Here is a 288,358-nt window from a genome sequence, read left to right on the forward strand (position 1 = left end):
CCCTAAAATTTTGGGTAAGTCCAATTTATTAAATTTCTTTGTGTGGTTTGTGTCTTGGTGTTCTAAGATTTTGCTTACCCCCCAAATCATAAAGATTTTCTCCTGTTATTTTTCTTCTTCTAAAGTTTTATATTTTAGATTTTATGTTTAGATATATGATCCATTTGGAGCAGGATATGGTAACCCACTCCAGTGTTCTTGCCTGGAAAATCCCATGGACAAAGGCTATAGTCCACGGGGTCACAAAGAATCAGACACTACTGAGCAACTGAGCACATATGATCCATTTCAGCTTAATTTGTATTACGATATCCGTTTTTTCCAGTACTATTTATTAAAGAATATATTTTCCCTGTTGAATTACTTTGGTACATTAGTAAATATATATGTGTGTGTGTGTATATATATATATAATTTTATATGTTGAATGTATATATGTGTATATATATATATATATATATATATATATATATATATATATATATATATATATTCTGTTCCACTGATCTACACTTATATCAACACCACACTGTCTAAATTAGTACAGTTTCACAGTAACACTTAAGATCAGGTGGTATAGAAAAGAAGAAGTGAAACTCTCGCTGTTTGCAGATGACATGATCCTCTACATAGAAAACCCTAAAGACTCTACCAGAAAATTCCTAGAGCTAATCAACAAATATAGTGAAGTTGCAGGATATAAAATTAACACACAGAAATCCCTTGCATTCCTATACACTAACAATGAGAAAACAGAAAGAGAAATTAAGGAAACAATACCATTCACCATTGCAACAAAAAGAATAAAATACTTAGGAGTATATCTACCTAAAGAAACAAAAGACCTATACATAGAAAACTATAAAACACTGATGAAAGAAATCAAAGAGGATACAAATAGATGGAGAAATATACTGTGTTCATGGATTGGAAGAATCAATATTGTCAAAATGGCTATACTACCCAAAACAATCTATAGATTCAATGCAATCCCTATCAAGCTACCAACGGTATTTTTCACAGAACTAGAACCAATAATTTCACAATTTGTATGGAAATACAAAAAACCCTGAATAGCCAAAGTAATCTTGAGAAAGAAGAATGGAACTGGAGGAATCAACCTGCCTGACTTCAGATTATACTACAAAGCCACAGTCATCAAGACAGTATGGTACTGGCACAAAGACAGAAATATAGACCAATGGAACAGAATAGAAAGCCCAGAGATAAATCCACGAACCTATGGACACCTTATCTTCGACAAAGGAGGCAAGGATATACAATGGAAAAAAGACAACCTCTTTAACAAGTGGTGCTGGGAAAACTGGTCAACCACTTGTGAAAGAATGAAACTAGAACACTTTCTAACACCATACACAAAAATAAACTCAAAATGGATTAAAGATCTAAATGTAAGACCAGAAACCATAAAACTCCTAGAGGAGAACATAGGCAAAACACTCTCCGACATAAATCACAGCAAGATCCTCTATGACCCACCTCCCAGAATCTTGGAAATAAAAGCAAAAATAAACAAATGGGACCTAATGAAACTTAAAAGCTTTTGCACAACAAAGGAAACTATAAGCAAGGTGAAAAGACAGCCCTCAGATTGGGAGAAAATAATAACAAATGAAGCAACAGACAAAGGATTGATCTCAAAAATATACAAGCAACTCCTGAAGCTCAACTCCAGAAAAATAAATGACCCAACCAAAAAATGGGCCAAAGAACTAAACAGACATTTCTCCAAAGAAGACATACAGATGGCTAACAAACATATGAAAAGATGCTCAACATCACTCATTATCAGAGAAATGCAAATCAAAACCACAATGAGGTACCATTACACGCCAGTCAGGATGGCTGCTATCCAAAAGTCTACAAGCAATAAATGCTGGAGAGGGTGTGCAGAAAAGGGAACCCTCTTACACTGTTGGTGGGAATGCAAACTAGTACAGCCGCTATGGAGAACAGTGTGGAGATTTCTTCAAAAACTGGAAATAGAACTGCCATATGACCAAGCAATCCCACTTCTGGGCATACACACCGAGGAAACCAGATCTGAAAGAGACACGTGCACCCCAATGTTCATCACAGCACTGTTTATAATAGCCAGGACATGGAAGCAACCTAGATGCCCATCAGCAGATGAATGGATAAGGAAGCTGTGGTACATATACACCATGGAATATTACTCAGCCATTAAAAAGAATTAATTTGAGTCAGTTCTAATGAGATGGATGAAACTGGAGCCCATTATACAGAGTGAAGTAAGCCAGAACGATAAAGAACATTACATCGTACTAACACATATATATGGGATTTAGAAAGATGGTAATGATAACCCTATACGCAAAACAGAAAAAGAGACAGAGATGTACAGAACAGACTTTTGGACTGTGGGAGAAGGCGAGGGTGGGATGTTTCGAGAGAACAGCATCGAAACATGTATATTATCTAGGGTGAAACAGATCACCAGCCCAGGTTGGAGGCATGAGACAAGTGCTCGGGCCTGGTGCACTGGGAAGACCCAGAGGGAGAGGGTAGAGAGGAAGATGGGAGGGGGGATCGGGATGGGGAATACATGTAAATCCATGGCTGATTCATGTCAATGTATGACAAAACCCACTACAATATTGTAAAGTAATTAGCCTCCAACTAATAAAAATAAATGGAAAATAAAAGATCAGGTAGTATAATACTTCAACTTTGTTTTTTTGTTTTTTTTTTCAAAACAATTTTTGATATTCTAGGTCCTTGGAATTTTCACATAAATCTTAGAATCGTCTTGTCAATTTCTACCAAAAAATCTACTGAACTATTGATTGGGATTTCATTGAACCTATAGATCAATTGGCAGAGAATGGACATCTTATAAGAATGCAATTGATTTTTATATATTTATCTTATGCCCTGCAACCTTCCCAAGCTCACTTATTGTGCAGAGGAAGTAGCTTTTTTGCAGAGGAAATGGAATGAGTGACTGTAAACCACTCTGTGAAGACATTAGCTTTGATAAGGAGTAGGAGAGAGATGGAGGGCAGTTAGCTGAAGGACTGTGTGAGTGTGGGGCATTTTTTTGTTTATTTGTTTGGCTAGATGGTTTTCTTTTCTGTTTTGTTTTCTTTTATTAATTGGAGGTTTTAAACATGTTAAAAAGCTGAAGGACCCAATAGAGGGGGAACACTTTAATTTAGAGGAAAAAAATCATCAAATCATCCATAATTTAAGGAGGAGATAGAGTTTTGCTGTTTAAAACAGCATACCCACACCACACACAGATTTCTCTGCTTTCCATTTTTCCAACAGAGTTACACCACAATTATTGTTTAAATTGATATTCTTCATTTCTTTTCTTTCTTTTTTTTTTTTTTTTTTGGCCATACCAGCCAGAAATCAAACCCACACCCTTGGCAATGAAAGCACAGAGTCCTAACCACTGGACCACCAGGGAATTTCTTGATACTCATCATTTACATTATTATGTTAATATGTTAATATCTTTCATTGCTGGGCCAAGTAGTATACTATGATTATATTTCCTTTTTATCCCTAGAGTGACTTTTCCTTTAAAAAATCATGGGCTTACTATTTATGTTATTATCAATAGTCTTTTAATTATACTCTCCCTAGAATATTATTTTTTACTATGATCAAAGATATCTAAAAAAAAAAAGATATCTGGTCCATTCCGTTTTTTAAATAGAGACACCTGTACCTCCATCTTCTTTCTCCAATTTAAACTCACTGCCTTCTAGGCCTGCTACACTGTTCTCATCTTACTGCTTCCTTTTATTCCCCTTCTATGATGAATCTCCTATTTCCTGATTCCCAAATGTTCCTGTTTCCTGGAGCACTTCTAATCAATTCCTGAGAAAGGGTGTGTAGGAATGCTCTAAGACCTTACATGTCTGAAAATTTATTTATCCTACCCTGAAAGTGAAAGTTGCTCAGTGGTGTCCAACTCTTCATGACCCCCTGGGCTATATAGTCCATGGAATTTTCCAGGCCAGGATACTGGAATGGGTAGCTGTTCCCTTCTCCAGGGGATTTTCCCAATCCAGGGATTGAACCCAGGTCTCCTGCATTGCAGGTAGATTCTTTACCAGCTGAGGCACCAGGGAAGCCTGAGACTTTTCTCAAATGCCTGGTGTTCCTCTGTTGTCCATTTATATTTTAAATGCAAACTCTTCTAAGGCTTACTAACAGGTAGGTTTCACTGTAGATGATTGAACAGGCCCAGATAATTCACTGGAGGAACAAAAATAGTCAATATCAGCAATCCTCATTTTGTATGATTCCTGTATGAACAAATTTCAGCTTCTACCTGTCCCCTAATAGCACAGTTTAAATTTCAGTTACCACAGTATATTAGCTGTAAGTAATTGCAATAAAGTACAGACTGCTGCTAGCTCTTCAGCCCACAAATCACTATGTAAATAATAGATGTGCATCAAAATCATGTCACTTCTTTCAAAGCCCATTGGTGATTGGTCCCTGTAAATCTGTTATTCAGTTCAGGCACAGATGACAAAACATGTACTGTAGTTGTGTTCATGCCTTGTCTCCCAGTGATAAAGCCACATGACATTTTACAAAAATGGATAATCAAAAGAGGGAATTGGCTAACAAAGGTGAAACTACAGCCAAAAATGAAAATGCTGGAAATGAAATTGGGTGTGATTTGAAAAGGACTGCAGCAAAGACAGGACAAGACCTAGGCCTGCCTGAAGCTATGGTACAAAAAACATTGGAGAAGTTTGATTAATATATTTGTTAAAAAGATAAAGTACCATCAGCAACTTTTAGTTTAAGTTGCACTAGGAACAGAAAGCTGTTTATGATTGAAGTGGAGTGTTTACTTCTACTTTGGATTAAAGACTGGAATAAAAAAAATAATCAGTCTGGCTAGCATTCAGTCCAAAGCACTGAAGTTATTGCCAGTAAAGGCTGCTTTAATCATTTCAGAAGTTGACATAAACTAATAAACATTCATTTATCTGGTGAAGCTACAAGCACAGATGAGGATACTGCTGTAAAATTTGCACAAAGATTCCAAGGCTTAGTTAAGGCAAGTAGTTAAGAAAGCCTTCCTCAGTGATCAGTGCAAAGAAATAGAGGAAGACAATAGAATGGGAAAGACGAGAGATCTCTTCAAGAAAATTAGAGATATCAAGGGAACATTTCATGCAAAGATGGGCACAATAAAGGATAGAAATGGTATGGACCTAACAGAAACAGGAGATATTAAGAAGAGGTGGCAAGAATACACAGAACTGTACAAAAAAGATCTTCACCACCCAGATAATCATGATAGTGTGATCACTCACCTAGAGCCAGACATCCTGGAATGTGAAGTCAAGTGGGCCTTAGGAAGCATCACTATGAGCAAAGCTAGTGGAGGTGATGGAATTCCAGTTGAACTATTTCAAATCCTAAAAGATGATGCTGTGAAAGTGCTGCACTCAATATGCCAGCAAATTTGGAAAACTCAGCAGTGGCCACAGGACTGGAAAAGGTCAGTTTTCATTCCAATCCCAAAGAAAGGCAGTGCCTAAGAATGCTCAAACTACCACACAATTGCACTCATCTCACACGCTAGTAAAGTAATGCTCAAAATTCTCCAAGCAAGGCTTCAGCAATACATGAACCGTGAACTTCCAGATATTCAAGCTGGTTTTAGAAAAGGCAGAGGAACCAGAGTTCAAATTGCCAATATCCAATGGATCATCGAAAAAGCAAGAGAGTTCCAGAAAAACATCTACTTCTGCTTTATTGACTATGCCAAAGCCTTCGACCGTGTGGATCACGACAAACTGTGGAAAATTCTGAAAGAGATGGGAATACCAGACCACCTGACCTGCCTCCTGAGAAACCTATATGCAGGTCAGGAAGCAACAGTTAGAACTGGGCATGGAACAACAGACTGGTTCCAAATAGGAAAAGGAGAATATCAAGGCTGCATATTGTCACCCTGCTTATTTAACTTATATGCAGCATACATCATGAGAAACGCTGGGCTGGAAGAAGCCCAAGCTGGAATCAAGATTGCCGGGAGAAATATCAATAACCTCAGATATGCAGATGATACCACCCTTAAGGCAGAAAGTGAAGAAGAACTAAAGAGCCTCTTGATGAAAGTGAAAGAGGAGAGGAAACAGTTGGCTTAAAACGCAACATTCAGAAAACTAAGATCATGGCATCCGGTCCCATCACTTCATGGGAAATAGATGGGGAAACAGTGGAAACAGTGGCTGACTTTTTTTTTCTGGGCTCCAAAATCAATGTAGATGGTGACTGCAGCCATGAAATTAAAAGACGCTTACTCCTTGGAAGGAAAGTTATGACCAACCCAGTTGGCATATTAAAAAGCAGAGACATTACTTTGCCAACAAAGATCCATCTAGTCAAAGCTATGGTTTTTCCAGTAGTCATGTATGGATGTGAGAGTTGGCTATAAAGGAAGCTGAGTACCAAAGAATTGATGCTTTTGAACTGTGGTGTTGGAGAAGACTCTTGAGAGTCCCTTGGACTGCAAGGAGATCCAACCAGTTCGTCCTAAAGGAGATCAGTCCTGAGTGTTCATTGGAAGGACTGATGCTGAAGCTGAAACTCCAATACTTTGTCCACCTGATGGGAAGAACTGACTCATTGGAAAAGACCCTGATGCTGGGAAAGATTGAAGACAGGAGGAGAAGGGGACGATAGAGGATGAGATGGTTGGATAGCATCACTGACTCAACGGACATGAGTTTAGGTAAACTCCAGGAGTTGGTGATGGACAGGGAGGCCTGGCGTGCTGCAGTCCATGGGGTTGCAAAGAGTTGGACATGACTGAGCAACTGAACTGAAGTGAAATGAGTTATGATGATCATCAACCATTTGATGTTGAGGAGAGAGATATTTTTTAAAAGGCAATTCCATCAATAACTTACTTGACAAAAGATGAAGGATCATGAAGTGGCCATAAGGGAGAAACTTCGGCAGCCAGAAAAGCTTCATCTTACTGAGGATGAACTTACCAACATAAAGGAAGAACGTGGTTGTGACAAAGACAATGAATATGTTGCAAAGGAAGTGACATTGGAAGAAAAACTTCACATTAAAGGACCTCTCAGAGATGTTTCACAAGATTGAAAGTACAAGGACAAAATCATGGAAGCTGATCCAAATTTAGAGAAGTGTAAGACTATTTTCAAGCCAAGGTGTAGAGTAGATTGTAAATTACTGTAAATTATTATTATCAATATTATAAATTATACTATGAGAGTCCCTTGGACTGCAAGGAGATCCAACCAGTCCATCCAAAAGATCAGTCCTGGGTGTTCATATGAGAAGACAAGAACTGTTCAGACTACTTCCTAGTAAGTTTTCTTCCAAAACAATAAATTAATAAAACACTGTCATTCTCAATGTTCCTGATGTTTTAAAAAATTTTTTATTTTATATTGGAGTATAGCTGATTAGTAATGTGATAGTTTCAGGTTCAATGTTCCTAATGTTTTAAATTACAGTATATTAAGTAAATATCAGTTTTACATTTTCATCATTTTCCTATGCATCTAAACCTAATAGTAAGAGAGGTTTTAACGTTTTGACAAAAAAAATGTTGAAAGTCACAGCATAATTGTTTTTCCATTGATTATTAAAGTCACCTTGGAGACTTCATTGGTGGTCCACTGGCTAAGACTCTGCACTCCCAACATTGGGGGCCTGAGTTTGATCCCTAGTCAGGGAACTAGATCCCACATACCTCAACTAAGAGTTTGCATGCTGCAACTAAAAGAGAGAGAGAGAGATTCCACATGCTTCAACTAAAGAACCTGCATGCTGCAACAAAGATCAACAAGCTTCGAAGATTCCACATGCCACACCTAAGACCCAGCACAGTCTAATTAATTAATTAATTAAAAATACCAGTCATCTCATAAAAAGGGTAAAATGGAATTAAAATAATAAAGTCACTTTGCATGGTTCAGCTTGCAACAGTCATTTTTTGTGGTTTCACCTTACTGTGAAAGCAAGGATTGCCTGTATCAGTAGATCTCTTCTCTGGACCACTCAGTTTCTCTGAAGAGAAATCTTCCTATCCCTTGTCTAGTGCCTACTATACATTGAGTTTGCCATAAAGTTTGTTCAGATTTTCCTATGATATCATTCAAAAAACCCAAATGAATTTTTTGCTCAAGCAAATATTTAGCTGCTAACATGCTTGGAGCTATGTGGCACAAGAGGTATTGGCGGGATTCCACCATTGAATATGTAGACTTTTGCTTAATCACATTATTTTCAAATGGTACCATGCTCTGTGCCTGAGATCCCCCAAACCAAAGTCTCTCTGGTTCAGTTTCTCCGTGTAATAAATCTTCTATCTCCTACCAGGATGAGGGAAGAGATTCATAGTGGACAGGGAGTGGGAACGTGTGTCATTTTTTCTTACACATGTTTTTAGGCAAGCTCCTTCTTTTCAGCTCTTTTCATTTCCAATCATTTACTCATTAACTAGCACCTCCAATTCCTGAGCCTCTCTGGGATTCTGTAGATGAATAGGCTCACTTCTCATCAACATCATTGTTTTCATGAACTTGGTGTTCAACCTTTCAGTTCCACTAACTCCTCCATCTGCTTTCCATCTTTAAAAATGTGTTTATACTCTCTTATCCTCTGTGGTATCATTTTTTTGCAATTTGTTTTCATAGGTTTATTCTTTACAATGTTTTGTTTTACTCCCATTTTAACGGGATTTAATCAGAGAATAGGTAGATGTCCCATATGTTATGTTTAACTGGAATAATCTACTACCATAAATTTATAGTGATCCTAGTCTGCCTTATTGTGTTAACTTCTTTGGCAATGCTTACGTGCTTAGGTTAAAGAATCAAGAAGCTAGATAATAAGGTTCATCCATAATTAGGGTTTTACCAGGCAGGTGCATCAAAAATTAGAGGGAAAAGAGAGCCTGAGTCAGTGACAAAATGTTGAAATGATGAATCATATAAGCAGAATAAGAACAGAAGAAAAGAGAAAGCTGATGGGCTGATAAAATTAAGGGGTCAAGTGCTCGGGCCTGGTGCACTGGGAAGACCCAGAGGAATCGGGTGGAGAGGGAGGTGGGAGGGGGGATCAGGATGGGGAATACATGTAAATCCATGGCTGATTCATGTCAATGTATGACAAAAACCACTACAATATTGTAAAGTAATTAACCTCCAACTAATAAAAAAAAATTAAGGGGTCAATATACTGAAAGTGCTGGTTAGGTCAAAAGAGTCATGCTGGGAGTATTTGAATAAGTAGTTAAGACAAAGAGGAAGCTGTGGTCATATAGTGATATGTTTGGCTTACTGATTTTATTTTATTTTTTTTATTTTTTATTAGTTGGAGGCTAATTACTTCACAACATTTCAGTGGGTTTTGTCACACATTGATATGAATCAGCCATAGAGTTACATGCATTCCCCATCCCGATCCCCCCTCCCACCTCCCTCTCCACCCAATTCCTCTGGGTCTTCCCAGTGCACCAGGCCCGAGCACTTGTCTCATGCATCCCACCTGGGCTGGTGATCTGTTTCACCATAGATAATATACATGCTGTTCTTTCGAAACATCCCACCCTCACCTTCTCCCACAGAGTTCAGAAGTCTGTTCCGTACTTCTGTGTCTCTTTTTCTGTTTTGCATATAGGGTTGTCGTTACCATCTTTCTAAATTCCATATATATGTGTTAGTATGCTGTAATGGTCTTTATCTTTCTGGCTTACTTCACTCTGTATAATGGGCTCCAGTTTCATCCATCTCATTAGAACTGGTTCAAATGAATTCTTTTTAATGGCTGAGTAATATTCCATGGTGTATATGTACCAGAGCTTCCTTATCCATTCGTCTGCTGATGGGCATCTAGGTTGCTTCCATGTCCTGGCTATTATAAACAGTGCTGCGATGAACATTGGGGTGCATGTGTCTCTTTCAGATCTGGTTTCCTTGATGTGTATGCCCAGAAGTGGGATTGCTGGGTCATATGGCAGTTCTATTTCCAGTTTTTGAAGAAATCTCCACACTGTTCTCCATAGCGGCTGTACTAGTTTGCATTCCCACCAACAGTGTAAGAGGGTTCCCTTTTCTCCACACCCTCTCCAGCATTTATTGCTTGTAGACTTTTGGATAGCAGCCATCCTGACTGGCATGTAATGGTACCTCATTGTGGTTTTGATTTGCATTTCTCTGATAATGAGTGATGTTGAGCATCTTTTCATGTGTTTGTTAGCCATCTGTATGTCTTCTTTGGAGAAATGTCTGTTTAGTTCTTTGGCCCATTTTTTGGTTGGGTCATTTATTTTTCTGGAATTGAGCTTCAGGAGTTGCTTATATATTTTTGAGATTAATCCTTTGTCTGTTTCTTCATTTGCTATTATTTTCTCCCAATCTGAGGGCTGTCTTTTCACCTTACTTATAGTTTCCTTTGTAGTGCAAAAGCTTTTAAGTTTCATTAGGCTCAAAATGGATTAAAGATCTAAATGTAAGACCAGAAACTATAAAACTCCTAGAGGAGAACATAGGCAAAACACTCTCCGACATAAATCACAGCAAGATCCTCTATGACCCACCTCCCAGAATATTGGAAATAAAAGCAAAACTAAACAAATGGGACCTAATGGCTTACTGATTTTAGAGATCGAACAGTCATGGGCGGCTGACGTGGTATAGAGGACAAGGTTATTGGAATAAGATACCAAAGAACAGAAAGGCCAGGTAATTGAGTTGGCCACATGGATGTTGCACAAAGTTCATCATACTTGAAATCTCTTAGCATGTAGGTCTTTTGGAGAGTAACAACAACCAAAAATAGGAAGAGGAGGAGGAAGAAGAGAAAATTCTTTTTGTTTAGGATTAGGTTCAACTTCTATTGACAGAAAACTCAAAATAGCCAGTTTCAACAGTACAGTTTCTCTCTCATGTGAGTGTCAGACCCATGGTGGTTCTGCCCCATGATGTCCTCACGGATCCAGGCTACTTCTAGCCATCATTCCTACAGCATGGCCCTTGTTTTCATGGTCCAAAGCGGACCTCCAAATTAGACCTCCAACCACCACATCTGCCTTCTAGATAGGCAGATGAAGGAAGGCTCAAAGAGGCAAAAGACATGAGCAACTTTCTTTATTTTTAATTTTATTAAAATATGGTTGATTTATAATGGTGTGTTAATTTCTGCTGTACATCAAAGTGACTCAGTTTTATATATATGTATTCATTTTCATATTCTTTCCATCATGGTTTATCACATGATACTGAATGTAGTTCCCTGTGCTAAACAGTAGGACCTTGTTGTTTATGCATCCTATATTAGTTTGCATCTGCTAAATCTGCATTCTTAGTCCTTCCCGCCTCCATCCCCTCACCTTTGGCAACCACGTATCTGTCCTCCAGGTCTATGAGTCTGTTTCATAGACATGTTCATTTGTTGTATTTTAGATTCCACATCTAAGTGATATAATATGGTATTTGTCTTTCTCTTTCTGACTTACTTTCATTAGGTCCATACATGTTGCTGCAAATGGCATTATTTCATTCTTTTGTGGCTGAGTAATATTTCACTGTATATATGTACCACATCTTCTTTGTCCACTCATCTATCAGTGGACATTTAGGTTGACTTCATGTCTTGGCTAATGTAAATAGTGCTTCTATGACCATACAGGTGCATGTATCTTTTTGAATTATGGCTTCGTCTGAGTATATGCCCATGAGTGGGATTGCTGGATCACATGGCAACTTTGTTTTTAGTTTTTTGAGGAACCTCCATACTGTTCTCCATAGTGGCTACACCAATTTACATTCCCACTAACAGTGTAAGAGGCTTCCCTTTTCTCCAACATTTATAGTTTGTAGATTTTTTAATGATGGTCATTCTGACTGGTGTGAGGTGACACCTCATTGTAGTTTTGATTTGCATTTCTCTAATAATTAGTGATGATGAGCATCTTTTCATGTGCCTATCAGTCATCTGTATGTCTTCTTTGGAGAAATGTATATTTAGATCTTCTGCCCATTTTTCAATTGCATTGCCTATATTATTGAGTTATGTGAGCTGTTTATATTTTTTGGAAATTAAGGACATGGACAGCTCTCTTAAAGAAGTTTCCTAGAAGCTGACATATGTCACTTAAGCTTATATCCCACTGGCCTGAATGTTACATGCTACTGGCTCACACCCCATGGCTACTTCTAGCTGGAAGGAAAATCAGAAAATAGAATATTCATTTCTGGGAAGCCATGTACTCACCTAAATGCTTATTACTATGGAAGAAAAAGAAAATGGATATGAAGGCCAAGCAGCAAGTTCTGCCACAGTCGTAGAAATCAGATATAAGGAGAGAACTGAAAAACAAAGATGAACTACAGAGGAATATTCTCACCATTAAGTGATGCTCAAAATTAATCTTCATTTACACTTTAATGTTGATTCTCTTTCCTTAAAAAATTAAGTCCTTGGTATTTGTTAACAGGAAGGAAGAGAAGGGGACAACAGAGGATGAGATGATTGGATGGCATCACTGACTCAATGGACATGAGTTTGAGCAAACTCCAGGAAATAGTGAAGGATATGGAAGCCTGGCATGCTGAAGTCCATGAGGTCACGAAGAGTCAGACATGACTGAGTGACTGAACAACAGCAACAACATTTGTTAACAGAAAAGTCAGCAGGAACTCAAATATGCCAAATTAAATAATCATCCCTTTACAGTTACTAAGGGATTTCTGAACTTGCGCTCTCTTAAATAATAATAAAAGTTACTGTGAACAGCTAAAAATGGCCCCCAAGGGACTTCCCTGGTGGTCCATTGGCTAAGACTCCATGCTCCCAATGTAGGGGGCCCAGGGTTCAATTCTTGGTTAGGGAACTAGATCCCACATGCCACAACTAAGACCTGGTGCAACCAAATAAATGAATATTTTAAAAATAAGAAAAAATTGGCCCCCCAAAGATATCTACCTTGTAATCCCTGGAACCTGTGAATAACACCTTACCTGGCAAAAAAGTGGAAGGCAGGAAGGGGGTTGGTTCTTGGCAGATGTGAATAAATGAAGCATCCTGAAATGGGGAGATGTTTTGCTCCTCTCCTTGTCACCCCACTGGTGAGGGAGAGAGTCCCACTCTAAGGTTCTGGGGATGGTCAAATACATGGCACCTGATGCTGGACTGATGAGATGGACAGCAATTTATTAATCACATATAGTCACAGCCCAGAGGATGAGGACACCATGTGCTATGCAGGACCACATGGGGGTTGCACTCAGGAATAGAGTAAAGCTGAAGGCACTGTGGGAAGGAGGCAGGCTTCATAGTTACCTGTGAAGGGTGGGGTACCCCTCAGTTTCCAAGGGAGAAGGTGAATAATTTCACAGGCTGTCAGGGAGGTGAAACCAGGTAGGTTGAAGACTGGGCTGGGTGAGGAACAGCTGATCTAGGCGATGGGGGAACCTTTCTCACTGGATGAGACAAAGCAGTTAGAATTTTGAGGCTCTGTGAAACTCAAAGAGATTGAGGTAGCACATGAAATTGTAATCCTGACACTACAGAGATTATTCTGGTTTATCCAGCTAAATGCAAAATGCAATCCCACATATCCTTATAAGAGGGATTGTTGTTGTTCAGTCTCTAAGTCAAGTCTGACTCTTTGCGACGCCATGGACTGCAGCACACCAGGCTTCCCTGTCCTTCACTGTCTCTCAGAGTTTGCTCAGATTTATGTCCATTGAGTCGGTGATGCTGTCTAACCATCTCATCCTCTGCCGCCCTCTTCTCCTTTTGCCTTCAATCTTTCCCAGAATCAGGGTCTTTTCCAATGAGTCAGCTCTTCTCATCAGGTGGCCAAAGTATTGGAGCTTCAACTTCAGTATCAGTCCTTCCAATGAATATTTAGGGTTGATATCCTTTAGGATTGACTGGTTTGATCTCCTTGCTGTTCAAGGGACTCTCAAGAGTCTTCTCCAACACCACAGTTCAAAAGCATCAATTCTTCGGTGTTCAGCCTTCTTTTAAGGTCCCACTCTCATATCTGTGTATGACTACTGGAAAGACCATACTTTTGATTAGATGGACTTTGGTCGGCAAAGAGATGTCTCTGCTTTTTAATATGCTGTCTAGGTTCATCATAGCTTTTCTTCCAAGAAACAAGCATCTATTAATTTCGTGGCTGCAGTCACCATCCACAGTGATTTTGCAGCCCAAGAAAATAAAATCTATCATTGCTTCTACTTTTCTCCCTTCTATTTGCCATAAAGTGATGGGACCAAATGCCATGATCTTAGTTTTTGAGTGTTGAGTTTTAAGCCAGCTTTTAAGAGGGATATAGAAGGAGATTAAGTACACAGAAGAAGAGAAGGCAGAGACCCAAGAGGCAGAGGTTGGGATGATGCAGTTACAACCATGGGATTCTACTAGAACCTGGAAGTGGCAGGAAATATAATAGGTTCTCCTTTAGAGTCCCAGAAAGGCTCCCTCCTAGTGAGCCCCTGATGACATATTGTTTTCAGCCCAGTGAAACTGATTTTAGACTCTGGCCTCCAGAACTCTGAGAGAATAAATTTCTGTGGTTTTAAGTCATCCAATTTGTGGTAATTTATTAAAGCAGTGCTATGGTCTGAAAGTTTGCGTCCCCTTTAAATTCATATGTGCAATCCTGATGGTATCAGGAGGTGGAGTCTATGGAAAGTACTTATGTCATGAAGGGGGAGCCCTCATGAATGGAATTTGTGCCCTTAATTAAAAAAAGACCCCACAGAGCTCCCTTACCACTTGAACCATGTTAGGACACAACCAGAAGAAGCCACTGATGAACCAGAGAGTGAGATTTCATCAGAACCTAATCATGGCTAGCACTCTGATCTTGGACAGTTAGACTCCAGAAGAAATAAATTTTTGTTGTTTGCAAGCTACCCTGTATGTGCTGTTACAGCAACTGCAGGAAATTAATATAGCTACCAACCATCATAAAGTCTTTACATGCATTATCTCATTTAATCCTCACAATAGCCCAAACAAATAGATACTATTATTCACTTTGTTTTACAGATAGAGAAACTGAGCAACTAACACATACACAGCAGGTAAGAGCACGGGCTATAGGGCCATGTATATCACGAGCAGCACCCTCAATCTGCCATTGAGTGGTGTGTGGCATGGGGCAAGTTATTTATCATTTCTAAACCTCAGTTTCTCTGTCTGTAAAACAAAGTGAACAACCTGGATCCGCCAGACTCCTCTGTCAGTGAGATTCTCCAGGCAAGAACTAGTGAGTAACCGTTCCATTCTCCAGGGGATCTTCCCAACACAGGGATCAAACCTGGGTCTTCTGCACTGCAGGCATCACATGCCTCGCGGTAAGGCAAAAAAAGGAAAAAAAAACAAAAACAAAAACAGAAGCTACCAGGGAGTGGGGAATGGACAAAAAAACTCTCAGGGTGAACAGACTAGCAAAGCAACTATTGGTTTATTCATGCATGCATTCTACAAATATTTACTGAGTGCTTATCATGTGCTTGGCACTCTGATAGATTCTATGGGAATAGAGATGATCAATGAATGACTGAACTTCTCCTTTCTGAAATGTCTCTTAACTCCTCTGCCCCAGAGTGAACCACAAGTAGCTTTCACTGGTCAGAGATATAGTCCCCACTTCTCTGCTGAGGGCCAGCTTGAGCTTTACTCATTTCAAAACCCAGCCATCCAACTCTCAAATCACTCAAACCTCCCAGTCAAAGAAGGTCAAATCAGGGTAAACTTCTGTGAAGTACTTAACACTCTTTAGCATCTCCTTAATCTAGTGATAACCCTAGGTCTTCCTTGAGCCTCTCTTTCACCTACTGCCCTCAGATGCCTTGCACTATAGGGCTCTTCCAGCTTTGAAAGGAGGTTTTCTTAACAGAGTTTGCATGAAAACTCTCTACTACCAGAGAAACAAAGATGAACCATTAAGAGGCAAGTGCTGTTCTTCACTGCTTGCCCTGCAACACTGCTTTCTGAACACCTATACTTCACCCCTTGCTGCCTTCACCCACATATTCATTAGTTTCTGCTGATAAAACCCAATAAAATTGGGATAGAGGAATATAGCTATGTGTATGCATGAGCTTGGTCCATTTCCCAGTATGTGGACTGTCTTATGATAAAGCTTCCATGAATACACTGCATTGCAAAACCAGGAACTGCATACAAATTGGCCTTTTATCGTTTTAAAAGATCTTCCCTGAGGACTTTCTAAGTATAAATGCAATGGAAGAAGTCACAAAGGAAAAATATAGATAGATATGACAAAGTCGAAATAAACTTATGTGCCCTAAAAAAAAAAAAAAAAACCCACAGACTGCTGGTGGGTAAGTAAACTGGCAAAACTTTCATGGCAGGCAATCTGGTATATAAAGTCTTTTAAATGTGCTTACTATGTCATCCAGGAATCCCACTGCTAAGCATTTATCTAAAGGAAATAAACAGGTATGAGCACAAAGATTTTGCTATGAGGATATTTATCTGTTTTAATTATAACAGTAAACAGTTGGAAGCAACACAAATATCCAAGAATAGAGAGCTGATACATTGATATGATATAATAGAATACAGACATGAAAAATTATGGGCTTCCCAGGTGACTCAGTAGTAAAGAATCTGCCTGCCAATGTAGAAGCTGCAGGAGATGCGGGTTTCATCCCTAGGTCAGGAAGATCTCCAGGCAAAGGAAATGGCAACCCACTCCAGATTTCTTGCCAGGATAACCTGATGGACAGTGGACTACAACCCATGGGGTCATAAAGAGTCAGATGCAACTGAGCATGCAGGCACATGAAGTCATACCTTGAGGAATGGTTTTTTTGTTTTTGTTTTTTGTTTGTTTGTTTGTTTGTTTTTTTGAGGAATGTTTAATGTTGTAGGAAGTACTCAGATTATAATTAGGTAAAGAAAGGATATAAAACTGTACATACAGAATTTTTAATTAAAATAAGTACATGTATTCATTAAACAAATAGTTATTGAAAATCTAATATATGCTAGGTACAGTGGCAGATTCAAGGGTTACAGTGGTGGGCCAAACAGACAGTCTTTGCCTTCAGAGAGGAGAAGAGACTAGAAGGAAATACACCAAAATCCAAATCCTTAAAGGTACCTATGTCTGGCTAGGATTAAGTGTGATTTTAATGTTTCTCTTAAGCTTTCCCTATATGTTTTATAATTATATAATGCCTACATAATCAGAAAAAAATTATTTTAAAAAAATCTTCCTTCCAACTGAGGCCAGCCAGTATACTCTTGTGAAGCCTAATATATAAAAATATATCTAAAGAGCTCTTGACAATTTGGACCACTTCCATGGCCATCAGCTCTTTAAAGCCTCACAACAATTTTGTGGAGATAGAGCAGGGATTACCATTCCCACTGTGTGGATAAAGAGACTGAGGTAGAAAAAGCAAGTGATTATCCTGGAAAATAGAATGCATTTGGACTAGAATCATAACCTGTTTTCATTCCAAACCCAAAGAAGGGTGATGCCAAGGAGTATTCTAACTACTGCACAGATGCACTTATTTCACATGTTAGCAAGGTAATGCTCAAAATCCTTCAAGATAGGCTTCAACAGTAAGTGAACAGAGCACTTCCAGATGTATGAGCTGGATTTAGAAAAAGCAGAGGAACCAGAGAGCAAATTGCCAACATCCATTGGATCATAGAAAAAGCAAGGGAATTCCAGAAAAAACACTTACTTCTGCTTCACTGACTATGCTAAAACCTTTCAATGTGCTCAGTTCAGTTCAGTTACTCAGTCGTGTCCATCTCTTTGTGACCCCATGACTGCAGTACACCAGGCTTCCCTGTCCATCACCAACTCCCAGAGCTTGCTCAAACTCATGTCCATCGACTCGGTGATGCCATCCAACCATCTCATCATCTGTCTTCCCCTTCTCCCACCTTCAATCTTCCCCTGAGGCAGGGTCTTTTCCAACAAGTTGACTCTTCACATCAGGTGGCCAAAGTATTGGAGTTTCAGCTTCAGCATCAGTCCTTCCAATGAACATTCAAGACTGAGTTCCTTTAAGATGGACTGGTTGGATCTCCTTGCAGTCCAAGGGACTCTCAAGAGTCTTCTCCAACACCACAGTTCAAAAGCATCCATTCCTTGGTGCTCAGCTTTCTTTATAGTCCAACTCTCACGTCCATACATGACTACTGGAAAAACTATAACTTTCACTAGATGGACCTTTGTTGGCAAAGTAATGTCTCTGCTTTTTAATATGCCAACTGGGTTGGTCATAACTTTCCTTCTAAAGAGCAAGCATCTTTTAATTTCATGGCTGCAGTCACCATCTGCAGTGATTTTGGAGCCCAAGAAAATGAAGTCTCTCACTGTTTCCACTGTTTCCCCATCTATTTGCCATGAAGTGATGGGACCAGATGCCATGATCTTTGTTTTTTGAATGTTGAGTTTTAAGCCAACTTTTCCACTCTCCTTTTTCACTTTCATCAAGAGGCTCTTTAGTTCTTCTTTGCTTTCTGCCATAAGAGTGGCATCATCTGCATATCTGAGGTTATTGATATTTCTCCTGGCAATCTTGATTTCAGCCTGTGCTTCATCGAACCCAGAATTTCTCATGATGTACTCTGTATATAAGTTAAATAAGCAGGGTGACAATATACAGCCTTGACATACTCCTTTTCCTGATTTGGAACCAGTCTGTTTGTTCCATGTCCAGTTCTAACTGTTGCTTCTTGACCAGCATACAGATTTCTTGGGAGGCAGGTCAGGTGGTCTGGTATTCCCATCTCTTTCAGAATTTTCCAGTTTGTTATGATCCACACAGTCAAAGGCTTTGGCATAGTCAATAAAGCAGAAATAGATGTTTTTCTGGAACTCTCTTGCTTTTTCGATGATCCATTGGATGTTGGCAATTTGATCTCTGGTTCCTCTGCCTTTTCTAAATCCAGCTTGAACATCTGGAAGTTCTCGGTTCATGTACTGTTGAAGACTGGTCTGGAGAATTTTGAGCATTACTTTACTAGCGTGTGAGATGAGTGCAATTGTGCAGTAGTTTGAACACTCTTTAGCATTGCCTTTCTTTGGGATTGGAATGAAAAGTGACCTTTTCCAGTCCTGTGGCCACTGCTGAGTTTTCCAAATTTGCTGGCATATTGAGTGCAGCACTTTCACAGCATCATCTTTTAAGATTTGAAATAGCTCAACTGGAATTCCATCACCTCCATTAGCTTTGTTCATAGAGATGCTTCCTAAGGCCCACTTGACTGTGCATTCCAGGATGTCTGGCTCTAGGTGAGTGACCACACCATTGTGGTTATCTGGATCATGAAGATCTTTTCTGTATAGTTCTTCTGTGTATTCTTGCCACCTCTTCTTAATATCTTCTGCTTCTGTTAGGTCCCTACCATTTCTGTCCTTTATTGAGCCCATCTTTGCATGAAATATTCCCTTAGTATCTCTAATTTTCTTGAAGATATCTCTAGTCTTTTCCATTCTATTGTTTTTCTCTATTTCTTTGCACTGGTCACTGAGGAAGGCTTTCTTATCTCTCCTTGCTATTGTTTCGAACTCTGCATTCAGATGGGTGTATCTTTCCTTTTCTCATTTGACTTTGACTTCTCTTCTTTTCTCAGCTATTTGTAAGGCCTCCTCAGACAACCATTTTGCCTTTTTGCATTTCTTTTTCTTGAGATGGTCTTGATCACTGCCTCCTGTACAATGTCACGAACCTCTGTCCATAGCTCTTCAGGCACTCTGTCTATCAGATCTAATCCATTGAATCTATTTGTCACTTCCACTGTATAACTGTAAGGGATTTGATTTAGATCATACCTGAATGGTCTAGTGATTTTCCCTACTTTCTTCAATTTCAGTCTGAACTTGGCAATAAGGAGTTCATGATCTGACCACAGTCAGCTCCTGGTCTTTTTTTTTTTTTTTTTCTCCTAACTATATAGAGCTTCTCTATCTTTGGTTGCAAAGAATATAATCAATCTCACTTCAGTATTGACCATCTGGTGATGTCCATGTATAAAGTCGTCTCTTGTGTTGTTGGAAGAGGGTATTTGCTATGACCAGTGTGTTCTCTTGGCAAAACTCATTTGCCTTTGCCCCACTTCATTTTTGTACTCCCAGGCCAAACTTGCCTGTTACTCCAGGTATCTCTTGACTTCCTACTTTTGCATTCCAGTGGCCTGTGATGAAAAGGACATCTTTTTTGGATGTTAGTTCTAGAAGGTCTTGTAGGTCATCAAGGAGCTGTTCAACTTCAGCTTCTTTGGCATTAGTGGTTGGGGCATAGGCTTGGATTACTGTGATATTGAATGGTTTGCCTTGTAAATGAACAGATCATTCTGTCATTTTTGAGATTGCACCCAAGTACTGTATTTCAGATTCTTGTTGACTATGAGGGCTACTCCATTTCTTCTAAGGGATTCTTGCCCACAGTAGTAGATATATGGTCATCTGAATTAAATCCACCCATTCCAGTGCATTTTAGTTCACTGATTTCTAAAATGTCAGTGTTTACTCTTGCCATCTCCTGTTTGACCACTTCCAATTTACCTTGATTCATGGACCTAATGTTCCAGGTTCCTATGCGATATTGTTCTTTACAGCATTGGACTTTACTTCCATCACCAGTCACACCCACAACTAGGTGTTGTTTTTGCTTTGGCTCTGTGTCTTCATTTTTTCTGGAGTTATTTCTCCACTCTTCTTCAGTAGCATAATGGGTACCTATCAACCTGGGGAGTTCATCTTTCAGTGTTATATCTTTTTGTCTTTTCATACTGTTTATGGGGTTCTCAAGGCAAGAATATTGAAGTGGTTTGCTATTCCCTTCTCCAGTGGACCACATTTTGTCAGAACTCTCTACCATGATCCGCCTGTCTTGAGTGGCCCTACATGCATGGCTCATAGTTTCATTGAGTTAGACAAGGCTGTGATCCATGTGATCACTGGTTAGCTTTCTGTGATTGTGGTTTTCATTCTGTCTGCTCTCTGATGGATAAGGGCTTGTGAAAGCTTCCTGATAAATATATGTATATGTACATATATTTAAAATATAAACTTAATGAGTACATATAAAATAAGTATATATACTCATTAAACAAATATTTATTTAAGATCTAATAGATGCTGGGTACTGTGGCAGATTCAGGAGTTATAGTGGTAGGCCAAACAGACATAGTCATGGAGGAAAAGTGACTACAAGGAAATACATAAAAATCCAAATCCTTAAAGGTACATATGTCTGGCTGGGATTAAGGGTGATTTTTATGTTTCTCTTGAGCCTTCTCTATATTTTCTGTAATTATATAATGCTTAGATAATCAGGAAAAATATTTTTTAATAAATCTTCCTTCCAATTGATACAAACCACTATACCCTTATGAAGCCTGATACATTAAAATATATTTAAGGAGCTCTTGACAATTTGGACCACTTCCATGGCCATCAGCTCTTTAAAGCCTCACAACGATTTTGTAGAGATAGATAGGGCAGGGATTACCATGCCCATTGTATGGATGAAGAGATTGAGGCAGAGAAAACAAGTGATTATCTCGGAAAATAGAGTGCAATTGGGCTAGAATCTTAGCCATAGCATCAGGTTTCAGGGTTTTTTAAAGTCTCTACTCGTTTCCCTAAAGATTTTGTGAAGGACAGAAGCCTCCCAGGGCTTTGGTCTAAATTCTTTTCCAGACATTTCTACCACTGGCTAAGCCACATTGTCTTTCCTTCTATTTTTTAAGTGACTGGATACCATGGAATTACCAGGTAAACAAGAGAAATTGCCAAGTTATTTTACCTCTAGTCTCTCAAAAATTTAAAATCATGGAGGAGAAAGAACCTTGGAAAGCATCCCAACCTCCCATCCAAGTTGAGAAGATTGTTTAGAGGGCACCTGTGTTTCTGATCTGGCTTGTCCATCTCTCCCTGCCAGATATAGGTACCCCTTCTTTCCCACCTCTTTTGGAAAATCTGTGAGTTGACTGTTTGACTGAACAAATAAATTAGACTTGAGATAGGCCTGGGACCTGGGACCTTTTGCTGCAGTGCTGCTATGCTTGCACATGGACACACCCCTCCTCGAGCACCAAAATATAAAATAAATATATGGGACTAAAAATAACTGTGTACATGCTCAGCTGGGGCAAATTCAGCACCCAAAGGATACAAACAAGACCAAAATATCCAACTGTCGCCTTTTTGCAGCAAAGGGCCCCAGGTCCCAGCCTTTCTCAGGTCTTATTCATTTGTTCAAAGTCAACTAGCAGATTTGAGGAACCTGGAGCAAAAACAGGGTGTTGTGAGCAAAAGCAAGGTACTGCTCATGCCCCTTGCACATAACACCACCCAAGGGTGGACAAAACACCTAAGCCACCCCTCTGCTGAAACCCTGGACACACCCCTACCCTCACCCCATGTAAGGAGGCCACAGTGAAGCCTTGCCTGGGTTTCTTGACTGGTCTCTAGTCAATTTTTATTGTTTGGGGAAGGCCAGGAACTCTGGTTGGTAACAGACCTAATGTCTTCTGGCTAGTGAGAGACTCATGCCTGAATACAAACTTCTTATAATGTTAGCACTGTAACTAGGAACTCTGAAGACACCAAACTCAAGTTAACTGTGGGGTTTCAAACCATGTAGCAGGCTAGCAAGGGAGATATCTCTGGTCAAGATGGTGTGTTGGTAGACCTGCTAAAGGTTTTAGAAAACCAAGGCAAGCTCCCCTTTCCCACTGCATAGAAGATCAGCCCTGTCCTCAGGGAGCTGGCTCTGCTGGAAGGGAGGACTGGGGATCCAGGCCCACAGCGACTCACCCTCCTGGCCTCTGTCAGGGGTTAGCAGATGTAGCCAGGCACATTGCCCTCAATTACTCAGGAGGAAGCAAGGGAGCCTGAAACACAAGGAAGGGAAAGAGCGGCTAGTGGGAAGATTTCCAATCCTTCTGAGAAAAAAACAAATCCATTTCCTATTCATTCACCTCCTAGATCCTGCTTCCATTCCCCCGGCTTCCATGAGTCAATGGCAAATCTGAGCTCTTTGCTGTCATTTTCTTTGCCTTGATACTGGTCTCTACTTGAGCTTGCTAGGGCTGCTGCTGCAGACCACCCTCTATCCATCAGCACAGCTGGCTTAGTTTGCTACAAGGGAAAGTTGAGATTTTTGTCACTCTGGTTCTGCTTCATTGCCTCCATTTCAGGGCTTGCCCCCTGATACAAGTAGCTCTTCCCTCTACCCACACCTCTACCCCCATGACTTCTCCCCAAACCTAAAGCTTTTTCCAGAAGCATCGTTTTTAGAACCAAAGACACTGAAACTTGGACTTAATTCAATGGTGGCTATAGCAGTCACCTGCCTGGTGTGGCTTCCCATGGCATCGGCGAAAGATTTCCTGTTCAGAAACACAATTCAGTTGCTTGTCAAGACAATAATAATAATAACAACTAATATCTACAAATAATCAAATATGTGCCGGGCACTGTGCTAAGCAATTTACATGCATAAAATCATTTAATCCTCAAGAAAGCGTATGTAATAGGCACCACTATTATCCCCATTGTACTTCTTTTTTCATTTCAAGATGGTAGGCTGAGCACAAACATTTAAGTCCTCTCCCTCCAGAGACCTCATTAAAATAATAGTACAAAAATTTTAAAATGCATAAACCCACCACAATAAAGAGAACAGGAGGGGAGCCGTCAACAGATGAGGAATTTAAATAAATTTCTGAAGTCAGAAAGCATCTGCAGGAGTGCTAACTGATGAAAGAGTAGAGCAAACAATCAGCTTAAACTACGTGTGGAAGTGCTGCAGCTAGAGGCAGCCTGCCTACCTTGCAAACCTTAGCCAGGTCTGGCCTTGCTATGACTACGAGGATGACAAAGAGCAGAGTGAGACGGGAGGCCAGCAATAGGGCTTCACAACTGAATCTCTGTACAGTGAAGAGCTGACCCCTAGACTCCTACATGGAGATGATCTGGCAGCCAAATATTTACTTGCCCGCCTGAAAACAAAGGGTTTCTTCTTTACCAAAATTGAACAAAGTGTCTAGACGGAATGAGGACAGCTAATTGGGTGCCATTACCTCAGAGTTAGGCCTTCTGCAGTTTGTTATTTGGACCCTTCTCCCCCACAACCCACAACCCCTCACTAAAGATTCATAACCAGCTCCTTTCTCATCATCCTTAAGCAAAATCTGCCCATTGACAAGGTCTGCTCATACACCCACCTCCCAGTGAAACTCTCTATTGCCTCATTTCGAAAGATGAACAGGAAACATAGGAACATTAAACACAGGAGGAAAGGCTGGAACATTAGAGAGAAATCACAAGATAAATGGAACAAGCAGAGCTAATGCAGGGAAATAGCTTTAAATATAACTCCAAGTAGCATTCACAGAGAAATCTGAGAATATATTGCATCTATAAAACAAGAATAGGAAGGTAGACAAAATAACAAAGGATACAACTGAGCTCTTTGCAAAACTTTTTTTTTAATTTATTTTTTTTTACAGCTTTAAGATACTTTTTTTTTTCATTTATTTTTATTAGTTGGAGGCTAATTACTTTACAATATTGTAGTGGTTTTTGCCATACATTGACATGAATCAGCCATGGATTTACATGTATTCCCCAATCCGATCCCCCCTCCCGCCTCCCTCCCCATCCCATCCCTCTGGGTCTTCCCAGTGCACCAGGCCCAAGCACTTGTCTCACGCATCCAACCTGGGCTGGTGATCTGTTTCACCCTTGATAATATACATGTTTCAATGCTGTTCTCTCGAAACATCCCACCCTCGCCTTCTCCCACAGAGTCCAAAAGTCTGTTCTGTACATATGTGTCTCTTTTTCTGTTTTTTGCAAAACTTTTTAATGTAAACCTTTGTATGTTGTTTTTATATTTTGAACCTCATGGAAGTATTACTTATTTGAAATAAATGAGTTTAATTTTTTAAAATGATGAGCTCTTGGAAAATGAAAAATTTGACTGGCAAAACAAAAAGTCATGAAAGGTGTGTTAGTTTTCTACTATTGTGTAACAAACTACCACAGGCTTAGCAGCTAAAAACAACACACATTGGTTATCTCACAGTTTCTGTATGGCAGAAGGCCAGGCACAGCCATCAGGATTTCCAGCTCAGGGCCACACAAGGATGCAATCAATCAAGGTGTCCCCAAGATGTATTCTTATCTAGATGCCAAGCTCATTCAGGTTGTGGGCAAAATTAAGTTCCTTAAGGTTGTAAGCAGACCCACAACTTTTAGAAGCCACCACTCTTTTTAGTTCACAACACAGCTGTCTTCTTCAAAGACAGCAGAAGAACCTCTCCGACTTCTTCTGACTGTGACTCCTAGAACTCCTTTAAAGAACTCACCTGATTAAGTCAGGCCCACCCAGGATGATCTCACTTTTGATTAACTAAAAAGAAATTTTATTGGGGACTTGAATTATATCCACAGATTCCCTTCACCCCTGCCATGTAACCTAATCATTGGAGTAATGTTCCATCATATTCCTAGGTCCCACCCACAGTCAAAGGGAGGAGATTATACAGGGAATGTACACAGGTGGCAGGACTCTTGACCACCATCTTAGAATTCAGCCTGTGCTGTGCTTGGTCACTCAGTCATGTCTGACTCTTTTTGACCCCATGGACTGTAGCCTGCCAAGCTCCTCTGTCCATGGGGACTCTCCAGGCAAGAATACTGGAATGGGTTGCCATGCCCTCCTCCAGAGAACCCTCCCAACCCAAGGACTGAACCCAGATCTCCCTCATTGTAGGTGGATTCTTTACCATCTGAGCCAGCAGGGAAGCCCAAAAATACTGGAGTGGGTAGCCTATCCCTTTTCCAGGGGATCTTCCCTACCCAGGAATCAAACTGGGGTCTCTTGCATTGCAAGTAGATTCTTCACCAGCTGAACTACCAAGGAAGCCCAGAGGATTGGAAATATCCCACAATGAAGAAAAAAATGATGATAAATAAAAGAGGAAAGAAAACCAATAAATAATTAAAAAAAATCAGAGGTTCAATGTATATCATCCAAATATTAGAAATTCCAAAAGGAATGAAAAAGAAAGTTATCAAAAGAATACTATGATCAGGGACTTCCCTGTTGATCCAGTGGTTAAGAATCTGCCTTCCAATGCAGGGGACATGAGTTCGATCCCTGGTCAGGGAGCTAAGATCTCACATGCCACAGGGCAACTAGAGAGTCTGAATGCCACAACAAAGATCCAGCACAGTCAAAAAATTTTTTAAAAGGAGTACTATGATCAAATTTTACAACCTTAATGGAAGATATGAGTTTTCTTTTTATTTATTTTTCATTTATTTTTATTAGTTGGAGGCTAATTACTTTACAATATTGTAGTGGTTTTTGCCATACACTGACATCAATCAGCCAGGGTTCTAACTAAAAAGCCAATAAGGGAATTCCCTGGCAGTCCAGTGGTTGGGACTCTCACTGATGAGGGCCCAGATTCAATCCCTGGCCAAGGAACAGGGATCCCACAAGCTTCATGGCATGCCCAAAAGATTTTTCTTAAGAAAAATAAATATAAATAGGATGTGAGAATTGGACCAGAAGTGCCGAAGAATTGATGCTTTTGAATTGTGGTGCTGGAGGGGACTCTTGAGAGTCCCTTGGAGAACAAGGAAATCAAACCTGTCAATCATAAAGGAAATCAACCCTGAATATTCATTGAAAAGACTGATGCTGAAGCTGAAACTCCAATACTTTGGCCACCTGATACGAAGAGCTGACTCATTTGAAAAGACCCCGATGCTGGGAAAGAATGAGGGCAGGAGGAGAAGGTGGATGATAGAGGATGAGATGGTTGGATGGCTTCACTGACTCAATGGACATGAATCTGAGCAAGCTCCAGGAGATAGCAGAGGACAGGAAAGCCTGGCGTGCTGCAGTCCATGGGATTGCAGAGTCAGATATAACTTAGCAATTGAACAACAACAACTATAAATAAAAAGCCAACTGAATGTCATGCAGAATTATAGTTGACTCTTGAACAACACTGGTTTGAGCTGCCCAGCTCCACTTTTACATGGAATTTTCTTTTCCAGTAAATTTCTACTACAATAATAGTAGATACCATAGATACAATTATGTGCAAATTTTCAACAGTGAGGAGGGTTGGTGCCCCTAACTCCCAAGTTGGTCAAAGGTCAACTATAATTTTTTTTCAAAGCCCCAGTTTCCAGTCATGTGCAAGGTATATATGCTGAATGCTAGAAAACACTTATGAAAGAAATCAAACCTGCGTATGGGCTTCCCTGGTGGTCCCAGTGGTTAAGAATCTGCCTTGCAATGCAGGGGATGAAGTTTCAATCCCTGGTCGGGAAACTAAGATCCTTCTTGCTTTAGAGCAACTAAGCCCTCACACTGCAACTACTGAAGCCTGTGTTCCACAACCAGAGAGTGTGAATGCCACAAGAAAAAGATCCTGCATGATGCAAAAAAGATCCTGAGTGCCATAACTAAGACCTGATAAATAAATATCAAAAATATTCCTTCTAGGGCCTATATTCAGATAGGCAGCAGAAAGGAGAGGCCTCTTGAAGCTGCGTGGCCAGGCACCCTCTGCCCTGATGGCCTTCCCCACTTTTGTCCTTCCCCAGAACTAAAGGCCTGGAGGAGCTGAGCATGGGGCTAGCTTTTGGAATGTGGAGGTGAATGTGGGAGCAGAGATCATGAATAGCTCAGGGCAGTGTGTGGAGCAGCAAAAGCAGGGTTGAGTGTGGGAGGCTTTGGCCAGGATTGCCTTGGCCCTTCCCCGTCAAGCTGCACACCTAGCTGGGGCTGGGAGTTGAGGGTGGGGGGTCTCATCTCTGCTATTGCCCTCCCCTCACCATCCTCAGCACTAGCCTAGCTTCCCAGGCTGTTCTCAGAGGAGAGCAAGCTTCCTGTGTCCTTCCTCTAAGATGGCAAGTCTGGGACAACTGGGGCGGGGGGAGTGGGATCACCCCCATTTCCAGTCCCTGGCAGAGACTGAGACTAAAGCATCACTTAATAAAGACCCCCAAAACCCTAAAATACAAAAAACAAAACAAAATATTCCTTCTATAATGGTTACCTCCCTCCCACCCTGCCCCCAACAAAGACTGCTGCTGTGTCCTGCCCACCAGTTAGGCGTATAAGATCCCCCATCCATTAAACCATTGATCTCTCTGTCACTGACTCTGCGCTCTTTCTCCAGACTTGAAACTGGGTAAGTACAGGGCTTGTAGGCCTGTGGGGTGCAGCCCAACAAAACTGCACACAACGATATGCCTCTACACAACCACTAGAAATTAAAATTAAAAGAAATATCACACCAAGTTTTAAAAAATTTTTTTAAATCATTTATTTTATTTTTTTGGCTGCCCTGGGTCTTCCTTGCTTTGCAGGGGCTTTCTCTAGTCTTTGAGCAGGGGCTACTCTTCATTAAGGTGCTCAGGCTTCTCATTGCAGTGGTTTCTCTTATTGCAGAGCACAGGCTCTAGGCATGTGGCCTTCAGTAGTTGCAGCACACAGACTCAGTAGTTGCAGCTCATGGGCCCTCCTAGAGCACTTGGGCTTCAGTAGTTGTGGGGCATGGGCTTAGCTGCTCCTCAGCATATGGGATCTCCCCAGACCAGGGCTCAATCCCGTGTCCCCTGCATTGGCAGGCTGATTTTATCCACTGCACCTCCAGGGAAGTTTCATACCAAGTTTTGAAAAGGATGTCAAACAACTGGAAATCTGATTGATTGTTGGTGACATTTTAAAATGGTACAACCACTTTGGAAAACATTTTGGCAGTATCTTTTAAAGTTGAGCATGTATCTACCATATGATCTAGTCATTCCATGCCTAGAGAGAAAAGAAAACACATATCCACACCAAAACTTATACCCAAATGTTCTTTGAGGCTATATTTACAATTTTCAAAGACTGGAAAGAACTCAGATGCCCAATAAAATCAAACAGATAAATTTTAATAAGTCATACCATGGAATACTACTTAGCAATAAAAAAGAATTGACTTTTGATTCACACAGTAACATGAATGAATTTCACAAATATGACATGAAAGAAGTCGGACACAAAACTATAAATGCTGCATGATTCCAGTTATAAAAAATTTTAATCTGTAGTGACAGGGAGCAGGGCAGTGGTTGCCTTGGGATGGGGAGAAAGAATTACAAAGGGGCCCATGGAAACTTTGGGGAATGTTGCATATGTTTAATAACTTAATTGTGGTGATGGTTTCATGGATATATACATATATCAAAACTTATAAATTGTGGGACTTCCCTGAACATCCCGTGGTTAGGATTCTGTGCTCCCAATGCAAGAGGCACAGGTTCAATACCTGGTTGGGGAACTAAGATCCCACATGCCCCACAGTGGAACCTAAAAAAAAAAAATCTTACCAATTTTATACTTTCAACATGTGCAATTTATTGTGGTTACTTATGCCTCAATAAAACTGTTTTTTTAAATTTATTTTAATTTATTTATTTGACTGCACTGGGTCTTAGTTGCAGCATGTGGGATCTAGTTCCCTGACCAGGGATCCAACCCAGGCCACCACATTGGGAGCATGGAGTCTTAGCCACTAGACCACTAGGGAAGTGGCTAAGATTTTAAAGATTGTAAAACTTACACTAACTTAATTGACCAAAGATCACAAATGAAGTATACATATTTATGATTTTATCATATGAAGACCGCAAAAATATTTTATTTTAAAACCAGAGGGAAAAATGAACTTCTAGGTCAAAGAAAAGCCTTTAATATATAAGATGAATAATTTGTCTTTATACTAATATAGCCACAAATTATCTTCTTTGATCCTTTTAGGAAGAAAAGGCCCACCAAAGCAAAAGTAGCCAATGAAAATCTTAAGACCTCCTTGTCTGCAGTGAATTATATTTTCAAAGTCACACTAATATAAAAAAAGTATTTATTGGTTGTCAAATTTCAGAATCAACCAATAAATAAAGCATGGTATGTATAATCATAGCTATAGAAGAGAATGTAAATGTTATCAACCTTGGCAATGTAAAAGTACTTAATTACACATTTGAACAGAAACTATAGGTAGAATGGGGGAAAAGGTGGGAGGGCAGGGTACAGACCTGTATCATACTTGAACCATATCATACTTAATTGGATAAAAGTAAAGAACCGAGAGAGGCTCTCTGTAGTTGATGGAACAATATACAAAGCTTTACATATATTAATGTTATAATATTTAGCAATAGAACTATAATATTATATAGCTATACTGGGAGGCGTGGAGAGATGAAAGTGGGTGTACTGTTGACCACTGCACATACATCTATCATAGGAGAAATCCAATAGGTGAATGTCTCAAGTTGATAAATCAAGGAAAGAGGACAGAAGCGTATTATTTAGAGAAATAGAGGTCAGTCAGCCAAAGAATTAAAAGAGAAAGGTTAAAAGTAGCAGCCTCATGGAACTGAAGGTTGAGGGGAGAGAAGCAAAAGATTCTGCTTGGTAAATTCCAAGTGGTTCTGTAGTGTTTGATTTTTTTATCCAACCAGGTTCATGTGTTATTTTAATAAAAATGAAGTCAACTTGGACTTGCCTAGTGGTCCAGTGGTTAAGAATCCGCCTGCCAACGCAGGGGACACAGGTTGGATTCCTGGTCCGGGAAGATTCCACATGCCACTAGGCAACTAATCCCATATGCCCTCACACCTAGAGCCCCTGCTCTACAAAAACAGAAGCCACCACAATGAGAAACCCATGAACTGCAGCTAGAGAAAGCCCAGGCACAGCAATGAAGTCCCAGCCCAGCCAAAAATAAACAAATAATTAAAAAAAATGAAAACAAAAAATCTAACTACATTTCAAAAACTAACTTATGTACAGACTTTAAACAAACAAAAAAATGAAGTCAGTTCTCTTGCCTTTGTTATTCTCTACTTGAGCATGGATCCCCAACTTATAACTATTCTAGTCATGTGTGTGATGACTCAGTTAATGTCTTTCTTCCCATTAGACCGTAAGGTCCATGAGGACAAGAAACATCTTTTTTCACCACAGTGCCTAGCATAGAATATGGTCCAGGAATCAGGGTTGTGCCATACATACGATGCTGGGAAATTCTCATTCAAAGGTCTATCCAAACTTCCCTTCTAGGAGCAACCGGCTGTTGAGATAGAAAATGCCCTAAGGAAATTCCTTGGTGGTCCAGTGGTTAGGGGTCCAAACTTACACTGCAATGGGAACACGTTAAACCCCTGGTCAGGGAACTAAGATGTTGCAATTTGCAGCCAAAATAAAAAGAAAGAAAGAAAGGAAGAAAATGCTCTGTTGTGGCAAGGCAATGTCTCCCCAAGGAGCAAGAGCAAGGATGGGCAGTAGATGAGAAAGGATCTAGTCAAATAATACCCCAGAAAGGGCTGGAAACCTTTCCTAGTGGGGTTGTGAGCTGAGGAAAATCAGGTATGTGATTATCCCTCCAGAGCTGAAATCCTCTTAAAAAGAACATCAAAGAGTGCCTTGAAGGGGAAAAGAAATTCTAAATGGACCGCCTACAGGGAGAGTAAAGAAGGGGGAAGAGCAGAGGCACCTCTTAGCCTAGGTGAGATGAGCCTCCAGCATTTTGACACCAGCTGGGAGATGGCCTCCTTTCTGTTGGCCTGGGCTTGTACCTGCTGGGTAAGCAGAGGCTGGTCTATAGGATGCAGTAGATTTGGCGGTCTTTCCAGACAGCTTTGAAGAGGAATCTGGGAACTGTTAGGTGGCTGAGCTGTAGATTATCAGGGGTCAGAACAAGAGAGCCTGGAGTGGGGAGCGAGGGAAGCAGGCTGTCGTCATCTCATAGAGTCAATTCCCTAAGAACCTGTGGGACACTTGGGCAATGGTTTGGGCAAGGAAAGGTGACCTGTGGGGCCTCTCCCTCCTGACCTCAGCCCCACTCCTGGCCACTGCAAAGTCATGGGTAGAGAGATTTTTGAGGTTCAGACAACCCCTCAGAACCACCCTCTGTAGGCTGGCTGAATTTTCCTGCAGAGAAACTTCTTATAATGAGGGGAACCCAGGGAATTCTCTTGAGGCCCAATGGTTATGACTCTGCACTCTCACTGCTGGAGGGCCTGGGTTCAACTCCTGGTCAGGGAACTAAAATCCCACATGCCACATGGTGCATCCTAAAACAATAAAAAAGAAAAATCATGAGGGGAACCCAAAAGAGGGTTGAAAAAAAGAGACATGGAAAAAAGCCACTGAAAAATCTCAGGTGCCCCTGCTGGAGGGGTGTGCAGGAGGCGAGATGGCTCCCAGGGAGAAGGTTCCCGGTCAGCAGGTCTAGAGACCCTGTACCCGGAACTGCCTCTCTCCCTTTCCAGAGAGGCAACAAAGGGTTTCATGGTTTCAGTTGTCTACCAGGTGCCTGGAACCTCCCTCTGGTCAGATTTCCCAGGGCTGGGTGAGTCAGAGTATATTCAGTAAACACTGTGGTCACTCTCTTTCTAGAATAAGTCAAAGACAGGCGTTTATTTGACCCATTTTGAACTACTGCTGAATGTAGCTTGGTTTGTAGCTGCTCCTCAGGAGACAACTGACAGGTTCATTCAGATGAGAGAAGATGGGGAGTTGTGAGGAGAGAGAGAAACACGGAGGCCATTTCTCTTAAGTGGGGCAGGCTTGGCGTGGAAATCAGGAAAAATGCCCCTCCCCTGTTGGGTACAGTTCTTGGGGCCTAGAGCAAAGGCAGGACATGGTGTTCCTGCTCTCAGTGACTGAAAAGGCTGGTGATGGCACACTGCTTTGCAGCCAGGCTGGCAGCTTGCACTGTCCTCCCAGTGACCCAGGGAGTCTCAGGCCTTAGAATGCAGCTCCTCGGATGCCTCAGCCCTCAACATCCACACCCAGAGAGCAGCAGCAGCCACTACGCTCTGGGGGCTGAGGAGCCTGTCTGTCGAGACAGCCTTAGTGTAGGTAAGGGCTTGAGAGTGAACTGCTTTCCTCCTAATGGCACTCCCACATTCAACATCATCGTCCTCTCCTGTCCCTGAAGGCAGGAGAGTCGTTAAGGACACACACTCTGGAGTCAGATCACCAGGGTTTGCAGCCCATCTCTTCCAATGGCCAGCTGTGTGGGCTCACACAGTTTACTCACCTTTTTATATATTCTTTAAAATTACTTAATAATTTATTTTTATCTGTACTGGGTCTTCGTTGCTGCACAGGCTTACTCTAGTTGCAGTTAGTGGGGGCTTCTTATTGTGGTGGCTTCTCTCACTGTGGAGCACAGGCTCTAGGGTGGGCAGCTTCAGTAGTTGCAGCATGTGGGATCAGTAGGTATGGTGCCCAGGCTCCAGAGTGCAGGCTCAACTGTTGTTAGTGCATGAGCTTAGTTGCTCCCAGGCATTTGGAATCTTCCCAGGTAGGGAGCAAACCCTGTCTCCTGCATTGGCAGGCAGATTCTTTAGCACTGAGCCACAAGGGAAGCCCTACTTACCTTTTTTGATGCCAGTTTTTCATCTTTAAATTGAGAGCAACAACTGTCTTTAACTCACACAGTTGTGAGGATTCAATGCTACAGGTAACAGGCCTGGTGCCTATTGAGTTTACTGTGTAAGCTATTATTATATGGAATGAAAAGTTCTTATTTTCTCTTGCATTCCACTGCTCCTCTAACTTTAGATACCTGCTCTTCCTTTCCCCAACTCCTTTCCCATCCAGACGTTGCAAGCATTTCAATGCTACATTTTCTTAAAGAAGAGAATTTCCTTTGGATCCTTTCCATCTCCTGTAGACCCTAGCACCAGATAATCATTGGCAACCAGAATTGGAAAGAAATTTTATAAATCACCCGGTTTAATTTGTTCTTTTTGCAGATGTCAAAAGTCAGAAGCAGAAAGATAAAGTGACTTAATAAAGATCATGCTGAACTAGAACCCCAGCTAACATCAGATGCCTAACCCACATTTAATTCTAGGAGATTCAACATATACCTGCTAAGGATCATGTGTGTGTGTGTGTGTGTGTGTGTGTGTGTGTGTGTGTGTGTGCGTGTGTGGGCAAATGCATGTGGTAATAGTCCAGACAGTGGGAGGGTTAAAAGCCTCAAGTCACTTATCCTGCTGGGAAAATTGAATCTTGGGAGGTTGTGAGGCACTGTGTGTCTTGAGGAAACAGGGGTCTCCATTCTTTTGTTTTATGTATATATTAATTTTATATATAGTTTTGCATATATATTGTACATGTGTGAAAATACAAATATACATATGATTATATATAACTGAATTTAGAGTCACATGAAGAATTCAGTGAATTCTCCCACCATCTTTTTTTATTTAATTTATTTGGCTGCTCCAGCTCTTAGTTGGCGGCATGCAGGATCTAGTTTCTTGACCAGGGACCAAACCCAGGCCCCCTGCATTGGGAGTGTGAAGTCTTAGCCACTGGGCCACCAAGGAAGTTCCCCCTCCATCCTTCTGCCCTAGTACCGTGAGCCTATCTATGCTAAATGATGGGGTTTGTATACACTCATACATGAAACTAAGGTAGAACTGGTCTTGGACACAGGTCCCCCTGGTCCTGAGTGTACCCAGCAGGTCCTCACTCTAAAAGCAGATGAAAAACAGGTGCCACTATTTGTGGTGGGAGCTAAGGAAATGACAATTCAAGGAAAACAAAAAGAAAGCAGTGTAAGTCTCTGTGTGACCTGGAAGGTGAAGGAGACCTACTGATTACTCAAGGAAGGAAGGCTCAGCAGGGACCACAGGTAGAAGAGGCTCCTAGAAAAAGAACAGGCTTTGCTGAGAGCTGGAGAGTGACCATGAATAGATTGAAGTAATAATATGTCCTGAATCAGGGGACCCCAGAGTGAAACCAAACAGGACTCTGGGTGTTCACATAAAAATGATTCACAGAGTGTGTTTGTCCCCTGGAGAGTCTTTATGTGTTGAGAAAGGCACAGTGGTAGTTGTTTACAGCTTACTGTGAAGCACTGTCCAGCAGAGTCTAATCAGGTGTCATGGTCCGGAAGCCATGTTCCCAGGAAGGCAGGGAGGAGACCCAAGCTGCTGAGTTTGGTGCCAATTTCCTTACCTTCAGTAAATCACCCCCCTAGGCTGCCTTGTCCCACCTCCTTCTGGTCAGGTATGACTGAATTTTCTCTTGTAACCTGAGACTGACTCTGCAACCTCTTCCAAAGAAAATGCTAAATAGGGTGCAGTGAGATTCTAGGTCTGAAGCCTTTGGTCACCATACACAGATCTTGGTACTGAGGTGAACCTTGGTATATTTGAAGGGATGAAAGGAGAAGGAAGGAAAAAGGGGGAAAGGAGGGATGGGGCAGTGCATTACACAAGTTTCCCTTGAACAGCAAGGAATTCAAACCCGTCAATCCTAAAGGAAATCAACCTTGAATATTCATTGGAAGGACTGATGCTGAAGATGAAGCTCCAGAGCTTTGGCTACCTGATGCAAAGAGCTGCCTCAATGGAAAAGATCCTGATGCTGGGAAAGATTGAAGGCAGGAGGAGAAGGGGACAACAGAGGATGAGATGGCTGGATGGCATCACCGACTCGATGGACATGAGTTTGAGCAAATTCTGAGAGACAGTGAAGGACAGGGAAGCCTGGTGTGCTGCAGTCCGTGGGATCGCAAGGAGTCAGACACGACTGAGCAAGTGAACAACAGTTCATTTCTCACTTTCTTAGAACAACCACTTTGTCCCAGCTTCCAGCTACTCAGAGTTCAGGAATTCAGAGCATCCTGCTAGGCAATCAAAATTGCTTTTAATCATAAAAAAAAAAGGTATTTACATGCTTCTTTAAAAGTAAAGTTTAATCTCAGGGAAGAGAAAGTGAAAACAATGGTTATTTGGCTCATCTGCAGATGCTGAGCCACCAGCAGAGAGAGCGTTGTATGAAAGACAAACTTCCCCGACTTCCCAGTTTTTTTCTTGGCTGCCTCTGGATTGATTAATTTCAGAGAAACTGAAGAAGGTCCAAGGAAGAACCATCAAAATAATTTATAAAAGGAAGAAGCTACTGAATGGTATGAGGAGCTTCCAGTGAAGGGCAAGAAAAGGGGAGGGGGAAGGCCTGAAGGCTGAAAACTTGGCAGTCACTGGGACTGCAAAGCTCCAGGCAGCCAGAACCCAGCATCAGGCCAGACACTCTGGGAGATCAACAGGAGCTCAAGGCTTGGCCTTCACCCACAAAGGTAGGGAAACCAGGCTATGACCACAAAAGGACAAATTACAGTCCAATCCCAAAATACAAGGGCTGCAACAAGGCACTCACTCTGATATGTGCCAAATGGTGCAGTGAGAAGGTCTCAGCACTCAGCACTCAAAGGAGGATGGGACCTCTGAAAGTGATGGGACTGGAGCCTAGGGGAGGGACATGATGTGGCCAGGCAGAGAAGAAGGAGAGAAACAGAGGCTGTAGAAAATGCAAGATCAAAATGCAGGAGGCAGGGTAGAAGCAAGGAAGAGTAAGGAGCCTTGCCTGGTGGAGCCAGCAGCTATTGGGGTGGACTACCCTGAGATGGGCATTAGCAGAAGAGTTTGGATTCTACGCTACAGGCAGCTGAGCAGGGGGGTGTCTTGGCGCCAGCCATGCTTTAACAGGATGACTAGTGAAGCATGGTGGATCGGAGGTGGAGACAGGGAGACCAAGCCTAAGACTACACCTCTTAAGAAACCTCCTGAGCTCCAGCCACTGAAAATATGTGTAGAGAGGGGCCAGGCTTCACCTGACAAAACAGCTAGAGCTCAAGCATATCTCCAAAAGATGCAGTGTGGCCTCCACACCCTGAGACCACGGCCTCCATTCTCTCAGGACCACAAAGTCCATGGAACTGGTCACCATTCCAAGCACAACTTGGCAAGCTTAGGCCAAGACCAAGGACAGATTTCTGGGCAGATGATATCTCTGTTATAAATAGAGAATTTGACTCCAGGTGGGAAATTCAATTTGTGGGAGCAGATGAAATCTTCTGAAACCAAGATCTGATTTCGCAAGCAAATGTCCTTTGGTCTTAATGAACAAGAGGAGGAGATAAGGAAAAGAAGCTATAATTAGGCTTTTTCCTTAAATAGGAGGCTTCTTGGATTACCAGGGAACTGCCTGCAGTGCCTTAACAAATGCCTCTCATTTCAGAGCCATGACTTTTGAGGCAGAGAATGCCATTCAGTATCGATGCATCACTTAGGGATGGTGGCAAAGTGCTTTTCGGCTCTTGTTATTCATTAGGCATCCTCATCTCCAACCGCTCTCCTCTCCCCCTCCTTTCCCCAGGCCCACCCCACCAGAAGCCAGGAGAGGCTTCTGCAGGTTGAAAAAATGAGATCTCGCGACAAAAAAGTTAATCAATTGACTCCAGGTCAAACACAGCGAGTTACTGACAATCCAGCAGTGAGAATGTTCTAGTCAGGCCTTGCTGGGGGTTATTGCTTTAGCCCACTGAGACACACAAACCAACGCTTGCTTTTCCTTGCAAAACTAATTTTTTTTTCCTTTCCTGTCTGGTGAATGGCAGCCAGAGGAACAGGAAATGAGGTCCAAAAAAGACAGAGATGAGGAAGAGAGAAATTTAGTGACAGATAAAGCAAATGGGAGAAGCCAGCTGAACCCTCCAGGGCTGGTGTTCCTGAGCCCTATGCTTTGCTCTGGTGGAGTCAGCATGGAAAAGAGGTGGGGACGGTGTCAGCAGGAAACAATCGCTTCCTGCCGGTGTGGTCCTGGACAGTTAGCCAATCTGAGCCTCAATTTCCTCATCTGTAAATGGGGATTATAGCAGCCTTACATGCCTCACAGGTGTTATTGCGAAAATCAAATAAAAGTCAACTGTGGTGCTAGTGGTAAAGAACCTGCCTGCCAATGCAGGAGATGTAAGAGATGCGGGTTTGATCCCTGGGTCAGGAAGATCCCCTGGAGGAGGACATGGCGACCCACTCCAGTATTCTTGCATGGAGAAGCCTATGTACAGAGGAGCTTGGTGGGCTACAGTCCATAGGGTCGCAGAATCAGAGAAGCGACTTAGCACACATGTAGACAAGGATTGTCTGAAGGCCAACCAGGAAAGGGCTCCATACCCTCAAAGTCCTCAGCCACCTGCCTCCATGGCAAACATTCCCACTATTAATCACACCTTTGGAGAAGGACATGGATAGTTCAGCTCTTGACAATAATGCAAACTGTTGGGAATTCCCTAGAGGTCCAATGGTTAGGACCTTTCACTGCAGGGGGCACAGTTTCCATCCCTGGTCATGGAACTAAGATCCCACACTGCAGCATCATGTGGCCAAAAAAAAAAAAAAAAAAGAAAGAAAGAAAGAAAAACACACAAAAAGAAGAAGAAGGCAAACTGTTGGGAGGGGAACTCATTGGCCCACTAGCAATACTGGAGTGGGTTGCCATTCCCTTCTCCAGGGGATCTTCCTGACCCAGGGATCAAACCTGGGTCTCCTGCATTGCAGGCAGATTGTTTACTATCTGAGCCACCAGGGAAGTCCCACTAGCATGCAGTAGCACATTAACAGGAACTTCCCAGGGGTTTCCCTGATAGCTCAGTTGGTAAAGAATCCACCTGCAATGAAGGAGACCCCAGTAGGATTCCTGGGTTGGGAAGATCTGCTGGAGAAGGTATAGGCTACCCACTCCAGTATTCTTGGGTTTCCCTTGTGGCTCAGCTGGTAAAGAATCTGCCTGTAATACAGGAGACCTGGGTTTGATCCCTGGGTTGGGAAGATCTCCTGGAGATGGGAAAGGCTACCCACTCCAGTATTCTGGCCTGGAGAATTCCATGGACTATATAGTCCATGGGATCGCAAAGAGTCAGACACAACTGAGAGACTTTCACTTCCACTTTCCCAGGTGGTGCTCGTGATAAAGAATCTGCCTGCCAAAGCAGGAGACATAAGAAACCGGGAGGTTCAATCCCCGGGTGGGGAAGATCCCCTGGAGGAGGGCATTGCAACCCACTCTAGTATTCTTGCCTGGAGAATCCCATGAACAGAGGAGCCTGGCGGGCTAAGGTTGTAAAGAGTTGGACATGACTGAAGTGGTTTAGCACACATGCACGCAGCACATTAATAAGAATTCATTTATCAGATTAGTGCAGACCCCCAGGGCTTTGAGGGGAGGTGGATTTAAACACCCTTTCTTCCCTAGAGTCTTTCAGGAGACATTTATCTCTGGGTGGTGTTTTCCTTCCAAAAAGCTCCAGATGCATCCTTGTAAGTCTGCAGCCCCATGAAAAGCAGTGGACATATGTTCGATCCTCCTTAGGGTTTTTTCCCGGGGGAACCGTAGGCACAGAGAAGTTAAGTCAAGTATCCATGACCACACAGTGGCCCAGCCAGGATGGAGAGCATATCAATTCAGATGCACCCAGGCCTCTGCTCACTAGCCTGGGAAAATGTCCTGTCATCCATCCAGTTTCTCCTTTCCAAATTTCACCCCACTCCCACTCCAACCCACAGAGATAGGAGTAAGCGCTGGGAGGGCATGTCCTGGCAGCAGTGTCCCAAGCACACGCCTGGACTCCCTTGCAGGGAAGAGCTATACTGACGGCAGCAGCAGCAGCAAGCACTTGGCATCTGACAGGCTCCGTCAGCATCAGTTTAAATTGGTGTTTTGCTTCCTAACTCCAGGAGGGCAAACATGCCTAAGATGCCAGCAGGAGGGAGAGAAGGAAGGCACACAAGGAAGCAATGGGCGATTCCCCAGAGTCTGTCAATTCAGCTCCTACTCCGAGGCCTTCCTGAGCCACAGGTCCTGTCTCCACGGGGCTCCCTGTGCAGAAGGGAGGTGGACAAGGAGGGCCAGTAGGGCAGAAGCTCTAAAGGAGAGAGAAAGAAAGATGTGGGTGGGGGAGGGGAGGAAGCTCCAGAGTGGGGCCAGGGCAATGACAGGGTGCTGGTGGCGAGATTTTCTTACTCCTCGCCCTCAGTGGCCTCTCGTTAGACTCTGGCTCCCAAATCTCCCAGAGCAAAATTCTCTCTCACTCTGCTTTGGCTGTGCTTGGCTTCAGGTCTGTCCCAGGGCACTTGTTAAATACAGAGTCTGGGGGGTCCAGGATGTGGCCCAGGAACCAGCCTTTTCACTGCAATGGGGTTGAGGCCCACAGCTGGGGAAAGGCCCCCCTTACCCCATGGCACATCAATAAAAGGTCCCTGGTCATTGTCTCATTCCCCTTCCAGCTCTGCCCTCCAAGAGGTGACAGGCAATCTGATAGATTTATTCAGGTGTGTGCATTAATAGGTGCTAATGACTTAATGTGCTGTCCATTCTAGAATAACATGTGCAATTTACCAGGACCTTCTGGAGACTGGGCCTTAACCCAAAGGAGAATTTCTGGCACCTGCAACTGGGGGGTGTGAGGAAGGGGAAGGCTTGGGTCACACCAGGTGGGAGGCTGCCACTGCTCTCTAGGGGTGTGGCTGGTTCTGCAGGAGAAATTGAGCTTCACGAGAAGACAGGCTCCCCCTAGACTTCTTTTCACCCCAACACTCCAAACTGTTTCAGTCATTCTTTTCTGTTCACCACAGTCTTCGATAGAGATGGTGGGTCAGAAGCAAGCAGGTTCTGGGATGATGCGTTCACTCAGAACTTCTCAAATAGGGGTCTCTTATAGCTCTTGTGGGATACAGAGAACCACAGGATAAACACAGTGCACCTTTATGGAGCTTCAGGGCATGCCAGGATATTTGGAGTTATGCAATACTGACATGGTAAGTCAAACACCAGTGTGCTATGGGGGTAGAATCTGAAAATTCACATTTCTGAAATAAAAGGTAAGACTTTGAAGAAGAAATATGACACTTGGGGCCATTTTGGCCTTTACCTTCAGATCCTCATTTATTCTGTTCTTAGGGATTCCACTCATGCATGCGTGTGTGTGTGTGTGTGTATGTGTGTGTGTGTGTGTAAAGGCTGAGAAGCACTGCCAATTACAGTCTGTGTTTACCTAATATAGATTGGTTTATCGGACTGTCTGCGACTAGGATGGCGACATTTTGATGGAGGACAGAGATTGCATGTGGGAAACACCCAGAGCCTGAGGGACTATAGGGAAGGGCACACAAAGAGGATCCAGAAAGAAAGGGACTTACTGAGGGGAGGAGTTGGGGAGGTGGCATACTGAAAGGAAATCTTGTTAAACCAATAAGTGAGATGAGCAGAAGCAGGGAAGGCTAAGGAGCCAGCAACACCAAAGAGGCCTGGGCTTTATGGATATAAATAATGTCCCTCTGACTGCAAGCCTCAGAGAAGAGCCAAGACCGCATTTCGGTCACAGGGCATCACTGTAGGAAGAACCCTGGTTCTGACCCTGGGGGTTCCCCTCCCATGACTGGGTGCTTCCCCGCTTCCCCGCAAGTTGTGTGGGAAAGGGTTACGAATTGAGCCTGGGAAGCTGGGATCTAGCTAGGACCTGCAGAATGAGCAGGTGGCAGGGCCTGCCAGGCAGCTGCATTAGAGGGGAGAGGGTACCAGCCAGCGAGGCTTGGGAAAGGACCAACAGGCAGTTTGCAGCTCATTAGCCCGGGAATTGGTCCCTTAATATCTCCCAACCCGCACTGGGTGGATAAGCTCAACTAGCACACGAAGGGCCACTAAAAACCCTCTTAGGGAATTTCCTGGTGGCCCAGCAATTAAGGGGCTTCCCAGGTGGCTCGGTGATAAAGAATCCACCTGCCAAGCAGGAAACATGGGTTCAATCCCTGGGTAAGGAAGATCTCCTGGAGAAGGGCATGGCAACCCACTCCAGTATTCTTGCCTGGAAAATCCTGTGGACAGAGGAGCCTGGCGGGCTATCGTCCATGGGGTCACAAAGAGTCAGACACAATCCAGTGACTACATAACAACAACCAGCAGCTAGGACTTGCACTTTCACTACTGAGGGCATGAAAGTGAATGTGTTAGTTGCTCAGTCGTATCCATCTCTTTGTGACCCTGTGGACTGTAGTCCACCAGTCTCCTCTGTCCATGAGATTTCCCAGGGAAGAATACCGGTTGTTGTTGTTGTTGTTTAGTTGCTAAATCATATCTGACCTTTGTGACCCCATGGACTGTAGCCCGCCAGGCTCCTCTTTCCATGGAATTTCTCAGGCAAGAATACTGGAGTGGGTTGCCATTTCCTTCTCCAGGGGATCTTTCCGATCCAGGGATCGAACCCTGGTCTTCTGCATGGCAGGCAGATTCTTTACCGTCTGAAACCACCAGGGAAGGCATGAGATGCAGCCCAAAACAAACAAACAAACAAAAATCAAACAACAACAACAAAAACAGATAAAAAACCCTCTTAGCTCATGTTGATGTATGGTAGAAGCCAACACAATATTGTAAAGCTATTATCCTCCAATTAAAAAAAAAAAAGAAAAAAAAAAGCCCTCTTAGTAGACTTCCCTGGTGGTCCAGTGGCTAAGACTCTGTACTCCCAATGCAAGAGGTCGGGGTTTGATCCCTGGTCAGGGATCTAAGAATTCACATGCCGCAGCTAAAGATGTCACAGGCCACTAGGAAGATCAAAGATTCTGAGTGCCACAACTAAGACCTGGCAAAGCCAAATAAATAAATATTTTTAAAATAAAAAGTCCTGCTTTCTATCCTCCATAGTGACAAACCCTTTGAAATGGACTTTTCCTTCTGCATCTTTCTCTCTGGCCTCCTGCTTTTCTGGTAGCTCCTAGTTTCCCTCTGGATCTCAGAAACTCAGGAGTTTGGCCCCAGATGCTTTAGGATCTGTGGGTGTCTTGCCAATAGGCAAGAGGGAGACAAAGGGACTAGGGCTGAAATATTATAAAATGAGTTTTCTCCTTGATCTTTCAAATTATGCCATCCCTCTTTCTACCACTCCTGAACCTGCCTAGTCTCCCAGGGGCTGGGCCCCCTTGCTGCCTTAGGCAGATGCACTTCCTGCTCATGCCATTGGCCGTTGGTGATACTCTGCTCTTCAGTTATTCATCTTTTCCTGGATGCTAGTGGGTGACTGGGTTGTCCCAGCAGAGGCAGGGATTTGAGTTTGTCTCTGGAAAAGGCTACCAGCCTGTCTCCACCGTACAACCCCAGTTGAAGGCCGGGAGTCACAGCGTTTTTGGAGACATTATCACCATTGCAGTCAAATTGGCATGCGTTCAAGTCTTGGATTAGGCCATAGCAGCTGTGTGACTTTGTGGAGATTATTTAACCTCTCTGAAACTTCATTTCCCTTTAAAGTTGTCATAATTTTACTACCTACTTTCTCAGGTTTATTGTGAGGATTACGTCTGCAAATGCACACAGAATGCTTAGCATGGGGCCTGGTCCATAATAAGTGCTCAATAAAAGTTAGCAAGTGTCATTATTATCACTATTCATTGTCATTCTGTGGTTGACATTCAAGTTCCACTACTTATTGCTACGTGAGTCTTGGCTACTTCCTCCATAAAATAAGGATGATCATGCTCCCTAAGTAAGAGGGTTGTGATAATCGTGAAATGAGTTAATGCATGTAATGCTCTCGGGGCTGGCTGGAGGTCCTACCAGGGAAGTGGAACTAATTGTATCCCCTGGGATGAAGAACCGTCTGCCTTTTCCTAGGAGCATTACCAGAGTGCCCAGCTCGCAGTGAGTGATGGGTGGATGAATGGTAGTCAGTATTACCATTATTATTGAAGGCTGAGAGAGTCTCTGTCCATTTATTCCTGGATTCTCAGTTAAAGGTGAGTTGGGTCACTAGGTTGTTAAATGTTGATTACAGTCTAAGGTGCCAGCGAGGCTGGGCTGCCTCCATCCACTCTCAGGGTTCCAGGGAGCAAAATAGTGCCACTTACTAGCTTCCTCTCAATGTAATGATTTCAATAGGAAATAAACTTTTGGATGGAAGATCATCATTTGTCATCCAGTTGTCATGAGATTTGAAGAGACTAGAAGTTTATCCCAAGGGGATCTTCCTCACCAAATTTCAGTGTGATTGGATTGAGGGTCCCAATTTTACATGCAAGTGTTTATTTTGCTGCATTTGGGTGCCACATTAAGAAGGTTGAGGAACCTCCTCTGTACCCTGCTTCTGGTTCTCCCTCCTCCCTGGTGAGCATAGGGGATACACACAGTTTGTCAACCAACAAAAACAAATCCTACTATGTGATTCTTGGAGGGGTATGGAGGGTGAGAGAGGGAGTTTTCCTTTCCAAAATGAAATCTGTCAGTGTGCACACAGGCTCAAGAATTCATTTTGGCCAAGAGAAAGACACAATACATCGCTTCAGACTGGAAAATAGCAGAGTGAGAACAAACTGGGGAGGCTTTTAGTAGCCGACTAGGAGGCAGATTCCTCTGGAGAAAGAATGACAGCTACCATGTACTATGATCTTTACTTCCATTATCTCATTTAAATACCTCCAATAACCCTGTGAGGTAGGTTCTGACAGCATCTCCATCTTGCAGCTAAGGCTTAGAGAAGTTAAGTGACCTACTTAAGGTCACACCTCTAATAAAAAGCAGATTCCAAAAGCTGTGCACTTAATCACTATTCTTTTTGTTTTGTTTTTTAATATTTTGGCTGCACCACATGGCATGTGGGATCTTAGTTCCCCAATGATCGAACCCACGCCCCCTGCATTGGTTGTTGAGAGTCTTAACCATGGGACCAGCAGGGAAGTCTCCTTAATCACTATTCTAGACTGGACCATGCCTTACTGCTCACCCAGGAGCCCTCACACATGCATGTGTCCAGTGATACAGTCCCTCCCAACACTCTCTCCCCTTCAATACCCCTTATTTACTTGTGTTTACCACACAGCAAATTGACTGGAGCCTGGCATCTGCTCCCAGTGAGCCCAGCAAGCAGCAGAAGATGGCTAATCAGTCACAAAATGCATTTGTTTTCGTTATTGACCCATTGAGTTTTATTGTAAGAACTGGTACAAACCAACTTGTTAGCATGCGTGCGTGCTAAGTCGCTTCGGTGATGTCTGACTCTTTGCGACCCCATGGACTATAGCCCACCAGTCTCCTCTTTCCATGGGGTTTCCCAGGCAAGAATACTGGAGTGGGTTGCCATGCTCTCCTCCAGGGGATATTCCTGGCCCAGGGATCGAACCTGAATCTCTTATGTCTCCTGCATTGGCAGGCAGATTCTTTACCACTAGTGCCACTGGGGAAGCCCCAACTTGTTGGCATGTGTTATTAAAATTAATAAGGAAAGAACTGGGTAAGGATCAGGGAATTCTGGAGGGTATGTCCGCACCCACGAGACACCACCCCTAAGGAAACCAGCTGGGGACTGTCTGACTGCAAATAGCATTATTCATACTGGACAGCTGGTTCCCAGGGCCCCTCTCCAGTCCCTGGAGACAGGAGGCCAGCTCTTCCCTTCTTCTCTTCACCTCTCCCTTTTGGAAGGATTAGAAATCAAGTCTGAGTCACTCCCCTGGCTAGACTACTTTTTCCTTGTACTAGCTCAGCGTGTCTGTGTGATCTCTGTGTATGTGCCCATGTGTACGTTGTGCTCCCCACAGCATCTTCCTGTGTGGGGGTCTGCCTGTGCATTTGCCCAGGAAGGCCATGTGTTTCGCTCCCTGTATGTCTTTACTTTTGCTTACCATCCATATTTAATAATTCCATCAGCTTGTTTTCCCCAGCCTAGGCTACCCCCATCCAGATGCAGGGAATTTCCACCCTTTCTTTTCTTTCACAGTAGGAAGTGCCAGGATGGAAGCAAAAAGTGTGCTCAGTGGATGGATGGCCAGATCTGCTAGTCAGCTACTCCACTGATGATCCCAGGTGTGAAGAGCCACAGAGCCCTGCACCCGGAGCTCTCCTCTGTATCCTGGAAAGTCCACACAGCTCACAAGACCATCCTCTTGCCCTATGATGGCTCCTTGGTAGCCCTCCAGCATCCTCTGAGGCTTCACCCAAATGCTTACATAGAACTGGGGGTGGGGAAAAGATTCCAACTGGAATGGGTCCCCTTTTCCCAACAGCCTCCCTTCCAGAGGAAATTGAGATGGGCTCACTTGTCACCCTAGAACTGCTGAGGCTCAAATATGCCAATGTTTGCTGTGTCTGGGAGGGGCCTCTGACAGGGGAAAAATTAGCAGGCATTCTGAATCACCAGAGGCTCTTCTGTTCCACCCCTTCTTCCTGTTTTTCTTTTCCCTGGACTCAACTTTGCCTTCCCAGACCCACTGACCAGTTTCCCAGGCCCTCTGGATCCCCACTGAGGCCACCTTTTAAGGGAGGAGATCTGCCTTTCTTCTATATTGCCAAAACTCTTCCAAAGTGGTCTGGAGCCACCACGGAGACCAAGAGCCTTTCTTTTTGTTGTTGTTTCTTTTTGGCGCGACACGGGGCATGTGGGATCTTAGTTCCCCCCAACCAGGGATCTAACCCGTGTCCCCTGCAGTGGAAGCGGAGTCTTAACCACTGGGACACCAGGGAAGTCCCCCAAGAGTTTTTCTTGAATCTCAGTTGCTACATGTTTAGTATTCACAGCGTGTCTCTTAAAAATGTCCTGAGATCATTCATCAGGCACTGTGCTGTGCCTGGCTACTCTCCTTTAGGGTGGGTGTGTGTGTGTGTGTGTGTGTGTGTGTGTGTGTGTGTGTGTAGGGTGTGTGTGTGTGTGTGTGTGTGTGTGTGTAGGGTGTGTGTGTGTGTGTGTGTGTGTGGTGCAGGACCCTCCCTCCATCTGCTGGTGAACACAAACACGCACACACACCTTAACCTCCTTCTCTTCTCACCAAACCCAAACCGACTGCATGCTCAAAGTGGACCTCTGCCAGCCGGCGGATCGCGCCCTTCCTGTGGTGGGCTCTCCAGGCTGGGCCTGGGCTCGAAACAGCTCGCACTCCAGTGCTGGGGAGAGGCGCTGCGAGCTGGAGCCGGAGCCGAAACTCAAGGTGCGTGTGGACGCCGGCGATGGTGACCAGAAGGGGGGCTGCAGGGCGGGCAACCCAAGCAGAAGGCGAATAAACCCCAGGGGCGAGGAGGTGATGGAGGCAAGGTCAGGGGCCAGGGAATGAAGTCCCGAGGCGAGCGGCCCCTTGGCTCCTTCTCCGCAGTTCATCCCCTGCCCCCATTTCCCCCACTTTCCCTGGGTTCACTTTGGAAATGGGCTTGTCTTCTTAGCCGCCAGCAGTTTCCCCGGTAGAGTCCAGCCGGAACGGTCAGGTTCAAGAAGTGAGGCAGCGCCGGGCTGGGGAGCTGGGTTGGCGGGGTTGTATCTTGGGAGATTCTTTCCCCAATTGTCAATGTTGTGCTTATTTTTAGTTGTGACCCGAGCCGGCAGCTGTGCCTTTAAGCCGTGTTCCCATTCGGGGAAACCGACGCCAGCACTCGAGGGTCGGGAGGCGCTGGAGAGGCCCCTCGTTCCGTACTCCCCTCTTTCCTCCCCCTCCCCTCCCCTCCCCCCGCCCCCTCTTCCCTCCCCTCCTCGGCCGTCCGGCCGCCTCGCCGCCATCCGTCACCTCGCAGCCGCCTGCCGCACTCCCGGAGCGAGCGAGACGAGCGAGCCACGGCGATGGTGCCGCCCGCGGCGCAGCCATGGAGCCCGCCCGAGGAGCCCGCGCGCGCCGCTGCCAGCCTGCCCGCAGCCCGCCGCCTGCGCGCCAGCTCCCCGCGTCCCGGGCCAGCTGCTGCCGCCCCGCCAACCTTCGCCAGCCCCACCGCCCGGCGCCACTGAGCCCCACGCCCGTGCCGGGCTCGGGGACACGGGCGCCCTAGTCCCGCCGCCGCCGCCGCCGCCGCCACCGCCGCCGCGCCGCCGAAGAGCAGGAGGAAGAAGAGGAGGCGGAGGAGGAAGGTAAGAGGCGCGTTGCTTCCAGGGGGGCGCGCCCGCAGTCTCAGCCCGGCTGGGGGTGAGTCGCGGCGGGAGCGTGCAGCCCCGGGGCCGGCTCGGGGATGCCGGGCGCTTTGGCGCCCCCGGGAGCCGGGAGCCGGGGCGGGGGGGGCGCCCAGCGCCGGGCCGCCCGGAGTTTGGGCGGTCTATGGCCGGGGGGAGCAGCCGGTGGTGTGCCCGCTGCCCGGGTGAGTCGCCAGCTTGGCGGGCTCGCCTTGGCCGCCGGGGGTGCGGGTTCAGGAGCCGAGCGCAGGGGAGCTCAGCGCGTTCATTATGGAGCCTTTGTGTGTGCGCCAGGGCCGTGGGCACAGTTGGGAGAGCCGGTGAGACACCGGGCCTGGCTGCTGGGAGGTGGCCACTTAGCCGGGGTACCCCGAGAAGCCCAAGCCTCGGGGCTGCCAGAAACAGCTGTCTGAAGCATGTGCGTGATTCCCGGGGCCATGTTCACACGCGGACACGGACGCACACACAGCCGCACCGTATAACAGCTTACAGAGTCACCCCCAGCCAAAGAGGACACACACACACACACACACACACCCCTACAGTTGCCCCCTCCCACCAGGATGCTAATAAAGCAGTCACCCAAACACAGACCCCTACATGCACCCCCTCCCCAGCACCGCTAACACATGTACACACACACACACACACACACACACACACTCAACTCCCCAGCTGGGTGTTTTGGAGCTTGGAGAGTGTGTCTGTGAATGAGTGTGTTGTCTCAGAGAGACTACATGACAACTGCACATCACTGCAGATGCAGTACCTGCGCCCCCCAAGACATACACAACCTCCCCCCATCCCAAGGTGCTGTAGACCCCTCCACCAGGGCCCTTAAGAACTCCATTCTGGCCAAAAAACGTTCCCAACTCTTGTAGTCATGCCCATTCACACCCAAGCTCTTGGGCCTCTCTTGCACACACACACACTGAAACCACTGCAGGGGCAAAAATGCTTGAAACCATCCTGTTAGAAGCAGGTAGTATGCCCATCATTTGCCACCAAAGAGCCCTTGATCACAGTATACCCCCAATTCTGCCAGACCTGTCCCCTCCCCTCTGCATCTTAGTCCAGCTGCAGAGCCCTAGAGTCCACCGGGTGGTCTCTACCTCCTACAGCTCTTGCGAGGGCGGGGCAGTCCCTGGACTCCTGCCCTGTACCACAAACTGCTGTTAAGAGCAAGGCTGCCTTGGGGGCACCCTTCTTGGCGTGGAGGGTGGGGGACTCTATGCTGATGCAGAAAGAAGCCCCAAGTGAGTTTTCTCCCCTGGAAGTCTTGGAGTAAAAAGCACACACTTTGGCCTTGAGGGCCCCGGGCTGTTGTGGCGATTCAGCCACCAGGGCCATCAGCTGGGGGGACCTTGCCCCTCCCTCCCTTTCCGGGCCCGTCAAGCTCACTGCAGGAGAAACTGGGGAACCCAGTTTCCTGGGAGCTGAGAGAGGCTTCCCAGGAAGCCTTTGCTATTTCCTCTGAGCCAAAGACTCTCGGCTCTCCCCTGGGAAACCTCAACAAGACTTGGCCATGCCCAGGCAGACATGCTAGCTTCTACCCAGTTTCATAGCTTATTTTATTTTATTTTTTCATGTGAGAGAAGCAATTCAGTCTCAGCAGCTTGGTGTGAGGGTACCCTTGAGGTGAAATAAGATGTGATGTATGGTATGTGTGGAGGGGAAGCAAGTTGGTGTGTGTGTGGGGGGGAACTAGTAGGTTTGACTGGTTTAAGCGGAGACGCCCGCCGAGTCAGACTGTAGCCCTTGGTAAAATCGTGACTGAGATGCTTCGACGTCAGAACACCTTCCCTGCACCCCTTCGGTCGGCTGCTCGGGTGCCTCTGGGTCCCCTCCCCCACTCCCTTAGATGCTTAGATGGGGCTTGCTCCCAGCTCAGTCAAATCTAATGACAGAATCCTGGTCTGGCCTAGGTGTTAATAGCTGATGGCGGTGTATTGCCTTTCCCATTCAGTTAATATTTGCATTTTCAAAGGAGACAGAGGAGTGGCTCTGTTGGTGGGGCTTTGGGCACCTGTGGCAGGACCCGAGGCTAGAGCCGCTGTGGATGGCGTCAACTGTCTGTCTGGCCCTGAGTTATGCATGACGCGTGTGTGGGAATGAGGATGTGGGAAGGTGGGATGTAATTATGGAGGACTTGGAGGCCCACAGAGAGAAGGTTTAAATGGTTGTGAGAGGTAGTTGGGAGCCACTGCAGGATTCTGAGAAGGGAGGGGATATGATCTAAGCAGGAGAGAGACACTCCTTGCTGTGTATTTAGATATCCTTCCCTCTCTCCCACCAACACCCACTACCACAATTGGCTGACAAGTGTGAGCTGATGTGACCACCAGAGAGAGGAAGCTGGCCAGAGTAGGGGGGTAGGTGCCCCAGGTTCTTGGCTCTCAGCATCTCCCAGATCTGAGGTGCCCTGCAGACTGGCTGGGCTAGCTGCCCAAAGCCAGCAAGTGCCCCCATAAACACCAGCTAGTGATGCTGTTGGTGCTGTGGCTTCCAAGAGTCAAGCTTCTGCCTCCCTGGGTGAGGGGGCTGGGGACTCCTAGGAGGCTGCAGGAGTCTGGGGACCTCTCTCTGGTGAATGGCACAGTTCCTGGGTCTTGGGGAAGTGAGCTGTGTGGCCTGATTGGGGGATTTTGCCACCAACCAGGCCTTTGGGGAGCAATAATAGATTGAAAAAGTGCAACAGGAAAGCCTTGGGATTGCTGAGAACAGCAGCAGGCTGGGCAAGGCAGGAGGGGGCGAGGGGTGGGATTTGGGGGTTGCTCAGGGGGGCAGGGGCAGAAAGAGGCATTGGTCCTGCACTGCCCCACTGCAGTAGTCCCCCCTGAGTCCCTGAAGGGAGCAGGACAGCAGAAGCACTCTGTACCCACCCACCCCCACTCTGCAGAAATGATTGGGTTCCGCAGCCCAGCACCAGAGGAGGCACCCTGAGAGGGCAGTACCAATGCCATGGAAGCAGGATCCCTGTTCCTTTGAAGCCTTCAGGCTAGCTGAAGCGACAAAACACACACACATATACATTGCACATAGTACCTTCAGACAGACAGGCAGACACACAAGCACACTTGTGCACATATGCACATACATACCCGAAGACATACACACCTGGAGCAAATTATGGGAAATGAGGCCCACGCTGACAAGCCCAGCTTCTGGGGGTTCATGCTTCACAGAGGCCCTGCTGATCACTTTTAGAGGGCTGGGAGGGCCCTCATCCATACTAGGTGAAGACCCTTAGCTCAGACAGGCCCCTGGGAGAAGGCCACACCCAAGATAGCTTCAGCTGTGGTCCAGCCTTAAGGCTATTAGCATTCGCAGCAGAAAACTCTGTTCTGGCTCTTCTCTCAAGGACTTCTGTTTTTCTTCTTACCATAAATTCAAAAAGGAAAACATTCTCTTGCATTATCAGCAGCCTAAACGAAGGACTCTCAAAATGGGCTAGACCTTGCGGCCCTGCTGAGAAATCTGAGGGCTGGGGCAGAGGGGAGGGAGCAAGGGGAGGGAAGGGCACCACCTTCCCTCCTTTCTAGTCCACCCTCCAGCTGAGCTGAGGGCAGGGATCTTGGGGTCCTGTATTATTTCCCACCCACGACAGGCGGTACCCCTTTTTCTGAGGGCACCATCCTTCTGATAGAATGTTAACAGCCCAGTGGCACACCAGCGCCTACTCCCCTGGGCAGTTAGAAACCAGAGTGTGCATATGACAGTATGACAGGGCGGGTGGGGCGGGGAGGGCAGGGGGAGGCGAGGGAGGGGACGCTGCCTCTTACATGGAGGAGCCAGTGTGCTTGTTTGTGTTTGCATTGATAAACAGGTGATGAGCTGGTTTCTCTGGATGCATGCCCCAGCTAGTGACCTTCTTCTGAGCCCAGCTTCACCTTGTCATTAACCACCCTGCTAGCCATCTCTAGCTTTTTGAAGATGCTCTCTGCCTGGCTGTACTGTTTGGGTCTCCTTCCACCTCTTTTTTTCTCTGTTTTGCTATTACTCTTCCTACCCCTCAGATCCAGGTGTCCTCTTCCTGTTTCCACTTCCTCTGTCTGCAAGGGCGCGCAGCTGGGGGTCATGGCTTCCCCTCTCACCCCTCTCCTGACCATTCCCACTTCTCTAACCCAAACTTAACCCCTCCCCACTATGTCAGTCCTCGATTTCCACCTTCTTGCTGAGGGCTTCCCCTTGGATAGTCTGCCATCATGTCCGACTCAACGTTCACAAATTCAACTCGTTAAAAATGACTTGCTTTTCTGACCGCTCTATTACACATGCTTTCTAGTCTCCCAGACTAGAAATAGAAACTTCAGAACCATCTCTGACTCTACCCTGGCTCACCCTGACCGTGCTGCCACCTCAAGTACACTGTACTAGTGTCTCTCCTTTCCGGTCCATAGTACACACACTGGCTGGAGTAATATTACTAATATCCTTTATTCATGACATGTATGATCATCTTTGAGAGAGTGATTACCTGTGGGGGTAAATTTCAGCTTCCTGAGCCTGGCATTCAAGGCTCTCCTTGAGTGGGCCTAACACTGTGTATTCTTCCAAGCTTATTTTCTACTCTTTGCCTACATCATGGATTCTCAAATTTTAATGTGTCTCAAAATCGCTTGGGGGAACTGCTAAAATGCAGATTCCTGGGTCCCTCATCTGAACTTCTGCTTCAATAAGTCCAGAGCTTGAGTCCAGGAATATGCATTTGAACAGACTCCCCCAAGTCGTTTGTTGTGTACCCTATACAAATAAACCAAAACGTCAAGAGTTTGGAGCAGAGAAAGTTTTCTTGCAGTGCTCTGAAATGAGAATGCTTGGCTCCTGCTCAAAAATCCTGAATTCCCTGATGGTTTGGGGGGAGAAGTTTTTAAATAGGTAAAATTTGAGGTGAGGGCTACAGGGTGGCGACTCTAGGAATCTTATGCTCAGCCTGAAGTTGCCATCCTTCACCTGGGTGGGAGCCTTAGTTCCTGAAGAAGAACTCAAAGATATTGTTATACATATTCCTTGACATGAGTTTGAGCAAACTCTGGGAGATAGTGAAGGACAGGGAAGCCTGGTGTGCTGTAGTCCATGCGGTCGCAAAGAGTCAGACATGACTGAGCAACTCAACAACAACAACATATTCCTTAAGGGGACTAGGGCCCTGCCCCAAGAATGCGCTATTGTTTCTTGCCTGCTCTTCCCTAGGTTCTGCATCCCCTCCCTTCCCTGATTAGCAGCTGTTCGAATCTGCCCATTGGAACTCTGGAAGGTCTAGGGGGCTAAAGACTTTATCCTGCAAAGAAGAAACCTGGAGACTCCAAAAGAGTTTTGTCCCCAGGAGGGGCTCTGCAGGGTCCCGCTCAGTTTCAAGGTGATGCTGATGGTTTTGGTCTACTTGAGAAACGCAGCCCTATGTGGACTCTCTACTCCAGGCAAATTTCTTTTATCAGGGTTCCTAAGCAGGTCTTTTGTACATTTTCTGTTGCATCTGTGCTCTTGCTCATGCCATCCTACTCACCAGGAGTACCCCTCCCCTCTCCTTTCTGCCTGTACGCATCCTTTGATACACATTCAAATTCACCTCCTCTATGAAAGTCTCCTCTGACCAGTCTAGACTGAAGGCCTCTCTCTCCCTCCTCTGAACTACTCCTGCACTTATTATTTCTAAAATACATTTGGTAGGGGATTTCCCTGGCAGTCCAGTGGTTAAGACTCTGAGCTCCCACTGCGAAAGGCACAGGTTCAATCTCTGTCAGAGAACTAAGATCCTACATGCCACCAAAAAATAAAATAAAATACATTTGGTCAGTACATCACTGATACCCCCCATTATTATTGCTAGAATTATTAATTCATAAAGTCTTCACATGCAAATGTAACTTCTTATTTGTCTTGTCTACACTGTAAGTTCAGTGGAGGAAAGAGCCTGGTGTTTCTCATCTCTTATCTCCATAGCACCCAACACTTTACACATAGTATGTGTTCAATAAGCATTTCTTGGGTTGGATTGAATACGAGTTCATAGGAGACAGGGAGTCTCTTCCATCTCCCCCTGCATATCAATTCCATTAACGTTTGTTGAGCACCTATTATGTGCAAGGTCCTGTGCTAGTTGCTGTGAAGGATATAAAGATGAAGGAGTCCCCTCATCCTCCTCAGCCTCAGTCATCTTTGCATTTACAAGCCTAGTGTGTACAAGAGGTCCTTACTAGATATTTACTGAATAAATAAATGAATTAATGAGTGAGGGAAGGGATAAAGTTGAGACAACAATCACTTGAGCAAGGACACAGGGCAGGTGTCACAGAGAAATGAGGTAGGAGTGGAAGATAAAGCTAGGAAAGGAGTCTGGGGTACAGTGGATGACTATTGTTTTTGGTCTTTATTATGAACATCTTTCCCCCCCACCAAAAAAATTGAGAAAATAGTATAGTAACTCCATATACCCATTATCCACAATAAGTAGTGATTAGGACTTGGTCATCAGTTCAGTTCAGTCACTCAGTCACGTCTGACTCTTCGCGACCCCATGACTGCAGCACACCAGGCTTTCCTGTCCATCACCAACTCCCAGAGTTTACTCAAACACATATCCATTGAGTCGGTGATACCATCCAACCATCTCATCCTCTGTCATCCCCTTCTCCTCCCGCCTTTAGTCTTTCCCAGCATCAGGGTCTTTTCCAATGAGTCAGTTCTTCACATCAGGTGGCCCAAGTATTGGAGTTTCAACTTCAGTATCAGTCCTTCCAATGAATATTTAGGACTGATTTCCTTTAGGATGGACTGGTTGGATCTCCTTGCTGTTCAGGGGACTCTCAAGAGTCTTCTCCCACACCACAGTTCAAAAGCATCAATTCTTTGGCACTCAGCTTTCTTTATAGTCCAACTCTTACATCCATACATGACTACTGGAAAAACCAAAGCTTTGACTAGACGGACTTGGCCATATTTCTTCATTTATCCTTTTTTTTCCTTTGCTGAAGTATTTTAAAATAAATTTTAAACATCAGTTGTGTCATTTCACCCTTATACCTCTCTATGCACATTGGAAAATGGAGATTTTTCTCATATAACCACAGTCCCATTAACATGTCTAACAGTAACAATAGTCCTTTTTATTATCCATGACCCAGTTCATGCATGAATGTCCTCAACTGTCTCAAAACATGTTGTACAGTTGGCTTGTTAGAATCAAGATCCAAAAAAAGTTCAGCACATTACATTTTGTCATTATGTCTCTTAAGGACCTTTTGACAATCCCCTCTCTCTGACTTAAACAGAGAAATCTCATCAGTTGTTCCATCCACTAGCCTGCATTCTGGTCTGCTTGCTTCACCCTGTTGCCATTTAGCTTGTTCCACTATCTCCTGCATCTCTTGTAAGTGGAAGTTATCTCTAGGCTTGATTAGCTTCAGGCTCATTTTTCTTTTCCTCCCTTTGGCAGATTGATTTAAAGGAGGCCATCCTGACATGAAGACCAGTTAGCAGTCTGTTACAGTAGCTGGCTGGGGATAGAAAGAAGGAGGTGGGTGGATGGATGTTGGAGGCAGAAGAAATCTGATGTACCTACCAATTGGATGAATAGGGTGAGGAGAGAAGCATAGTCAAAGGCTTTGAGCCTGCATGATGGTAAGCGTAACACCATCATATCATATCTGAAGGATAGGTTTTTAATGAGAGCAGCAGGAATCATGGTTAGATGAAAGGCGGAACTTTCTCAAAGTAATAAGCCATCTGCTCTGTTTTTTCCTGATAACACTATCTATCCTAGAAAAAAAAAACTTTGATTAGTGGTACAGCTAGAGATTTGGGCCCTCCAGAAAAATAAAAATCAGAAAGAAACTCCTTATTTTTTGTTAACTGCCAAATAATTAAATTTCCAGGCCCCGAGCCTTGGAGTAGGGGGATTAGGGGTAGTATGTACACCAATCGACAGAGAAAAGGTAATGCTGATATCACCCTGGCAGATAAGCCAATTCTCCAGTATCATCATGGATATCCTAGCCACCAGTCTTGGGTGGAGGACCAAAGGATGCCAGGGCTTGGGATTTCTGTGGACTCAGCCAGCGAGCATAGCTCAAGCCCCAAGTCTCCATCCCACAACCCACTTCTCTATCCAATATGGAGCTTGCAGCCTCTTAGGCTTTCAGTGGGCTGTGACAGCAGTAATCCTGCCAAGGTCAAAGATTGTCCAGCAGCCCCAGGATATTCACTGGGCTCTGAGAAAGCCCCCCAGATCATTTAGTTGCCTAAGTAAGAATGTGCTTCAGCTGTTGAATCAGTTGAGAACTACTCTCAGCTCCATCCTGTTAGCTCCTCATTCATAAAATCTCTCCCTCCATCTTCCCCTAGCTCATCTTTCTTCCTGCCTTCTCTTCTGCTCCTCCCTCCCTGTTCCATCTCTTCCAACATACATTTATTCTCTCGAGTTAATCAAACACTGGCCCCTGCAGTCCATTGTGTCTCAGATTGATCACTTAAGCAGAATTATTGATTGCTCTGAAAGCCTTAGGAAGTGGGAGTGGACTGAAAACTAGAGATCCAGCAGCCAATTGGCTGGCTAGACCTCTCTGGGCAGCCTCAGCTTCTCCACTGCCTGGAACATGTGGAGGGAATGTCTGGAGAAGATCCTCAGAGGGCCTTCATTCATCTCATCCTTCCTTCATTATGGAGTTAAGGCAAGGGAATAGGGGTCTCTTGAGCACTCCTGGGTCTAGCCCAATGCCAGTGTTCTGGTGAGAAGGAGAGAGCCAAGAGCCTGCTCTTTAGAAATTCATAATTTAGCAGAAAAATCATACTTATTCATATGAAGCAACTAAGAATAATATAAGTTGGGAAACAATTACCTACCACATTAGGTGCTCTAAACGGTAAGCACCATAGGGGTTCAGAGCACAGAGAGAGGAGCAGTGTGGGCTGGACTGGAGGGAGGAGGCTTCCCGGAGGAGGCTGAACTTGAGTTAGGTTGTTAATAATATGTGAGGTGGAGACTGTTGGCTAGAAAAGGAGCAAGCTTCCAAGCAGGAAGTATGATTAGGGAAAAGGGTGGAAGTGGAGAGGGTCATGGTGTGATTAAGGAAGCATGAGGAGGTCGGACTAGAGGAGAGGATGCGTGTGGAGGTGCAGTGGGGGAGAAATGACTTACTGGGGAAGGGGTACCTGGATTTAGGGCATCTTTGATATCAGCATGAGGAGTTTGGACTTAAGGAGGCTCTGGAGGGCTATTGGCCAATGAGCACAAATTGTTCTAGGATGGTTAGCTCTGCCCCAGGAACCAAACTTGACTGGAATAAGAAGGATTGTGACCAACTTGTCAGTTACTACAGCAATCCTAGTGAGAGGTGGTGGCACTGGGCTGAGATAGGAGTTGTTGTTTAGTTGGTAAGTCATGCCCAACTCCTCTGCGACCCCATGAACTGTAGCCTACCAGGTTCCTCTGTCCATGGGATTTTCTAGGCAAGAATACTGGACTGGGCTGCCATTTCCTTCTCCAGGGGATCTTCCCAACCCAGGGATCTAACCCATATCTCCTGGATTGGTAGGTGGATTCTTTACCACTGAGCCATCTGGGAAGTCCCAGAGAGAGAGAAAGAAGAGTCAGATCCAAAAGGCATCAAAGGCATTGGTGTACCTGGTAAATCACCAAGTAGATTCTCTTGACTTGTTTTTGTCTTGGGCTTCCCTGGTAGCTCAGATGGTTAAAAAAAAAAAAAAATCTGCCTGCAATGCGGGAGACCCAGGATCAATCCCTGGGTCGGGAAGATCCCCTGGATAAGGGAATGGCAACCCACTCCAGTATTCTTGCCTGGAGAATTCCACAGACAGAGGAGTCTGGCAGGCTACAGTCCATGGGGTCGCAAACAGTTCGACAGGACTGAGCAACTAACACTTTTTTTTTTCATTTATTTTTATTAGTTGGAGGCTAATTACTTTACAATATGACCCAGCAATCCCACTCCTGGGCAACACACGGAGGAAACCAGAACTGAAAGAGACACATGTACCCCAATGTTCATTGCAGCACTGTTTATAATAGCCAGGACATGGAAGCAACCTAGATGCCCATCAGCAGAGGAATGGATAAGAAAGCTGTGGTACATATATACAATGGAATATTACTCAGCCATTAAAAAGAATACATTTGAATCAGTTCTAATGAGATGGATGAAACTGGAGCCCATTATACAGAGTGAAGTAAGCCAGAAAGGCAACTGACACTTTCACTGGTCCTGGTCTTTGTCTTGTCAACACCCTCCTCTTAGCCTCAATATTTAGAGTCTTTTTGCCCCCAGGCCTCAGGGCCCTCCTGTGGTAGAATTTTACTGGAGCCACGACAACAATGGGTTAATCAGTTAAGCATAAAGTAGATTTGCACCTGGGGCCTCCTTGCTATGGCCTGAAGGGAGTGAGCAATGGGGAGTCAGGCCACAGAATCCAGTGGGGAAGACAGCTGAGCTGGAGTGCTGAGTCCTACACCCCCTAGAGGAAGGTTGTTTTAAGCTCCCAAGACCTGTGAGAGCAGAAACGCCTTTCAACTGACAGCCCTGGTAGAATCAGATTGAAAACTCCTCTCAGCACTTGGGATCATCCCAGTGGAGGTCACACCTGTGTCAGGGCATGGTGAGAGCTACCACAGCACTTTAATGCCAGATGGAGCCCTGTTGTTACAGCTGGTATGAGAGAAATAATCGAGGATCCCACAGGTGGGTGGGAGGGTGACTGATGGTAGAGGCCTCTGTCTGCTCATTTGCTTCCCCCATCATCTCTCCCCTCACTGCCAAGACCACTGAATTTCATCCCTGGGCAGGTGTCTGGACCAAGTGTCCCATCCCTGGGTAGGAGGGGCATAGGGAACTGCAGATAAAGGGGTAGCTGTAAGACTTGAGCCCCCTTCCTCTTACTGGTTCTTCTTGTTGGAGACAGTGATGCCTTCTAAAGAATGAATGGAGAGTAAGTCTGCCCAGGCTGCAGGCTCCAAACCACCAAGAGAACTCAGCTCTGGGGGCAGGGCCACCCAAACAGGCCTCTCTTTGCTCTGACCCAAACCCACTGGGAAAACAGGAACAGATGGCTAGACTGGTGGATGAACACGCACGCACACACACACACAGTGTAGTCTGTGGACTAGTGGTCTCCAGCATTTTCCTGCTGGAGAATTGTGTTCTGATTTCTGATCAGTCTTCTTGTTGCTGGTTTGAGCTAGGGGTGATGGTTGGATAGAGGGTGGCTGAGAAGCTGGCAACCGTTGCAAGTGGAAGATGCTTGTCGAAGTGTGGGATTGGGAGGAGGGAGCATGAGTCTCTGACAAGGGCAGTTGTCCCATCTACGACTCTTCATGTGGAAAAGCCCATTAAATGCAGAAAAGAAGAGGGCATGGTGGTGACAAGTGGCCTAGGAGGCAACCAGGTAAGTGTCAAATCCTCTCATTTTGGAAATCGTGCTGCAATCTGCACTCACTATTTCTCTCCCAAGTTTTGTCTTTTATCACTCCATTTCCCCTTCTCTTTATCTGTATCCTTCTCTTTATCTTCCCCGCTTCTAACCCAGGCCCAAGCAAGTCAGTTACAGATCAATTTCCGGTTAACACAAGGGGATACTGAGGTACCCAGATTATTATTTTTTTCTCCTTTTTGGCCACACTGCCCGCATGGGGGATCCTAGTTCCCTGACCAGGGATCAAACCTGCATCCATTGCAGGGGAAGCATGGAATCTTAATGACTAGACTGCCAGGGAAGTCCCACAGATTATTTTTGAATAGGACTTGTCTTCAAGTCTGTATCCAGAAGTCTGGATCTTGCGTTTGTAGGCTGGAACTTTGAAAACCAGCCCACTCACAGGGCTGGCAAGGGGGCTGTGTGTCACATTGGCTCTGTTGCCACCATCAGTGAAATCACAGAGAATACAGTTATGATTAATAAAGTGAGTGTTGTTCCATATTCATCTCATCACCTGGAGTCAAGCTGTAATCTTTCTAATATATAGGGAAATCACTCACTGACAGAAAAAGGAGGGGGGGTGTTTAAACAGAGCCACCAGCCTGCTGCTGCCACACAGTTTAGTGTCTGTCACCTGCAAAGTCCAAATCAGAATTGGCTGTTAGGTCTTTTTCCTTTTTTTCACTCCCCTCTCTTGAGTGGTTTCCACAGTCAGTCTAAATACTGCTTGTCCTGCTTTGGAATTCTGGGTGACTGCAGGAAATGATAAAGCCCGGTCTTTAACCTAAACTCCAGTTCCATTTCATGATTACCTTTAAAGGACATTTTCTCTTAAGAGTTTACCATCACTTTAGATTCATCACAGCTAAAACCAAACTCAGGATCTCTTCTCCAGCCCTTCCCTCCACACTGATCCCAAGCCCCTCCCTGGATCTCTACCTCTGTTAGTGACACCATCACCCTTTGAATAGCCCAGATTCTGAGCCTTGGAATCAGTTAACCCTCCCCACTCCCATCAGTCACCAGCATGCCTTGGCAGTTCACCTCTCACAGATGCCTTGTGAATTCATGCCTTCTTCACTATTCCCCCTGCCACTGTCATAGCCCAGGCTCTCATTACCTCACACCTGGATTCCTGCAGCAGCCTCCTGACTGATCCCTCTGCTTGCTGCACCCTCCCCTTCCTGCCAAGTGATCCTTCAACGCTGCTGCCAAAGGAATCTCCTTAAAACATCTTTCATCATGTCACTTCCCTGCTCAAGAGCCTATAATAGCTCCCTTTTGCTTACGATGTCAAATAGAAACTCCTCTCCCTGGTATCCAAGGCCAGCCTTCCACAACAGCTGAGTGTCACCATATAAATCTATATTCCCTTTGACCTATTTCTTCCTGACCCTGAAGCTCTACTAGTGTCCTTATTCTCCATCCCTGCTGTATCCCACTTACAACTTACTCCTCTCTGTATACTCGTCTCCCTGCTGTTGCCCCACTCTGCAGCCCCACCCCCCCTTTTCTCCACTGCTGCACATCCTTCCGTTGTGTCCTCTAACTAAGAAGCTCAAGTCCAGCCTCTGTTGTGAAGCCTTTCCTGGTCAGTCTACCCCTCATTGGTTGCCCTCCTCTTTTTAATTATAAATTTTCCCTGATGATACAAAATAATACCAATACAGAGGGGAAACCTCTGAGAATACAGAAAAATATAGGAAAATACATTGTCATCCACAGTTACCCCTCTTCCATTTTGGAATCTGGACCATTTTTCTTCCACCATTTAGCACTTGATTACATCATCTCTTATTGCTTTGACTTCTCTTCAGCTAGGGGATGAGTTCTTCAGGGGCCTCTGATGTATACCTCGCAGGATGGTGCTGGACACACCATTAGGGGCTCAACAGACCCTAGTTCGTGGATGGGGGGAGATAAGCCGTACATCATCTAGTCTGTGCCCCTCCCCCATCGCCATGGGGAGAGCGGGTCCCTAGGTAGGTGGTGCTGCTATTTCCTCTTCCAGGAAAGGAATGCAACCTGAGAGAGGGGACTGCACATCCAGAGAGACAGCGAAGAGGCCAGGGTTCCTAGCACCCTGGAACTCTGCTACCTCTAATGACACTACCCCCTTGCACATTGATGGTTTTTTTTCCCCTTCAGGAAGCCCCTGGCTTTAAGGTGAGAGCTTTAGTTCATCCTAGTGGCCAGAATGAGCCTTTCCTAATACGTTGGCATTAAATTGTGAAAATCAGTAATTGTTTACTTTGTCCACACTATCAAATTAAAATGTCTTATCCTGGCTTTGGAAGGGGGCTTTCCCTGGTGGCTCAGTGGTAAAGAATCCACCTACCAATGCAGGAGACATGAGTTCAATCCCTGGCTCGGGCAGATCCCCTGGAGTTGGAAATGGCAACCCACTCTAGTATTCTTGCCTGGAGAAACTCATGGACAGAGGAGTCCGGCAGGCTACAGTCCATGGGGTCACAAAGAGTTGGGCACGACTGAGAGACTGAGCACTCATGTATGGCCTTGGAAGACCATCTGCCAGTTCACTTTCCTTCCCCTTCCCATCTTGCTAAAGTATCTCTCATGGTTTCCCAGATGAACCCCTTCACTTGAGCTGAGCCGGCCAGAGTGCCATACCCTGAAAATCCTACTTCCCCAGTGAAAGAGTGTCTGACAGTAGGTTATTTGCTGCCTACCATCCCCCCACCTGGGCCCCAAGCCCTGCACAACCTAACCCCGGTACGTGGAATCCTGTCCCTGTTTCTCTTCACTACTGAACTTCATAACCCCATCGATCCGTGCTGCCACTAACCTCAGACTCAGTGTGCAACCTCCTCAGTCCTTGTGTAATGATTTTCTATTAAAATATGTGCTTGCTATTATATTATTATATCAAAGTGTGTTGCCTAGTTAGTTCCCATCTGAGTTCTGGGAATAGTGTTAGGCACAGTATCTACTCTTGAGCCAGCCTCACCACTTAGTGTATTCCATGGTTTTGAAGACACAGTTTGAACCTTTCTGAAACTGAAATGCTTCTTGTATTCCATGGTGCATTGTAGTCCAGTCAGCGGCATCTTTTCTTCTTCAGGGAAACCTAAGAAAATGTTGTCTCTAATATCCAGAGTCAATGAAATCTGGTAGTAAGTTACTTAACCTCTCCGAGCCCCAACCCTTTTCTCTCCAAAATCTGTACTTACATCAGAGGGCTGAAAGATAATATTTATATAGCACTTAGCACAGGGCCTGACACTTTGGTGGAAGCTCAATAAATGTCAGCCATTGTAATTCCCCAACTTTATAAACTGTAAACCCCTCAAGGGCAGGGACATACTTTTTCCTCTTCTAGCAGATGGTGTGATGTAAAGGGTAGAAAAAGTTCCCTTTCCAAACATATCTCCTTTACTAGACTGCCAAACAGGTGAAATTTCAACATTAATCACTCCTTTGAGTTAAGGCATTATCTCTTGAAGACCTCTGTTAAAATGCAAATATGTCACTTGGGAAAGTAGCACATTAATTCATTAGCATTCATGATCCCATTAGTGCAGATTAGTTTATCAGATCAACTAACTAGCACCAAGCAACCCCTGAGAGTCCTAGTAAGGGGGATAGCAAAATACAAAACTCTAGGTGGGAGTGGAGGATTGAGGTGGACAGCCAGTTCAGAGCTTGGGCCACCTCCCACCTGCTGTTTTGCCTTTTAGGGTTAGTTTTTTGGCAAGAGTGTGACTCTGATCTGCAATAAACTGGGAAGGTTCTCAGTGACAGACAGAAACAGGGGATAGAAGGAAAGGTGAAGTTGGGAAGACTGTTCTGAAAGATCGTCTAGTTCAGTCTCCCTTTCACATTTTCACTTGGCTAAGTGTGCCTACATGTCTTCACCCTGGGTTCATAACATTCAATACCAGTCCAGGATCTAGAAGAGGCCTTAACCCACTGGTCTTGCAGCATCTCAGTCATCATTCTTCGAGGGTTGAGTCACAAACCCTCAGTTTGTGAGGGTGCCTCTGAGGGGTCCTGTGCAGAGCTGAAAACAGTCCTCCCAGGGTCCTCTAACCAGCACACAGTAGCCACTGTGCTTTTATGAACAGCTATCATAGTTCTCACCTTTGGAGAACTCTCAGAAAAAACATCTTGTTCTCAGGTAAGCTACCCTTACCAGGACTGAAACAGGAAAGAAGGGAGCAGGGCACAACATTTACCAGCCCAGGTGGGATGCATGAGACAAGTGCTCGGGCCTGGTGCACTGGGAAGACCCAGAGGAATCGGGTGGAGAGGGAGGTGGGAGGGGGGATTGGGATGGGGAATACATGTAACGCTATGGCTGATTCATATCAATGTATGACAAAACCCACTGAAAAAATAAATAAATAAATAAAGGAAAAAAAAAAAAAAGGGCACAACATTTAAAAGAGTGACAAAGCCATAGGACATAACAAAAACTGGTTAGAACTAACTAGATCCAAGATGGCAGAAGATACAACTTCCAGTGGATCTTGAGCCTCATTACATGCTCACTGTAACACATTAGCATAAGCTAAGTGACATACCCACTAGCACCATGATGGTCCTGAGGCCAACCATCAAAGATCAAAAAAATGGGCAGTGGACCAATTCCTGAAAATCTCTGCCCCTTCCCCTCAGTAGCCTATGAAATTACTCAGCTCATAAAAACTAACCACCCCAAGGGGAAGGGATAGTTCGGGAGTTTGGGATCGACATGTACACACTGCTATATTTAAAATGAATAACCAACAAGGACCTACTGTATAGCACAGGGGACTCTTCTCAATGTTATGTGGCAGTCTGGATGGGAGAGGAGTAGGGGAGAAGGCATACATGTGTATGTATGGCTGGGTCACTTTGCTGTGCACTTGAAACTATCACAACCTTGTTAATTGGCTGTGCTGCTACTGCTAAGTCGCTTCAGTCGTGTCCGACTCTGTGCGACCCCATAGACGGCAGCCCACCAGGCTCCCCCGTCCCTGGGATTCTCCAGACAAGAACACTGGAGTGGGTTGCCATTTCCTTCTCCAATGCATGAAAGTGAAAAGTGAAAGTGAAGTTGCTCAGTCGTGTCCGACTCTTAGCGACCCCACAGACTGCAGCATACCAGGCTCCTTCGTCTATGGGATTTTCCAGGCAAGAGTACTGGAGTGGGGTGCTATTGCCTTCTCCTGTCAATTGGCTATATCCCAATAAAAAATAAGTTTTTAAAAAAAACTGAGTGAAATGTCAGAAAGAGAAAAACAAATATCATATATTAACATATATATGTGTGTGTGTGTGTGTATATATATATATGGAATCTAGAAAGATGGTTCTGATGTACCTATTTGTAGGGCTGCAGTGGAGATGCAAACATAGAGAATAGACTTGTTGGACACACTGAGAGAAGGAGAGGGTGAGGCGAATTGACAGAGTAGCATTGAAACATATACATTACCATATGTAAAATTAGATAGCCAGTGAGAATTTGCTGTAGGACACGGAGCTCAAATGTGGTGCTCTGTGACTAGCTAGAGGTGGGATGAGGAGAGAGGTGGGAGGGAGGCTCAAGAGGGAGGGGACATATGTATACTTATGGCTGATTCATGTTGATGTGTGGAAAAAACCAACACAATATTGTAAAGCAATTATCCAATTAAAAATAAATTTAAAGCAAAAAATAAATAAAATAGAGTTTAAAAAACTAAGAAACTACATAAAATACAGAATTAAGTTAACAATAATGTAAAAATATTGGTGCATTCACTGTGACAAATTCACCATACTAAAACAAGTTGTGAGTAACAGAAAAGTTAGGTACGAGCATATGAGAAGTCCATTATCTTTGCAGATTTCCTGTAAATCTACAACTACTCTAAAAGTTAATCAAAAAATAAAAAAAAAGTAATTGCCCCACATTTCAGGGCCTCTCACCTTCTGAGATGTTCCACACCTGGTGGAATGTATCTTTCTCTAAATATAAATCCACTTCTTACCTGTCACTTTGTCTCTCCCTGAATTCTTACTGTGATGAGACATCAAGAACCTGAGCTTCATTAAGTCCTGAGACCAGATGTGATCTCAGTTAAAAGATCATGGGTTCAAGTCCCAGTCTGAGTTGCACGGTTTCAGGACTAAGTCACCTCTTTCCAGAGAGCTTCTTGCTACCCACTCCTCAGCTCACCATGCTGAAAGCCTCTCACATCTTTCATCAGGAGCTAGTGGAGTTTCCCTGTGGGGACTGGTCTGGTCAGGACATTTAGTAGGCCAGTAGAGGAGCAGTGTAACCAGGCGGAGCCCTCAAGTTCTCTCCACTGTCCCCATTTTCTCAAGTCTGTGCACTGTGAAGAAATGCTTGGTTTGCACACACGTCTCACACCTGGCCCTTCTTGAGGTAGCAGGCTCAGGGGGCTTTGTAGGATGGAGTGTGGGGGACTGGTGGTGTCAGTGAAGAACAAGGTCACAAATGTCATGCTTCAGGAAGGAAGGAGTGTGTCAGCATGAGAAATAGGCATGTTTTGGGGAGACAGGCTCCTATCTATTCCCTTCATACTAGTCACCCAGACACAGCACAAAAAAGATAAATACTGGGTACTCGGGACTGTATGGGACAGGAGCAGACCAGCTGGTAAGTGACAATCACCTGTAATGTGCAACATGAGACAGCCATACCACCCAGGTCCTCTGGCCAGAAATATGTTCCTTACAGCCTGGTGTTTGATTGACTGTAGCTATCACCATTTGTGCTAACTGTTTAGGCACTTGCTTTCCCACTATCACAGTCATTCTTTCAGATGTAGGTGTTCAAGACTGTTGTTAAAATGCAAGTATATTATCTGAGAGGGGAAATACATCCAATAAAACACGACTCTTGGGACTTTCCTGGTAGTAATAGTCCAGTAATTAAGACTCTGTGCTTCCACTGCAGGGGGCAAGTGTTCGATTCCTGGTTGGAGAACTAAGATCCCACAGGCTGTGCAGCTTGGCCAAAAACAAAACAAACAAACAAAAAACCTACTCTTGTAAGCTGCTCTACAAAAAAGAAAAAAGATTCTGTGGCTAGATCCCCCTCTTAGATCTTCACAGTGCATCTTAGCATATTAAAGTCTCTGAGAAGTCCCGCAGTAGAGAAACTACTATCCTTGTTTAAGGTTTTCAGTACATATTTGATCACAGGCCACCATCTTTCTCTTTCCCTCTTTGAATACAATCTATGAACACCCACACAGTAGCTATGGAGGATTCAGCTTTCAGTCCTGACCCACCATTTCACACCTGGGTGCACAAATGACTTGCTGCACCCAGGGTTCTGCAGAAATGACACCAGGCTGAGGAAATCTGGTGGTGGTGAGGGACAGTGAGAAAGCACTGGGTGCCTGGGAGAAGGTCTCAAAATGGGGAGAAAAACAAGCCAGGGGCTACCAGAGACTAGCTCCACCTACTTCCCAGTTTTACCCCTGGCCCGCCCAGCTAGATGCTTGGCTCTGAGCCAACTGCGAGCAGAGCAGAGCAGCTTTGGCCAGGCCAGGACCCTGCAGGGCCATTTGTGGTCATTGGCTTCTCAGCTGGGGCCTTTCCACTTTCATTCCCTGCCTGCTGCTCTCTGTTTCCTCCCTGGGCCTCTGGCACAGTTTCAATTTCTCGACTACTAGTTGCTCCATTTCATCTGGGTCTTGTTTTTCCCTCTTCCCTTCAGTGGGACTGAAGAGGGTTTTGAATTCTCTGCTCCCCAGAGAGGGGAGGAACAAGAGAATGGGGCGGGGTGGAGAGGAAAAGAACGTGACCTCTTCTGCTGGACCCCTGGGCGAGTCTAGTCTGCATTTTGCCTGTGTTCTCAGAGCAGGAATGGGCGGGCACCTCTATAGCCATTGCCGGGCCTTGAGGAGGTAGCAAGGATACCCCTGGAGGCAGAGACAACTCCTGTCTCTTGTCAAGAGAATCTAGGAAGCGTTGAAGGTCAGAAAGGCAAGGGGTGCCCTCTGAGAACCAGAGGGACACAAGTGTGAAGGAGTCCAACTGATAGCTATTGAAAGTAGCTCAGGTTGGGGAGACGGAGCCAGAGAGGGAGAGAATGTATTTAAAGTATACAGACCACACACGTATTCATGTACATGCCTGTGTGAGTGCCTACTCAATCGCTTCAGTCATGCCCTACTCTTGAGAAGGCAGGAGCAGAGAGCGCATGCGTGGTGAGCGCGGAGACTGGCTGGGGGCACAGAGGGGTCGCGACCACAGAGCCATGGCCGGGGATACGCGGGCGGAGGCGGCGCGGCGGTAGAGTGAGGAGAGACCGTGATCTGAGGATGGGGAATGAGGCGGCCCCGGGGACTGGGCACAGATATACCGCGGACGGCAGCACTGCCTGCATAGATCCTTCCGCGCCCCGCCCCGCGTGGCCCCAACCCGGAGGCGGGCCTGCACCCCTGCCCTCGGGGATCGGATCCCAGCTTTCGATCCCGGGGGTTCAGGCCTCTCCTTCCTCTGACCCGTGGATCTAGCCCCGCTTTTCTCCCTACTCTGGGGGTTCCGACCCACCCTTCTCTCTGACTCTGGAGTCCAGTCCTCTGCTCCCTCTGATTCTGGTGACTCGGTAAACCCTCTTCCCCGAGACTCGCGCAAGTTCATTTCTCCTTTGCTTTCCCCTGCTTCGCGAATTTCCAGCCAGCCACATGCTACTCTCTTCATCTGTCAACTGCCGTCCCACTCTGAGAACCTTTCCTGTGGCTTAGAACCTGGCGTGAGTCACAGAGCGCGCTCCATTCAAATCACAGACCGGCGAAAGTGGCCTTGGGCAAATGACCTGAATTCTCTAGCAGCCTAGATAGGGGACTATCTGTAAAACGCGGAGAATAATCAACTCTACCTGGTGGGGTCATTTGTGAGAATCAAATAAGTCAACGCCTGTGAAACTGAGATCCCACTTCATACATGCTCGCTCAACCTCTTATTGTGAGCAGGAAGGAACCTTGGGGCCCGGTGTCACCCCTCCAACCCCCCTGGCAGGAACCCCAGACGCTAGACCATTCAACACTTGCTAAAAGGCCATCCTTGTGTCTCCTTTACCTCCTCCAAGGTAATTCCCAGCCATCCCCGCCCTTTCCCATTCACAACATGGATGCTCAGCCCCATGTTGGTGCAGGGAGTCAGTTATCGCCCTCAGGTTTATTATCTTTTCTCTGTCTCCTGTCCACCTACCCTCAACGCTTATCCTCAGCATTCCTTTCAGGCCAGTTGGTTCCTTCTTTTGTCCATACCCCCCACCTAGACTCCCTTTCAGATTGTCCTCTACCTCAGCTCCCCCACCCCCCCACTATCAGTCGTAAAGGTCTGCCAGAAACAGGAAGATCTGTAATCCATTGCTCAAAGAGATGGGACTTCCTAGTCATCCCCTCCTGGTGCGTTGGACCGTCCCAGCCCAAGTGTGCTGCAGAAACCCGTCCTTTATCCACCTTCGTTCATCCACAGCAGGACATTACACCTGGAGTTGAGCTTTTCCGGGTGCTTATGAGACTGAATCAAGATCCAGAGAAGGCAGGGGACCTTGATCTTAAGAGTTATCTGAGAATGAAGACATGCAGTCTTTTTTTTTCTTCCTTCAAGTTCAGGTGCTCTTTTTTTTTCTTCCAGATTTATTGGGATATGATTGACATGTAGCACTGTGTAAGCTTAAGGCGTACAGCATAGTGATTTGATTGAACATACCTCATAAATTGATTAGTAAGTGTAGTGAACATCTATTATCTCCTACACATACAAAACTGAAGAAATAGAAAAAAATACATCCTGTTTTCCTTGTGATGAGAACTCTTAGGATTTACTCATGTAACAGCTTTCATACACAACATATGGTGGTATTAATTAGGTTTATTGTATACTGCATCCCTAGTACAGGCTACTCTTGCATACAGGAAGTCTTTCTTGGGATCTGACCACATTCTCTTAGATTACTTTATCCACTCTGCTTGTATTTCAGCTCTTGCCCTATAGGGGCTATGTTTTTACCAAGGAAACAGTAATGGTTAAGAGCACGGACTCTGGAGCCAAGTTGTTGGATTCAACCGTTGACTACACCCCGCTTACTAGCTTACTGGCAATTTCCCTCCATGTGTCTTGCTTTTCATTAATAGTTCCAGAATCAAATATGGAGTTAATAGAAACGTGCTAATGGCCAACGTGTGGCCATCAACAGTACTTATTTCTTAGTATTGTTTTGAGGATTAAATGAATTAATCCAGGTCAGGTGCCCACGGACTAGTGCCTGGCACAGAGTAAGGTGTTACATAAGGGATTCATTGTTACTATTAAGGTGGATGTGTTTTATCTCCAGTGCCCAACAGTAGTGCTTCTAAAGGTCTTTTAAGTAAGAAGTAAGGACTGACTCCTCCTTGTTGAGTACTAGGAGGTGGGATTGGGGGAGACCATTGGACAGGCCACTGGCAGCAAGGGGGAACAGTCATCCCCCAGTCTTCTCTTTGTCAGAAGACCTTCTAGATTATAACTGGTACACTAGGTAGAATATTTTTCTTTCTTTTTTTTTTAGTATTTTTCTTTAAATAAACTTTATATTTTGGAATAATTGTAGATTGACCACAAAGCAGCAAAGACAATATAGAGAGTTCCCAAGGAACCCCTCACACAGTCTCCCCACCGTGGGCATCTTGTGTTATATTGGTGTGTTTGTCACAACTCGGGAGGCAATGCCAGTCTTTCTGTGACCTACCCCCTCACCCACCCTATCTTCTGATTTCACCTGTTGTTCCCTAACCCCTTCCATTGTTTCAGGATCCCCCCAGGATGCCAAGTTACACTTAGTTTTCACGTCTCCTCAGCAACCTCTGGTCTGTAGAGGCTTTTCAGACTTTTCTTATCTCCTGTGACCTTGATGTTTTTGAAGAGTGCAGGTTGGGTATTCTGTGGACTCTTCGTCTGTTTGGTTTTGTCTCATAGACTGGGACTGGAGAAGGAAATTGCAACCCCCTCCAGTATTCTTGCCTAGAGAATCCTGTGGCTGGACGAGCCTGATGGGCTGCTGTCCATAGGGTCGCACAGAGTCGGACACGACTGAAGCGACTTAGCATTAGCATACCTGACTCTTTGTGACCCTATGGACTGTAGCCCATCAGGCTCTTCTGTCCATGAGATTGTCCAGGCAAGAAAATTGGGGCAGGTTGCCATGTTCTCCTCCAGGGGATCTTCCTGATCCAGGGATCAAACCTGTGTCTCCTGCAATGCAGGCAGATTCTTTACCGTTGGGCTACCAGGGAAGCCCACATGCCTCTGTGTGTGTGTGTGTGTGTGTGTGTGTGTGTGTGTGTGTGTGTGTGTGTGTGTGTGTGTGTGTGTGTGTGTGTGTGTGTGTGAAAGTAAACCTGCAGGATTGTTGAAACTTTCCTGAGTGAGGAGGCCTAGGGGACACCTGGACCCTTGCAGGGGCATCAGGATCACAGAAGTGACTTGGCAGTAGGGAGAAGGGATGAAATCTCTGGAGTGCAATAGCCCCTTTCATCCTCAGTGAAACAGACAAGAGGAAGCAGGGTCATTTCCCTCCACGGAGAGTGCAGGCGTATGAGTTGGCTGAGCACACACACATGCAGCTGCCCCTGGAGACTGACCATGTAAAAGGCCTCTCAGTGGATCCATTTGACGCCCCACCACCTCCCCCACTGCCCACAGCCTGGACAGGCTTGCTGGTATTGATAAAACCCCCTTAGGATCTGATCTTGCCTAGTCTGAATGCCTCCAATGCCAGTGACTCAACCTCCTTGCTAGGCAGTTTATTCCACTGCCTAACTGCATTAAGGCTCGGAAATGGGCTTTTTCCTCTCCCTAGATTCTTTCTATTTTTAGACACGAAGACCCCAGGCTTTCCTTCTCTTCTCTCTCTCTGTCTCCCTCTCTTACGCCAGGTCACTGAGGCCTGCAGTAATAACAGTCCACATTCCTACTCACATAGAGAACCCCAGCATTTGCTTTGAAGCCTCAAAATGTCATGACCATGCTGCAGTTTGAATACCATAAATGGCCCACTCCTCACCCCCCGCTCCACCACCAAGATTTCCTGTTCTTTGACTTAATATGGGCTTCAGCTGCTGCCTATCAGGGTAGCCCCTTCCATCTTTTCTTTTGACTTTGCTGTACAATCTCCCCTGCAAAGACCATCTCCACTACCCAGACCCTGCAGAAAACCTGCCAAACTCCCCACCCCACCCCGATCACCCCCTTGGAAGCTTCGAGACTAGAACATCGTGCACTAAAATAAAACCAACGCCACTGTGCAGCTCCCCATCCCCAGCAGCCCAGTAAGTCGGAGTAGTACAGTTAAATGGATGAAAAACACTGTCATGGGCAAGACATCCCAGCAATCTTACTCCACAAGTATGGTCTCAGGATTTACTTGCATCCTGTGTTATACTACATGCCATGGAAAACTGAAGACTGTGGCATGGGCTTTGCCCTTAGGACACTTGTTCTCAACTACTTCCGGGGAAAAACAAGGAAATTCCAGGTGAAACATCTTTTTTGCTCAACCAACAAATATTCAGTGAGTATCACCAATGTGTCTCACTATGTTTTAGGCACAGGAGACGCAGTGGTGAACAGGACAAATGAAATCTCATTCCTCATGGTGCATACATTTCAATGGGAACATGTTTGATTTTTTTTTTAACTTTTTATTTTGTATTGTGTGCTAAGTTGCTTCAGTCATGTCTAACTCTGTGACCCCATGGACTGTATCCTCTATTCATGGAATTCTCCAGGCAAGAATACTGGTGTGGGTAGCCATTCTCTTCTTCGGGGGATCTTACCAACCCAGGGATCAAACCTGGGTCTCCGGCATTGCAGGCATATTCTTCTTTACCATCTGAGCCACCAGGGAAGCCCACTGTGTATTGGAGTATAGCTGATTAACTATGTTTCAGGTGGACAACAAAGGGACTCAGTCTATACATATGCATGTATCCATTCTCCCCCAAACTTCCCTCCAGTCCAGGCTGCCACATAACATTGAGCAGAGTTCATGTGCTATATGGGAACATTTTGAAAGCAAACAAATAAGCATGAACTACTTGTATCAGTGAGAGCCAGGAAGGAAATTAACAAGGGGTAGGGATGGAGAGTAACAGGAAAGGCATTTTTGCAGAGGTTATGTTCAAGCTCAGAATGGAATAGCTTGAGCACAGTCCATGCTGTGTGCCTTAGACAGAGACTTCCTCCCAGCAGAACAAAGTGGGGAGGGCTTTCAGGAGGAGATGGGGTTTGGCTGGGTGACATGCTTGGCACAGAGCATTGACCACTGAGAGCTGCACTTTGATTCAGGTAGAACATTCCTAATCTTCTTGGAATCTGAGAGAGGAAGGGTCTTCAGGATTTTTCCAGATGATCTGAGTATACAACCCTTTCTATGTCACACCTAGTAGTTTCCAGCTAGAAAGATTGAGGCTTTCCAGGTAAGACAAAATCAGGAAGATAGCTTAGCAGTGGGGGGAAATCAGGATTTATTGCAGCTAAAAGTAGAAGTTACATCGTGGAGAATAGAAAAAGATATGTGGACTGGGGCCAAATTATGGTAAAGGTTGTGAAGAGGACTTTGGACTTGATCCAATAAGCAGTGGGTAGTTGCTGTCAGTTTTTGAGCAAGGTAAATAGCTGTGAAAAGAAGGGAAGTGAAAAGCAAAGGAGAAAAGGAAAGATATACCCATTTGAATGCAGAGTCCCAAAGAATAGCAAGGAGAGATAAGAAAGCCTTCCTCATCTATCAATGCAGAGAAATAGAGGAAAACAGTAGAATGGGAAAGACTAGAGATCTCTTCAAGAAAATTAGAGATACCAAGGGAACATTTCATGCAAAGATGGGCATGATAAAGGACAGAAATGGTAGGGATCTAACAGAAGCAGAAGATATTAAGAAGATGTGGCAAGAATACACAGAAGAACTATACAAAAAAGATCTTCACGACCCAGGTAATCACGATGGTGTGATCACTCACCTAGAGCCAGACATCCTGGAATGTGAAGTCAAGTGGGCCTTAGGAAGCATCACTACGAGCAAAGCTAGTGGAGGTGATGGAATTCCAGTTGAGCTATTTCAAATCCTAAAAGATGATGCTGTGAAAGTGCTGCACTCAATATGCCAGCAAATTTGGAAAACTCAGCAGTGGCCACAGGACTGGAAAAGGTCAGTTTTCATTCCAATCCCAAAGAAAGGCAGTGCCTAAGAATGCTCAAACTACCACACAATTGCACTCATCTCACATGCTAGTAAAGTAATGCTCAAAATTCTCCAAGCCAGGCTTCAGCAATATGTGAACCGAGAACTTCCAGATGTTCAAGCTGGTTTTAGAAAAGGCAGAGGAACCAGAGTTCAAATTGCCAACATCCAATGGATCATCGAAAAAGCAAGAGAGTTCCAGAAAAACATCTATTTCTGCTTTATTGACTATGCCAAAGCCTTCGACTGTGTGGATCACAACAAACTGGAAAATTCTGAAAGAGATGGGAATACCAGACCACCTGACCTGCCTCCTGAGAAACCTATATGCAGGTCAGGAAGCAACAGTTAGAACTGGACATGGAACAACAGACTGGTTCCAAATAGGAAAAGGGGAATATCAAGGCTGCATATTGTCACCCTGCTTATTTAACTTATATGCAGAGTACATCATGAGAAATGCTGGGCTGGAGGAAACACAGGCTGGAATCAAGATTGCCGGAAGAAATATCAATAACCTCAGATATGCAGATGACACCACCCTTATGGCAGAAAGTGAAGAAGAACTAAATAGCCTCTTGATGAAAGTGAAAGAGGAGAGTGAAAAAGTTGGCTTAAAACTCAACATTCAGAAAACTAAGATCATGGCATCCAGTCCCATCACTTCATGGCAATTAGACGGGGAAACAGTGGCTGATTCTATTTTTCTGGGCTCCAAAATCACTGCAGATGGTGACTGCAGCCATGAAATTAAAAGATGCTTACTCCTTGGAAGGAAAGTTATGACCAACATAGACAGCATATTGAAAAGCAGAGACATTACTTTGTCAACACAGGTCCGTCTAGTCAAGGCTATGGTTTTTCCAGTAGTCCTGTATGGATGTGAGAGTTGGACTATAAAGAAAGCTGAGCACCGAAGAATTGATGCTTTTGAACTGTAGTGCTAGAGAAGACTCTTGAGAGTCCCTTGGACTGCAAGGAGATCCAACCAGTCCATCCTAAAGGAGATCAGTCCTGAATATTCATTGGAAGGACTGATGCTGAAGCTGAAACTCCAATTCTTTGGCCACCTGATATGAAGAGCTGACTCATTTGAAAAGACCCCGATGCTGGGAGAGATTGAGGGCAGGAGGAGAAGGGGATGACAGAGGATGAGATGGTTGAATGGCATCACCGACTCGATGGACGTGGGTTTGGGTAAACTCCGGGAGTTGGTGATGGACAGGGAGGCCTGGCGTGCTGCAGTTCATGGGGTTGCAAAGAGTCGGACACAACTGAGTGACTGAACTGAACTGAACTGAACTGAATGAAACAAAGACAGAAGGAAAGAAAGGAAAGGTCCTGACAACTTGGAGTAACCAGAATCCATCCTTCTGCCCAGTACACGTGGGCTCCCTTAGGGCACATGGTTATGACCCTGGGCTCATATCTCTGCTCTGCCACTTACTGACTTTGAACTTGGGTAAGTTACTTACCTCCTCTATGCCTCAGTTTCCTCCTCTGTAGAATGGGGTTATTGCGAGGATTAAAGGAATTAATCATTATGAAGTGCTTAGACTTTTTAAAAGATTGAATTGTAGTTGATGTATGATTTAAGTTACATGTATATAATATAGTGAATCACAATTTTTAAAGATCATACTCCATTTATGGTTATTATAAAATATTGGCTACATTCCTGTGTTGTACAATATATGAAGTGCTTAGAGTTTAGCTACTGTTTTCCAAGGACGAGACTGGTATGAAAAGGTAAAGTGTGGATATTGCCATGAACCTTGAGTTATTCTGGTCACAATCTGATCAGCCCTGCATTGCCTGGGCTCAGGGCCCAATGTATACAAAGTAAATGTGGGACTTCTTCCCCAGTAATCTTTTCCATTAGCCTCCTACCAGTAGCTAAAACCACCACTGTTCTTTAGCAGTGAGTTAGAGGCTCAAGCAATTTTTAAAATACTTTTTAAAATTAATTAGTTTATTTACTTTTGGCTGTGCTGGGTCTTTGTTCCTGCAATGAGCTTCCTCTAATTGAGGCGAGTGGGGGCTACTCTAGTTGCAGTGTGCAGGCTTCTCATTGCAGTGGCTTCTCTTGTTGCAGAGCATGGGGTCCAGAGCACGGGTTAGTTGTGGTGCACAGGCTTAGTTGCTCCTCAGCATGTGGAATCAGCTCGGACCAGGGATTAAACCCATGTCCCCTATGCTGTCAGGCAGATTCTTATCCACTGTATTACCAAGGAAGTCCCTCAAGCATTTTAAACTAAATTAGGGTTTCTTCTTGTCTGGCTGTTAAAAAAAATCAAAACATTAGCTCATTGGCCATTGTTACCTGGAATAAAGCAGAGCTTTGAAGGAATGGGATAAAAGATGGTACATTAGTTATCTATTGCTGCTAACAAATGACCCCCAAATGGAGCCATTTAAAACAACAAAGTGATCATCTTATCGTTTCTGTGGGTCAGGAATCTGGCAGCATCTTGGCTGGGTGGTTCCAGCTCAAAGCCACTCAGGAGGTTTCGGTCAGGCCATGGGTCAGGGTTGTGGTACCCAAAGACTCCACTGGGGCTGGAGAATCTGCCGAACTCACTCATGTGGCTGTTGGCAGACTTCGAGTTTTAGTTCCTTGTCACCCCTCTTGGCCTCTCCATTAGGTGGCTCACAACATGGCAGCTTGCTTCTTCCAGTACAATTGATCAGAGAGAGCAGGTACATGACCAAGGGTAGGCCAGTCCCAGGCATAGGCCACAGTCTTTTGATAACCTTATCTCTGAAGTTACATCCTATCACTTTTGCCATATTCTGTTCATTACATGTGAGTCCTGAGGTCTAGCCCAAGCTCAGGGTGAGTGTATATACAGAATGTAAGTATCAGAAAGTGGAGATTATTTGGGCCATTGTAGAGGTAGTCTACTATAAATGGATGAGGATTGATGGTAGGTGATAAAAAGGCCTCAGTGAAGTAGAAACTTGGAAGATCCTGGCCAATTCAGGGTCAGCATAAAATAGTTACTGGACTTAGTGGTGGCCAGAAATATTGCATACCAAAGGGACAAAGGGAGGAGCAAAAAAGTAGCCTAGGTGGTAGCTAGGAGGTATTTGATCCACAACTGGGGTTGCCAAATGTCCTGGGACCCTCTGCTCCAGGCCCAAATGTGTCCAGTGGTATCAGTGCCCCTGCCCTTGCCCACCAGGCTCACCCTATGGGCGTGGCCAGGGAGAGAAGAGGGAGCTGGGACAAGGTCCAGGAAGTCCAGTGGCAGCCAAAGCAAGAGAGGGGAATGCAGGTTCAGCAACTGCATTTGTTTGCAGTGGGGAAAATTGTTAATTTTAGCCTCACACAAGGGGCTGAAGCAGGAGGGTTTGTCATTTCTGCTGAGCTAGCCCTTGGATGCCTCCCACAGGCCACTGCAGCCGTGTCAGCTTCAGCCCGCTGTTTGCAGGGTGGTGAGCTTGGCTAACAGTGAAGAAGAGCTACATGGATTGTGGGCTCCCTTGGGTGTGATGGGTCTGGGCCTTGGGTAGGGGGGCTCAGCCAGTAGTGCTGCATGTAACAACTATCTGCCAGTGCCTCCTCCTCCATTTTTGCTCCTGTGTTCTCATCCTGGCTCTACCACTTGCTGATTTCTTGACCTAGGGCAAGTCTTTTCATTTCTCAGTGCCTCCATTTCCTCCTCTGCAAAATGGAGATAAATTGTCCCCAGCTTGCAGGGTTGTTGTGAGATATTGTGAGCTCCTGTAGGGAAAGTACCAGTAAATGGTAGCTGCTATTACTTATATACCTGGCTCTGACCCAGGGCACCCAGCCCAAATGAGGCAGATCCCTCACAACACAGGACACCACTTCCCAACCCAATCAGAAAACCTCTCTGAGTGTAAGTGTCTTCTTCTCGGTCAGGGCCTTACATGGATTTCTGTGGATTAGGCACACTAATAATCGCCATTTCACATAGGAGGAAACTGAGGCTCAGAGAGGTGAAGTGACTTGCTCAGGGGTGCACAGCTAATAACAGGTAGCAGAGTTGGGACCATAATCCAAGTCATAGTCCCAAATCTGCCCTTTTTCTATCCTACCCACAGTTTGTTGGCCCTTAGCCCAATTTCAGGACGTGATGGGGATAGACAGCCAGACAAAGGAAGGCTTGGGGTCCAGATCATACAACCTTTTGGAGCCCCACAAACTTGACTTTGCAGTTTCTACTCCATCTCCACATGCCTAAGCCAGGAGTAGAGGTTCTCATTTGTGTAACAACACTGTCCCACCCCCACCCCCAAAATACACACACACTTTTCTACCAAATAGCTAATTTTCTTTCAAACACATTCTGAGATGAAGAAACAGGAAAGCGAATGCGGATGTGTTTTGAGGACCTGTTCGAAATGCTAAGCTCCAAGAGCACAGTCATCGTCACAGAGAGATGCACTCCCCTCATCCCTCCCCTCGTTACCAAGGGAAACCTCGGTCCCTGCGGTGGGGCCCTGGGTAAGCTCAGGGTAGACTCCTCCTCTCTCTTATCTGCACTCCTGCAAAGAGGGAAGTGCTGGAAACCTTTGGCGCTTGAGGCAAGGAATTCAGAATGGAGAAGATTCCAGAATTGAGGCTTGGTCTGGAGAGAGAGGGAGGCAAGGTGAGGAATATGCAGATCAGAGAGGTCAAAAGAGGATAGAGAAGAGAAAGAACAAGGGTTGAGAGAACGGCTAAGGGAAAGGGAAGAGAAAATCAAGAAAGAGTGGAGTGTGAGAGATGTGAGGAATGGAGGAAAGTTAAGGAAGGGAGTTGTAAAATGCAGAGAAATCCTCAAAGAGTGGCCTCCGCAATTGTCATACAGGAGGGGCAACAGTATCATGGGTAGAGAGCTGAGGAGCCTTGTCTGGAAGCTGCCTTTACACATGGTTTTCATTTAGGGTACATATTGTTGGGGGGTAGCTTTCAGGGGGCAGATGTTATTAGAGATTGATGAGAAAGAGTGGTTTCTCCCCCAGCCACCCATTGGCCCTGCTGCCACTAATGAGCAGCATTTGTAAAGTGCCTCTTATGTGCACATGAGATTGAAGAAAATCAAATAGCAGGAAGTAAAGAAAAGGGGGAAAAAAAGCAGAAGGGTCTGTCTACAAAAGCTATGTGTGCATTGCTAAATCACTTCAGTTGTGTCCAACTCTTTGTAATCCTATGGACTATAGCCCACCAGGCTCCTCTGTTCATGAGATTTCACAGGCAAGGATGCTGGACTGGGTTGCTATCTTCTCCTCCAGGGGATCTTCCCAACCCAGGGATGGAACCCCTGTCTCTTATGTTTCCTGCATTGGCAGGTGGGTTATTTACCACTAGCGCCACCTGGGAAGCCCCTACGAAGGCTGCAACAGGTTAAACTGTCCTGAAGGGGATAGAGGGCAGGGGTGCTGATAGAGGCTTTCTGCTCAGCAGTTGGAGGAGGACAAATTGACTAAATCAAGGCCTGATACAGGAGACTCCCCAAAGAGGATGGGTGTATATTCCAGATCAGGCCCACCTCCACCAACAGTAGGGCTAGCTCTGAGTTTACAGTAAGGACACCAAATGTTACTGAATCTCTCTCTCTCTCTCTCTGTATATGTATATGTATATGTATATGTATATATACCCTCACACACACATACACACACACGCACACATATCTGTGTATGCTCCTAGAGAGGAACATTTCCTCTCCCTGTACACAGACGCATTGCACACCCATGGATAACACACAGAGTGTATGAAAGGGATTATGCGCCCTGTCTGCTATCCAGGAGACAGAGGATCTTTCCTTGGACTGTGAAGGCCATTTCATCTCAGCTCTCTTTCCCCCTGAGCTCTGTTAAGTGTCTGCTCTGCTCTGTGGAAGAGGGGCCCCAGCTGGGAATGTGTTTTTGTTTTCTGCAGTTCCTTTTTCCTCTGCCCCAACCTTAGCCTGAGCTGCTATTTCCTCAACAACATCCAAAGGGGGAAGCAGTCATTGGTTTGAGAAGAATCTCTGAGCCAATGAGATGTCAGCTCAGCCATTGTTTCCAGATGCCTGAAAGAGAATTATCCAAAGAAGAAGCGAAACCTCTGTTGACCAGAATATTTGAGAATGGACAGATAATAATGCAGTTTTCTGGTGGATTGGGCATTTTTATTTCGATTCATTGTTGACATCCTCTCTAAAGTCTGAGGCCCCTTTCTTGCCTTGTTTTAAGGCTCAGTGAACTGGATTCTGTTTGATGACCAAGGACTTTGCTTTCTAAATATCAGCCCCAGTGTTTGGGGTCACAGGAAGATAGTATAGTATATCAGTCAGACACTGATTTCTAGAAGTCAGAGGATGTGGGTTCTATTTCCAACGTAGCCACACAGTAGCAGTGTGACTTTGGTCTGTAGCTTATCCTTTTAGAGCCTTCATTTCCTCATCTGTCAAATGAAGTTTTGTTGTTTTTATAGGATGGAGAAAATATAGGTGAAAATCCTGAATCCAGATTATTTCCTGAAAATTACTTACTTGAATCTTTCCTTCATGCTGGCTTTATTTCATTATCCTTTGCCTCTTTTTCCAAACAGCCAAGTGAAGAAAAAACGTATATGATCCACTGATGAATCAGAAGATTGGTCTTTTGTTGACTGAAATGTCACCTTTTCTCCCATTTTTTAACCCCCGAGGATACACACTGTATCCACCACACACCATTTGAATCCCTTAGCTTCCAGTTCAGTCGCAAGCACCTACCTGATGCTTAGTCATCTTTGACAGTGGTGCCTTGTTGATGCCTTCATCCCTCTACCACTGGCCAAGCTGCAGGTTCAGGCAGGATCCCTGCTTTGAGATCTGGACAAACATAGGGCTTGGCATTCAGTGAGAGCTTAACATATGGTAGTTACTGGTCCTATCATCATTCTTCTTTGGGGGCTACCTAAAAACTGGAGAAGATAGTGGGAATAAACATGGAATCACCAGTTCCATTGGGACTGCTAGAATTGTATGTGTAGTCATAGCAAGGAGAATAGCGGAGCTGAAAGAGACTTTACAGATGAGGAAACAAGGTCAGAGGCAGTATACTGGTGGAAAATCTAAGTACCATCCCTTCAGAGCAGATAGGGGGAAAGGAAGACAGAGAGGCAAAAGCTGAAGACGGTTGTGGTCTGGGTTCCATCTCCTCCCTGGTCCTTTCCCATCTGCCTGTTAGCTGGGACTACTTCACCTGCTTAGGCCAAGGGTTGAGGATAAAGGAGGGAGTGGCCTCTGGGGAAGGAACCCAGGCTTAGGTTACCTGGGAGAATTTGGGGTCTTGAGAGTGGAGAGCAGGGATGAACAGGGGCACCCAGGCTAGAGAGACAACCAGAGGGCATCTAGCCAAGGATGGGGGCAGGAGGTGGTAGGGGTGGCATACACATGTCACTCCTTAAAGACATCCAGCCTCCTACCCAGTTTTGCCCAAGGATACTGGAGGTATAGGGTGCTGGCTTTGTCCCAGGGAATCCCTTTGGGGCCCCAGGAAAGAGGAAGAGCTAGCTGAGTGCCCAAGGCTCTTGGCATCCTGGCCTGGTGATTCTACAGACAGAGCTGAGTGGGGGTGAGGGCAGCACCTATTGCAGAGGGAACTGTGGGGAGAGAGGCCAGGCAACCAGCTCACCCAGGATAGGACTGTCACATAGAAATATTCCCATCTGGATGGTTCTAGAGAAGCAAGTCTGGGTAATGATAAACTATGAATTTTATGCATGAGCTGAACATTGAAAAACTTCAGCCCCAAGCTCCCGGCTAGCATCTGAGCCAAATCCCACTCGCACAGCATTTAATCAGCTTCCTGACAGATCCCAGTAAAAGAGAGATGAATTTACGAGATTGATTAGCTAATACCCAAGTGTTATGCTTACTCTGTGATCCAAGAGCACCAGGCTGGGGCCTCCAGACATTCTGCCGCTCAGATTCTGCAGCTGCTGTGATGGCAGGTGGGCCTGGGGGGCTGCCCCCAGAAGGGGACTGAGCTGGACTGTTCCTGCTCTCGGGCTCCCTCCCCAGCCTGGGATGCTAACCCCAATCCCCAACCTAAGATGGTTCTGGGCCTCGGGAAAGAGTTATTCTACTCTTGGTCCTCCATCTTCTATTATGGCCTCAGCTCGTTTATTGCCCATCTCCACCCTATGCCAAGGATGCTCTCTCAGTGTCTCTACTAATCCAAAGCATGCAAGTCCTTCAGATCCGCCTGAGTCTCCCCTCCTCCAGGAAGCCCTCCCTGTTTATCAGGGCCCTCGGTGAGCTTTCCTGTCTCCTAACTCCAAAGGTTAAGTATTGTCTAAACCACAAATATTCACAGACCGTGGTTAGAGCTAAACCAGAATGTGGCAAGTTCCATCCATTCCCACTTGTAAATCATAAATGTATTTAACCACAAAAGTCATGCATGCTCATTATAAGTCAAAAAAATCCAAAGAAGCTTTTAGAAAAAAATTATCCCCCTTTTCCCCTCCTCTAATCCCATCCCCTCAGAAACCAATATTACCAGTCTCTTCATTCTGTCTCTACACAGAAAGACAGCTTCTCTACTCACACATAGCTTCTTCATTTTATCTGTAAGGAACCTGAGGCCCAGAGACGTGAGGCAACTTGTCCAAGATCACACAGCTAACTAGTGGCCAGGCTTGGAGTTAAGAACCCAGGTGTTCAAGTTCCCAGTTCCAAGGGCCAGAGCTGTTGTGAGTTAGTTGCCTCCTTAGAGAGTCTTCTTTCCCCAAGTGAATTGTAAACTCGACTGAGGGTAAAAACAAACAAAACAAGAAAACCCAAAAAAACTCTGTTGCATTTCCCACAACACCTAGCAGAGTTTCGAGCATCTGGTCCAGGGTGTTTACTAAATGTTTGTCTCCTCATTTTAAATCCTTTCTGAAACAAGACACAGTATAAATAAAGAAAAAAGAAAATGTTTGACTCAGTGCCTGGTTGTGCTAGACTGCAAAGCCAAGCTGTGCAATCATACCAAAGTTGATTGTTAAGATGGCTGGGAAAAAAGCAGCCAAAAACTCAAATGATTGGTGACTATGCACAGATATCTGAAGGCAGAGACAAATACGGACACCAAGGAGCTCAAATATTTGCACTGAGCTGAGAATATGGTTTGAGGAGAGATGGGAGCAGTACTAGAGGTGGGGAGGGAGGGCCCTAGACACCCCACTTTCTTTGGGACCTATTGCTCCCTGGGCCAGTGGCCATGTTGGTGGCCTGATAAAGGCCTCCTTGGCATGGCTTCTTTCATGTTTCAAGTCTTGAGAACCTACTTTATATGGCCTTTTTACTCCTTTGTGGAGTCAGTCGTGGGATTTGTACAGATTTATTTGATATATTTGTGGGGGAGTTTGTTGTTTGTTTGTTTGTTTGTTTTTTCAGGCTGCCCTGGGTCTTTGTTGCTGCACATGGGCTTTCTCTAGTTGAAGCGACTGGAATCTACTCTCTAGTTGTGGTGTGTGGGCTTCTCATTGTGGGGCTTCTTTTGTTGCAGAGCACAGATTCTAGAGTGTGGGCTCAGTAGTTGTGGCACACAGGCTTAGTTGCTCTGAGGCATGTGAGATCTTCCCAGACAAGTGATCGAACCTGTGTCCCCAGCATTGGCAGGTAGGTTCTTTACCACTGAGCCACCAGAGAAGTCCGATTTGATATATTTGTTGATTGTTGATCAGATGTAAGGGTAGAAGAGGCAGGGCTGGAATGAAGGCTCTCACCCCAAGGAGTGTCTCGCTGCCTTGGGGCACTGGGGAGCAGGTGGGGAATGGCCTCTGGCACATCAGCTGATCTGGAGGTGGAACCTTTTGGAAAATCATAAACACTAATTGAATTTTAGAGCTGAAACAAATTTTTAAGATCGTCTAATAAGGTTATTAATGCCTCACATTTATCCAGCACTCCATGGTTTATGAAATGACTGGATGTGACTCATTCCCCTCATTTTACATGTAGAACCCTTTGCTTATTTAAGAAGACCCTGACAACTGGATAGCAGATTGGTAATTGTCTTCAGTGTGAGAATGACATTGTGATTATGTGAGAATATTCTCATTCTTAGGAGACGAATGATGAAGTATTTAGGGGCGATGCATCATGATGTTTGAAACTTTAAACTGATACAGCATTTCAAAAGATGTAAATAGGGGTTGGGGAATATGGGGTATTGTTTAATGGGTATAAAAATGGATGGTGGTGATGGTTGCACAGCAGTGTGAATGTACTTAAAACCATTAATTTGTACACTTAAAAATGATTAAAATGGTAAGCTTTACTGCAATAAAAATATGTATAAATATACACACAGATAAAGCAAAATGGCAAAAATATTAATAAATGTTGAATCTAGGTGATGAATATAAAGGTGGTTATCATATTGTGCTTAGGGCTGCTTTAGCAGCTCTCTGTAAATATTCATAATAGAACTTTTAATGTGAGTAGGCTTATCGAGAAATGGACACATGATTGTCAGAAGCAGCCAAAGATTGTACCAGAGAGGAGTCATGGGCCTCATGGGCACAGCGAAATTTGGAACACATGATGGAGAGGAGACAATGAATGAGTTGCTGTGTGGTTGGCCATTGTTAGTTAGTTGGCAGGTAAGATGGCAGTTTTCTACTCTGGATGTCATGTGGCATCTGTGATAGGAAAGTTGTTATGTAGAGGGTCCCTAGATTGCAACATAACACAGCTCAGAGTTACAGGTATCTCAGGGGCTCTGAATTGCTCAGAGGCCAGCTGTCCAGTTTCTGCCTCACCCTTCCCTCTGGACCATGGGCATGCTTGTGAGTCTTCCCTGATTGATTGACACAGAGAAATAGAAGTTGCTGAAACCGTCATCAGTTCATTTTGGTTGGTTTTGTGCAATTTTCACCACTCTTGAAATCTTATCAAAATATACATCCTCTAGGTGGGCATCAGAATGGCTTGCTGAAAGTTAATCCATAATGGCTTGGTGGTCCAAGGTTTGGTTAGAGGAGAAGTCAAAAGGAAAGACTTGTGATTTAGTCACACAGCCCTACCTTCATGTATTCTGTCAACCATTTGAACCTTTGCTGATTAGAGAGAAGGATCTAGAAGGATCTAGTGCTGGGGAACCTTCCAGATGTTCTTGCCTGGAGTATGAAGGTGCCGTCCATCTCACTGCTGGCAGGGCTTAAGGGTCAGTTCAGAACTCAACAAAGAGAGCCATTAGGGTGGGGTCTGGTCCTCCCAAGCACAGGACAAACTGTAATTTGTTGTTGTTGTTTTATTATTTATTTGGCTGCACCGGGTCTTAGTTGCAGCACAAGGGACCTTTAGTTGAGGCATGTGGGATCTAGTTCCTTGACCAGGGATGGAACCCATGCCCCCTGGATCAGGAGCATAGAGTTTTAACCAGTGGAGCACCAGGGAAGTCCTGACAAGCTGTAATTTGTAAGGGTCACATCGTCCCCACTGTTGCTTTGCTTGACCCACTCGCTTCAGCCCCACCAGGGCCTCACCCCTCCTCAGCATACAAGGATAGAAAGTCTTCTGACTGCCCCTCTCAAGGCACAAAGGAAAGGGACAGGGACTTAATTTGCATTTTCCCTTGGCCAGCATTTGCCTGGTGTCTACATTAATCACCATAATGGATAAGTGCCACCAAGAGAATGGAGCAAGCCAGGGAGAGAAAGAACGATAGACAGAGAGAGAAAGCGCTTGAGCAAGCAATGGGGCCTAGTGGCAGGGGAGCAAGGTGGTCTGGAAAAGAGCTGGCCAGAGTGAATCCTCAGTGAGCTCTCACTTCAGCCTCTGGAAAATTGGATTCCCTTCCACGTCATGTTTGATGGCCATGTTCCAAAGTCATGGAGACTGAAGCTGCAAGAAATCAGGCTGTGAGCAGGGCCTGATGCAGTGCCATCATAACAAATGAACGCGGGTGGGAGATTGGACAGAGCAGGATCGGCTAGAATGCTAGAGATGATAGATGAACTCAGTTTCCTTCCGAACAGTACACAGAAGGAACCTGAGACTCAGCGAGGGGAAGGGACTTACCCAAGACCACCCCGCTAATTAATTAGTCCAGCCCCTGAATCCTGTTCCAGTCTGCTGTGTATAAATCATAACACACGTTCTGGCAGGCAAAACCCGCATGAGCTGAGAGTTCTTTATTCTCTCAAACATCTCTGCGAGGTGTTGGAAGAGGCCCGCCCCTCCTCCCTTCCTGTCTTACCCAGCGAGGCGGCCATACTCTGGAGTCAGGCCAAGCTCCAGTAGGTCCTTGCTCTGTCTCCAGCCCGCTCCCCCTCCCATGCCTTTGTCAGCAGAGACTTACCGGAAAGGCCACTCTGGAATGAAGGTAATGTCAGTGAAGTGCTCGTTAGCAGGTAGCCGCTGGCTGACTACAGGTTCGGCTATCTCCCTTGGTCCCAGGTTGAGGCCCTTGATCTCTGCTGTACCTGGCCCAACTTTTACCTTCAACTCTGAGCACAGGGTTGACCAGATTCTGCCCTGGGGCTCATATTTTTTCCCACCCCAGCTTTCAGGAAGATCCCCTAAAGAAGGGAATGGCTACCCACTCCAGTATTCTTGACTGGAGAATCCCATGGACAGAGGAGCCTGGCGGGCTACAGTCCATGGGGTCACAAAGAGCTGGACATGACTGAGTGAATAACACTTTCACTTTCACCAGCTTCTGGAGCCATAGGACCCTCTGCTGAGTTGCTGGAGAGGAGGGGCCAGGAAGCAAACCTGTGACAGGAAGTGGGACAGGCTTTTCAGAGTTACAGACCCTCCGAACAGGAAAGGACCTTGATCTGCCTCCATTGTATAGATAAGGGAACTGAGGAGCATTGTTGCGATTTAGGTTCCACTTGAGAGCAGAGCAAGAGGGAATAGGGTCCCTAGGGAGTTGGCTTGCATGCCAACACTTTCGGGCAGGTAGGTTATGTGGAGGGCTCTGGGGGTGGGGAATGCAAGGGAGAGGTTGGTAAATGAAAAAGACATGTATATTGCACAACAGTATGAATGTACTCAGTGCCACTGAGTTGGACACTTAAAATGATTAAGATGATAAATTTGATGTTATATATTTGTTGTTGTTGTTGTTTAGTAGCTAAGTCGTGTCCGACTCTTTGTGATCCCCATGGACTGTAGCCCACCAGGCTCCTCTGTCCGTGGGATTTCCCCAGCGAAAAATATTGGAGTGAGTTGCCCTTTCCTTCTCCAGGGGATCTTCCCCACCCAGGGATTGAACCTGCATCTCCTGCATTGGCAGGCAGCTTCTTTACCACTGAACCAACAGGAAAGCCTGATGTTATGTATACTTTACCACAATTTAAAAAATAAAATAATTCCTAAATAAGTGTTGGTATTGAATAAATATAGGTTTTTGTGGGTGTGTATTGCATTAAAAATATTAACCCTAAAGAAGATGTGGTACATATATACAATGGAATATTACTCAGAAATTAAAAAGAATGAAATGAAATAACACCATTTGCAGCAACATGGATTGACCTAGAGAGTGTCATACTGAGTGAAGTAAGTCAGACAGAGAAGGAGAAATATCATATGACATCCCTTATATGTGGAGTCTAAAAAGAAATGATACAGATGAACTTACTTACAAAACCAAAAGAGACTCGCAGACTTAGAAAACGAACTTATGGTTGGCACGGGGGAAGGCATAGTTAGGGAGTTCGGGATGGACATGTACACACTGCTATATTTTAAATGGATAACCAACAAGGACCTACTGTACAGTACAGGGAACTCTGCTCAATGTTATGTGGCAGCCTGGATGGGAGGGGAGATTGGGAGAGAATGGATACATGTATATGTATGGAGGAATCCCTTTACTGTTCACCTGAAACTATCACAACATTATTTGTTAATCACCTATACCCCAATGCAAAATTAAAAGTTTAAAAAAATATAAAATTCCCAAACCACACACACACACACACACACACACACACACACACACACACACACACACACACGATACCTGTATTGCTTCCATGACAAAATAAAACACAGTAAAAACAAAAAGTTGCAAAGTTGTTTATGGGCAGAAGGACCTAGAGAATAACTCCCTCAAAAAGGAAAAGATCTATCTCCACGTCACAATGTAGCCTCCCACTGGTCTGGTAACCCCGCCAGGTTCACCATTGTCCCTGTCCATAGGCCCATCCCTTTCCTTCTAACCCACTGAAAATGGGATGCAGGCAAGGCTTTCAGCAGCTCAGTCTTCATGCACCTCAATATGGAGGAGGAGGGGAGTTATTTGTTACAGTCTGGGTTGCCATGTACAGTTGTGCAGGTTGTGAACTGCATAAAGGTGATTACTAGGCAAAATAAGTCGAGGAGGAAATCCCGCTCATGCTCTGCTCCCCACATCATGTGTCCTCCTGGAGGGCTGAGTCTACCTGGATAAAGGGGTACATTTTTCATCTGACAAAGCCATATGTTCATGGGGCTGTGTTTGCCCAGAGGAAGTAGCTTTTTCTAAGCTTTATACACAAAGGCACTGAATAGACTACTTGTGGTTCTGGCTGCCATCAGCCATGGGCTCCTGCGCTCCATGGTGACCCGCCCTTAGGTTCCCAAGTTCCCCCCTGAGGCTCTTCTCCTCCCTATGTACCCCCTGGTCCCAGGCTTTTTGTTCTTGCCAGCCACCTTCAGAGCCCGAGGGTGGGAGATCTAGTGAGGCAGGTCTCTTAGGGCCGGGGCCTGCCTCAGGAACACTCCCAGATTTCTCAGCTCTCTCAGCCCTGCATTTTCTGCTCCTGTGCTCTGCCCACCTGTTTGGCTCAGCTACCACATCTTGGATGCCCGTTTCCTTCCTGCCAGTCTGGTGCCAACTGTTTGTCTGAATCGTGACTCTGACTGCTGTGTCCCCTGTTTTCTGTGCCCTGCCCTCCCAGCTGCCCCCATCCGGAATCAGTTGTTGCAGCCAGAACACAGCCCCTCAGCCTGTAGGGCCCTGATGCTGGGGCTGGTGGGGGTGAGGCTCGCCTCCGGCACACCAGCTCACTCTTGCTCCCTGCCTGCCTGCTGATCTAGACAGAGGCCTCCTGTTGGTGTTTTTCCCTGTGTGCGAGGTGGGCAAGGAGGATGACGGTGGCCAGGGGCTCTCAGCTGGAGAGCTTTATCGTCTCCACATAATGCCTGTCCAGACCCCAGCAGATAATCTCCCTGTCCTCCCTGTGGCAGTTCCAGGAACAGGTAGAAACCTGCGTGGTTGGGGTTGGGGTTGGGTGGGGAAGACAGCTTAGTCCTTAGGATCCAGCAGCTCCTCATGATGCTTTAAGCGTCCCCTCCCCCACTTCCTGGAGGCCTAGGCCCAAGGCTCCCAAATGAGCTCCCTGGGACCTCTCAGAGACCAGGGGATTATGGGAACAGATGGGCCTGAAGCCCACTGCCCAAAGTGCTTCTGGGACAAAGAAAGGGGCCTCAGAAAGGGGTCTTGGATCAGGACCAGCTTGGGGCCAGACCCCGGGGGTGGAGGAGGCGACAGGGAGGGAGCCCAGTTCCCTAAACCTCTCCACTCTGAGGAGAAGGCCAGCGTCCTCTCAGCTGAGCCCCTTCAAGTGAGGACCAACAAAAGCCCTTGAATCAAGAATGTGAATGGAACAGCTAAGCCTTTTCCCTCTCTGCCTCCTCCCTCCTTCTCCAAATCCCAGAGCTGGAAGGAGCCAGACAGTGGAAGAAGGGGCGGGGAAGGAAAGCAGAGGGCCTGCCATCAATCTCCTGCCCTGACAAGCTGCGTCATCGCTGGCTCCAGCTGGCTCTCCTGGGGCAATGGGGAGGGGAGCTGGGTGCGGGTCCCTGCCAAGAGGAGCAGGGGAATTGAGATGGGGCACAGGCAGGTGCTGGGGCTTAGAACCACAGGCCAGGGCAGAAGGATGGGGGCTTGGCCCAGGGTGCATAGAGACCCAGCAAGCCCGGGACCTGTAGGGAATGCACAAACCAGGGCAAGTTCAACTCTAGGTGGATACCAGCTGGACAGGGCACCAGGCTTTGAAGAGTTCAACAGTAGTCCTGCTGCTGCCTCTCAGGGAAATCAAAGCTGCTGGTTTTCCCAGTGCCTGCTTCAGCACCATCCTCAACTTCCCAGACTTCTCAGAGTTCAGTCTGCTCCCCAGGTATGGGAGCAAATTCCCAAGGAGATGTTTCACTAATTGGGAAGGCTAAAGATCTGGTCATGCCAAGATGTAAGAGTTAGAATGGAGGGAATCCCAGATCAGTTTTCCCTTAGTCAGAAAGGGAAATGTCTGCTTCCTGGTTCTTCCTGGAAGAATGTTCCAATTTAGTCATGCCAACGGGCTTAGCCAACCAAGTAATTTGGTGAGGGGAAGGGAAAGTGGCAGGCACCCTGGGATGGAAGGACTCCTTGTGCCATGGAACTTGGGTTCCTCTGCTGCTAAGGCAGGTCTTGAGGGATCTGGTTTAGGTCTGGCTGGGTCCTTGAGGGGGTCTCAACTACAGGAACTGGTCAGTTGAGATTTTCTTTGCAGGGGTGGGAACCACAGGATCAGGGACACCAGACAGATGTGGGGCAGGGGAGCAGACAGAAAGATCGAGGCAGAGTAGAGAGTTCCCAAACAAGCATCTCCAGTCTTCGGAGAACGATCCTGGGCCAACTTAGATCCTTACTCCTGCTCAGATGTACTAGCTGTTTAAATTTTGTTCAATAATGTTAGAAATGAACATCCATTGGAAGGACTGATGATGAAGCTGAAGCTCGAATACTTTGGCCACCAATGCGAACAGCCAACTCACTGGAAGAGATTCTGATACTGGGAAAGATTGAAAGCAAGAGAAGGGGGTGACAGAGGAAGAGATGGTTGCATGGCATCACCAACTCAATGGACATGAGTTTGAGCAAGCTCTGGGAGTTGGTGATGGACAGGGAAGCCTGGTGTGCTGCAGTCCATGGAGTCGCAAAGAGTCAGACACGACTGAGTGACTGAACAGCAACAACAAATGTTAGAAAATATGCAGGTTCCTTCCCAGGTTTATTGGGCTTACTAGGTTTAAAGTAGATGTTTTTCTGGAACTCTCTTGCTTTTTCTATGATCCAGCAGATGTTGGCAATTTGACCTCTGGATGAGATGGTTGGATGGCATCACCGACTCAATGGACATGAGTTTGAGCAAGCTCTGAGAGTTGGTGATGGACAGGGAAGCCAGGCGTGCTGCAGTTCATCGGGTGTCAAAGAGTCCGACACAACTGAGCGACTGAACTGAACTAAACTGACTAGGTTTGAAAAAGCACTCAAGCTCTGTGTTTGATAAGACAGGAAGCCCAGTTCGGTGAAGGAAAGGGTCAGCAAATTAATAGGTTTCACTCTGATGTAGAGTTTGCAGCCTGTTCCATTTGAGCTCCTGCCTCTGAATCAGTCAGCCTGGGAAAAGCAGCTATGAAGACAGGTCTCTGGTAGCCTCTGAGGCCCCAGGGTCTCTGGAAGCATCACCTCCTCTCAGACTCCCCCTGTGTGGAGGGCAGGAGCGCATGGAGGGAGGGGCCTAGGGGAAGGAGGACTGTTCCTCCTTGGCGCCATCCCGCTTAATGGTTTTCCCACTGAAAAGTGCTCATTTGTCACATTTAGCTTTGGGAGGTGTGACAGGATGATCCATCCCTCGGGCTTGGGCCTATAAAAACTGGGGAATTGGCACCTGCAACCTGCCTTTCTCTGCCTGTCTTCCCCGGCGAAGGCTAAAGCGCCAATAAAATGCCGAGTCCTGCCATGTCCATGATGGAGTGAGCTTTTAACAGGGTAGGTTGGCCTGTGGAGCTTATTTTCTTCAGAGCTGTAGCAAACAGTGAAGGGGTAAAGATCTAGAAGGGCTGGTGGAAGAGTGGGGAGGAAGATGCCGGTGGCTGGGTGTCAAAGAGCCCCGTGAGGCTGGAGGATGGCTGGACCTTTCCTGGGTGCCGTCTCCAGTCACCCCCCGAAGAATGGGCCCAGCTGTTCCTGACATTTCTTCTCCGTACATCTCCAGTCATCAGCTTCATGGCTAGCCATCTACTCACGAGGTGTGCTTTGAAGTTGGGCTTCCCTGGTGGTGCAGACAGTAAAGAATCCGCCTGCCATGCGGGAGACCAGGTTCAATCCTTGGGTGGGAAAGATCCCCTGGAGAAGGGAACAGCTACCCACTCCAGTATTCTTGCCTGGAGAATCCCTTGGACAGAGGAGCCTGGTATTGCAAAGAGTCAGACACGACTGAGCAGCTAACACACACACAGGTCCCTTTCACCCCAGAATATGTTCTCCATGCTTTGTCATTATTGCTGTGAGTCTAGGCATTGTCCTTTGAAGACCTTTGTTAAAATATACAATTTTTTTTTTTTTGGTCTGAGAAAAGTTTATGTATCAGATTCATTGGCCTTTACTTGTCAAAAGCAGGCTCATGAACAAAATAGGATCCAGGGCAAATAATGCTTGATGGGAAGGGGAGAGAGGTTATGTTTGCAATTAGGAGAAGCATAATGGGCTAGCTGAGCTGGGAGTCATAATTACTTGGGCAGGGAGGAAGGACTGGGCAGCTGAGGTGCAAATCAAACAACTGGCATCAGTTATCCTTCTAATCCAGGTCCTCCCTGCCCAAAAGATCTTTCCAAATTGCTGTGCTCCCAGACCCCTGCATTCCCAGGAAAGGCTCCTTTCTCCTCATCCCCCACCCACCCCAAGCACCTGGTTCTCCTGAAAGAGTTCCATCTGGAGCAGTGGTTCTAAGCTTTGACTTGTGCAGAATCACTTGGGGAGCTATTAGAACCCTTGATGCCAGGCCCCACCCCAGACTAATTACATTAGAATCTCTGAAGGGAGGCCCCGGGACCATCCCAGGTTTTAAAAATCTCCCTCAGGTGATTCTCTCTGTTAGCTTGCACAAACAACTGAAAATGTAAACTTGGGAATCCGGGGCCTTAGGCCTTGGTCATTTTTCCAGTCAGGCTGTAGCCTCCCAACCTGTTCCCCAGTCCCCCTGTCTTTCCTCTGTCTACTCCTGTCCTCTCTGCTTCCACAGCAACCCCCAAAGTTTTGTTCACTTTCCCCACCCAGCATTATGCTCCCTTTTCTGTTGGCTTGACTCCTGCCTACCCATGCTGTCAAGGCAAGTAGCTTATCAACATCTTTTCCTAAAGGCAGTCCCAGTTCTCTCCTTAAGAGGGATCTGGTGCCAGCTGATGAGTTGATTGAAATATCACCCCAGATCCATTTGGTTTTAACAAGGACCCTGGATGGCCCCTTCGTTCTGGCTCCAAGAACCATCGCAGACGCACACTCTGCTATTTCCATCCAGAGAAGCAGGGCCCACGTCTTGCAGGGGAGGCCCAAAGTTGGCACAGCATGCGGAGAGTGACTGTCTGTGTATGCACTTGAGGGAGTCTTTGTGTACTTGTGGGTGTCTAGCCCTTATGGCTAATATTCAAATTTGGCCCATTTGCAGAGTTGATGGGACTTTCCCAAGTGCTGAGAAAAGCATCCTTGATTCATGACCTAAAAAAATAGATAGATACTGTTGCTACAAAACTACTTGAGATGAAAAAATGCAGTATTTTCTTCAGTGGATATGTATTGGACACCATCGTCTGCCAGCCACTGGACTAGGTGTTTTTTTTGGATTTGATGGTGACCCAAACCTGCATGCCTGGTGCTGGCAGTCTAGAGGCTTTTAGTCATCTTTTTTTTTTTTTTTAAACTACTATTCCTGAACAAAAAAAGCACTATTTTTAAAAAAGAAAGAGAAACACGTTAAACTGAGTTAGGAATTTCCTTGCACTGGATATTCTCTTCAGCTCAGGGGTGAGTTTCTGCACACGGGCCTGAACAAGTTATTTCCCTTTTGTGTGTGTGAAATGGTAATGTGTGAAAAGGCACATCATGTCTTTTACGGGCCTGTCCGTGATTCTCATGTTGGACTGTAAGGGCACCTTGACTCCTGTTACTTTACTTTCCAGAACTCTCAAAAATTCTCAGACATTGACTGGCTAGCTAGCGGGTTCACAGCTATTGGTGCTCACAGTGCACTAGGCTTGCTACTTCACATGCATCGTCTCTTTCCTCCTCACAAGGGAAAGGTGAGTAGAACTCTCATCCCCATTTTGCAAATGGCAAAATGGCCCACCTACTAGTCAATAGCAGAGTCAGGATTCAAACTCAGGACTGTGTGACCCCAGAGCCTTTCAAACCACACCCCCTTCCGATGCTACTGCCAAAGCAGGGCTGAGGCAAAGCAAGCTCCCTCCTCATCTAGAGCAATGTTATCACTGTCCTCATTGTCATGGTCATTGTCATCCTGTCATCACATCAGCGATCATTTGTTAACTGCTTTCTTTGTGCCAAGCAATTGCACTAAAAAGCTTTTAATAATAATAATAAAAGAATACTATTGAACAGATAGTCGTTAACAGTTACTGGATTCCTGTTCTGTGGCAGGCACTGTCCTGACCAGCTTACCAGGATCACCCTAATCATTTCCTCACCAGGTTGCTGGGAGACAGATCCTATTCTTAACCCTGTTTTAAAGAGGAGAAAACTGAGGTGTCTATGGTTTTGTTTATCCCATGGCCTCACAGAGTAACAGAGCTGTGGTGTGGCCTCTGTCTGACCCCCAGGGCAGGAGTTCCCATCTCTGGTGTTTTCCAGTTTGGAAGCACCATCTGACTTCTGATAATTGGAGAGCCCTCTCAGATCCATGTGCTAATTGGGAGAGGGGCTGGAGTGACAGGCCACCGTGGGTGTGAGCAGATGACCTCCTATATGAACTGACAACCCAGACCCTTTCCATCTGGCAGCCAATGCTGTGAGAATGAGAGATCTGTCCAGAGAGGGCCTCTTGGCCAAACAATTTGTGCAGCAGAACTTTGGGAAAAAAACATAGCTGAGACCTGTACAGGTAGAAGCCAGTTAATCAAGATGATTCTTTGCATTGTCTTCCTCCTCATTCTATGAGGTTGTTTTTTTTTTCTTTTTATTACCTTTGATTCTTTTTTCTTATTTACACTGTATTTTATTTATTTTTTCCTCTCAGCTTTATTGAGACTTCAGTCAGTTCAGCTGCTCAGTTGTGGGTCGACTGTTTGCGACCCCATGGACTGCAGCACACCAGGCCTCCCTGTCCATCACCAACTCCCAGAGTTTACTCAAACTCATGTCCATTGAGTTGGTGATGCCATCCAACTATCTCATCCTCTGTCATCCCCTTCTCCTCCTGCCTTCGATCTTTCCCAGCATCAGGGTCTTTTCAAATGAGTCAGCTCTTTGCATCAGGTGGCCAAAGTATTGAAGTTTCAGCTTCAACATCAGTCCTTCCAATGAATATTCAGGACTGATTTCCTTTAGGATGGACTGGTTGGATCTCCTTGCAGTCCAAGGGACTCTCAAGAGTCTTCTCCAACACCACAGTTCAAAAGCATCAATTCTTTGGCATTCAGCTTTCTTTATAGTCCAACTCTTACATCCATACAGAACTACTGGAAAAACCATAGCCTTGACTAGACAGACCTTTGTCAGCAATGTAATGTCTCTGCATTTTAATATGCTGTCTATGTTGGTCATAACTTTCCTTCCAAGGAGTAAGCGTCTTTTAATTTCATGGCTACAGTCACCATCTGTAGTGATTTTGGAGCCCCCAAAAATAAAGTCTGCCACTGTTTCCACTTAATTCTTTTTAATAATTTATTTATTTATTTGACTGTGCCAGGTCTTAGTTGTGGCACTCAGGATCTTTAGTTGTGGCATGTGGGATCTAGTTCCCTGACCAGGGATCAAACTCAGGTGCCTTGCAGTGGGAACACAGAGTCTTAGCCACTGGTCCACCAGGGAAGTCCCAAGGTTGGATTTTATAGACTGTATATTTTCCTTTCATTGCACTTCCAGGACACCCTGCCCACTAGCATCACTTACTGATGCCTCTTCCTTCCTCCTCACCCCAACTAACCCCTGAGTCCCTTACCTCCTGTCTGCTTTCAGTGCCATTTGCTCATCATCTCATTTCATTGCTCTTTTGAAAATGCCTGCTCCTCTCTGCTCCAAATCTCTTCACTTTTCCCTGCTTTCATTTCAGCTTGAGCCACATTAAGGTTGTAAAGCATTTTGGAAAGTGGTGAGTATGGCAGGATGGTAAATAGAGTTTTATGGTATTTCGCTGTCATTGAGCTTGGAATCTTTGAAAACCAATGGCAATTCACAGCCCTGGCATACCTTTGTCTCTTCAGGGCCATTAACCAGCCCTAGATGAAGTTTGTGGCCACAACCCAAAATGTCGACTTCTCAGATGATGTGAAGTCACTCCAGGTAAAGTAGTATTAGCCTGAACAGCACTCCCCAATTGGCTTCCACAGTGTGTGGGATTAATAGGTACCACGGGAAGAGAAAGGTTTCCAGGTACAAATGAGTTTGACAAATGCTGGGTTAGATAAGCTAAACTTTACTACAGGGTCTCACAGAGCCCTTAACATACTAATGAGAATCATGAATCTCCAAGAGGACATTTAGAGCCTTGCCACCAAAGTGTCGTGTGAGGACTGGCAGCTTGCTGGGAATGGAACATCTCAGGCCTCTGCCCCAGACTATCTGAGTCACAATCAACATTGTAACAAGATCCTCAGTCAATCTGTAGGCACATTAAATTTGGAGAAGTACTGATTTGGAGTACTAGGCATTTCTTAAACTTTTTGTTCATGGAACTCCTTTATGGAGCCTTTTCTGGGGTTGGTGTTCCTTGCAGCATACTCTGGGGGAAGTGCCAAGGGTGGAAAGCCAGAGGACTTTCTCATTGTCCAGAGACTCCATGGAAAGACATTAGCCAGAGCGACAGAGATTGGGGGACTGATTCATTATACATAACCCAAAGTCTCACTTTACAGAGTTTCAAGTCTTGTGTTACCAGATAGTCTTCCACTTACCCCCATGGCCCCAATTAACTCATTTCCTGGGGCATTTTTAAACATTGCCTTGGCTGTGCCACTTTGTCTATTCTCTGGGCCAGATCAACCTGTTCATTTCTGAAATCCAGCAACTTCTCCAGAGTGCTAGAGCTTAGGCTCTGAGCCTCCAAATAATGTGCCTGGACCCTGCTGTAGAACATTAGAAAGGCAATTTTATAGGAGCTGGGCAACTCCTGGTCCGGTGTGTTCTGTTCAGTTAAGCTGTCATTGTTTTTCTTTGGGGCCTTTAAGCTACTGTGCCAAACATCAAAATAACACTAGCTATTTTGTATTCAGATCTTGCCACTCATTTGGGGGCATGGTTAATATTTTATAAGAAAATTCTCATTTTTTGCCATTCACATTTGTGATATTTCAAGTGTGTTGCTGCATTGCATTCATAAACATGCTTTTTATTAAGTCTCAGGGCCTCATTTTTTCCCTCAGAAACACATCTTCAATTTTATGTTAAAAGTTAAATGGAAAATAGGCATTGATGTGTGAAGATTTGATTTCTGAGAAACTTGTCCAGGTTGCAATCATTCCGTACAATAAGGGGCTGACATGCCCAAGCTCTGGTTAGGTCATGGTGAAGCTGTCATCAAAGTTTCCTGGATGTCATTACCAAGTACCTCCTCAGCAGCTACTTTCTCTGGCTGGCCAGGATTTTTTGTTCAGATTACAGGAAAAGGATGTAATAGGACCAGCAGGATGATATGTGTGAAAGCAAAAGACACTCCCACTATTAGGCTTCTTGGGTTGGAGGGCCTGCCAACCATAGAGGTTGCTTGTTCTGGGTTTGGAACCATGATTCTGATCTCTCCCATGCGCCCATATGAACAAAAGCAACAGAGTAAAGAGGGAAGAAACTATGGAAACACCTCCTCACAGTGGATCAGAAGATCCAAGACTTCATTTGAATCTCCTACCTTCTCAGCGATGCTGGCAGTGCTGGCACTGCTTGGCTTTCTAAGTATTGGGTTGGCCAAAAAGTTCATTCAAGTCTTTCGGTATGATGACTACCTGAATGAACTTTTTGGCCAAGCCAATATCAATACCCATTTGTAATGTTAAAAATGTAAGACACTCCCCATGATGGTGATTCTGCTTGCATTTTTTTCCCCTCTCTCTACTGACAACCCACAGTTGGTATACTTGAGAATTTTCCTCGCAAGAAATCCACAGGCTTTTCATGGGGTCCCCAGGCACACAGAGTTTATACGTGGGTGTGAATGAATAATAGCAGCTACTGCTTCTTGAGCACTGACTATGTGCCCAGCACTGGTCTCAATATTTCACATGCATTTATTTCATTTAATCCTCCCAATACCTTATTTTGTTGTTTAGTCACTAAGTTGTGTCCAGATCTTTGCAACCCCATGGACTATAGCCTGCCAGGTTCCTCTGTCCATGGGATTTCCCAGGCAAGAATACTGGAGTGGGTAGCCATTCCCTTCTCCAGGGGATCTTCCCAACCCAGGGATTAAACCTGGAGCTCCTGTGTTGCAGGCAGATTCTTTACCATCTGAGCCATTTAAGAAAACCCCCAAATACTTTATTACCTCCATTTTAAAAATAAGAAAATTGTGGCTCATAGAAGTACATGACTTACCCAGCTGGTGAGAGGCAGAACCTGGAGTCAAGCCCAGACCTGTGGGACCCCCAAGCTGTGTTGTTTATTTCTGAGGCTATGGGGCTGGCTTTGCTGGCAGAAAGCACTGAAGAGGCCCTAAAGACTGGGGAGAGAGGAGCAAATGGGCTCCCGAGGAGGCAACAAGAAAGGACTAGGGAGTAGAGGCGAGACAGAAGCATTTGCCTCATAATTTTCCCTAGAGCTAGTTCTGCAAACCAGGTTAGGGTGACCCTTGTAGGCTACTTGGAGAGCTAATGACAGAGCCCATTTCTGAATCCACTTCTATACATAGAACATTCTCTCAGACAAACTCTTCCACCAGCTTGACTCCCTGTCAGTCCTTGGTCACCTCAGGCAAGCTCCACCCCCCGGCCAACATCTGTGCTGTTCTTTGTGCAGACAGACTCTGCCCCCGGACAGCTACAGTGTTGGCTCCCTCCCTTCATTTAGAACTCTGCTCAGTTGTCACCCTCTTACACAGGCCTTTCTTGACCACCCTATTGAAAATGGCAGCCACTCACCCCCAATTCCTTGCTTCATTTTTCCTTCCAAAGCACTTTCTCACTTTCTAAAATATGATGCAATTTTACTTATTTATTTGTATATTGCCACTAGGAGGCAAACTCCATGAGGATAGGGATTTTTTTTTTTTTTTTTTTTTTTTGCTATTTTGTTCACTGTAGTGTTCCCCCAGGTCTAGAACAATGCCTGGCAGGCAGTAGGAGCTCAATAATTGTTTGCTTAATGGGAATGTGCAGATAGCTTTCAACATGGCTCCCTACCCTGTCACAGCTACAGAGACACACAGGTCGTTTGAAATAAAACAAAAAGTGAGCAGATAAAAGAATGTGTCCCTTCATGGCTGAGAGGACATGAAATGGGAATACTCCATGCACAAAATACCCACAGTTCTCACAGTCTGTGCAGTCTGTCTGCACAGTTCTCAATCTGGCTAAAACCAAGGACCCATATTCTGGACCCTTCTTACACTTATTTAACGTTTAGACCTGGGCTCTTCTGACTTTGCTTGGTAACACAAAGACATCAGGCTTCCCAGGTGGCGCTAGTGGTAAAGAACCAGCCTGCCAATGCAGGAGATGTAAGAGACATGGGTTGAGATGTAAGAGACATGGGGTTGAAACGACCCCCAAGAGAAGGAAATAACAACCCACTCCAGTATTCTTGCCTGGGAAATCCCATATACAGAGAAGCCTGGCGGGCTATAGTCCCTAAAGTCGTAAAGAGTTGGACACGAATGAATCGACTTAACATGCATACATGCATGCATCCATTGATTGATAATGACCAGAGTAATCTGAATATATGATACTTTTAAAGGAATTTCATTATGACATCTGCCTCACATCTAGAAAATAGTGGTACACACATGTGTGAGGTATTTCAGGATGGTGCTTAAAGGCCTAGTCTCTGGCATCTGTCAGCCAGGGTTTAATTTCCAGCACTTCTAAGTATTACCTGTGTGATCTTGAGCAAGTTGCTCAAACCTTTGCTTCAATGTCCTTGTCTGCAAAATGGGGCTAATGATAGTATCAGGCTCACAAGGTAGTGATGAAGATGCAATGAGATATTGCATGTCAAACTCATGTAAAGTGTCTGAAATGTAGTTAATGTTCCCCAAATGGAAGCTCTTATCATCATCATCATCATTATCATTGTAGGTTATTGATTGACGTATCCACAGGTTATGCTTCATAGTGTATGGATGTGCATCCCTCTGGCAGTATGCTACAGCCCAGGGGTCCTGAGCTCACAGTTCTGGGGGCCAGTGTGGTGGACACTGAGTCTTATTGGCAGTCAAAGAAGAGGGGCCAGTATCTGGATGAATAGAGACATGGTCGTGATGAGAAGGGGAAGGTAGACAAGAGGGAGAGTGGCCCCAGGCATTATCTTGGAATGGTGGCTCAAGGTGTGCCTTCAGAGAAGAAGCGAACCAGAGGCCTTCCAATACTTCTGAAATCCTGACTTAGCCAAAGGTTGCTCAGGAATACAGATAAAGATAGTTATTATTGAATGTCCCTGGTAGAAGCTTCAAGTTTTTATCACCTCCAAGTGTTAGCTCTTCGAGAGTGGTGAGGCTGCTCTGATCCTTACCCTGCCTGGCCTTGGATTGCATAGAATGCTGAGTACCAGATGGTAGCCCTTGAGTGGCAGGTTGGATCTGGGCGACCTGGACAGTTTCTCTGCAGTATTTCCATCCTCACCCCCTGCCCCCAAACCAGGGCTCCAGAAAGTTATTTCCAAAATAATCTGTAGGGGTGGCGGGACCACAAGCAATCAGCTGAGGTCCTGGGGAGAGCTGAGCTGGAAGCGGCAGTGGGTAGCCAGTGGGTCAGGAATATATCCTTCATGGCACTTCATTACTGTGCCCTGCAGAGCAGGAAGCACAGGGCAGATTATCCAGGGGGTTCAGTGACTTCTGGTGGTTCAAGAGCTCAAACAAGAAGGAGGTCAAGGATGGAGCTCTGGGTGGGGGGATGGTAGAGTGGCCACCCACAGAAGCTAAACATTATTAGACAGGAACCAGTCAACCTGTGGAAAGAGCATGCACGCTGTGCCCATAGGCTGATTGATTTGATGAGGGAGTTGAGTACGTTCTGTGATTTTTTTGCTCAAAATGGGAAATAGAGCCAATTAAACTTCACCTTCTCGGGGAAGAAGCAGGGAACCCCAGCTTTTGGTTCTATTTTAAGAAGCTGATCTTTCTGGAAAGATTTAAAAAAAAAAAACTCCAGTGGCTCTTAACCACAGGCCACAAAGAGGCTTCTTCCTAACCTTCAGGTGAAAAGCTCAAACTCTTTTGCAAGTCAGGAATTTTTGTCCTCAACCAAGGATCTTAAAATGATAGCTCAGTCAGTCATGTGCAGATTGACTGGAGCCCCCTCTCCATTGCTTCTAGAAGCCTTAACTCAATTCTCATCACTGTGCAAGGAGCCCATTTGTAACTGTCCAGTCCCTTCCCCAGCCTGATGGGGAGTTCTGCTCTGGGGCCTCATTTGCATAGACAAATGCAGACTGGCATCTGTCAGCTTAGCACCTCAAGCCAAGGAGCTGGATCAGCGATGCGAGGCGACGGGCAACCTTCTGGGCAAATACCCTGGATATTGGATTCAAAAATGACAGTGTCAAATTGGGGCTAATTTGCATAGGCTTATCAGGTTAATTACTACAATGTCTCCAGGAACTTGAAAATCCTTGAATTCTTATGCAACCAGAATGCTCAAAGTCTGTTGCTATGAAACTTGGAGTGTAAATTACCATGAATACCATTAATCTGTTCACTAGGAGGTTAATTTGCAATTTGTTGGCAAATCACATGTGGGTCTTATAGCAAGAGTGTGGGTGGTGTTTTTGTGCCAACGTGTAGCCCCGCCTGTGTCTCTGGATGTGTGTGTGTGTGTGCACCGCATGCATGCATGTGGCATTGGGCTCTGCACTCTGTGGGAGCTCTCATCTTGGGTTTTCTCACTGCTCCTCAGATCTCACCTGGCTCTTCTGGCAAAATCTTGGGTTCTAGGACATGTTTTCTCAGTGTTGGAGGGGTGCTGTGTCAAGCAGTCCTCGGCCCAGTGCCACCTTCGAGACATTAACTCCTCCTGACATGGAATCGCAAAGGTGTCCATTAATGCTTTAAAATCATCTGGCTTTTCTGAAAGATGCTCTTTTCTGTTAATGGCTCTTAAGTTGTTTTTGCATGAAGACAGGTTGCTCCTGGCAAAGGAACTCAATCATTCAGAGGAAATGGGTGGGGAAGCTGCAGTGGGGTGGGAGATGGTGACCCAGGCCACAGTGATCTGGGGTGGAGGGGTGAAAAATTGTGGAGCAGAGCTGCAGGCATGGTCCAGAGGGGCCTTGTGTTTTTGTTAATGGAGGGTGGCAGGGTTGATAGTACAAATCTCACCCCAGCTGTAGTAGTGTTGGAACCCTATTCGCGTGGAAGTAGCTCCCCAGCTAGTCTCTCAGGGCTCAAAATTCCCATTGGATGGATGCACTGGAGACTCAAATATGTTGTCTGGGAAGGAAGACCTAGTGGGATAGCAAGGCCTCACATGTTTTATGGGGACATAAAGCATCTCAGCTTTGATGCTCAAGAGGGATGTGCCAGGAAATGCTCAATGCTTTGGGGACACCCTAAAGAGCCTAGGGGATGGAAGCCCATGGGTCCATCATAGTGAGGGGTTGTTCAAAGGAGCAAGGGCATACTGAAAGTTTGGGAAGGCTCCACAAAACAGTCCCATCCATCTACTTTACAGGTAAGCCTTAAAATAGGCCTGGGAAGGGCACAGAGAGTTTGGGATGTTTCAGTTCAGTCACTCAGTCATGTCCAACTCTTTATGACCCCATGAACTGCAGCACACCAGGCCTCCCTGTCTATCACCAACTCCCAGAGTTTACTCAAACTCATGTCCATTGAGTTGGTGATGCCATCCAACCATCTCATCCTGTCATCCCCTTCTCCTCCCGCCCTCTTCCCCAGCATCAGGGTCTTTTCAAATGAGTCAGCTCTTCACATCAGGTGGCCAAAGTATTGGAGTTTCAGCTTCAGCATCAGTCCTTCCAATGAATATTAAGGACTAATTTCCTTTAGGATGGACTGGTTGGATCTCCTTGCAGTCCAAGGGACTCTCAAGAGTCTTCTCCAACACCACAGTTCAAAAGCATCAATTCTTCAGTGCTCAGCTTTCTTTATAGTCCAACTCTCACATCCATACAAGACTACTGGAGAAACCATAGCCTTGACTAGACGGTCCTTTGTTAGCAAAGTAATGTCTCTGCTTTTTAATATGCTGTCTAGTTTGGTCATAGCTTTTCTTCCAAGGAGCAAGCATCTTTTAATTTCACAGCTGCAATCACCATTTGCAGTGATTTTTGGGCCCGAAAAATAAAGTCTGTCACTGTTTCCATTGTTTTCCCATCTATTTGCCATGAAGTGATGGTTTGGTAATGGTTTGAAGAATTTAGGGAGCCACACAGAATCAGACTTAGATGGTGTGCTGGGAGCCAGAGAATCCCCCCAAAATGTGGCTTGAACCCCCTTCTTCCAGTTTGTCCAACCAGCATTTACTGCATACTGATACTTGTGCTGGGCACTGGGGATCCAGTGGACAAGTCGTGCCCTCCCTTGCCTACAGTGAGCTTATACTCTAGTGTAGGGTAGACTTTGAAATTAGCTCCACCTGGGGAGGCAGATGAGGCTCACAGAGGGTTTCCCAGATAAAGTGATTTGAGCTGAGTTCAGAAGGATGTGTAGGAGACTGCCAGGTGGACAAGGGGGTGGAGGGCATTCTGATGTGGTCCCACGAGCAAGGCAAGGAAATGTCATCTCCCTTAATGTCACCCAGAATCGCCACTATTGGCACTAGAATGAGATGGTTTCCATGGGCAGAAGCATCTGTGAGATTCACCTTTCCCTGTAACACTGACCCATCGCAGGGGTCTTTTATCAATAACACTTTACAGTATTGTTTAGACCAGGCTGATAGTTTCATATGTCAAAGGCTTAGGAGGATTTCCCTGGTGGCGCAGTGGGTGAGAGTTCGCCTGCCAATGCAGGGGACACAGGTTTGATCCCTGGTCTGGGAAGATTCCACATGCCGCTGGGCAACTAAGCCTGTGCACCACAACTACTGAGCCTGCGTGCTGCAACTACTGAAGTCTGTGCACCTAGAACCCATGCTCCACAACAAGAGAAGCCGTCACAATGAGAAGCTGGTGCACTGCAATGAAGAGTAGTAACCCTTGCTCACCACAACTAGAGAAAACCTGCACATAGCAATGAAGACCCAGCCCAACCAAAAACAAATAAATAAATAAATACTTTTTTTAAAAGCTTAGGAGATGACAAAATTCTGGGAAACCAACATAGTGAAGAAGAATAATGAAATAGCTAACGTTTGTTGAGCACTCCCTCTGAGCCAGGCACGATTCTAAATGTGTATGTACACTTATACTCATTTTAATCCTCATAATAAGTCCATGAGGTAGACATGGTACTGTTATCATCTTTACGCCCATTTCACAGATAAGGACCAGGATGCTAGACTAGACAGTCAGTCCTAGATGATATCTCTCAGTTATCTTTCACTGTCGGTGTCCCTGGGGTCCTCCTTCCCAACTCCCATCACACCTCCATGGGCCAGAGAACACCTATAGTCCCAACCACCAACAAGTACTCTCCCAAATTGGGATACTCAGGCTTCTCTCTCCACAGTAAAGAGGAATGCTGGGGTGAAGGGTTTATAGGCATAGATGTCTACAGGGCCAGCCCCAAAGGAGTAAATATATTCACTAGGGCAAGGTCTGGAGAAGAAAAGTGATCCACAACAGCTATCCATATGATTATTATTCCTAGGAGTTCCAGTCTGTTAACTAAGGAGTACCTCATTCTATATGATTGACATGGAAGTCTCTACCCTTCACCTCGAGAGAGACCCCATGGCTTACTCAGGGGAATTCAGCTCCACCCTTGTAGGCAGAGGATACTAAAGGTGTGCTTACCTAGCAATTAGCCAGCCTGTGTATTTGGAGAGAGAGGTGCATTTCTTTCTTAATATCCTTTCACATAACAAAATCAGTGCTGACTGGTTTACAGAGCCTGTCCAAGGCTGGGGAGGGGTGGCAAAGGCCTGCAGAATGGTTTCCTTCAGGCAGAAAGGAGGAAACTGAGGCAGGGAAGCTAGATTGTAAGTTCCCATCCAGTCTACACTGAGTTCTTACCAGGGACACCCAGCGTTTATAAGAAAGCTCTGGGCTTCTTGAGGCTTTTACACTCTCATTTCTCATTTTTACATCTCCCTTTCAAGCCGTGAGTCTCAACCCTCACAGCATATTAGAATTACCTGGGCAGCTTCAAAAAATACTGGTGCTGGAGCTTGACCCTCCAAGGTTCTATGACCCCTCACAGATTCATAAGCAAAAGTGCATGTGGGTGTGTGTGCGTATTTGGACTTTTCTGGGGACTTGGTTAGGGCCTCAAAGAACAATGTTGAAAATGAAAACCATAAGCATGTGGGGTCCTGTGGGAAAGAGCCATGTTCTAGGCCTGCACGGTGGTCACGCTGTATCTCCATGTAGACAAGCAAGCGTTTCGAGATTTGGTTTCCTCATGGTTTCCCCCAGTGATCAGTACTCGCACCTGCTGTGCTTCCTCAGGTAGTTGTGAAGAGATCCTGAACTACTAAAGACTGTACCAGAAAGAGCCCAACCCCCTCTCCACAGGGAAGGGCCCCATATTACAAGATTAAGGAGGGTGTGGGTGGGGAGGTAATGGAGGCAGCGGGAGCAGCATGGCACATCAAGAAAAGGCCATGCACAGTAACAAAGCAGCACACAAATGAGAGCAAATTAATACTGGGCCCTGAGAGAACAGAACATTCAAACCGCAGGGGCAGAGCACCCATTGGAGCAGCGAGACCTTAGCAGGGAGAGGAAGTAGAAGAGCAGAGGGAGGGGAAATGGGCCAAGTGGGGGGGCGGTGGTCTTCAAAGCTGGGGAGGCTCACCGTGGCTAAGAGCAGAAGGGATGGGGTCAGCTATGAAGGAGGCAAAGAAAATAGTTGCAGGCACCCCAGGTGGGCCTGAGGAGCAGGTAAGAGTACCCACAGCCCTTGGTGGGAGGTAGCCAGGGAGAGGCTGGGGAGTTGGAGGCATCGGGGGTGGGGGGAGACCAGTGAGGGGTGCAGAATCAACACCCTGTTCGGGTTATAGCCAAAAGGAGTGTCCCTCCAGTTTCAACACATTTGGTTTCATCCTCTAGCGAGTGGATCCAGACCACAGGACAGAGTCACCAGGGCAGCTGCTGCTAAGTACAGAGCCAGTCCCCCCACCCCCTATTCCCTACTTTTTCTTCCTTCCTGGCAAAGCAATCAGGACCCACCTGACTGAGAGGCGGCAAGTGGGGCATTCCTCGATCCAGAAAGCCCTTAACACATCTTCGTGGAGACATGGCCTGGGAAGGGGCTGGTGTGTTAGACTAGAGTGGAATCCTAGAGTAGCATGATATTAAAAATATTCTATCACCAGACTTCCCTAGTGGTCCACCCAGTGGTTAAGAGTATGTGCTTCCACTGCAGGGGGCATGGGTTCCATCCCTGATCAGGGAACTAACCACATGCCAATGAGGCTGGAAATTTTTATTTTTTTTATATCACCTATATGGCTGAACAGGCAGAATGGTCAGCCCCCCCCTTTCTACTGGGCCAAGCATTAACCCTTTAGTTACTGGATCCCTGGAGAAGGAAATGGCAAGAATCCCATGGATGGAGGAGCCTGGCAGGCTGCAGTCCATAGGGTTGCAAAGAGTTGGACATGACTGAGCAAGTAACACACTCTGGATCCAAAGGTGGTGGAGACAGTTGGAGGGCACTCAGGGGACTTGGGGCAGTGTTTACCCATCACTCAATCAGGAACATGTGACGGGGCACAGGTGCTCACTGGAGAATGTCAGTCCTGATCCCGGGGCAGCTGGAATAAGGCCTGGGGGGTATAGTGGGTTCACAGGCAGAAAGATGCAGCTGGGAAGCTGAGGGATCCTGGTGGCAAGATGGGGTGGGGGGCAATTAATAAATCCTCTCTTTGCTTCCTAGCAAAGGTGGGTCAGACACTGGCGACATTGTTGAATAGCAGCACCAAGCTTATGCACACAGTGCCAACCCTTTGCCCCCTCTGATGCCCGTGCATACACAGTGCCCTGCCCAGTGTCCCCCTAGTAGGGGCCCACTCTGGAGGAAACATAAGTCTATCTCCATGCCAGATCGCCCAGAACCTGAGCCTGTTAAACACGAAGGGGAAATCAGCTAATCCAGTGCTCTCTTTTGACATATGGGGAAACTGGGCCCTAGGAAGGAAAAGTATAGGACCATACATCTAATTACTAATGGAGCTGGGATGAGCAGGAAGATGTCCCTGTTCCCAGCCTGGTGTATTTTCTATGTCTTCCTTTGCTGTTATTCCAAGTCTTCATTATAGTCGAGGGAAAATGCCAGAATATCCTCAGGGCCAGCCTCACACATAGGTAAACATGATGTGATCAAATATGTCTCCTCAATTGCCTGTCACTGTGCCTGAAATTTCACCATCGGTGATTCATTCCTTCAGATTTTGAAGCTTTCTGGTCTTTCAGGGGGATATAAATGGGGGATTTATTGACAATCAGCAAGGAAAGGCTTTGCAAATTGGACTCAGGTTATGTAGCTAGGGGTAGACCAGCGGCAGCCAGCTCAAAGAGGAGGATGCAGGCTGGTGTAGGTGTGGGAACTCAGGCTGAGATTCAATCCAGGGCCCAGGCCACCCTGAGGGGGCAAGGAAGGAGTACTTGATACACCCACATCCAAAGCTTTCATCACAGCCTGGCTTGGGCGCTCAGAAAGTGTTTCCTCAGGAAACTGTATTGTGACCTAGGAGGCCTGAATCACTGCTGTGTGGCCCATGCTGGGGAGAAGGGTGGGGGAGTGAAGGATAACATCAGGCTGTCTGGAGTGGTCGCAGGAGCACTTTATTAAGAGGAGCAGCCTGGGTGAAATGGATGTGACAAAGGAATCTGTGAAGACATTGAGTGGAGCCTCGAGGCTGCCAAAGAAGGCTGGGTGTAGAGTTTGTGCCTTCCCCAGGGACCTGCTGACTGAAGGTGCCCTGGCCCAAGGCCAGGCTCCTTTGTATCATCGCTGCCTCTGATTTCCATCCTGGTTTGGCCCCAGAGCTGTGGGGTGCAGCTCCGGACTCAGCCAGCCATGGTCCCCAGAGGCCTCCCCGTTCTGCATTGGTTCTGTATTTTTATATGGAAGAAGCTTTGGGGTGACAGTCTGGTGGGAAGAGGGAAAGGAAGGAAAGAGGCTAGCAGATTTTTCTGGAAATGGTTTGCCTGGAAAGACCCTGTGTTTCCTTAGTCTGTGTGTTTACTTGGGGTAGCAGAGGGTAGGGGAGACTACTTTTGGAAATTTGGGAATATGTCTCGTAACTGTATTGCATAGCAAGTGTACTATTGTAATTTAGATTATAGGTCTATTTGATGGCACTTGCAGGAGAGAACTGAGCAAATTTAAGACCCTCCCAGAGGCTCCACTAGTTCTGTTGTAGATTTCAGTCAGCTGGACTGAACCCAGAACCCCTAGCTTCTGAAAGTGTAGAGCATTCACCCTGAGGGCCACCACTGCTGTGTGACATGAGCCCTTTGCTTCCTGAAAGGGTGTCTCTGGTGGCCTCAAATGGTTTCTACCCAGCTATGTCCGGTGGGCTCAATGGAGGTGGGGGGCGGGGAGGATGCTGCCATTGCCGGGAATTAGAGACCCAGAGGCAAAACTGCCACCCATCCTGGTTCCACTCAAGTCCCCCAAACAATCTTCCTGGCTTAAGACCAGGTCATCACTAACCTTGGTGTCATGGGCACTGCTGATGGAAAACGATGTTTCACAGAGCAGAGACTCCTGTGAGTGCAGAATCACTGATTCGGGGAAGATGGAATTCAGTGCAATCAATTTGGGAGAGTCAGCCAGGATTTCTCTTAAGCTTTTTTTCCCAGCAGCCCCCTCCCACCTTGGAGACAGACTAATCCCTGACATTTGTCTAGTGGCTTTATACTTTTCAAAGCTCCTTCACATCCATTATCTCCATTGAACCTCAAGACACCCCCGTGAAGTAGGAAGGTAAGGTGTTATTATCCCTGTTTGACCAACGAGAAAACTGAGGTCCCGAAAGGATACATGACTCATCCAGGGTCACACAGCTATTTAGTCGAAAGAACAAGGACTTTAAATGTGTTTCCTAACTACCAGCCCTGTGTGCCTTCCACCTCCCATGTAGACTCCCCCACAGAACTGTGGAGGTGCATAGTGGATGCAAATAAACATTTGCCAAATGAATGACTGAGTGAATAAGCAGGGCAAGGGAGGGAAGAATACAAGTTCTCGAACTGCTCTTTTTTACGATCAGAATAGAAGGGCAGGGATACTGTGTTATTTCATTTTAACCAGGAAGGAAGGAATAAGAGGCCTTTCCCATTTCACAGATGTCATTGCCATGGCAGGAAGATTAGGGTAGCTCCTATTAAGAACCTACGGGGCTCAGTCTCACCAGAAGGCTGCCTTCCACGCATTCTTTAAAGAGGAGTGGGTGGTGTGATCCCTGCAGTTCCCCAAGATTCTCCCATGGGTGTCTGAGAACACTGGCTACTTGCTCTTTTAAGGGCCCCTGCCCCTGCCACCTTTGATCTTTCTAGCATAACCCACACCTCGAAGACTCACTGGCTGTCTCCTGAATCACACCTAGAGATTACCTCCTTGACCTTTTTGTCTTCCACAAGGCCTGGCACTAGCAGGTGAATTGTCTGAGGTAAGGAGGGATGACTACTCCCTGGCACTAGCACAATGGTCAGGATCCTACCTCCCAAGGCCTCTACCCCCCACCTCCACCAGCAAACTGGCCTGGAGTTGCCACCTGTCCCTAGTCCTGTCTGGAAAATGGGGAAAGAGGAGGTGGGGACACAGGTATTCAAATAAGTGCTTTGCAGCAGCACAGAGTTGCTTTTGAGGCAGGTAGCAGTGAATTTGCCATCCTTCGTGTTTCTGAACTTGGCTTCCCAAGTTATTCCCAGCTTATTCCCAGCTCTTGCATTTGGGTCTACTTGCTTTGCTCCCCTGAGCCTCGGTTTTATTTTCTGTACAATGGGGAGGATGCTGAGATAAGAAGATGATTGGAAAGGACAGTGCCCGGCACTTAGTAAGTGCTCACCCAGCGGCAGCTGGATCATCTGCCTGACACAGTACTTGGAGTGCCCCCCGCCCCCCGCTCCCCCGCGGGGGCCCGTTCAAGGGGCAGGATGAGGGCTCCTCCGCGGCGGATTGCGGGGCGGGCGAGAGGCAGCAGACGCCGTGTTTACCAGCTGCTTCGCTAGTTCGCCACCTCAGCTCAGCCGCGGCTCTGGGGCTGAGCCAGTCGCCTCCGTCTTTAAGATTCTGGTCACAGCGGGGCTGGGTTTCTAAGGCAGGCGTGATCTTTCTCTTCCTACAGACGCCGCTGCCTGCCGCTACCGTGCTACCGTCGGTGCTGGGCACAGCCGGGGGCAGCGCGAGGGGAGACAGCCAGAGGGTGGCCAGAGGGTTCCCCGGGCTGGGCAGCTGCCCAGCCCCGGCGCAAAGAGGGCCCCGACAGTAAGTACCGCCCTCCGAGCAGCCGGGTTTGAGATCGCCTAGGAGAGGACCAAAAAGTGGGGCGCCCAGCTGGTGAGGCCGGTGTCTGTGGGGTTGGGGTGCTGGGGGTCCTCGCCGGCTCCACGCAGCGACTCCGGGCGGCACTGGCATGGGTCCCTGGTCCAGGGTTTGCGTCCGCTGGGCGCCAGCAGTCCATGGACGAGGGGACAGAGTTGGCGCGTCGAGAGCCGACATCCCTCCTTCTCCCATCCTGGGTCCCCAGGGAACCCTTCGGGTTGACAGGCCGCCCGCGTGCCCCTTCGCGGTGCCACTCGCTATAAAATTGGAAGACAAGATGCGCGGGGCTGAGGGTTTGGACGCCGCTGGAAAAGTGGCAGCGCAAGCGGGAAGTTTTCCGCTGGAAGTGGGGGTGGCCAGGGGGGCAGTGGTGGTGGGAAGGAGAGCTGGAAACCCAGACGCACACGCCCGCGGGGCAGGGGCGACCCCTCCGGGGGACTCGGCCCCGCCCTCCCCGCAGCCGCCCCGCCCCCAAAGCTCAGCCCCCAGGAGGGAGCCGGGTATCTGAACTGCGGGGGGGAGGGGGGACGGGGAGGGGAGCTTCTAGGCGCCCTCCTCACAGCACCTAGTTTTCCCAAGGGCGTTTGCACCCAGGCTGACTTGCCCTCTCGCGTTCAGGAAGCATTGCGAGGCTGAGAAACGAGACTGCCCTACGAGATGATGCTTACTTGTAGAAAGCTTGGCAGGGAAGATGTAGGCCTCTACCTGTCATTTTTTTTTCTTGAGCTGTGTACAGTTGGGGGGTGGGGAGGGTAGTGTGTGAAATCACAAAGGTGAATTCAAGAGTACCAACGATCATAGTAGTTACTACTACTATATGCCAAGAATTGTGCTAAGCTCGTTAGGTAGTAATGAGAAGTCATGTAAGAACTGTAGCTGGTGTTCACTCAGTGCTTTCTGCATATGGGGACACAGTTGTTGTAAGTGCTTTACCTGTATTTAATCTTCAGGACAACTCTGTGAGATAAAACCTGATATTTTCCCCATTTTACACATGAGGAAATTGAGGTGGTAGAAACTGAGGGGTGGACAAGCCCAAGGTCCCACAGCTAGAGAGAAGCAGAGCTGGGCTTCCTACCCCGCCCCCACCGTGATCGTCACTCCCTACTGTTATGGCTAGAAATATGATGAGAACTTGACTTTAATGAAGTAATAATACAGGCTTTGTTTTCCCCACAGCAAAGCTTGCTTATTCTGTAGATCTGAAGTCAGGGCCCAAGGTCCAAAGAGATTTGAAACAATTTCAAATCATCCTCATTACATTCTGTGGTGAGAGGCAAACCTAGTGGGCTGTAACAGGACAGCAGATCATATTAGTATCTAAACATAACAACGATAATAGTCATTGCTAATAGCCATTAGTAATTGACACTTACTTTGTACCTTTCATCTTCAGGTAGGTACTTTGAAGTAGGTACTGTCGTGAGCCCCATTTTATAGATGAGGGAACTGAGGCTCAAGAGGTTAAGTAACTTGCCACAGAGTTGGGATTCCAGCCCAGATCCTCTGGCTCCAAAGTCCAGGTTGGACCAAACCTTTGGCAGACGTGCACCAACTCTTTGAGCCATCTCCTCCCCAGCCAGTTGCCCAGGGCTCTGCTCAGCATTGGAAAAGCCCCTGATGCTGGGAAAGATTGAGGGCAGGAGGAGAAGGGGGCAACAGAAGGTGAGATGGTTGGATGGCATCACTGACTCAATGGACATGAGTTTGAGCAGACTCTGGGAGATGGCGAAGGACAGGGAAGCCTGGTGCGCTGCAGTCCATGGGGTCTCAAAGAGTTGGACATGACTGAGCTACTGAACAACAACTGCACTGTTCCCTCCATTTCCCAGCCCTCTGTTTGCACTGATGAAAGGATTGTACAAGTTGGTGGATAAAGGGTTTCCTAAAGAACATGGAGCATTCTGCATAGATTTGGGTTTTGTTGTTGTACTAAGTCCTGGGCCTGTAACATCAATAAGTTGTTACGCTTTATAAGTTTTTTTTTTTTTAATTTATTTATTTTTTTTATTTCAACTACAGAGGTCAGGTCTTTATTCCCAATTATAAGTTTTATTAATTAGACAAGTGTCTGGTCTGCTGGTTTGGAGCTGTTAATCTGACGTTATGGCTCTATCTGAGTACCTCTGTTCAGAATTGCTTTCTAAAAAGTTTTTAGAGCCTGACTTGCAGTGCTGAGCAAAGTCATCTCTCTACCTCCCAGGGAGGGAGAAAGGGCTTCTTTTTCTGGCAGGACTTCAATAACTGAGACTGTAGCCTGTGTAGAAATATTGCTGTTTCTATTGATTTTTGTCCCTCCTTCCCCCAGGATGGCCCCTGTGAACTGAACGAAATGTGGCCAGGTTTGGAGGGGCTCTTTCTGGGGCACAGGTGGCCCTGCAGTCGGGATATTTGTCATTTCGTACTATTAGCCCTATCTTGTTCACAGAGCTGGCTTCCACAGACCTGCTGCCATGTGGGCATAATGGCGTTTGAGCTTTGTAGCTTTGGTCTCCATTATTATGGCTGGATTTCAGTGCATCCACTAGTGGGCCACCCTTTCTGCCTCTTCCCATGAAAGAGGGGTCTTCCATGTGTAGCGTTTGGCTGGTGTATAGATATGTGGCTGGTAACCCAGTGTTGGGCTATGTCTCTGGTTGTGTCTGTGACCTCTTCTGAGTTCAGTGCATCATCTCAGAAGGCTACATGAAAGGGGCCACTGGGTAGCACTAGCCCTCCGCCCTCATTCCCATACCTAGAAATTAAATACTGACTTGACTTATGCCTGATTTTTTTCTATGACCTTTTTTTCATTATAGCAGCTTCAATAGCTAGAGGTTTCCCTCTTCACTGAATCTTTTCCTTTCCTGGAATGCCCTTCTCTGCTTTGTCCGTCTGCTGGACTCCTCACCTTCACCACTCAGCTTGGGGTGAGGGGGCTCTGGTGGGAGTCATAGGGTGGGGGGAAGAGCCCTCCTCTTTTTCCTATGGCATCCCCTGCTGCCCCTGTGGTGCCAGGCGACACGTGGTTTTATATTTGTGTGTTGACATACCTGCCCCCACCTCAGACTGCAACCTCCCTGAGGGGAGAGACTGGCACTAGTTTTTCTTCAGTACCCAGCACTGTGCCTGGCACATAGTAGGTGCTCAGTAAATTTTTGTTGTGTGTATGAATGAATGCTATCTAAGAGCCTGTGGAGGGAGCCCCTGACTTACAATGAGGAGAATAGCTAATAAGGCTTCCCAGGTGGCACTAGTGGTAAAGAATACGCCTGCAATTCAGGAGACATGGGTTCGATCCCTGAGTCAGGAAGATACCCTGGAAGAGGAAATGACAACCCACTCCAGTATTCTTGCCTGGGAAATCCAATGGACAGAGGAGCCTGATGGGCTACAGTCCATAGGGTCGAAAAGAGTCAGACACTATTGAGTGATTGAGCACATAATAGCTAATAATAATAGCTCTGCTATTATTCCTCTTAAAAGAGGGCAGGTGGGAGCAGAGCTGGCATTATGATGTAACAGAGTCCCAGCTCTGCATATGTGAATCACTGAAAAAAATACAAATACCCTGTAATGCCAAAACCTGAATGCTTGGGGAAGGACTTTTCTGGTTAATAGAATGTTCTGGGTAATTCTGAGGATTAGGTGAAAAAAAAAAAGTTATTTTTCTTACCCTTTTTGTTCTTTCTACAATGTCTAGGTCTAGTTTTAAAACCAGAAATAATGAGTTGAGTCTTGGGGGTCCATCATTGAAACAGTGTTGCCAAGTAGGCAGCCTGTGGGTTCTTGGAATTCCTTAGGATCCTGTCTCCCTCAAGCCTGGTTGCACAGTTGGATGTAATCTCCTTAACACCCCCACAGCCACTCAAAAACAAGTCTATAGGCCCTTTGAGGTTTTGCAATTTTACTGCCATTCACATCCTGGAAACCAACTAACAACGTGCAGGAGGTGCTGGCTAACTCACACCTTATGAGATCCGCACCTGCTCTTGCCCTTAACTTTGTTACAAATACTTTTATCTATTTATTTTTCTTTTTTGGCTATGCTGGGTCTTCCTTGCTCTGCACGCTTTTCTCTAATTGTGGCAAGCAGGAGCTGCTCTTCATTGCAGTGCACAGGCTTCTCATTGTGGTGGCTTCTCTTGTTGCAGAGCACAGGCTCTAGGGCGCACAGCTTCAGTAGTTGCGGCACATGAGCTCAGTAATTGCGACTCCCAGTCTCTAGAACACAGGCTCAATAGTGTTGCACACAGGCTTAGTTGCTCCAAGGCATGTAGTATCTTCCTGGACCAGGGATCAAACCTGTGCCTTCTGCATTGGCAGGTAGATTCTTTACCACCGGAAAGCACCTGCCCTCCACTTTTATTCTTGGGTGGAGGGTTCACCAACCTTGTTCCCCTTTCTCTGATCCCATAGAATCTTCTCTTTGCTTTAGGAAAAACCTTCTAATTTCTTACTCCCTCTCTGCAGGAAGATGCAATTAGGCAGAATAAAGGGTATCTCATTGCCCTGAAGCTGTAGTTGGCATCTCTGGATGCCTCCAGACGGTGTGACATGAGTTTACCAGGCCTCTGCTCACATAACCTCTTTTGTTGAGTTGCTTCTTGGCCTGATTTCTGCCCTGCCACCCCTCCCCCCATGGACCCAATGGACAGAGTTTTGAGCCAGTGCACAGTGGGGGAAGCCAGGGCTTGCTCCAGTTTGTTCCCTCATAAGAGGTGAGCCTGGTGCCTGCTGGGCTTGGTGCCTGGGCTTCAGCTACCACCTGCATCATCTCAGGCAAGGAGGGGGCAGATGGGCCATCTAGGCAAAGCAGCAGGAAGGATGTGCCTTTCTCTGTCCAGCCATGACTAGACTGGCTCCCTAAGAGGGCACTGCAGAGAAGACTTAATGCCCCAGCAGAGCCAGATGTGAGCAAGGGAGTGAGGAGAAAGTTTACTCGCTGTCTCCCTGGGTCAGCTCCAGCTGCCTGCTCCCCTGGCCCACTTCTCCCCAGCAACCCCCCAACACTTGGGCTGTCTTCTTCATGCCTCCTGCCACAGCCCCTCACCACCCCCTTCTGTCTCAGGGCCTGTTCTCCAGGCTCTCCTCTATCTCAAGGTCCAAATCTGGCCCCTCCTATAGCCCCCAGCTGCAATTTCTCCAGAAAGCCTTCCCCTGTCATTCTGGAAATCTTCAGAGAGTGAATAAAGGTGAAATAAATAACTTCCCAGGGCCCTGGCAACTCCAAGATTCTCCAGCTGTTTAATCGGAGTTAGGCTGAGACCTCTCAGGCTGGCGGCCCAGGCCATGGATGCCTGGCAGGCTCACAGAGGGAAGGTAGATGGCGCAGCCAGCCTGCCGAGTAGCGGGCCTTCATTTGGCTTCAGGAGGTTTTGCCTGGAACCCTGTGCAGCTGGTGCCTGCCAAGCAGACCCCACAGGGCTGCTGTTGGAGTCCCAGGTCTTTGGCTGCTGGAGGTAGCTGCTTATGGGGATATTCCCAACAGCCCCTGTTCACACCTGCTCCCCCTCTCTAGCCTCCAAGCCTTGTTTACAGTTCAGCCATGGGCAGACTAGAGGCTAGGATCCAAGAAAAGAGAAAGATCTGGGTGGCCAGGGACCCTCTCCCAGCTTAGTGTTCTGTGCCAGGGCTCTGCAGCCCGGCCTGGCCTCAGAGACGTATGCTCACTGAGGGGAAGAATTCAGCCCTGCTGCTCCCTTCCCTGCCAGCTCCACTTTTCCCATCATGACCATTCCCTCCCACCTTCTGGAATGTTCTTTCCACCCTATTTTCTCCTCTTGATCTCTTTCCTCCAAAAAATACAGCTTCTTATGGCTGGGAAATTGGCCCCAGTTGGGACAGCGTCCTGGGTTTTCTTCAGCCTACTTCATATTTGCCCCTCGCTCACCCACATCCCCATCCATGAAATGGATACAGTCAGTGTGGCAGAATAGCAGTACCCTTCCCCAAAGAGATGGAGTGCGGTAAGTCCTATAACAGAGGGCTCTCGTTACCGTGTGGCCTACTGCCGGAGCCTGAGGACAGAGCTGGCAACAGCTTGAGGGTATTTAGAGAACAGGCGAGGCACAGAAGTGGGCCTCCAAAAAGCTAAGGCAAATGAGTTGGCGGGCAGTATCTCTGCCAGGCTTGCCTTCTTCAGCCCTGCCTTTTCTCCTTCACTGTCTCCAAAGCCCTCCTCTTGTCTCATATCTCCACTTCTGTCTGGGTTTCTCAGCTTCACCTCACCTCTCTTCTCCCTCCTGGCTCTGTCTGGCCCCCACGCCTGTCTTCCCCTCCACTCCTCACCTCTCCCGCTCTGGCTCGGTCAGTCTCTCTCTCAGCCTTCCTCAGAAATACTTCGTGTGTAAGTGGAGGGTGGGGGCCAGGATGCTCTTTGGAGTGACATGACAATGCCTTCAAGCTCCCGTGAATATTTCATAGCTCCAGTCCCCCCTCACTGCCTCTGCCAGTGACAGGTGAGTGGGGGCTAAAATGCAAGGTTCTCCCCACAAACTCTGCCACGGCTCAGTGGCAGCAGCTTCAGACCTTGTGACCCATGGTGCCATATGGTACCAGCCTCACAGCTGGCACAGCCCTCACATCTGTCACTGGGCTGGCAGGGAGGCTGAGGAGCATATCTGGGCCTATTAGACAACATGTCTGAGTTTCTTGGATGTGTAGCCCCTGAGGGGGAGAAGTAGGGAGGGGAGGAGGCGGCTGCCCAGAGGGTCCACTGCAGCGTCCTCATAGAAGGATCATGGGGATGGTCTTTTGTGAGGTGACTCCAGGTTCTCAGATATTTGTGGAAGGACCAACAGCTTTGGTCTCTCTACCTGCTCCCTTGTGACCTGCTAGAATGGGTGACAGGTGTCTCCATTCCAGCCCTCTGGGGAAGAACAACTGTTTGGACAATGAGAAAATGAATCCAGATACCAGCAGGTTTTCCAGAAGATGCCTGTCCAGTCTCAGCTGAGGAAGAAGTGTCAGGGCCATAAAGACCTGGAGGGAAAGAGGGCAGAAAGCCCTGGAGGCAGCCCTGGGACAGTAATCGATTGAATTGTCTGCCTAGAGGCTCTTGGAAGGGAAAAGACTATCCAAAGTCATCCTGCCCACCCCTGGGCCTCTGGCCATTCTTAAAGAAGAGTTGTTGCCCTTTAAAGAGACTTTTCTGTCCCGGGAAGGAACAGTCATTAGATTTCCCACCCTGATACTCTTCTAAGAACTGTAGCCATTTCTTATTAAATTTGTAGCCCTCCTTGTGTGCTTGCTTTTACTCCATTCTCTCCCTCTTTTTGTCTTTGGCCAGAGATGTTGAAAGGTTTCTTCCATGGACCAGACTCCCCATTTAGAAACCTGAGGCAGAGCCAGTAGGCATTTGATAATGAATTACATGGAATGGCCAGAGGATTCTAATCCTTATGCTTCAAAATCCATGCATCAAGCCATTTATAAAATATTTATTATAGCACCCACTATGTGCCATGTACACACTAGATGGTGGAGATACACAGTTGAACAAAAGAGACATAATCAATACTCTTATGAGGTTTACAGGCAAATAATCACAGAAATTAGTCTATAATTACTGATTCTGATGAGTATCATGAAGGAAACAGATCAGTTTACAGTGTTAGGAATATCAAGGGACAGAGTTTTCAGGGAAGACCTCCGCAAGGAGGTGATATTTACATGAGACTTGAAGGAAGGATGATTGGCCACGGGAAGAATAGGGAAAGAGGTTTCCAGGAAGAAAGGAATACCAACTGGGAAGGCTTCAAGGTAGCATAGAGCTTGATCAGAAACTGAGAGGAGGCTAGTGGGGCCAGATCGTTCTAGGCAAGAGTAAGAAAGATCCCTTGGAGGAGGGCACAGCAACCCACTCCAGTGTTCTTGCCTGGAGAATCCCATGGAGAGAGGAGCCTGGCAGGCTACAGTCCATTGGGTCGCACAGAGTCGGACATGACTGAAGTGACTTAGCACACACGCACAAGAGAGGTTTGGCAAGGAAGAGATCGCAACAGGGCCTCGTAGGCCATGCAAAAGAACTTTGGATGTTCTTCACTTGCAGCGGGAAATGTCTTCAGGGTGTTAAGCAGAAGAGTGACGGGATCTGATTTGGCCTTTTGCAATACCTATAGGGACCAGGCTTAAAGGGGGGCAGCAATGTCTATAGGGAGACCAGAAAGAAGGCTGCTGCCGCAATCAAGGAGAGAGATGATGGTGGCTTGAACTGGGTGACAGTCATGGAGATTGAGAGAGTTGGTCAGATTCTGAAGGAATAGCTGCAAGCATTTACTGAGGGGTTAGAGGTGAGGGTGAGGGAAACAGAGAGACAGGACACAAAAATGACTCTAAGGTTTCTGGCTTGAGTCACTGAAGAGATGATGGTGCCATGTACTGAGATGAGGATGGCTGAGGGAGGCCTAGGCTTGAGGGGGAAAAATTCGAGTTCAGTTTTGGACATGTTAAATTTGCAGTTCCCATGAGACATGGGAGCAGAGATGTCAAAGTAGATCGTTGGAATGTAGGAGTTTGGGGACTCACAGAAGAGGTGTGGATAGAATGGAAATTTGGGAGCTGTCTGCACATAGATTGTATTTCAAGCCAGGGGACCGATGAGATCACCTGGGAAAGAGAATCTAGAGAGAAGAGAAGGTCTGGGAAGTTGGGAAGAAGGTCTGAGTTGGGAAGAATTGTGGTATCCAGTGATTCGGTGCAGGAGGAGAAGCCCACAAAGGAGACTAAGAAATATTGGGCAGAAAGGTAGTTGGAGTGTCAGGAAACAGCCACAGAAACCAAAGGAGGAGAGCCTCCCAAAAAGGAAGGAGTGGTCAACTGTGTCCAAGGGTGGTTAGAGGCTGAGTAATACAAGGACTGAGAGAAAACCATGAAGGCCGTTGGTGGCCTTAACAAGAGTGACTCTGTGGACTTAAGAGATGTAGGAACCACGTTAGAGTGGATTGAGGAGCAAGTAGAAGATGAAGACATGGAGAAAATATTTGTAGAAAACTCTTGAGCAATTTTGCCATGAAGGGGATCAGGAAGTGGAACAATGTAAGGGGATTATGGAGTGGAACCAGGTCGTTTCTGTTAGTTTTCTTAAGGATAGATGATTCCATCGGTATGCTAGCTTGATTCTGGAGAGATGAAGGGATTGATGTGAATGCCCAAAGGAGGGAAGTCTTTGAGAAGACGAGAGTCTTGTTTATGGTACTAGGGCATAACTGAGCAGATCTGCCATTGACAGAAGAAACTAAAGATCCTCCATTTTAGTAGGAGGGAAAACAGAGTCATGGGTACAGATGCGACAGGGTGGTGTATAGATTTAGTGGTGGTAAGATAAAGGAGCTCCCATTTGATGGCTTATGTTTTCTCAATAACATACAGGACAAGGTCATCAGATGAGATTCGTTGGGATAAATGGGGAGGTGGAGCTGATGGAGGAGAGGAGGAGCTATAAAATAGTCACCTTAGAGATTGAGAAAGTGGTGGCCAGACAGTGGAGACGGTATTGGGCTGGCCAAAAAGTTTATTTGGAGTTTTCCATATGATATAATGGAAAAACTCAAACTTTTGACCAGCTCAATAGAATGGTGGTTGTCAGTGACTGTGGGGAGGGGGGAAATGGGGTGTCAGTATTTAATAGGTACACAATTTCACTTTGAGAGGATGAAAAAGTTCTGGACACAGGTGGTGGTGATGGTGGCACAACAATGTAAGTGTATTTGATGCCACTGAACTATATGCTTTAAAAAATTATTAAGATAGTAAATTTTATGTTAGACACATTTTCTCACAATAAAATAAAAAGTTAGAGCAGAGGGGAAGATCACATATGACTAGTAACATAGTCAATGTCACTGTGGGGACTACGCAGGATATCATGGACAGCAATGGAGAGAGAGAGGTAGAGGTGGATGGCAGGCGTATTCCACAAGGGAGCAGGATTTGGGCAGAAGGAAGGAGGAGGAATGGCACTGGCAAGCAAGGAGACACCTACCTGCCCTCCCCCGCTACACACACACAGGCCCTGAAGGTCTTGAGATTTGAGAGGGAAAAAAATCCAGCTTCCTGTTGAGAGGGCTTGGTGGGCAAGCGATGTCCTCAAGGAATAAGGCTGGCTTCCATTGAGAAAGAGGCAAAAGGGCACTTTTAGAGAGTCAATGAAAGATACAGAGGAGTTTGCTGTTGACCAAGAATTCCCGAGGGCACCACAGAAGAGTTCGAAGGGAAGAGAAGGGTGGCATTAGGGGGTGAACAGATGCCTGTGGGGATGAGAACCCCTGGGTTCTGAGGGATGACCAAAGTTGAGTGGACTTCTCTCTGGTGATGATTGAGGTTAACAGGCATGGGAGGCCCCCTGGGCTGAGTCTCCCATGTAGGAGGGTGGACTTAGAGGCATGTAGGGAGTCAGTTCTGGGGCTGGTGTCTCCCACCTATCCCCTCTGCTGTGGTGGCTTCAGGGGAGGCTGCTCTGACCCACAGTACTGGCGTGGCCCTCTGTTCCCTGGCAGAGCAGCAGTCTGCTGACTCTCCCCCAACATCTCTTCATGCCTGTTACTTACCCACAGGTTCTTGGCCCAAATTGTGCGAGAAAATTGGCTCTGGAGTTGGACGGACCTGGGTTGACATTGTAGCTACACCACGGTGTAAACAGACGGATGTCATGGAGTAAATTTATCTCTCTTCCCCAATCTCAGTTTCCTCATCTGTAAAATGGCAATAAGATCTACTCATGGGGTTGTCATGAGGCTGGAGTGAGGCAATATGTGCATAGTACCTGGCATACCACAAGTCCTCAATAAATGATAGCTGTTGTTTTCAGCACTGTCCTCTCTCAGCATCGTCCTCGCCTTACTCTCAGATGTTGTGTGAGACCTCAAGGTGTGCTTTGACTGATCAGACTCTTCAGGGTAAATGGTGCTCCATCTCTCCAGATCTTTCTCTCCTTTCCCCTAATTCAGCCTTACCTGTCATTTCTTATCCTTATAGATCACTCCCTATTCTCTCCTGGGGTAAATATGATTCAGCCAGTCAGTCATTTGTTTGCAAGGCTTTCTGTATCGTTTCCCCAAGATAGCATTTGTGTTTTAACTGAGGCCTTCAATGCCATAAACCAACGGAATGAAAGCACCTTATCCCTCCCACCTGATTGTGGCCCTCCCATTGTCTGACAAAGGTGTTCTTTTATATCTTGCTCCTCAAAGTGTGGTCCATGAACAAGCCACCTGGGCACCACCCTGGAATTTGCTAGAATCTTAGACCTAACTCCAGATCTAGTGCATCAGAATCACTCTAGTACTACCCCCAGGTGGTGCAACTACACACTCAAGGGTGAGCTACCCTGCTTAGAGTAAGTGAGCCTGTGAGGGCTCCTTTAGCAAAAGAAGGGTTTTGTGTTCAAGCTCCTGAAAAGAGGGCACCCAGAGCAGCTCCTTCAGCCAGGATCTCTCATTCCTGCCACAAGGAGAAGATGGCATCTCCCGGGGTCCCAGCTGCCACGTGGGATCTCTGGAGCTTTCAGGAGAATCAGCCTCCTGTGATTGGAAGCAGAGGGCTAATTGGCCCCATGTGGCTCCACAGCCTGCCAGTTTCAAGGGGAGCAACAAGACTCCCCAAGGAGCCAATAAATATAAAGAAGAAGGAGCCAAAGGCAAGGAGGGATGGGGAACTCAAAGCTGATGCCTGGGAGTTAAGCTGTTAACTTTTCTATCTTCCTGCCCGGAAGTGCAGGGGAGAGAGCAGCAGTTCACAATCAGTCCATTTTCTCAGTTCACCTGTCCTTCAACCACATCCTGCCTAGCAACAGTTGTCAGCATGAGCTCCAGCCACCAGCTCCTCTTTAGACAGAGATGCGGGGTAGGGGGTGGGGGTTATTGTTGGTGGTGGTGTAGGGGATCAATTTAGCCCACAAAGGAACTGGAGTCAGGGTGTCCACAGGGAGCCAGGGCATCTTATATTGGGGACAGTTGCTTGGAAAATGAGGGGGCAGAGCGCCTCTTGGGGCAGCTGCTTAGAGGCCAGGAGTTGATGGGGGAAGGGCCCAGACTGTAGAAAGCGAAGTTTATCTTCAGCCCTTATTCTCTGCTCTGCCTGCCACCCCAAATGATGCCACTGGTAAGATCACCACCTCTACATCTACATGATACATTTAATCTTCTAAAGTGTTGCTGTAACTATGATCTCATTTCCTTCTCCCAATGACGCTGAGTGAATGGGATCCAAGACAGATGAATTAACATGAGGACCAGCCTGTCAGACTTGGCCAGGATGTGGAGAGCTGCTGGCTGCAGGGTTAGGCCAATCCTGCGATGGAAACTAAATAGCCAGAAGGTCCAGGACCTTGAGTGGGTATAGATGGGGGTGCTGGGATTGTGGGCCCTGTCCAAGAAATCTGGGCACAGCTGAGTCCCTCATTGACCTCCACCTTGGAGTCTGAGCTGGAGGAGGAGCAGAGACCTAGTCTGTTTAGCGACTGGGAGGTGATAATGGATGTGAAAGGACCTTTTTGTTGGATGAGATAATGGGTTTAAGAATAAAAAAGAAATAAGCACTTGGCTATAAAGTGTTGTTATCATTAGGCAGAAGAGAAAAGGCTAGATCTTTACCCAGGTCACTGACCAGAGAGGGCAAGCCTGGTGCAGGCTGAAGGGATATACCTTTGGGGACCTTGGGTAGGAACAGGACAGATCGAAGGCACTGTGTGGTTTGAAGAACAAAATAGCCGATCCCAGGAACAAAGCTGGGCGGAGGGCGGGGAGAGAGGACCATAAGCTGTGGCTGCTTCATAATTTTGTTCAGAGTTGCCCGGTTTGATGAGACCAGAAGTCAAACATCTTTCAAAGTCAAAGTGCGTATTTCCTCCAGGAGGGCAATCACGTGGCCCGTGGACAACTGAGCTGCTGTCATCCATCACCACTGGCCTTCAATGTCACTCCCAAGTCTTTATGCACTGAGCAAATTTCGGAGGGACTGACTGAGCCTCAGACACTGAAAGATGCCAACCCCAGGAGGGTGGGGACAGCTGCCATTTGCACTGCAAAATGGCGTTCCAGTATGTTAAAGGAGGGGTTTCTTCTCTGACCACAGATGCTGGGAAGGCCCAAGCAGTGCGAAAAAAGGACTCCTTGTAGAATTGGGGGAGAATCTAGTGGTTGGTACTGTGGTAATGGTAAAAAATTTGCCTGTCAGTGCAGGAGACACAGGTTTGATCCCTGGTTAGGGACGATCCCCTGGAGAAGGAAATGGCAACCCACTTCAGTATTCTTGACTGGAGAATTCCATGGACAGAGGAGCCTGGCAGGCTACAGTCCATGGGGTTGCCCATGGACACCCATGGGGGCACAACTGAGCACAAAGAAGAAGAACTAATTAGGGACAGGTAGTCCAGCTCTGTCAGAGACAATCCAGGGATGAAGTGCTCCAGTCACACCTGGAGACATGCCTGTGGCTGTGGGAGAAATAGCTGGGTCCCCTGTGAAAAGATAGGGGCCACCCATGGACAGAGCTTAGCGTCTTGTCTCTCTTCCCATCAGTGCCATTTTCTGACTACCCAGCATAGGTCCTACTTCCTCCAGGGAGCCCTTCAGTCCTCCATTCCCTTCTATGAACATACTATTGGGACCTTAATTATGAACTTCATATACTATTCTTATGGGCTCCCTGATAGCTCAGTGGTAAAGAATCTGTCTGCAATGCAGAAGACCTGGGTTTGATCCCTGGGTTGGGATGATCCCCTGGAAAAGGAAATGGCAACCCACTTCAGTATTCTTGCCTGGAGAATGCTATAGACAGAGGAGCCTGGCGGGCCACAGTCCTTGGCATTGCAAGGAATCGGGACACGACTGAGCAACTAACACTTTGACTTTTCTTACTATTCTCAGTTACCACTCTCATTCTCCTGTTCAGTGTACACTTGTCTGTTCCCTCTCCCCCAACACCAGACTGGAAGATCTTTGAAGGCAGAGATCTGTAACTTCTTGTGCCCCCTCCCCAAATCTCCAACTGTGTGAGTAGGCACTCAATAAATACTTGTTGATGGATTAACGTAGTCCAAACGGTAAAGCAGAACACTTGGGTCACAAAAGGCTCTTAGCTTGTTGGTTCCCCTGGCATCAGGAGTATCTCTTTTCATGAGTATTGGTGGTACTTCAAGGCCCAGTGGAGACTGGAGTGTCCCTAGCTTCAGAAAAATAAAAAGGCAGCAAAAGGGAGGCTGCAGTGACCGGGGGGCCCTGAGCACAGGACAGGGTATCGAGCGCTGTCATGCGTGTGTGGGTCTTCCTTGTGGTGTCCCTGCTTCCCAAGCCACAGCCTGTGTAGCCCGACAGGCTCTCATTGTCCAGGGTGCCCTGGCTGGAGCCCATGGCAGAAATGAGCTGGTGTCACCCCAAGCAGAGGCCCTTTTAGGGCCAGTGAGCTGAGATCAGGAAACAGGAGGCCAAGGGCTCATTTGGGAAGCAGCCCCCATGGTGAGGCACAATGGCAGCCGTGAGAAGATCCTTTATGGCTCCCTTCAAGCCTTTAAGTGCCTGCCTGCCCCCAGGAGCAGAAATGAGAGAGGGGCCAGCCTGAGGCCACCCTAGCTGAGCCCTTGTCCTGGAAGGGTGCCTCTCCAGAACACCAACTAGCCATATTCCAGCTCCCAACTAACTTTCTGTCAAAGAGTGACCATTTGTCTTACCCAGTGTGAAACAGAAGGAACCAGTTCCTGAACTCATCTTCAGGAGCCTTGACCTCGCCCTGGCAGCCCCTTCCACCTCCCTAAGGGACACCAGACAGAGCCCAAGCCAGCTTGGGTGCAGCCATAGTTGATGTGGTCAGATTCCAATCAGCCACGGTCCATCTTTCTTCTTGAGTTCTATGAGAGAGATAAGTCTGAGACTATGAATTTCTCTTTTACACAATTACTCTAAATCTTCCCACCCTCCCCCCATCAATAGTCCTAAAAGCTCCTCTCTAATTAGCAAATCTGTGTCCTGATAAACAACCTAATTGTTTACAACCGTTTGCTCCTGAGGAATTTGGAATTCTTAGTTAGTCAACAATCACTCTCCTAGTGTCAGAACCTCCCACTTCTTTTCCAAATCTTGCACTAGTTTGATTAATTAGCTCCTGGCCCTCTGTATCTTGTTCAGAAGGGCCCTGCCTGGAACCTTAGTTTTTCGGAAACACATACCAAGACTAGGAAACTCAACCTCATTTATTAGGCCAGAAAGCCTCTTGGCTCTGGTCCCCTCTTTTCCACCTCCACCTGCCCTATCCTGCCTCCCAGTCATTCATTTCCCTTTTCACCTCTTTTCTGCCCCTGAACCAAGTGCCTTCACACAGCCCAGGGTCCCCACGCCTTCACTCCTTAGGGCTCTTCATTCAAATACTGAGCTCAGACCCATCCTTGCCTGCAATATGCTTCACCCTGGCCCTTGATATTAACCCTTTATAAAGTCCTGGTGTAATTCTGAAGCTTCATTAAGATCTGTTATGGGCGTTGGAGCACCATCTATAATCTCTCCCAAGTATCAGGGCAGCGATTTCTCTTCTCCCAGCTCACCTGGGTTCAGGTCTGCTGACAGCCTCCAGCGGTGGCTCTTCCCACTTGCCCTTAGCAGCTGTTCTCCAGCTGTCCCATTAACTGAGATAAGTTGGCATTGGGACTCCCCTGGTGGTCCAGTGGTTAAGAATCTGCATTTCTGCTGCAGTGGACACAGGTTTGATCCCTGGTTGGGGAACTAAGATCCCACATGCCGTGTGGTGTGGCCAAAAAACAACAAACAGAAGTTAGCATTATGCACAGTTGTATAAGGGACTGGTCCTCCATGTGAGTCTGTTTGTTTTCATATGGCATCTCAATATTTTCTTTTTATATATGACCTAAGGGATATTAAAATTTTAAATTACACAAGGACTTCATGAAGGTGCTCCACACTCTAAAATGACTTCACATTCCTTCCCCACGGCCTTGCCTTTTTTGCAGTCCCTTCCCTCAAGGTTTTGGTTTCTCTCAGGGAGTTAATAGCCAATTCCATGGGTGATACCAGTTAATCTTCCAACAACACATTTGCCTTTAGGCTCCTTCTGACTCCCAGTATCTTGAGGAAAGGACGGACTCTAATGTCAGGCTCCATGGCACCCATGTCCTCTGTTGGCCCTGGCCCTATAGACAAATGGCTTCTCCTTTCTAGACTCTTCTTTCTCCAGTGTGAAATATGCATTGGTCATCCCTTCTACTGGTGCCAGAGGATGTAGGAAGCAATGTGCGTGAACTCTCAGCTGCCATGGCCAGCACCCTTATCGGCATCCCTTCCAGCTGCTTTGAGGCTTAGCTGCCTTTGCATCTTCTTTTGCTCCCATCTTCCCCTCTCCCTCAGTCATGTGATGCAGGAAGAGAACGCAAATGATATGGAATGTGAGCAGCTGCCGGCAGAGACGCTGCGACAAGTGACCATTCACCGGGACCCTATATATGGCTTTGGCTTCGTGGCTGGCAGTGAGAGGCCTGTGGTGGTGCGATCTGTGAAGCCAGGTAGGTGTCACTCAGAGTGTCCCCCTGGCCCTGGCTCCCACCACCCCCAAACACCCACACATCGTCCCAGAGAAAAGAGCACCCAAGTATACTGAGTTGCCAAGGAATTCATGAAGAGTGGGTGAAGACTTGCCAGCCAATAACTGTGTGAGGGAGCTGGTTTTTAAAGATTTATCTACACACAACACTGAGGCTGCAGTTGATAATTTAGTAGGGTCTGGATCTTAACAAAACTTGCCTTTTCATAGAACCTTCACAGAAGAGCCATACTGCCTTGAGTGAGACATACCGATCTGATTCAATTCAACAAGTATGTATTGACTGCCTACTCTAAGCAAGGTTATAGGGAAATACAAGACAGAGTTCCTGCCCCCAAGAATCTAATCATCAGGCTGTGGAGACTAGTACACGCTCACCAAATAGGTCATCCAGTGAAGGCTGGAGTCAGGATATAGACCATAGGTGGCAGAGAAGGGGAGAGGAAGTGAAATCTCTGAAGCCACAGGGGCAATACAATACCTACCACTGATGAAGCCCCCTAGAGTGTACAAATTTACATCATCTTGTTCAGTGCTTGCAGCTGTGTCCACAAGGTAAGTAATACCATTCCCATTTTACAGATGAGAAAACTGAGGCAGAGAGGAAGAGAAATGGCATGTCCAGGGTCACCCCACTAGGAAGTAGCAGAGCTAGGATTTGCATCTGTGCCTGTGTGATGCCACTGAGGGGGGGCGGGAAGCAGGGCTTGAATGGGACCATGCAGGGTGGACCAAGTGCAAGCCCACCAGAACTGTGAAAGCCTGCCGTTATGAATGAAATGGGAAAGGGCCTGAGCACTGTTTTATTCCAAATCTTGCTAGGCATTGACAAGAAAAGACAGACGGAAAGGAGCTCTATTCCTGAATTGCTGGGCCTGAGGCTTTAGATGTTTACAACAGTTTCTTGCTCAGTCAAGAGGAGCAGCCGGAGTACAAACTGGTCTAGCAGAAAGTTGATGAATTTTGCAATCCTCCAAGGAAAAGAAAAAGATTTTTGTAAGCTTGCTCTTCAACTGGAGGGCATAAAGTAAAAAAAAAAAAACAATTCAGTACAGGAGTTTGTGGCTGACCTAAGGCTCCTGAGGTAGTCATACAGTTTGGCAAAAGGTTTTTGAGTCTCTGATCCAAAATCAAATTTATCCTGGGAAAGAGGGACCAGATAAAACTTAGTAACAGATCACCAGGAGACCCTGGTTTAACTTCAGAGGAGACAGATTTCACAGGGTTGCTGCAGGTGGTCTGAGAATAAAGAAGAAGGGGTTGGAGGAGTGGAGAGAAGAAAAGCCACAAGGGAGACCACAGGAGGCCATGGGGCCAGCAGGCTGATCTCAGACCTGCCTCCAGCCCAGGTGCTCCCCCATCCAATGCAGAGAACTTGATTTTCAGACTGCAAGAAAAGATAAGATGCATCCTATAGAGGAACAGTTAAGGCTGAACAAGCCAACAAACCATTCCATGACAATAGTAAGTAGACTGAGCCATCAGAGAGCCAAGGCCTGTGATGGAGACCAAGTTCCATGAGGACCTCCTCCATTGAAAGAAAGGAAGGAGGGATGAATGGATGGACAGGAGAAAGGAAAGAAGGGAGGGAGGGAATAGGTAGAATGGCCTGTACCTAAGAGATTGGCATATTTGGCAGAAGTAGATAGGAGGAATGCCTTTCCTGGTGGCTCAGTGGTAAAGAATCTACCTGGCTCATCGGGTAAAGAACCCGCCTGCAATGCAGGAAACACAGGAGACATGGGTTCAATCCCTGATTGGGGAATATCCCCTAGAGGAGGAAATGGCAACCCACTCCAGTATTCTTGCCTGAAAAATCCCATGGGCAGAGGAGCCTGGCAGGCTGCAATCCAAAGGATCATAGGGAGTTGGGCACAACTGAGTAAATAAGCACAGTGTACTGTGTGCCAATGCAGGAGATGTGGGTTTGATCCTGTGTCGGGAAGATGCCCTGGAGAAGGAAATGGCTACCCACTCCAGTATTTTTGCCTAGAGAATCCCATGCACAGAGGAGCCTGGCGGACTACAGTCCATGGGGTTGCACAGAGTGGGACATGACTGAAGCAATGAAACAACATCAAATAGGAGGAATGAAATGAGTGGAAGGAACTGTCTCTTGGAAGACATAATAAGTACCATTTATTGAATTCTTACCAACATCAATCAACTGTTTTAAGTGCTCTACATCCATTATCCCATTTATCCTCACAACATTCTTCTACTGTTATTTTCCCATTTCTTAGATGAGGAAAGAGAGATTCAAAGAGATGAAATGTCTCATCCAAGGTCCCACAGCCATTGAGTTGTAGATTTGAGTTGAGCGTCCAAGCCTGACTTGCTGCAAAGAGTGGGCTCTTTACCACCAGGCTTCCTGTTTCTGATATCCCTGTGCTGTCAGGAGAGTGGGTTGAGGGCCTTTGCAGTTGGAGTGGGGAATCCTGCTCGCTGAGCATACAGGCCTCACCCTCAGCACACAGGCCCCACTCTCCAGAGCCACAGAGTGATGCTCAACTGACATGGTGATCTGGTTGTTGTTCATGTTTGTCATATTTACACAGCGCACTTTTTTTGCAGAGAGAGGAACAATTGGGATCTGACCCTTTCAAGTGGATCCCAACAAGCATCCAGGCTGGGTTGAGAGTGAGACATGTCCTTAAACATGTCCTTAGACGTGTCCTATTTTGGGTTTGAGTTAAGCTGAGTCCTACTTGTCATTCTCCTTAAATCTCTAAAATCCTTTTCTCCAAGGAGATCTTTGCTAAGCACCAGAGGCAACACAGCCTAGGGCGCCCCTCCAACCCACCCTTTACCCCCATCAGGAAGGTAGGGCCCTCAGGCAGGTCTGCTTTCTAAACCTCAACAGTAGACGTGAGAAGGAGAGAAAGCAAATTTCCAACTGCCAGTGATTTAGGGTCTGTGCCTTGTTCCTCTCATTTCTGAGACAGCAGCATGTCTCTTAAGTGAAAGAAAATAAATGTCTTTAGGGCTTCCCTGGTGGCTCAGATGGTAAAGAGTTTGCCTGCAATCCAGGAGACCTGGGTTAGATCCCTGGCTTGAGAAGATCCCCTGGAGAAGGGAATGGCTACCCACTCCAGTATTCTTGCCTGGAGAATTCCATGGACAGAGAAGCCTGGTGGACAGGCTACTGGAGTTGTAAAGAATCGGACATTAACACTTTCACTTTAGGTCCTTTAGTTCATCCCCCTGTCTCCAGGGAAGTGAATGCCGACATCCCTCCAGACCAGTGAGTATGAATTATGTTCAAGTAAGAAGATTCCTCACCCACTCCTGTCACCTGTAACCCCTCCAATAGTCTGGAAGCCATGTCTTGTGCCCAAGCAGATCCCTCCTGGTGAAACCAAAGTTTGTGCTCCTCACTAGGTCCGAGCCGGGAACCACTGGTGAACCTCGCTTGAGCACCAGGCCTTTGCTACCACACCACTCCCAGCCTAAGCAGGGCCATTCCATTCTCTTTCTCCAGCCCTCTGCCCTCCACTTGCTACAGGCAACAGCAGCCCAGGGCTCGAAGAGTAGCCCTGTCAGTGGCACCACTTGGCCTGCATCTCCTGCAGGCCTCAGTGCCTACAGCCGCTCCCTCAGGCACTGGCGACTCCCTCCCACCCAGGCCTGTGCTTTCCCAGCCCTCATACCTCTCTCCTCTCCTCCACAGGAGGCCCCTCTGAGGACAAGCTCCTGGCTGGTGACCAGATTGTGGCTATTAATGAGGAGGACGTGAGTGAAGCCCCCAGGGAGAGGTTCATAGAACTCATCAGGTAATAGGAGCCTCTTGGGCCTTGCGAGAGCTGAGCACAGCTATCCCCATCCCACCAATAGCGTAACTATGGCTGCCACAGCCCTCCCTGGCTAAGAGAGAGGGGTCCTCCCAGGGAGAGCAACCCAAGCCAGGGCTCCTGGGTACCCAGAACTTCCAGGGCCTGAGGGCCCTCACACACTCTGGCTTAACCTCATTCAGTGATGTGAAGAAACACAAAGAACAGGCCCCTGGCAGAGTTCACCTCACCTCCCTTCACCCAACAACTCCCCTCACCCAAGCCCTTTGGTTTTCAACTTAACTGTGCAGTGACTACTGCGAACAAGTGAGTGACCAATGACATAGACCGAGTGAGTAAAGAATGAGAAGCAAAAAAAAAAAAAAAAACAATGAGAAGCAAACAAGCCATTCAAACAACATTCTGAGATAAGCACAATGTGAGCAAGACATTGTTTCTCACCTACCACTCTCTTCCCGCCCCCCCCCCAAAAAAAACCACAAGGAGAGTAAAATCCAAATGCCTGGCCAGTGGGTTGAGGCATGGAACCTGCCATGTTGGATTTTGCTCACAGTGTGTGTGACCCCTTAGTGTCCTCCCCAGATGGGGGCAGGTCAGAGAGAGAAAGGAATGTGAGGAGGACCACCACTGTCCATGGAGTCATCACACTGACTTTTACCCTCCCTTACTTCTGTATATGGGGCTTCCCTTGTGGCTTAGTAGTAAAGAACCCACCTGCCAAAGCAGAAGACGCAGGTTTGATCCCTGGGTGGGGACGATCCCCTAGAGGAGGGCATGGCAACCCACTCTAGTATTCTTGCCTGAAGAATCCCATGGACAGAGGAGCCTGGCAGGCTACAGTCCACAGGGTCTCAGAGTTGGACGCAACTGAGCAACTAAACAACAACAACCTCTGTATATACCATACCACCACATATCACACACTACATACCTCTTCCCCCCACACACCATGCCACCACACACCACATAAACACACACATCCCCATGCATACCATACACACATAAACACAAAACACGACACCACACACCACACACACACACACCATGCACTAAAAACATGCCCATACCCACAGGTACCACATGCTCACACACACACACCTGTGCCATAGATACTCCCCCACCCCACACACGTATCACATGCACACACACGTACCACCCCATGCCCCCTTGCATAGACACTTTGACAAGGAGTGAGACAATAGAAGTGAGAGAAAGGAATTAGATTCTTTCAGCTCTAAATTCCAGGGGATAACCTTAGTTTGGGGGACCTCAGCTATCTATCCTCACATGCTCACTCTCTTTTTCTCTCTCTCTCTCCCTGGCGTAGTCTGCTCCATCTCCTTCAACCCTTCTCCATTTGGAGTGTTTCCATCCCACTCATCTTTCTTGTTCTCCCAAAGCCCACCTGCCTCCAGAGCCCCTCCCTCCCCTTCAAAGGCAGAGGAGTGATGCCCCCTTGCTACCTCTGGAGGGGTTTGCACTGCCCCTTCCTGAAGTCCAGAGCAGGTCTTCCTCCACAGGCTCCCCCTCCAGCCCAATATCCTGGTATGTGTCTGGTCCCTAATGACCCTTAGTTTGGCCCTTCTCCAAGTTCAGTTTGTCCATTGCATTCCCCCACTCTGCACCCTTCATGGTCCACCATCACATCACCATGGGGTGAATTCTTTCAACCCCATTAGGGCATGTTGGAGGGTTCTTTCAGGCTGACCCCTCAGAAGTCTTTGCTTTGCTTCTTGTGGATATCTTTGTACCCCATACCAAGGTAGTCCAATCTTGTGAGACTGCTCAGAGCACTTTCTGGGTCAAGTCAGAGCTCACACATTTGATAATCTCTAGGACTAGTAGATCATTCATTCATTCAGTGAATATTTATTATATTGAGTGTCTCCTGCACATCAGTTGTTGTTCTAGGCACTGAATATACAGCAGTGAATAAGACAGACAAAAATCCTTGCCCGTTGGAGTTTACATTCTAGTGGAAGAAGACACATCATAAGAAGTAAACATGATAAATAAGTATTGCACAGTATATTAGAAGGTGATGAATGTTATTGAAGAAGAGAAAGGGGGTCAGGATAAAGATCAGGAATGCTGGGGACAGGGGTGCAGAGTGCAACTTTAAATAGCATGGCCAGTGTTGGCCTCAATGAGTAGGTGACAGTTGAAGAAAGACTTGAAGGAAATGAGGATATCAGAGAAGGCAAGAAGAACCCAGTGTAGAGGCCCTGAGGCAGGAGTGTGTGTGATGTGTTTGGGGAATGTGGGAGAAGCCCACATGTGGAGTGGGGTAAGGGGGGGCGGAATTGTAGCTACTGCAAGGACTTTAGCTTTGTTCTACATGATATGCGGAGACATGGCAGGGGCTGGAGCACAGGAGTCACATAATTCAATCTATACTAGTTTCCTGCGCTGGTCAAGAGACAGGACTTTTCAGGTGTTTTCCTTGGAACACAGCTCCTTCCTTACTCCAGGAGCTTTCCAGACCCAGGAGCCGACAACATCCCTGGAATCTGCCTCATTGAATATGGTACCAGTCCAAGTCCTCGAGCAGGGGCCCTGGGCCTTTCTTGAATACCCAGAATCAAGGGTGTCTTGTCTCTGCTTCCTGAACATCTTTGTTCCCAGAAACATTTGAAAAAAGACCAGCAAAGAGAGGGGAAGCTCCTTCAAGGCTAACTCTTTCCATTTCTTTTAGTTCTTTTAAAGGATGATATATTCCTGGGAGAGAATTTTCATACCTCACAGCTTGTTGGATCAGTGGCAGAATTCTTGTCTGAAGAGTTTCAAATTCTTCATCCTTTTGAATGTTTGCTATCTGGAGAGTCTTGTCTTCCATCTGTTGCTCTCTGGCTCTCATTTTTTCTGGTCCTTCAGTTAAAACAAATCTGCTGAGTATGAGTCATGATGACCAAATGACCTCCTTTGGGTTTTTCCTTTGAGTTTCTCCTCTTACTTAAATATCAAATTGCCAATAATCATGGTACATGGTTCCCAGGACTCTGATTGTGCTCCCTTTGAGTTCCGTAATTCAGGTCTTTCATTTTCTTTGCAAACCTTTTCGCCTATAGATAAAATTGCTCCTAGGGTTTGAGGATTTCTACAGAGAGAATGTGAGAAGGAATAGAAAAAGAAGGCCTGAAAAATGACAACCCCAGAGGTAATGATAATACCATTTTCAGATGCCTGTGTGAACCTCTATAGATGGTGGATGTCAGCTGCCACAAATGATGGGAGGCGAGGCAACCATGCAGATATTTAGATTGCCCTCTGTCCTAATCCATATACCTGAATGCAGCCCAGGGGAGAATTCTGGTGTTCCTTCTTGTGCTAGATGAATACCCAGTGCATGATACACTACTCTCCTGTTCCCTCTTCTCTCTGTAGGAGCGCTAAGGAATTCATCGTTCTTACAGTTCTGCACACTCATCAGGTGAGTGAGCCTCTTTGCCATCTGCCCTTCCTCCTGATTGAGACAAGAGCATCCCCATATTGGAAAGTGACAGTGATGGGAGAGGGAGACGGGAGAGACTAGGACCAGCATTGTTGTGAGCCAAGGATTTAGGAGTGAACTTAAAATTGTACCTTCTGAACATCTTGTCTATGCTCACATCCCAGACTTGAGGATTTTGAAGGGCTCCATAGTTCTGTGTGCTGCCTTGTGTGCTGTGCTTTCCCCCACTTAAGCTACCCCACCACTGCCCCAGTTCCAGGCATATTTTCTATCTCTTTTTTGCTGTGTCCCATCAAAATTTACCTGTCCAGTGTCCAATTCCATTAGTCCTTGCAGACTGTGGGTGCTAATCTTATTCATTTGTTCACACAGGTATATACTAAATGGCCTATGGTGTATGAGACACAACACTGTATGTGGAGGATTTACTATAAAGTTGCTGGGGAGGTACAGTTGGACAAATAGGTTCATCTTTGTCCAGGTTCAGTTACTAACTGCCTATGTGACCTTGGGGGAGTCAGTTCCCTTTTCTGAACCTGTTTCCTCATCTGTAAATTGAGGGATTTAGACTAGATCAGTGTTCCCCATGCTTGCCTGATCACAATAGTCACCAGGACTATTTATTAAAAATGAAAGTCCCCAGCCCTTCTCAAAAGTTGGAATCAAGAGGCACTGTGTCTGTTACTAGGTCACATCCTCGTAGTAATCTTTGTGGGATCTTAGTTCTCTGACCAGAGATCAAACCTGTACCCTCCACAGTGAAAGCATGGAGTCCTAACCACTGGACCACCAGGGAATCCCTGATTGTTTTTACGTTTTAGTTTGATATCATTGTAGAGTCACAGGAAGTTGCAAAGCTAATATGGTGACATCCCTGTGTATCCTTTACCCTGTTTCTCCCAGTGGTTACATGTCACATACCTAACAGTACTATATCAGAACTGAGACATTGACATTGGTACAATGATGTGTATGGTTCAGTGTTACTCTGTCACATGTGTGGGTTCATGTATCAACACAGTCAAGATACTGGAGAGTTCTATTACTGAAAGGATGCCTCATGTTGCCCTTTTATGGGGCACCTACTCCCCACCCTCAATCCGTGTCAACCACTAATCTGTTCTCCATTCCTATAATTTCATCATTTCAAGAATATTATATAAATGGAATCATAGAGTATGTAACCTTCGGGGATTGGCTTTTTTCACTCTGCACAATGCCCTTGAGATTCATCCAAGCCATTGCTTGTATTAATAGTTTGCTCCTTTTTTATTGCTGAGTAGTATTCCATGGTATGGATGTACCACTGTTTAGTCATCCACACATTGAAGAACATCTTGGTTCCTTCCAGGCTTTGGCTAGCTTGATATTAAAGCTGCTCTAAACATTCATGTACAGGGTTTTTTGTGAGCATAAGTTTTCGTCTCTCTAGGACAAGTGCCCAAAAGTGTGATTGTCCAGTCATATACTAAGTGTATGTTTAGTTTATTAAGAAACTGCCAGTCTGCTTTCCATGAGAGTAGACTGTGGTTCACCGCTGTATCACTAGCACCTGGAACAGCGTCTGATGTAGAATAGGTGCTCAGTATTTGTTGGAGGAATAAAGGAAACCTAAATCAAACTCAAGTGTCCAAACTTAGGTGCAGAATAAAGAGCCTAACACTCCCCCATCTCTGTCCCAACTCTCATCCCAGTGCCCCCAACACCTCTTTGTCATGGCCAGGGTGCTCTCTTCTCTTCCTTGTATATTTCTTAGTTCTCACCACCCTGTAGACTTCTATCCTTGTTGTAATCTACATCTCTTGTAACACATGGCTCTTTCCTTGAATACCTGCCTTAACACTTATGTCTTCCAAACATCTTTGCTTGACTAACCTCAAAGAGAGTTTCTAGTTCATTAATTTGTTCATCAAACATTTACTGAATGCCCACTCTTCCAGGCTGGGAATAAAGCAGTGCACAGGACAAACACGGTTCCTACCCTTGGAGAGCTTACATTCTAGTTCTTGGCCTTGTGCCCTCTAAACCCTGCTGCTCCTGCTAAGTTGCTTCAGTCATGTCTGACTCTTTGCGACCCTGTGGATTGTAGTCCACCAGGCCCCTCTGTCCATGGGGATTCTCCAGGCAAGAATACTGGAGTTGCCATTACCTTCTCCAGGGGATCTTCCTGACCCAGGGATCAAACCCGGGTCTCCTGCATTGCAGGCAGATTCTTTACCACTGAGCCACCAGAGAAGCCCCTATAAACCTTAGAACATAGGAAAGTATTGGAGCACATATACACAGAAGTTATAGTCAAAACAGTTAGCAACCTATACAAGAAGGGCCTTCCAATGAGAATGTAAGCCAGCCACAGGCGCTGGAGCAGAGTCTTGCAGGTCACCTAACTGTGCCAGGTGTTAACCCTTTTTTAGTTGATCTTTTATAAAGAGGTTCCAAGGGAGAGATCAGGTGGCACCCAAAAAGCTTAGGGCACAGACTACTTATCAGTCAGTGGGCAAAAATCCCTCAATGTTTTACAACAGGTATGGCCATTCCAGCACGTCCCGACCAAATGTCAGCCTTACATGTATAGTCAGTCCTCATTACTCACAGATTCCATATTTGCAAATTTGCCCACTTCCTAAAATTTATTTGTAACTCCAAAATCCAGACTTACAGCGCTTTCCTGGTCATTTGCTGACATCCGCAGAGCGTGAAAAATTTGAGTCTCCCAATGTACCTGTTCCCAGCTAAGGTCAGACAAAATGATGTTCTGTCTTGTTTAGTTGTCATGCAGAGTCGTCCTGAGGATGGAGATGATAGTGGGCAGTGCAGTGTAGTCCAGGAAACTCCGGCTCGGGGACAGTGGGATGGGGTTTGAATGCCAACTCTGATACCTGTTAGTGGGGTGGCTTCAGGCAAGTCACTTAACACTTCAGAACCTCATTTTCTCCTGGTGAAATAAAGAAAATCGAATCTACCAGGATGAATTGTTTTTAGAATTTAAGATTATAATCTATGTGAGACACACACACACAATCCCCCTAGGAACAATTGTTCAGTATTCATTAGTTCAGTGTTCACACAACTGTGAATAACAAAAATCAAGTGAGAGAATCTTCTCTCTTACACTGAAGTGAAAGCTCCTTGAAGACCACACCCCCCCAACACACTTTCACTGTTATAGCTCCTGCATCACATAACAAGGAAGCACTTGATATCTCATGGGTGTATGAAGACTGCTTCTTCTCATCAAACTCTCATGTGCAGGCTTGACAGTCTCCCAGAAGACAGTCTCCTCCTGATAGGTTCATGTTGTGGCTCAAGAATCTGTAAATCCATGGCTGATTCATGTCAATGTATGGCAAAAACCACTACAATATTGTAAAGTAATTAGCCTCCAACTAATAAAAATAAATGGAAAAAAAAATAAGAGCCACAAGTAAGTAATTCTGATGCTCAGTAGAATCTGGGAAACATTGAACTGGACTATCTTTAAGGCTCCTGCCATTCATACATTGTGTGGCTGGCAATGGTCTAATACAGTGGTTCTCTACCCTGGCTATACATTAGAACTTTCTGAGAACTCTTAAACATATTGATCCTTGGGCTCTAGCCCTGACCAATTGAATTACGAGCTGAGGGGATGGAGCCCAGGTATTGATCTTTTAAAAGGCTCCCCAAATGATTCTGATATGTAGCCAAGGTGCACAGTCTAATGTGTAGTCTCTTTCAGATGGTATTTTCTTTTTAAGAGAGTGACTCTTACCATAGCAGACCATTGGGGAGTGTTTTGAGCAGCCATAGGGATCCTTTCCCAGGGATCCTCAAACAATATTGTGTAGGTAGCCACTTATTAAGTCTATATGTATTTAAGAGTGTTCTTTAATCTTTGAGTGACCAACTATTCCCCATGATTGACTGAATATGTATTAATTTCGGTACCCTTAGACCTTGACACGTCATTTGTCCTCAATAAATATTTTAAAATAAAGTACTGACTGGTGACCTAGAACAGTCCTGGCAAAGCAAGTAGACAGTCCCTTCGAATGAAACTAGTTTTCTGGTTCTGAAAACAGCCTGTACCCAGAGAGTCTCAGTCCCCTCTGCTTGTCCAGAAAAAAGTCAAAATCACAGGAACCACTGCAGAAGAACTAGTTTTCCACAGAGCTTCTTGAGTATAGGGCCTGGCAGACAGTAGGTACTCAAGTCCTATTTGCTGAATTGATTAATTAATTCGCTACTAGCCCAGCAATCAATGATTATCTTCTCTTCTGTGCCTCCTTTGTGCTTGGTGCTAGGGGAGACACAGTAATGCAAAATGTCATCTCTTCTTTTACAACATAGTTGGAGAGATGAGTGATGGCTATGTGGATTCATAAAGGAGGACTACAGGAAATCCAGGGAGGGGAATGGCAAGGTTGGGAAAGGTATTCAGGACTAAGGTAGAATTTGAGCTGAGTTTTGGAGATGGCATTTATTGAGCAAGAGGGACACCAGGGGGCCCTGACAGGTGGGGATGGTGAAGAGACAGCATGACATAGGCACAGAAATGGGAAGAAGCTGTGGGCAGAATAACTCGACTAGGTGATTGATGGGGAGTGAGGGTTATGTGTGGTTTGTGGGGGGCCTTGAAATCCAGGGAGAGGACATGTTCCCCTGTAGGCAGTCCTGAATGCAGGAAGGAAGGACCCCCAGGCCCCTTAACAGTGAGCCCCTGGAATCAGGATGGCCCTCCATAGTCCCAGGCTCCCACAATGGTTGCTATGGGAATTGCTTATAAGTAGGTTCAGGTGTCAAAGAAAATGAGGCAGCAGAAAGGGAAATCAGGAGGCTGTTAAAGCTTCAGGAACCTGAGCTCCATGTTCTTAAAATCCTTTCACAATTATCAAAGTGGGGCCCTATCGTACACTTAAAACATTCAGCTATATACCTGTCTTCAGCCAAGATACGTGAACACAACCCTGAAATCTGTACTAATAGAGTCACCAAATTAAAAAATGGTCAAAGAATCACCAGCTGCTGAATTCAGTCCTGAGGGAGAAGGCAGACTCTCTCCTCTATTGCTTATTCCACCGAGCTGCTGGCTTCATATTTACTTCAAGGGGCTTGCAATGGCCCCAGAGGTGCTTAGAAATTCTAGTCCTGTGTTTCAAGCCAAAATTCATTTTTGCCAGAAAGGGTGCCTGTTGCAAAATGAGACTTTCAGCCACTTAGAGGAAAAATGGGGTCAGTCAAGAGCTCAGATGTCCCAGCTTTAAGGTACTCAATTAATCTATGCTTCATGGATTAGGACATTTTCAGCAATTCCTAGGCCCTACCCTCTTAGAGAGTCTGACCTTTGAAGTCTTAAATGGGCTGAGAAATCTGTGTTTGTTTTGTTTTTGGCCATGCCACTCAGCTTGTAGGATCTTAGTTCCTGACCAGAGACTGAACCTGTGCCCTGGCAAATGACAGTGTGGAGCCCTAACCACTGGACTTTCAGGGAATTCCCAAAGAAATCTGTGTTTTAATAAGCATTTCCTGGTGATTCTTAGCATCAGGTAAGGTTTAGAAACAGTGAGTATGCTAATGAGTTAGTACAGGAGTCTGTGAACTTCTTCTGTAAAGGACCATAAAGTAAATACTCTAGGCTTTGTGCTTCCCCAGGGATTCAGCGATAAAAAATCTGCCTGCAATGCAGGAGACATGTCAGGAGCCGCGGGTTCAATTCCTGGGTCAGGAAGATCCCCTGGAGAAGGAAATGCCAACCCACTCCAGTATTCTTACCTGGGAAATCCTATGGATAGAGGAGCCTGACAGACTGCAGTCCATGGGATCACAAAAGAGTTGGACACAAAGGAAGTGACTTAGCACACATGCATGCAGACCATATGTGGTAGTACAGAAGTAGCCATAGGCAATGCAGAAATGAAGAGAATGGCTGGGTTCTAATAAAGCTTTATTTACAAAAAACAAGCAGTAGACAGGAGCTGGCCCACACAGGCCCATAATCTGCTGGCCTCTGAAGTGTGTTCATTACTCCTTCCAGGTACCACATTTGAATTTGGGCCAGGGCCTTCCCAATTCTTAATACTTTAGTTCAGATGGGCCACTCTAGTATAAAGAACTTCAGGCCCCATAGTTGCGCTTTGAAGATGCTTTGGGACAGGGCAACCTTTGAGAGCCGCTCATGTCACACTGCAAGGCAGGTGTCATCTGTGTCAAAGCACAAGGCTAGACATGACTCTGTGACATATAGCAGCTGGCAATGAGTGAGTCACTGTCAGTGATCGAAGCTGAAGACCGAGAATAGGATGGAGTCTTAGAAACCAACAGGCAGGGGTCAGTGAAGAATGATGCACAAACAAGCTGAAAATGGCTGTACAACAGACACTGGAAATGACTAAGATCCTTGAAAATACTGGCACTCCCACTTTCTGATTTTGCTCCTATAAATATCTGAATTTTTTGTTGTTCTATCTCTAGGACAGGATCTAATCATGGACTTTTGGTAGAGGTAGCAAAGAGGCCTTCCCACCTGCCTATAGGGTACCAGTTAGGGTTCTTTATTTGCCCAAATCCATTCACTGGAACCAAGATAGAACCAGACCATTGAACAAAAGACCAGGAATGGACTTCCAGCTTCAGTTCACTGCAGGGGATTATATAGCTAATCCAAGACTCAGAAAATCTAGGTTCTCTGTTTCGATCCACTACTCAATTATTTTGATACTTTGAATAAACCATAGCCTCTTCCCTGGGCTCCATTTCCTATATAAAAATGAAGGGTGGACTACATGGCCCATTCAGGTCTCTAGAGATGCCTCATTCCACACTGTGCATGAGGATATTTGAGGACGACAGATGATCACAGAGAAAAGACAGGATGTGTGTCGGGTGGAACAAAGAGTTCCCCTACCTTGTATCTGGCACCTCCAGTGGAAATGGGACTACTGTGGAGACGAGTCAAGCAGAGCTGCCTGAACAGAGCTACAGATCTTTCTACCTCGCCCCTTCCCTTGCTCCTGCCATAGCCCACGCCCCCCCCCGACCCCGCCCCCAGGATCTGAGCACCAAGCTGTGTAACACAAAGGCATTTCTGGACTCCTGTGAACAATCGATACTATAATCACTTTCTGCAACGATCTCCAGCCCTGGATTTCTTTGTGCTATATTGTCTGCTGCCAACAAATTATCCCTGTGGCTCAGGATGAGAAGTCTAAGATTCCTTTAGCACAGTGGTTCCCAAACTTAGCTGTATTTTGAAATCATACCTGGGCCTATCCTCAGGAATTTGACGTCATTGATCAGGGGTGGGGACTGGGGACTGGTGCTTTGTAAAGCTCCTCCCTCCGGTGTTTCTGCCCTCTAGCCAGGACGGAGACCCACTACCTGAGGTTCGGCTGGACTCGGGTTGAACAGGTGGCTTTCTGCAATCTGCCCTCCGTGGGGAATGAGATTGTTGGCTCCAGAAGAGAACACAGCTGGGACCAGGGCCCCAGAGCTGATGAGGACGTTTGTTTCTGGTGTGTCTTTATCTTAGGGCCCTGCCCTCCTGTGGCTGATCTGGTAAATGAATCTCAACTACAATATTAATGGCAGAAAATTGCTTAATGTATTACCTTCCCACCTGGCAGGGACCCTTCAGGGCTGGGAACACAAAGGAATGCTTGATTCTAGGGCTCACAGGCTGCGTGCAAGGCTGGTAGTAGTGGTGGTTTGAAAGAGCCCCAAACCTGTTTCCTCCTTCCTTACTGGAGAGGTCGTGCTCAGAGAGGCAGCTGGGGGCTGCGTCAGGTAGGGCCTTGTGCATGCATGCATGCTAAGTCATTTCAGTCGTGTCCGACTCCAGGGGATCTTCCCGACCCAGGGATCGAACCTGTGTCTCTTATGTCTCCTGCATTGGCAGGCAGATTCTTTACCACTAGTGCCACCTGGGAAGTCCAGGCCTTCTAAGCCATGGCAAAAACTTTGGATTTTGTTCCACCGGAAGGTTTTGAACAGACAGGGTCTGACTTGCATTTTAAAAGGACGCCTCTGTCTGCTGTGTGGAAAATAGTACCAGAGGCTGGCAGCCAGAGGAGGGAGGCTAGTTTGGAGTCTCCTGCAAGAATACAGTTAAAACATGATGGAGGCTTGCGCCAGGATGGTAATAATGGTGCTATGATGACAAGCGAGTAGATTCTGGCTAGATTGTTAAGATAGCACCAAGAAGTTATGTTGATGGATCGGTTGTGGGAGGTGAGAAAAAGAAAGGAGTCAACTGGAAGACTGGAGATGCCATCTACTGAGATGAGGAAAAGGACTTCCCTGGTGGCTCAGACGGTAAAGAATCTACCTGCAATGTGGGAGACCTGGGTTCAGTCCCTGGGTCAGGGAGATCCCCTGGAGAAGGGCATGGCAACCCACTTGAATACTCTTGCCTGGAGAATTCCATGGACAGAGAGCCTGGCAGGCTACAGTCCATGGGGTCACAAAGAGTTGGACATGACTGAGCAAAACTGTTCAAAGCCTTCCGGTGGAACAAGATCCAAAGTTTTTGCCATGGCTTACAAGGCCCTGGGCTTCCCAGGTGGCACTAGAGGTAAAGAGTCTGCCTGCCAATGCAGGAGACATAAGAGATGCAGATTCGATCCCTGGGTTGGGAAGATCCCCTGGAGGAGGGCATGATAACCCATTCCAATATTCTTGCCTGAGAAGCCCATGGACAGACGAGCCTAGCAGGCTACAGTCCATAAGGTCGCACAGAGTCGAACATGACCAGAATGACTTAGCACACACACATGGACGCACAAGACCCTACCTGACGCAGCCCCCAGCTCCCTCTCTGAGCACGACCTCTCCAGCTCTGCGCTCACTCAGCTGTGGCCACACTTGGCTTCCTGACTGTTCCCCATGCACCCCAGTCCTCCTCCCACCTCAGACACTTTCTTGTTCTTTCTGTTTGGAAGGCTCTTTCTCCATATATCCTCATGGTTGTCTCTCCCTCACTTCCTTCAGACCTCTGCTTAAATGTCACCTCCTGAAAGAGGTCTTCCCTGCCTGTCTTGTCTAACACCCCCACCACTCTCACCCTCACGACTTCAATCTCTGCTGTAGTCCCTCAGTCTGCTCAATTTGTTCTCATAGCCCTTATTTGCCGCCTAAGAGGTGTTGCAGTATTTCTTGTCTGTCTGTCTGTCCCTGCTAGGATAAGCACTCCTTGAGGCCAGAGAGTTTTGTCCATCTTATTCACTGCTAGATCCTCGTCACGTAGAACAGTGTTTGGCACAGAGTGGGCCCTCCCAAAATTTGTTACACGAATGAATAAATGCCCCAGAGACATGAGGGTGCCCCTCACTAGGATTCCTGCATTTTCCCAATTCACAGTGCACCCAGGAAAGACTCAGTTTCCAGCATTTACTAACCATGCGTCCTGCTGAATTTGTGGGAGATTTCAAAAACGAGAGAGCCTAGCTGATTATTTGAGTGTCTCTTACATAGAGTTGGATGAACAAAGTAGTAGAAAGCCTAGAACTAGGAAGCCAGGGCACCTGGGTAAAATCTCTAATGTCTCTTTTGTCAAATAGTGTAAAAACTGTGGATAAATCATTTTGGCATGCTAGGCCTCCTGTCTTTTGCATCTAAAATAATATTTTCTATGAACCTCCTTCCTAGGGGCAGGACATATCTTTGAAATGAATAAGATTATTTCCGTAAATCCTTTGCAATGTTCATACTCAGATGTAATAAAAACCACCATTTAGGTATATCTCACATTAAGGAAACCAAATATATAAAATTTCAGTGTACGTTATTACAAAGAATTTTTGCAAACTCCCCTAGGCCTAGAACATTAATAATGGGATTCAATTTACTCAAATTTGATTCATGCCCAGCTTACTCAGAACATACCAATCATCTAAGGAAGCACTTAGCACATTGCCTTGCACCTAGTAGGGAATCAATACTTATTTATTGGCTTATTGATCCACAAGGCAAAGGGGGGTACCGTACTGAGACGTCTTAACTCCATGCAGCAAATGTCAGGTTTTCTCCAAGGATGGTGAACTCATGAGCCCTCTCTGTTTTTTCCAGTCCCCCAAATCTGCCTTCATCAGTGCGGCAAAGAAAGCCAAGCTGAGATCCAATCCTGTGAAGGTCCGATTTTCCGAGCAGGTGGCAGTTGGAGAAACAGATGCAGTAAGTGAGCTTTCGCCTCCTCCCCTCAGCCCTTGGCCAGAGTCAGCCAGGCCATCAAAGTATCCCTCTGGGCCAGTTGCTCATCTGCCGCTCCTCAAAGTGGACAACATTATGAAGGGGTTGGAGGGGGGACCTTGGGGCTCTCGGTGGGGAGTGAGTGAGGGGTGTGTGGCATCCAGAGAAGTCCTGGGCATCGTGGGGAGAAGGAATATATATCAATTCACTCAGAATCCTCATGGTACTTCAAGAAATTTCCATCTCTAGCACAGTACTCAGAACAAGTGCTCCATAAACATCATTTGGCTACTTGATAGAAACAGGAAGGAAGTAGTGGTTTTCTGAAGATGCAGCGAAATTGAGCCCTTGGCATGTTGAAGTGATCCTGCAACTCCAGGTCTAAACTGGAGAAGACTGGGCAGTGAAGGGCGAAGCAGACTAGGGGAAATGATATAGACTCTCATTAAGTCACAGAACTTTTATTAATATTAGATGCCTGCTGTGTTCCCAGCACTACAAGGGATACAAAATAGATACCTGTTCCCTGCCTCTGGATTCCTCTCAGTGATGTTGGGAGGACAGGTGACTCAGATTGAGACAGTATAGAATCCACCACTGGGTGGTAGGGCTTTGAGGAGCAGGTGATGTTTGACCACCCATGCCATGCAGCAGCCAGTCTGGAGGGGTCATGGCCAGCCCACTGTCTTTCTCACTGCCTTGTGGGGTTAACATGAACTGAGCTGTCTGCTTCAGATAAGCAAATGAGAAGAGGTGGGTGGAACACATAAAGGTGTGTATTAGGCGGCCATGGATGATAACTCCAAGTCCTCTAGGAGTCGGCAGAAGTTGCTGATATCCCTGGGGGTGGGTGGGAGGAGGCCAGCAGAGCTAACAGGTGCTGTGTGCTTTCACAGGCTGTCATGGACTGGGCTCTCGGGAGGCCCATGGCATTTCTGTAGTGAAGCACAGCTGCAGCTGAGACAAGGTAGGAGGCCCAGCCTGAGTGGAGAATCAGTGGGGCACCAGCACCCCTCTAGTTCTTTGAGGCAGAGCCACCCAGAGGATGGGATGGATAGAGGTCAGAGATGTCTTACCACTCAATTTCCCTGACCCTTATCCCCAAACTCTGCCAAGGCCCTCCTCCCTCCTCATTTAAGGAAGACTGTGAAGCCCAAGGGACAACTGGGCCCAACTGGCTAACCCATCTGAGTAATTGGTGCCTGGGCTCCATGTCAGTCTCAGCAAAAAAGGTTGAGGAGAAGCAGGGGCCACAGAGAGGAAAGGGAGCTGTGTGGAGTCCTTGTGCGTCAGCTGAGGTACAAGTCACTAAGGGTACATTTGTGTCCTGAACCCTGAACACCCAAAGGAAATGAGACCGAATTTGGAGAGTCTAGGTGGCGCTAGTGATAAAGAGCCCACCTGCCAATGCCGGAGACATAAGAGAGGTGGTTTGATCCCTGGGTCAGGAAGATCTCCTGGAGGATAGGGCATGGCTACACACTCCAATTTTCTTGCCTGGAGAATCCCATGGACAGAGGAGCCTGGCGGGCTACAGTCCATAGGGTCGCAAAGAATCAGACAGGACTGAAGAGACTTAGCACACACGATAGACAGGTGCAGCTTCTCCCATCTCAGTGAAGTGAAAGTTGCTCAGTCATGTCTAACTCTTTGCGACCCTATGGACTATACAGTCCATGGAATTCTCCAGGCCAGAATTCTAGAGTGGGTAGCCTTTCCCTTCTCCAAGGGCTCTTCCCAACCCAGGGATTGAACCCAGGTCTCCCACATTGCAGGTGGATTCTTTATCATCTGAGCCACAAGGGAAGCCCAAGAATACTGGAGTGGGTAGCCTATCCCTTCTCCAGCGGATCTTCCCAACCCAGGAATCGAACTGGGGTCTCCTGCGTTGCAGGCAGATTCTTTACCAACTGAGCTATCAACATCACAGAAAAACCCACCAAGGCCTGGTCACCCAGTGAAGAATCCTATCCCTCCTCCCCCTTCCATTCTTTCCCCCCTTTTTCCTCCCCTTTATTCCTCTCCCTTGTGTTCTCCCCTCCACCATGACTCACCTCTCCATATGTCACATCTAGCCACAGGCAGAAGCAAGCCCCAACTCCAGACCAATCTAGACATAAATGCCCCAGAGTGGCTAGAACCCACCCCAGGTTACTCTGTTGCTCCTGGTCAGGTAAACCAGGGGTGGTGGGAGGCTCTTGTTTGGGAGAGACCTAGACATCAACCTTCCCACCCTAGCTGTGCTCAGGAAATGACCCGATGTCACAACACCCACCTCCACCACCGCTGCCACCAGCGTGGACCATAGCAGCCTCCCCATTGTTTAGGTCCTGAGTGGGGGGTGCAGGGTGTCCAGGCCCAGGTGATTCCAGAATCCCTTTCTCTTGGTGTTCCAGACTTTATTAAGCAACAAGAGCAAAAATAAATCCTGTGGGCGTTCCTTGCCAACTCTATTTTTAAGCAAAATCAATTAAGTAATTATCTGAGTCCAACCAGTGTGCTAAATAAAACCTGCCACCACGAGCGTCATCATCCTGGGAATCTGGGGCCTCTGGGCTTGGTGGGAGCGAAGCATCTTGGGATCAGGGAGAGAACCAGGAAGTCACTTTTCAAACTTTAGATCTCATCACTCCCCACTGTGGCTTAACTCCATCAGGAAATGACCTGATGTCACAACAGCACCACCCCCTCCTCCTACCACACCCTGACCCAAGAGGACTTGCTTTATGTTTTTGTACTTGTCCATGACAGTCACCAGATCTGGACTGTTCTTGTCTGGCCTCTCTGATGGTCCACGCCTGCCATCTCCTTTACAATCAAAATCCAATTCACCTCATCTAGGAGACCTTAACTTATACCTTTTGGTTTGTTTTGGTTTTATTGTTCTCTAGTGGATCATGTGTGTGTGCCACATCACTGTAAGAGTGTAAGTCTTGGAGTTCCCTGGTGATTTAGTGGTTAAGAATCCACTTGCCGGTGCAGGGGTCACAGGTTCAATCCCTGGTCAGGGAAGATCCTACATCCCACGGAGCAACTAAGCCATGCACCACTACTGCTGAGCCCATGCTCTGCAACAAGAGAAGCCACCACAACTAGAGAGTAGCCCCTGCTCACCAGCAACTAGAGAAAGGCTGCTTGCAGCAACAAAAATCCAGCACAGCCATAACTAAATAATTTTTTTAAAAAAGAGTATAAGGCTAGACCCTGGTCCTCTGCTTTTGCTGTACCCCCACGAGGCTTAGTATAGTGCTGAGTGTATAGCAGAGGCTCAGAGAATTCAGGACACTGCACGTCTGAGGCAGCTTTTCAGGTCCTCTAGAACTGATGATGTTGGCCCAAGGAAATGGTTGAATTCCATAATGAGTCTAATCAAGTAAGCACATATTAAGCACCTCCTGCTCATATGTTCAGCAGCCATTTATTGAGCACCATCTGTGTGCTGGGAACTCTGCTCAATGTCGGGGCCACAAAGATTGAGTAGGACATAGTCACACTGCTGAGTTAACTGTTTGGTTACAAAAGACACACATTCTTCAAAAAGAGCACTGGGACTTCCCTGGCAGTCTAGTGGTTAAGACTCCATGCTGCCAGTGCAGGGGATGTGGTTTCCCTTAATCAGGGAACTAAGATCCCACATGCCACACAGTGTGGCCAAAAGATAAATAAATTATTTTTTAAAATGAATGCATAAGGAAATACTTAAATATTTAAGAGCACTTAGAGAGGTGTGTGAAGGACAAGGAGGTCTGGCATGCTGTAGTCCATGGGGTGGCAAAGAGTTGGACATGACTTAGCGACTGAACAACAACAACTGATAGGTGTGTATAAGTTGCTAAAGGATCAATGTGGGAACACCAGGTTCAAGTACCTGATGATATTAAACAGGCTTTACAGAATTCATATTTAAGCTGGGTTTTGAAGGATGAGTAGGAGTTTTCGAGGTATCAAAAGGAGGAGGCAGAGGGAGCAGTCTTTATTTAATAAAGGTTTATCAATACCCTAACATGAATCACCCTATAAATACAGAAATGCCTAAGCCAGGAAAGCTTTAAGGAGCTGTCAGGTGTTCAAAACTGGGCTTCGCAAGTGGTTCTCAATCAGGGTCAGTACTGCCCACTCTCAGAGAGCTTTTGGGAATATCTGGAGGGTGTTTGGGGTCATCCCAATGATTTGGCCTGCTATTGCATTTAGTGTCTCAGAGTCAGAGATGCTAAATGTCCTTCGGGGAGTGAGGCAGTCCTCAAATGATGAGTTGCTAGAGGTATACAGGCATGAAAGAACAGTGTGGGTACCAGGAGTGATAAGACATGACTGGAGAAATAGGCATGGACTAGGTCAGAGAAGACCTCAGATGCTTGGACAGAGGGAGACTGGCAGGGCAAAGGCATGGAAGTGATCTCAATGTGTGAAGGGCCCAGTGGAAAGGAAGGAGGCAGGAGATAGGAGCCAGTGAGTAGGTGGGTTCCTAAGACCCCCCATCAGCCCTTCAGTGTGTGGTGGTCTCTATTGGCCAAGCCCCCTCTGAGCTGTGGAGCTTTGAGCTACAGTAGACCGTGGATGTGCTGTGACATCAAATGAAGGGTGAGCTTTGGATATGGCCCATTGTCTTCTTGGAGAATTTGCTTTTGGTCTCTGTGTAATGTTATCTTTGATAAGTTCTTTTGTCTGTCTCTGTCCTTCCATACCTTTGGCTCCCTCTCCTTCAGTCACTCCTTTCTCTTCCTTTCCACATCCCTCCTCTGGCTTCCCTCCTCCTTCTAAATGAGCCCCCTGCTTGTCCTTTCACAGAAAATGATGAAGAAAGAAGCTCTCCTCCTCATCCCCAATGTCCTGAAGGTTTTCTTAGAAAATGGGCAGATCAAGTCGTTCACGTTTGATGGCCGGACTACTGTTAAGGTACCCACAAAGTCTCCTCTCGCGGGTTGGTACTGTATTCTCTGGAGCACACACAGCCGCTGGTCTCAGAGTTCCTCTGAGTCTGCACAGAGCTGCTCACTGCCAGAGCAAGGTGCTCTTGGTCTTTGACCTCCTGCTCCCGGAAGTACCTAGTTATAAAAATGTACAGTCCTTGGACGATTGTGGTGGGGCAAAGTTGCCTGCCCAACTGTGTGCTAGTGATTGTAAATGTGTGTGTGCATACATGTACATGTGCATGTATGTGTGTAGGCATGCACGTGTGCACACATCTGTTAACTGCTTTGTGTCATGTTACCCTGCATCCTTCATGACTTTTAGGAGCTAAGGAGTGTGAAGATCATTAAACCATTTATAAAGCAAAAGTGATTTGTATTGATACAATAACACCTATGCAAGTTACACACAGAAATCAACAAAACATCTCTCAGGAGATTAGCTTAGCCATGCCTTGCTTTTTAAATAACATCCAGCTCTTAAGCACTGAACCGAGATTGAAAAAAGTCCACCAACAGTCCCTTTGGCTATTCCTTTCATAGGAAGAGCAACTGAAGAGCTCTATTCTTAACAGCTCAGCCAGGCATCTGGAAATTGTAGTGATTCCCTTAGTCCTAAGGAGGAGAGGCATGTACCATTAACCACCGGGATCTACTCTGCTCTGGGACAGAAATATCTGTTCCTGCTTCTTCTGGATTCTCTCCAGAAAGAGAATGCCATCCTCAAAGTGAATGTTTCCACGCAGTTAATGCTTCCCAGAGCCTGGCAGGCTGCAGTCCATGGAGTCGCAAGAGTCGGATACAACTTAGTGACTGAACAACAAGACTGCCAGGCAGCTACAGCACCTGCCCAGAAAACCACTTGGCCCAGGGCTCTCCTGAGGTACCCCTTCTGGGACCAACACAACCCTATACTAAAGCAAGCTGTGGGCCAGGAAACTTTCCTTAAGAGGAGTTACCAGGTGTTCAGAATTGACTGCCAGCGATTCTCAGCCTGGGTCAGCATTCCCCCTTCCCAGGTAGTTTCTGGGAATGTCTGAGGGTTTCGGGGAATGTCTGAGGGTATGTGGGGTCATCTCCATGGTTTGGTGTGCTACTGGCATTTAGTGTCTCGGGGTCAGAGATGCCAAGTGTCCCACAAGAAATGGGATAGTCCCCAAATGATGAAGAATTGTCCTGTCCAAAGTGCTAGTAGCAGCCGAGTTGCAAAACCCTGGGCTTTATTTAACCTGTGTTGATTGAACTGAGAGTTTCTTTGGAAGGCTTAGGCCTGGGTGGATTCCCCAGGGAACCTAGGACTAAAACACACTCCCAAAGGTGTCCTGAGGTGGTCTCTTGATTGTTGAAGGCTTCCGTCTATGGGACAGACATTAAAACTAAGTCACCTAATGATGTCCAAGTGCCCTCCCAAGTCCAAGTCCAAGAAGTGGGTATATGTGTGTCAGAATCTTCCTGTGTGTTACATCATGGACTGGTATGGCTGTTGTTGATCTGTTCCCACACTGGAGCATTTACCACTCTCTTTTGCTGAGTAGCTTCTCCGAGCATTCTCTCCCCTCACAATGTCACCACCATTGGTGCTTCCAGGTAGCCCCAGCTTTCCAAAACAATGGCGGCCCCTGGCTGGTGACCATACCCTGACTTCAGGGTGCACTGGCTCTTCATTGGAACTTGAACAGGCTGCCAAGCCACTTGTGCCGGAGAGGTACCTGGGTGAATTGACAGCCTGGCACAGGGGCCATTACACTTGTAACACAATTTGGCAATCACCAGCTTGGCCATCCACAGTCCCACTGCAGCTGAACGGCAAAGACAACCTCATTTGTCTGTGCCAGCACTCCAGCAACACTGGGGCCTCTGTGACTACTTGCATAATACAAAGAGATACTCTCAAGTACCCGCCAGTTTCCAGCCTAGCATTTGAATAGCAAACCAGCTTTCAGTGTTCACTGAGGGGCTTGTTTGGCAACCCTGGCTAGAAGGGAGCTTTGCATTCCCAAGTCTGCTTCTCTCTGGCCCTTGGAGGCTTGAGCCACGCTGACTCTAGGAATACACATGTTGGAGGCCGGTGTATGCCAAAGTCACAGCAGATAGATGGGAAGTCTCAGAACTGACATGTGGGCAGCCCCCACAGATCTGTTCCAGACACCCTAATATTAAAAGGCGGGCAGCTGAGCAGACGGAGCTCGGAAGTCGTCAGATTCCTGACTGTACATAGAACATGTGATGTTGTTCCTCTACATGGACACATTTTTCAAGTTGCTAAATTGATCATCTCTAAAAGCCAGTGACAAAGATGAATATTTTGCCAGTAACTGCAAGTCATTCTAATTTAGATGATGAATCCAGAAATCATGTACCTTTGAAATCATGTAATTGTGGCCTTGGCTTTTGTTGATTCCTAAGTAAAGAGTTGCTGGACAAACCAGAGGGAACATCCTCATTTACATGAGAAGCTGAGGGAAGAACCCACACCACACCTGGCACTAAGGGCAGGCTCAGGAGATCATTGGTTGAATGGAGAGGGGGGAGGGGGAGGAAGGGCCATGACCTTCTTTTGCCATCTGCATGGACCAGCCAAGTTCAGAAAGACTCCCTTCACCCCTTCTGTGTTCTCCAGGGCCCACGCCTCTGAACAACACTCCTAAGTCACTCTCCTCATCCTGAAGCCCTGTGCCTGGACCACCCTGAAGGCCAGTGGCTCTGTCTGGCCCACTTTCCCACCCTCAGCCTTCTTTCCAGGACTCTCTTGATGTTCAGTCCCCTTCTGCCATGTTGGGTGCAGAAAGTATCTTAGAGCTGGAAGGGATCTCTCTCTCAAGGCTCTTTTGTCTTCACAGGATGTGATGGTGACATTACAGGACCGGCTTTCCCTGAGGTACATTGAGCACTTTGCTCTTGTCCTTGAGTATGCTGGACCAGAACAGAACCACAAGTTCCTGCTTCTCCAAGACAAGCAGCCCCTGGCTTATGTAAGTAATTCCTCTGTCACAGCTTCATAGCTTTACAAGTAGCCTCTAGTAGACAAGAGGCCACCAGGCAATCTCTTACTGGAAAATTCATCATGACTTACTCAGCCAGCTCCTAGAAGTCCCAGTTCTCAATCAAGGTCTGTCCCAACCACCCACAGAGGCCTTTAAAAATGTCCCTTGGGGGACTTTCCTGGAAGTCTGGTGGTTAAGACTTCACCTTCCAATATAGGGGGTGTGGGTTTGATCCCTGGTCTGGGAGCTAAGATGCCACATGCCTCATGGCCAAAAAAAAAAAAAAAAATTAAAAACAACATAACAGAAGCAATACTGTAACAAATTCAATAGAGACTTTAAAAATGGTCCATATCCAAAAAAAATTTTAAAGAAAATGTCTCTTGGGAATTCCCTGGTGGTCCAGTGGTTAGGACTCCCTATGTTTTCACTGCTGAGGGCCCAGGTTCAATCCCTGCTTGGGGAACTAAGATCCCACAAGCCACTCAGCTCAGCCTAAATAAATAAATAAATAAATTCTGTAAAATGTCTCTTGTAACCTAAAAAAGGCATGACGGTTGTTAGTCTTGGTGGTCACTAGTAGGGAAGGCGTGGAGTGGCAATTCATTGTGTGGAAGGCTGAGTTGAAGAGCAGTGTCAACTCCACCATCTCATGGAGTCCCTGCCTGCTAGACTTTTCTGCCTTCGAGAGGACACTCAACCTTTAAATTAGGGCTGTAATATGGAAGGGTCAGCTAGTGGAGTCTAGTGAAACCCCCGAGGCTGACACATGGGGACTGGGGATGGGCTGAGTGAAGCCAAGAACGGACAGTCACCCATGTCACCCATGTGACACCCATGTCAAGTTCCAAAGTGGAGTAGGGGAAAGTGTCTTATCTTCCCAGCCTATGGAAAAAAGCCAGTGAAATCCAGGATTGCTAGATAGCATTTCACTAATGGTGATTCACCAAGAAGAGGAAGACAGGCAACCAGGGCCAATCAGTATTCCCAGGGAGTGCAGACTTCCCTGGTAGTCCAGTGGTTAAGAGTCTATTCTCCCAATGCAGGGGACACAGGTTTGATCCTTGATCAGGGAACTAAGATCCCACATGCCACATGGCATGGCCAAAGAAAGAAAGAATTTCTCATTTGCTTTAAAAAAAGAATATTCCCAGAGAGGGAGAGAAGGAGTTGGAGAGGGATGGCCAGAAAGAAATGTATAAAGGAAGCAAAGCAAAAGCTGAATTTAGACACACCAAAATGAAAAGATATAAGAGAGAAGAATTCTTCAAGGGTAGTTCTCAGCCAAATGCAGTCCAGAGACTTAGGTTCCCACCTATGAAGGAAAAAAGGTGGATGTCCTGCCTGGATGGAGGCCTAATCACCTCCCTGCCCATTAGGGGAGCTTATGGATCCAATTGGTCTCTTGTTCCAAATGGGATTTTTAAGCATTTTTATTACCAAAAAAAAATCTCAAACATACACCAAAGTAGAAGGAATTGGATAATGAACCCTCATTACCCATCCCAGCTTCAGCAGTTACTGGTATATTGCCAGCTTGTTTCAGCTACACCTCCAAATAGGATTTTAAGTCTTTAATTTGGTTGCTCATCAGCAACTTCCTCTGCCAGAGGCTGAGCCCCTCTGCAAGGCAAAGGCCCCACAGCAAGAAGAGTCAGAGAAGTTGCCGGGAGCCCTTTCTTCCTACCTTGTGTCCTGGGCCTTGGGTTGTTGATAAAGACCAAGTCATGGATCAGTGGTTTGAAAAATTCTAATCACTTTGGGTCAGAAGGGCAGAAAAGACTCGGCTCCTCATCACTTTCCCCAAGGGTAATTGGAATCAGCCAGGCAGAAGACAGAGTAGGAAATAGCACCTAGCTCTGCCCGGGGGGCCCTGAGCAGGCTCCTGCCACCCCAGCTATTGATTCCCGATCTCTTTTCCTCCCACCTCTCACTTCCGGGATTCAGGTAGTGCAGCGGACACACTATCATGGAATGAAATGCCTCTTCCGGATAAGCTTCTTCCCCAAAGATCCCGTGGAGCTGCTGCGTCGGGATCCTGCTGCTTTTGAGTACCTATACATCCAGGTAGAATCTGGTTTGGGGATACACAGACAAACAGACCAATGGACAAACAAGCATGCAGGCTGCTCTGCTGTCACAATGAAGTCACTATGTAAATTTTTCCAACCTTCAGGTAGCTCTTTCCTTTTTGGCTACCGTGGTAGGGCATGGTCAAGTTGGTTGGCCTGGCAACTTGGGCTGTCTGGGGTGTCAGTCTGTTTGTCTAGACAGATCCCATCAACTTTCAGGAGGAAGCAACCCTGGTAACTCTGGCATCTTCACAGGATATCCTGGTTTAACAAGTGCATTTGGGTACCAGGAGGTCCCACTCCTCAGTTCTAAGCTCCAGTAAGGAGACAGTTCCCAATTCAGTTCATCCAGAAACATTTGCCAAGCACTTACTCTGGGCCAGGCCCTGTGCTAGGTGCTGGCAATCAAGGTGATCAAAGAACTGTCGCAGATTGCTAGAGCTCAGACAGATATATGCACAAATAAATACAAGACAGTGTGACAGGCACTATGAGGATGGCAGGGTACAATGTCAGTAGGGGTACTCAGAAAGCAATTTGCCAACTCTTCTTGGGTGGGGCATAGTGAAGGCTTCACAGTGGAAGGGATAGATGCATGCTCTTAGCCTTGAAAGATGAGTGAATGTTTGCTGGATGCAGAGATGGATGTTTGGTTCAGATATTTTGGAACTTGGTGACAAGACCTTGTCCACCCTGCCTTTCCCCTTTATGATGATGCGTTCAGCTATATTCCCTTTTTATACTGAAGATAGCTTTAGTGAGGTCTAATTGACACATAGCAAACTACATATATTTAAAATGACAATTTGATAAGTTTTGACATATGTTTATATCCATGAAGCCATCACCACAATCAAGATATTAAACACATCCAACACCCCCAAAAGTCTCCTAAGGCTCCTTTGTAATTCGTACCCCCATCCCCAGGCAGCCACTGACCTGCTTTCTGTCACTGTAGATTAGTTTTCATTTTCCAGAGTTTTATAGGAATGAAATCATACAGTATAAACACTTATTTTGATCTTGCTTCTTTCACTCAGCATGATTTTGAGGCCCACTCATGTTGTTGTGTATATCAGTAATTCATTCATTTTTATTGTTGAGTACTATTCTATGGTATGGATGTGCAAAAATTTGTTTACCAGTCCACCTGCTGATGGATATTTGGGTTGTCTGGTTTTGGCTACTACAAATAAAAGTTCTATGAACATTCATGTACAAGTCTTTGTATGATATATGCTTTCTTTTCTCTTGGGTAAATACCTAAGAATGGAATGCCTTGATCATATGGTAGATCTGTCTTTCCTTAATTTCTTGAAGAAATTCCAATACTGTTTTCCAAGGTGGCCATGCCATTTTACATTCACACCAGCCATGTGCTAGAGTCCCAGTTTCTCTACACCCTCATCAGCACTTGGCAGTAATTTTAAATTTCCATCATTCTAATAGGGTATAGAAGTATCTCATTCTGGTTTTCATTTGCATTTCTCTAATGACTAATGATGTTGAGCACCTTTTCATGTGCCTCTTTGTCATCATGCATCTTTTTTGGTGAAGTATCTATTCAAATCTTTTGCCCACTTTTTAAGTTGGGGTTGTTTGTTTACTTATTACGGAGTTTTGAGAGTTATTTGTGTATTCTAGATACAAGTTGTTTATTGGATGTTTTATTTGCAATTATTTCATCCCAGTCTCTAAACAGTGTCTTTCACAGAGCAGAGGTTTGAAGTTTGATGAAGTCCAATTTGTCAATTTTTTTTTTTTTTATGGATTGTGCTTATGGTGTCATATTTAACAATTCTTTGCAAGCCCAAGGTCACAAAGATTTTGCTATTATTTTTTTTCTAAAAGCATTATCATTTTAGGCTCTACATTTAGGTCTTTAATCCATTTTGAGTTAACTTTAGTATGTGGTACAAAGTATTAATCAAAGTTCTTTTTTTTTTTTCTTTTGGATATCCTATTGTTCCAAACAATTTATTAAAAAAAGCGTCCTTTCTTCCCATTAGTTGCCTTTGTGCCTATGTGAAAAATCAGTTGTCTGTATACGTGTGGGTCATTTGTGCAGTCTCTATTCTATTCTGTTGATTTGCTTGTTGATGTTTATGCTACCATCACACTCTTTTGATTACTGAGGCTTTTTATTGATTATTATTTTTTTATTGATTACTAAAGCGTTTTAACAAGTCTTAAAATCAGGTAGTGTTTGTCCTCCAAATTTGTTCTTTTTCAAAACTGTTTTGGCCATTCTAGGACCTTTGCATTTGTGTGTAAATTTTAGAATTAGCTTGTTAGTTTCTATCCCAAACCTGCTGTGCTTCTGATTGAGATTGTGTTGAGTCTATATATTGGTTTGAATCTTCCAACCCATGAGGACAGTGTATTTCTGTATTTCTTATGGTCTTCTCTAATTTTTCTCAACAGTGTTTTGTACTTTTCAGTGTGTAGGTCTTTCACATGTTTTGACAGATTGTCCTTAATAATTTCATGTTTTTGATGCTATTAGAAATGGTTTTGATTTTCAATTTTAGTTTCTGATGGTTGCAAACATGTAGAAATATGGCTGGTTTTGTATACTGATTATGTTGATACTGAAATATTGATTATATCCTGCAACCTTGTTAACTTATTAGTTCTAGTAGATTTTTTTGTTGATTCTGTTGGATTTTCTACATAGATAATCATTGATGAAGCATTCCTTTTACACTCTCTTCTCTGCTATAGTGATACCACCATGGCTCTCTAGTCTCTTAGCTTATTCTGGTTCCACCTCAACACAATGGGCAACTGGTCTAACCTAGGCTGATCCTTGATAGCTGGGATTCTGACCTTCAAGGTCTGCGGGTTGTCTTACCTTTGACCATTAATTCCAGGAGATCCTTCTTAGGATAGCATAGGGAAGACTGACTCATTATTGCTTTTGCTCTTCAGACACCAAGGAAAAGAATATCTGCCCCATGCCTGCCATCCATCTCTCACTGTGGGCTTCTGGGCCAGAGCCCTATAGAGAATCCCTCCCAGTGTCTCTCTTATTTTGTTCTTATCTGAGCTGGTAGAGGAGCCTCAGATGGCTGCGGGTGAACAGTGGTAAGTATAGGCCCCAGAGAAAAGGCAGAAAAGGTCTCTTGGAACAGGAGGAAAGAAGGGGAGTAGTGCCACGTCTCACTTCTGTAGTGCCCTAGACATTCTACCTGTTTGTGCCTTGTCATTGTGTGCACCTGGCACTGAGAAGGAGTTAGTCAACTATCTGCTGAATGAAGCAAATAGTGTCTCTTCTCCAAGGGCAGAACCTTCCTCTTCCCTTTGGTCTGGGATGCCTACTGACACCAGGATTCTCTTCTGGGATGTAAGGGAGTCGGTGGTGCAGTGGCCGGAAGATCTCTAACTGATGGGTTTGGACTGCCCTCTCTTGCAGAGTCGGAATGATGTCATCCGAGAACGCTTTGGAATGGACCCCAAGCCAGAGATGCTTTTGGGCCTTGCTGCCCTCCACATCTATATCACTGTCTCAGCTACTCGACCTAGTCAGAAGATCTCGCTCAAGAATGTGGAGTGAGTTGTGCCAGGGCCCTTCAGGAGGGGGGCACATAGCTGTGCAGGGAGAAGGTACAGTGGTTGAGCTGTGCTATGCTTTTGAGGACCATGGGTCTGGGATGGGAGTGAGAACTCGACTTCCTCACACCCCCTAGACCAAGGTGCCCTTGAGCTCTAGCTTCTACTTGCCTGCCTCCTGCCTCCCCTAGTCTCCATTCCTCCACCTCTGTCTCCGATTTCAGTCCATTTCTGTCTTGCCATCTTCCTTTCCTGTCTCACTTTGTCTCTCTAATTTCCTACTTTTCTTCTGCTTTTAGGAAGGAGTGGGGCCTGGAACCCTTTCTTCCCCCCTCCCTCCTACAGGGCATCAAAGAGAAAACCCTCCGGAAATCTCTCTCTCAGCAGCTGAAGGCACATCAAACACATCCTTCCAGTGGCACCAAGGTATCCAGAGTCGGCCCCAGGGCCCCCTGCTGGGGCACTAATGGCACTGGGGGACTCCTGCATGGTTTCCCAGCAAGTCTGGTCTTCTGGGGACTCTCCCCACTGTTTTTGACCTGGATACGCATCCAGCTTGACCAGAAATGGAGGATGATTGTGGAGAGGATTTCTCCCCAAGCCTGAGCCTCCCCCAGAGACAGCTCAGTGGCAAGTCCCTGGGAGAGCCCAGGGTCCTCAAAGCAAAGGGACCAAGATACAGGCAGAAAAAATTCTTGGGTTGTTTCACCGATTTAGTCATTGCTGATGAAGCACCTGTCGTGTGAACAAGCCCCGAACCCTGGGGAGACACATTTCCCATGGAAATGACTACTCTGTCCTCCATTAGCTTTCTAGTTCATCAGTCCCTGGTACAGGGAATTCTGGGAGATAAAAGCCCAGCCCCATGGGACAAGGTCTGACCTGGATAACAGGACTCCAGATCACTGCTGGTCACTCCAGGTCACTTTGAGGGCTCAGGTCACTTTCCTTCCCTTTCTGGGGTGCCCTCTGAAGGACTCCCACTCCCTGCCTCCCCAGCCGCGCAGGCCCTTCTCTGACTTGTAAGGCTCAGTCCGCTGGCCTCCTAGGAGGCGGTGGTGAGAGGCCCCAGAATCTACATGCAGATGGAGACACAAGACACAGTTGCCCTCTTATATCACACCCATTCCAGAGTCCCTGCATTCCCACCTAGCTTCTCTTTTAAGATGCAAATTTCCCCGGAGATTAAGCCATTCCTACCTTGCTGTGCATATTTAATCAGATTGTTTTCTTCCCAGTGGAGAGTTTCAGGGCTCCCAACCATCTCCTCAGCAAACATTATTTTTGAGCGCCACCGCCCCACCCCCCACCTCGCACCCCCGCCCAGCACTTGGGCTGGAGACATAAAAATGAAGAAAGCCCAGTCTCTGCCCTGAGTCAAGCATAGGCTGGTGGGAAAACCAGAGGCAGTCACAACACAGTGCAACCCAACCCATGCAGGTTCCCTGGAAGCTTAGAGGAGGAACAGCCAGCCCAGCCTGAAGGAAATGGAAAAGGCCAGGAATTGGTGCATTTGATGCCAGTTGTTCAGTCTCTCAGTCGGGTCCAACTCTGCGGCCCCATGGACTGCAGCATGCCAGGCCTCCCTGTCCTTCCCTGTCTCCTAGAGTTGGCTCAAATTCATGTGCATTGAGTTCATGATGCCATCCAACGCCAGAGATGGGTCTTAAAGGACAGATAGGAGTTTGTCTAGACGAGTTGCAGGGAGGAACATCCCCAGGCAGAGAAATCTGGCATAAACCAGTAGAGAGGGTTCAAGAAACCTGCCTGGGTAGGGTGCAGGCAAGAGAAGAGGCCCGAGAGGTTGGCAGGAACCTGTTCATGGAGGGCCTCATGTACTGTGGAAAGGGATTATCCTTCATCCTGTAGGCAGCACAGAGCCATCAAAAGGGTTTAATCGGGCAGCTGATGTGATTTAAGTTTTAGGCTGCTCCCTCTCACTGAAGATATGAAGGGAAATGAGTGTTGGTACTGAAGGTAAGCTGGCTGCCAGATGCAAATAGCAGACCTTGAGGCAATGACCATGGAGCTAGAGAAGAGGGATGGTAGGGTGGAGAGGGAGTTAAGAGGTAGAATCAAGATGATCTGGTGACGTGAGAGGCTGAGGGGAGAGTCCAGTGTGACTCACAGGTTTCTGGCCTGAATGCCCAGGGAATGCCTGGACCACTGTTGGAAATTTTCTGCCAGAGGAAGAGCAGGGTGGGGACTTAGGAGTGCTCAGGATAAAGGTATCAAGTTGGGGATGGCCAGCACCTAGTGGTCATTAGGGATCTCAGGAGAGAGGTATAGATGTCATGGGGTGTTGAAGTTGGGGAAAGGCATTGAGATTAACTCAGGAACAAAATGAGTAAGCTGAATTCTTCAGGAATGAGGACCTGGAGGTAGCAGGAGGGTTTAGGAAGTGGGGTGGGATGCTAAAGTCTGGCAAGAGCTGTCCAAACTGGAACCTTCCTGTGATTTTTCCCGAAGGTCCCACAGTGGGGCTTGCTGGCTGGTCTGATTAGTGCCTATCCAAAACTGTTGACCCTCCTTCCTAAAAACATGGGTTTGCTTTTCCTCTGCACCTCAAGTTTCTCATACTTCTGGGTGGGTTGTTTCCACAGGGCTCTGCAATTCAGGCCAAACTCCAGTATCTTCGAATTCTGAATGAACTTCCAACGTTCACAGGTGTTTTGTTCAACACTGTGGGCCTGGTAAGTGAGGGCAGTGAGGGGGTGGGAGCTCTTTAGGGGCACTTGTCCTTGGGTTGGGGGACAGACGGACTGCATTAGATCTTTTGGGTGGCATTGCCTGTCAGTGAATATTTCTAAAGGACTTCCCTCCCCTTCCTCCTCCCTATTGGGTCCTGTGGTATTCTGGTCACACCTCTGGTAAAATGGTTAAAGTAGGAGGCAAAAAATAAATAAAGTAAAATGTAAAAACTTTTGGCAATTCCCTGGCAGTCCAGTGGTTAGAACATGGTGCTGTTGCTGCCAAGGCCCTGGGTTCGATCCCTAGTTGGGGAACTCAGATCCCATAGGCCATGTGGTGCAGCCAAAAAATAAAATGTAAAGTAGGAGACAATGTTTGTTTTCAGCATCCCTCCAGGCTGTTTTGTGCCTCCTTTTCTCAATTTCAGGGGTCAGCAAACATTTTTTGTAAAGGGCCAGCTAAGTGAATTGCATAGGCTTGGCAGGCAGGCCGCAAGGGTCCCTGTCGCAACCACTCAGCCCTGCCACTGTAGCACAAGAGTGGCCATCAACAATGCATAAACAAATGGGCCTGGCTCTGTTCCAATATCTCTTTGTTTACGGACACTGAAACGTGAATTTCATGTGATTTTTATGTGTCACAAAATATGGTTCTTTGGAATTGTTTCCAACCATTTAAGAATGTACAAAACCATTCTCAGTTCGTGGCTTGGACAAAAACTGGCAGAGGACTGGATTTGGCCTGTGGGCCAGAATTTGCCAACCCCTGCCCTATTTCATTGTTCTTACCCATATTCCGTCAATCACCCAGCCTGGATGCCCCTTGCACCAGCCCCCACCCAGGGCCTTCACTACAGCAGTGCTCCTCTGAGGTGGGGCATAAGTGGTCCCCCTCAGATTGTGCCCCAGGCTAGTTTACCCTAGTGTGCTTCTGTGAAAGGGAATTCAAATCATTTGCTTACTGGATCCAGGTGTTTGTCATGCTCTGGGGAACACGCTGTCATGCTCGTGGGGCACACTGATAGAAAGCCACTTATCAAAGTGTCTAGAACAGATGGAAGAGGTTCCTTAGGGTGATGCTAATGCCAGGGAATGGGCCGGCAGAGGGCTCAGGCTTGATGGCACCAAGGAGCCTGTCAGGACCACTTAAGGGAATCCAGTCCATCAGGCAGAGAGGTGACCATTTACGTACTGGGATTTGAGGATCCTGGGAAGTCCACTCCTGAAATTCTTATAGATCATTCCTCTGGGATAAGACTACCGTGGTCCCTATTACATGCGTGTGCACTTAGTTGTGTCCAACTCTTTGCTACCCAATAGACTGTAGCCTACCAGTCTCCTCTGTCCATGGGATTTCCCAGGCAAGAATACTGGAGTGGGTAGCCATTCCCTTCTCCAGGGGATCTTCCTAACCCAGGGATCGAACCCATATCTCCTGCATTGCAGGTGGATTCTTTACTGTTGAGTCAACTGGGGAAGCCCATAGTGCCTATTATAGAGGGCAAATGGCTTCTTAGGGAGGGAGATCCCCCTCCAGCTTACTTTGTCAGTTTAGCTTTTAGCACCAGGTGAGAAGTACAAGCTGTTGGTGGGGGAGGGTAAAGACCAAACACAGGATGCCACCTGTTCAGACAGAGCACCAAGGGAGCCTTGAGTGGCCCAAGGCAACCAATGGAAAAATCTCCGGGGTTTAGTAGGATAAGGGTACTTCAAAGGCACCAAAACAGACCTCACCTATTTGATGATTTTGCTAGAACTAGCCCTGTTGCTGCCCACTTCACTTTCCCTGCTACTGAAGCTAATGTGTCCATTTAGACCGATGATCCAGGGCCCTGTCCTGGGAACAGGGGCATCCCAGACCATTTTCTCCTCGAGGTTGTCTTCTTGCCCTGACCCTGAGCTCCAGATATTTCCAGATCTCTCAGAAGAACCAGTCCAATGCCTGTTTTCTCTTTCTGCCTTCCACCTCCTCTGCCCCACTTCCTCTGCCCTTCTTTCTGTGAATGCTGTGCACCACGCTGGGGCCCCAGGATGAGAAGCAGTCAGCCACCACCCTCCTGGTGGGACCCCGTCACGGCATCAGCCATGTTATTGACCTCAAAACCAACCTCACCACTGTGCTGTCCGAGTTCAGCAAGATCAGCAAGATCCAGCTGTTCCGGGAGAACCAGGGCGTGGCCCGGGTGGAGACCAGCATCATGGATGCCAAGGTAAGCCCGGGTTTGAGGGGTTCCTTCCCAGCAACAGGCCTGGGGAAGAGAGGAAGAAGTAAACTTGACAGTTTCAGCCCATGAGGTAAGGGTCAGTAATTCTGAAGTGATTCAGATCCTGGGCCTTTGGGGGCTTATCTTTCTTCCTCTTTTCAACCCTCTGGGACATGCTATCTTGACCTCATTTTTTTTTAATCACCTTTGCAATTAAAAAAAATTATTTATTTATTTATTTATGGGCTGTACTGGATCTTCATTGCTACACGGGCTTTTCTGCATGGGCTTTTCTCTAGTTGCAATGAGTGGGGGCTACTCTTCATTTTGGTGCACAGGCTTCTCATTGCCTCTCATTGTGGAACATGGGCTCTAGGGCACACAGTAGTTGCAGCTTCTGGACTCGAGTACAGGCTCAGCAGTTGTGGGATCTTCCCAGACCAGAGATTCAACCGGAGTCTCCTGCAGTGGCAGGCAGGTTCTTTACCACTGATCCACCAGGGAGGCACTTGACCCCCTATTAAGGTCAGCCCACGCTAGGGAAGGCTAGAAAGTGTCTGATCTACCCGTGAGAGGTTTTTAGCAATGGGCACAGAGATTGGGGAACTTGGAACTACCCCCAGGCCATCTCTTGCCAATCCTCATGTCATAGCACACATAGGACATGATATTCATGTGGGGCATTGGGGTAAATGGACCAGCCCCGGGGACTCTGGCCTCCCCAGGCCCCCCTGGCTTCCCCCGAGGCTGAAGGGATGTATGCACACCAGTTGGGTGCCATAGGCGCACACACTTGGATTCGTGTAGGAGGGGAGTGTCTGAGTGTGTGGACAGAACCAAGGGGTCCTGGGGGGACAGGGAGCAGGCAGAGCCTCATCCCCATTTCACCTTCCAGAGTCAAGTTCTTCTAGAATCTTACAACCTTTCCCATAGATCAGCTCCTTCAGACTGGCAAGCAGCTGTCTCCTGTACAGAATCTGGCAGCCGTGATCAGCCGCCCCCTCTATGGCTCTCCTGTTTGAACACACAGTGACCCAGTGTGGATGGGGGCAGGCCTGCCTGCCAGCTGGCAGAATCTGTTAGAGGAGGTGCAAGTTTCCTTTCTTAATCTTAAAGGATTTCCCAGGGGGAGATATTGTTAGCAGATTAAGAGGTGGAATGTTTGCTGTTTCTAAAAGAGCAAATTATTTATTTTTGTCTTTGTGAAACCCAGGAAGCTTTAATATGTTAATTTTTTTCCACCTGTGATTCACAGGCTTTCCATTGGTTTAGGAACCTTCCCAGAGCCGGTATTTAATTGGCTTGTGGCCACTTCCTCAACCAATGATTGCTGCCCTCTTCAGATGTTGTTGGGTGAAAAGCCAAACAGACAGGGAAGTGGGGGTCATACAGGGAAGATACGGCTTCCTGAGAAATTAAAAGGGTTTAAAACTAAGAAACGGGTTTCCAACTGAGTCTCCTCTGTTCGGCGAGTGATTCTCAACATTGGCCACACAACAGAATTTCCTTGAGAGTCTTTTTTAAAAAAAATGTAGATGACTAGACCCTGTTCCCAGAGTTTGCAATTTAATTGGTCAGGCTGTAGCCTGAGCATCAGGATTTCTTTCTTTTTCAGTTCCCTGGTGATTCTGTAGTATAGCCAAGTTTGAGAACCACTGACTTCTGCATCCGAGGTTCTGGGAGGAACCAGCCCCAGCAGAGTTGCTGGGTGTTGCCTGAGTGAGGAACCCTCCTCTCATTTCTAGGAGTGATCTGGCCACAGTTGTGGGCATGAATGCCGCCCAGGAGGGGTCACGCTCTTACTGGGGAGACTCACAAAGGCACATGACTTGCCTTAATCATACCACATCAGAACATGTATGGACCTCTGGAATCAGACGGACCAGGTTCAAATCTCAGCTCTGCCACTTCCTAGCTGTGTGGCCCTGAGAAAGTGTCTTAATCTCTCTAAACACTGATTTCCTCAACTGCAAAATGGAGTGCCTGTCTCCAAAGGTCGTCATTCAGGATTAAATGAGAAAATGAGGTAAAATGTCTTAGGACACTGTCTGACACAGAGTAAGTACTCAACAAATGCAACCTGTTATTTTTGCCAATGCAAAACAGCATTGAGGAAAAGTTCATATGAAGTCAATTTTGTGGTTAAGTGTGGCGTGGAACCTGGAACAAAAGAAGAGGAAGGAGTTAACCAGAACTTGCTTCCCACAGGAGAGTGTTTGAAGCTGGATCTTGAAGTGATAGGCATGGATTAGCAAGGAGAAGTGGGATGTGTTCACAGACAGAGAGCAAGCACGGAAATAAGTAAGCCATATGTGCGGGTTGTTAAGCAGAGTTGCTTGGCTGGAGAGGAGAATAATGGGAAGAGATTGGAGAGAGATTGGGGGTGGGCAGAACGAGCTGGTGAAAAGTGTCAAAGGCCAGTCCAAGGAATTGAGATTCAATGTGTTAGAATACTAGGAATCCACTGTAGGCCCTTGAAGAGAGGAATGACAAGCCAAAAGCTGACCGGGACCAGTGTACCAGATAGATGTTTGCAAGGCTAGTGTGAAGCCAGGGAGGCAGAGGGGGGAAAGTAGTGCAAGTACAAGGGTGAAGTGACCAGGGCAGGGTCTGAACTGGAGGAATAGCTGTGATAATGGACAAGAGTGAGGGTGAAACATAGAATCAGTAAGTTTGCTTGCATATCCCTATACACGTTTCTCTCTTACACACACAATGCAGAGGTCTTATACCTAACCCTTGCTGCCTGCTGCCTGTATCCTGAATGCACTAAACCATGGTGCTGTGCAGACGCTCACAGACGGTCCACACTGTGGCTGGGTGAAGTGGTGAGACCCTACATCGCAGGGTAAACAGGACATCTTGTTGGTGCATGGAGTGGGGTATGAGAAGGTTATGCTTTGCTGAGTGAGAAGCAGCAAATCATTAGGTAGATGATACAGCCATCAAGTGGTAGATAGATCAGATTGGCTCTACTTAAAAGCACTGATAAAATGCATATGAGAAACCACAGGAGAATTCTAATTTACATTAAAATGTTTCTATTTTGTCAAAAGGGTTATCATGTGTGGTAAGCAGAAGCATACCCTTCCCCTAAAATTCCCATGCCCTAAGCGCAAGATCCTGTGAATACACTATGTTATATGGCAAGGGGAATTGTGGTTGTAGATGGACTTAAGATGCTAGTCAGCTGACTTTAAAATAAATAGATTAGCCTGGATTATCCAGGTGGGCCCAGTGTCAACATAAGGGTCCTTGTAAGTGGCAGAGGGAGACAGAAGAGAAGGTCAGAGTGATGTGATGTGAGAAGGAATCAGCCCAACCTTGTTGGCCTTGAAGATGGAAGAAGGGGTCATGAACCAAGGAAAGTGGACAGCCTCTAGAAGCCAGAAAAGGCAAGGAAACCCGTTCTCCCCTAAAGCCTCTACAAGGGATGTAGGCCTGCCTACCCTTGAGACTTGTGTCAAACTTCTGATATCCAGCACCATAAGAGAATACACATGTACTGTTTAAATCACTAAGTTTAATTTGTTACAGAAGCAACAGGAAACTAAGATTCCTTCAAATAGGAAGCTCTCATTCACTCCGTTAAAGTGTAATTTCTTTGATAAATGTTCCATCTGCAACCCAACTTCTGTTAACATAAAATCTGACGCATCTGTGTTCAGAGATGTCTGACATGAGCATCTCTATTTACAAGTCAGTGCCCTATGAAGTGGACAGGGAAGTGTCCCTTTCTCAGGTAAACTGGCAGAATTGGTGATATACTGGTTGGAGGAAAAGAGGAAGGCTGAGGGACAAAATGATCCAGGTTTCATTAGACAATCATTTACTATGAATTTACTGTTGCTTGGAAGGACACTAAACCCCATGGGAGATACAAAGATTAAAAAAAAAAACATAGCTCCTAGCCTTCAAGAAGCTTACTGTCTTGTAGGAGAGAAAGAAGTACACTCTTATATGCATACCAAAGGAGGTACCTTAGAAGAGGTAGCAAGATCATGTTAGAGTATATGCATGCGTGCTCAGTCACATCCAACTTTTTGTGACCCCATGGACTATAGCCCACCAGGCTCCTCTGTCCATGGGATTTCCCAGGCAAGAATACTGGGGTGGGTTCCCATTTCCTCCTCGATGCAGAGACTGAAACTGTGTCTCTTGAGTCTCCTGCATTGGCTGCCAGATTCTTAACATGGGAAGACCATGTTAGAATACAGAGATACAGAGGAGGGTAAAATTAATTCTGGCTGGGGGATTAAGGAAGCTTCCAGGAGGCACTTTATATTAGCAGTATCTCTGATTACTGAGCAGTGCCTCTCCCATATATGTGCACAAGGAGGAGGATTTGGGAAGACAGTCTGGGAAGCTCTGCACTGGAGGGTGACTTCCTGGGCTCCATAGGGCCAGTGTCATGCTGGACCCAACTCACACAGGCACATAAGAGCTGATTGGGCATATGTATCTCTCCCAACTCTGCATTCAGTGAGGTCATATTGATAACTGGAAAGCAGCCATGGTGTGAGTATGTATGCCAGGAAAGTTAGTAAACGCTACAAATCAGAACTTTGGAGAACTGGTTGTTAAACATTTACCAGCACACCACTGCATGAGGTACACTGAGGAAAGACTCTTTGAACTTCCTGAACAAGGAACATGAAGTTAGAAACCAGTTGGCCATTTTCCCCTAGATGTGCTATTCTGATTTGGGAATATTCTGGAAGGGCCTTAATATCTGAGACTGTTCACTTAAGGCAGTCAGCTCTGACTGCACATTTGATTCACATATGGAGATTTAAAAACCACTGGCTGCACAGGCCCTTCTTTTCAAACCATTTAAAAACCAGAATTTCTGGGGATGAGGTCAGGAGTAGATAAGTTTTTAAAGCTTCCCAGGTGATTCTAATGTGCATCTGGCCTGAGAACCACTGCCTTAAAGTGATATTCTGCCTTGCCCCCAAATTGGCTGATTATTACAATTAGCCTTTCCTGGTGCTGTGGAGGCAAGAATGCAAAGGCACCAGTTCCTTGGGACTCAAGGACAACCATCTTGTATCCTTACTCCTCCAGGCCTCTGATTTCCCATTTTTTCCTGTTTTCAGGGATGCTAGTGTGAGCTGAGCCTCCCCCAAGGCAAGTCCCCTCCCTAGCTGGCATCCCCAAGTGCTGGGTGCCTTCAAACTCCCAGGGCACCCCAGGAAGATGGTGCTAGAGCATGTCAGATGAACCCCTGCTGTACTTTTCAGGGCTGGCCATGCCTCCAACTCCATTCTCCTTTTCCATTTGAAGATGGCCTGGGCCTATTTAAGGGCTTCCCCAGTGGCTCACACAGTGAAGAATCCACCTGCAATGTTGGAGACCTGGGTTCAATCCCTGGGTCAGGAAGATTCCCTGGAGAAGGGAATGGTAGCCCACTCCAGTATTCTTGCCTGGAGAATCCCATGGACAGAGGAGCCTGGTAGTCTACATCCATGGGGTTGCAAAGAGTTGGATGTGACCGTCACTTTCACTTTTTCACTGGGCCTATTTAGTTACAGTTTTCACTTAGTTTACTTGCTCTGAGTGAGGCAAACATGAGGTAGTCTGCAAATATCTTTCTCCAGGAGACAGCAGTCTGGGACTGAAATGGCGCTGGGCCATTACCATACCCCATTACCACGGAAACCCATAAGGGGGAGAAAGAAATCATCACACAAAAGTCCCAAAGGAACTCTTGCGGCCCAGCGTGTCTCCTGTTCTCACGTTTGAGCCTTATTGCTCTAGTGGTTTCTGTCGGGACAAGCATTACATTAGACGTCATGATCATTAAAATCCTATTTAAAATAAAATGTTGTTTTTGAAGCTTTCTAAGAAAACCTATCCAATCTCTCTGCTTGCCTGCCTCTGATTTGATTTTTTTTTTTTTACCCCTGCTGGCAAAAAACTGCCTCTGTGTTCCTTTCGCGAGCTACATTTGGCCTGTGCTGGAGCCGATTGGGTTGTATGGGGATGCAGATGAGAGGCTGCTGATGTGCTTTGCTGAGCCAACTCAGGCTACGTTTGGCCCTCTCTGGGCATAAGATTTTGCCTTCATACTGTTTTATTACTGACATTGGGCCATAGTGGGGGTAGGAGAGAAGAGGGGAAATTGAAGGCAGACAGTTCAGTCAATCAGCCAGTTAGGCACTCAGCCTCTGATCTGTCCATTGGCCAGCCAGCCAGCTAACCGGTCAAGATGTCAGGCTGTTAGGCATTCTGCCTGTCCTGCAGCCAGCTCGTCAGCCACGGTGTCAGTGAGTCAGACTGCTTGCAGCCAGCTAGTCTGTCGTCAGTCTGTCCATCAGTCAGTCAGCTTGTGCTTTGGTCCAGTGATCTCTCATTCTATTTGTCAGTCAATGCCATTTCCTCAAAGAAGCTCTCTCCAGCTTCTGAACCCAAAGTAGTCACCCATGCACACATTCACACCCACCCACCCACTAGTCCAGTACATTCTATGTTCTGATAGGTCTCTCTACTTTCCCTTCATATTGGGTGGCACTAGCTGTAAAGAACCTGCCTGCCAAGGCAGGATACATAGAGACAAGGGTTCAATCCCTGGATCAGGAAGATCCCCTGGGGAAGGGAATGGCAACCCACTCGAGTATTCTTGCCTGGGGAATCCCATGCATAGAGGAGCCTGGCAGGCTACAGTCCATGGGGTCAGAAAGAGTCAGACATGACTGAAGTGACTTAGCATGCACACACACTTTCCCTTCATAGTGCTTACCACACCTTACAATCATATTCCTTTGTATGATTACTTCATTTATTTTTTGGCTGCATTGAGAGGCTTGTGGGATCTTAGTTCCCCAACCAGATATTGAACCAAGACCACCACAGTGAAAGTGCTGAGTCCTAGTCACTGAGGAAGTTCCCTTCTTTTATGTCTTATTTCCTGATGGATTAGAAGCTCCATGAGGGCAGGACCTATGTTGGCCCTGCGCTAAGATGAATGGCTGCATCTCTCAGGGGGTCGTGTGGTCCTTGAGCCATTTAGCCAGTGGGTAGTGGCTTGCTAGGTAGACAGGGCATGGGAGCATTTCAGCCAGAGGGAATGGCATAGGTTAGGGTATGAGAAGGTAAAGACACAAGTCCTGTCTAGCACCCTGTAAATGATGTGGTGTTGCTGGAGCATATGGTGAAGGACAGTGATGAAAGGAGTCAGAGTTAGTGGGAGATGTGCTTGGAGCCATAGGTTGGGTCACGAGAGGCTTTGTGTGATGTTAGAAGGCAGTAGATTTTAGGTAATGAGATATTAAAGATTTTAAGTGAGAGTTGTGTTTTAGACAGATGCTCAGGCAGCAAGATGGAGGTGAAGTGGAGTGAAGTGGGTAGGGACTAGAAGCAAAGAGGCCGGGACTTTCTGGTGGTCCAGTAGTTAGGACTCTGTGCTTCCACTCCAGGGGCACGGGTTTGCTCCCTGGTCAGGAACTGAGATCCCATATGCTGTGCAGCATGGCCAAAAAAAAAAAAAAAAAGCAGGCCAATCAGGAGGCTATCAAAGGTCCTCAGGTTAGTGTGTCCTCACCTTTTCCTAGTCATGAAAATATCACAATTTGTATGGCCCACTGGAATAAACAGATGAGGTAGTTTTGGCCAGAGGCTGAGGGGCTCAGGATCTCAGCACACGTGTGACCCATTTACATATACCTTGAGAAGATTTGGTCTTAGAGGAAGATTATGAAGGTCCACAATGAAGCAATGGCCATGATGTCTGTGAATGCTCCAGAGGCCAGCCTAGCTTGTCTTGGGCCCTTGTAGTAATGGCAATAGCAGCTATCCACACCCGCTCTATGTATCTTTCTGCTGTTGGTGGCAGGGGGTGAGGCAGAAAGGAAGGGGATCTTATTCTCCCCCTGCCTCACCACCCCATCCCATTCCCCTCTGTCTCTACTTTGTTGTACACAAAGTTGACCATTCTGTGGTGGTTGAGAAGCATGCATTAACTGGAGGTAAAACATCTCCTCTACCCCTTCCAAACAATGATTCAAAGGTAGTATCTCATCCCTGGTCCCTTTATCACTGGAGAATAGAGTCATTGCTCTTCTGGGTACAGATGGTTCCTTTTTGTTTTATTCCTGATGGTGTTGAATGAGTTCCATAGGAGCATCACTAACTCACTGCCTGTGGGGCAGAATCCAAAATGCCTTACTGTGGCGTGCAGTATAATTGGGTGAACAATAACTATTAAACAACTTAAGATAGGATTCGATCCAGCAGAAGACTGTGTGATATAGACCCAGCACGGTACAAGCTCTGAGATAGGAAAAGGGTTCAAGAGGGGAATGGACTAGAAATAGTGACTTTGGGATCCCTAGCACAAAAATGAAAGTTGATGCCTAAGGACTGAGCCTGAGACATCAGGTCCCAGGAAGGTTACACAAGAAGAGACCCAGAGAGAGACAGAGAGAGAGAGAGAGACATGTGGTCAGAGCTTATAGAACTAGAGCACAATGTCATCTCTCGGAAACAGAAGTCCAGAGAAGAATTTCCAAAGGACTGTGAGATCTCTGTTGACAAATGAAACAAGCTGAGAGGTGTGAATGTGAATACAGACTATTGTATTTAGTTGGAAAGTAGCTTTACTCATAGATTAGGTGGCAAACTATGAAGCAAACCTGACCCACCAGCACTTGTTTCTAGAAATAGTTTTTGGAAAAGACCACCACACCCATTTGTTTAGCCTACAGATTATCTATGGCTTTTTTCACATTGTAATAGCAGAGCTGCAACACAGCCTGTGTGGCCCACCAGGCCTAAAATATTTACTATCTAGCCCTTCGCAGAAAAAGTTTGCCAATCCCTGGTCTATATGAACTGAAAATATTCAATGCAAGCTATGTTTCAGGATCCTGAGAGATAGCAAAGAAAACTGACTGGTACAACTTTAGCTAAAAGCTGAGCTGGTTTGGATTCAGAATTGTTCCCAAGGTAATGGTCCAGCCAAATAGGGCTAGTCAAGTTGGTGACCAAGTTCCATCAAGTGTTTGTGATGTGCCTTTTTACTGCTACTGCCCTCAAAGTAGAAGTGTTAGTCGCTCATTCGTGTCCGACTCTGTGACCCCATGGACTGTAGCCCGCCAGGCTCCTCTGTCCTTGGGGTTTCTCCAGGCAGCAATACTGGAATGGGTAGCCACTCCTTTCTCCAGGAGATCTTCCTGACCCAGGATCGAACCCAGGTCTCCTGCATTGCAGGCAGATTCTTTACTGTCTGAGCTATCAAGGAAGCCCCTGATAGGGTCCTAATCACCCCTCACCTGGACTGTTGCAGTAGCTTCTTCACTAGTCAGAGGAGGCTCATTCCCTCCTCTTAATTCTTTTTGCTCTTAATGCTTGGTCCAGAACCCTCAAAAGACAAGATGATGCATGACCCCATGGCTTCCTCTTCAGCTAGTCTTCAGTGGTCTCTACCTGGAGGCCACTTCCCTATGGCAGGGAAAATACTCTCATGGCTGGCTTCAGTCTGACCCAAATTTATTTTCAAGCCACACTTGAAGAATACAGATATTGGGAAGGTTTCTGGAAAAGGTGTTGGTGTTTTTTGGGTTTGGGTTTTTTTGTTTGTTTTTTTGATATATCATTGCCAGGTCTTTGAAGTAGTCAGCTAGCTAACCCCAAGATTAGTTTGACTGATTTAGGGTCAGGAGCAGAAGTCAACAGAGTATGCTAGTATTTTCCAGTGTGGGTTAAATGAGACAACCCTCTGCCAAAAGCAGCCCTACTACTATGAGATGTTCTATAAAAATAGATTTTTTAAATCAAATAATTGGAAAAAGTTGCAGTATTAAAGCCCTCCTCTTGAAGTTTCACAGTGCACATTAATATATTAAAGGATCTGAGAATTCCCATAAGTATAATTGTGTGCATAGCTTTGTTTAACTCAGTGTTTCACATACATATTTGACCAAGGAACTCTTTGAAGTGGCACCAGTTAACATTGTGAGGGCACTTTGGGAAATAGAGGAAAATGGGGGGACAGCATGCAGGTCTGAGCAGGACTACAGACCAGAAAGACTTTGTGGCCCAGAAGACACAGTGAGGACTGGATTGCTCAGAGTGTCCATGTCCAGGGAGCTGTTCTGGGTTTCATAGCAGGCTATAGAGTTGAGTAAGAGATAGTTCATACATTTGAGGAACTTCCTGTCAAGGATCTTCCCCAACCTAGCGTAGACTCCCAGGTTCAGCCTTGTTCTCTCAGCAGGCTTGCCCATCTGCCGAGCCTCAATAAACCCAAACAGCCACACAGCAGTCATGTGATGTTATATAATTTTAGTCTGTTTCAGTAAAAGTGGTCCATTATATGTGTAATTAAAGGTTGATTTAGTTTTGATACCTGGGGAAGAGTTGACTATAAATAAATTCTCAAATCAGAAGAAATTATCTGTCAGCCTACGTGCCTTAATGTGGGGTTCAGAAAGGATGTTCTCATAACTATGCAATTCATCTCATCTTTGCTGTTGTTCTCCTGGACATGCACCTGTTCCCCTCCCTCCTGCCTCCTCACGTTTTCTCCTGTCTCTCCCTCAGCCTCTGGTGCTGTTGATGGAGTGGCCCGAAGCCACCAACTTTGCCTGCCTGATTGCGGGGTACTGCCGCCTCCTGCTGGATTCCAGGAAGATGGTCTTCTCCAGGCCCGCCAGCCAGCCTCTTCCACCTCCAATGATCAAGGCAGGTAGGGCTCAGCCTGAGTTTTCGATGTCTCAGAGGCCCTTTGGACCCTGCAGACATGGAGGAAGGCTCACCCCTTCCTTCCAGCTCCTGGTTTACCAGGAGCCCATGATACACCACTGCGTCACCTGGCCCAAGCCAGTGGAACAGACAGCTGGCCTTCATATGGGCCTGTCCCACAAAGGATGCTGGTGACAATGCATTGCGTCTGAGTTGGTCAACAAGCATAACATAAAAACAGCAAACGAGCAATTCATAGAACCAATTGGAGAATCACATGGGACCTAAGGCACAGCTTTACAGGTACAGTGATCTAGGAGAGATGCACAGATGTCCTGGCTCAGTTGAAAATGAAGCTAAAACCTTTCTTTTGTTCATGAGAGTGGGCACTGACAGAGCCACCTGGAGTAAGAGCCCATGGAAGGTGGGAGTAGGAAGGGCTATGCAAGCCCAGCAAGAGGCTCAGAGATGGGAGGGAATGATCACTAGGATCAGATAGAGTCAAGGGCTGCCCCCCAACAGAAGGCTTCCCAGTGAGGCAACTCGGTGTATCACCCAGAGCTATGCTGGTGATGAGACACATAGGGGCCTTAGGACAGATCAGCCCAGTCCAGATACTGAACCACAGTAGGAGGAGAGGGAGGAGACCCAAAGAACAGACATTCCATGTATTACACCCGAGGCTTGCCTTGTCCCAGCACCCAAACATCATAGGCGGAAGTTGAGACTGACTGCCCCGGAGTCGTCCTCCTCACATGCTGACGGCTCCATCCGCTTGCCTTGCCACTTGTCTCTTTTCTCTATAAGGCCATCTTGGTTTGCAGTATGGTTACCTGTGATGTAGAGCGAGGAGTAGAAACACACTTCTGGGGGATGAACTAGCAGCCTGTGGGCTGTGTACACCCACACCCACCCTCTCGCTTCATGATCTCTTCATCACGAACATGGTGACAAGCCTGTCTTTACGTCTCATCACGCTGTTCACAGGAATTACTATTATTTTATTTGGCTGTGCCAGGTTTTAGTTGCAGCATGCAGGATATTCCATCTTTGTGTGGCATGCAGGATCTTTTTTTTTTTCAAGTTGTGGCATGTGAACTCTTAGTTACGGTATGTGTGATCTAGTCCCCTGACCAGGGATCAAACCCAGGCTCCCTTTCATTAGGAGCTCGGAGTATTAGCCACTGGACCACCAGGGAAGCCCCTGTCCAGAGGAATTAGAAGGCAATCCACCAAACACAGATGTAGGAAAGGATCAGTGGCCTCAAGGCACATGAAGGAGGTTCTACATAGAGAAGCATAGGAACTGACTTAGAATAGAAGGAGCTGAGGGGCTGAGCAGCTGTCTGCACTATCAAACCTCTGACGGCCAAAGGATGCCAAGGCCAACATTAACCTTGTCAGTGTCACCTGTGGTCTTCCTCTCTGTCGTCACATCCAGTGATACTTCTTACTGAACAGCACCAAGAGGGAGAAATGGAAAAGGAAAGCCAGAAAGAAAAGCCTGGAACCCAGCTGAGGACCAGGTGTGGAAATGACGGTTGTTTAAAGGGATCCACTTTCACAAGACCCTGGGAGTGACTCTGCCAGTCCCACCTGGCCTGCCAAAGTGTTTCTGTCATCCCACCCTAGCCAGCGCTGTCCTTAAGTACTCTCCTTGCTGTGGGGACAATGGCACCAAGTAAGCGGCACAGGCTTCTGTGTCCTGGCAGTCCCACTGAGCACATTTTATGTTGCAACCCTGCTGCTATTCCAAAGGCAAATCCATTTCTCATTGGAGGTGTTGCAGCCTGGAAAGAGGTTTCAAAAAAATTGGGCGTGGCTTTTGGGTCCTTCCCCGATTCCTGAGAGCCCCCTTGGACCTGCAGAGTGATGGAGGCTCAGGTGGTCTCTACCATAGAACCTCACTTGTCCATGTGCGAGCCACACAGACCACAGTGGTATCCCTGCTGTTTGCAGTGCTTCACCTCCCCAAGGCACACAGTCCACAGCAGGGTCTGGTTGTGTGGCCTTTGGGACTGTCAGATGCTGGGTTCAACAGCAGCCACCCAGTGTTCCCAGCCAGTGGCATAGGGCGAGCCTCCCAGCTCTGCCTGTCAGGGGCTGATGTGCCTTTCTTCTCCCTTGGCCCCAAGGACAGGCTAGAAAGACAGCAGTGGGTACCACTGAGGAGCCCTCTGCCCAGGTTACAGTGAGGGGCCATCAGTCCCTGGTACAAAGCTGAGATGGCTTTCCTCTGTTGGCCCGCACTTTCATTTCAGAACAGAAGGCCCAGCGCTGTGTTATTTAGCAAAGGCCTATAGGGAAAAGGAATCCTGCCAACTTCAGTTGGGCTTTACCTTCAGGAACCAAAGCTCCAGACCACTCAGGGCCTGGTCTCCCTGGCCTGCTCTCTATTCTTGTCCCTCAGCAGTCACTGACTGCCAGCTAGCTCAACTCAGTTCTCAGCTGGCTGGGCCAAAAGGATGCTGTTAAACCCACTAGTAGAAAAGAGAAAGCACCTCCTCTCCTCTGAGACTGAATGAAAAAGGAAAATGGGGATGTGGGAAGGAAGGGATTACCTCTTGAGTTTTATCAGTAGTTTCCCCACAGGAGGTATTTCATTTGTTCACTCAACAACTATCTCTCTAGTATTCACTATGTGCCAGGCAGTGTGGATAGAGCCAGGAGTAACAGACATGGTCCTTGTCCTCGCCAAGCTTACAGTCTAGTGAGGGAATATGGACAGATGATGAAAGGGATAATGTCAGTGCAGTAACTGCCTTTGCATTTATTTAGGGGAAATTCAGCTGACAAAACAGAACAATACCTGGGCTTGAGAAAGACTCAGATAAATGCCAGTTCTCCAGCTACGGGAAATCTAGAGGCAGCTACCTTCTCTCTCCAGCCTTGAATTCCCTTGTATCCTGGCAAAATCCACGAAAATAAGGTTTGGGGGCCTCAACTGGGACCACAGTTGGAGGAACTCACTCTACATTTTCTTCCATGGTTATAAAGCAGTTTGGTCTAGTGAATCAAGTATTATGCTTAATGGCTACTACATAGCCCATGCATGACTTACTGATTTTCATAAAGTTAAAACTCCACAATATGCACAGAGTGCTAAAGCTGGATTGAACATAACAGGCTTTTTAAATGATGAGTCAGAAAGAACATAAACTTATTCCAAAGCCTCTAGGCCATTATTATAACCAGTAATGATTATTGGACTGTAGAATATAGTGAGGCTAGCTAAGTCAACATCCTGCTCTGTGTGTGTGTGTGTGTGTGTGTGTGTGTGTGTGTGTGTGATATGCTTGAGCATATATAGGCAAAGAACCCACCTGCCAATGCAGGAGATGCAAGAGATGCAGGTTTGGTCCTTAGGTCAGGAAGATCCCCTGGAGGAAGAAATAGCAACCTATTCCAGTATGCTTTCCTGGAGAAGTCCGTGGACAGATGAGCCTGGCAGGCTACAGTCTATGGGGTTGCAAAGGGTTGAACACAACTGAGCACACATACACACATATACTTACATAGTGATCTAGTTGGATCACCAGGCTTCCCTGGTGGCTCAGACGGTAAACAAACCGCCACCAATATGGGAGACCTAGGTTCAATTACTGGATTGGGAAGATCCCCTGGAGGACAGCATGGCAATCCACTCCAGTATTCTTGCCTGGAGAATCCCCATGGACAGAGAAGCCTGGCAGGCTACAGCCCATGGGGTCGTAGAGTCAGACACAACTGAGCGACTAAGCAGAGCACAGCTGAATCACCATCCTTTCTTTGCAAGCATTTAAGTTACCCTTGAGAGTAGCTGAGTACAGAGGGCTAGACTAGGGCATCCCTCTTGGGGAAAGCTGATGAGCAATTTACAGCAGATTCAGTCTGAGAGGCACGCTGTACCAGCCATCAGCATACCATAGCTGACTTTATTGGCATCTGTAATCTTCTGTCCAGAGATGTGGGCTTTTCCAGGCATACTGTCTCTGCCACACAGCCCCATGCTGCTCCTTGGATCTGCACATCACAGCACCAAGTGGCAGGCTGTGTGTCACCTGGCCTTGACAACCTGGTGTTGGGAGATGTTTCCATCTTGCAAGCAGGGAAGCCACCTTTGGACGTCAGGACCTTGGCTGAGAGAAGTCACCACCTGCTTAGTGCACATGCCCCTGGGACCCACCTCTGATGGCAGCTCGTTGCCAGGCTGGCTATGCTGATTATTCATCTGCCTCCCAGGGAGTTAGCACCTGGTGCATGGCTGGGCCCTGTGGACAGTGCCTGTGGGTAGAGACCTCCTGAACTGCTAGTTCGTGCCCCTGGCTCCCTAGAGCACTTCTTACCTAAAGCACAAAGGTCATTACATACCATCCCCCCAGCTGACCCAGAATTCCCTAGAGTCAGCCACTATGATCTAAATTGAACCCACTCAATATGGTTACATTGACTATATGTTTAGAGAGGCAGCATGTGTATGTTGTGTGCTCAGTCATGTCCAACTCTTTCAACACCATGGACTGTAGCCCACCAGGTTCCTCTGTCCAGGGAATTCTCCAGGCAAGAATACTGGAGGGGGTTGCCATGCCCTTCTCCAGGGGATCTTCCCGACCCAGGGATCCAACTCCCGTCTTCTCCATTGGCAGGCAGAATTTTTTTTACTACTGAGCTACCAGGGAATCTCTTAAATTGGCCTGTTTGACCATAAAAAAGGGATTTTTTTCTGGACTCTCAGTTCTATTCCATATGACCAATAATGTCTAAGCTTATGCCAGTACCACAGTTTTAATTACCATTGCTTCGTAGTGAGTTTTAAAATCAGGACATGAGTCCTCCTACTTTGTTCTTTTTATGATTGTTTCGGTTATTCTGGATCTTGTGATTCCATGTGAATTTTTGAATTAGCTTGCCAGTTTCTATTTAGCTTGTTAATTTCTACTTGTGGCTCAGCTGGTAAAGAATCCACCTGCAATGCTGGAGACCTGGGTTCGATCCCTGGGTTGGAAAGATCCCCTGGAGACGGGAACAGCAACCCACTGCAGTATTCTTGCCTGGAGAAGTCCATGGGGTCGCAAAGAGTCGGATGTGACTGAGTGACTTTCACTTCACTTCTACAAAGTCAGCTAGAATTCTGATAGGGACTGTGTTGAATCTATAGATCAACTTGGGAAGTATTGCTATCTTAGCAATATTAAGTCTTCCAGTCCATGAACACACAATATCTTTCCATTTCTTTAAATCTTCAATTTCTTTCACAAATGTTTTGTAGTTTTCAGTGTATAATTCTTGTGCTTCTTTTATTAAATTTATACTTAAGTATATTATTTTTGATGCTATTGTAAATAGAATTGTTTCCTAATTTTATTATCAGATTATTTATTGCTACTGCATAAACATACAATTGATTTTTGTATATTAAGTGTTTATACTGTAACCTTGCTGGTATTGGGCTTTTCTCTTTTTTTTTCTGGCTGCACCATGTGGCATGCAGGATCTTAGTTCCCCAGCCAGGGATGGAACCCATGCCCCCTGCAGTGGAAGCACAGTCTTAACCACTGGACTGCCAGGGATGTCTTGCTGAGATTGTTTATTAGTTCTAATAGTTTATTAGTGGATTCCTTGGGATTTTCTATATATAAGATCTACAAATAGAGATAGTTTTACTTCTTTCTTTCCAATCTGGATGACTGTATTTCATTTTACCAATTGTCCTGGCTAGAAATCCAAGTATGGTGTTGAATAGAAGTGGTGAAAGTAGAAATCCTGGAAGCTTTCAGTCTTTCACCATCAAGTATGAAAATAACTTTGGTTTTTCACAGTTAACCTTTATCATGTTGAGGACATTCCCTTTTATTGCTATCTTGTTGACTCTTATCATGAAAGATGTCGGACTTTGTCAGATGATTTTTCTGTGTCTATTGAGATGATCATGTGGTTTTTGTCCTCTATTCTATTAACATGGTGTATTAGATTAATTGATTTTCAGATGTTAAACCAGTGTTGCATTCCTGCAGTAAATCCCTCTTGGGCATGATGTGTAATTCTTGATATATGTTGCTGGATTCTGATTGCTAGTATTTTGTTGAGGACTATATTATATTTTATATCTATATTCATAAGGAATATTGGTCTGTAGTTCTCTTGTGTGATGTTTTTGTCTGGTTTTAGTATCAAAGTAATATTGACAATTGTAAAATGAGCTGAGAAGTATCCGTTCCTTAGCATTTCTTGGAAGGATTTGTGAAGAATTACTGTAAATTACTTCTTTGAGCACTTTATGAAATTCACCAGTGAAGCCATTTTGGGCCTGGACTGACTGACTGATTGACTTGATTAATTTGGGGGGAGTTAATTACTGATTCAGTTTATCTTCCTGCTATTGGCCTATTTAGATTTTCTATCTTCTAATTCAGTTTTGGTAATTGGTGTATTTCTAGGAATTTTTCCATTTTATCTTAGGTTATCTAATTTGCTGGCATAAGCTTATGCAAAATATTCACCTTATAAATGATTCTATTCCTGGAAAGTCAGTAGTAATGTCCCTTCTATCACTCCTGATTTTAATAATTTGAATTGTCTCTCTTTTTAGCTTGGTCTGTACAGCTAAAAGTTTGTTGGTATTATTGATCTTTTGAAAGAACCAACTTTTAGTTTCACTGATGTTTCTCTATTTTTCTGTCCTCTATACTGTTTCTTTCCTTCTTCTTGTTTTGAGTTTAGTTCACTGCTTTTGTTTCTTTGTTTGGGGTTTATTTTGTCTATGCCTTGTGGCTTGCAGGATCTTAGTTTCCCCACCACGGATTGATCCCAAGCGATGGCAGTGAAAGTGCCATGGCCTAACTACTGGCTTGCCAAGGAATTCCCATACTTTGCTCTTCTTCAAGTTTTGTAAGGTGGAAGGTCAGGTTATTGATATGAAATCTTTTTTCTTTTTAAATCTAGGTATTTATAAATTTCCCTCTAAACCCTATGTTAGTTAGATCTCATAAGTTTTCATGCATTGTATCTTCATTTTCATCCATGTCAAAGTATTTTCCAATTTCCCTTGTGATTTCTTTTCTGACCCATTGGTTATTTAGAAATGTTTAATTTAATTTCCATGTATATGTGATTTCCCAAATTTCTTTCTGTTATTATTTTTTTTTCTATTTTAATTTTGTTGTGCTCAAAAAACATACTTTATAAGATTTCATTCCTTTTAAATTTGTTGAGGTTTATTTTATGACCTAATACATGGTCTGTCCTGGAGAATGTTCCAGGTGTACTTAAGAAGAGTGTGTATTCTGCTATTGTTAAATGACGTATTCTATAGATTTCTGTTAGGTCTGATTGGTTTCTGGTGCTGTTCAGGTCCTCTATTTCTTCACTGATCTTCTGCCTAGTTGTTCTATCCATTATTGAAAGTAGGGTATTGAAGTCTCCAGCTATCACAGTTGAATTGTATTTTAATCTTTTCAATTCAATCAGGTTTTGCTTCATGTATTTTAGGGCTCCATTGTTAAGTGACAGCATCACGTTTTTGTGATGCTGTAAGCTCTAGTGAAAAGTAACACTGATGCATTGCCCCCATCAAACTGGAATCTGAAAGGCATTTGGAAGTTTTGTGTTTTTTTTCCCAGCATCCAGACCACCATGATGAACTATAGGGTAATGGTTAAAAACATAGGCTTTGTATAGTTATATGACAGCCTGGATGGGAGGAGAATTTGGGGGAAAATCAGTTCAGTTCATTTCAATTCAGTCGCTCAGTTGTGTCCGACTCTTTGCGACCCCATGAACCACAGCATGCCAGGCCTCCCTGTCCATCACCAACTCCCAGAGTTTACCCAAACTCATGTCCATTGAGTCAGTGATGCCATCCAACCATCTCATCCTCTGTCGTCCCCTTCTCCTCCTGCCCTCAATCTTTCCCAGCATCAGGGTCTTTTCAAATGAGTCAGCTCTTTGCATCAGGTGGCCAAAGTATTGGAGTTTCAGCTTCAACATCAGTCCTTCCAATGAACACCCAGGAATGATCTCCTTTAGGATGGACTGGTTGGATCTCCTTGCAGTCCAAGGGACTCTCAAGAGTCTTCTCCAACACCACAGTTCAAAAGCATCAATTCTTGTGTGCTCAGCTTTCTTTATAGTCCAACTCTCACATCCATACATGACTACTGGAAAAACCATAGCCTTGACTAGATGGACCTTTGTTGGCAAAGTAATATCTCTGCTTTTTAATATGCTGTCTAGATTGGTCATAACTTTCCTTCCAAGGAGTAAGCATCTTTTAGTTTCATGGCTGCAATCACCATCTGCAGTGATTTTGGAGCCCCAAAAAATAAAGTCAGCCACTGTTTCCACTGTTTCCCCATCTATTTGCTATGAAGACCAGATGCCATGATCTTAGTTTTCTGAATGTTGAGCTTTAAGCCAACTTTTTCACTCTCCTCTTTCACTTTCATCAAGAGGCTCTTTAGTTCTTTTTTGCTTTCTGCCATAAGGGTGGTGTCATCTGCGTATCTGAGGTTATTGATATTTCTCCTGGCAATCTTGATTCCAGCTTGTGCTTCTTCCAGCCCAGCGTTTCTCATGATGTACTCTGCATATAAGTTAAATAAGCAGGGTGACAATATACAGCCTTGACGTACTCCTTTTCCTATTTGGAAACAGTCTGTTGTTCCATGTCCAGCTCTAACTGTTGCTTCCTGACCTACATACATGTTTCTCAAGAGGCAAGTCAGATGGTCTGGTATTCCCATCTCTTTCAGAATTTTCCACAGTTTATTGTGATCCACACAGTCAAAGGCTTTGTCATAGTCAATAAAGCAGAAATAGATTTTTTTCTGGAACTCTCTTTGTTTTTTTGATGATCCAGCAGATGTTGGCAGTTTGATCTCTGGTTCCTCTGCCTTTTCTAAAACCAGCTTGAACATCTGGAAGTTCAAGGTTCATGTGTTGCTGAAGCCTAGCTTGGAGAATTTTGAGCATTACTTTACTACCGTGTGAGATGAGTGCAATCGTGTGGTAGTTTGAGCATTCTTTGGCATTGCCTTTCTTTGGGATTGGAATGAAAAGTGACCTTTTCCAGTCCTGTGGCCACTGTTGACTTTTCCAAATTTGCTGACATATTGAGTGCAGCACTTTCACAGCATCATCTTTTAGGATTTGAAATAGCTCAACTGGAATTCCATCAGCTCCACTAGCTTTGATACACATATAAATATGGCTGAGTCCCTTTGCTGTCCAAGTGAAACTATCACAACATTGTTAACTGGCTATACTTCAAAATAAAATTAAAAGTTTAAGGAAAAAACAAACAAAAATACATAGGCTGTGTAGTCTCTCAAACCTGGGCTCAAATACAGACTGCAAGGGAATTCCCAGCTGGTCCAATGGTTAAGACTCTGAGCTTTCACTGCCAAGGTCCTGCGTTCAATCTCTTGTTGGGAAACTAAGACCCCAAAAGCTATGTAGCATAACCAAAAAAAAAAAAAAAAAAAAAATCTAGACTGCCATTTACAACTCATGTGACCTTGGTTAAGTCACAAAATGAATGGATCAGTTTCTTTCTCTGTAAAATGGGGATAATGATAGCACCTACCTCATTGGGTTGTTGTGAGGATTAAATGGGATCATGTATATAGCCTTAGCCTAAGTTAGTGTTTGCCATCGGTCTGTCTGCTGATAGCAAAGGAAATGGCATTGTCGGAGTATATTCTCACAAGTAACATGGGAAGGGGCCCAAAAAACAGACTAAAAGAGAGAAGCCATTCAGAAAGAAAGCATTTGCTATGAATAATCTCCAGATCTACACACTTACCATTGTTAAATCTCCTCTGTGAAAGTCTTCTCTGATCATTCTAGACTGAAGGGCTCTCTCTCTCCTCTGAACTCCTCCTGCAATTACTGTCTCTAAAACACATTTGGTAGTGGACTTCCATGGCAGTCCAGTGGTTAAGACTCTGTGCTTCCAATGCATGGGGCTTGGGTTCCATCCCTGGTCAGAGAACTAAGATCCCTCTTAAGTGAGGCATGGTCAGGAAAAAAAAAATACTTGACTAGAATATTTTGCCACATGTACGTAGTGCAGGCAGACTAGCCCTGTATGAATACAGAGAAGTGATGTGATTTGAGGAATTGAAAAAGATGCTCCCCCTACTCTCCTCCCAAATAATGTACATGCCACCATCTCTCTCATATGCTTGACACATTCAGATGCCCCAAATTCTACTATTAGAGCTCTGTTCTTTTAGGTGCCCTCCATTGACCATCCTCTTTGAAATACACACTCTTGGAATTGTACTACCTGTTATACACTTTCTCACTAAAGCACTACTAACTTGTCAGATTCATTTCCTTCTGCTAGAAGAGATACACCATCACACAGGTATAACACAGGCTCTGAATAGAGTGGGGTTGGAGACAGTGACAGTTCCGAAGGAACATGAAACAAACCTCACCCGTACAGCTGACTCTTGGACCAGACACATACCCATGTAAGAGTCCAGCTCTGCCCAGACACCAAGGTGTTCACCCCCACCCCACCTCACCCCATGCCTTTTCCCATTGCAGAAAAGGCCCCCCATGGGGGCCCCCATTGCCCCCATACCTTGGGGCTCTTAGCCACCCAGGCCATTCATTTCTACTCACTCTACTTTCAGGGTCAGTAGCAGCCTGGCTGCCCCTTCCCTCATCTCTAGCAGCCAAATCATGCTCTCTCTTAGTACCCACCACCCAGCTGGGCACCAGAGACCCAGGCCCGAGACGCCAAGTGAATTCAGCCACAGTCCTCAGCACCAGGACTCATCTGTTGATTCTCTTTCTGGGTTTAGATTACATGCACAGCGCCCACCGCCCTGTCACTGGGGGCCACCTGGGGAAAAAGGAGAGTAGTTATGTGGGCAGCGTGGGCACCAGCCCCAGGAAGTCGAGCCGCTGCACGCCCCCACCTGCCGACTCTGAGCTTGTCAGCTTTTGCTACCTCCACATGCGGGAACAAAGGAAGGAACAGGAAAGCCGGATGGATGTCAATGAAAACTTAATCTTTTTTGAGGAGACCAGGCCCCGGACCAAGTCTGACCCCACGTCCAAGAGCTCTGGCCAAGGTTATGAGGCGATCCCTGATGACTTTGATGCAGCTAGCCTAGACCACGAGCCCTGTGCCAGCAGGGCCCGCTCCTACACCTTGGACAATTCCCTTGGGGCTGAAGCCCTGAACTTCTACTGTGACTCTTGCAAAGCCAAACTCCAGGAGCAGCTGGGCCCTCGAAAAGGTGGGAGGTCTGGCTCCTCTCGTGACAATATGGTGGACTTGATGTCCCTCCCACCCCCCGGGAGTGAGGAGGAGGAAGAGGAAGAAGATGAGAGCACTTCGCTGTTGCCTGCCATCGCTGCCCCACCTCCTGGTTTCCGAGACAACAGTTCTGATGAGGATGACCCCAAGCGCCGGGCTGCCCAGAGCCAGGAGCAAGGACGCCACCTGCGGGGGCTCCTGTATGATGAGATTCCAGTGACACTGATTGACAGCGTGCAGACCCGGACAGTCCGAGATCATGCCCAGGAGCTAGATGATGCCCTGGTGTCCACTCTGCAGGCTCTGGAAGCCCTGGCAGCCTCAGAGGATGGACCACATCCCCCACCCCCACAGACTGCAGGTAACAGCCCGTTCCTCCTCTCTCTTGCCTCCCCTTCCTTGTCCTGGCCAGGCAGGGCCAATTTCTTCTTGGTGACATTTCTTCTTCCCAAGCAAAGGTCAAAGTCAGCGTGATGTGTCAGGGCAGTGGATGGCCCAGAGGCAGTTCAGATAGGGTAGGGGGAGCAATGATGCTGTGACAGGGAGCTTCTGCTCAGCCCCCGCTACAGGTCTGGCTCTCACCATCCCATCGCTTTGGAAATGTCTTGCGGATGGACTCCAGGGATTGGGGCCGTGACAGCTACGGAGCCAGGCCAGAATGGAGGATCAGAGCAAAATTGTGAGAGAGATAGAAGACAGGCAAGGAGCATCCAGCATGCATGTGTCTGGAAGAAAAACAAAATGACCAACTAACCACATAGGGACCTGGGATCAGAGGAACCAGGAGCCATCACTGCTCAGGGCTAAGGCCTTTATCCTACCTCAGAGTTTTGGCTCTCAGTCAGATGCACCTAAGTCCTGGCTCCTTCACCATTTTTCAGTGTCACCTTTGCTTTTCCAAGGCACTTAACCTTCTCTGAGCCTCACTTTCGTCATCTTAAATGGATTTGAGAACAACAGTCCTATCTCATAGGGGTGTTGTGAGGATTAAATTGAGATCATTCCTGCAAAATACATAAAAACTTCCTAGTACATAGTAGGGATTCAGTAAGTGGTAGTCATTGTTCTTATGAGGCAAGCCATACAACATGCATGCTACTCCCTGTTATAGACCCACATACATCCATCTTATAAACAAGCCCACATGTCTGACATGCACCCATAGTCACATGTACATCCTTCCATACACATATGCCTAAAAGAGGTCAGTGCTGTAGTGAAAGGAAAGAAATAGGGAGGAAGAAGGCATATGGGAAAGCATGTGAGGCAAGGACAAGTGTGGACAGAAAGTGAAGCTATTGGGGTCAGAGGGAGCCTAGCTGACCAGGGCAAGCACGTGCCTTTTTTGTCTGTAAGAGCATCCTTGGTGTTGGGCAGCCCCTATGTGTTCGGCCCCTAGGCCTAGCATGACTCTCTACTCAGAGTCTGGAGCTCCAAGCACTAGCTGCTCCCAGGCTAGAGGCCCATGTGGTAGCCAGAGAGAGGCCAAGGTCTGCTAAATGGTCTCAGCTGAGGGGACAGTAGGCCAGTCTGACCAAATGAGGAGTGCCAGAGAGAGGGAGCTCTCTGTCAGCTCTCTTCAGGACAATTAACAAAAATTTCCTAGGCTGTTGAGTCTAAAAATAGTGATGATTAGCATGTTATGTTGCCTGTGATTTGCATGTTAATTTGCCATCAAACTGCCCACATCTTCTCTCTGGCCTCTTTTGTTTCTCTTTGGATTCCAGCCCTTCATTACCCCTCTCCCAGCTTGCCTCTTTGTCCCCTCCCCTCCCCGCTTCACACCCTCAGCCCTGCAGGCCCCCCAGGGCTGACTGGATTTTCCCAGCTTGAAATCCTGTTGACTAACCTTGACCCTCACAGACCGTCTACATATGATCAGAAAGGACTTGACCTGAGTAAGTGCTGAAGACCCCTCTTCCTGTCCTTCCAGGTCTGATTGTGCTGGCCACAATCACCCCTGAATCATCACTGGACTCGGGCCATGAGACCAACTCTTCAGAGCTCACAGACATGTCAGAGATGATGTCAGCCATGAAGCAGCACCAGAATACCACTTACTTCCTGGCCCAGCACCTCAACAAGGACAGCCTCCTGGCCCGCAAGGACCTGCCCTTCCGGATCCAGAGTTGTGCGGCCCAGGCTGTTCTCACAGCCCCTTATTCTCTCGGGCGCCCGGATCCCAACCCATCCCTCCAGCCAGTGGTTGCAGGCCAGAGTCCCGGTCCCCCAGGCGCTCGGAGGAAGCTGCCCCCATCGGAGGCCCAGCCACAGCGTGAGCGAATGTACACCCTGGCAGTGCACCCAGCACTGTCCCCACAGCTGAGTGAACCGAAGAATCTGAGCCTGCTGTCTCCAGTTCCTGAGGACAAAGGGCCTGGCCACACTAGGGCAGGCCTAGAGATGTCACTGAGGGCGGCCACGCCATCCCTTAGTGAGGAGCAGGTCTCTGAGCTAAGGGAGAATCTGCCCAAGGAGGTCAGGTTGAGCCCCAAGCTTATCCTGGACCCAAAGGGCAACGTGACCCCAGCCATCATCTCAGCTGCCCTACAGCAGGTGGTTCACACTAAGAGCCTACCTGCCCCTGCTGGAGCGTTGGGAAACACCCCCAGCAGTGGGGAGAGAAGGCTAGAGACCAGCATGGGGAGGTCAGAGGTCAGCCTAGTAAGGCCAGAAATTAGCACAATGAGTGGCAGTGCCACTAAGAATCTGAAGTTCAAAATGAGCCCCGGTGCTCCGGAGACCTCTCGCGGTTCCCAGCAGCATCTGAGCCCAGAGGTCTCTTCCAGCTCCAGAGCACCCACAGGCAGCCGAGCTGAGAGCCTGCACCTCTCCCCACAAGAGGACAGGCTGCCTGTTCAAAATTTCCCTACCAAAACCTATCTGTCTCGAGCGAGTCGAGAGTCAGCAGGCAAGCAAGGTACTGGGGAGGTGGCAGGCAAGAGCGGGCCTGAGGGTACCAAGCCTTCTGTGCACAAACAGGGCACCGTCTCTGGCCATGGGGAGAAGGGGCAGCTGGAGAGCACCCCCCAAAGCAGCAAACTTGAGGAGGCCAGCCTGGTTCCCCGAGTTAGCTACCCCATGGTTCTGCAGAGCCCCAGCTGCCCGCCACGAGGCCAAAGCCCACTGAGGCCTCAAGCCGCCAGCCGGCAGGTGAGCACTATGCCCTCCAGAAAGATTGAAACCACCCTGGATGGAGCCCACTCAGCCTCCGAAGGCCCTGCCAAGCCCAAATCTTCCCGGGGTCCTTTCCGGCTCCGTAATTTATTCTCTGCCACCTTCCCAACACGCCAGAAGAAGGAGACCGATGAGCGGCAGGCCCAGCTGCAGAAGGTGAAGCAGTATGAGCTGGAGTTCCTCGAGGAACTCCTCAAGCCGCCAAGCCAGGGGGAGCTGCCGGGTGCCGAGTACCTGCAACCTCCAGCGCCAGGCCGCTGCAGCTGCCAGCTCCGCAGCAGCCCTGTGCAGCAGGGACCTGGCATGTCCCGTGAGCAGAGGCGCAGCTGTGATTGCAAGCGCATGTGCAGGGGGTCCCGACCTCAGGCTCCCCAGACGCCAGTGCCCAGCCTCCGGGGGAAGGATCGGGACAGGGTCCCCCCTACCCAGAGGCAGCCAGAGGCCGGCCCAGGCTTGAGCCTTGACACCCCCACCAGTGTCAGGCGCATCCGCTCCACCAGCCTGGAGTCCCGAGAGTGCCGATCGGACCCTGAGAGTGGTGTTTCTTGCCTGACCACGTGTGCCTCCGGGGGCGAGTGTCTCGGAGCTCCCAACTACAGGAAGCTGATGCGCCGCTACAGCATCAGTGAGCTGGACCAGGGTGACAGGGCCTCACTGACCTCAGACATCTACCCGCACCCACCCCTGGGCATGCTGCCCAGGGAGGCCAAGGAGGTAGAGGCGGGCCTCCCCCTAGGCGTGGGTCCCAAAAGCAAGTCGCTGGAGTCCCCGACCTTGGGAGACCCCTCCTATGTCCATGTCGCCCCTGAGACCAAAGGGCCCCGACAGATGGCCGTGTTCTCACTGCCAGAAGAGGTGTATCGGAAGCCCGCGGAGCTGGACGAAGACAGTGAGAGTGGCAAGTGCTGCTCCATCCGCTACTGCTTCTACTACCGCAAGTGCGACATGGCAGATGACGCCAGCGATGGCAAGGACGAGCTCTCGTACTCCATCCCCATGAAGATCCTGCCCGGCATGAAGCTGGACGAGCAGGTAGTACCCGTGGTGAGCAGGACCCTGCAGGTGTTGGATGCCGCCACCTGCAGCAGCAGCAGCCCCGAGGCATCCCGCACCCAGGAGATCGACCTGCGGGTGTCCACCTTCGAGGGAAGCCTGGCCAAGATCAATGCCCTGCGGGCCCATGCCTATGGCCTGCCCGACGGCTTCCTGGCTGCCCGGCTGGACACCAATGAGCTGCTGACGGTCCTACGGCAGTGTGTGGCCAGTCCTGAGGCCCGCGCCCCCAAGCCCTACGTCTCCCAGATCTCTGAATACAAACTAGAGCTGGCTCTCAAGTTCAAGGAGCTCCGGGCCTCCTGCCGCCGCGTGGCCAACGTGGACAAGAGCCCCACGCACATGCTGGCGGCCATCACGGGCAGCTTCCAGGTGCTGAGCAGCCTCATTGAGACCTTCGTGCGGCTGGTGTTCATCGTGCGCTCTGAGGCCCAGCGCCAGGAGCTGCTGGCCAAGGTAGAAGAGGTGGTGAGGAACTACACCTTCCTGCTGCGTGCAGCTGAGGAGTCCACTGCCCGGAACCTTAACCAGCAGCAGCAGCAGCAACAGCAGGCAGCAACAGTTATGGGGGCAGCTGGGGGCCACCCACCGGGCTCCCCAACTTCAGCGACTGTTATGAGCACATTCACCCGCTCCTTAAAGACCCTTATTAAGTAGGCCATCTGCCCAGGCCTGCCCCCCTTCTCCAACCGTGGCCCCAGGTTTGAGCTTTGTGGTCTTTGCATCTTGTGGTGAGTATATGTGTCTGCTGGGCCAGTCAGGGCCCCCCTGAGCCCTCAGTCTCCAGGGACTGACAAGTCCCTGGATTGGAGGCTGTCCCTGAGGGCTCCAGGCAGCTGCCACCCTGAGTATCCTCGCCCCTCCCCTGGCCTCTGGGCGTCACTGTGAGGGCCACGGCCCCCCCCACCCCGTCACTACGCCCGTCACAGAGCTGTATTTTCTCTCTTCTCTAGGGCTGAGACGTGACGTCAGGTCCACTTCCTGCTCCATCGTGGGAGTCAGAGGGAGGCAGGCCTGAAGCCCGTGGGTCTCGAGCTCCTCTTGGCACCTGTTCCCCTCCAGGGCCACAGCGGTGCCGAGCAAGCGGAAGGGAGAGGGCACACAGCCCAGATGTGCCCAAGCTCTCACTCACTCGGCAGTAGCCACCCTGAGGGCTGGTGCCCAGGTGGTGGGTCTGCAGAAAACAGCCACTCTGGGCTGCTGGCGGCCAGCTCTACAGGCTGGCAGCCTTGGGAGCGCTCGCCCCTGGGCCCAGTAGCTCCACACCAGCCATCCCCAAAGTGCCCTGTCCCTTGCTGATGGGCAGGGCAGCTCAGTCCACTAGGGAGCAGGCATCTGGGATTACCCCGCTCGTCCTGGGTAAGGTACCTGATGACCGCATCTGCCCTGGGGAGACCCAGTGCAGGCCTCGGAGCCCGCCCTGCCCAGCCCGGCCCAGCACAGGGGCTGTCGCGGCCAGCATGCGACTCCTCTCAACATCTCTCTACCAGACAGACTGTCCTTAGGAGTCCGACTTAGCTACAGATTGGGGGTGGGGGGTGGGGGGTGGGGGGCAGGGGGTCGGGGGTGGGGGGTGTCGATGACTATATCTTAAACTTCTGGAAGCTAGCGTGATATGTTAATCCTGAGTATATGCTTTTGGCTGTGTATTGACCCTGTGGATTTGTCTCTCTAAGAAAAGAAGCTGAGCGCCTTACCCGGTGCAGTCCTGCACCTCTCTCTCCCCCTTTCTCTCTCTCTCTCTCCCCTCCCCCGGAGTCTTCTGGAAGGGAATTCACACTGTTTCGCATTCTTCTTGACACACATCTGCTGCCGTCACCGTCCCCCCACAAGTGTTCCTGGGAGTGAAGACACGGAGTCCCTACTAATTGCCCATTGTAGGGAACAAAGAAAGCCAATGTTTCTTCTGTATAGATTGCTTCTCATGCACCTCTCCATATTCCCCACATGCTTGTGCCCTGTGTCTGCCTCATTCATTGTTCTGTGAGAGGCTCATGTGAAACCTCCCGTTCTTATGTGAGTTTTATAAAGATGTACACTGTGCTCAACCCCCACCTGTCCTTGGTACCCCCGAGTGTGATAAAAGACCCCCTGAGTGGCAATTCTTCCCGGCAAGGATTAGGGGAGCTCGTTCTGCAGAAGCCAGCGCCCCCCTCTTCCTTGCCTCTCCTCCCACAGGACCAAGTTGTTTAATGGGCCAGAGATGCAGCCAGGTGGGGAACCCTTGCCCCCACGACCACTGTGAGCCTGCGTGCTGACATGGTCTCCCTCTTCTCCCAACCTCTTGATCCTGCCTCTTCACCACTTAGGCCCCGCCTGTGTCATTCATTCCACCGCCATCCTTCACCTCTCCCTCAACCTCATGGAGAGGACACATTTTCTAATGTCTGTATATAGTATATATACTACATAAAATATATAAATTCTATATATATACTAATTTATGTCTTGTTTTTCAAACAAGAATGATTAAATCTATTCATCTTACTATCCCAATAAGTCTTTGCAGTGCCTCTGTGTGGAAGTCCTTGTGTCCTTGAATTGTTGGTTGCTGGCAACCCTCTGAATGCTCCCACTGGGCCCCTCACCCATCTATCTGGGCCCCGGTAGACGAGGAGAGATGAGAACCTTGCTCCTCCAGCCTCCCCTTTGCCCCTCTTAGAAGTCTCCTGTTGGTCACAGGAGTTGGGTACTGTACTCCTTTCACTTGACCCTGGGACCTTTGGCTCAACTGGCCACCATGGCTGCCAGCTCAGAACTGACTGAGCAAGGGTAGCACAGAAACACCATGTGCTCCGTGCTGAGAGCACTGGACAGCCTGGGAGTTGGAAGATAGAGATTTAGGTCAGCTTTCAAGTTGCTTTGGGAAATGGGGCCTCTTCCTCTGAAACTGCTCCCAGTTACCTCAGAACTAGCCTGTAGTTAAAGCTAGCCAGTCCTTTGCAATGGCCTCTGGCAATTTCTAGGGACAGGGGTATTTCCACACAATAGAAGCAACAGGACCCTAAGCAGAGCTGACTTCTCTGGTTTTTCAGAGAGTTACCTAATGGGGGGCAGCAATTCTATTTCTCCTGTTCTGGGTCCTTGTGGTAATCACAGGTCCCACAGGTCTATGAGATACGTTTGTGCCAACTAGGAAAAGTTTCTCCCGGCTGCATCCACCTGCCATGATGAATTGGGGGGAGGGGGACAGGCCTAGTCCTCTGGGTGATGCTAGGCCTTTGGACACATAGCTTGGTAATTTCAGCCCCACTTGCTTCTCTGGCCGAGTGTACATCCTATACAACTATGTACAGTAGCCCTGATGAGTCACTCCCTCCCAAAGCTTGGGCACAGAGGCTTTTTCTCATGTTTGCAAAGGTCATGGCTAAAGTGGTTTGGAAGCCAAGCATGGAGGAGGAGCCAGAGACAGCACAGTCAGGCTGGGTGGCTCTGCATGTGGGAGGCCACCCAGGGTGACCTGGTGGCAGAACTCTTTGGGGAAATACCGGCAAGGGATACATCCCATGACATCAAGGTTGGGACTCTTGAAGTCAGTCCCAGTGTGAACAGAGGCCTGCCACCACTCTAAATGACCTGATTGGACAGTCCAGAAACTTGCAGTCCTGTACCACACCAATAGCTCCTTATAGTCAGAAAGCATTTCTTATTCAGTTCTATAGTCTGGGTATGCACCCACACAGTACCTGCCTGGCACATAATAGGTGTTCAATAAAGATTTGTTGAATGAATGTGTTGAATGAGATGACTGCTGTGAGAGAGTCCTGCCAGACCTCTGACCCTCGTGAAAAAGGCCCTTTCTCTGGGAGTGGCTAACCCCAGTCAGTGCAGTTGGACAAGGCCCAGCAGCCTGGCATCCTCCTATCAAAGATGAGGAGTCACGTCCATTACAGATTTTGCAATGGCCTCTGGCAATTTCTAAGGAGAGGGGTATTTTCATACAATAGAAGCAGCAGGACTCTAAGCAGAACTAACTTCTCTGGTTTTTCGGATACCTAATGGTGGGTGCTGATTCTGTTTCTCCTGTTCTGGGTCCTTGTGGTAATCACAGGTCCCCACAAGTCTATGAGATACCTTTGTGCCAACTAGGAAAAGTGTCCCACAGACTCAGAGCTGAGTTTCACCAGTTACTTTCCAAAAGCTTCACAAACTCCCCTGAGGTGCTCAATGGGCTCCTTTTCTCCTGACCTGGGATGGTTCTCTGCAATAGCTGGGAGACCTGGGTGGGGGTTGGCACAGGCTTCTCCCCACCAGCACCTTCCTCACCATCTATGGCCTGAACTAGAGCCGGAAGCTGATCCTTTCCAGCCATCCTGTACCTGATACAAGTCCCCACAGCCTGACTCCTGCCTTTCCAACTTCAGGCCATTCGAGGAAAATGGTTTCAGGCTACTGGCGTGGGCCCAGGATGCCTGTGGTGTTGGCACAGTCACATTTTTTTTCCAAACTGCTATCAAGACACTGTGGATCATAGGCAATTTCATCAACAATGAATTGAAAGGGCCTGCCTGAGCCAGAACTTCTTCTGCCAAAGGGGCAGGAGAGGATCGGCTACCAGCACTAGGAAGGGGCATGATTTTCTGTCTTAGGATCAAATTTCTCCAAAGAGCCACTAGGATGGGAGTACTAACTCCATCCCATGCCCCATCCTGTCAGGCTGGGAGCCAGACTGTGAGTGTGTGTCTTCAGAAGAAATGACCCCTGAGGGTTCAGTCTCGGGTCTGGGCAAAATGTCCTGGATTCCAGGTGGGTTTCTTGGTTTCAATGCCCTGACTTGCTGGGAGCAACCACTACATGGAAACCGTGGAGGCCTGACTTCTCACAGGTACAGAACTTCTTGTTTCACTTTGGGTTTCTGCTTCCCACTCACAATCACAGCCCACACACCACCAAGTCTGCAGGTGCTGTCCATGCTCCCAGTATCTCAGGGACACTGTCTGGCGCCCTCACTGACCTTTCCAGCTGCAGGTTCTGGACCTACCACTTAGCAGTGTGCTCACTGTGAGCTGCTTGCCCTCCCATCTGCGATGACTGTCCTTCCCTCTGCATATTGACGCCTCATTCTAATGTTCACTGCTTTGGCTGAAAGGAATATGAATAAGTTGGGAGCCTTCCACAACACAGAAAAATTTGATCCCTGACTTTAAATGTGCACACACACGCACACACACAAGCGTGTATGAGCATCTACCATATGCTGGGCGCTGTGTTAAGTACTTTACATGCATGATCTTATCGGGTTTCCCAGGTGGCGCTAGTGGTAAAGAGCTCACCTGCCAATGCAACAGACACAAGAGACATGGGTTCGATCCCTGGGTCAGGAAGATACGCTGGAGGAGGGCATGACAACCCACTCCAGTGTTCTTGCCTGGAGAATCCCATGGACAGAGGAGCCTGGTGGTGGGTTACAGTCCATGGGGTCACAAAGAGTCGGACACAACTGAGTGACTTAGCATGCATGCACACATGCATGATCTTAAACCTTCTAAGATCCTTAGAGAGAGATACTACAAGCATATCCACTTTTCTTGGAGGAAACTGAAGCCTAGAGAGGTTAAGTCACTACCTTGGTCATACAGCTGGTAAGCAGTAAGCTAGCTGGTTTCCAAACTCAGACCAAGCTTTCACCTGATACCCTGCAGTACTCAGCCTAGTGCCAACTTTAAAGCCCCTCCCCCTGAAAACAGAGACACAGGCGCAGCCACACTCATCGGAGGATGGTCTGTAACTGTTGCTCAAGGTACAGGCAGTGTGTGGGTCATTGGTAAGGTGGGGTGGAAGGTGCAGGATACTGCAAGCCCAGCTGACTCTTCACCCAGTAGCCCCAGTGCCACGTGACTCTCAGAACCAGTGGAGTCACATAGAGCAGCTGTGTCCAAAAAGTCACCATCATCAAAAATGAAGGGAACACCCCTTCCCCATGTTCCTCAAATGGGAATCTGAGTTTCCCATGGCTATGACCCATACTCCTTATGCACTGGCATTTTTCTCAAAGATTTTGTAGGCAAATACCACATGACTGCTATATTTAACTTTTCAAAAATATTTGTTTTACTTATTATTTATTTGGCTGGAGCGGGTCATAGTCGCAGCATGCAGGATCTAGTTCCATGAGCAGGGATTGAACCAGGGCCCCTTGCATTGGGAGTGCAAAGTCTCAGCCACTGGGCCACCAGGGAAGTCCCTATCTTCAATGTTTTTATGTAAAAATTTGGAGAGGAATGAAGAAGTTGAACTTCCTGTAAAGAAAACATATTTCAAAGACACTCGAGACTCATGATTGATACTTCTGGCTTCCATGTCTACCTCACCAGCATCCAGGTTCACCCTTCTCTACCCCTAGATGTGCTTTGATGGAAATGCTGGACACGTTCTGAGTCCATCAGACGAACTATATAGTGATGCAGGCCCCATGGGGAGGACGGCTAAGGCTCACCTATTTCTGTGCATCTGGGCCCTGGGGGTCAGGCACCTCTTTGGGTATGAGAGACCTGGCATGACAGAGTGCCAGGAAGGGGCGCCAGGAGAAGATGGAGCATGTTATCAAAGTCTCCTTCTCAGCCCCAGTGCTGCCTCTGACACACTTTAGCACAAGGTCAGTCCCATGATTTAGTGGTAAAGAATCTGCCTGCAATATGCAGAAGACATGGGTTCGATCCCTGGGTGGGGAAGATCCGTGGGGGAGGAAATGGCAACCCACTCCAGTATTCTTGCCTGGGGAAATCCCATGGACACAGGAGCCTGGCAGGCTATACAGTTCATGGGATCACTGAGAGTCAGACACGACTTTGCAAATAAACCACCAACCACAGCCCTGGGCACAGACAGGGAAGTCAGATTCTGTGCCAGCTGAAATTTCTTCCTCTGCAATGAGCAGGCAAAGCAAGGTGGCCATGTGAGTAAGGTGAGTGGTTCCCCCAGAATCAGGGTTTGGTGCTATTTTCAGCCCGGCCGCTGACTTGCCATCTGATGGGGTACAAATCATTTCTTCTCTTTGGATCTCTTCTCTAAAACGAAGATGACTGAGTTTTCAGCCTCCCTCTGCAGCTGGGAGGATTAATGAGGTGGTGCTGGAAAAAACAGCTGTAAAAATCCCGAGTCCTAGCTGTAGAGCTTAACAAGTGCAAATCGAACTGCTCCGTTTGCAGCCAGTCCACAGAAACTATTTAAGCTTGTACCAAGAGCCTGGCACTAGGAAATTGGGTGTCTATTTCCTTCAAATATCCATTATTTTCCAACAAAAACCACCTTCACCTCAAAAAGGCATGTGTGAGGTCTCTGCCTTCTCGGGCCTTTCTTTTGAAATTGGGAAGCCCACCTGCTCTCTCAGTAGACACCCCCATCCTGGGACCCAAGGCTTCCCGTCAGGCAGACCCAACGCTCTTCTCAGCCATTGGCCAGTACCCCAGCTTGTTTCTCTGACACCTTCCTCTCCTCTCCATTCTCATCCTCTTTGCTTTAAAGCAGCTATAATTCAAGGAAACTTGAACTTCTCGTTGTTGTTTTTTTTTTTTTCTTCAACATTCAGGCTTAGTTCACAGGAAACAACTTTCCATTTCAAATTCTTAGCCAGCTTCTCAGGGACAGCTTCGAGTTCTTGCTGCAGTGCCTGTGTTTAGCTCCCGTGCATCCCACTCCCACCTTCGAAGTTTGCCAACCTATGGCAGTGGGCTAAGGGCAGCAGGAGAAATTATTTTTGAAGACCCGTGGAGGCAGGGGGTGGGGAGGCAGTTCAGCTTCCAGATCACAGCAAGACAGCTTAGAAGGCAAAGCTGGCTTTGGCTCCCACCCCCTGGTTCTTTCCTACCCCTGGTTCTCCCTTGCCAGGACACTCTGGGCCCTCAAGCATTCCTCTGGCTTGTCAATGCCCTACATGGTAATAACCCTCTAGGCCTTCCCCCCTTACAAAATGACCTCTTCCTCCTCTTCGTCTCCCCACATAAAAACTAGTATTACAGGCCTATGTTTGGTTTCGGAGCCATCTTATTAACACACAAATCAATTTACACCATGCCTCACAGCTTCCTACAAAGCTAGCTTCAGTCATATCCAGTGCAGGATGCAATGAATGTGATATTTGAATTTGTAAGCATGCCTGTGACCTAGGTAACGTGGCCATTGGAAATCCCGTCTCTCAGTTATGGCATTATGCCGGTGGGGATGGTCTAAGCCACTGAGGTAAACAGAGTTCTCTTTGCCTTCTCTAGAATCCTAATCATTCAGTTCCTCAGCCTGTCTACTTGTAAACTCAGATACCCACCCATCTCTCCCTACCGCATATAAAAAATATTGGGGTGGGGGGGGCAAGCCACACAGCTTGTGAGATCTGAGTTCCCCATCCAGGGACTGAATTCATGCCCCCATCAGTGGAAGTACAGAGTTCTAACCACTGGACAACCAGGGAATTTCCCTCATATAAATTTGAAGGTAAACCTGCAGTATGGGCAAGCCGATTGCAGATTCTTGTTTCCTAGTACAATTTATAAGAAATGGTACATTTCCTATAAATTCCTGCTTTCCTAGTACAATTTAGAGGAAAAAGGAGGGGAAATGCCATATGGCAGTGGCATGATTCTTGCCCCCAAGGACAGGAGAATTGGTAGGAAACCGAGACAAGGACAAGCATTCCTGCCCCTTTCCTAGCCTGGCACAGCAGGAATGTACAATGCCTCCAGGGACCTGGAAAAATTCAAAGAACTGAGTCGAAAACAGGCAGATGTTCCCCCTGCTGAACAATGGAAGAGGCTTTGATCTGACTTGCTCTTTCTGCAGCCCTGAGCCCACACTAGCTTGGCTCTGTAACAGAGCGGCACCAGGAGCCAGGAGATTTGGGTTCTACTTGCAGCTCCTTCAAGAACTAGCTGTGTGACCTTGGGCATTCACTTCCCTCCTCTGAATATCAGTGTCTTGCTATACATTAATAAAAGAAGTGGGTTGAACTAGAGGGTCTATGCTTTAAAAGAGCACATTTTCTCTACATTCTTTCATATAAGCTTTTTTTTAGACAAAGACAAGTACTTCTAGCATCACCCAAACATTCCCCAGGTCAATAATTAAACTGGGAGAACTCTCCAACTCATAAAATTTAAGCACCAGAACAGACCACGGAGCCAGCTTGGCCCTGCTGCTTTCATCTAATCCCCTTCTGTCAAGGGGGATAAAATCACCCGTTTCTTAAATCCCCAGATGATTCTCACTCCCTGGAATACTGACCTTGTACAATAAAGCCTACATTCACATGAAACCAACTCACAAGAACCCTAGAGAGTGAAATCCATCTAAAGGGTTCAGGCAAATCCTAAGGTAAAGCAGAAAACTTGGCTTTATGAGATAAATCTTATGGAACAGGACTGTGTTTTGTTTGTCTGTTTGTTTTTGTTTGTTTGGCCTTGCTGCGTGGCTTGTGGGGTCTTACTTCCCTGACCAGGAATAAACTGGGTCCTTAGCAATGAAAGCACCAAGTCCTAACCACTGGAGTGCCAGGGAAGTCCCAGAACTGGATTTAAGATAGATTTTTGTTGGACTTTCCCAGTGATCCAGTGGGTAAGATTCTACCTTTTTCCAGTAATCATGTACAGATGTGAGAGTTGGATGGTGAAGGCTGAGAGCCAAAAACTGATGCTTTTGAACTGTGGTGCTGGAGAAGATTCTTAAGAGTCCCTTGGACTGCAAGGAGATCAAACCAGTTCATCCTAAAGGAAATCAACCCTGAATATTCACTGGAAAGACTGATGCTGAAGCTCCAATACTTTGGCCACCTGATGTGAAGTGCCCACTCATTAGAAAAGATCCTGATTCTGGGAAAGATTGAAGGCAAAAGGAGAAGGGGATGACAGAGGATGAGATGGTTGGATGGCATCACTGACTCAATGGATGAGTTTGAGCAAACTTCGGGAGATGGTGAAGGACAGGGAAGCCTGGCATGCTGCAGTCCATGGGGTCGCAAAGAGTCAGACATGACTTAGCAACTGAACAACAACGCAGGGGGTACAGGTTCTATCCCTGGTCAGGGAACTAAGATCCCACATGCTACAGGGTGTGGCCAAAAATTAGAGGAAAAGAAAAAGTAAACCTAAAGATAAACTGTTGAGAATTCCTTGGCAGTCCAGTGGTTAGCCCTTTAAACTGTCAATGCTGAGGGCCCCAGTTCAATCCCTGGACAGGGAACTAAAAATCCCACAAGGCACATGGGAAAAAAAAAGAAGATAGACTTTTGTTAATAAAACCATGACTTACATTTATGCCCTTTGCTCTTTCAAAGGACTCCTAAAGTAAATCCTTTTGAAAAGCTGTTACTACTCACTTCCTAGTATATCTTCGGCATCAGTTCAGATTTTCAGTTCAAATTCTTAAATCTTTAAAATGCATCCACTCTAAGGGTCTGTGCTAAGGGCTATGAGAGATGCATGGTCTCTGGCCTCAAAGAGCTTGTGTGCTCACTGAGGACACAGAGAACATAAGTTGGGAGTTTAAGGCCCACAGAAGGGCTAACTCTTGAGGTGCACTCAGCATGGACCCAGCACATCGGGCTGTCTCTACAGATATAATGTGCTTTGTGGTGGCCTTTGAAAGCCCTCTGGTGTGCTGACAAAAGAGAGACACCCACCTGCCATCACCCTGGCACTGAGTTAGGAGTTGGCTGAAAACGTGAAGGTGAGGATATGAACAATGAGAAGCCACACTGGCCTCGAGAGGAAAGAATCAGAACATAGGCAGGAGATAGAAAAGAGAAAATAGCTTGAAAGAAACACTAATACCCAGAAGGAGCAGGAAAGTTTGCTTGAAGATGACAAGGAAGTCCAGCTGGTCAAAGCCACTGCTTAGAAGGAGCCCTGTGCACTGGGATTGAAGTGGCAGGACCAGAAGAGACTCCACTGTATATTCCTGCAGGGGATGGGAGGAGAGAACCAGAACTTTCTCTCTGCCTGCTGTTAAAGTAGTCATTTAGGAATCTGTAAAGCTTCTCAAGGAAAAGGTCATGTTTTATTCATTTCTGCAATCCAAAGGCTGAGCACTGTTATCTTGCCCATAGTTGCTGCCCAAGAAATCCCCGCAGAAGAAATGACTGAATAAATGGATAAATTTAGACCCTCCTATAATGCCACAGTCTTCCCAGGTGGCACTAGTGGTAAAGAACCTGCTGGCCAGTGCAGGAGACATAAGAGACAAGGGTTCGATCCCTGGGGTCACGAAGATCCCCTGAAGAAGGAAATGGCAACTCACTCTAGTATTCTTGCCTGGAGGATCCCATGGACAGAGGAGCCTGATGGGTTACAGTCTATGGTATTGCAAGAGTCGCACACAACTGAAGTGACTTAGGATGGATAATGCCTGCTTCCCTGGTGGCTCAGACAGTAAAGAATCTGCTTCCAAGGCAGTGAGACAGGGGTTCAATCTCTGGGTCTGGCAGATCCCCTGGAGAAGGGCATGTCTACCGACTCCAGTATTCTTGCCTGGAAAACTCCATGGACAGAGGGGCCTGGCAGGCTATAGTCCTTGGGGTCACAAAGAGTTGGACTCGACTGAGTGACTAACACTTTCACTTTTATGATGTCTGGAGAAGGGGATGGCAGAGGATGAGATTGTTAGATAGCATCATTGACTCAAAGGACATGAATCTGAGCAAACTCTGGGAGATAGTGGAGGACAGAGGAGCCTGGCAACAACAAGAACATAATGCCTGGAATCTCGGAAGGAAGCAAAACCAGACCTGCCCTATAGAGGAGGGAGGGGACTCTCAGCGAGGAGGGTGCTTACAAAATTCTCCCACTAGCCCTGAGCTTTGGAGTTAGTTGGAAATATGAAACAGGCAAGAGGACATTTCTCAGCCCTTTCTAGAACAAAATAGTTTGAGTTCTCCCCTCCCCTTCTCTCCTATTTGGGGACCAGGACTCCAGTCCTTTAGCCTTCGCACCCTGAAACTGGCATTCAAAACCCTCCACAACCTGATTGTGTATAACTCAGTGTCAACCAGAGAAACAGACCCATTAGGAGGTGTATATTAAGGGATTTCTTATAAGGAATTGGCTTATACCTTTGCAGGGGCTGGCTGGACAAGTCTGAAATTTGTGGGCAGGTCATCAGGAAGAGAAGATTAGAATTCTACTAGTGGAATACCTTTTTCCTCAGGGAAACTGAAATTGTCCTCTTAAGACATTTCAACTGATTGAATCAGATCCACCCAAATTGTCTAGGAAAATCTCCTTTACTTAAGACAATCATTAGAAATATAAATCACATCTACCAAATACTGTCACAGCAACCCCCAGATTAGTGTTTGATACAATAACTAAGACCACTGCCTAGAAAAGTTGATACATAAAACTGACCATCATAAACTTCTGAGTTGCTTTCTTGCCTGAACTCCCAACATACCTTCCTTTACTTCACCTCCCCATCTGTGCATTTACCTGCCCCAAGGCCTTTGATAAACCTGGGACAGGAAAGGGGCAGGGCACAACCTTTAAAAGAATGACTTAGATGTTGAGAACACAATATAAACTGGTTAGAAGTAAGTAGGCCCAAGATGGTAGAAGAGTCAACTTCCGCTAGAAGAGATTGAACCTCATTAGATGCTCTTTGTAATACATCAACTTTCCTAAATGACACACCTGGGAATTCCCTGGCAGTTCAGTGTTTAGGACTCTGCACGGGTTGGGAAGATCCCCTGGAGGAGGGCATGGCTACCCACTCCAGTATTCTTGCCTGGAGAATCCCATGGACAGAGGAGCCTGGAGGGCTACAGTCCATAGGGTTACAAAGAGTCGAACACAACTGAAGAGACCTAGCGCACACACATGCAATTCCACTGCAGAGGGCATGGGTTAGATCCCTAGATGGGGGAGTAAAATCCCACATACCATGTGGTGTGCCAAAAAAAAAAAAAAGACACACCCACCAGCACCATGACAGTTCTGAGGCTAGCCATAAAAGACTAAAAAGTGGATGGCGACCCAATTCTCTGGAAATCTCTGTCCCTTTCCCCAAATAGTTGGAATAATCCTAATCCTCCCACTCATTAGCTATGAAATTACCCAGCCCATAAAAACTAACCACCCCAAAGGTGAGGGAAAGGGTTAGTTAGGGAGTTTGGGACTGACATGTATACACTGCTATATTTTAAAATGGATAACCAACAAGGTCCTACTGTACAGCACAGGGAACTCTCTTCAATGTTATGTGGCAGCCTGGATGCGAGGGGTGTTTAGGGGAGAATGGATACATGTATATGTATATCTGAGTCCCTTTGCTGTCCACTTGAAACTATCACAGCACTGTTAATCGGCTATACTTCAATATAAAATAAAAGGTTAAAAAAAAAAAACTAACCATTCCACATTTCAGGGTCTCCCACTTTCTGAGATGGCCCACACTCTGTGGAGTGTGTTTCTCTCAAGGCCTCTCTCACTTTCTGAGACAGACTGCATTCTGTCTATGGCATGTATATTGTTAAATAAAACAGCTTTCATTTTACTATGGCTTGTTCTTGAATTCTTTCCTGCATGAAGCCAAGAACCCACAGTTCTTGCCCATCCCAGGGACTCACCTCAGACCTGGGATGTGACCATCCTTTTTTTTCCCCATGCAACAAACCTCGCTGATCTTAAGAGACCCATTTCTTTCAAGACTCTTCCTACATCTTCTCAATTTGACTGCATTTCTCACACCCCTGCCCCCCATATTTAACCTTATTTCTGTATCTGTCTTGCATGCTAGGAAGAAAAGATTGTGTACCGTTTACATTTCTGCCCTCCACGTAGAAGCCCTGACATATAGAAGGATCTCAGCATATTTCTTTGGAATAATATCAAACTTACAGAACTCATCACCATTTACATATAACTCAGCACACTCTTTTCTAAATTTCATATTTTAGGATCCTTATGCCAGCCTCACACGTATTATTCCTATTCTGATTACCTAATTTCCTGTAGTCATGCACGGATATGAGAGCTGGACCATAAAGAAGGCTGAGCACCTTTGATTGATGCTTTAGAACTGGGTGCTGGAGAAGACTCTTGAGAGTCCCTCGGACAGCAAGGAGATCAAACCAGTCAATCCTAAAGGAAATCAACTCTGAATATTCATTGGAAGGATTGATGCTGAAGCTCCAATACTTTGGCCACCTGATGTGAAGAGTCAACTCATTGGAGAAGACTCATGCTGGGTAAGATTGAAAGCAGGAGGAAAAGAGGGTGGCAGAGGATGAGACGGTTGGGTGGCATCACTGACTCAATGGACATGAGTTTGAGAAAATTCAGGGAGAGGGTAAAGGACAGGGAAGCCTGGCATGCTGTGTCCATGGGGTCACAAAGAGTCAGACATGACTGGACAACTGAACAGCAAATTTGTCCATGTTCACCCATCCCTAAAGGTCTGTGGACATTTTTTCCTAGATGACTTTATTTATTTATTTTTTTTGACTGCCGGCAACGGCTGGGTATGGGCCCGACGCTCCAGCGCCATCCATTTTCAGGGCTAGTTGATTCAGCAGGTGAGTTGTTACACACTCCTTAGCGGATTCTGACTTCCATGGCCACCGTCCTGCTTCCTAGATGACTTTAATTCAAGTCTCCTTTAAACTTTCTCCTCAGGATTACCTTACCTAAGATAAGGACTAAGACTCCCATCCCCCATGCCCTAAAGTTGTTTACCTTTCTAGAGAGAGAAAAATTGAATAAAGATAACAGCATTTTCCCCACACACATTTATATTCTGGAATTCTCTGATTAGGTGACTTAGTTTTTGCCCTAATGGGATCATTATTAGTTCTAATCCAATGAGCCCAGGGTTCTTTGATCATGTATATGGACAGAAGATCCCTTGTGTTCATAAATTTCTCCAAGGGGTCCATGACATCCACCAGGTTGAGATTTACATCTCTCATCCCTCTTCTTAAACCCTACAGCTACTGGCCCAATTAAGGACATTACTAACTTACCCTCCCAAGCTGGTTTGCCTGCCTCCAATCTTCTCTTCCCTATTATTAACCCACACAGTTAAATTTGCCAAAAGCACAATTATGATCATCTCATTCCCTTATTCCAGAATAGTAAATGGCTTCCCATCACCTGCAGAATAAACTCAATATGGTACCTGATACGCCAGTCAAGGCAGCTTACTTACCTTTCCTCAACATCTCTACTTCCTCACATTTTCTTCCTCTCAGGGGAGAACCACCTCCTCCCAATCATTGCCTGCTGTCAGCAAAAACATTAATCAACAGTCGATCTAAGAAAGAATGAAAAATTTTATTCAAGTCAACCTGAGGATTGTAATCTGAAAGACAGTCTTTCAGACAGCACTGAGGACTGTTCTGCCCATCAGAGGTCAAAGCACAGTTACATAAGTTTTTGAGACATTTGTAGTTGTTCAGTTGCCCAGTCAGGGATTCCCTGGTGGCTCAGATGGTAAAGAGTCTGCCTGCAATGTAGGAGACCCAGGTTCAATCCCTGGGTCAGGAAGATCCCCTGGAGAAGGACATGGCAACCCACTCCAGTATTCTTGCCTGGAAAATCCCATGGATGGAGGAGGCTGGAAGACTACAGTTCATGGGGTCAAAAAGAGTTGGACATGACTGAGCGACTTCACTTTCAGTCACCCAGTCATAGCTGACTGCAATCCCATGGACTGCAGCATGCCAGGCCTCCCTGAGACATCAAATCACAGTTTGACTGACAGCTTACATAATCCTGATCTGTGCATACAAAGTGAGTAGTGGGTCATCATGACCCATCACAAGAATGAGAAGGAAGTTTATCTTCTAGAGAGGTCTGGTTAATAATAATAATAATACACACTAAAAGGGAAGGAGGAGGCCCAGATGGGCAGAAAAGAATTTTGTCTTGACACAAAATATGAATTTTATTTCATCACTGCCAAAACCCTGCCCATCCTTCAAGGCCTAGCTCATGTGCTTTCACTGCCAGAAAAACTCAGGATATCCCAGGTAGAGGAGACATTTTTTACCACTGAGTCTGTATTATCACTTTGTTTGGGTTGGATGTCTAGTTGTACCTCCAAAATCCCTTTTTCCTCTTCATCCTGAGTACAAGACATTTCCCAGTCTTTCTTGCAGGTAGGTGTGACTTGCAACTAAGCTCTTGCCATGTGACTAAGCTCAAAGGGATGTGATGGAAAAAGAAATGAGCAATTTCCACGGCCCTTCAGTCAAGTCTGACTCTTTGCAACCCCAGAGACTGTAGCCCACCAGACTCCTCTGTCCATGGGATTCTCCAGGCAAGAATATGCAGTGAGTTTCCATGCCCTCCTCCAGGGGATCTTCCCAACCCAGGGATCAAACTTGTGTCTCTTACGTCTACTGCATTGGCACTCGGGTTCTTTACCACTAGCACCATCTGGGAAATTCCACGAGACTTGATTAAAGAGAAATCCCTTCTCTGGACCTCTTCTCCTTCCTCTTTCCCACAGACTGGAAGGTGGATGTGCTCATGACCTAGCTTGGAGCAAAATGGTTCCATTGGCCTGGGAGCATGTTATACAAGAGAGAAATAGTCTGTGTTATTTGAGCCACTGTGCTTTAGGGTCTATGTTACAGCAGCTTGCCCTTTACCCAAACACAGAGTTCTGTAAGGTAGTGTATTAAATTGTATTGTGTCTTATATAAATATTTGTATAAATGTCATCTTCTTTACTAGGAAGTCATCTCCTAACTGGTCTCTTTGCTTCTTATCTAGTTGCTTACACTCTATTCCTTTTAAGAGAGAAGTCAGCTCATGTCATTCTTTGGTAAAAACCCTTACTCAGTAATAGCAAAAATCCTTTAAATGATCTTCACGGTCCTACATGGTTGACATCTTCCCGCCAATCACTCTTATCTCACTGATCTTATTTTCTCTTACAGGTGTGCTCCACCCCTGTGGTCCCAATATTCACTGTACCAGACACACCAACCTCCTTACTAGTCTGTGAACAAGTTAGGTGCACTCCTTCCCTAGAGTTTTTGCTATGCCCTCTGCTTGTCCCAGATATCAACATGGCTTATTCCTTTATCTCCGTGAGGTCTTTGCTCAAATGTCACCTTCCCAGATAGGCCTTCTCTGACTCCCCTACTTAAAATTAGACTCCCCCTTCCCTCCACAACCACCACGGTACATTTCCCCTGATTTTTCTCCAAATGGTTTATCACCACTTGATATATTACACAATTTCTTCATTTACATGTTTATTGTTTGAGAATGTAAACTCTATGAAAGCAGGGGTTTCTGTATTCTCGGTGCCCAGAGCAGGGCCTGGTAAATTAGAAGAATTCAATAAAAATTTCAATAAATATTGAATGAACAAATTCCCTGGAGGCAAATATTTTATAGTCCCCTCAATGCCTAGTATACTGCCTTGTATGCAATGAAGCACTCAGTAAATATTTGGTGAATGAATTGTGATGGAACACTACTAATATTCTGCCTGTAGTCTACTTCCTTCTTCAAGTATTCCTATACACCTGGGCTAATATTGAATTTCTGAACTCATAAAATTATAACAAAAGGTCAGAAGGAGAGGTCCTCTGTGGGCACTGCTGAAAATGGCAGGAAGAGAAAGCTAGGATGCTGCTTGAAATATTTTTTGCCTTTGCCACTTGGACAAATTCCTTCCCATCTCTGGTCTCCAGTTCAACCATACGTAAAATGAAGCTAGTAGGCTAGATGATTTCTGAAGTCCCTTCTATTTTTACAGCTTGTAGTTATGAGCATTATGGCACTTCTAACTAAAATTGTATGATTCTAAAATTACATGATTTTTGTCTTACTTCTAACCCATGGTTGGGATATGTTTAATGAAAATGTGGTGTGAGAATAAAGGCTCTCTTTGGTCTAATTAGCTGGTATCATCATAAAAGTAATAAAATAGTGGCGTAAAAGAACACATTAGCAACAGGTAGAATATGATGCGGAGGATAACGTCAGGCAGATAGGACCAAAAACTAGGTTTCTGACTCCTTCCGGGCTCTTTATCTGAAGTCCTATAAGTACTTTTTCCTTTCCAAGGGTCAGATAAATCAGACCCTTTATCACCCAGATATTGTGGGAAATCCATACGCCAGCACCTGTTTGAACTTACTTGGTCCCAGTGCTAAAAACGAAATGTGACTTCTCTTGCAGTGTCTTTGGATGACTCAGGTAGCTTACCCTCAGTCACTTTCCCCTTGGGACTTGTCTATCAGGCAAAGTGGATAGTGAAATTACCGGTTTGCCCTTTGGATGAGCCTGTGCTATGGGCGTCTGTCTGTGATGCAATCGCGCTTTAAGTTCAGCCCCATCCTTACAAAAAGATAAAAATCATGTTCAGAAATATGCAAACTCATGTTTGCATGAACTGTGGCTGCCATCCTGAGAAATAAATATTTTTAAAAGAAACTGTAAAAAAGAAAAGAAAAAGGAACTGTAAACCAGAGCCAGGCTTACTTTCAGGTGCTGAAGGAAAAAAAAAAAAGCGTGGCTGACTTCCCGCTTTCAGGAAAGATCTGGCCCTACCCGTCACCAGCATCCCCCCACCCCCATCCAAAGCCGGGCTTCTAGGCGTTCAGCCCTCCCCAACTGCCTCGCTACAGGGGGCGGGGCGATTCGTTAGCCTCGCCCCCTTCAGGACCTCCAGTCAATCCTCGAGACAGTCGGGGGTAGGCGGAACTACAACGAGGACCCGCCCCCGCTAGCGCTCAGCCAATCGGAGAGGGATGGGTGTTAACTTCCCCGCTGACTCCGCCTACCCGGCGCTGGGCAATTTAGAGCCGCGCACCGGGCGGGAATGTAAGATGGCGGAGTAGAAACGCGAGTGTTTAGTACTGAGTGTCTGGGCCGACTCGGTTCGGGTCTCGGCGGCAGCAGCAGTGATCGTTAAGCAAAGAGAGCCTAGGGTACTTGGCCAAGATGCCGAATATCAAAATCTTCAGCGGCAGCTCCCACCAGGACCTATCCCAGAAGATTGCCGACCGCCTGGGCCTGGAACTGGGCAAGGTGGTGACTAAGAAATTCAGCAACCAGGAGACCTGGTGAGGATGAAGTTGGGACGCCGACCGGCCTCACCTGCCGGATAGGCCAGGGCAACCGAGGGTGGGGGGGGTGGTGAGGTCACAGCGTGAGTTCCAAAGGGCCGGGTTTGGGGGGGAAGGGGCAGCTCTGTGACGAGCGTGCCTCACGGGCTGTTTCCGTTATTTTACCTCTCGCGGGAGGGTCACGCTCATTCTCACCGTGCGGTGGGGTGGAGTCAAGATGGAGCAGGAGGCTTAGCTACTGTGTTTGAAGCCAAGGGCCAGGGGACCCAACGCGGGGATGGTGGCTTCCTAGAGCGGCTAGAGGGGGAAGACGCCTAGGCTCCGCGGTGGGGACACGTGGCTTTACCGCTTAGCTGTTGAGCCATCTAGACTGGGTTCTCTTCTGCTCTTAGACCGGCTCGCCTGGCAGATCCTACTGCGTACTGAGCCCTCGTGGTGTTTCTCCTAGTGTCTGAGAAGCAGCTTTTCAATGCAAAACCGTGTTGGTCGGATTTCCTGTTGAGGAAACTTGACATTATGTGCTGAGGGCGCCAAAATTAATACTGAGGACTTCCTTAGATTGGCAAGTGTTGAATTTTCACATCTTTAAACTCGAAGTAAAGTCTAGTCGCTTGAATAAAATGATGCATTAACTGCATCCCGATTGCCAGCATTTTGGTTTGAGCCATCCAGAAAATAATAGGGAACCTTAATTCTGGAATCCTTGATCTTCCCAAGCGTAGCTGTTGGTAAAACAGTGCAAAAGCATATTTTTCAGTACCAAAGTCTATCCTGAACTTGCCCACTTCTAATGTTGTGTGGGGGACTTAAGAAACATTTTTATCCCTGAATATGAAGATAATAGAAGAAAGATAATGGAGTGGAAGGCTGGAAATGCATAGTTCATTGCAATGAATTTTTTTTCATTGCTTTGCTGATTAAACTTGCTCCCTCCCCCCACTTCCACCATGCTCCTGAACCTTGGGGCCATCTTAGAGATAACTTGGTCACCAAATCCTTTCAGTACCACTTCCATCTAAATCTAGAATCTTCTGGTTCTGATAAGTGTTTTTCTGTGTTTTGTTGTTACCCTGTTTTGTTGATCAAATCAGAGCAGTACCCACAGTCAGTCTTCTATTAAGGGGAAAGTTACACCAAACCTAATGAGTCAGTTAAATAAGTGAAGATTGCCTTGAACATTTTTTCCTAAGTGCTTTTGTTTTCCTTTTCTCTTCCCAAAGTGTAACTTCCCCTGTCCTTTGTAGACCCTACTGGTAAAAGCATTCATCTGTAGTGGACAGCTTCCTTCTGGATGCTTGATCATCATGCCATTGGTTGTGATGCAAATGATGGTGTAAGCCCTGATGCCATCTGTAACCAGACAATACCTTAGTCAAAAGGTTGGCGAAGCTGCTGTCTTTAGCTTTAACCACACCATTATGACTCACGGGCTGTAATAAAACAGGACCAGACTTGGCAAGTGGCAGTGTAGCTAGGGGACCAGAATGATTTTCATTTGGAGGGTTTTTTTGTTGTTGTTGTTCCCTAGAGAACTGTGACTAGTAAATCTTTTTTCTATGCTTCCAGGAAAAATACAAAGACTTTATTTTCCCTGGGCACCCTCTGCCTAGTGCAGCACATCACAACCTGAGGATAAATTGGGAGAGGGGAGGAGGAGAACAATTTAGTGGTCTACTGATTGATTTCTCTAAAATTATCTGGAGTCCCAATCTACTTCCCTGAGCTAAAAGGCTGATTTCATTTTTAAATAACCAGACAGTAACATGCTTGGAAGCATTGGATAAGATTAAGCCCAATGTGGAAAATTGCTGACTGGTTAGGTTGCCTTGTTTCTGGCTTAATCATTAGCTTTTTGGCTCCTTGGATGTTCGGAAATCTTCATTGAACATAATCGAATATGTTGCCTATGGAGCTTCCCCTCACCTCCCTCCCCCAGCCTTTGGCTTTTCTGCACTGCAGAAGTGGTAATTGCTGCCCTGACTCTGGGATCTAAAGGTCATGGACAGGATAGCACCTACCCACGGTGGGTGCTATGGGTCATCAGATGGTGAACTGCATAGCCCATCCTCAGATGAGGCTGTTTTGCTGCAATTTGGCACAATCTCAGGGGTTGATGCTCTCTTGAGTAGTTTTCTCCTGAAGTCAGGATCATCCTTTGTTGTCCAGTTTTTTAAAATTAATTAATTTTTGGTTGCACTGGGTCTTCCTTGCTGTGAGTGGGCTTTTTCTATTTGCAATGAGTAGTAGTTGGCAGGGGAGGGGGGGCACTACTCTTCATTGCTGTGAACGGACTTCTCATTATGGTGGCTTGTCTTGAGAAGGCCTGTCAGAGAAGGACTTCAGTAGTTGGGGCACATAGACTCAGTAGTTGCAGCTCCCGGGCTCTAGAACATGGGCTCAGTAGTTGTGGCACATGGGCTTAGTTGCCTCGTGGTGTGTGGGATCTTCCCAGGAGGGATCAAACCCATGTCCCCTGCATTGGCAGGCAGAATCTCTTAACCACTGTGCCAGCAGGGAGTTCCTGCTGTCCAGTTTTTCAGGAGAAACATGCATAACATATATGTGGGTGTATGGCACACAAATAGCTATGAGAGAGGTTGAAGTTTCAGGCTTTGGAATCAGAGAAGCTGGATTTGAATCCTAAGCCTTTCTTTGCCTCAGTAATCTCACCTGTAAAATATTATCTACCCAGAGTGTTGTTGTGGCTCAGACAGTAAAGAATCTGCCTGCAATGTGGGAGACCTAGGTTTGATCCCTGGGTCAGGAACATCCCCTGGAGAAGGGAATGGCTCTATAAAACTATAAAATAATAAATTTAGCCTTCCCAGGTGGCTCAGTGGTAGAGAATCCAGCTGCCAATGCAGGAGACTCAGATTCCATCCCTGGGTTGGGAAGAACCCTTGGAGCGGGAAATAGCAACCCACTCCAGTATTCTTGCGTGGAAAATCCCATGGACACAGGAGCCTGGCAGGCTACAGTCCATGGGGGTCTCAAGGAGCCGGACATGACTGAGCATACATGTTTTTTAGAGTCTTTTTGTGACGATTAAATGAGATGGGAGTAAAATTCTTAGAACATTGTCTTAACAGATTCTCAGTGTTGGTAAGGGCTGGTGATGGTATTGCAAAAAATGTGGGAAATATAGGATTAAAAGATGTCCCAAATAATTCTACCACCCAAGATAAACTGTTCACATTTCAGTTTATGACTTTCCAGGTGTTTGTGTGTTTATATACTGTTTCAAAAAAGTATGGCATGTTGTTTATAGCTTTCTTCACTCAGCACTATATTTTGAATAGTTTCTGCCCTTAATATTTAGTCTCCATTGTTTTAAATAGCTGTACAGTCTTGTCTTGATTTTACTATAATTTTAGATCACCAAATCCCTATTCAGTATTTATAATTTTTGATCTAATGCTTTTATATGAAAACTCCTGGATCTCTAGAATTACTAGGTTAAAGGGTATACACTACTTTTCAGGCTTTTTAATACTTATTGCCAAATTGATCTCCAAAAAAGTTGAACAAGTTTCTGCTATTTGTAATGGTGATATTAATAATAATAAATAGTGAGTGCGTAAAGTGTGCTAGTTCCTATGTTGAGTACTTCATACACATTTCACATTTAATCCCCTCAACACTGCTGTAAGAAATTACTCTTACAGTCCCCATTTTATGGATGAAGGACTAAGATTCAGAGGGTAACTTGCCCACTTTTGGGGCAAGTTCTTTAATTTTTTTGCTGATACAATATTTATCTGGCTTTTGGAACTTCTGAATGTATTAAGCTTTTTACCTGAGGTGTAGTTGGCATGCAATATTTAGATAATGTTTCAGGTGTACAACAAAGTGATAAACAATTTTTAAATGTTATAGTCCATTTATAGTTATTATAAAATGTTGGCTATATTCCCTGTTTATACTATATATCTTTTTAGCTTTATTTTATACATAGTAGTTTGTACTCTTAATCTCCTACCCTTATCTTCCCCCCTTTCCCTTCTTCATTGGTAACCACTGGTTGGTTCTTTGTATGTGATTCTGTTTCTTTCTTTCTTTTTCAAAAATGTTTTGGCTGCCTCAGGTCTTAGTTGCAGCATGCAGGCTCTTTGTTGTGGTGCGTGGGCTTAGTTGCCTTGCTGCACATGTGATCTTGGTTCCCCAACCAGGGATCTAACCTGCACTCCCTACATTGGAAGGCAGATTCTTAACCATTGAACCACCAGGGAAGTCCCCTGGGTCTGTTTCTTTTCTTATTATATGTACTAAATCAGTTCAGTCACTCAGTCATGTCCAACTCTTTGCGACCCTATGGACTACAGCACGCCAGGCTTCCCTGTCCATCACCAACTCCCGGAGCTTGCTCAGACTCATGTCCATTGAGTCGGTGATGCCATCCAACCATCTCATCCTCTGTCGTCCCCTTCTCTGCCTGCCTTCAATCTTCCCCAGCATCAGGGGCTTTTCCAATGACAGAATGTAGTCCACTGGAGAAGGGAATGGCAAACCACTTGTCAGTATTCTTGCCCTGAGAACCCCATGAACAGTATGAAAAGGCAATAAGATATGTACTGAATGTTTGGACTCAATTCTCTTCAATATTGTTAAATAACTTTGTTTTATTTGGTTACCCTAGATAGGCTGAAAGGGGGGTGACTAACCTTGGTTGCCTAGGATTTTCCTATAGTTAATCCCCTGTGTTTTGCATGTGCCAGCACCCATCTAAATTCTTGAGATTTTCTTAAAAATACCACCAATCAAAAGGCACTTTGAAATTCACTTTATTATCTGTTTTGTGTTTAAATGGAATGGATGGAGCTAGTCATATGGCCTCCCCAGAACAGCTGAGAGAATCACTGTCCCAAAGCCAATTTGGAGGACATGCCATTAGCTAGGAGAAGGAAATGGCAACCCACTCCAGTATTCTTGCCTGGAGAATCCTGTGGATGGAGGAGCCTGAAGGCTGCTGTCCATAGGGTCTCACAGAGTTGGACACGACTGAGGTGATGTAGCATGCATGCATGCATTGGAGAAGGAAATGGCAACCCACTCCAGTATTCTTGCCTGGAGAATCCCGGGCACGGAGGAGCCTGGTGGGCTGCCTTCTATGGGGTTGCATGGAGTTGGACAGGACTGAAGCAACTTAGCAGCAGCAGCAGCCATTAGCTAGAGGGAAAGAACGAGAAGTGTTACCTTTCAGTTGCTAAACCAGGTCTTCCTACCTGGTTTAAAAGCAAACAGCTTTCAGGCACACCATCAAATTCTTCTGCCATACATCACTGCCTAACTTATTATCTCTGAGACTTGGAGGAAAGCATAAGAATAATATTAAGGTTTTTTGAGGATTCATTGAACTGTTTATTGACCAAGCTATATAATCTAAGTGTAGTTCGTGGGCTTTTTAAAAAGACTTTATGAAAGTACATCATAGTACTAACTGGAGGAAAAGATTGGTCTTGATTAGTGAGATTGGAATTGTATACAGTAAAACAAGGACAGTGTCCTAATTTACATGTGCTACTTTTATTTTTAATATAGTTAAATAACTTTTTCTAGTTATTAAATGCATGTCTGGTCATAACATCCTTCTATGCTTGAAGGGTAAATGCTAGTCCTAAGTTTGGCTTTGGGAAATGGCTGCACTGTTGGTTGATTAACCTTAGGTGATATAATACAAAAATGGTACAAGTTGGCAGTGAAAATTTAACTTTGTAATTAATACCTTGCCTGCTTTCAAGAAAGGATTTAGTGTTTCATGATACTCACAGATACAAAAAGTTAGATAGGTACAACAGAAGCCTATTAGAACAAAGGACTATAGTCACTATGTGAAGAATTTGGCATAAAGTGATTACTGAAGTTTATTTAGTGTTACTTTAACTGTATCCTTTGGCTTCCTGGCAGCCAAAGGGATAAAGGCATAAAGGCTTGTACAGTAAATTATGTAATTTTTATTTTCATAAAAATCTTTAGATACTACTTCCAGACACAGAATGCTATGAATTTTTTGGGTGGGATCCTTAAATAATGATACCCAGTAACATAATTAACAATGTAAACAATTTTTTATATTCACTTTGATAGTGGAGGCGTTTGTAAAAAAGAGATAAGCCACCATGGTGTTAGGTATGTTGCTTTCTGGCCTTATTTGATAAAAAGACAGCTTTAGAGTAGTAGATAATTAGCCTGTCCCTTATACTGTCTATGGAGAAGGAAATGGCAACCCACTGCAGTACTCTTGCCTGGAAAATTCCATGGACGGAGGAGCCTGGTAGGCTACAGTCCATCGGGTCGCAAAGAGTCAGACAGGACTGAGTGACTTCAATGTCAGTGTCAATGTATACTGTCTTAGATCAATTGTCAAACTGCTCTTTCCTGGCTCCTAATCCAGCAGTCTGACTGGTGAGTGAGTGGAGCACAGATGATTCTCAAAGTGTTCTTGACTCAAACAAGAGCCATAGGCTTCCTATACCAGATATGGAAGATACAGTTTGCTTTTCTGGACAGTCAATGTGCCTGACTTTGATTCTCCCCCAGAGAAGTGGAGGGCTTGGTCTTGGACAAGGAGGTGACGTAGTGGGGATGACAGTGGGCAGGACTAAAATTTTCTTGAGTTTTCAAGTTGCTCAGATATTTGAAATACTACTTTGTCAGGACCATAGAGTTGTGCACCATAAAGCATAGAAGGGACTCTTAGCCTGGAACCTCTCAAAAGGTAGGCAGTGTTAGTAAAGGAGATTTGGAAGTACCTTGAAACTCCATCGGCCTCTTGTTTGGGCCCACCTTAGTGAGGAACTTGAGAGCAGTCTTAGCTCCACAAGGTGTTACTGAATTCTACCCATGTGAGTGGTTTTTTATTTTAAGGTAACATGTAATCAATTTAAAAAATTTTTACTGTCTTCACAGAAAGGTATGGTATTAATATTACTTCGCATCTCAGTTCCCTTCCTCAGTTGCACTAGCCACATCCAAGTGCTCAATAACCACACGAGGCCAGTGACTCCCCTATTGGACAGTAGTGCTCTTGGGCCTACTTTTGGACAACACGCAAGTTGTTCTTCCAGGAAGCTTTCTCTGGTCCCCTCCTGCCTGCCCATTTGAATTTAGAACAACGTCTCCCGAAAGCAGTTTTGGCATTAGCGTAGTTGACATTGCCGACAGATTTAGTTGTTTCTTTCTTTCTTTTTTAAAAATATTTATTTGATTGCCCCGGGTCTTAGTTGTGGCACACAGGATGTTCAATCTTCCTTGCAGCATGTGGGATCTTTAGTTGTGCCATGGAGGATCTAGTTCCCTGACCAGGGATCGAACCTGGGCTCTCTGCATTGGGAGTGTGGACCACCAGGGAAGTCCCTTTAGTTGCCTTTTTTTTTTTTTTAATAATTGTTAAAATTTATTATTTTTGACTGCTGGGTCTTCGTTGCTGTGTGGGCTTTTCTCTAGTTGTGGTGCACAGGCTTCTCATTGCGGTGGCAGAGCATGGGCTCTAGGGTTTGCAGCTTCAGCAGTTTCAGCACGTGGGCACAATAGTTGTGGCTTGCGGGCTCTAGAGCACAGGCTCAATGGTTGTGTGCGTGGACTTAGTTGCCCCACCCCATGTGGGGTCTTTCCAGATAGAACTCAAGTCTCCTGCATTGGCAGGCGGGTTCTTTACCACTGAGCCACCAGGGAAGCCGACTTTAGTTGTTTCTTAAGGCTGATCTTGGTGATTAATAGATGTCTGTCCAACTATGTCTCAGGGTCCACAAAATTGATATTTGGCTCATTATGTTGCTTGGCATCACTATTTCAGGATCCCACCATAAAATTCTTTGTAGCCATCGAATCCTGGTGAACTCATCAGGTTGTAGTTCCACCCCAAATTAAATATCTGTCAGCTGAGTATCTGTTCAAGGGATGAGCAGATCTGTCAAAACCTTTTGAAGAAACATGTTGGGCCCACTTACCTCTAGTGTGAGGTGAGTTAGTTTGTGAGGGACAATCAACAGTCTTCTGAATTCACAACAGCAGGCCTGCAGAAGGTTCATATTCTGCTTTAAAGTGAGCAGATTCAAGGGGCATCCTAATCCTGAGTGGTATTCATTCATTCACTCATTCATTCAATCTTTGTGTTATTGGCACTGGCCGGTTGGGCATGACAGATCTGGTTCCTGCCTTCATGGAGCTGGCTTGCATTCTAGTGAGGGTGACAGATAAACAAGTGCATAAAAAATAAGGTGATGAGAAATTGTGATGTGTTCTGAAAAGAATAACCAGGATAATGAGAGAATAACTGGGGAGAGTCACTTTATTTATTTAACTCAGTTATAGAGCATTTCAAACATACATGCAGAAGTAGAGAGAATAAATGATCTTCCTGCCTTGCACCCATCACCCAGTTCAGTTCAGTTTAGTCGCTCAGTCATGTCTGACTCTGCGACCCTATGGACTGCAGCACCCCAGGCTTCCCTGTCCATCACCAACTCCCGGAGCTTACTCAAACTCATGTCCATCAAGTCAGTGATGCCATCCAACCATCTCATCCTCTCTTGTCCCCTTCTCCTCCTGCCCTCAATCTTTCCCAGCATCAGGGTCTTTCCAATGAGCCAGTTCTTCACATCAGGTGGCCAAAGTATTGGAGTTTCAGCTTCAGCATCAGTCCTTCCAGTGAACACCCAGGACCGATCTGCTTTAAGATGGACTGGTTGGATCTCCTTGCAGTCCAAGGGACTCTCAAGAGTCTTCTCCAACACCATAACAAATTGGAGAATTCTTAAAGAGTTGGGAATACCAGACCACCTGACCTGCCTGAGAAATCTGTATGCAGGTCAAGAAGCAACAGTTAGAACTGGACATGGAACAACAGACTGGTTCCAAATAGAAAAAGGAGTATGTCAAGGCTGTATGTTGTCACCCTGCTTATTTAACTTATATGCAGAGTACATCATGAGAAATGCTGAGCTGGATGAAGCACAAGTTGGAATCAAGATTGCCGGGAGAAATATCAATAATCAGATATGCAGATGACACCACCCTTATGGCAGAAAGTGAAGAAGAAGGAAAGAGCCTCTTGATGAAAGTGAAAGAGGAGAGTGAAAAAGTTGGCTTAAAACTCAACATTCAGAAAACTAAGATCATGGCATCTGGTCCCATCACTTCATGGAAAATAGATGGGGAAACAGTGGAAACAGTGAGAGACTTTATTTTCTTGGACTCCAAAATCACTGCAGATAGTGATTGCAGCCATGAAATTAAAAGACACTTGCTCCTTGGAAGAAAAGCTATGACCAACCTAAACAGCATATTAAAAAGCAGAGAAGTTACTTTGTCAAGAAAGGTCCATTTGGTCAAAGCTATGGTTTTTCCAGTAGTCATGTATGGTTGTGAGGGTTGGACTATAAAGAAAGCTGAGTGCCAGAGAATTGAAGAATTGATCACCCGGTTCAGCAGTTATCAATTCATGGCTAATCTTGTTTCATCTAATATTCCCCCTCCCCATACTCCCCATAATTGGATTATTTTGAAGCAAACCTCGATATTCTATCATGTCACTGGCATACATTTCATTGACCACAATACCATTTTCTTGCCTAAAACAAATTAACAGTAATGTGTTTTTTTTTTAACAATTACTTGAATTAGTATGCAAATAAGGTTCACACAGTACAATTGGTTGATATTTTTAAAGTCATTTTTAATCTTATCGGTTCTTAGGTAAGTCACTTGTATTAAGATGGTCAGAAATGATATTTTGATTGGAGACCTAAGAAATTAATGAGTTAGTTGTAGGAAGAACATTCCAGATAGTGGGAATATGTGTGCAAAGGTGGGAAAGGGTGAATTCAAGGAATGTAAAGGAAGACGGTTTGACTGATGCCTAGTAAACTGGGGAGAAAATATTTTTCCAGATGAGCTACTTCTCAAGTTAACCTCAAACTAGAACTCATTTCTCAGAAAATATTAATACAATCGGACTAGTTTCTTTTGACTTATTACAGAAGTGCCTGTTTTTAGATATATTGGACTGGCCAAAAAGTTCTTTCCATAGAATGTTACAGAAAAACCCAAATGAACTTTTTGGCCAACCCAGTACTTTATAACCTCAGGTTTCACTGAGGGCTGTAGTAATTTACTCAAGTATACACAAGGTATAGTAATACATGTTTTGTTAAAATCGAATTTTGAAGTCATTGTAGGTTAGCATGGAATTGTAAGACATAACACAGAGAGATCCTGTGTACCCATTATGCAGTTTTCCCAAGGTTCCCAACTCTAGTTTTTCCAAACTGTAGTTTTCTTGGCTATTGCAACCACCAAGATATTGACATTGATAGTCAAGAAAAAAAAAAAACCATTCTGTCATCGCAAGGATCCTTCCTGTTGTCCTGTTACAACCACACCCGTTTTTGTCTTCCTCCTCCTCTGCAGTTTTCTTTTTTTATATATTGCCTTTGTCTGGCTTTGGTATCTGGGTAATACTGGCCTCATAAAATGAGTTGCAAAGTATTCTCATCTATTTTCTTGAAAAGATTATGCAAAATTCAATTTGTATTTATTTATTTATTTGGCTGTGTCAGGCCTTAGTTGGGGCATGTGGGATCTAGTTCCCTGACTTGGGGATCTAAGCATTGGCGGCTTGGAGTCTTAGCCACTGGACCATGAGGGAAGTCCCCCACATTCATGTTAATTCTTTAAATGTTTGGTAAGCTTCTCTGGTAAAGTTGTTTTAGGTCAGCTTTTCTAGAGGTTTATCAATTTTATTGATTTCCCCCCCACCAAGAGCTTTTTGTTTCAGTGGTTTTTCTTTATTGTTTTACTGTTTCATTGGTTTCTGCTCTTATGTCTGATTTCTTCCTTCTGCTTATTTTGGTTTCATTTTGCCCATTTTTCAGTGCCTGAAGGTTTTTATCTCCAGATATCCCAAACTAATATGTTTTCGTCTTTGTTTGGACTACTGTGAATTTCAACATCCCTGTTCTAACTGGTTTCTGGTTTGATTTTTACCATTTGCTTTTATTTTTCTTGCTTTATAATATAAAGTAACCCCATTCTTTTAAAAAGTAGGATCCTTACAACTGTTACTTGGATTGAGAACAAATAAGTTTTAAATAATAATTATCTCTGATATCAGCTTCTGACAATGGAATTATGTCCTGTTGCAGTTTTCCTCTTCATCAGTACAGGTTATTAACTGTTCTGATCTACTTGCCTACACAAGCACGCATGTACATATACCCACACATTCCCCTCTCCCCTGCATCACCTACAAGATTAATTGGGGAAATGGTGTTGCTTTGAGGTATCACTGAGGTTATTATTTTTAATAAGTTATTCTTGGTAAGGATCCAAGTACAAATATTAAAACTTGCATTTTATAGTAAAATATAGCCTTACTCCATAATTAGAGTAACTTCTATGGAATTCTTTAAAATAAGACTTACTAATTGGACCAGAGTACAGTTAGCATAGAATGAAGGCAAGGACCACATCTGTTCTCCATCATCGGGTCCCTGGCACCTAGAACAATGACTGGCCTATGAACAGTTAATATTTGTTCGGTGAACTGCCAATGTGGTAGGTGTGGTACGGTCTTCTGTAGAAGGCATCATTCTAAAACAGTAGTGATTCATTCCTTGTATGAGCTTTCTGGTTCCTTTATTATATATTGATAACAGTCATAGATGCTGTATCAAATTTGCATTCACACATATGAAATGAGATACAGCCTGCTTACTGAAATTATGGTCCAATTACTAAGTACCTTAGCCAATTTTTTCATGTCATGTCACCTATAAAAACAGGTATAGTACACTGGAGTAAACAGGCAGTACACGGTTTCTGGTACAGGGGCTCCTCCAGGGGAATCTCCTGTAATCCATTCATAGCATACTAGTGGGGAAGCTGTGTTTTTTAGACTTTACTGTAGATGTACAGTATAGTGCTTTAAAATCTGTTTTTGTTGTCCTTCCTTTTCCTATAGTGTGGAAATTGGAGAAAGTGTTCGTGGAGAGGATGTCTACATTGTTCAGAGTGGCTGCGGTGAAATCAATGACAATCTCATGGAACTTTTGATTATGATTAATGCCTGCAAGATTGCTTCAGCCAGCCGGGTTACTGCAGTCATCCCGTGCTTCCCTTATGCCCGGCAGGATAAGAAGGATAAGGTAGGAGTGGAATCTCTCTTTTCTTTTAATTCTTTTTTTCTTAAATCAGGAGAAGCAGGAGCACTTGCCCAAAGTCAAAAAACTTCCTTAATTATCAAATGTATATTTAGAGGATATTATTTTTTTATCTTAGGCATTACCTGATTTTCAAAACAATTGGTGTGATTGGTTTGTATAAAGCAATACATTTGCAGTCTGTCTGTTTTATCCCAGTCATACATATGTGACTTTTGGCTAACTCAGTGCTATTTTTTCATTGTATCAGTAAGACTAAGCACCAGCTCCCATGGAGTAGAGTATTTTTTTAAACTGGTAGATCCTCTGGTACCCTCTTGGTTATAGTTGTGACCTCTTCATATAACTTCAAGTCTGTTACATGAATACACACATGCACACCTGACCTTCTTTGGAGTATTAGAGGATAAAGCATATAGGTAAAACTTTGCCAGTTCATGGTAATTGATGCCCAAATTTTATTAATATGTACGATACCTGGGAGAAGGCCAGATACTTTTATTTCAATAGAATACAGTACTCCTAAGGAGTAGCGTGTAGGACATGGGCCTTGTTATTTTATGGTGCAGTCAGGTGTGTTTACCTGTTATTTAAAGGGGTTGAGTTTACTGAAAGTTTGGCCTCTGGATGAGTAAGGGGAGTGGTGCAATTAAAAAAATAAAACTATACTTTCCATCCTTTAATGTGTCTTTAAATGTTGACATGTTAGATGTTGCACAGGTTTGAGTATGTATGTCTTAAAAGAGATTTTAATACAATTCTTTCAAAAAAGATTTGTAGACAGTCTGCCTAATTTAAATAATTGAGCATTGGAAAGACTTTAATAGGCTGAAAATATGTACATGAAGAAAGTGACAGGTTGGGAAGGTTTTTTCTGATGTATGTATCCTGATTTGGAAAAATGATATTCCACTTCCTATTTTTGCCAGATTGTGATGAACTGAAAATCAGTGGCTGTGTCACTTTTTATGAATTTTCTGGTAGCACAGTGCCTTAAACACAGTAGGTATACAATAAATAAATGCTTCTTGAGCAAATGAATTGTTTTTCAGATTGGCTTTTTTTTCTCTTTCCTTCCCTCCATTTAGAGCCGGGCTCCGATCTCAGCCAAGCTGGTTGCAAATATGCTCTCTGTAGCAGGCGCAGATCATATTATCACCATGGACCTTCATGCTTCTCAAATTCAGGTATCATTGGGAGCTAAATATTAGCTTAGGGATTATTAGGGATTAGACATGGGATAAGAGAGGACTGAATGCTGAAAACCACAGGAAAGCAAAAATTGCCCAAGTACAGCTCAAATAAACTAGACATTGATGACATTTACAACATCCTCACCTGAAGTATAATTCATGGTCTTAGTCATGTGGGCTGGTTGTACAGGGAGACAGTTTGGGATTCTGGGAAGAGCATAGTAGGCTTTGGCATCAGTCTGAGTTTTAATACTGGCTCTGACACTTACATTGTCATCATTAAATTTAGAACCATAGATATTGGAGCCTACTTTCTAGCATTAAAAGAGTTTGGGGAGCAGAATACTACCTTATAGTTGATACTTTTAAAGAAACTTTGAAATCGTTATCTTTGGAGGCTTCTGGGAATTCAGTGAGATACAGGCCAGATGATTATATATCCGTTTTATAGAAGAGGGACAGATTAGTTGTGAAGTACAACAAATCTGTAGCAACTAGTATTAGAACACAAATCTCCTGACTGCTAGTTAATCTGACCATTTATTATAAATGCCTTCCACTAGGTTTATATACCATAGCATCTCTAACTGGTTTACCAGTTAGCTTTGGCTCTCTTAACAAGCCAGGCCAATATTGAGTGGTAGAAGGTAGTAAGTATGTATTACCCCATGGGTCTGCACACTGGCTGGGTAGTTCTGATCTCGGCTGGACTTGGCTGTTTTCCTCAGGAGCTTGTTCACGTGTCTATGGTCAGTTGTGGCTTAGCCGGGGGCTCACTTTGTGGCTGGGCTTTCTTGCACAACCCACACTCTAGGAGTCTGCTTTTACAGTCTGCCATATTGGGCATGTTTTTGGATCAGTTTGAATGTTCCAGTAAAGTATTCTTTGGGCAAGTTACTATTCTCTTTGTGTTCATTGTTAGTAAATGGAAGAGAAGGAAAACAAGCCAAACTGACTCAGGTTCTTTCTTTATGCAGGGCTTTTTTGATATCCCAGTGGATAACTTGTATGCAGAGCCAGCGGTCCTCAAGTGGATAAGGGAGAACATCTCTGAGTGGAGGAACTGCACAATTGTCTCACCTGATGCTGGAGGAGCAAAGAGGTATGGTTGAAATTCATATTATTCCCAACATACTGGGGAAAGTTTTCAGACAGTTGTGTCAGAAAGTGATCTTTTGCTGTTGAACTGAGTTTTTCTTTTCTTGAAGTATAGTTGATTTACAGTGTTAAGCTTCAAGTATACAGCAAGGTGGTCTGAAAAAGACTATAAAGACTACATATGTATAAAGTCTTTCTCCAATTCTTTTTCCGTATAGGTGATTACAATATACTGAGAAGCAACAGTTTTTAAGTATTTGGATGTTCTGATAGCTTAGGACATGGGCTGGATATGGTTTTACTCACTCTCTTACTGGCCTGAGTCATTGCCTGAAAGATAAGATAGCAGCAGAGGGGCACGAAATAGTTCTGGCATCATGGACTTGACCAAAACCCATCAGTGACTCAGCACTGCAGGGTCAGCGACAGCACTATGATCCATCAGGAGAAGGAGGTGATTTGATTTTCTAATGAATGCCACTTGCTATCAAAACCCATGATGATAGTGAACAAGTAAGCTTTTACATGGGCTTCCCCAGTGGCTCAGGGGTAAAGAATCCGCCTTCAAGGCAGGAGACATGGGTTCAATCCCTGGGTCGGGAAGATCCCCCAGAGGAGGGCATGGCAACCCACTCTAGTATTCTTGCCTGGAGAATCCCGTGGACAGAGGAGCCTGGCAGCCTACGGTCCAGAGGGTCGCAAATAGTCGGACACACTGAAGCAACCTAGCACTCATGCACAAGCTTTTACGTACCTCTTAATGTTGTTGGTTAAACCATTTTGATCTTTTGAATTAGAATACTAAGCAGGACGGAAAAGAAAGTGTGGTGATTTTGTTTAAGCCAAGCGCTGAACATTCGAAACAAACTGATTGCCAGGGATTGCCAGTTGCAATGCTTCAGCTCACGTGGTACAGACTAAGAGCTTTTCATTTCCTTAGTGGCTCACTCGTTAGTAATGTATTCAGAAGTGTGACACATGTTCTTCTTGTTGTGGAAATAGAATGACGAGCTACAAAACACAGATGATTAGGAAATGCCAATTCACATCTTTGCAAAAGCCATTCAAATTTTCAATGACTGTTTCTCAACGACCTCTTTATTTCAGGAACTTCAACAGAACTGATAAGCTGAGAGCTTGAGTTCTATTCTCCAGCCAGATGCATGGCTTTGCGAGTCCCTTGTTGTTGCTAGTTACCGTCTGTAATACTAGAAACAGAGCCTAAAACACATCCCCCTCACAGTGGTTGTCAGACTTGTGAAGATCATCTTCCACAGAGACTTAGAAAACAGTCTCATTTGAAATAAGTAATCAAGCACAATTTTCTTTCCAAAGTTGGGTACAGAAAAACTGCCTTCAGTAGATGGTTTATTGCCCCATAATTTTGTTTACTGTTTTCTTTTTTAAATTGTTTATTTATTTATTACTGTACTGGGTCTTCATTGCTGCTCTCAGGCTTTCTCTAGTTGTGGCAAGTGGGGGCTAGTTGTGCTGTGTGGACTTCTTGTGGTGGTGGCTTCTCTTGTGGAGCACAGGTTCAGTAGTTGTGGTGCACGGGCTTAGCTGCCCTGAGGCATGTGGAATCTTCCCGAACCAGGGATCCAATCTGTGTCCCCTGCATTGGCAGACAGATTCTTAACCAGGGAAGTCCTGTAATTTTCTTTTAGTGATGGAATCTTTTCAAAGTGAGTGGCTATCACATCTGTCTTGGCAGGGTTTGGGGAATAGGTAGAAATGCCTGTGAAGTTGTGACTTGCATGTAGTTCTTCCCTCAAGGTTATAGGGAGTGGCTTTTTTTGAGCCCTTTACTTTGACAGTCACTGAGTTTGTTGGCCACTGAGTATGGATGGCTTAGGATGCTTGAACTAAGTGATCATGCATTTGCCTCATCTGAGTAATCTTTCCAAGCAGATTGGTAACTCTTGATGTTATGCGCCCACACAGTAGGGATGGAGAGCACACAGGATATGGGTCGTTTAGATCAGGTGCAGATGCTGCCTAGGTTGTGGTCCAAGTCTTGTCTGTTCTCTATTGTATGGTCATAGGTTCTCCCATGTTCTGCACAAACTCAAGATATGTGAGCGTAGTCACAAGGGAAATAGGACATGATACTTGGTTGGATCAGCACTACATTAAAAAACAAAGCCCAAAGCACAGAGCCTCGTCACACATAACAAGATGGCAGGGTGAAATGTGGCCACAGATGTCACAGGCAGCACAGTCATACACTGAATGGTTTGCTGATTGATAGATTACGTGGTACTTTGTCACCAGACAGATTTGTCTTCTATCCCACCTTCTAGTCTGGTTTGTATTACCTTGTAATTCAAGCAAAAGGAACTCTGTTCTGATTTGGAAATCCTTTGGTCTGTACAGCAAGATGCCCAGTTTGCCTGCTTAATTGGTATAACTTTCTTTCTAGCAGTCATTAAAGGAACTCCCAAGCTTGGTATCCAGGTACAGTTGACGTTGACAGTTGGTGGATCACTGAGGGGAGTGTGATGAGGGCACAACAGAACAGGCTGGGTACTGCTTCTCTCCCACCAAATTCAGGTTCACTTCTCACCACATCCGCATGTCATAATGGAACCATCTACACTCCTGGTATTAGTTAACCAAGTTGTATCTCTCTCCTCTTCTGCTGCCAGTCCAGTAAACGAACATGCCCTAGCATTCATTATACTGCTTCCTGGGACTGGTGAGGGTTGTCTATCTCCTTCTGTAACCCAGAATGAATTTTAATCTTAAGTTTGACTAATAATTCATAAACTGCTCTTAGGATGTGGGTGGCATTAGCCTACATCTTGGAGTATGGAGGCATTAGTCTATGAAACCCAATTTGTGATGCCAATTAGTTACAGTTACTTTCTTCCAACCCTGTTGAGTTTCATGGAGTATTCTCACCTAGAAAATAAGCCCATCCTTTAGTTCCTTTCTTTGTCTTAAGATACACACACACACACACACTGGTTTTAACTGAGGTTTTAACTGTGAATCCCCTGTGTTGCAGAGTGACTTCCATCGCAGACCGGTTGAATGTGGACTTTGCCTTGATTCACAAAGAACGGAAGAAGGCCAATGAAGTGGACCGCATGGTGCTAGTAGGAGATGTGAAGGACCGTGTGGCCATCCTCGTGGATGACATGGCTGACACTTGTGGTACAATCTGCCATGCAGCTGACAAGTGAGTGCCTACTGGTGGGGCTGGGGGTTAGATGTGAAAAAAATACTATCTGACTGCCCTAAGCCTGCTGGTTCTCTTTGGAACTCAGTTTAGGGAATTTTAACTGACTGTTTTGTCACCCTAGGCTTGAATTGCAATGCATGTAAATTGACGGGTATTCTTACTTTTTTTTCTCTATAGAGTTTCTTAGTTTTATTTTTCCTTGTTATTGTGCTAGACTATATACAACGTGAAATTTGCCATTTTAACTTTTTTTGGGGAGGGTCGTGCAGCTTGTGGGATTTTAGTTCTCTGACCAGGGATTGAACCCATGCCCACAGCAGTGAAAACAGTCCTAATCACTGGATCACCAGGAAATTCCCCATTTTAATCATTTTTAAGTGTGCAATTCAGTGACATTAGTTATAGTCACAATGTTGTGCAACTATCACCACTGTATTTCAAAAAAAATATCTCATCTCTCTGAGTATTGTACTTTTTTTTTGACCATACTTTGCGGCTTGTGGGATCTCAGTTTCCTGACCAGGGATTGAGCCTGTGCTCTCGGCAGTGAAAGTGTATGGAGTCCTAACCACCAAACTGCCAGGGAATTCCCTGAGTAATCTACTTTTGATAGTTCTTTAAAACAGGTTAAGGTAAGAAATCCATAGGCCTGAGCAGACAGAAATATATTCCCATATTTATATTTATCTAAGCTGAAAACCTTGGCTTTACCTCTAGACTGTCCATTTTTGCTGCTACTTCCTTCATTCTTATTCCTTCTCATCATTTGCCTGCACTGTTCTGAATTACCTTACCTGCTTTCTGCTGCCATTCACCAGTCTCTTACCTCCCAGTCCATCTTTCACATTGCTGCCCCACTGGCTTATCATCCTAAAACTAGATTCCCCTCATGCCTCCTTTAAAACTGTAAGTGGCTCCCCACTGCTTATAATCCAAGTCACTATGGACAGCATTGTTTCTCTTTATTTTTAAAAATCTCATATATATATATATATATGTTGTTGTTTAGTTGCTAAGCTGTGTCTGACTCTTTTGCAACCCCATGGGCTGTAGCCTGCCAGGCTCTTCTATCCATGGGATTTTCCAGGCAAGAATACTGGAGTGGGCTGCAATTTTCTTCTCTAGTGTGTGTATATGTATATGTGTGTGTGTGTGTGTGTGCATGCACGTGCTGAAAAAAAACTTGTATGTGGAGTGATTTCCTGGTTTGGATCCTGGAGTATGCATTTATAAAACTCCTTTTATCATATTAGTAAGATAATGCTAATTGGTCATAATAGATCAACTCCCTTAACACAGTAAACTTACCTGTTCATGGTAAGTTTGCCCCTTTCAGTCTTATGGCACTGCATCTTTAACATTTCCATTGTGGCCAGCCAGAAAGGGAAAAGAGCATGGAGGATCATCCATGGGAAGTTTTTTATAAGAATCTGTCCACATTTAGATAGCCAGAATTAAGTCACTTGGCCATACCTAACTATGCAAGGGAGGCTGGGAAGTGTCCAGCTGTGTACTAGAAAGAAGAAGAGACAGATTTTGTTGAGTGTAGCTGTCTGTGCCACAGTCCTTTTACACTAATCCAAACCTATTCAGATTAGTTATTGACTGAACTGTATCACCCGAAAATTCAACCCTAACCCCCAGTGTGATGGTATTTGGAGATGGGACCTTTGGGAGGTAATTAGGTTTAGGTGAGGGCATGATGGTAGGGTGGGGCCCTCATGATGATATTGGTGTCCTTATAAGAAGAGACACCAGAGAGCTCTTCCCAACCCCATTCCTCCTCTCGATCTGTGCACACAAAGAGATTACATAAACACATAGCGAGATGGCCACCAGTAAACCAAGAGAAGAGGTCTCAGAACAAAATCTACCTTGCTGGCCCCTTGATCTTAGATTTCCCAACCTCCAAAATCAAATGAGAAATAAAATTCAGTTTAAGTCATCCAGTCTGGTATTCTGTTATGGCAGTGCAAGCTGACTAAAACAGTCCTCTTCACTAACTTGAATTTTATAGTAACAAGTAAAATTACTCCTAATTACTCTCCTTTTTCCTCTAGACTTCTCTCAGCTGGAGCCACCAGGGTTTATGCTATCCTGACTCATGGAATCTTTTCTGGCCCAGCCATTTCTCGCATTAATAATGCATGCTTTGAAGCAGTAGTAGTCACCAATACCATACCTCAGGAGGATAAGATGAAGCATTGCTCCAAAATACAGGTGAGACTGAGATTCTTGCAAAACAAGACTCCCCTGAGTATTTAGGAGGTGATTACACGTGTTGAATTAGGTGTCTGGGCGGGTTCTGAAGATTTCCTCCATTGCTCTCAAGGGTTAACCATCAGGATCTGTGACCCAAAAGGAAGGATCATGTGTCTAAAAATTCAAACAGCTTGACCTCAGACTCTCTGGAGGATGGAACCCAGGATTTTGTGTTTTAACAGACTCTCCAAGTGTTTGTGATGCACATCAGGTCCATGCTTTACCGTTTGTGTGTGTCACTCTTGCCTATCAGCCCCTGCAAACATAATGTGAAACCTTCAAACTGGTTTTTAAACGCCAGCCCATCACCACCTTGGTGAGTCAAGAGTGCTTCCTCCATTAGCATTTTGACTCTTTCTTAAGTGGTTGGTTATATTTAAAATGTGAGTATGAAGAGCAGCTGGTTGTGGGCTTACTTGGGGAAACAGCGCAGTGCAGTCTTAAGAGGAAGGACCCTCATCGGGCTGCTCATCAGTGTCTGCAATGACCAGTCAATCATCTCTGTCTGTATACTAACCCGATGCTCCCCTTGCCTTCCTAGGTGATTGACATCTCCATGATCCTCGCGGAAGCCATCAGGAGAACTCACAATGGAGAATCTGTCTCCTATCTGTTCAGCCATGTCCCTTTATAATAGAATGACTCCTGAGGCTTTTCAAAAATAAAGTGAGCCCCACCCCTTGTTTTTTTCTTTGGTATTTGATGAAAAATCTAGCAGAAGACCCAGCTTGTTGCAGTGTAGCTTTCTACATCCCGCATCAGTTATATGAGCGTTACTGCTATTGTGTTGGCCAAAAAGTTCATTTGGGTTGTTCCTTAACAGCTTATGGGAAAACCTGAATGAACTTCTTGGCCAACCCGATACGTTAGAGAAATACAGAATGACATTAGCCACTGGGATTTTCTACATGTATTGTCTCATCCTGGCTTCTTTGATCTTGTGAGCCTTGCAGCTTTAACTATTCAGCTGCTCCAAGATGTTGGACTTTGGAAAGCTTTGTGTAGAGTGTCCAGATATGTTTGGGGAAGCTCAGACTACTTTGCATGTGAATGCTTCAGCACCCCCCCCATCCCCTGCAATGTGTGATAAGTTCTCTAAAGCTTGTACTAAATTATGCAAGAGCCTGGTGCAACCCGAAGCCAGATCTGGTTGCTGAGCCCCTGTAAGGCTGGAGAAACCCTAGGGCAGGAGCCTGAGGGGAAGCAACCCACCATAGAGCAAATGATTCTTGGGAGGAAAAAGCCTGATCCATCACCCTTTGCTTGGATTCTGTCACTTGGATTCTGTTTTGTCCCTATTCCTTTCCGTTTGGCCTGATCTTCTTTTCCTGGCCAAATATCCACTTGGTCCCAAGTGATTGTTGTGCCATAGTTTTCTGGGAAGCAAACTCAATTCCTGCCCTATGATCCGTAACATTAACATGAGATTATTTTGCTGTAGCTTAATCTTCCTTAGCCCACTACCACTGTGGTAGTAGGTTTTAGGTGGTGTTGTAGTGCCTTTTGATTAATTTAACTGCTTATCATCTTTCTTCTTTGGATCTATTTGGCCTCTCAAATGACCTGAGATTTCTGTTTAAAAAAAGTTGATATTACTGTCTCTTGTAGAAGAAACTAATAAAGTTATCTCTTTGATTGTGGGTCTATATCTGTACTGGTCTCCCTGCTGAAGCTTTGGTTTAGGTGTCTTGGCTGCCCAATCATGGCTCTTACTTCTTTGTTTCCAAGCTGTCAACTGTATGGTTAAGCCAAGAATAGACACAGCTGCACTTTTCTTTAGTTATAAGAACTGAAGATGCCTGGGGTTAATTGAGAACTAGATATAGTGTAATTCTTTGCATTATACCTGAGTTATAGGCTGTATATGCCTGTTGGACCTCTGGTTCTTAATCCTGGTGATAGGAATTAGGTCTTTTCTTAGAGGAAGAGAGTAGTTTTTATAAATTTATTCATTTTTGAGCCAATTTTGCCAAATGTGGTTAAAACTTCCCTCCATCTGTAGTTGACACACATTTAGCATTTAATTTCAGCTTTTCTAATTATAAGGCATTCCAAAATGTTACATGAGGGGTTTTTGTGTTAGTGTGTGTGTGTGTGTGTGTGTGTGTGTGTGTGTATTATCAAATAAGCGCACTGACTTTTTGGGAAACTAAATGCTTCTAGAGCTTTGTGAAGGGTGCTGCCTTGTCTTTGAAGCCTGGTTCAGCTTTTGTTTTTGTTTTATATTGAATATCAGAGTATTAACAATGATCTTTTGGAAAAAGTTATTCAAAAGGGAACTGAATTGAGCTGTGAAATGTGTTCCTCTGACCCTCTTAGGCCTCTTTCATTTCAGGTCTTTGCCCTGGGGCCAGCTGACATGGAACACTGATGCCATAAATTGCTGATTCTGCTATTTCCTGAAGTATTGGGTCAGTGAATCAGGGTTTGCTATGTCAGAATTTTTTTGACATCAGGACCCCATACTCTGGGCCCTCTTGGGCAATCCAGTTCCTAGGATGAGGTTTTGTGGCCCTCAGGAAAGGCCCTTAGCCCCCATCTTTGATTCCTATGCTTGGGGGGAGGTCAAGATTCAATTCCCTGTGACACCCAGCATCGTACCCGAAGTACTGCCAGGACTGTTCTTTTTTCCTCCAGTGAGAGAGTCCCAAGTGTCCTGGATGGCAAGCAATTCTTAACTGGGGAACAGTAGCAGGAACAGGCCTGGAGGGGCCAGGGAGGAGGCACAAAAGCTGAATGGAGTTGCAAGGAAAGCACAGTTTAGAAGAAACTGTAGCCTTAGTAGCCGTGTAATTACTTCTGAGCAAAAGACATCACCAGGTTTGATTTCACATGCCCTCACCTCCACTTACCCTTAGAACTGGAGAAAAGATTACTTGGACCAAGGCTGAACTGGGCAACTCTCAAACCTAATGTCTTTATCAGAGGTTTATTTGATCTCAAGTTGGGGCTTTTCCAGATTTGGAATAAAAACATTTTCTGCTCAGGAGTTTTTTTAACTTGCCCATCAATAGTATGTAGCCCTTAACCTGAGGGTTAGAATCACGTAAAAGTTGAAATTAAAGAAAAAGCTCTCCTATTAACTTGCCCTCCTGCCATCTCTCTCTTGGTTGTGGGGGAGGGGGAAGAGACCTCCAGAAAGAAGTCACGTTGTGGGGGGTGGGGGCAGGATAGAAAGCTCTGCATTGCCACCCTGAGGAGCCCGCCACTTGGACTGGAGACCACTAAAAGTGTAAGTACCCTGTTTTCAAGAATAGCCCTTATGTTCGCAGTCAGGAATTGGAGCCAGCCCCCTCCCCTGGCTTGAGTCTGCACCTCCAGTCTCAAGATGGATGCTTCTTCAGCCCTGATGATTTGCTTCTGCAGCCCTGAGCCCCAGTCTCCTTTGTGTCTGGTTTTCCCTTGCCCTGCCTTCGCCAGGGATTCATTTTCATTACCGTGAAAAAAGGCACAGGCCTTTTGCAACCTGTGCATCAAGGACCAAAAGAGGTCCTTATAGGAGGGCCCTGTGTCTTTGGGGTCCTCTAGGGATCCCAAAGGGGCTTGCCCTGGTGGCTCCATGGTAAAGAATCCACCTGCCAATGCAGGAAACAGATTTTTTTTTTTTTTTTTGATTTTTTTTTTTTTATTCATAAGGAAGAGAGAAGAAAGCAAAGAGGAAACTGAAACAGAATCGCAGCCCATTAAAGGGACGTTTGAGGGGCTCCTGGAGCCTTCTTGTAAGCTTCTTCTTCTTCTAAGTGTTTGTCCTATCTGTCTGTGTGAGCTGCCCTGCAAAAAGCAGGCACCCGCCCACTGGATGGCAGCACCTCTTCTAGGGGGGGCCTCCCTCTTCCATCAGCAACTATCCCAGCATCCTTGTTGGGGGCCCTTCTTCTGCCCCCTCTTCATGCTAGTGTCATTCAAGTTTTCTCCTCTGCCTACTTGAAGGCCTTTTTCTAACTGACTTCATTTAGAAGTCCACCAGCAGTCCCCAACCATTTTGGCACCAGGGCCAGTTTTGTGGAAGACAGTTTTTCCATGACCCAGAAACGGGGAGATGGTTTCAGGATGATTCAAGCACATTACATTTGTTGTGCACTTCATTTCTGTTATTACATCAGCTCCACCTCAGATCATCAGCCATTAGATTCCAGAGGTTGGGGAACCCTGCTCTACTGGCTTAAACTTCCTCTTTTGTGCTGTGTGTCCTCCAGTTCTTCAACTCCTGTGCAAATCTCTCTACCAAATGCCTGCTGGACATTTCTGCTAATGTCCCACAGACATCTTCAGCATATCCAAAACTGGAACTCGAAACTCCCTCCCCGAAGTGTGCTCTTCTACCTGGATTCCTCACCTGGGTCTGGACACTGTCTTTCCCCTACTTTCTGTCTCAAAACCTGAGTCTTCAACCTCTCCCTTCTCATCTCCTTCCACTCCCATGTCTAATTAGTAGCTGGTGATCGATGATTTAGTTGCTGAGTTGTGGTTCACTCTTGTAACCCAATGAATCAGGTAGCCCACCAGGCTCCTCTGTCCATGAGATTTCACAGGCAAGAAAACTGGAGTGGGTTGCCATTTCCTTCTCCAGGAAACAGATTTTTTAATTTATTGATTTGGCTATGCTGGGTTTTAGTTGTGGCACGCAAAATCTATCTTTGTTGCAGTGTGCAGGATCTTTAGTTGTAGCATGTGAACTCTTAGTTGTGGTATGTGGGATCTAGTTCCCTGACCAGGGATCAAACCCAGGCCCCCTGCATTGGGAGCGTGGAGTCCTAGCCACTGGACCATGAGGGAAGCCTGAAACAGGTTCCTTTGACAGTCATGATTGAAATAGAGCTACAGCTAAAGACTCTTCCTCCCGCTTTATTCTTTCGCCACATTTTGAGGCCTGTTTTCTCTTGGGTTTTTCTTGCAAGTCTTACACGCCTTGTTTAAAAATAAATTCTCCCAATTATGACAGATTTTTGATGACTTGATCTTCTGTAAAATCTCGCTCGGTTCAAATATTTCTTCTAAATCACCTTTTCCAAAGTCTAGGTCTTGGCAGGACAACTGCAGGGGAGTTAAGATGCTAACAGGTATGTTCAGATCCCTTGTACTAGGCACACATGAGAATTAGGATCCATCAGGCCTTGTCATTAGTTCTTGGGTTGCCTCTCTGGGGTGATTTCTGCTGGGTGATGTTAGCTGCCTCAGACCTTTATGCTGTTAAGAAAAACCTGTGTTAGAAAAACTTGTTTCAGGGATAAAATTGAATGTAAGGCCAGATGTTAGTTGTCAAATCTCAAGGATTTTGCAGTGTAAAGTCAGTTTCCCATAAATCTGATAACCAGGAGACTGATTTGAGGTCACATTTAGTTCATTTGGATGGTGGTGGGCCCACTGTATGCTTTTTTCTTTTGGCTGCACTTTGTGGCTTGCGAGATCTTAGCTCCCCAACCAAGGATTGGACCCAGGCCCAGCAGTGAAAGAGCTGAGTCCTAACCACTGGACCACCAGGAATCCCCTTGAGTGTTTTTTTCTTTTTATTGGAAGATAATTGCTCTACAATGTTGTGTTGGTATCTGCCATACATCAACATGAATCAGTCATGGGTATAAATACCTTCCCTCCCTCCCTTGAGTGTATGTTAAGGAGAAGGATTGAAATGAAGGGCTGGAGATACAAAGGGTGATATCAACCTACAGGGGGTGAAAGAAGCAAGGGTTCTTTCCTTAAAGCTTTCAGGAAGTTGAATTGGCCTCAGATTGCAACGGTAAAGGCCTTGCAGGGGCTGAACAGGCCCTACTGCTTCTCCCTTCCTGAGGCGGCTTTCCTATCTCAGCACCGAGGGCCTATCCACCACCTTCCATCCCCTCTCCCCCATTCTGCCTGGATGCCTTAGCCTCTGATGTTCCTAAGGACATTGATTATACCATGAAGGTCTTTAGGCCCTGTGTTTTTGAGCATGTTCCCTTGGTTTTTAGCTTGTAGAGTGAAAGGAAACCCAGAGGGGCAGGGAAACTTCCATCCCAACCCTTGGTAACCTTACCCACCCCAGAGCCTCAGAAAGCTAGCTGGCTCCTCTTGCAGCTGAATCCCTGTGGCTAGCTCCTCTTCCAGTTGATCCTCTTTGCTGCTGATCTATTGTATGCCCCCCAGTGACAGCTCACTGTCCCTACCCCATGCCTGGAGGGAGACCAAAGCCAGCCATCAGAGTCTGACTCTTCTCCATCTTTCCCTTTCCCCGAGGTCTTTTCCCCAGCGCATTTCTCCAGTAGCCAGGCAGCTACCTGTGAAGTTAAAAACAGAAGGGGCCGGGAGGGGAACTTCCAATCCAGTGTTAAGACCACACAGCCAATGCAGGGGGCACGGGTTTGATCTCTGGTCAGGGAACTGATTCCCACATGTCTCACAGCATGGCCAAAAAGTAAAAATTTTAAAAGGTAAAGAGTGACATTGAAAAAAAACAGGGAGGGGAAGGCTCCTTTTGAAACAAAAATGTCTGAAGCCTTGCAGAGTGACGAGAAGCCTTTGTCCCATTCCTCTCTGTCCTTGGTGTTTTCAACTAGCTCAACCACACATGCTGTTGCAGCCAGGTCTTGTCACTTCACCCATACGGTTGCCATGAGCACACTCACATAATGGGGTTTTGATTCATGGTTTGAATGTAAAACAGGACAGTCAGCCTTGTCCATTTCACCCGGCGATACACAGAGCAGTAAGTCAGCCAGGAGCCATTCCACTGAACTGTAGTTCTCATCCTCAAAATTCTTGGGGTAGGGCCTCTGATGACAGGGGTTGGGGACTTACTATGCAGGAGGGGCTGCAGCAGTGGGGAGAGCTGCTGAAACCTGGCTTGAGGAGGATTCCCCCTCCCATCCTTTTCCTGCAGCCATCTCCCACGGGGCCTGTCACTACTATCCAGCTGCCACCAGGGGGAGCCAAGCAGGCTGGAGGGAAGGGACACCTGCTCAGGGCTCTAAGCACCTGCTAGAGCCAGGTCCCCTCTATGTCCAGATCCCCCCTTCCCCTTTATGTCACCAGCTGTCAGGGTGACAACACGGTGCTCAATTCTCACTCATTCAGTAGAGAGAAAAGTGCACACAGTGTAAGTACATTCCAAGTGCCGTGCTAGATGCTAAGAACTCGGAAAGGAAACTTCTTTACCCGAAGCACTTGTCTAGAGGGTGAAATAGGGCATTACAACTTGGTGTGATAGAGATTATGATGAAGGAAGAGCCAAGTGCGATGGAAGCACAGGAGGGTCACCTGAGCCAGTGGTGGAAGTCAGGGAAAGCTTCCTCATAGAAAACATTTTGACTTAAAGCAGTTGCTTACAAGTTGGCCAAAGGGGTTTGGGGAGAAGGGTGTTTCAGGTGAAAAAAAAAAATAGCAAAAAAGAATGCAGCTGAGGAGGACTTCCTGGTGGTCCAGTGGTTAAGAATCTGTCTTCCAATGCAGGGGACATGGGTTTGATCCCTGGTTGGGGAACTAAGATGCCCCATGCCCTGGGGCAACTAATTCTTTGCATGGCAACAAAGACCCAAGGTAGCCAAAAAAGAAAAGAATGGGGCTGGTGTTTGTGTGTGTGTGTGTGTGTGTGTGTGTGTGTGTGTTTACAGGTAAGATGGGGAGCTGTGATGAGTAATGGGGGTGGTAAGACCAGATCATAAAGGATGGTATAAGAATGACTGGATGCCTACCATCCCAGAGTACTTAGTAACAACACCCCCTTACATATCGTCCTGGTTTGGATAACTGAGGAACCTATCACATGCTATCCTACTTGTAAGACATACTAAGGAGTGTGAACTTCATCCTAGGAGCAGAGAAGAACCACTGCAATTTTGAAGAGGGACCTGACAGGATCAGATCCAAACAGATGAAATAGATTGGCAGTATGTGAAGAATGGATTGGGTGGAGCTAAGTGTGGAGGAAGGTCAGTTATGGAGCCATGCAGTTGTCCAAGGGAGAGATGAGGGTTGCCAGGGCGAGAGAAGTGTTGGTAGAGAGAAGACCAATTTGTACTCTTGGGCAGCAAAATGCAACAGAACCTGGTGGATGCTGGTACCATGGGGGGTGGGGCTGCCTGCAGAGAGGTTGTGGTCATCAATACATTTTTGCCCAAATGCCCTTTCCAGATAGTCTTGAGTTAGTGGGGCTGCAAACTGGGCCAGCCTTAAGTATCTTGGATATTTGAATCCAAAGGATAAGGAAAAGTGGGGGAAGGATATGGAACAGGAGGAAAGCTAGGAAACAGTGAGGAAAGGTAAAAAGAGCTTTAAATGCACAAGGTAAAAACCTGGATTATAGGTTATCTAAAAGAGAACAATAAATGGAAGCCAACAGAGAAGGCTCTACAAGAAAGAAAGGTGATATTTTAAAAATTACAGTTTACAACAGCATGTGACCATTAGGGAGACGTGTGTAAAAAGCCTTCACCCATAATCTGCTGCTCCATGACAGGGATGATGATTTTGGTGTATTTGGCAGGTAGGCATGAGTGAAGCAAGAGCGGAAACAGCAGGTTAACTAGAGAAAATCTATGGTAACAGTTTAACAGGGTCCAAGGCCAGATTTAGAAGGCTACATCAACCCAGCTAGGGAATGGCAATCAGAGACTCATTGTAAAGGAGGGCAAAGGCTTCAGAGCCTTGTGTCCATGCTGAACAGAATCCTTGTTTTCTTCTTAATTAAAATGTTCATTTTGAGATAGTTACAGATTCGCATGCAGTTGTGGAAAATAATTCAGAGATCCCATACCCCCTTTACCCACTTTCTCCTGCTTGTCACAGCTTTCAGAGCTAGAGTGTAATATACAACCAGAATCAATATATTGACACAAGCAAGATACAGACAGTGCCATCTTCACCAGGAGCCCTCACAGCCGCTTCCCTCCTACCCTTGCACCCTCCCTCGTCCCTGGCAACTACTAATCTGTTCTTCATTTCCATAATTTTGTCATTTCAAGAGTATATTGTAAATAGAATCACACAGCATGTAACCTTTTGGGACTGGCTTTTTTTCTTTTTAAACTGAGCCTAATTCTCTGGATATTAATACAAAATGCATGTTATCAATAGTTGTTCCATGGTATACATGTACCAGAGTTTAACCTTTCACCCATCTAAGGACATCTGTGTTTCCAGCTTGGGGCTATTAAGAATAAAACTGCTGCGGACATTTATGTACAGGTTTTTGTGTGAACAGAAGTTTTTTATTTCACTGGGATAAATGCCCAGAAACACAGTTGCTGAGTCTTATAGTGGTTGCATGTTTCGTTTTTTGGGGTTTTTTTAGAAATTGCCAAACTGGTTTTCACAAGTGGCTGCACCATTTTACATTCCCAGAAGCAGTGTACGAATGGTCCAGTTTCTCCACAGCCCCTGGTGATGTCACCATTTGGATTTTTGGCTTGTGTTTAGCAAGTCTGAGCAGTGTGTAGTAATGTCTCCTGGTTGTCATCTGTGCTCTCTAGGCTAATGATGTTGAGCATCTTTTCTTGTGTTTACTTGCCATCCTTAGATCCTCTGTGCTGTAGTGTCTGACAAATTTAGGGGGATCTTTTCTAAGCCTTCTATTTCAGTTTAGCTCCCTCTGATAGGGCTCTGACACAAAAAGGGGAGGGGATTGGGACACCACCACACGACTGCCAGCTGGGGGTCAAAACAGGTCCCCACTCAGCCTCCACAGACAACTGTGTAGCGAACCTTCCTGTTACTGGTGGGCAGGGTTGGGTGTTCCAATCTCCACTAGGTCTCCACTGATACCTCCTGACTGGGAGGCATAGGAGTTCCTCATTACCGCTCCCCACTTGTCCTCAATAGCATCACAGGTGGAAAGGGTATGGCTCTATTACTGCTGGGTGACAGAGAAAGTCTCAACTCTCTGACACCACCCAGCCAGGAAGGGAAGGGTAGTAGTCGAATTACCGGCTTGTGAGTGTGGAAGTGCTGGCTCCCCATATGGTCTCCATTGATGCCCAAGCAGGGACCAAATTACCACCTAGCTCCCTCCTCTGCCTTCTCTGGCATACTGTCTGACAAGGGACTCAGGTGGGAGCTTGGGAGCCTGACTTTGAAATCTCTGCTCCCTACTCAGCCTTTGCTGGTGGATGTGTTCAGCAACACTAGAGAGCTTCATGTCTAAAATAGTCTGTCTTGGGACTTCCCTGGTGGTCCAGTGGCTAAGACTCTGTGCTCCCAATGCAGGGGGCCCGGGTTCCATCCCTGGTCAGGGAACTAGATCCTACATGTTGCAACTAAGGATTCGCATGCCCCGACTAAAGATCTCACATGCCTGCATGCTGCAACTAAGACCTGGTGCAACCAAATAAATAAATGAATGAAAGTAAAAAAATAAAAATAAAGTGTTCTATCTTACTACGCTGCCCCTCTCCTAGAGAGAGATGACTTTTCCTGGGGCTTTTTAATCTGCAGCCATTAGCCTTTCCAGGTTGTCAGTTTCTTGAGCTCCAAGGCTAAAAAATGAGGCAAGAAGAAAACTCAGGAAACTCACCACCATGTGTCATTGCTTGAGTCCAAAATCCTAGTAGCCTGTCTGCCTTCTCCACCTTCCAAAGTCTCTTGAGGTTTTTTCATACATATTGTCCAGAATTGTCAGTTGTACTTAGCTGAAGGAATTGGCAAAATTATGTCTATACCGACTTCCCTGGTGGCTCAGATGGTAAAGAATATGCCTGCAATGCAGGAGATACAGGTTTGATCTCTGGGTCAGGGAAATCCCCTGGAGAAGGGAATGGCCACCCCAGTATTCTTGCCTGGAGAATTCCATGTACAGAGGATCCTGGCAGGCTACAGTCCATAGGGTCACGAAGAGTCAGACACAACTGAGTGACTAACACTTTCACTTTAATTTTCATCTTCCTAAACCTTTTGCCTTTGGAAAAAACCACAACTTTGTATTGATGAGTCACATTGGAAAGTGTACAAAATTCACAGGTTTATAGCTTAATGAATTTTCACACACTGAACCCACCTAGCACCCAGATTCAGAAAAAAAGAACATGAGTCTCCTCACAGCCCCTTTCAACCACATTCTCCACACTGGAGTAGCTACGGCCTCTGTGGCTCTTACCTGCTGGCCCAGCAGAAGGGCAGCAACAGCTGGAGATCCACCGTGACTGTTTGTAGCTCTCTTCAGCGTGCGAGCGTGAGTGCATGTGTATGTGGTGTGTGTGTGTGTAGGTGTGTGCTCACACCTGTCCCCTCATGCACAGGCTGGTAGAGTTTCTCACACAATTTCTACTCATCTGACCTCCTCACCTAGACACCTTAGGTTTGCGAGTTCTTCACAGACCTGGGTTCAAATTTGAGCTCCATTATTTACCAAAAGTTTAGTGTAGTGACTAAGAACACTGGCTTTGGGGTCAAACTGTGCTAAGTCGCTTCAGTCCGGTCCGACTCTGTGTGACACTATGGACTGTAGCCTGCCAGGCTTCTCTGTCCATGGGATTTCCCAGGCAAGAATACTAGAGTGGGTTTCCATGCCCTCCTCCAGGGGATATTCCCAGGGATTGAACCTGTATCTTTCATGTATCTTGTGTTGGCAGGCAGGTTCTTTACTATTAGTGGCACCTGGGGAGCCCCCAAACATGACTTAAAATCCCAGCTCTCCCACTTGTTGACTGTGTGGTCTAGAAAAGGGTAATAACAGTAGGGCCTTATGTCTAGGTACTGTGAGGATTACATGAAATAACTCATGTGAAGTGCTTAGAACAACACTTGACACAGAGGCCAACCAACCCTCAATCAGCTTAGGTATTACCATGGTTAGTGTGAGGGCTGATGTGACTCTTAAAAGATATCAATTATGTCAAGTGCCTGATACAGTTCCTAACAGTAAGTGTGAGCTCTCCTCTTTCTTGCCTGCCTGCCTAGTCACTCAGTGATGTCCAACTCCTTGTGACCCCATGGACTGTAGCCTGCCAGGCTCCTCTGTCCATGGAACTGTCCAGGCAAGAATACTGGAGTGGGTTGCCATGCCCTCTTCCAGGGGATCTTCCCGGCCCAGGGATGGAACCCGGGTCTCCTGCATTGTAGGCTGATTCTTTACTGTCTGAACCACCAGGGAAACCTTGCAGGGGAACACTAAGGAGTTGGTACTGGTAATTTTGTTCTCATGGGTTGGGGGAAGAGAAGGAAAAGTTTCAGTGGGGATAGTAGCTGTGCTGTGGTGTCCTTCCCCCACTTCCTGGGAATATGCATTTGGTTCCCTTTTGACAGACTTCCTTCCGCTGCTTGGGAGCAAACTCAGCTGCCACTGCCTCCTTTCATGCCCTGACTCAAGACTCTTCTGGGCAAAGGCCGAGATGGAACAGAGAGCAATGCTCATGGGAAAGCCAGCCCCCTCTCCACAGGTTAACGTGGACCTGGCCCCTCAGCTCTGATGCTATTGTATTTCCTCCTCAATACGGCAGAATAAAGGCCCTGGAGGGTTCCAGGCTAGTACCACTCCATATTCCAGGTTGGCCCCTGTGAGTCTTTTCCTTTCTCTGGCAAATGGTACTGACTGCCATGCCCAGACCTACCTCCATGAAGCTCCAAGTTGTCTCCCAATTTGGGGGTTAAGGAGAGAGTTTGTCACTAAATATCCAAAATGTAGTTTGGCATAAGTTTCATTTTCAAACTATCTCACTACACATTTCTGTGAGAAGAGAAGGAAAGAGTATCTTGAAGTTGAAAAGAGCTATGGCATTACAAGTCCCCAAAGTTTGGGAATCAGCTACTGTGATAATTGAATGTAATTTATAAACTGCTCTGCCTTGTTTCAGTGTAGAAAAATTTGCTACATCCTCTAGATTTATGGTGTTGCCCTTCTCTCTGCAGACAGCAGAGGGCCTCATTAGCACAAACTCAATGTCACTGACATACATGGGAAGGGATGTTTGCAAGGTTCTCAGTTCAGTTCAGTTCAGTTCAGTCGCTCAGTCGTGTCTAACTCTTTGCGACACCATGGACTGCAGCACACCAGGCGTCCCTGTCCATCACCAACTCCCGGAGCTTACTCAAACTCATGTCCATTGAGTTGGTGATGCCATCTAACCATCTCATCCTCTTTCGTCCCCTATCCTCCTGCCCTCAATCTTTCCCAGCATCAGGGTCTTTTCCAATGAGTCAGTTCTTCACATCAAGTGGCCAAAGTATTGGAGTTTCAGCTTCAACATCAGTCCTTCCAATGAATATTCAGGACTGATTTCCTTTAGGATGAACTGGTTGGCTCTCCTTGCAGTCCAAGGGACTCTCGAGTCTTCTCCAACACCACAGTTCAAAAGCATCAATTCTTCAGCGCTCAGCTTTCTTTATAGTCCAACTCACATCCATGCATGACTACTGGAAAAACCATAGCCTTGACTAGATGGACCTTTGTTGGCAAAGTAATGTCTCTGCTTTTTAATATGCTGTCTAGGTTGGTCATAACTTTTCTTCCAAGGAGTAAGCACCTTTTAGTTTCATGGCTGCAGTCACCATCGGCAGTGATTTTGGAGCCCCCCAAAATAAAGTCTATCACTGTTTCCACTCTTTCCCCATCTATTTGCCATGAAGTGATGGGACCAGATGCCATGATCTTAGTTTTCTCAATGTTGAGCTTTAAGCCAACTTTTTCACTCTCCTCTTTCACTTTCATCAAGAGGCTCTTTAGTTCTTCTTTGCTTTCTGCCATAAGGGTGGTGTCATCTGCATATCTCAGGTTATTGATATTTCTCCTGGCAATCTTGATTCCAGCTTGTGCTTCATCCAGCCCAGCATTTCTCATGATGTACCCTGCATATAAGTTAAATAAGCAGGGTGACAATATACAGCCTTGACGTACTCCTTTACCTATTTGGAACAAATCTGTTGTTCCATGTCCAGTTCTAACTGTTGCTTCTTGACCTGCATACAGATTTCTCAGGAGGCAGGTCAGGTGGTCTGGTATTCCCATCTCTTTCAGAATTTTCCACAGTTTGTGGTGATCTACACAGTCAAGGCTTTGGCATAGTCAATAAAGCAGAAATAGATGTTTTTCTGGAACTCTCTTGCTTTTTCGATGCCAAGGTTCTAGAAGCACTGTAAAACTTTGATTAATAGAAATGTGCAAGAAAATGGGCTGGTTAGGTTAATTCCCTAAAAAAGAAAACGATTTTTCTGAGTTAATAGGGGTTAAACAGAAAGGAGGGCTTCCCAGGTGGTGCTAGTGGTAAAGAACCTGCCTGCCAATGCAGGAGACATATGTGACACGGATTCGATCCCTAGGTTGGGAAGATCCCCTGGAGGAGGCATGGCAATCCACTACAGTATTCTTGCCTGGAGAATCCCATGGTGTAGCCTGGTGGGCTACAGTCCACAGGGTTGCACAGAGTCAGAAACAGTTGAAGCAACTGAGCATGCAAGCAGAAAGGAATCAATAAAAGAAGGAATCAAGTCTTAGAACATGAGGAAAAATGAAAGAACATGGTTAAGCAAAAACATGGGTAAATGCAATGGGCTTGCTTTCTCTTCTTGAGCTTTCTAAATTATGTTTGATTGTTGAAACAAAACATAACTATGTCTGATGTGGTTCTCAACATATATAGAAGTAATATTTAAGATAATTATATATTTATAAATTATACTTTATTAAAGCTAGAAAAAAATGTAAGAAAATAAGGAAAAAGACCACTATATTATAAATAATGGCATGTAAAGATAGATAAGAGTTTTATACTTCACTCAAATGGAAAAATATTGACACCAGTAGGCTGTGATAAGTTTATTATATTATTATATATAATATATATTATATAATGCCTCAAGCAGCCACTAGAAAAATTATACAAACAGCTAAACCCCAAAAGCACTATAGATAATTAAAGTTAAATTCTAAAAATGATACAGGTAACCAACAGGAAGTTAGAAAAAGGAAAACAAACAATAACAACAACAAAACCAGAATAGGAAAAAAAAAAAACACAGTAAACTAGTGGTCTCAATCCCCAGAATATATAGCAAATAATTCTATCTGATGTACTATATATGGTTTAAATACACCTAAAGAGTCTTCAATTTACATAGTAGATTAAAAACATGAAAAAAATACTGGATGAATGTTAAGTAGATTTAGTGTGGTAATCATTGCAAAATATATATGTATAGCGAATCCTATTGCACACCTGAAACTAATATAATGTCTTCTCTCAATTAGATCTGCATTTGTAAAAAGCTAAAAAAAATACTGGATGCCCAGCTAAGTTTGAATTTCAGATAAAAATGAATAATTTTTGAAAAAAAATGACTAATTTCTGTGATATAAGTAAGTCCCATGCAACTGCTCTTTTACGTTCCTTATAGCTGGTTCTTTTCTTCCCAATTTTCTCACCTCTCATAGAAAAATCAATAGTCTGAAGAAAAATAAGCAGTTTAACTCAGGTCTCTTCTCCAAGGAAACTGAGTTGATTGTCTATGAGGTAGATTTTTCTCTCTCTAGATTATTGTGTGGATTAGACAAGCAAATGGAATTGAAAGCTCTTAGCACCCAGGAGTTGCTCAATAAATAAAACTTTCCATAAACATCAAGGAGAACTTCCCAACATTCTTGACCTGTCTGTAGCTCAGAGATAAAAACCCAGCTGACCCTCTGAACTCTGCATGTTGTTATTATTTTAGTAACGAATGCTTTTATTGAAAAGATAAGACATGGTTAACAAAAATCCAAGCAGTACAAAATGGTATACTATGAAAAGGAAGTCTCTCCTATCCCAACCACAGTCCTCCACTTCCTCTCCCTTGAGGCAAACTCTGTTACCAATTTATTCTTCCAGAGTGGCCCTATGCATATGTATGCCTATATATAACCTTCTTTTTTTCCCACCAGTGTGAACATACTAGCCACACTGTTCTGCACCTTCACACGCTATTTTTAGCATCTAATTGCCTGACTGCAGTGGGATACAGGCCACGGATTCTGAGGGTCCTTATGAAAAACAGTCCTTTGAAACTTGTTGCTACTGCTGTTGTAAGGATGTCGTCAAGGATGTTGTTCATTGTATCCCACAGCATCCTCTCTGAGGACCCCCCGGGAGGAATTCCTGTCTGATCTGAGTACTGGAAATAGTTGCCCTTCTGAGCAACTAGTTTGTTTTTATCTCCTGGACATTGTGAATTGTGTAACAAGATTTCTTTCCCCTTTCCTGTTTGCTGCTAGAAAGCTTAGAGGCAACTTTCAGGCCCACCCTTCGTGGGAGTAGAGGTTTTGATGGTATGCATTCCTACCCTTATTCTTGACTCTATGTTCTGCCCACTCTTGTTTTTCTATCTTTAATCTATGCTGTCTTATTTTGTGAGCCCTTGTAAGCTACTGCAAATCTCTTCTGAGAAAGGGCGAAGTTGGAATAATTAAGTAACCTCCTGGCTTTATTCACTCCCTCCCTCCAGTCGCCACTACCCGCAGCAACCCCCATCATATCCTTTCAGCAGCTTCCGACACTCCTCTCTGTCCTGCTTGGCAATTACTTTCCCCTCTAACCTTTTATCTCAACCTGTTTTCATTGGTCTTGGCCTTGAGGGGCCTCTCTTGCTTGTCATTGTCCCCTCAACCCCTCACCATCATCCCAACCTCAATATACTTTGTGGGCAGATTCTCCATGCTTCGTTTGATCATTCTAGGACTGAAGACTCTGGTGCCTGGCCACACATCAGAGCCTTTCTCCATCCACCCCAGGTACCACCTTGCACCCCTGATATCCTGGCTTGCATTTCATAATGTCGTTGGTGCATGATAAAGGAACGGAGCCTTCACAGACTCAGCTTGCATCTTTGGACCAACATGGTCAAAGCTTCAAGGGAGGATTCCATAGAAGAGATGAATTCACTTTGAAGGGAGCTGCATTCTCAGGCCCTAACCTTGTTTCCCAGGTAAAGGATTTGCAGGGCCAGGAAGGCAGGGTGGCCTCTGGAGGAGACCCTGCATACCCACCAGAAAAATTTGGAGTCTGGATTTTCTGTTCCCAGACTTGCCACTGAGTGGCTGGGCAGTGCTAGACATGTCTTGTCTCCTCCTGGACCCTGCTTTTTTGAATTCATAATGATAGAAAAATTAGATAGAAACTTAGATCATAGATGATCTCTAATGGGCCTTCTGGGCTTCCCAGGAGGCGCTAGTGTTAAGGATTCCACTTGCCAATGCAGGAGATATAAGAGATGCGGGTTTGATCCCTGGGTCGGGAAGATCCCCTGGCAGAGGGCATGGCAACCCACTACAGTATTCTTTTTTTTTTTTTTCACTCCATTGTTCTTGCCTGGAGAATTACATGGACAGAGGAGCCTGCTGGGTACAGTCCATGGGGTCACAAGGAGCCAGACACTGCTTAAGCACCTTACCATGCATGCAAGGGCCCTTCCAGCTTTAATAGTTCATAGTCTCATGCTTGGGATCGCTCTTTTTAGGGCCTCTACATGTACTCCTCCTGCCCTGAGGTGTTTCCCAGCCTCTGTTAGCCAGTCCACAGATCTAAGCAGGTCGACTGGGTCTATTCCAGCTGGACAATGTGCTCACCCCTCTCATCTGTTGCAGATCTGCCTATCCTGGCGTCTCTGAGACACTTCTACCCCTTGGCCACAGAAGAGCAGTTTCAGCAATTGCCAATCTTCCAAACTGGCAGAGACGCTCCTATCAACTATAATAGTCTGAATTCAAATTAAACAGCATAAGTTCAAGGGAGATGCAGCTGGAAGGACTGATGGGCCCACCACTTAGCTAGCTGTGTTTTTCTCTCAATGCCTCTGCAGTATTGCCCATTTCACACTGCAGTGCTATGGCAGGTAAATGGTCTGGATTATTATAACAATGGTATTAGCACAGTGATCATTCCCCTAGGAGCTCAAAGTGCTCAGAAGTTCATCGTTACTTTTCCCACAGAGTGGAAATACATATTTGATAAATTTTGAAATCCTTCAAACACACAGAAAAATAGAGAAACAATAATAGCTGCTTTGAAAAGTTCATACTTGAGTGCAGTAATGTACCAGTCCTATTCAAAGTACTTTTGATGGATTAACCATTCTTCACAACAACCCAGTGAAAGTGGTGCTGTTATAATAAACACCTGCATAGCCACCTGCCAGATTTAACAAATGTTCACTTTTTCCCATATTTACTTAGGATCCTTTCAACAGCAAACAAGAAAGAAATGTGACACTGCAGAAACAGTTAACATTCTCCTTAGCCTGTTCCTCTTCTACCCTCCCCACTGTCAACCATTATTGTGGAGTTGGTGGTTGGTGGGGAAGGATCTTTCCTAATTATGTTTTTTTTTTTTTTTCATGTCAGTAGCTGGAGACTTTATGTATTCTGACTGTGCCACGTGGCATTCAGGATCTTAGTTCTTTGACCAGGGATTGAATCCATGCCGCCTGCATTGGTGGCACAGAATCTTAACCACTGGACCACCAGGGAAGTCCCACCTAGTTACGCTTTGACAGTTTTACTACCTGGTGTATATCCATAAACATTCTGTAGTATTGATTTATATATTTTTTAATTTTTAAAATACTTTTATATTTTTATTTTTTGGTGGTGCTGGGTGTTCACTGCTGCATAGGCTTTTCTCTAATTATGTGGCAGGGCTACTCTCTAGTTGCAGTGTGAGGGCTTCTAGTTGCAGTGTGAGGGCTTCTCATTGCAGTGGCTTCTGTTGTTACGGAACATAGGCTCTAGGACATCAGTAGTTGAGCAAGTGGGCTCAGCAGTTGTAGTTCCCAGACTCTAGAGCACAAGTTCAATAGTTGCGGTGTGTGGGCTCATTGCCATGGCTTCTCTTGTTGCAGAGTAAGGCCTCTAGGGCAGGTGGGCTCAGTAGTTGTGGTTTGCGGGATCTAGAGCACAGGCTCAGTAGTTGTGCCACATGAGCTTAGTTGCTCTGGGGCACAGGGGATCTTCCCCAGATGAGGGATCAAACCCATGTCCCGTCTTTACCACTGAGCCATCACAAAAGCCCCGATTTCTGTTTTTCTTTTTTTACACTGTTGGTATCATTATGTACATTTCTTTTGGAAACGAGTGGTTAATTTGTATCTTGCTCTAGTGCAGTGGTCCCTAACCTTTTTGGTACCAGGAACCAATTTCACGGAAGACAATTTTGCCATGGGATGGTCAGGGTAGGGGAGTGGTTCAGGCAGTAATGTGAGCAATGGGGAGCAGCAGAGGAAGCTTTGTTTCCCCAACTGCCACTCACTTCCTGCTGGGTTCCTAAGAGGCCATGGACCTGTATTGGTCCTTGGCCCAGGGAACTGGGGACCCCTGCTCTAGTGGATGGCTTCATTGACGTAGTTTCCAGATCATAAAATGTCAAGAGTTAGGGCCCATCTAGACTTGCCTTTGGGCTTCCCAGGTGGCTCAGTGATAAAGAATCCACCTGCTAATGCAGGAGACGTGGGTTCAATCCCTTGGTGGGCAAGATCCTCTGGAGTAGGAAATGGCAACCCACGCCAGTATTCTTGCTTGGGAAATCCCACAGATAGCGGAACCTGGTGGGCTATAGTCCATGGGGTCGCAAAGAGTCTGACACGACTTAGCGACTAAACAACAAGATAATCACCTTCACAGAGAGCTCTGATTCCTTCACAGCCTTGTGCTTCAAGAGGTCTAAACACCAGCCTTCCATAGACCAGCTTTATGTCCCTTACAAATAGAGCCACGCTAACTAGCTCCTGTCAGGCCAATAGCCAGGAATTCCCTCAACTTTCGAGCTGCCCTCCTACCAAGTCTTCTCTATCTTTAGTCACCACCTTAACTTTCCTTCTTCCATCAGTCCCCAGCACTTCAGTGATTACCTACTGAATGCGTGACTCATGAAACTGTATACAGTCCAGACTTTTCTTCCCACTTCCAGGCCTGTACCTCCATCTGCCGAAATGAACACTCTGGATGTCTTAAAGGCACCTCCGATTCAATTTGCCTCAAGTTGAACTTATTTCCAGCCTCCTCTCTAAAACAAAACACAACTCTTGAAAGAATTGTCTGCACATATGGCTTCAATTTTGCTTCCCATTTGGTCTTCCTTTTTAATTAATTCATTCTTCAATCCATTCTCATCTATTTGCCAGCCCCAACATTTCAGCAAAACCGTTCTTGTCAAAGTCCCTGGTTATCTCCAAGTCACCAGCTCCAGTGATCAATTGTTTGTCCTCAACTGACTAGATCTCTCAGCACCAGTTTTGCCACTGATCACTTAGTCCTTCTTGAAATTCTTTCCTCCCTTCGTTTTGGGGACTCTTCCACACTTTCCTGGTTTCCCTGCCTTACTGGTTGCTCCTTCTCAATCTGCTTTGCAGGGCCCTTCTCATCTCTGTGCTGTTAGCACTCAGAGCCCTTGTCTTTTCTCTCTGCACTCAGGCTGATGGGGAGTTCATTCAGTCTCATTACGAATGAATCCCAAGTCTACAGCCCCAGTCCACACCTCCTCTCTGAACTCAGAGTCATATAGCCAAGTTCTCACTAGGAGATTCCACTTGGAAGTCACATTGCCCCAACCAATGTGGTTAAGACTGAGCTCAAGGCATTGCCCAAATCAGATTCCCCCACTTCAGGAACTGGCCCTAAGCAGAAACCAAGAAGTCATACTTGACATCTTCTTCTTGACCTCATTGCCCTATCCATTGCTAGGTTCTGCCAATTCTGCTTCCTAAACCTAGCCCCACCCCCACCACATCTCACCATCTCTATAGCTTTCACCCCTTTCTGAGCCACCATATTCTTTCCTGAACTTTTGTTTTTTTCTGCCTCCATTCTTGTCCTGGGGCTTCTCAGGTGGTGCCAGTGGTAAAGAATCCACCTGCCAATGCAGAAGATGCAAGAGGCTCAGGTTCGATCCCTGGGTCAGGAAGATCCCCTGGAGCAGGAAATGGCACCTCACTCCTGTATTCTTGCCTGGAAAATTCTATGGGCAAAGGAACCTGGTGGGCTACAGCCCACGGGGCTGCAAAGAGTCAGACATGACTGAGCAACTGAACACACATTCTTGTCCTAGAATCCATTCTCCATACATATAGCAGATATATCTTTATATATAAATTTTGATATTTAAAAACTGCTGCTGTGGACAATGCTGTGCTATGCTTAGTCGATCAGTCATGTCCGACTCTTTGTGACCCTATGGACTGTAGCCCACCAGGCTTCTCTGTCCATAGGGACTCTCCAGGCAAGAATACTGGAGTGGGTTGCCATGCCCTCCTCCAGTGCTATGGACAATGGGCAGATACTAAAGGACTGGAGAGCAAGCAAGTTGATATATTTGACTTATATATGTATTTGATTTATCACAATCTTTTATTTATCATATATATGTATATATATATGAAAGCCTATAAATCAAGTCCCCTATTCCAAATCATTTAAACTTCTGTGTGGGTGGTGGTTTTAACAGAGGAACTTTAAAAAAAGTTTTTAGGGAAACAAATGAAACTTTTAAACACAGGTCAAAATAGAGCTGATCTAGTTGGAGAGGGGCAGGTATCCTAAAGCCCCACCTGCTCAGCGTCCCTCCGTGTCCCTTCCTCCCCTCTGAGCTCCCGAGGAGACCAGTGCAGCTCCATGGAGGCCATGGGGAAATGTGCAAAATAAAGGCCAAATTAACAAAACAAACAGCAACAACCCATGCTCTGGGTTCTGCTCCCCTGCCCATCTTGCCACCCTACCACATTCCTTATGCATTAGCCAAGGTCACAGCATGGCCCTCAGCACCCCCAGCAGTTTCAGTCCCCTGGTGCATAAGTGTCATGTCATGTCCCCTGGGGGAGTGTCCCATGCCCCATGCCTTGTCTCACTCTGGCAAACTTCTCTTTCAAGAGTCAGTGCAGGGACTTCCTTGGCGGTCCAGTGGTTAAGACTCTGTGTTCACCATGCAGGGGATATGGGTTCAATCCCTGGTCAGGGAACTGCGATCCTGTATGCCACAAGGCACGGCCAAAAAAATATAAATAAATAAAAAAGAAATAAAACACATTTACTAGTAGAAAGAAGGAGTTAAGATGATGATCTAAAATAAAAATGAAAATTTTTTTTAAAAAGAGTCAACACAAAAGTCCACACTGCCTCTTTGAAGTCTTGCCTTATTCCTCCTAGGAGGCCTTGTGTAGGTGAGGTCTGTGGTGACCTTCTTTAATCTCTGTGTTCCCATTTTCTTGGCCTGGGTGCCCTGGAGAGCAGGCAACTTCCTCTACTTATCTGTGTGAACCGTGGCGCCTGGTTTGTAACAGGTACCCAATCAATGTTTGGAGAATGGCTAGGGAGACAGAAGTGATGGTCTTGACCCCATGAACAGACCCTATTAATATATTGCTTTAACCAACAGGACTATGTAGATAGGGCTATCTTTACTGATAAGAAGGAACTCCCTGGAGCCCAGTTTCTTCTCTCCTATCCTGGAAGCCATAAACAATGTTGTCCCACTGTTTCAGGTTCCTGAGAGGGGAAGAGAAGTTTCATCAAGCCAGCTGCTCTTGGCAGCTTTCCTCAACCATATCTAACCTGTGTGGGAGCCCAACAAGGCACCTCCAGGTTAATGAGCACACAATGGCTACAATGTGCTGGGCTGTGGGGTGAAGAGAACAATCTCTCTAGTCTTTACTTTTTACAACAACTTAACAAAAACACTGCTCACAAGTGGAGGGGTGGCAACCTGAGAAGACAGATTAACACAGGGAAGGAATGGAGGATGATGGAGGAGGGAGTCTAAAAATTCAACAACAACCCTCCCTGGAAATCAGACTGAGGTGGCACCTGCTATCTCCTGATGGGGTTGTTGTTGTTTTGTTTTTGGTAGCCATGGAGGCACTGAGGAGGAAAAAGGTGACTTAACAGGTCCCAATTATTTAGAGTTTACTGTGCACCAGATGGGCTTCTCAGCTCAGTTGATAAAGAAACCTCTTGCAATATAGGAGACCCCAGTTTGATTCCTGGGTTGGGAAGATAGGCTGCCCACTCCCATATTCTTGGACATCCCTCATGGCTCAGCTGGTAAAGAATCCGCCTGCGATGGGGGAGACCTGGCTTCGATCCCTGTGTTGGGAAGATCCCCTGGAGAAGGGAACAGCTACCCACTCCAGTATTCTGGCCTGGAGAATTCCATGGACTGTACAGTCCCTGGGGTTATAAAGAATCAGACACAACTGAGCAACTTTCACTTTCATGCACCAGATGGGTTTCCCTGGTGGCTCAATCTGTCTGCAGTGCAGGAGACCTGGGTTTGATCCCTGGGTTGGGAAGATCCCCAGGAGAAGGGAATGGCAACCCACTCCAGTATGCTTGCCTGGAGAATCCCATGGACAGAGGAGCCTGGCAGGCTACAGTCCATGGGGTCACAAAGAGTTGGACACAACTGAGCAACTAACACTTCACTTTTCAAGCTCTTGAGATGATGACTATCCTTATTGTCCCCATTTTACAGATAAAGACACTGAGGTGTAACAAGGCCAAGTAGTTTGCCCCAATTTACACTAGGACCAAGCCAGGAGTCAAACTCCCCTACAATCTGGCTACAGAGCGCACACAGTTTACCATGGCACCACACTATCTCCCACTTGTTGTACAAAGGCCATGGGAGTTGTGGCCGTGGTACTAGTGGATTTGACAAAGAAGGCAATCAAAACCAACATGGTCTTCAAGGGGAGAGAATATGACCATAAGTACACAAAGCAGAAATAGTAAGTGAAGCCCAGAGAGGCTCACCAGTCAGAGTTGGTGCTGAGAAACTTTGGCAACAGCCTAGAGGCAGGATGGGGCTTCCCAGGTGGCTCAGTGGTAAAGAATCCACCTGCCAATGCAGGAGACACAGGAGACCCAGGTTCGATCCCTGAGCCAGGAAGATCCCCTGGAGAAGGGCATATGACAACCCACTCCAGTATTCTTGCCTGGAGAATCCCATGGACAGAGAAACACAGCAGGCTGTGGTCCAGGGGGTCAAAGCATGCATGTTGCGGCAGGATGGGGTGAAGTGAAGAGCTTTTCCTAGAGATGCTGACAGGTGCGCTGAGACAAAGCGGAGTCAGGACAGAAATCTGTGACAGCAAGTTTCCTCCGAGGAGGGCCAGGCCACTAGCCTATTGTGGGGAAGGGGCTAATACCACAACATCCATTCTAGGCAGATTTGCTAAAATGAAAGCAGAGACTTCAACAGATTTTTGAACACCCATGTTCACAGCAATTTTCACAATAGTCCAAAGGTGGAAACCCAAATCAACAGATGAATGGGTAAACAAAATGTGGTCTCTACACACAGTGGAATATTACTCAGCCTTAAAAAAGAATGAAATGCCAACACATGTCACAACTGCCATGTAAATATTGATGACATTATGCTAGTCAGTTCAATCGCTCAGTCGTGTCTGACTCTTTATGACCGCATGGACTGTGGCACACCAGGCTTCCCTGTCCATCACCAACTCCTGGAGCTTGCTCAAACTCATGTCCATCGAGTTGGTGATGCCATCCAACCATCTCATCCTCTGTCATCCCCTTCTCCTCCCACCTTCAATCTTTCCCAGCATCAAGGTCTTTTCCAATGAGTCAGTTCTTCACATCAGGTGGCCAAAGTATTGGAGTTTCAGCTTCAGTATCAGTCCTTCCAATGAATATCCAGGACTGATTTCCTGTAGGACTGGTTGGATCTCCTTGCTGTCCAGGGGACTCTCAAGAGTCTTCTCCAACACCACAGTTCAAAACATCAATTCCTCAGCATTCAGCTTTCTTTATAATCTCACATTCATACATGACTACTGGAAAAACCATAGCTTTGACTAGATGGACCTTTCTTGGCAAAGTAATGTCTCTTCTTTTTAATATGCTGCCTAGATTGGTCATAACTTTTCTTCCAAGGGGCAAGCATCTTTTAATTTCATGGCTGCAGTCACCATCGGCAGTGATTTTGGAGTCTAAAGAGAAGTCTGTCACTGTTTCCACTGTTTCCCCATCTATTTTCCATGAAGTGATGGGACGAGATGCCATGATCTTAGTTTTCTGACTGTTGAGTTTTAAGCCAACTTTTTAACTCTCCTCTTTCACTTTCATCAAGAGGCTCTTCAGTTCTTTGCTTTCTGCCATAAGGGTAGTGTTATCTGCGTATCTGAGGTTATTGATATTTCTACCAGCAACCTTGATTCCAGTTTGTGCTTCATCCAGCCCAGCATTTCACATGATGTACTCTGCATATAAGTTAAATGAGCAGGGTGACAATACACAGCCTTGACGTACTCCTTTACCTATTTGGAACCAATCTGTTGTTCCATGTCCATTTCTAACTGTTGCTTCTTGACCTGCGTACAGATTTCTCAGGAGGCAGGTCAGGTGGTCTGGTATTTCCATCTCTTTCAGAATTTTCCACAGTTTGTGGTGATCCACACAGTCAAAGGCTTTGGCATAGTCAACAAAGCAGAAGTAGATGTTTTCCTGGAGCTCTCTTGCTTTTTTGATGATCCAGCGGATGTTGGCAATTTGATCTCTGTTCCTCTGCCTTTTCTAAATCCAGTTTGAACATCTGTAAGTTCGTGGTTCAAGTACTGTTGAAGACTGGCTTGGAGAATTTTGAGCATTCCTTTGCTAGCATGTGAGATGAGTGCAATTGTGCAGTACTTTGAACATTTTTGGCACTGCCTTTCTTTGGGATTGGAATGAAAACTGACCTTTTCCAGTCCTGTGGCCACTGCTGAGTTTTCCAAATTTGCTGGCATATTGAGTGCAGCACTTTCACAGCATCATCTTTTAGGTTTTGAAATAGCTCAACTGGAATTCCATCACCTCCACTAGCTTTGCTCATAGTGATACTTTCTAAGGCCCACTTGACTTTGCATTCTGGGATGTCTGGCTCTAGGTGAGTGATCACACCATTGTGGTTATCTGGGTCATGAAGAACTTTTTTGAATAGCTCTTCTGTGTATTCTTGCCACCTCTTAATATCTTCTGCTTCTGTTATGACCATACCATTTCTGTCTTTTATTGAGCCCATCTTTGCATGAAATATTTCTTTGGTATCTTTAATTTTCTTGAAGAGACCTTTAGTCTTTCCCATTCTATTGTTTTCCTCTATTTCTTTGCATTGATCACTGAGGAAGGCTTTCTTATCTCTCCTTGCTATTCTTTGGAACTCTGCATTCAAATGTGTATATCTTTCCTTTTCTCCTTTGCCTTTAGCTTCTCTTTTCTCAGCTATTTGTAAGGCCTCCTTAGACAACCATTTTGCCTTTTTGCATTTCTTTTTCTTGGTGATGGTCTTGATCACTGCCTCTTGTACAATATCATGAACCTCTGTCCATAGTTCTTCAGGCACTTTGCCTATCAGATCTAATCCCTTGAATCTATTTGTCACTTCCATTGTATAATCGTAAGGGATTTGATATAGGTCATACCTGAATGGTCTAGTGATTTTCCCTACTTTCTTCAATTTAAGTCTGAATTTGGCAATAAGGAGTTCATGATCTGAGCCACAGTCAGCTCCTGGTCTTATTTTTGCTGACTGTATACAGCTTCTCCATCTTTGACTGCAAAGAATATAATAAATCTGATTTCGGTATTGACCATCTAGTGATGTCCATGAGTAGAGTCTTTGCTTGTGTCGTTGGAAGAGGGTGTTTGCTATGACCAGTGCGTTCTCTTAGCAAAACTCTGTTAGCCTTTGCTCTGCTTCATTTTGTACTCTAAGGCCAAATTTGCCTGTTACTCCAGGTATCTCTTGACTTCCTACTTTTGCATTCCAGTCTCCTATGATGAACATCTTTTGGGGGTGTTAGTTCTAGAAGGTCTTGTAGGTCCTCATGGAACAGTTCAACTTCAGCTTCTTCAGCATTACTGGTTTGGGCATAGACTTGGATTACTGTGATATTGAATGATTTGCCTTGGGAATGAACAGAGATCATTCTATCATTTTTAAGATTACACCCAAGTACTGCATGTTGGACTCTTTTGTTGACTATGAGGGCTACTCCATTTCTTCTAAGGGATTCTTTCCCAAAGTAGTAGATATAAGGGTCATCTGAATTAAATTCGCCATTGAGGGGAATGGCAAACCACTTTAGCATTCTTGCATTGAGAACCCCATGAGCAGTATGAAAAGGCAAAATTATATGACACTGAAAGAGGAACTCCCAAGGTAGGTAGGTGCCTAATATGCTACTGGAGATCAGTGGAGAAATAACTCCAGAAAGAATGAAGAGACAGAGCCAAAGGGAAAACAACGCCCAGTTGTGGATGTGACTGGTGGTGGAAGTAAAGTCAGGTGCTGTAAAGAACAATATTGCATAGGAACCTGGAATATTGGGTCCATGTATCAAGGTAAATTGGAAGTGGTCAAACAGGAGACATTATGCTAAGCCAGTCACAAAAGGACAAATACTATATGATTCCACTTAGGTGAGGTACCTGCTGCTGCTGCTAAGTCGCTTCAGTTGTGTCTGACTCTGAGGTACCTAGAATAGTCAAATTCATAGAGACAGAAAGTAGCATAGTGGTTGCTAGGGGCTGAGGAGAGGGAGGACTCAGGAGTTATTTATTGTTTAATGGGTACAGAGTTTCAGTTAGGGATGATGAAAAAATCTAGAGATGAATAGAGGTGATGGTTGTACAATATGTGAATATAGTTAATGCCACTGAATTGTACACCTAAAATGGTTAAAAAAATAAATAAAATAAAATAAAATAAAAACAGGCCCAGCAGCGGCCTGGTCCGCTGAGCTTGCAGCCCACAAGAAATGGTTTTTGAGGTCCCAGGACAGAGCCTCAGATGTCAGAAGCAGGTCACACACAGAGAAGAGTAGCAGTGAGTGGCATTGCCTCAAGAGGGCGCCAGAGAGCTCTGGGAGCTCCTTACTCTACCCCACCCCGCGCGCAGTTGTACCTGTACACAGACACACACACACAGACACACACACCCTCTACACACACACACATGCGCCCCTCTGCAGAGAAGACACTGCCAGCCAAGCCAGCAGTGTTGGGTGTGGCCTGACTCTCAGGGAGTCCTGGGGAATCCCTATAACTGTGCAAAGGTCGTGCCTGTTTCTCTCAGCTTCTCCAGGGATTAAGTCCTCCCCTCTGAGGCCTGAGTCTGTGAAAAGATTGCTCTATTTTATTGCTTTATTCTCCAGTGAAAAGATTGCTAGGAGGTGCTACCTGTCCAGGCTTCCCAGGTGGCGCTAGTGGTAAAGAGCCTGCCTGTCAATACAGGAGACAAGAGATGCAGGTTCAATCCCTTGGTCGGGAAGGTTCCCTGGAGAAGGGCATGGCAACTCATTCCAATGTTATTGCCTGGAGAATCCCATGGACAGAGGAGCCTGGCGGTCTACAGTCCATAAGGTCACACAGAGTTGGACACAGCTGAAGCAACTTAGTACACACGTATGCTACCTGTCCAGTCCTCAGGAATGCTGGGGGCGGGAAGGAGGCAGTCCAATCCAAGTGGCAAGATCAGGGATTCAGACTAGGGTTCAAATCCTGATTATGCCACTTGGTAGTGTATGACCTTGGGCACACTGTTTAACTCCTATGTGCCTCACTTTCCTTGTCTGTAAGATGTGACTGATAATAGTACAGGGACTGCTCTTCAGGTGTTGTGAAGATTAAATGAAATCTGTCAAGTGCTCAAAACAGTGCCTGCACAGAGAGGAAAGCTATGGTTCATGGTCTCTGGGGAAGACAGTGACAGCTAGTCCCCAGACAGCCCTGCCCTGCATCCCCCTAGGTTGTTGTTGGATGGATCTTAGAAGGGAAGCCAAGAGCCAGCAGCAGAGAGCTGGTGGTACTGCTGACCTTCCAAGCCCCAGACGCCTTCAGAGAAGGAGAACGGGAAGGGGGTGTGTCCATCTCAGTCTCCTAGGGCCAGCTGTACAGTAACAGCCACTGTTTCGATTCCCCCCTCTTGATGTCTAAGCTTGTTTTTGTGGCTGGAGAGGAAAGGCATGGGCGGGGCTCTGCTGCACAGCACCAAGAACCACAAACCCGCCCCCTGAGTGAGGGTACAGAATGTACCCAGACTGCAAACCACACCCTGTGGCTTGGGGAGTCCCCTGGGGTGGGCTGGGGAGCTGTCACACTACATTGTTTGAAAGCCCTGTGCCTAGCAACTGGCTTGGGATGCCACAGCATTTGGACAATGGGATGTCCCAAGGGGGCCAGGACTGAGTTAAAGGACCTCCCGCCAAAGGATCTCCTAGGACCCTGGGTCCCTCTGATCTGAAAAGAGGTCTGTGGACCCCTGGCACCCTCCTGGGTCAAATTAGGTCTGGAGCTGACCTAGGAGAGCTTCCAGCCTAAGGCCACCAAAAGGGAGCATTCCCAGTCCCAATCAGACCCTCTTCCACCCCAACCCATTTCGAGGACCAGATTCTGCCCTCCCCTCCACCTGTCTGCTCCAAGCCCAGGAGGCCTCACCAGAGTTCCCAGAGCAGTGAAAGCACAGAGACAGATGGGACCTTTGGGGAGGGTGGAGATAGTTTCTTGAAGTAATTTGAAAATGAAAGCAGGTTGGGAAGAGGCCAAACCCACAGAAAATGACAGAAGGACTTCTGGTCAGATGAGTTGGAGAAAGAAGGTCCTTTGAAACCAGATGAAATTCAGTGGGGACAAGTGCAAGGGGCTTGTTAGTGACAAAACCTGACAACATAATTTGGCTCAACACAAATAAACACGAAAACACCAAGTGAAGGAGGGAGTTGACCACAAGTTGGATATGAATCAGCCTCAGAAGAGAGCATGGCTCATTACATCGGCTGCATTTTCCAAACCAAAGATCAGAATGCCTATTAAGCAAGGATGAAACAAGTTTCAGTGGCTGGAATTGAGACTCTCTCCCCAGCAAACCTAAGTCCTAGGCTCACAGAGACCATGCTCTGTATGAGAGCTATGTCCAGAATCTGGGGGAAATGGAGAATGTTCAAAAGAAGAAAAAAGATGAAAAATGGGACCTCTGGGCAAAAATTGGCAAAGGAAAGGTAGCATGAGGAGGTGGAAAGAACCCAGGCGCCAACATTCGGGAGCTGGACACTGAGCTACTTTGCAACATTAGGAAAGGTACTTAACCTCTCTGAGCTCCAGTTTCCTTGTCTTTAAAAGTGGAATCACAATATCTGCCATAACAATTTTTGTGAAGATTTAAGTGATTCCAGAGACATAAAGCACAAAACACATAGTAGGTCCTCAATAAATGCATAGCTGTCAGTTTGGAGAGGGAAGAATAAGATACAGAGGATTTTATGAGGAGGTTACGAAGTAGTTGTTCTCCCATATCCATGGAACAAGGAGAAATGGATGACAACCGGAGTAGGAAGCACTTTGGTAGGAGTGGGTCAGAACCTGGTGATCATCAGAAGTTGCAAACTGACAGCTGACAGGCTGAATCCAGCCCTCAGGCATGTTTTCTTTGGCTCAAACAGTGTTTTCCAAAAATCTGAATTAGTTGCCAACCTTTTAAAATGTGAAAGATTTCACATAAAAGTTCATATTTCTGGCCTCTCTTGAGAAAGCAGAAAATCTAGCAATCCTGGACCCACATGTTTGCATGACAGCGATTGTGGGAAGGGGGCCAGCAAGGGCTGATTCTGGAAGGTCTCTCACACCAGTGTTTCTCAAACTGTAATTCTTGGAGTAATCACCTGATGTACTTGCTAAATTGCTTCAGTCATGTCGGACTCTTTGCGATCCTATGGATTATAGCCTGCCAGGCTGCTCTGTCTGTGGGATTCTCTAGGCAAGATTATTGGAGTGGGTTGTCATGCCCTCATCCAGGGGATCTTCCCCACCCAGGGATCGAACCCATGTCTCTTACATCTCCTGTGTTGGCAGGCGAGTATTCTGTTAAAATGCACATGCCAATATCCAGAAGAGGCAAATCCACAGAAAGTATAATAGGGGTTGCCCATGGCTGGATGGAGGAGGGAATTGGGGGAGGCGGGGTGATTACTAATGGGTACCAGATTACTTTGGGGGGTGATGAAAAGTAAATCAGATAAGAGGTGGTAGTTGCACAAATTTGTGAAACTTAATAGTAAAAATGATTGAGTTGTCCTCTTTCAGAATGTGAATTTTGTGGTGTGTGAATTATATCTTAATAAAGTGGTTACTTTAAAAATGCAGATACTGATTCAGTAGGGCCAGAGGTGGGGCTGGAGAAGCCCCAAGTTCAAACAAGCTCTGGGCGTGGTCAGGGCTGTGAGGCTGGCGACCAGCTCACTGCGGCTCTAGACGCCGCGGGCTCTCAACCTCGGGTGCACGCTGGAACCACGTAGGGAGTTTTTAAAAACTACTCATACCCGTGTCGCACCCCCAGGGACTCAGATCACTTCGGTCTGGGGTGAAGCCCGGGCATCGGGATTTTTTTTTTTAAGTTCTTCAGTTGATTCTACTTGGCAGCCAACTTTGAGAACCCCTGTCTTGGCCGGTGGCTGCTTTCCCCTTTGCTTCCTTGGCGCTCCCCAAGACATCTGAACCCCTGCTCCGCTCCAAGCACCCCCTGTAGGAAGGCCGTGACTGGCCACCCTGGCCCTGCCCACCGCCCTCATCCCACTCTGGTTCTGGGATTCTTAAGTCAAACATTTCCTACTCCCACTCCTCCCAAGTGCCTGGGAGTTCGCGTAGGTCGTTTGGTTTTCCCGGGCAGCTTTGGGTGAGGATGTTTGTCAGAGGCTTTTGGGAAATCGAAAGAGCCCCCGATCCTCCCAGGTGCCTCTGGGAAGTAAGCCGAGACTCACCAGGAACCCAGGTAGGGCTCCGCGGCCGCCGGGTCTCCCCTCCCCACCCAGCCCTCGGCGGGCGGCCGCCCCGCCCACGCACACGCCCCCTAGCTTCCCCGGCTGTAGCCGCACGGGAAGCCATGTGCCTACCGGGGAGGGTGAGCGAGAGGCAAGGGATGCCTTGGATGCCGCTTAAGAACCAACCGCAGCGACTCTTCCTGTGGAACTAGGGCAACAGTGGGTGAAGAGAGAGGGCGGGGGAGGAGAGCGTCGGCCGAGGTTGACTTGGGTAATTCACGATTGCGATTGCGTGAGAGCGTCTTAGAGCAGCAGTCCTGAGCAAGGTCCAGACACGGGCAAGTTATTCCAAGTGAAAAGAGGTTATAACCACAGAAAGACAGAACATTTCGTTCTGAGTGGGAGGAATACAGCTGGGCAAAGCCAATGGAAAGCCCCCCCCCCCCCATCAGCCTTGCTTTTACAGGACTGACACCATTTCCCAGATGTTTTAAGGATAACGTCTGTATTTTTTTCCGCCACTGACTACTTACTTTTTCTGTGTAGTTGCCTTGAATGCAGCTATTTGTGTCCCGTTTTCTCAAGTGCTTGTCTCTTTTTTCCTAGAGATTGGAGAAGATCTAATTGGCTTCTACCTAGAAGGTGCAGTACAAGCTGTTGTTAAAGGCTAGACTGCCAAGGCGATCCTAATTGATTTAGCACTGGGGACATTTTCACACTTGCTCTTGATAACTCCTGGGAGGTGCAGGAACAAGGAGGTGCCTTTGAGATCTGGTGTACAGTTGGGAGAGCAAACAGATGCCTTCAGTGGTGGGTCACTGCCTGGCCCTCCGAGACTCCCTCTGCTTTCAAGACTAGCTTTTCTCCTTCGTTTTTCAGTGTGTGGTATGAATCCAGGCACATGGGTGCGTGCGCTGGAGGATGGTAGCTGAGCGGCCACGGGGATGGCTAGGTAGGAGGTGATCTTTGAGTTCTTTGAGCTCCTTGTTCCTTCCTTCCAGCCAAGAGATCAGAGCTTGTGGGGGAAGGGGCCGTTCCCCCCTCAACCCTCCCTCCGCCACATACACCTGCTGCTACCTCCCAGCATGCCTGCTTAGGGCAAGAGCAAGGTTGGACATTCTCAGAAAACTTACTCCCTTGGCGGTAGCTGCCTCCCCACACTGAAAAAGTGCTGATTGGACAGACTCTCAGCATCTCCTTGGCTCCACCTGGCATAGCCTGCTGGCTCTCTGCCCTTGCCCTTTGCCCTCTGTCTCTGGCTTCTTCTCCAACAATGGCACATGAGATAAAAGGCAAAAGGCTGAGCCATAGAGGCAAGTTGCTGTGAATTAGGATGAGAGGCCCTGGAAGGACCACTGTCTGTGGAGCAAGGACTGAGTCCCTCAGACAAGGGTTCTTAAGCAGGGCTCTGTGGCCAGGCAGTGGTGGCCTGAAGGGGATGGTTCTGAGCTGTGACCCTGGGGAAAAATCTTACAAGGGGAGATGGACATAAAGTCAAAGGTGGGCAATTATACCCTTTAGCATTTATTGAATGCTTCCTAAGTGCCAGGTTCAGGGATAAATGCTTTACGTATATAATCTCATTTAATCTCCCCAATTACGTGCATGCTAAGTCACTTCAGTTGTGTCCAACTCTTTGCAACTCTAGGGACTATAGCCTTCCAAGCTCTTCTGTCCATGGGATTCTCTAGGTAAGAATACTGGAGTGGGTTGTCATGTCCTCCTCCAGGGGATCTTCCCAACCCAGAGATCGAACCCGCCTCTCTTATGTCTCCTGCATTGGCATGTGGGTTCTTTACCACTAGTGCCACTTGGGAAGTCCCCCAACTACCCTAATTGGCTCCGTTTTACACATGGCTAGTAGCAATTCCAGCTCAGAGAGTTTAAGTAACTTGTCCAAGGCCCATAGGTAGTAAAGGGAAAGTGAAGCCTAGACCTCAGCTCCATCTGAGTTTAGAGCCACTACCCTTGGACCGATAGCCTCCTCACCGCTGGCATAATGACCTCAGAATTACCAAGGAAGGTGCTGGCAACTCCAGCCCAGGCCCTGAGGGACCACTGCCTCCCAGAGATCCTGGAGAAAGACAGTAGGGCTTGTGGGGAAAAAATCTCATCCCATCCTCTATGCCCAGCTTTGTAGCCTGTGATGAGCCCTTTCCTTCTGTCAGCCGTAGGTGTCTGCCCCAGCCGTGTGTAGATCCACGTGCAGCCACAAGGATCATGGGACCAGGTGGGACCAGAGGGCGGTGCAAATGTCTTGGCTGGTGGGAAACAAATCAACATGCAGGAGGCTTGGACTTCTTGGCTCTTGGAGCCCCAGGGAGCCCTAGGTTTGAGCTGGGAGAGTGTTCTAGATGTTCCTCACCAGCAGGACTAAGATGGGGCATCTCTTTCATCAGCTGTGCTAAAGATTGCCCCCCAGCGAAAGCCAGCACTGTTGAGACACCTGTTGTTTTCCTCGGTGTGAACTTTTCTATAAGGGTTCGCACCAGGGGGCCCTTTGGGGTGTTCTTGGGGATGGCCTGGTCCTTGTCCCAGCAGGCAGGGCCTTCTGGCCAGGGAGAGTGGATCACCCAGCCCAGAATTCATGCATCTGTTTGGGAGAACACTGTGTGCTGTAGACTGGCACCAGAGCCCGAGGGGAAAGGGAAGAGTGCAGAATGGAAGGCGGTGGAGAGACTGGGAGGGGCTTCTGCTCTGGCAGCTGCTCAGTCTCCTCCTCCTAAGTGTCACCGCTGACGCCTCGATTCCCCACCTTGTGTGGCAGGAAGTAGCAGGTGAAATCATTCACAGGTGCCCCAACTTGGAGGCAGCTCCCTCGATGGCCCTAGGTGTTAAGTCACAGCACCCATGCATTACTCCTGCAGTGTGTATTTAGCATTAATGGAGTATCATCTGATTTGAGCTGGGTTCTCCACCCCTTCCTGTGCCCACCATTTCTGCCAGGACTCAGAACCTTGAGCATCTGTCTTCTGAATTACTGTTAAGGCGTCCAGCCACCACCACCATGCCTCAGCCCCTTACCCTTGCCACTACCTGAACCATCGTTCTGAAAGGTATCTATTCACCTGGGGTTAAAACCCTCCAGTGGCTCTTCATTACCCACCAGGGCACAGGGTGAACATTTTGGCGTGGCATTCAACGTTCTCCAAGTTTGGCCCCATCTTGCTCTCTACCAGTGTAGGCATGTCAGGTGAAATGCAGGGGTGCTCAGTTAAATGTGAATTTCAAATACACACAACATACAATTTTTTAGTTAGTGTGTCCCTTGTATTGTGTCCTGTATTTTCATTTGCTAAATCTGGAAACCTTACTTCAGCTGTGTTGCCATTCTTACTGATAGAGCCCTATTTCAGGCCCTTGGCATCACACTCTCTTGGATGAAGTTGCCAAGGAATCAGCATCCATACTGATTCCTTCACCCCTTGGCTCCCCCTCTTCCAAACCATCCTTCCCTCCATTCCAAGATGTTACTTGGGTTATTCTTTTGCTGCTGTGGAAGACTGCTTTTTACATTTCCCACTCCTGTCCAGATCTGTCTCCACACTCGAGTTCTTCCTCCATTATGCTCTGTTCAAGAGTCTTAACATTGGTCACTGCCCTCTCTTCTGGAATGCCATTAGGACATCCCACTCTTCCACCTAAACACTTGGTTATGTCATGGTTTCACTGCAATGCACTGATCTGTGGAGAGTGTACCTTCTCCACATCATCATGGCTGCCATATGTGTGGATGCTCAGTCACTTCAGTCCTCTACGACCCTTTGCAATCCCATGGACTGTAGCCTACCAGGCTCCTCTGTCCATGGGATTCTCCAGGCAAGAATACTGGAATGGGGTGCCATGCCCTCCTCCAGGGGATCTTCCCCACCCAGGGACCAAACCCAAGTCTCTGATGTCTCCTGCACTGGCAGATGGGTTCTTTACCATTAGCGCTTTTTATTCTTTCCTTCCTCCCACCATCACAGAATGGGGCCTCAATCAATGTACACTGGTGAATCAGTGGTTTATTTGCTGTCTCACAAGACTGTGAGCTTCTCAAGGGTGGTCTCAATCTCATGCAGTTCTCTTTGGTTTGACAAATGTTTCTTTTAAATTGGAGGATACTTGCTTTAAAATGTTGTATTGGTTTCTGCCATGCAACAATGTGAATCATCCATAATTATCTAATCTAATCTAATCTATATATCTCCCCTCCTTCTTGAGCCTCTTTCCCACCCCAGTTCCCCATCCCACCCCTTTAGGTCTTGTCAGAGCACCAGCCCATACTCCCTGTGTTATGTAGCAGCTTCCCACTAGCTGCCTGTTTTACACATGGTAGTGTATATATGTCAATGCTGCTCTCTCAGTTAGTTCCACCATCTCCTTTCCCAGCTATGTCCATAAGTCCATTCTCTACGTCTGCATCTCTATTCCTGATGATAGAGAGATGGCATACAGGGGGCATCGTGCTACTGCTCTCAAAGAACTCATGGTGTGTCTAGGGAGGTATGATTAGTATGGTTACTTACAGAGCAACATGAGTTGTGCAATGAATAAAGCATATACAAAGTGTAAAGTGCTTACAGAGGAATTGGTAAGCAGAATTTGGGAAATGGAATGTTGGAGATATTTTACCAGAGATTATGCCTCTTGAGGAGGATGGAAAGGGCCTCTGGATGAGGGTGAAAGAGGAGAGTGAAAACGCTGGCTTAAAGCTCAACATTCAGAAAACTAAGATCATGGCATCTGGTCCCATCACTTCATGGCAAATAGCTAGGGAAAAAGTGGAAATGGTGGCAGATTTTATTTTTGGGGGGGCTCCAAAATCACTGTGGATGGTGACTGCCACCATGAAACTAAAACATGCTTGCTCCTTGAAAGAAAAGCTATGACAAACCTAGCCAGTGGATTAAAAAGCAGAGACGTCGCTTTGCAGACAAAGGCCCATAGAGTCAAAGCTATGGTTTTTCCAGGAGTCATGTATGGATGTGAGAGTTGGACTGTAAAGATGGCTGAGGCAGAAGAGTTGATGCTTTTGAATGGTGGTGTTGGAGAAGACTCTTGAGAATCCCTTGGACAGCAAGGAGATCAAACCAGTCCATCCTTAAGGAAATCAATCCTGAATATTCATTGGAAGGACTGATGCTGAAACTGAAGCTTCAGTACTTTGGCCACTTGATGCCAAGAGCCAACTCATTAGAAAAGACTCTGATGTTGGGAAAGATTGAAGGCAGGAGGAGCACGGGATGACAGAGGATGAGATGATTGGATGACACTCAGTGGACATGAGTTTGAGCAAATTCTGGAAGACAGTGAAGGACAGAAAAGCCTGGCATCCTGCAGTCCTCAGAGATGAGTTAGTGACTGAACAACAAAGTGCATTCCAGGCAGGGAAATTGCAGGCACAAAAGCATGGAGGCAGGAAAGAGTGTATTGGATTGGCCAAAAAGTGCATTCCTATATGTTAGGGAATCACAGGGTCAGGTATAAATAACCTGGAACAGTAACATGAAGTGTCTGATGTGTGGATGATGAACAGCTGCTCAAGATTTTTTTCCCAACTTCACTGAGATGTAATTGATATAAAACATTGTGTAAACGCAATGTGTATCTGATGATTTGATACACATTTATATTGTGAAATGATTATCACAGTAAGGTTAGTTAACACATCCACCAGCTAATCATCATTTCATCCAAGGGCTTTAACTGAGCAGATGTGTATATTAAGAGAGGCAATCAAAAAGCCCAACACAAAAGACCACGTATTGCATGATTCCATTTATATTGAAATACCCAGAAAAGGCAAATCCGTGGAGACAGAAAGTAGATGAGTGATTGTCTGAGGCTGGGGGTAAGAACAGGAAGTGACTGCTAATGGGCACGAGGGACCTCTTCAGGGTGACGGAAATGTTCTAAAATTGGCTTGTGGTGATGATTACACAATTCTGAATATACAAAGATCACTGAATTATATGTTTAAAACAGGTGAATTGTATGGTGTGTGTGTTGAATGCTAAGTCACTTCAGTTGTGTCTGACTCTTTTTGACCCCATGCCCTGTAGCTCGCCAGGTTCTGTCCATGGGATTCTCCAGACAAGAATACTGGAGTGGGTTGCCCTGTCCTCCTTCAGGGGATCTTCCCAATCCAGGAATCGAACCTGCATCTCTCACGTCTCCTGCTTTGGCAGGCAAGTCCTTTGCCACTAGCGCCACCTGGGAAGCCCTGAATTGTATGGTATATAACATATATCTCAATAAAGCTGTTTCAGAAAAGACCATCAGTCTGGCCACAGTGTGGGAAATGGATCAGAGTGAGGCAAGCCTGGGCTTGGCAAGAGCAGTGAAGAAACTTCTGCAAAGGTCTGGGAAAGAGTGAGCTGCAGTGCTCAGGCAGCGCCGGAGGGGTTGGGGAAGGAGGGGTGAAATCACTAGACATTTAGGAGGTGGAATCAATGAGACTTGGTAAACAGATTGCCTGGAGGGGATAAGGAAGAGAGATGGAAGGGTCTAGGCTGACACTGTGGTTCCTGACTTTGACGGGTGGCCAGGTGGTGGCACCATCAAACCTCACAGCACTTAGTACAGTGCCTGGCCCTCAGCACAGTTCTGTGGAATGAAGAAATGATTGGATGAATGAATGAAGTGCATTTGTGTCATCTCCTGCTCTGTTGCTCTATTTCACCCACAGGCTAGGCCTTTGGACCCCGGTGTACTTGTTTCCATCACTGCCCATTTGGAGACAGGGAGCAGCCTGGAGATTCCACTGTTCCCAGATCACCTCTAGGAAACCCTCATCTTATTCTTTCCCTTCTGGCCCCAAAACCACCAGAGCACACAAGGGATCCCTGGTCTGGGGGTGGGGGACACGTGGGAACTAATGGCCACCTAGGCCCTGAGGACTCTTGTCATGGGCTCAGGACTCTTACATCCTTAACTGCCACCCTCACCCAGACTCTGTTACTTAACCCTAACCCCTCCCGCATCCATCAGCAATGCATCCCAAGTGCTCAAGAAGTACTGTCATCCTAAGCTTCCACTTAAATTCCCACTCAGGCATGAGTCGCCTGCCAGAGCAATGGGCCAGTGTCCCTGTAAGCGTTCTCTTTAGATCCCCTGCCTCAAGATGATGTGGCGGGGGAGCAGGGGTGGAGGGTGTTTATTAAACAGGCAGATAGCCAGACTCCACACTTGACCCACTCGATCAGAATCTACAGGGCTGAGTAGGAGGAAGGAGTGGGTTCCACGTATTTCAGAAATTCCCTGGATGGTTGTGAGAGCCAGCGATGTGTGACTGTGTATTTGGGGTGCTTGTGGCCCTGCTACCCCAGCAGGTAGTCCCTGGCGGCCACCCGATGGACAGAGTCCACCCCAGAATGCTGCCCCCGACATGGGCATCCTTCTTTTCATCAGGAAAAGCACTCCTGCCCCGCCACTAATTAGATCACCCTCTTGCACAATCTTCTTACCCCCCTTCCCCCACTAAATTTCCGCAGGACAATCAATTCTCAATTGCTCTTTCCTCTGTCCTCCCGGCACTCAGGACCAGCTGCAGTGTGTGAGAGCTGGTTGTTTACATGTGAGCTCTTTCGGAGCCCAATACATTTAGACCAGCAGCCTTGAGGAAGGGTCGGGCATACTGTAGGTGCTGGATGGATACTAGAGGGGATTGAATCACTAAAGAAAGGAGCAAGAGGACTGAATGACATAAACCAAAGTCCTTCACATTTGCCTTTAGGAGACCACGTTTGCCTGCCAGTGAGGTCAATAGATCAACACTGCTGCTTTCAAGCCCCAGAGAGGGTGGGAACACAGTGACCAGATTAAGGAGCTATGGGGCTGACATTGTGGGCTGCCCAGGCCAGCAAGGAGCTTCATTCATTCACTCATTCGTTCACTGAAGCAAATGTGCCAGGCACAGCACAAGGTGCGTGCTTAGTCGCTCAGTCATGCCCGACTCTTTGCGACGCCAAGGATTGTAGCCCACCAGGCTCCTCTGTCCATGGGATTTCCCAGGCAAGAATACTGGAGTCAGTGGCCATGCCCTCCTCCATAGGCTCTTCCCAAACCAGGGATAGAACCTGGGTCTCCTGCATTGTAGGCAGATTCTTTATTGTCTGAGCTACCAGTCAGGGAAGGTACCAAAGATAAAAAGGGGAACAGGACAGACAAGACTCCTGCCCTCACAGAGCTTACAGTTTTGTGACAGATGTTAAATAATTGTAGAAAGACTTATAGTTGTGAGAGAGCTATGAAGGCAAAAAACAGTGTCCAGTAAAAGCGTATGTAACAGGAGTACTTGAATTAGCCTTTTGGGAGGGGCAATGCTGTCTGTACAAGGATTTTCCCAGGGAGCTGACCTTGAATCAAGACCATAAGCATGACCAGAAGGTAAATAGGCAAAAGGCTGGGGAAGGGCATCTCAGGCAGAAGGTACAGCCATGTGAGGACCCGAGGCAGTTACAAGCTTGACGTGTTTGTGGAACGTGCTGGAATGCTGGGACTGGAACAGAGGGAGTGAGGAGGTAGGGGGTGGGAGGCAGGTGATGAGATTAGACCAGGTCACATAGGGCTTTTTGTGGGTCGTGGTAAGGACTTCAGATTTTATTTAAAGTGGGATGGGAGGCTTTTAACCTGGGAAGAGTTACAATTTAATTTGCATTTTTAAAGAGGGTCCCCTGGCTGCTGTGTTAGTAATGGATGAAAAGGGGGATGGGAGTGGAAGCAGAGAGACAAATCAGGAGGTTACGATGGTGACCTGGCTGAGAATAGTGGCTATGGAGACCTCAGTGAAAGCATTCAGCCCACACGTTTTAGAGATGAGGAAACTGAGTCCCAGAGAAGGGGAATGATTTGCCCACACTCACCCTGCCCCTGGTCCTAACAAGAGAGAGGTTAACAGAGGACCAAGCAGAGAAAGCTGAGTGCATTCTGGTAGGATGAATTCATGGATGCCTCGTGGCACATCTGGGTTCTGGCAGCCAAAGCAGATGCTTGGAGTTGGAAGGAAATGAAGTGTCTCTGGTATCCATTATTTGGGGGTGCTCTGTAGTTCCATTGCCTGGGGGTGCAGTGAAGCCAGCACCAACCCTCGGTCGCATATCCCAGCTCTGTTTAGTCTGGCCGTGGCCCAACCAGGAGCTAAGTACTTACTGGCCAGTTCCTTCCTGCCTCCATAGTATAATGAAGTGCTGAGCTGGGCAGAACTCCCAGTGCTCCTGGGTCCAGGAGCAAGCAAGCAGCAACCTCATGCAGGGCCACGTGAGGTCAGGGGGCGGGGCCTGCATGCCCGAGCTTGCGTGGAATTGGCTGCTTGTTGACACACCACTTCTGCGGATGGCCAATCACAAGAGCCACAACATCCTTGCTTTCCCCACCCCTCCTCTCACTTGTCCTTGTGAAAACCACAGAACTTCCCACCACAAAGTGAGCTGGGGAGAGAAGTCTCTTTCCTCTGCTACCTCACACCGGGCCTTGGGGAGAGGCGTCCTGCTCACAGTCCAAGGAGTATCAATGCTTTGCTTCCCAAAGCAAAATGTTTGCTTTGCGGGGAGAACTCTGTTGAAGACCTGTTAGGGAGTTCAGTTCAATTCAGTCGCTCAGTCCTGTCTGACTCTTTGCGACCCCAGGGACTGCAGCACGCCAGACTTTCCTGTCCATCACCAACTCCTGGAGCTTACGTAAACTCGTGTCCTTCGAGTTGGTGATGCCATTCAACCATCTCATCCTCTGTCATTTTCTTTTTCTCCCTCCTTCAATCTTTACTAGCATCAGGGTCTTTTCCAGTGAGTCAGTTCTTCACATCAGGTGGCCAAAGTATTGGAGTTTCAGCTTCAGCATCAGTTCTTCCAATGAATATTCAGGACTGATTTCCTTTAGGATGGACTAGATGGGTCTCCTTGCAGTCCAAGGGACTCTCAAGAGTCTTCTCCAACACCACAGTTCAAAAGCATCAATTCTTCGGTGCTTTCTTTATAGTCCAATTCTCACATCCATACATGCTGCTGCTAAGTCGCTTCAGTTGTGTCTGATTCTGTGTGACCCCATAGACGGCAGCCCACCAGGCTCCCCCATCCCTGGGATTCTCCAGGCAAGAACACTGGAGTGGGTTGCCATTTCCTTCTCCAGTGCAAGAAAGTGAAAAGTGAAAGTGAAGTTGCTCAGTCGTGTCCAACTCTTAGCGACCCCATAGACTGCAGCCTACCAGGCTCCTCCATCCATGGGATTTTCCAGGCACGAGTACTGGAGTGGGGTGCCGTTGCCTTCTCCAGGGGATCTTCCTGAGCCATGGATCAAACGGGCATCTCCTGCATTGCATGCGGGTTCCTTACTCACTAAGCCATTGATTCAATATTAGTATAAATATTTATAGTTATTATAAAATATTGGTTATATTCCCTGTTGTTATATATATATATATATATAATAGTTTGTACCTCTTAACCCCTACCCTTATCTTGCCCCCCGCCCTTTCCTCTCCCTACTGGTAACCACTAATTTGTTCTTTATATCTGTTGATTCTGCTTCTGTTTAACCCTGGTTCTTTTATTAGGAGTCTTAATAGCTACTGTGCACCAGATACCAGGCCAAGCATTTTACATTCTTCATCTCATTAAATTCCCACAACAACTCCTGTGACATAGATACTATTATGTCTCACCTCCTCCAACTTTACAGATACAGAAAATGAAGCTCAGAGAGGCTAAGTGACTTACCCAAGAACACACAGCCAGCAAAGGACAGAGCCAGGATCTGAGCTCAGGTCTATCTGATCCCACACCCCATACTCATAACTGCTTCCTTAAGCAGTGACTTTACAGGCTCCACACCATCCAAACTGCCCTTGGAGCCCTGACAAGCTGGGAAGGCCCAAGAGACAAACGACCTTGCCTCCTCATTTTACATTTTGTGTGCCAGCCTGTTATGTTGGTAGATGGACACTTTTCTGCCGTGAGCTGAGGGGTCAAGAGAAGGCCTCTTTCAACTAGTTCCTGGCAAGGGTGCAATGGTGGGTGGTCCTGGGGGCCCAGGGAGAAGTAGGAGGGCACTGCCAGCTGGGAAAGCTGGCAGGAGGAATGCCCCATGAGGGCATCATACAATTTATAGCTTCAGATCCCTTCCCTGGGATCTGGGGTATCTGACAAATACTGGACAAGTTCTCAGGTCTATACCCTAATGATATTAATGAGGGCAGGGGAGCTTAGTGAAAATTTAATAGACAAGTATAAAAAGTTTCACAGACTCTGTCTGCAGAAGTTCTTTTGAAGGTCTGCACAAAGCCACAAGGGCTGCTTGGAACTCTTTGTCCAAGGAAATTATTAACCTTCCTCATTTTTGGAGAACGATGCAATCTGTTTATTAAATGCCCAAATTAAAGGGAGAGGATACAGTGCAGTTGGGGCTTTTCCATCATAATTCACTGGAGGCTCTCAGTCAGGGAAATTTGAGCCTGGGGCTGACTGGGCTTCCTGACCACTTCCGGCTCCCAGGCTCCCTCCAACCCTGTTCCTTTAATAAGTTCAGGTTGCTGAGAGTTCAACTCTCATTAACCCTTTGAAGTCTGGGTAGATAAATCACAATTAAAGTCTGAGAACCACTTAATGTACATCAAAGATTGGCCAAGGAAGCAATTGTTCCAGCATGGATGCTTCTGTTGTATGGATCAAATGAGATAATGTGTGTGTGTGTGTGTGTGTGTGTGTGTGTGTGTGAAAGCACTTTGTGATCCTTGAAGCACAGTAAGTTACTTTTGTTATTATTTTTCTGAATAGGATGGTTTATTTATTTACAAGATGGATGCCTGTCCTCATTAGATGGCTTTGAACAAACCAAATTGGTACTCATTGAGGCTAGAAAAGTACCAAACTTTCCTTGAACTTCCTCCTTTGTTCCTCAAGCTGATTGAGACTTAAGAACTTTCTGAGAGGTCTGGAGCCTTGTGCACGTGGAACCAGTGTAAAATTTGCTGATTGTTTTTCCTTCAAAAATAATGTGAAAGGCAGAAGGTGCAGGAACATTGCCAGCAATGCAGGGCGTGGGTTTCTGCATTGCTCCACCCAGAAGGAGAATTCTCAAAGGGCAGGGTTGTGTGCTGAGAGGCTGAGCAGCCTTCGTATGTGCTGGGGTGGATCAGTCACAAAGACAGGTGAGCTAGGAAACAGAGCTCATGCCCTGAGAAAATCCTCTTCCAAAAATTCCTGAGGTGACTCTCATACATTGCTGGTGGAAAAGAAAATGGATACAACCCTTCAGGGGAGAATTTGACAATATCTCACAAAATCATATATGCATTTACTTTTTGACTTAACAATCACATTTCCAGGAACCTACCCAGGTGGCTCACTGGTAAAGAAACTGCCTGCGATGCAGGAGATGTGGGAGATGTCGGTTCAGTCCCTGGGTCAGAAAAATCCCCTGAAGGAGGAAATGGCAACCCAGTCCAGTATTCTTGCCTGGAGAATTCCATGGATGGAGGAGCCTGGTGGGCTACAGTCCATGGGGTCACAAACAGTTATACATGACTGAGCACGCACACACACACACACGTACCCTGACAGTACACCTCAAACAACATGAAAATGTATATGCACGAGGTTGTTCATTACAGCTTTGTTTACATATATGCAAAATATTTGAAATTACCTAAGTATCCTTACAGAGGAGAGTGGTTGTACAGACTTTGGTACAACCACAGAATGGAGTCCCATGCTGCTATAAAATAGGAGGGTGCTCTTTATGAACTGATAGGGAGTGATTTCTAGGATATGTTGGTACATGAAAAAGGTCAAAAGCAAACAAAAAAGTATCTGTAGTATGCTTCCTTTGGTGTAAAAAGAAGAGGAAATAAGTAAATATAGATGCATCTGCTCATTTGTACAGAAACACAAGAAGTAGAAGCTGGAAACTCATTGAATTGGTTACCTACAGAGAGGGTGGGAGCAGCACATAGTAGGTGCTTCACAGGCATTTCCTGATAATGACCATTGGGTGCTATAGAGGACACTGTGGAAGGAATGGTAGATACAGTTGGGAATAACAGGAAGGGTTTCTATTGTCGTCTTGAAACATGAGTCTGTGGTCAACTTGTTGGGTGGCCATTTTGAGAGATTGTACCAGGCAGAGGGAAGAATTGTGAGCAAAGATCCAGAAAGGGGAGAGAACGTGGCATGGAAAGGGGCTGGGACTTTGGATGGGAGGGGGGACTATTGTGAGAAAGGCTGGATAGGGCAGGTGGGAATCAGGATGTGGACTTTCTTTTATGCAACGGTAGTGAGTTTGAATTTTATTCTTAGGAACATGAGAAGCTGTTGGAATATTTTGAGCAGAGGAGTGATATGGTCAGTTTATGCTACATTGACCCCTGTGGCTATAATGTGGGGTGTGGACTGAAAAGGGAAAGAGTAGAAGCAGGGAGGCCACTTTGAGGCGAGAGAGGATAGTGACTTGGAGCAGGCAGATAGTATTGGGTTGGCCAAAAGATTCATTCAGATTTTTCTGTAAAATGTAGTGGAAAAACACAAATGAATTTTTTTGGCCAGCCCAATAGTAGAAATGGAAAAGAGTGGTCATGTTCTGGATATGTTTGAAGGTGCAGCTGGTGAGACAAACTGATGGATTGGGTGTAGGGGAGGACAAAAGAGGAAGAGGGGTCTGGGATAACTCCCAGCTATCTGGCTTCAGTGATTTGGTGTCTAATGGAGCCATTCAGCAAGATGGGGAACACAGTAGAAAGAGTAGAATTTGTGGGGAAAGGTCAAGTCACCTCAGATGTGTCAAGTGAGAGGTGTCAGCAGATTGGATCTGTTGGATGTATGGGTCTGGGGCTCAGGGGAGAAATCTGGGCGGGGACCATAGATGTGGGACCATGTAGATGGAGGTTGAAAGATGAGTCCAGAATGGGAGAGCGTAGGTATCACTGTGAGAAGAGATCCAAGGGCAGAGTCCTGGGGAACACTAATAGGAAAGAGAGGCAGAAGATAAAGACCTCATGAAGGTGGCTAAAATGAAATCGTAGTAGAAATAGCATGAGGACCAGGAGAGAATAGGGCCCGGAGGCCCAGGGGAAGGGAGTTGCAAGAGGAGCATGCTCAGCAGTGCCTAGGGCTGCATGGGAGGCCCCAAGACAAAAGCTGCGCAGATGAGGATGGGAGGCAGCTAAAGGCAAACTACAAGGACTGCACAGTGAGCAGAAGGGCTCAGTGATGGGGTTCTTTTTCAAGGACCTTTGACTGTGAAGGGAAAGAGTGAGGTGGGATGGCAGCTGGAGGAGGGGACGGTGAAGGGTTGGAGGAGAGCCATTATTATAAGGAAGAAACAAGGAAGCTCATTTTTAACCCCCGAGCCAGTAGACACACAAGACTGAAAACCCAGAAAAGGAAGGAATTCACCGGTGGAGGAAAGTCAAAGTGTTAGTCACTCAGTCATGTCTGACTCTGCGACTCCAGGGACTGTAGCCCACCAGGCTCCCCTGTCCATGGGATTCTCCAGGCAAGAATACTGGAGTGGGTTACCATATCCTTCTCCAGTGGAGGAAGGTGGGGGCCTAATGACATGGAGAGCCCAGAGACTGGGGCTAGGGTTGAGTAGGAAAAAGTGTATATCTAAAGGGTCACTGCCCATGGAATCACTTTCAATATGAAGGAAACAGCGAAGATCAAATTATCCACGTGTGAATTGGGGCTGTCTGCAAAGTCAGAGAGTGAGGGTGTAGTCATGTGTCAGTTCAAATAGCACCCCGGGCCGTGTTCAGAAGCATCAGGAAAGGACAGTGTTGACAGAGGCACTAGTCGCCCGCAGGGAACTGCAGACAATGCACACTTCAGGTACGTTTGCACAGACTCAAACATAGCTTCGCACACGCTTGGGAGCTTTGGATATTAATCAAGGTAAAAAGTCTTCCCTAAAACAAATTATGAGACTTTACGATGAATAAATAGGACCTAATGAATGGGTTTACCAAATGTTCTTCCCTGTTCTGGACTTTGGGCAAGAGCTGGAGGGCTGAGAACGGGACAGAGAGCCAGGCCCCAGGCTCCTTTTTTTAGCTTTGGCCTCAGGGGCCGCCCCTAACCCTAATGGTTCAGTAGACCTTGGATAGAAGTGAGGCCTGGGTGTGGTGCTGATCTTCTGGGAAGCGGAGAGTTTGTTCTCTCCGAAGGACTGAGGGCTAAAACATTCTGTCCTTTTGCAGACAGTGGAGCTGGTAAGCTATTTCAGAAGTGTTCATGCAAATCATTGTCTAACTAAAACAAAAACAAAAACAAAAACACCAATATGCTGACCCTTGCTATCTGGCATGATATATATCAGACAGAGAAACACAACATTTGGTTTTGACCCAGGCTCTGCTACCAGCTTGCTGTGTGACTTTAAGCAAGTACCTTCTGCTCTCTGGGCCTCAGCCATTGCATTTGCCAAATCAGTAGAGTGGACAGATGATCTTCTAAGGGAACTGTTGCATCAACATTCTGGTTTTTTTTTCTTTAATTAATAGACTATTTTTAGAGCAGCTTTAGTTCACAGTGCAACTAAGTGCAAAGTGTAGTTTCTGAATACCCCTTATCCCCCCAAATGCACAGCCTCCCCCACAAGGCTCGCCCCCCACCAGAGGGGTACATTTGTTACAATCAATAAACCTACATTGACATGCCATTATCACTCAAAAGTCCTTATTCATGTTGCACATGTTATGGGGTTTTGACAAATGTATCTGCCATCATAGAATAGTTTCATTGTCCCTAAAAGTCCTCTATGCTCTGAGAATTTGTCCCTCTCTCCCCTTAACCCCTAGCAACCACTGACTTTTTCCCTGTCTCCATAGTTTTGCCTTTCTCAGAATATCATATAATTGATATCATGCAGTTTGTAGTTTTTTTCAGATTGGCTTCTTTCACTTAGTAATAAGCATCTGAGATCCTTCCATGTCTTTCCATGGCTTGATAGCTCACTTGTTTTTAGTGCTGAGTAATATCCCATTGTCTAGATGTAACCCAGTTGATTTATCCATTCACCTACTGAAGGACCATCTTGGTTGCTTCCAAGTTTTGAGAATTATGAGTAAAGCTGCTATAAACATCCACATGCAGGTTTTTGTGTGGACATAAGTTTTAAACTCATTTGGGTAAGTAACAAGGAGCATGACTGATGGATTTATGAAAGTGTATGTTTAGTTTTTTAAGAAACTACCAAACTGTCTTTCAAAGTGGCTGTCCCATTTTGCATTCCTACCAGCAAGGAATAAGATTTCCTATTTGCTCTACATCCTCATCCAAGCATTTGATGTTTTTAGTGTTTTGGCTTTTGGCCATTCTGATAGGTATGTAGTGGTATCTCATTGCTGTCTTGATTTGCCTTTCCCTGATGGTATATGATGTTGAACATCTTTTCATATGCTTACTTGCATCTGTATAGTGTCTGTTCAGGTGAGATGTCTCTTCATGTCTTTTGTTCACTTTTATTTTTTTATTTAAAAAAAATTTTTGCCTGCACCTTGAGGCTTTCAAGATCCCAGTTCCCCGACCAGGGGTCAAACTGGGGCACTCAGCAGCAAAAGCGTGGAGTCCTAAGCACTGGGCCACCAGGGAATTCTCAGTCTTTTGTCCATTTTAAAATCAGGCCATTCATTTTCTTCTTATTAAGTTTTAAGAGTTCTTTGTCTATTTTGGATAGTAGTCCTTTAACAGATGTGTCTTTTGCAAATATTTTCTCCTAGTCTGTGGCTTGCCTTTTCATTCTCTTGACAGTGTCTTTCACAAAGCAGAAGTTTTCGTTTTAATAACGTCCAGCATAGCAATTATTTCTTTCATGAATTGTATCTAAAAAGTCATTGCTAAACCCATGGTCATCTAGATTTTCTCCTGTGTTAGCTTCTAGAACTCAATGTTGTCATAGTTTTACATTTTACATTTACACATAAAGTCAGAGGAGTGACCACTATCTAACGTGAAGACTTACTGTGAAGCCACAGTGATAAAGATCTGTGTCTAGATTAATTTTCTTTTGTATGTGGATGTCCAGGTGTTCGAGTATCATTTGTTGAAGAGACCACCTTTGCTCTGCTGTATTGCCTTTGCTCCCTTGTCAAAGATCAGTTGAGTATATTTATTTGGGTCTATTTATAGGGCTCTCTTTTGTGTTCCACTGATCTCTTTGTGTATTCTTTCATTGATACCATACTGCCTTGATTGCTTTAGCTTTAGAGTAAGTCTTAAAATCAGATAGTGTCAGTCCTCTGACTTTCTTCTCCTTCAGTCTTGAATTTGCTGAGAGTTTGCAATACACATTTACAACTCATCCAAGTCAACTTTCAAGCGCACATGCCTTATAGTAACAAAATATTCCAATCCTGTCTCTTGTCCCTTGCACTACTACTGTCATTCATTTCACTTATACACAAACATACATAATCAAATGGTTGTTGTTGTTTAGTCACCCAGTCATGTCTGACTCTTTGCAACCCCATGAACTGTAACCCACCAGGCTCCTCTGTCCATGGAATTCTCCAGACAAAAATACTGAATTGGGTTGCCATTTCCTTCTCCAAGGGATCTTCCCAACCTAGGGATCAAACTTCACCTCCTGCATTACAGGCAGATTCTTTACCACTGAGCAACCTGGGAAGCCCCATACATAATCAAATACATTATTGCTATTACTATTTTGAAAACAACTGTTATTGTAAGATCAATTAAGAATAAGAAAAAAGTTTTTATTTTACCTTAACTTATTCATTCTCTGATGTTCTTCCCTTCTTCATATAGATCTGAGTTTTTGACCTGTATTATTTTCCTTGTCACTAAAGAACTTCTTTTAATGTTTCTTACAACACATGTCTACTAGCAACAAATTCCCTCAATTTTCATTCATCTGAGAAAGTCTTTACTTCTTCAATTTTTTTAAAAGATTTTTTTTGATGTGGACCGTTTTAAAAAGACTTTTTTTAATTCGTTACAACTTTGCTTCTGTTCTGTGTTTTGGTTTTTTGGCCAGAAGCCATATGGGTTCTTAGCTCCCTGACTAGGGATCAAACCTGCACCACCACCCCTCACACACACACACACACACACACACACACACACACACACAGAGGCAGGTGAAGTCTTAACCATTGGACCACCAGGGGAGTCCTTATTTCTCATTCACTTTTTTAAAAAGTAATTTTATTTATTTATTTATTTTGGCTGTGCTGGGTCTTCGTTGGTGCTCAGGGTTTTTTCTTGTTTCAGCAAGTGGTGGCCACTCTCTAGTTGCAGTGTGTGGGCTTCTGACTTGGGTGGCTTCTCTCGTTTTGAAGCATGGGCTCTAGGGTGCACGGGCTTCAGTAGTTGTGTCACATGGGCTCAGTAGTTGCAGCTCCCGGGCTTTAGAGCACAGGCTTAGTAGTTGTGGTACACAGGTTTAGTTGCTCCACAACATGTGGGATCTTCCTGGATCAGGGATCAAACTCTTGTCTCCTGCATTGACAGGAGGATTCTTTACCACCGAGCCACCAGGGAAGCCCTCTCCTTCACTTTTGAACGATAATTTTATAAACTACAGAATTCTCTGTTGGTGTCTTTTTTTTTCCCTCTCTCAATACTTTAAATATTTCACTCCATTCTTTTCTTACATGCATGGTTTCTGAGGAGAAGGCAAATGTAATCTTTATCTCTGCTCCCCTATGGGTAAGGTGTTTTTCTCCCTCTGGCTTTATTTCAAGGTTTTTTTTTTTTTTCCCTTTATCTTGGATTTTTCTCAAGTTTGAATACTATATGCCCTTATGTGGTTTCTTTAACATTGTTCACTTGGTGTTCTCTGAGCTTCCTGGATCTGTAGTTTGGTGTCTGACATTAATTTGGAAAAGACCCTGATGCTGGGAAAGATTGAGGGTAGGAGGAGAAGAGGGCAGCAGAGGATGAGATGGTTAGATGGCATCACCAACTCAATGGACATGAATTTGAGCAAACTCTGGGAGATAGTGAAGGACAGAGAGGTCTGGCATGCTGCAGTCCATGGGGTCACAAAGAGTCAGACACAACTTAGCGACTCAATAACAACAACAATTTGGGAGAAATTCTCAACCACTATTGCTTCAAACATGTCTTTTCTCTTTGTTTTCCTTGTGGTATTACTTCATATATATCACACTTTCTGTATTTGTCCCACAGTTCTTGGATTCTGCTGTGGTTTTATTTTCCCACTTTTTTCATCTCTTTGCTTTTCAGTTTTGGAGGTTTCTATTGTCATAGCCTTAACCTCAGAGATTCTTTCCTCAGTTGTATCCAGTCTACTAATGAGCCCATCAAAGGCATTCTTCATTTGTGTTACAGTGTGTTCAATCTCTAATATTTCTTTTTGATTCTTTCTTAGACTTTCATCCCTCTGCTTGCATCATACATCTATTCTTGCATGTTGTCTACTTTATCCATTAAAGCCCTTAGCATATTCTTCATAGTTTTAAAAAATTCTTGGTTTGATAATTTCTACATTCCTGCCATATTTGTGTCTGGTTCTGATGCTTGTTCAGTCTCTTCAGTTGTGTTTTTTGCCTTTTAATAGGCTTTGTATTTTTTTTTCATTGTTGTTGAAAGGGGGGTATGATGCACTGGGTGAAAGGAACCAGGGTAATAGTGAAATGGTGGTAAATTGTTGAGGAGGGGAAGAATTCCACAGGTCTATGGTTAGGTCTCAGTCCTTCATGATGTTGTGCCCCTCGACTTTGAACACCACCAAGTGCATCTCAGTTTTTCCTCCAGCTTCGATGGGACAGGATGGTTAGAATTAGCTGGAATTGACTACTTCCTTCTCTTGGGTCAGTTAGGCTCTGATAAAACCCCAGAAGGTTAGGCATTGGTTAATTGGCTTCTCCGGAAGGCAGATCATTTGAAGAAATGCAGAATGATCTGGTGTATTTCAAAATGATTGCTTTTTGCCTCCCCTCTGCCTGAAGCGTAGGAAGTTTTTTGTTTTCCAATATTAACTCTAAGGACCTGGTTGAGCTCCTGAATATAAAGTTAACAAGAGTATCATGGCCTCCCTGTGGACTGGGTCCCCTGGAATTTTAAACTCACAGCTTGTCCACACTGAGTCACCAGCAATTCCTTAATTACGTTCAGATTTTCCTACTCCAGTACTGGTTTCCGTGGAGGTTTCTGCTCTAAGTTGTGAGTCTGTATCTCCTTCTCTGTCTCTTCAATTTGGAAGGCAACAGTTTACTCAGTGACCTCACTTCTCTTATGAATCTAAGCTTTTTATTTGTTGTTCAAGGGAGTGTTGACCTCTAAACTCCTTATGTGTGTTTTTTTTTTTTTTTTTTGTCATTTAGTCACCAAGTTGTGTCCAACTTTGCAACCCCATGGACTATAGCCCACCAGGTTCCTCTGTCCATGGGATTTCCCAGGCAAGAATACTAGAGTGGGTCACCATTTCCTTTTTCAGGGGACCTTCCAAACCTAGGGATCAAACCCACTTTTCCTGTATTACTGGCGAATTCTTTACCACTGAGCCACCAGGGCTTCCTTACATACTGGACTAGAAACTGTAAGTTTTTATGGTTTTCTATGTGTTTATTTATAGAGACACAGGAGACGTGGATTCGATCCCTGAGTTGGGAAGATCCCCTGGAGGAGGAAATGGCAACCTACTCCAGTGTTCTTGCCTGGAAAATCCCATGGACAGAGAAGCCTGGTGGGCTACAGTCCCTGGGGTAACAAAGAGTTGGACATGACTGAGCACGCACACGCTCCCTGATTATACTATAAACTCTGTAAGGACAGGAACCCCGTCTGTCCTATTTATCTTGTATCTTCAGTGTCTAGCACTGTGCCTGGCACATAGTAGGTATTTGACACTAAATATATTCAATGAAAAAATGAGAGACAGAGAGTCAGAAGACATGGACAATATACTCTCGGGCAAGGCTCTTCCTGTCTTGTAGCCTCAGTTCCTCACTACCTGATGTTGCTGTTGTTTGTTTGCTTCTTTGTTTTGGCTGTGCAGCATGCGGGATCTTCCTTGACCAGAGATTGAACCCATGTCCCCTGTATTGGGAGTGTGGAGTCTTAACCACTGGACCACCAGAGAAGTCCTTGTTTGTTTCTTGATTGTCTGTCTCCCTCTGCTAGAATGTAGGCTCCAAGAGATCATGAACCTCATCTGTCAGAGAGCTCAGCACCCAATAGGTTGTCTATTAATATTTATTGAATGAAGCAATGGATGACTGACTGACTGAATCTACTAAAGGAGGGGGTTAGCCTTGGCAATTTGATGGCAGAAATTTCTGGGAACTTTCCCTTTCCCATACCCTAACGGGCATGCCTGTCTGAACTAGTTTTTTGTACTTCTAAGAGAGCTTCATGCCTCCCTAGGACAGGAATGGAAATAGGTCACTTGAGTTAAGATGATCAGAAGTGTATGGAAATACAACTTGCTGAAATTTGGAGCTCAGTGGCTTCCCTTCGTGTCACCCAGGAGAACACAGGCTGCACTCCAATGTGTGTCTGACAACAATTTGAAGCTTATATTGAGCCCTGCTAAACCACACAGACTCAGATAATGCCACCCAATTCCTTGGTTTTGCAAGGAAGAGGGTGTGCAACTGGGAGAAGAAAAGGCAGTTATTTACCAGTTTCTTCCTCAGGGCAAAAAACAGAATGTTCAGCATTCGTGGGAGGAGCAGGAGTTATGTTTTCCCTGAGGAATCTTGCTTGCTGGATGAGCAGGGTCAGGTGACAGACTTCCATAGCTTGGCCAGAGGCAGGAGCAATATTTTCTTGAAGTCCTAGTTTCCTCAGCATTCCCCAACCATTCCCTGGTAGCCCATTTTATGGGCTTGATAGGGAGAACCTTAAGTCATTAACCTGTGGGACCTTCCAAGGAAACTCTTGTAGAAGAATTCAATTGGGAGCCCAGAGTACCAAAGTTCTAAAGAGTCCCTTGCTTTTTGCTAAAAACAAAACAAACCCATTCTTTGACCCTCTGCAAGGCAGAAGCTGCTAAGATGACATGGATGCCTTTGGAGTGAGAAGGAGAAGGGAATTGAGGAGCAAGTCGGTCCTTCAGGGACACTGAATCATCTGTTATTCTTCATAAGGTCAGCAACTGCTCTTCAGCAAATTTGAAGACTGTTGAAACAGATCCTGTATTCCTAGGTTTGGGGAACTAGGTGTGATTGGGTAATTTTTACCCACAAAAATCTTTTAGCTCTGCAAAAAGCTACGTTCCCATAGAAAATAATCCCCTCAAATGAATGTCTTCTCCATGCAGCCTGTATTCCCTGCCCTTACACAGCATGTGGAATCTTAGTTCTGCAACCAGGAATAGAACCCTTGTCCCCTGCAGTGGAAGTTTGGAATCCTAACCACTGGACCACCAGGGAATTTTGTGTCTTGACTGTGAGGTTTTGGAGGGTAGAAGACAGTGACGATTGGTGGGATGAGGATGGACTGGGTGACTTGCAAGACCCCTTGCAGTCCCAAGATCTGAAGATTGTGTGCTGATGTTCCCTTTATATTCACCTAAAACTAAGAGGATCTTCTCTGGAATTCTGACTTTGACTATTGGTGTCCCAGATTTTGACCTATTGAAAGTGAAAGTTGCTCAGTCATGTCAGACTCTTTGCAACCCCATGGATATACAATCCATGGAATTCTCCAGGCCAGAATATTGGAGTGGGTAGCCGTTCTCTTCTCCAAGGTATCTTCCCAACCCAGGGATCAAACCCAGGTCTCCCGCATTGCAGGCAGATTCTTTACCAGCTGAGCCACAGGGAAGCCCAAGAATACTGGAGTGGGTAGCCTATCCCTTCTCCAGTGGATATTCCCGACTCAGGAATTGAACCGGGGTCTCCTCATTGCAGGTGGATTCTTTACCAGCTGAGCTACAAGGGAAGCCCCAGATTTTCACCTGGGGCCACGTATTTCACATATTACTATCCCGTTTGCCTCCACAGAGGCATTTAAGAGGATATAGTTTCTGGAATCTCTCCAACGAGAGGCCTCTTGGGTCAGCTTCTAAGGCCCGAAAATTCTCGGCTGGAAAATTCTGGGAAAACAGTTTTTCAGCAGCAGAGATGCTACACCGCCAAGGGTTGCTCTGCTCACTTGGTTCCCAGGGCACAGATCTTACCTGCCAGCCAGCTTTGGCCCACTGGAGTAGGCATATCCTCTTATGCAGAAGTAAGTGGCACAGGCCCATTTATGATACAGTTTGCTATGCTTTCTTTCTCTTTTCTACTTCTTCCTCCTTCTCATCTTTCAATATATCCAAACACCTGAAGAAGAAACTTCTGGTTGTTTACTCCAACATCTGTTCTCTTCCTGATTACCATGGGAAGAGGTAACCAGGCAGGGGGCAAAATAGGAGTAGGGGATTAAGACATTCAAGCGACTGTGTATAAAATAGAGAAGCAACAAGTTTAGATTGTACAGCAGAGAAAAATATAACCATTACTTTCTTTTATTTCTTTTATTTTTTTGCTGCACCCTGTACCATGCAGAACTTCCCTGACCCGGGATGGAACCTGTGTCCCCTGCATTGGAAGAGCAGAGTTTAACCACTGGACATCGCGGAAGTCCCAATCATTATTTTATTTTTTTAAACACATCTTTTAAAAATATTTATTTATTTATTTTTGGCTGTGATGGGTCATCGTTGCTGTGCAACTAGTTGCAGCGTGCCAGTTTATTGCTGTGGTGGCTTCTCTTGTTTTGGAGCACAGGCTCTAGGCACTCGGGCTTCAGCAGTTGCAGCACGTGGGCTCAGTAGTTGTGGCACATGAGCTGAGTTGCCCCGAGGCATGTGGGATCTTCCCAGACCAGGGATCAAACTGGTGTCCCCTACATTGCAAGGCAAATTCTCTGGACCACCAGGGAAGCCTCTCAACCATTATTTTATAACTTTAAATGGAGTATAATTTATAAAAACATTGAATCACCTTGGTTTATACCTGAATCTAATATAATACTGCTACCCAACTATATTTCAATTAAAAAAACTCCACAAAAAAGAAAAAGTATGTGCAAATCACACAACACCAAATTAAACACTGTTCAAAAATTAAATCACAAACAAAATTTTTAAATACTTTGAGATGAATTTTAAAAAAAAAGCCACTAGGTACCAAACTTATACTGCTTAAGTGGTGCTAAGAAGAAAATGTATAGCTGTAAACATGGCATCCAGTCCCATCACTTCATGGGAAATAGATGGGGAAACCGTGGCTGACTTTATTTTTTGGGCTCCAAAATCACTGCAGATGGTGACTGCAACCATGAAATTAAAAGACGCTTACTCCTTGGAAGGAAAGTTATGACTAACCTAGACAGCATATTAAAAAGCAGAGACATTGCTTTGCCAACAAAGGTCCATCTAGTCAAGGCTATGGTTTTTCCAGTAGTCATGTATGGATGTGAGAGTTGGACTGTGAAGAAAGCTGAGCACCAAAGAATTGATGGTTTTGAACTGTGGTGTTGGAGAAGACTCTTGAGAGTCCCTTGGACTGCAAGGAGATCCAACCAGTCCATCCTAAAGGAGATCAGTCCTGGGTCTTCATTGGAAGGACTGATGCTGAAGCTGAAACTCCAGTACTTGGGCCACCTGATGCAAAGAGCTGATTCATTTGAAAAGACCCTGATGCTGGGAAAGATTGAGGGCAGGAGGAGAAGGGGATGACAGAGGATGAGATGGTTGGATGGCATCACCAACTCAATGGACATAGGTTTGGGTAGACTCTGGGAGTTGGTGATGAACAGGGAGGCCTGGAGAGCTGCAGTCCATGGGGTCACAGAGAGTCGGACACGACTGAGTGGCTAAACTGAAACTGAACTGAAACATCTATATTTCAAATAAAGATTTTAAGTCAATCACCTCATCTTTCATCTTAAGAGCTACAAAAACAATCAGTAAGTAAGCAGAACAAAGTATAAAGGCAAATATGGAAATAAAATAGTACAGAAAAATAGAAAAAAGTCAACGAAACCAAAGCTGGTTCTAGGAAAAGATCAAGGCCACATGAGTGAGTGTGATTGAAAGGAAATGAGCTCAGTATAAGTCAGCTGAACTCTACAGACTCATGAGCCAAATAAATATTTATTGTTTTGTTTCTGATTCTGATGGTTGTTTGCTATGCAGTGTTATCATAGCAGTAGATAACTGAGGCAGTTTAAAATAAAAGGTCTCACAAAAACAGAAACTTAAATTTCTTTGGGGGTGGCCATGGACATAGTTTAAAAGAAGCCTCCCTTAGGAGGAGTAGCCAGACTAAGATCTGGCCAATGAGATATAAGCAGAAGTATACTGTATTTCTGGGAAGCTTCCTCAAAAGGAAGCAGTGATTTTTTTGCAATGGCTGGAGCTTGAGCAGCCATTGTCAACAATGAAGCAACATGCTCTATATCTAGTGGAGCAGCAACTTGGAAGAAATTTGGGTCTCTGGTGACGTTATAGAGTCACTCTATCAACCTTGGACTGCCTACCTTCAGACTTTTCTTATGGGAGAGATAAATGAACATCTATTCAAGCAACTATCATTATTTTTTCCATTATTGCAACCAGAGCTAATCCTAACTAATACTATACCCTCTCCCTAACATGAGACTGGAGTTTGACAAGTAGCTCTAGGTAATGTGGTGAAGTTTTATAGGTGAAAATGTGGATGTGGAGAAAAGTGAGCATTTAGACTAACTTAAGGGATAACAGAGGGAATTTCCCTAGGAAAGAGGTATGGGAATACAACTAGGCTGTATGCAATTTCCCTTCACAGCAAATCCCCTGAGAACCCACATCATACTCTCAGATTTGTCACAATATCTTCAGTGTCTCAGCCGGTGCCTGACACATAGGACAGGCTCAAGTAAAAATTGTTGAAAGAATAAAGAGCTTGTTGTTTTCATAATTGACATAATCAACAGCTCAATTTACTTGTGTGATTTGAAAAACTTCGGGAAAGTTCCCTCCTTGTCCCCATCCAAAATTTCTTACCTAACTTACTATTACCTGCTACAACATCTGAAACTCTCATAATTTTTATTTATTTATTTATTTTTGGCTGCACCGGGTCTTCATTGCTACGTGTGAGCTTTCTCTAGCTGCAATGCATGGGCATTGTGGTGGATTTTCTTGTTGCAGAGAACAGACTTGTGGACTCAGTAATTGCAGCTCACTGGCTTAGTTGCCCCGAGGCATATGGGATCTAGTTCCCCTATCAAGGATCAAACCCATGTCCCCTGCACTGGGAGCATGGAGTCTTAACCACTGGACCACCAGGGAAGTCCTCTCTCTCTCTGTCTCTCTCTCTCTGTCTCTCTCTGTCTCTGTCTCTGTCTCTGTCTCTCTCTCTCTCTCTCTCTCTATATATATATATATATATATATATATATATATATATATTGATCAACATGTGTCAGGTCATGGGTTCAATTTCACAGGAGGTAGTGGTGAGCAAAACAGGTGTGGGTCCTTCCATCAGGGAGTTTTAGTGCAGTGAGGCAGAAACAACAAACAAAAATATGTGAACTAAGGATGTCCCTAGTTGTCCAGTGGTTAAGACTCCATGCTCTCAATGCAGGGCGCACAGGTTTGGTCCCTAATTGGGGAACTAAGATCCCGCTTGCCAAGTGGCGCAACCAAAAAAATATATATGTATGTGAACTACTCATTACCATTCGGAATAAGAGCAAGGAAAGAAATAATAACGGGGGAAACTCCTGTGGACAAGGTTAGGGGTGAAACCTGTCAGGAAGGGAGACAGCCAAAGGACAAGAACAAACAGCTATGGGCTTCCCTGGTGGCTCAGAGGTAAAGAATCCACATGCCAATGCAGGGGACATGGGTTTGATCCCCAGTCCTGGAAGATTCCACATGCTATGGAGCAACTAAGTTCGTGTGCCACAACTACTGAGCCTGTGCTCTAGAGCCCAGGAGCCACACTACCAAGCTCACATGCCCTAGATCCTGTGCTCTGCAGCAAGAGAAGCCACTGCAATGAGAAGCCCACATACTGTAATGGAGAATAGCCCCAGCTCACTGCAACTAAAGGCCTGTGTAGCAACAATGAAGACCTAGCACAGCCAACAATTAAATTAGTTAATTTTTTTTAAAGGAAAAACAGCCATGAAGAGAATTTGATGGCAGAGCTAGTGGGAGCATCTGGACTGAGGGAACCACATGCACAAATGCTCTGAGGTGTGTTCCAGGAATGAAAGAGGGTTGGAGCTTGGTAAGAGCGGGGGAGTGACACACATAAAGGCTGGAGAAGTCAGCACAGGTGAGATCACGTGGGCACTTGTAGACCATGAGAAGGAGTTTGGACTTTATTCTAAGCACAATGATAAGCCTTTGATAAGCTTAAAGTAAAGGAACACCAAGATCTAGTTTTGCATTAAGAAAGTCACTTTGGCTGCTGTGGGGAATTGGACAAAGGCCAGCATGCAAGCAGGGAGACCAATGTGTGAGATGGCCCCCATGTGAGAGATGAGGATGGCTTAGACCAGGGAGCGGTGATGGGGCTGGAAAGCAGTGGAGGGATTCAGGGGTGTTTTGGAGGCAGAGTGGCCCACTCTGAGTGATGGATTAGATGTGGGAGCTGAGGGGGTGGGGAGGGATCAAGTGTCTGGTTGAGCAACTGTGTAGGTGGTGCTACCTTATGCTGAGGTCAGATACCCTGGAGGAGGTGGGAATCAAGACTTTGATTTTGATGTTGATGTACTTGTAAAACATACTGTATGGGGCTGTCAAGGAGAAAGTAGAATATTTCAGTTTGGAGCTCAGGGGAATGCTTGGGATTGGTAATATAAATTTGAGAGTCACTAGCGTGGGGTTGTTACTTAGGACCTTTGGAATAGATGGAATCAACCAGAGAGAGAGAATAGGGTAGAGCCAAGCCTAGAGGCACTCCAACATTTAAAGAAAGACAAGTCTGCAAAGGAGGCTGAGAAGGGGGCCTTAAGGTTATTTGTATACTGCTCGTCATCTCCAGCAGAGTGGTTTAGAGTTTTGATGAGGCTGATAAATAGCATCCCTTTTCTTCCGCCTAAAATCAGAATCAATCAAAAGAGACACACTTATGAGTCAGACAGGAGATAAGAATATCACCTCTATTAATCATAAGGCTGCCTGGAGAAAGTAGAGTTGCCTGTGAATAGGCTGCTAATATGAGCAGCCTGTCTCAGCCACCCTGTCCACACAAAAACAGGAAACCAGCCCCAGGATCACAGTGTCCAGTTCTGCTCTTGCCCGGCTCTAGCTGAGGGCCTGGCACCCAGCAGGTGCCCGTGTGCGTGGCATGAATGGATGTCAGAATTGAAACCAACCTCACAGATCATCCGGGAATTCCCTGGGAAGCTGACCAATGCCAGTGCCCATGTTACAATCCATGTTATAATCTGGTTTTATCAACATTTCTGGGGACAGAGTTCAAGGCAACAGTATTCCATTCAAGTCTTGCCGGGTGATTCCACTGTGAAGCCAAAGTTAAAAACTATTGCTCTTGGGAATTCCCTGGTGGTCCAGTGGTTAAGACTGTGCTTCCACTGCAGGGGGTGTGAGTTCGATCCTTGGTCAGGGAACTAAGAGTCCACATTCTGTGTAGTGCAGCCAAAAATAAACAAAAAAAAATTTTTTTTAAGTTTTTTGTGAAAACCAAAATACTATTGCTCTGACCCAGTTCCTCATTTTCCCAATGGAAACACTGAGGCCTAGAGTAATTACGACGGTTATCTGTAACTTGTGGGCTCGTCCCAGCCCTGCTGCCGACTGCCTGAGTGGCTGGGACAAGCCTGTTTCTGTCTCTGGGTGTCAGTGTCCTCCTCTGGGAAATGAGGAGGTTGGGACAGTTGATCTCTAGCAGGAAGTTCACCACTGAAACAGCAGAGGAGCCCAGCTAAGAAAGGTCTAATGGGCTGGGGATGCCCCTTGGGCCCACGTTTGTCCTCTTCTAATTCCTGTCCGGCTCTGCCCACCCCCTGCTAAGTCATCTCCTTTTCATTCCTTTCCTGCCCTCTCTATGTATCGGTATTGGTCACAAGAGTTTTTTTTTTTTTTTTTAAGTCACAAGAGTTTTGAAGGTGAGCCTATCCCCTCTGACGACCAGAGACATCATCGGTGCAACCTGCCCTCCTTCCTGCCACATGAATT

The 288,358-nt window shown here is 46.0% G+C and overlaps 2 protein-coding genes across 7 annotated transcripts; both read left to right on the plus strand.

Annotated features, from left to right (window-relative positions):
* Positions 1-46,816: 46,816 nt before the first annotated feature.
* FRMPD3 (FERM and PDZ domain containing 3) lies at positions 46,817-191,179 on the plus strand. 6 transcript variants are annotated; one of them, XM_043897127.1, is made up of 16 exons: positions 46,817-46,891; positions 47,262-47,793; positions 126,515-126,669; positions 130,378-130,480; positions 133,883-133,928; positions 143,991-144,095; positions 148,899-149,006; positions 151,861-151,992; positions 153,952-154,071; positions 157,492-157,628; positions 157,928-158,054; positions 160,232-160,321; positions 162,349-162,528; positions 173,065-173,209; positions 183,999-184,820; positions 186,393-191,179. In XM_043897127.1, exons 3-16 carry the CDS (start codon positions 126,522-126,524, stop codon positions 189,344-189,346), a joined length of 5,217 nt encoding a protein of 1,738 aa, XP_043753062.1. In that variant the 5' UTR covers positions 46,817-46,891; positions 47,262-47,793; positions 126,515-126,521; the 3' UTR covers positions 189,347-191,179. The 6 variants fall into 6 exon arrangements, with proteins under 6 accessions (XP_043753062.1, XP_043753065.1, XP_043753066.1 ...); XM_043897132.1 differs by lacking the exons at positions 46,817-46,891; positions 47,262-47,793; positions 126,515-126,669 and adding an exon at positions 110,066-110,126; XM_043897131.1 differs by lacking the exons at positions 46,817-46,891; positions 47,262-47,793; positions 126,515-126,669; positions 130,378-130,480; positions 133,883-133,928 and adding exons at positions 110,026-110,126; positions 145,007-145,077.
* Positions 191,180-207,418: 16,239 nt separating this feature from the next.
* Positions 207,419-229,242, plus strand: PRPS1 (phosphoribosyl pyrophosphate synthetase 1). The gene is made up of 7 exons (XM_043896507.1): positions 207,419-207,695; positions 219,658-219,841; positions 220,945-221,043; positions 222,027-222,151; positions 225,158-225,331; positions 227,395-227,554; positions 228,138-229,242. Exons 1-7 carry the CDS (start codon positions 207,574-207,576, stop codon positions 228,228-228,230), a joined length of 957 nt encoding a protein of 318 aa, XP_043752442.1. The 5' UTR covers positions 207,419-207,573; the 3' UTR covers positions 228,231-229,242.
* The last annotated feature ends 59,116 nt before the right edge of the window (positions 229,243-288,358 follow it).

Source organism: Cervus elaphus, chromosome X, assembly GCF_910594005.1.
Source record: "Cervus elaphus chromosome X, mCerEla1.1, whole genome shotgun sequence".
Taxonomy (NCBI): domain Eukaryota; kingdom Metazoa; phylum Chordata; class Mammalia; order Artiodactyla; family Cervidae; genus Cervus; species Cervus elaphus.

Coding starts and splice junctions, on each gene's coding strand:
- FRMPD3 (XM_043897127.1), top strand. CDS start 126,522: ATGCAGGAAGAGAACGCAAATGATATGGAATGTGAGCAGCTGCCGGCA. Junction 157,629..157,927: donor ATCTCGCTCAAGAATGTGGA/GTGAGTTGTGCC, acceptor TTCTGCTTTTAG/GAAGGAGTGGGGCCTGGAAC. Junction 184,821..186,392: donor CCCACCCCCACAGACTGCAG/GTAACAGCCCGT, acceptor CTGTCCTTCCAG/GTCTGATTGTGCTGGCCACA.
- PRPS1 (XM_043896507.1), top strand. CDS start 207,574: ATGCCGAATATCAAAATCTTCAGCGGCAGCTCCCACCAGGACCTATCC. Junction 221,044..222,026: donor TTCATGCTTCTCAAATTCAG/GTATCATTGGGA, acceptor TTCTTTATGCAG/GGCTTTTTTGATATCCCAGT. Junction 227,555..228,137: donor AGCATTGCTCCAAAATACAG/GTGAGACTGAGA, acceptor TTGCCTTCCTAG/GTGATTGACATCTCCATGAT.